Raw genomic sequence first — 288,358 nt, 5'->3', positions numbered from 1 at the left:
TCTTGGTAACAAAAGACAGATTTTATTCAGGGTGACTGAAAGATTGCATTTTCCATCCTCCCTTCTAGTTAAATATAGACACATAACTAAGTTCCCGGTCAAGAAGATGAAAACCAAAGTGTTGCTTGAGACAAGCACAAACACTGCTTAAATAGAGCTGACTGAACTGAGAGAGTCTTCTTTTGCCCTCTCCCCTCTTCCTCCCACTTCCTGGAATGCAGATGAAATGGCTGGAATTCTAGCAGCCAGCAAGTGATCTTGAGGATGGAAACGAGTGCAAAAAGAAAGCGTGACTACCAGAAGACTTTGTTGGAGCCGGCATGCTGCCTACTTAAGATAAGCCTCTAAAGTTGTTTAAGCCACCGGTCAAGTCTCCTATTGCTAACCAGATGAAATTCCGCCTATACCACACGCTGAGCCTCTAAGAGGAATTATATAATCACTTCTTCCTCTGAAGTTCCTGCAGATGTGGTACCTTTCCTATGTGTTTACCACATAGTCCCTGGCACCACCGCACACGTGTTTAACCCCCCCAGGATGTCATGATTGCCAAAGGATGTGACCTATCCTACCTATCTTGGGGTCTAGACACAGTAGTAGCACAGTGCCATGTACTTACTAATGACTTGAAATACCTATTTTTGAATGAAATTAATATTGATCTTTTTATTAAGTATAAAACTGTAAAGGTACTTTACTGTATTTGTTGATGGTATCCTTTGTGCCATCATCTGGTCCCCTTTGGGTCCTAAACATGGAGATAATAACACATCATCTCAGTCACTAAAGGGAGGAGAACTTGAAGACTCCATTTATGCTAATCTCCTAATGGCAAAATTAACTATAGTATACTGTGGTAGCTTTGGGTTATGCTGATTAGCACTTTTTCAACACATTCTTCTTTGTGTGATGTGGGGAGACTTCCTCCCCCTCCTATACAACCTGGTGGGGCTGTGAATCACAGGGAGCACCCAGCCCTTAACCGTATCTGCCATATCCCACGAAGAAGGGGGGACACACGGCCCTGTCTGGCCCAATCTGACTACCACATCCCGCTGCATACGGTGACCAACCAGAATCCTTCCAGGAATTTTCCAAACTGGAGGTGAGGGCTGCTCTCTCCCTTGGATTGAAAGCTATATGGCTGTGAACTCAGGACTGTTGGTTACCACCTTCTGAAATGCATGGAGGAAGCCAGGCTGCAGCAGGAAAGGGACAGAGCCCCAGAGCAGCTGAGGCAGCGACGTCATAGATGTCCCGAGGGGTGGGGGGCAATGTTGAGTCATGGTCCTTGAGGCCAGGCCCCAGCCGTGTGGCCTTTAATTCTACAGGCTACCCTAATGCCCTTCTGGGCATGGGGAACACACTGCATTCCCTTTGCGGTTAAGCTGGTTCGAATTGGGTTTCTGTCACCTGAAAGTGATAAAGCTCTAACTAACCGAAATTAAACCACTTCCATGTCTGGAGGTCTGTAAAAAGAGGGCTAAGTCTACTTATCCTGGCTGTCTTGTGTCTTCTTTGCTTGAAGACAGGGTTCTGAACTGACCGACACGTTCACGTCTCACTCTGACAGGTGCAATGCTAGAAAAGGATTTTAAAGTCTCGATGGGAGTCAGTGTGCCTGGGCCCATCCTACAGCCGGAGATATGAAGACATCAGGAAGCTCTAGGGTGACATAGTAAAGAAAGAATGCAAAATTTCTTTTAACTCTCCATGATCTTCCAAGTGTGGCATAGACTCTCGGCTGCCATATTCCAGTGAGTGTTAGAAACCTTTGCATCTCCATCCTCCCCTTTGCTGTACCACTTCCTCTCCCTCTGGACAAATGAGCACATTCCCGTTCTCAAACCTGGTATCTCTCTGACTCAGGCCTGGTACCTTGGCATACAACAAGCCAGAGGTGAAGGTTTTACACAAAAGGGGTTTTAAAAAAAAAGCTTTGAAAATAATTTACCATCTGTCAGTCACTTTGGTACACGCCTCAAACACACAGCCCTGAGTGTGTATGCACACACATATGCACACATATGCACACACAAACAGAAGCACTCATGTACACGGACACGCTGTAGAGGGCAATCCACCACCATCCACAACCAAAGCCTGCCCTGTAACAGACACACTCATGAAAGCTTTTTTTTTAAGCGAGAGTAACAGTGGCGGCAGAGAAAATGCCCTCTTTCTCCTGGAGCTGTGTCCTCGTAGAATTTGGGGGTATATATCTGTGTGTGGCTGAACAGTAATAAGAACAACCACGAATATGAATCACAACCACAGAGTAGCTCACTAGTATGTCAAGTGTTGTGCTCCATCTCACCAGCACCCCTGAAAGCCCCGGCCAGGTGGGGGGGGGCGGGGGTAGGGGGCGGACAGCAGCACACCAGAACAAGCCAAGTTGTTTCTGGACTCCGGCCCAAATCCTGACCTGGCTCACCCTTCTCCCTTACTTGCTCTTACCCACAAACAGAGCCAACCTTGGTGTGGCCCACCTGAACGTTGGCAAAGTAATGCAAAGTGCAAGCTCGACAGGTGTAAGTGAATGGCCCTTTCTTTGGTCCCCACCACATCAACAGGCTGGACCAGAGGTGGGTCTCATGGGAGGACCACTGTGGTCAGCCTGGAAGCCAGAGGCCCACCGTCTAGCTGCAGCCCAGCCCCCTGCTGGCTGTCAGAACTTGGGTGCATCCCCTGGCTGCAGCAGGGGTGATGTTTCACCCGCAAGATAAAAACTGGACCAGTCCAATTTACCACAAAGATACAAATGTAGGGATCCAAAGGGGTACGTGCACCCCAATGTTTATAGCAGCAATGCCCACAATAGCCAAACTGCGGAAAGAGCCAAGATGTCCATCGACAGATGAATGGATAAAGAAGAGGTGGTATATATACACAATGGAATATTATGCAGTCATCAAAAGGAATGAGATCTTGCCATTTGCAACGACGTGGATGGAACTGGAGGGTGTTATGCTGAGTGAAATAAGTCAATCAGAGAAAGACATGTATCATATGACCTCACTGATATGAGGAATTCTTAATCTCAGGGAACAAACTGAGGGTTGCTGGAGTGGTGGGGGGTGGGAGGGATGGGGTGGCTGGGTGATAGACACTGGGTAGGGTATGTGCTATGGTGAGCGCTGTGAATTGTGCAAGACTGTTGAATCACAGATCTGTACTTCTGAAACAAGTAATGCAACATATGTTAAGAAAAAAGAAAAAGAAGATAGCAGGAGGGGAAGAATGAAGGGGAGTAAGTCGGAGGGGGAGACGAACCATGAGAGACGATGGACTCTGAAAAACAAACTGAGGGTTCTAGAGGGGAGGAGGGTGGGGGGATGGGTTAACCTGGTGACGGGTATTAAAGAGGGCACAGTCTGCATGGAGCACTGGGTGTTATGCACAAACAATGAATCATGGAACACTACATCAAGAACTAATGATGTAATGTATGGTGATTAACATAACAATAAAAATTTTAAAAAACTGGACCAGTCCAGCTCTAAGATGTTTTCTACTTCCAATATTTTGTGATTCCATGAGCCACAGACCCCGTCCCAAATTTACTAGTCATTCCAGCATTTTCCTCTTTCCTTACCCCCTTCCTAGCATATTTGGAGGGCCCAGAAGCCAGTGGGACTGGACCCTGGGCTAAGGGTTCTGAAGAAACCTGTCAGGAGGGAGACCTATAGGCAGAAAGCGTTCAGGAACCAGCAAGAAAAGGCATCTGTCTCCAACAAGGGCTCCAAGCAGGCTCAGGGGCTCTGCTTTGGGACAGTGGTTTCCTGAGAACCACCTGGGAAGCTTATTTAAATATGTGTACTCTGGAGCCCACTGGGTCTGAGACCAAGAAATCTTCATTTATTCATTTAGAAAAGGCTAAGATTCAAAATTATTATTATTTATACATTTTTAGTAACCAGATGCAGGTCTTGTGGTTGTTTTCTTCCCTTCTTTTCCCCCTAGCCCTCTGCCCATACCCTGTGCCATTTTAAACAGTTATACCAGGTACACTCGAAGTAGATGCTGCACGGGCTGAGAAGCTCTGAAGGGAGCCCCTGGTCCTGGCCTCTGCTTTGTGCCCACCCTTGTCCTGTTGCCCATAGCAGCCCTGGTGGCCACAGGCTGAGTGACCAACAACCACAGGCAAAGGAAATGGTTAAGGCCCCATACCCAGGTCCAAGAATCAAGATGGCATGGGTCACAGATGGATGCAGAGAACAGTTCTAGTCCTACAGACAAGTGCTGAGAACCTCTACCCAGAACAGGCTCAGAGTCAACATACAGGGAGTTCCTGAATGCAGGCCAGCCCAAGTTGAGTCGACGAACATGGGCAAAGCAGCTCCTGGTGCAGTAAGGAAGCAGGAGAACAAAGCAGATGTGATCGTGGTGGCGTCTGAAGGAAGGTCTTACCTGGGTCACTGAAGGAAACGAGTGACCTTTGAAAGTTCCTTCCAACCCTGAAGACCTATGATGCTGAACACGCCAGCCTATGTTAATAAAATAGAACATGAAAACATCCAGAGTATCCACAGAGGCCTATAATAATTCCCAGAATACCTTGCCTGCCCTTTGTGTACCTTGCATCACTCTTATTGCTGATGAAATGCCAATGGTCTGGCTTCTCCACTGGACTGCAAGCTCTAAGAGGTCAGGAACCGTGTCAGTGGCAGGTCTATCCCCAGCGCCTGGCCTGGTGTCCAGTACATAATAAGGGCTGATGTGCATTGAGTACTGTGTCCTGGCCCTGTTCTAAATGTTTTACTCACATCATCTCATTTAATTCTCCTAACAACCTTCTGAGAGAGGTAGCGCTAGAATACCTATTTTACCAATCGGGAAACTGAGGCAGAAGACAGTTAGAGGGTCACAGAGAAGAGAGCCCAGGGTCACACAACTAGCAAGTGGCAGAGCCAGGAATGGCCTGGGAAGCTCGGCTCTCAAGGCCTCTGCTCCTAAATACTAAGCCATGTAGATGCTCACTAACATATTTGTTGGATTGAAAACATTTCTGAAGTACTGTTGCTGAGTTTAACTGAGAGTTATATAGGATATCACCCACTATTTAAAAACAGAAAAGTTGAGCCAAGTACAAAATAAGCTAATACCCTGTGTTTTCTGCAAGAGACAAGTTTAATTAGAGTTTAGGTAATTAAAGCTTTCATGGTCTCTAAAAAATACAATGCATTCATTTATGCAAATCTACTCCAGAGCATGATTTTTGTAAAATGCTATGTAACTTGCTTCTCATAAAAAGTGACTTAATGAGTCTTCCTGAGGAGGGAGTATCTCAGATTACGGGTACTCCCATCAGTTGCCCCATGGGGTGGTAGTCGGTAGACCCTGATTTAGAGCCAATGGCTCTAAGCAGTCACCCCAGCTCCCAGCATTGTGCCTCGAGAGGGGCTGGTGTGGTGAAAAGAGGCCCTGCCTGATGATTCTGAAAATGAGGCCCCCCCATACATCCTACCCAGCCCCCTCCACCAGCCCCTTCTGCCACAACTTTCTGACTTCCTTTTCTCTACAGTTTTGCCCACACTGTTCATTTCAGCCCAAAGTAACTCATCAGAATTAAAAGATCTGCTAGGGAAAGAAGAGACAAGGTGATTTTCCCAGGCCAGGTCAAGTGAAGAGCTGTGAAGTTTCAATGAGTTCATGCACACAAAAGGATGGTAATTCCTAAGCCCTGCATGAGTGCAGGGGTTTGTTGCTCTCGTCTCCCATCAGCACTCAAACAACTAGGGTGGGCAACAGCAGCGAGACTGTCGAGCAGCCCTGGCACCGGGTAAAGCTAAGCTTCCTACCCACGACCACCTTTGATCCTTCCAACAAGCAATTACAGTAGGTCCTATTAGCTTCTATTCTAAGGTGAAGAATGGCGGTTCAGAGCAGTTCATCGATGGGCCCAAGTCAGGAACGGGAACAGCTCTTCACCAACGTGCTAGACTGCATCCTCAGATTGTTGAAAAGGTAGACACGCCAGGACATGGTGGGAGATCTGTTGGCCCAAGAGAGGCAGGATCCTGGCTCTGAGGGACCCTGAGTAGCAACTGAAAAGATGTGTTCTTAAATGGTCTTCTAAATTTTATATACATATTACAGATAACAATGTTATATATATGTATGTTTGTGTACATAGGAAAAAAGACAGAAAGGAAGTACACCAATGTGTTAAACACCGTTACCTCTGAGTGGTAGGATAATACATAATTTTATTTTCCTTTTGCCTTGACTATCTTCCAAGTTTTCTATATTGAATACATATTACTCTTACAATCCGAAAATAAAGGTGTTTTTAAAACCCATTCCAACTCTTCAATTAATTCAGTTGTCCTTTCCTGGATCTTCTCCAGCTCCATTATGTCATTCTTAAGAAGCAATAGCCAATATGGCACAGGGTTTTCCAGGTGTCTACTTTGAGGAAATCTGATTTCTAACTCTCAGAGGCCGTGTGCTCGCACGCTCTCTCTCTGTCACACACACACACACACACACACACACACACACACACACACACAGAGCCACGTCTACGCCAGAAGTATCTGCCCTATTTACCAGGACCCTAACCTGCTCTTTCGCTGATAAAAGAGAATGCTCTATTTGTACCCAGACCCAAATCTCACAAGCCCACCTAGTTGTCCATGTATATGATGAAAAGAAACAACAAAGTCAGTTCTGATTGCAAAGCCATAAGACTGCTCTCTGATTTACTTTCTACCCACATGTGATCTTGGAGATGTAGGCCTTTAATTAGGGAATGGGAGAAAGGGGGATGGGGATGGGGAGAGGGAGTGGAAATGGGGGGCAGGGGAACAAAGGAGAAGACCCTCCTGAGTCATAAAGCCATATCCGAGGTTACTACAGGGGAACAGACTTCAGGATTGAGGTTTTAGCCAGGCAGAATGAAGCAATATGCCATCTCATAATTTTTCTAGGGGTCTAAATCCACACCTCCTAAGTTGCCCAGTTCCCAAATCCCTGGGACCCATGAGAGCACTCAGACCACTCTGGTCAGCCAGGAGTTGGGTGAGGATTTGGGGAAGGGCGGGGTATAGAGTCATAACCTTCAATATGAAAACAGTCCAACAATCAACATAAATATTTATATTTCCCATGGTGAGATTCTCTGTCTCTGGAAACAGAAATGTGAATAATACCCCATGTCATCACATGCTCATGCACTGTCCAGTCTGACCATTACTGCCAGGTCCAATAGCACAGCCAACTCTCAGGAACTTTGCTATAAAGGACTGGAGGCCTGTTTTCCAATTTTATTTTTGAGATACTGAAGTACCAGATTTTTTTGTTTCCCATGTGGTCTGTGCTTTTGTGATTAGAAGGTTTTCGGTTCTACAAATTTGGGTTCAAACAAGAAATGACTGTGAACTACCTGGAGGACCTCTGTCCCGTGTTTGGGAACTATATGCCAGTCTACGATCCTCCTGAGGATCTGATTAGCATTAGACTTTGTTGTTTCTTCTACTTGCCACAATGATTGCAACCCAGCAAAGTGTTTTCCAGAAACCTGGAGAATCTGGGGTGGGGGGAAGCAGGCTTGTCATAGAAGCATCTTGACAAGGCCAAGTATCATAGAGCCTAAATCCACGCCACCACTCCTTGCACCCGGGATCACCCCAGCAGTCATGGGGGACCCTCTTACAGGTCAGCCAGGTGGTGGCCAATGGCATGGGCAGAGGGCTAGGGGGGAAAGAAGGGAAGAAAACAACCACAAGACCTGCATCCGGTTAATAAAAATGTATAAATAATAATAATTTTGAAACCTAGCCTTTTCTAAACGAATAGATTTGTTAGAAGAGAGTAATGAATACAACGGATAGTTGCCAAAGAAAGCCAAGGTACACTTCAATCCTGACATGAAAGAGAGAATCCCAGAACAGAACACCAGTGTGCGGTGGTGTGAAGGCTAGCTTTCCTTGCAGCCCATTCCCTCGTTCATTCCATTCAAGGAGCACTTACTAAACACTTATGCTGTGCCAGAAATTGTGCGAGTGGTTCAAAGACATTATCTCCCTTCGTCCTTTGACAAGCCTGCCTGATGGGACTTACTGTCACATAGAGGAGAGAGAGAAGCAAGGAGCAACAGCTTTTCCACCTGCTCAGAATGATGGTGCAGCTTGGCCAAGAGAGAGCCCGTTCTCGCTGCACCAGTTCGGAATCCTTCAGCTGCAAGTTGCGGGAATACTGACTCCTCTTGCCTTAAACAATACGGGCATTTATTACTTCTCACAGCAGAACATCCCAGCCCTGTGTTCTTTACGTTTCTCTTCTGCCACCCACGGTGTTGGCATCACCCTCAAGGCGACAGAAAAACGGCTGCCCTTCCGGACAGGTCTTCTAAGAGCAAGGACAACGTCTGTGGAAGCACCTTTGGAAGACTTCCCCTGTTGTGTCTCAGGCCGGAATCAGGTCATGTGTGCTCTCCAAGACCAGTCCCTGGCAAGGGGAACCACAGCAACCATGCAGAGGAAGAAGGAGAGGGAGAGCCAGACAGAGGGTGGTGCTCATCACGCCGTGTGCCCTGTTTTCACCTGGAACCAGTTGTTCCGGGCTGTAGGTTGAGCCCTGGAACCACCTGTGAAATCATCTGGGCTGCTTTAGAAAATGGCAGGCTCTGGGGCTTTTCCTCAGAACCACTGACTCAGAATCTCTTGGGCCCAGAAATGGATATTTTAACAAGCTCCCCAGTTTGTTCTCCTGTTCAGTGGCTCTGAGAGTACTAAAATCCCCCCATCCACCCTCAGACCCTATCAGGAGATGACTCAGCTCTCCAGTGTGGTCTGGGTCTTTCACGAGCTGCTCCCACCTTCCCTTCTCATTTGCCCAACCTCGTTCAGCCACGCTGACCCCCTAGAACATGCCAACCACACACGTACCTCGGGGCCTTTGCATGTAGGTTCCTGAGGTAGGCCGAGTAACAGCTCCCAAAAGATGTGCATGTTCTCTCTCCATAACCTGTGAATACATGAAGGGGCTTGGCCGCTGTGATTAAGTCATGTTTGCCTTCGTTCCTCTCTCATTTCTTACCCACTACAGGATCCATAAAGTTTCCTCTACTCCTTTATTTTTCTTCTGCTGCTTTTTGAAAGCTAAACTTGTATCTATTACCCTAATTACCCATACAGTTGAATATACATACCTAACTATACAGTTTCCTACTTCTCAAGTTGTTCAATGTCTCAAATCTGCTCCAACATCAAGCAAGAACTGTGTATCTGCTGAGAACTGATAAATTGTTCTTGTTGCACTTTTAGTTAAATGGAAAAAAACAGTTTTTACAATAATTAATCTTATTACCAATGGATACTAATTTCATTTTTCACCCCTTTTTTTTTGCACGTAACTTTTTCTCTCTGGGATCACTTTTCTTCTTTTGAAGTATATATTTTATTAATTTACCTGGAAACATCTTGGGGATTAATTCTCTTGGTTTTTGTATGTGTGAAATGGTCTATGTATCACCTTGAATCTTAAATATTAGGGGTTTTTTTTTCAGCTATGGAATCTGGGTTAATGCCTCTTGTCACTCAACATTTGAAGACACTATTTCTTTCTTCATATTTATTGTTAGTTATGAGACATTTATAATAAGTGTATTTGTCACCCTTGACTTCCACTACTGGAAATATGGGACTGAGTAATTAAGATCAAGACAAAATTTCCTGTAAGAAGTTTGTAGGTCAGCTCTGCTGTTTGTAAAATTATACTATATGTACACATATGCATGGAGACTTTTCACATAAAAGGTATCATTCATACCTACTGTATTGTCAATTGTTTTTTTTTTCCACTTGGAAACTGTGTAACAGGCATTATGCTATGTCAGTACAAGTAAATTCAACTTCCTATGGCAAAAAAAACCCCAAAACTTTAAGTAAATCTGCTTGAATAAAAGAAAAATCTTATACCTTCACAACCTTCTGTTCCATTACTCAGAGATAACAAATTCTATTTTCTGTCTTTTGAATCATTTTCTTATACTTCTGTATTATGACTTATGAACTTGAAGATATCAATTGACTCTCCTCTATTAACAATGACAAAATCTAACTCTCTAATACTACCCCTGCCTTACAATTCTTCCCAGAGTTTTATAGGTTACATTTTTTCATTGCTCAATAGGTTACCTTTCATAATGCTGGATACCCAATATTAAGCCTTGTTTTATATACAGGTTAATTATAAAACTGAAAAACCAATAAGTAGGAGTTCTGTGTCTAGCCATGGCACATTAGCTTGTAACAGATCAGCCCTCCTGCCAAGAATAACTAAAAAGCTGGATTTTAAAAATGCATTTGCTAAATGTAATGTAATATTCTAGATTGGCTCCAGTAATTTTTTTAAAAAGACCATTAATGGAAAAATTGGTAAAATTAGAAAAAAGTCTGAAATTTGTTAACAGTAATGTACCAGTGTTTGTTCCTTAGTTTTGGCAAGTATACCACGGTAATGTAAGATGTTACATATAGGGGAAGCTGGGTGAAAGATACATGGAAACTTTCTATACTATTTTTGCAACTTTACTGTAAAACTAAAATTATTCCACAATAAAAAATTTATTAAAGAAAAAAAATTTTGAAGGCACTGGAAAGCTGCCAAGACAGGAGGATTTTAGAAAGCCAAGATATCAAAGAGAAGTACAGAAGAAAGTCACTATCCATGTAGTTTTTAGCCTCAAGGCATTTGCCAACTCTTAAAGCTTCAGATAAGACACCATGAAGCAGAGTGTCAGAGAAGCAGAGCAGAAGGTGGGAGCCCCAAGTCTGAGAGCTAAGCAGACTTCTAGGCAATCTCACATAACCAGAAGAATGAAAATTGGAGTTTAGGACCCATCCATACAGAGTAAGCCTGGAAAATATCCCAGTCATTCCATAAAAGGACAATTCCCTAGAAGTAAAGGCAAACCAAAATAGACCAGTCTTTACCAAGACTGAAGCCCAGATTCAAATAAATTTAATTCTTGTCTGGATTCAGGTGCAATGCCTGCCATCTCAAAAAAAAAAAAAAAAAATCATCCAGAGCTTCAGATCACCTATACAATTTTTATTTCACAACACCCATAATTCAATAAAAAAATACTTAGTATAATAACAGGCAAGACCAAATGACCAAAACAGGAAAAAACAATAAAAACAAACCCATCAAAACAATGAGAAAACAAGCAATGGACTAGGAGAATTATTTGCAAAAGACATATCTGAAAAAGGATTGTTACCCAAAATATACAAAGAATTCTTAAAACTCAACAGTAAAAAAACAAACAATACAATTTAAAAATGGGCCAAAGATCTTAACAGGCACTTTGCCAAGGAAGATACACAGATGGCAAATAAGCATATGAAAGATCAATCACGTCATCAGGGAACTGCAAATTAAAACAACAAAGGAGATACCATTATATACCTATTAGAATGGCTAAAATCAATGTTTTCATTGACAACACCAAATGCTGGAAAGGATGTGGAGCAACAGGAATGCCTTCATTGCTGATGGGAATGCAAATGGTACAGCCTCTTTGGAAGACAGTTTGACAGTTTCTCACATAATTCAATATACTCTCACCATATGCTCCGGCAATCATGTTCCTTGATATTTACTCAAAAAAGCTGAAAATTGGGCACCTGGGTGGCTCAGTCAGTTAAGCATCTGTCTTTGGCTCAGGTCATGATCTTGGAGGCCCAGGATGGAGTCCTGCATCTGACTCCCTGATCAGCGGGGAGTCTGCTTCTCCTTCTGCCCTTCACCCTACTCTCTCTCATTCTCTCTCTCAAATAAATGGATAAGATCTTTTTTAAAAAATGCTGAAAACTGGGGTACCTGGCTGACTCAGTTGGTAGGGCATTTAACTCTTGATCTCAGGGTCCTGAGTTTAAGGCCTGTGTTGGGTAGGGAGCTTACTTTAAAAAGAAGGAGGAGGAGGAGGAGGAGGAGGAGGGGGAGGGGGAGGGGGAGGGGGGGGAGGGGGAGGGGGAGGGGGAGGGGGAGGGGGAGGAGGAGGAGGAGGAGGAGGAGAAGCTTAAAACTTATGTCAACACAAAAACCTGCAGATGGATGTTTACAGCAGCTTTATTCACAATTGCCAAAACTTGGAAGCAGCCAAGATGTCCTTCAGTAGGTGAATGGATAAATAAACTGTGGTACATCCATACAATGGAATATTATTCAGCACTAAAAAGAAATGAGCTATCAAGCCATGCAAGGACATGGAAGAAACTTCAAAGCATATTACTAAGTGAAAGAAGCCAACCTGAAAAAGCTACATAATGTATGATTTCGATTATGTGATATTCTGGAAAAGGCAAAACTGTGGAAACAGGAAAAAGATCAGTGGTTTGCAGGGAGGGAGGGATGCCTAGGTGGGCAGTGAAACTCTTCTGTATACTACAATGGTGGATACATATCATAAACATTTGTCAAAACACATAGATTGAACACCACCAAGAATAAACCCTAATGTAAACTATGGACTTTGGGTGATAAATACATGTCAATGTTGGTTCATTGGATGTAAAAAATTTACCACTGTGGTGCCAGATGTTGATGATAGCAGAGTCTGTGGGTATTGTTGAGGGAAAAGGGTATTATGAGAAATCTCAGGGCTTTTCAACCAATTTTGCTGTGAATCTAGAACTACTCTAAAAAATGAAGTCTATAAACAAGAAAACAAACACAAAAACAGACCCAAAGGAATACTGGAGTTCAGATAAGAACTTTGAAATAACTATTATTACTATGCTCAATAAAGTAGAAGAAAAGATTGATAATTTCAGCTTTAGGATGCTGGTGGTAAGATTTGCATTTTCTTAATTCATTCAATTTTTTTTAAAGATTTTATTTATTTATTTATTTGACACAGAGAGACACAGGGAGAGAGGGAACACAGCAGGGGGAGTGGGAGAGGGTAAAGCAGGCTTCCCGCTGAGCAGGGAGCCTGATGTGGGACTAGATCCCAGGACCCTGGGATCATGACCTGAGCCAAAGGCAGACGCTTAACAACTGAGCCACCCAGGTGCCCCAATTCATTCAATTATTTAACAAATGTTGAATGTCTACTATTTGCTAAACATTTTGATTGGTTCAGGGAATAAAACAGTGAATGTAATAAATCTCCCTTCCCTCATGGAGTTTACATTCTAATGAGAGTGAAAAAACAAACAAAAAGCAAATAAGAAGATACATGATAAGGTGATAAGGAATGTTAAAAGATGCTATGTGCTATGAGAAACAACTATTAATAGAAATATTCAAAATCATGCCATACTTGGGGACATGATTCCTGGTATAGTTTTTGTTTTTCCTGAAATTCCTAAATTTGTCTTTTTCTTATAATTAAAAGAACTACATATTTTTTAAATAATTTCTATAAGATGTTGATAGCTCACAATCATACTTACTGACATCCACTTTTTCTTATATTCTTCTTGGAGTTATCAGACATCCTGTTCTAATTTGGCCCAGTTGGTTTTTGGCCTGCTGTATAGCTGTTAGACTGGGATTTCTTTTTAATGCTCTGAGTGTTGGAGCCTGTTTTTCCCCCTTCTTCAATTATTTTCTTATTTTATTGGTCTACATGCTCAGATTTTATGTTTTTGTTTTGCTTTGTTTTGTATGGAAAGCGGTAAGAGAGATAAAATTTCTGACTCCTTCCATCTCTAAAGTGTCCTTAGACCTCATCTGAATGATAGTTTGGCTGGGTATATAAATCTAGGTTCAAAATCATTTTCCCTTAGATGTCGAAAGGTATTGTTCCATTGTGTTCCAGCAACCACTGCAGCTGATGAGAATCAAATAGAAATCTGATTCTCTTTCTTTAATTGATAAGCTTCCCTCCAGAAGCTTTTAGAATTTTCTCTTTATCCTTATGTTCTGAAATTTGATGAAAAAATACCTAGGCATGGGTATTTTATATTCATTTGCTGACAGCTAACTGTAATAATAATTTTAAAAAATGTTACTTTTCCTGCACTTTGGGAAATCTGATTACTTCCTTTTCTTCATTTGTCTGCTGTCTCTTTCTAGAACTTTTAATGGATGGGACTATATTTCTTTGATTTTCCTGTCTCTAAACTTTTCCTTTGTATCTTACAACTTTTTGTCTTTTGCTCCACAAGCAGGGAGATTATTTTCAGTGTTGTCTTCCAGGACTTTTATTGAAATGCCTATTTCAGTATCCACATGTTTTAATTCCAAAAAATTCTTCCTTGTTTTTTGGTTTCTCTCTCTTTTTTAGAGCAGCAGTTATTTTATAAATGCAATATTGTCTTGGATCCTTCTAAGGACACTAACTAAAATAATTTAAGTCCCCATCTGTTATTTTTAAAAGATTTTATTTATTTATTCATGACAGACAGAGAGAGAGAGAGAGAAGCAGAGGGAGAAGCAGGCTCCCAAGGAGCAGGGAGCCCGATGCGGGACTCGATCCTAGGACCCTGGGATCATGACCTGAGCCGAAGGCAGATGCTTAACCATCTGAGCCACCCAGGCGCCCAAGTCCCCATCTGTTCTCTAAAGTATCTCTGTTTTCTCTGGGATTAACTCTATTAGTTGGCTTTACTGTTTTGTGCTTTACATTTTCTGCCTGGAATGTCTAGAGATAATCTAGTATCTATTATGAATAAAGGATTTATTTATATTTGTGACTAAAGGTTGATTAATAAAAGTAGATGGTAAAACTTTTCTCTGCAATTGTGTAAGTGGTTTTCCCAATATGCCTCTCCTCTGGATAAAAAGACTGACTTTAAGCTGTGAATATATGGGAAGCCTGACAATTGACTTGCTTTACATTAGGGTGCATGTGTGGGATCAGGGAGACAGGCTGATGCCCAACATATCCAAGCTAAGAAAGCCTTCACTCTGAGGTACCAAAAGCCTCACTAAAGAGTCTTCACCCATTCCAGACATACCATTCATGTTTCTTTAAAGAATAAGTCTCTATGTACCAAACACTACTGCTGCTTATCACTCTCCAAAAGGAAGATTTGATTTGCTTAAAAGAGTTAAAAGCAACTCATATCTAAATCTGGTGAATACGTGAGATTATAAAACTTCTCCAGTAAAAAATGATGTGTGATTTCCAAGTAATGAGCAGAACCCAACAGGTAGAGATGGTACCAGTCAGACTTTGGGCAGTAGAAGCAATGTCAAGTCAAGTGTCTCTCTTCCCTTTGAACTTTGAACAGGGAACATTCTTCTGGTGGGTCAGGTGGAATCAGACTCATCCCTCACATTCACACCCTACACAGAAGGAAAGACAACCTGGTGGGAAATTGAGTTGCAAATAATGAAAGATAGTGGGAAATGGGGAGCACTGGAGAGACTCTGACTTGCGAAGAGAAGGGTCAAACAGAGAAATAAATATTTGCTGACATTTGGGCTAAGAGGTAAACTTTAATAGGATAGAATATTTATAGTGTGCTGGCACTGACCTAACCATGCTGCCTGCACTATCTCATGTAATACTTACAATAGCTCCATGCAGTAAATACGATGATTGGCATCATCTTGCATTTAAAGAGAAACAATATATCATAGAGACAAAGAATTCAGGCTGTAGAGCCAAGTGTTAAGATTGAAATCCAAGTTCCTCCACTTCCTAGCTATGTCACCTGGAATAAGTTACTTAATATCTCTGTGCCTCACTTTCCTCACATATAAAGTGAGGACAATAATGGGATGTACTTTGTGAGATTGTTATGAAGATTAAATTAATTAATACATGTAAAACATTGCCTTCAAAATACTAACTAACCAATAAATGCTAGTATTTGTATTATTATTAGAGAAGCTAAGTAGTTTGCTAGTGGTGGAGCCAAGATGTTAATGCTCAGACTTCTCAATCTGCTCTTACCAACCACTCTATGCAGCCCCCTCCCTTGTAGTATCACATGGTGAAATACCAGGAGTGTCCAGAAGTGCTCCTACTCAAACATTTCATTAATTACCTGTTGACTGGGCATTCTACAGGGCAGTAGCTAGAGACTTTGTTTCCTGTTAAAATATACATACATTACCAGGCCCTCTCAACATTTTAACATTTTGGCTTTAAGTCATCAGTCAGTCACATTTGAGTGTGAATGAGCTCCAGACCCTTTCACGATAGCAGTTCTTCATTTGGAGGGTAGTACAGGCAGTTTGATGGGTATCTGAGAGCCCTGAAGATGAAGGGGACATGCTGAGGGAGCAAAAGGCACAGAGAGCAATGATCAGGAGCTTCAAAGGCAAACTTCAACCAGTTACACAAGATGGCATTTAACAGTTTTAAATTTGCTCTCCATTATGGCCCTGGGAGACAGGGATTACTATCATCACCATTTGACATAATGAGGAAATTGAGGCTGAGAGGCACAGAGTGACTTCTCTGAAGTGGTACAACTGATGACTGGCAGGGCTGGGAGTGAAGGCCAGGTCTTCCAAGCCCACACCTTGACTCTGTCCATGGTTCTGACCTGCCCCTCTCCAGCCACTGCATGATTTGGCCCTGGTTTATTCCTACCTACAACCACTCAGGTGAAGTCAGGCAGGGCTGAGCAGCCCTCACATCCCACACTTCTGTCCAGTCACTGGAAGCTCCCCCAGCGGGCCCAGATTTGTCAAAATAGAGGAAAGAAACAGAAAGGTCATTATTTCCAACCATTTGCAAGAATATCTGAGTTAAAAATGGAAGATTTGTCATTTGCATGGTGAAGGGAGGCGGGGAATAGGAAGCATTGTTAGGTGTTGGTAATGTAAAAACATAAGTATGCTGTTATTTATGTAATTAGTTATTGCTTTCATTATGGGTGCAGTCTTAATGGTTATAGTATTTATGTATAATTACCTTAATATTCACTGAAATTTCCAAGTAGCTCCCTAATTAACTGTCTCAAATATATAATTACATTGCATCTTTACGCAAGACTTGCCTAATTAATGTAGTTACACCACTTCTTTTGTGAATGTGCATTATTAAATGCTCTTTGCATCATTCTTCTGACTTCTTGTAATTCACGCTTTACAAAAATTAAGACCCCGAATTAGAAACCTTCACAAGCAGCCTAATCCAGCAGCAAAGCAGAGGCTCATAGCAACTCTGGAAAAAACAAGGACTTGCTAAGCCTCATTATGAGTTTCTCATTATACAACCTGCCTACTTGGAGGTCAGAGGAGCCCGAGGTAGCCAGGCTCATTAGAACAGGCAGCCTCAGAGTGAGGCCCTCAGGTCCCAGCTTTCTTTGTCTAACTCAGGCTGTTGCCCTTGGGGTTAACCTTCCCTCAACAGGAAAGGCCACCATGTGTCCTGAGACTTCTGCATGACAGAGGGCTGAGCATTAGCCCTCCATGCTCTTCCAGCTAGCATGTCTGAGGCAACCTCTCTTAAGTCTTGCTTTCCTAATCTGTAAAATAGGTGCACTGACAAATGCCTGTCTCCTCAAAAAAGGTTCTATAAGAATTAAATGAAGTGATAAACAGGAAAGAGATTTAAAGTACATAATGAATGTGTTATATGACTGCAAGGGATTATTTCTAGAACCACTTTGCCTTGCTACCAGAGTGGTCTCAGAATATATTGGTTATTCAGTGCTGCAGAGCAAACCACCCCAAACTCAGTGGCTTAAAACAACCACCATGTTATTTAGGTCCTAATTGTGTGGATGGACAATTTGGGCCAGGCTCAGCTGGGTGATCTTTCTGGTCTGAACCAGGCTCAGCTGTCCTTGGCTAGGCTCACTCCCATATCTGGGGCCACAGCTGGGATGGCCAAGACCCCTCTCCATGTGGCCTCTTGCCCTCTGCCAGGCTAGCCTTGGCATGTTCAGTGCTGGAAGCATTTCCAGCCCAAGATCAAAAGCCACAAGGCTTCTAGACCTGGGACTTGCACAACTTCACTTCCACCACACTCTATTAGTCAGAGGACCTCACAAGACCAGCCTCAATTCAAGGGCTGGGGAAATGGACATCACATCCTGATGGCAGGAATTTGTGCCATTGTTTGCAACTTATCACACCAGGCTTACCTCCAATGGACTCAGTCCATTCTTTCCGGGGAGAAAATAATTCTTCAATGAATCCGTAATCATGGGTTATTGAGCACCTGCCATGGACTTCACATTGTGGGAGGTCCCACAGGGGATCCAGAAGAAGTTTAAGACAGCCGCAGTTGAAGATGCAAAGCCAACGAACATGAATGAAACAGAAACAAAGTATGGGCAAACTATGAGGTGTGGGCTCTAAGTATAATAAAAATGCCCAGAAAGGAGAGAGCTGTGAATCATGAGAGAAGACTTCATGGAGTAGTCATGGCAAAGAGGCCATCACAGGCCAGGCCAAAGCAGGGTGAAGAGAATGGACTCTATGTGTAGGAGGCAGTGAGACAATCAGATGAAGGAGAGAGTGGGGTTCATGCTGGAAAGGCCCTTGGAGCCATTTGGCCTTGGGGGTTCCATGGGAAGGGAAGTGGGATTTGACAGAGTAGGCCCAAGATCCATGAATAATTATTTATTTAACATCAACCAAACATTTCCCAAGAACCTAGGAACTCAGCTCTTCCTTTAGATAACCAGAGTTCAATCTTCTAATTTGGGTCACCTTCTCAGGGAGGTTGTCCCGCTGTCCCACCCATACTCACACACGCACGCATACTCACGTGCATGTACACAAACATGCACACACCACTCAAACATATGCACACGGCCTTACCCCTCACTAACATTTTACCCATCTTCACTGTCTTCAGAGAGTCACTACTTTATATTGTATTACATACTTTTGTGTTTCTTTGCTTCTGCTCTGTCTCCTTCTCCCCACAGGATTCTAAGCTGTATGAGGGCAAGGACTCAGTCCATTTTGTGTAGAGCTGTATCGTCCCCTGCCCCTTGAATACAACCAGCACATAGCAGACCCTCAATAAATATCTGTTGAATGAATGAATGATTAAAGGAATGTATTCTACACGTCAGGAGCCCATCAGCTAGGTCCAGTCTTCACCAAGAACAGCATCAAAATCAGTAACCATAGTTATCATGAGATACTGGGAGAAATAGCATGGTATTTTGTGGTCATTCCCTGAATGCATTATTATGGAGGGCAAATCAGCTAACCTCACCAACGTGCATCCCTCCCTTCTCACTGCTCCCAGCACTATGCCCTTCGGAAGTTGGCGGGGTGGCATGCACACAGCATATGAACAATGCTGTCTAGAGACACAGAGCTGGATACGTACAATTACTAACATAACTGTGAATGGTGGTAGAACATCTCCATATTTTCCTGAGGAGACAGTTCAGACAAAGAGACTTACCCAACACCACATAGCTTGTTAATGATGAAGGTGACTCAAACCCAGGTCTCTTAGCTTCAGATCCGAGCTCAGCCCACTACTGCACTTGCCACTGCAATAAATGGGCCGGCTAGTGAGGACTCTGAGCCCTACCTGTATCAAGCCAGGGAGAATGAGGAGGGCAGGACTTAAATGGTGGCGATAGGAGGCAAGGCTTATCCCTTGCCCATTGTAAAGATGCCATTCACATTGTAGGACATGTAAATAGACTGGAGCATAACTCCATAGACTGCAATGGGAATGGTAACCCCCACAGAGGTGCAACACAGGAAAATGCACAAAGTGCATCAAAAACTCAACATGGAGGATGAGAACTAGGAATAAAGATTTGGATTTGGACTCAGAAAATGTGGCTCCAGAAATGTCACTCCTGGTTCTATCACTCACCTGCGCTATGTGCTTGGGCAAGTCGCTCAACAGCTTGAGCCTGTTTCCTCACCTATAAAACTGGGATAATATCTGCCCTGATTGTTGAAAAGCTTTTGAGAGGATTAAATGAGATAAGGTATATATAAAAGCACATTGTAAACATGGAAAGAGACAAACAACTCTTTGGTACTGTCATTCCCTCCATATTAAATAATGACCCTGTAACCCCAAGGGCCCCTACTCTCCTTAATTGGACATACCCCATCATTAAGAAAAGGGCTTTCGCTGACAACAAATATGTATTGCGTGGCTGCTCTGTACCCAACAGTCTCCTAGGCAATATAGAGAGATTTAATAAGAAGTACTTGGCACCTGGCACCATGCTGGAAAGTTAGTCTATACTCCTTGACTCACAAACTTGATTTTAGCCTACTTCTGCCACAGCCTAGCTCTGGGATGCTACCAAAACACATCACCACTTTGAGCCTCAAAATACTTGCTATACGAGAAGTTCAGGTTTGACTGGTCACTTTCAAGTTCAAGTCTGAAGGTGTTCTGAAAATACTGTATTGAATTTCATCATTAAAACTGGATTTAAAAACTATTTCTATGCCAGTGGAAAATACACCCTCAGATGTATCATGTATCAAATATTGGCACATTACATACCTTCAATTCTTTAACTTGAGTTTTGGATGATTTTATTTTTTTTTTAAAGATTTTATTTATTTATTTGAGAGAGAGAATGAGAGATAGAGAGCACGAGAGGGAAGTGGGACAGAGAGAGAAGCAGACTCCCTGCTGAGCAAGGAGCCCGACATGGGACTCGATCCCGGGACTCCAGGATCATGACCCGGGCCGAAGGCAGTCGCTTAACCAACTGAGCCACCCAGGCGCCCTGGATGATTTTAAAATAAGAAAATGCTATAACTCAGAACTTATGGTATTTCTTTTAACAACATTGCTTTTAAAGGCCATATTGGGGCCCCGTTAAGAATTTCTTATGAAAAAGGAAATATACTGATAAAAAGTTTGAAAATGAGGATGATCCCTATGGCACTTCCCTCACTCTGAAGTATCTCTGAGTCTGTGATGAATATAGAACAGAATTCCTGCCTTCAAAGAGAATGAAGTCTTCTTGAGAAGATAAAAAGCATAACGTGATGATATACAGCACAGGACAATTGCACTAGTTGTCCCCTGATATCACTTCTACCCTCTTCCCACAGTGTTATCTGCAGGCATGCTTGCCCAGAATAAACCTATGCTTCCCAGTCTCCTTTGTGTCTTGGTGTGGCCATATGACAATGTCCTGGCCAATGGGATTGGAGATAGGGGCAGAAGTTGTATGCATGTACACAAAATTCTCAGTAAGTGTACTTAGAAAGAAGTCTGTCTTCCTTCTGCCCTTTACTCCTTCCTGCTGGCTAGAATATGGACCTCATGATTGAAGCTATCCACTCTGGGTCATGACTTAGAAGTTATATGTTGAGGATGGCAGAGCAATACAACAGAAGGGACTTAGCCCTTGATGACGGTGGACCACCTATCTGGACCTTCACATGAGTGAGAAATAAATACCCATCTGATTTCAACCACTGCTATTTAGGAGTTGCTGCCACTCACAGCCAAAATGAATCCTAACCAATACAACAACCTATCATTATGTGCTTAATTTCCCCTAAGGAGCAATAAGCTCTTTGCCATCCCATCCTCTTGAGGCCATGAAATCTGATCTTTATTTGTGCTTTTTATAGAGGCCATCACTAGTTCATATGGTAAAAAGTGGCTATCAGAGCTGGTTCTTTACCCTGTGCCCTTCTGAGCCTCAGCCCCCACATGTGCAAAGTGGGGATAATACTTCCTGTCTAACGGGGTTGTTATAGGGAAAGTTGGGGTGGGGTGCGGTGGGGAAATCATTGAATCCAAGCCTCAGCTTCACGACCTATTTCAAATGTAGCCCATTCATATTCTCTCCAAGTGAGGTATTATCCACATCACAGTAATACCCAATAGGACTGGTGGCAGAAAACAGTCATCCAACACCTCTGGACATGCATCCTGCTACCATTGTGTGTACACGCACACGTGTGTGTGTGTGTGCACACGCACACATGGACATAAATTCTGTAAATATCTTATGACCAGGAGAAAATTTATTGTAAAGCTAATGAGTATAACTTTTAGGGCTCCTCCCTCACACCAACCACTTCAAAGACCCGGTAGAGGACAGTGCAGTGTGTTCACATGACCATATGTTTTTATAAAATTTGCAGAAGTAAGATATTTTAGTGTCAGTGAAGACGTCTCCCACTTTCCATTCTGACTGCCATTCTGACCTTCACTCAGCTGGTGGAGGAATGGCTACGGGCATTTTGGCAACTCAGCTAACCCTAACCCTAACCCTAACCCTAAGTGAAAGCTGAGTTGGTGATACATTTAGTTTGGGTTTTGTGGGGTATATTTGTGTGGTCTGCAATCCCTTATTGTACTTACTGCTGATGGTCCTAGCGGAGGAATGGCTCCCAGGAATACTCTTAATATCACTTCATAATGTATTTAAAAAATGGTATATGAGAAAAACTTAATAGAGGTATTCCCAAATTTGACAAAATGTGGGCCCACCTGTGTAACCTTGGGCAAGCTAATCAGCTCTGATCAAGCTAAGAAACTCTCTCAGTTTCTTCACCCATAAAATGAAGATTATAGAGTCTACTTCATGGAGTGGTTGTAAAGATTAAAGGCCTAATTTGTAATTCACCTGAAGCACTTTGAACAGGGACCTGAGCCCTGTAAATGCTATTGCTATTATTATCATCCTGAAATGCAAGGAATTTTCTTTCTGCTTCCCCTTTGGAGCCCTGGAACTCTCCATCCTGCTCTTGAGGTTCTCCTGCAAATCTCTTCTACTCGTGATGAAAAAGCCAGTCCTCCTTGTTGCCAAAATGTCCCTGATATACAACACAAACCATCGCAGGAACAAAGGAAAAAAGTTCAGGAACATTCCTACAGCGACACCTTTCATGAAGCTGCAGAAAATCAAGCAACCAAAACAAATACGCACCCCAAAACCTCACCCTGAGCCCCTCACAAGGCAATTCAACACATCGGGATAAATCACTGAGGTGATTATTCTGCAGATCAGTTGCAGTCTCCTACGTATATGGAGCTGATGGGCATGGATGTTTTCAATAAACAGGAGACAATCACCACGTGGGTGAGTTAAGTCTGACGCCCTTAGCCCAGGTGACACATCAGGCTTTTCCCTTAATTCATGACATTCACTCCACCAGTTTCAGCTTCTTAACTTTTAGAAAATACAGATCTCCGTATAATGAAAGAAATACCAGGAACTTATGTCACAACTACGACAGGAAATGTGCTGGATCTGTTGACAGGCTCCTCTTCCCTGCCTTTCTGTAGCGACTTGAAGATCCACACCCATCCACAATAGAAATGCTGGAACAGCTTTTTTTCTCTTTAAATAAGTGTAACTACCAGCCTAAGAGTCACCTATGATTATGGAATGGGGGAAAAAAATGAATTTGAGAAATGGTTTGGGAGGTAGAATCCATAAGACTTTTCCACAGATCGAATGTGGGGTGAAGTGTTCACAAACAGGAAGAGACCCTGATTTCTAGCTCCTTCTAGTTCTTGCTCTTCCAGCTATGCCACGTGGCCCCTGGGAGCCCCGAGATTCTTTCCAACCAAGCAGGATGGGAATGCCTTCTCTACCTAATCCATGGAGTGCTGGGAAAATCCACTGAAAGACTTGTGTCCTTTTTGTCAGTTGTTATATGCCACTTGTTATGCCAGATCTGTCCCATGGTGGGTATGAAAGAGCAAGTTGTACTGTCCCCCCTTCTGAGGTTCGCCTTCTGGGTAGGAGTGCGGTCTGTGGTCAGGGCAGAAAGGAAACATCCCTCCCCACAGGGAGGGATTCATGGCCCCGCTGTGCCACCACCACACCCACCCGCAGAGTCGCTAACTAAACGGTGTCTAAGGAAACAGTTTCCCTACCTGCAGGATCTGGCCCACACCGAATTAACTAATGAGACTCTTCCTATAGGCCTTTCTCAGGCCAAATTCCCAGGCACTGCCGGCCGTCCTGGTGCCAGAGATCTATTAGAGTCCCCATTGGAGCAACATATGTCTTCTGTGGGATTTCTTTTATTTTGCATCTACAGACAAGCATGGCCTCCACCGCCATTTGACTGGATTGTTGTATCCATTAATTTTCTGCTACATGACAGCTAGGAGAGGAATGGTAAAAAGGACTCCGAGCTGTTACACCTAAAAATCTCTCTCCAGGGAGAGGGTCCAGTGCTTAATAAGTTTAATTCAGCCAACGTGTCATGAGCGCCAACTACGTGTGGGGTGCTGTGATGTGCTCCAAGGAAGTGACATAATGTGAAAGAATGGTGGATGTTTTAACTGAATTCACTGCATTTTTAGGTGATTGGCTCCATCAGTACAACAACACCCAAGCTATGCATTTGAAGCATTGGGGTGGCCCATTATGCAACCGAGGACTCACGTATGGAATTTTTTTTTCCAATATAGGATTTTTCCATTGTCTTTTTTTTTTTTTTCAGATCTTGTGATGCCCAGATAGCTACCAAAATAACCAGTGGCTACAACATCTGGGAGACCAAACAAACAGACACAGGAAAAATACAGCACAAGGGGAAGATCCATGAAAACAGGAAACATGGAGAGGAGAGTTTAAAAAGATGTCAAAACAAAGGCAGCCTGGACAGGCAGCGAGGGAGGAGGCCAGGAGAGAGGCCATGGGCCCACGCGCCAGCATGAGTTCCTTAGGAGTCCTCAGAGAATTGAAGGCTGACGTAGCGCCATGCCCACACACAAAAGGACCGCAACCTTTCACACCCCTGTTTTACACAAAAGTCACGGCCTCCTTCAAAACCAAATAATAGCAACACCACTAACTTCCCTATGTAGGTGGCCTACCCTGCCTGTCTGGGCCCACCAGCCCCGGCCATGAACACACAGGGAGCAACAGTGGTGCCATGGGGACTCCCGAGCAGAGGCCTCATCCCAGCTTTGTCCAGCCTCATCACATAGGCCCTCTGCATGCCCACGTTCATCTCTTTCATCCCCATATGCCCACACTAGCACTGGGCCAGACCCATAAAACAGAGTTATTCAATGAATAATTGCCCAAACTGAACTTCAAATGGCTTTGACCTCACCACCCAAGACTCTTACCACCTGGCTCTCATCTCCTGGTCCAAATTGTCAGATTCCAATTAAAGCAAAGTAGCCACCCACAGCAGAGAAGGGCACCACCTCCTCCATGGATGATGTTGATTACCTTATGGACAAGTAGAACTTTAAGAGTTGAATGGAGGCCTAGAGTTCATCAAATCTGACCTTCTTCTTAGACATGAACTCTCCACGTGTCATTAAAACAGAGAAACTTAAGTTCATGAGTCTCCTGTGCCAGGACATCAGCACCCAGAGAGGGATACTTATTCACCTCCTACCCTGGACAAAGCAGTGGCTAAGTGCTCGTTTCTTTTTATTTTTCCTTCAAATGACAAAAAAGACAACAGTGACCACCGCCTCTTCTCTGTTACTTCCTCCATGTGCCAAGATAAAATGTCATCTTCTGATTCTACTCTTCTGGCAGTTTCCCTGGCTTGTGAACTGCTCAACAGAGATCTGATCTCCTCTTGTTTTAGCAATTAATTCTGAAAGTAGCTGCTATTGCCGTGAAAAGTTCTCCCAGGAGAAAAAGAAAACATTCAAACCTGAGAGCTAGACCCTTCGACCATGTTCACCTTCTCAAGAAAATGAGGCGTGGTGGAAAGTTGCACCCTGTTCCCACGACGTTATGGAAATTTCCTTCTCCGCCCTCCAAACTGGTCACTGCCCTGCACGAGTGAAATGAGAAGAGGTTCAGGGTGGGTCTCTGTTCTCCCAGGAGTCACACCAACTGGGTCCCAACTGCCAATTTCCCTCCCCCTGAGCCTGAGAAGGGTGGAGCCATCAGTCACCAGGATCAAGGGCTTTAACAACCCCAATAGCGCATGGACCAGGTGCTTTGCACGAAGAGCTTCTCCCTGGGAACTTCGAGGCTGAGCCACAGACATCCAGCTTCCCATCACACTGCACTGAAAGTTAATTGTTTACATTTCTCTCCTGCCTCCTGGACTCCAACAGGATGGTGATTTAATTATCTGATTCCTCAGTGTCTGACAATAAGTGTGTATTTGTGCTAAAGAAACATTCACCTGAGACATGAACAGAGAAGCCAGTTGGTGATGGCATTTCCAGGGAGAGGGTCAGTGAACTAACTTGGTGGTTAGGAGAAATGAGGCATTTTGAGACTGAAAGCTCCAATCTGGAGCAGACAGGGATGGGAGGGGAGTGGGGTTAGGTTTCTCCTCTATCCCATGGGAATCTTTTTCTTCAGTCTCTTTAAAGTTAAAGGCTTTAAAGCAAGGGCTAAAGGAGCCAGGGTGGACACAATCCCCACCAAGTTCCCATCTCTCCGGTGGCCCCACAGGAGGCCCTCAGACAAGCTGGTGGGGAGTCTGTGGCGGGAGCTTTTCCGCACAAAGCGACCTCCCTCTTGAACCCTTCTCACTTCAGGTTTCTTTGAGAGGGTGCCAAGGTTTCACTTGCTGGCACAGAGATCAGCTCCTTCCCTCAGACACGGTATGTGAAAGGCAAGGCAGGAGGAGCTTTTGTCGCCTGTTTGACTAGGAGGGGCTTTGGGGAGGGGGGGGTCCAACGGTGAGACCCCAGTAGAGGAAGGACCTCAGACAGCTGTCTGCCAAGGCACAGAAGAATGTCTTTCTTACTTTATGAGAAAGAAAACAAACAAACAAACAAAAAGATCTAAGGAAAAGGGAAAGAAAGGTAACCATGGAGCTTTTTCCAAGGAGCCTAAGACAGCTATCTCCGCCAGCCGGAGAGTGGGAAAGTCCAGCTTTGTTCTGATGAAGGGATATGAGGCTTATTTGGACCAGAAAAAAAAAAAATCATCCACTGAATAATCAGATGCCTCTGGACTGGCTACAGAAGGCTCTATCTGGTGGTGTCCATTCTGCCTGTTGGCTTCCTGCAGAGATGAGAGCCTCCCCCAAGGAGACTGCCATTCTCCAAAAGTCGAGTTCTTGGCATGGAGCTGGGGTCCTCGCGATAAGGGATTAGATGGTCTGGGGCCTGCTCTGGCCTTCTCTCTGCCAACTCCATGTGGAATTAAAATGCCCAGAGCTGAGCTACTCACTCAGGACCTGCCCCCAGCTTCACTCCCCATAAATCTGTGACCCCATGGGTCCCCTGAAGTTGGAAATGAGATCAAGGCCGTTGGGAAATGACTCGCTGAGCTTCCTGGGAGAAAGGAATCATTCCAACTCTAAGACAGAGAAAGAAAAACAAGCCCCAAGATGAATTAATTTCCATTTATATCAGCCGTGGCAAGTTCTAGGAAAAGAAGAACTTGTTTTATTTTGTTTTTAATGGCCCACATGATACTCTAAACCAGCAGGAAAGGACTTCTCCACTTCCCTGCTGCAACTCACACCCAGCCCTGAAAAGGGGCTCAGGTTTGGGAGATGCAACTCTTAGCAACTGGAACCCTGGTCTATGTAATAGGAATTTATAAAGGGCATGATCCAACCAGAGGAGGAAATTCCTTTCCCCGTGACTCTTTTGGCTTATTCAGCTCCTGGAAAAAAGCAGTTAGCCCATGTAGTTAATAGAGATGAACCTGGCACTTCACTCAGCATTTCAGCTACTGTGGGGGCCATTTGCCATGTCTCTAACTTCCAGGGTCTAAGGTCTGCAATATCAAGCTGAGAAGGAGGCTTCTGACCCTCCCTTGTCTAAAATGTCCTTCTTTTCTAATCTCCCATTCTCTGCTCTCCTCTTCCTCTTCCCCACTTTCTCACATCACCGAGACCTCCAGCCGTTCTCACTCCCACCCAGAGGTCAGCACAGCACCACAAAGATGGCGGACTTCCAGCTTACACTAAGAGAACACAACACAAACCATGAACTCAAGAGAAGAAATGTCCTTCCTTTCCAAGAAGCCACTACCTGGCTTACCCATCAGATGAGCACTGGACTTAAACAAGGAGAACCAGACAAAATATCTTTGTAACCAAAAGGAGACCAGTGGCCCACATTTTAGCCTCCAGCAAAATTTACCACAGTATCACGATTCAGGAAATAACCTGGGGAACTCTTGGAGCTGATGGTTAATGTGACTTGACCTCAGGACAACATCTGTTTTTAGAAATAATTTGTTTAAGCAACACATAGTATTGCATGCCTGCTGAAGGCCAGACCTGGTGCAGACATTGAAGAGAGGGGACTAAAACACACAGATAATACTGCCCTCACAAAACCTACCCTCTAATAGGGACAACGGATAGTATACGTGTAAATAAAATTAAACAGATAAGTAAATAGTGCTTATACAACTAAACTTCAGATGGTGCTAAAAGCTATAAAGGAAAACAAAAACATGGTAACGAGGTAGAGAAAGGGGTGGATGGGTGACCACAAGTTGACCTCTGGAGGGCAAAACTGGCCCACATGATGGGGAGACCCAGGCTTGGAAAGATCTGGAGGGAAGCACTGTCAGGTGAGGGAACATTGGCTAGAGCAAAGGGAGGCTAAGGAAGAAGTGACAGAACAAACCTGGGTAGACCAGCTGACCCAATTACTTTTTCAACAGTACCAGAAGTCCCTTCTCTCTCTGATGTTGTTTGTTTTTTTTTTTCCCCAAATAAAAATTTGTTTCCCAATTTCCTCCCTGTCAGGGCCTCTTGTCTTTTATCAACCTGCTCCTCTAAACCGCCCACCCCACCCCCCCACACACACACTGGTATACACACAGAGACAAACAACTGCTAGCAATGCAGGGTCCTCAGAAAATGCGGTAGCTTCTTCAAGACCTTACGACCACCCACAAGTCGGGCACATGACCAAAAACCTGAGTGGAATGCCTGAGGCAGAGACGCCCTGGTTGGAGACACATGGCAGAATGTCTGAGGAAAGGGAGGAAGCGTTTAAGACCGGTAGGCATGGTTTTGTTTCTTCTTCCTTGGTTCTCTGTGAACAGCACTGGTTAATAGTGCACTTTCCTTTTTTCTTTAAACAGATTAAGAGTTAGTCTGAGGCAAGAAAGTCATCCCGGTGGTTGGAAAACAGAGTGTCTTCTTTTTTTCTTTCTTTGCCCCACTGAAGCGATTCTTCCCTCCTCCTCTGCTCAGGCTGGGCTCACATCCCCTCACTGCAGGCTCATGCAACCTTCCCATCCATGCCCTGCATTTCATGCGAAGGAGCATTCAGGAGGTGGACGGCAAGGGTTTTATTCAACTTGACCATCTCTTAAAAAAAAAAGAAAAGAAAGAGAAAGATGAAGAACAGAAGTTGAGAGAGGCCAGACTAAATGGATATGATCTGAATGCATATTTGTGTTACAACTAATACAACCAGCATCAGAGAGGGGCCAAGATCAAATAAATGGTAAAACCTGACAAAGAGAAGAATAGATGGTATGTGGAGCCATCTGTTTTGGAGGACACCCAAATCTGTCTGAATCTGTGAGGCCAAACTACCAGCTATTCTAAGACGCCCCATTCCAAGAGTGGCCTAATGCGCATCTACACAATCAGTTTCTCTCGCCATCACTTTGGCTGCAACTTTTTTGTGCAATTAAGTAATTTATTCCTTTCTTCAGCCTCCTGATTCTAATGAATCTGAGCCACAAACAAGCCTCAGTTGCTCCTATTCAAGGAGTCTGATTGCATCTGGCAGTGATTGCTGAAAATCCTGAAGAGGAAACAGGGAAGGGAAGCATATTGTTTGGGGGGGTAATAGGTGAAGACCTGCCTCTCTTGACCTATAATACATTAGTGTCAGTGAACATTTGGCAGCCTTCAGATGATTAGCAATGAAGATGAATCAAGCAAAAAAGAGGTAGAAATCTGCCTCATCTGAATCACCAGAACTGCATACATTTGCATGCTGATTAGCTGTTCTTTTGTCTGTGTTCCTAATTATTATGACACATTATGTCTTCATCATGCAAGATTCTGATCTGTCTTGTTCAAAATGCATGTAGAAAAAAGTGCAGTTTATTGATTCAACATGTAACTTTTATTTTTATGTTTGCTTTAATTAAATACATATTTGATTGCCTTTGACTGCTGTCCTTTTTTTTTTTTTGCTCTTATTTATTTCATCTTGTTGACAAACACACAGGTAACCTTCCTTTATCATTCTCAGATCATCTGGTGCTCACGGTCTGCCCTCTCTGCCTTCCTCTCTCTCTCTCTCCTCTCTCTCTCTCTCAGGTGCTCACTTCCATTTTCTTGAAGAGGCAAAACAAAGGAGGAAAAGAAAACAAAACGGCATCCCTAGTAACACAGCAGAGCAGGGGGGCTGGCGGTGGGGGCACACAGGCAATGCCCACAGCAGGGAGTGAAAATGGCTCCAACCTTAAGAAGAGCAAACAAATGGTTGTGACTCTGGAGAGGGGCTTTTCCAGAGGACCATGGGGCAGCAGAGGGGGGTTAAAAATAACATAATCTTGCAAAAGAGAGAGACCCGGTGGCATTCCCAGTTGTCTTCACACTTTATTGGTCACGAGGATTTGTGAACAGGACATGAAAACGCCTGCCTCCCAAGTCAAGCCTCCATTTTTCTCATATGGCCCGACGACTCCGCTGGAGTATCTGGGAAAGGAGGGGAGGCTGCTTTCCCAATGGGCGCTGCTTAGACCCAGTTCTCTTCCTCAGAAGTGGAAGTGATGCAGGGAACTTGGCATCTCTCTGAGCCAGACCCCAGAGACTCTCCCACCCCCAAAGCAGCCAGGAAAACAACATTCCCAGGAGCAAGGTGGAAAACAGAGAACTAGACAGACAACTCTGGGATGAGGGGCTTCTCGCCCTCCCCTAAAAAGATGCAAAATGTACCAGCATGTACCTCAAGGCCTGCTGGGGCTACTCCCTCCAAACAACTGGGGACTCTTTCAGTAGCGGGGTGGGGAGAGGTGTGGGCAGTTTCCTGCTGGTTACAGCCACCCCAAGCCCTGATGTCCTTATCACCCTCCACCCAGGGATATGCTAAACAGCTGTAGTTAGCACCAAGCTATTTGGTGAATCCAATCAAGACACTTAGAAAGCAAAAGAGCATCACAGAGGAAGAGCCGGATGCAGGAGTAATTGAGTGCGCTGAGGGTCCATAGATGCTCAGAAAGAAAGCAGGGCCCAACCAAATGCAAATGGCTCCTCACTGAAGAGGCATAATGCCCATCGCTCTTTCCTGCTAATGGGCATGATTGGCTGGAAATGTAATCAACAGCTCTGCCCCCAACATCTATCCCTACAGCGAGGGATGATGGAAATCCATATTCATGAGAAAGCAAACCGGCAATGTTTACTGGGTGCAGAAAGGGGGCAGGGCTGGCCTGGGTCAGACAGAGTTCCTTGGGAGCCATAATGAGGCTGGGAGCAGGGAAACCAGTGTTGTTAGAGCCCCCGCCCCAGCCCCTCCCCTCACATACCTGCCCCCCGATATGTACGCACAGCTGCTGAACCCAGGACTAAAGAGAACACCCGAATCTATGATTTACCTCTGCAGAATCTGCCCAATGACACTGGCCTCTGGACGTCTATCTGGGTGCTGCCATCTCACGGCATCTTGTGTTAAAGTGCTCAGTCCCTTCCCTCCCTTGCCAGCCCACCTTCTAAACACGGCACATCTATTCCATGTGTAGCAACAGATATGGAGGGAATGGTAACAAAAGGTACAGATATAACACAGACATCTTGAAATCCACTTTGGAATCCCTCCATCATATACACTGGGTTGCCTAAGCTAAAAAGAAAGGATATCTGGCATTGGACTGGGTTGCACGATGTCTGTATTAGTCAGCTCAGGCTGCCCTAACAAAATGTCATAGACTGGGTAGGGTCAAAGCCAGGAACTTATTTTCTCACTGTTCTGGAGGCTGAAAGGCCAAGATCAAGGTGTTGACAGGGTTGGTTTCTCCTGAGGCCTCTCTTCTTGGCTTGCAGAGGTCTGCCTTCTCCCTGTGTCCTCACATGGTCTTTCCTCATGTGTGAGCATCCCTGGTGTCTCTGTGTGTCCTAATCTCTTCCAGTGAGGACACTAGTTAGATTGGATTAGGGCCCACTCCAATGTTTCATTTTTACCTAATTCACTCTTTAAGACCCTATCTCCAAGGATAGTCATATTCTGAGGTACTAGGGGTTTGGTCTTCAACATATGAATTTTGAGGGAACACAAGTGAGCCCAAAGCAGTGTCTCCCCAAAATTCAAATCTGCCAAAACCTCAGAATGTACCTCATTTGAAAATACAGGCTTGCAGATATAATTAGTTAAGATGGGGTATTGCTGGATTAGAGGGGCCCTAAATTCAGTGACTGATGTTCTTATAAGAAGAGATAAACATACATACGGACACACAGAGAGAGCGCCATGGGATGATGGAGGCAAAGACTGGAGTGATGTAGGTGCGGGCCACGGGACAGCAAGGATGGTTGGCCAACCACCTGAGGCTAGGAAGGAGTGAGGAAGGCTTTCTTCGAGCCTTCAGGGGGAGCACAGCCCTGCTGACACCTTGATTTCAGACTTCTGCCTCCAGAACCGTGAGAATTCTGTGACCTAGTTTGTGGTCATTTATTGTAACAGCCACAAGAAACTAACAACAACCGTGAAGACTGAAAACCAAAGAATATCCCAAAATCCCCACGTAGAATTAGACTATCACTCGGGCAAGTGATAGTCTAATTCTACATGGAGATTTGGTTTTCCACTCACTCACCGAAAGATGACCACAGCAGATGCCCCAGTGTAAACTGGTCTGCATTTCTCTTCCCTCCTCTGCCTCCCAAACTTCCCTCTGGTAAAGGAGCCAGGAGCAGGGAAAAGGCTCAAGAATATCGACAAGCAAGACATTAGATCCTGGTCATCTGGTCACCAGCCACCTGAATTCAGGGCCCAAAGAAATACAGGGAGGTGGCGCCTGAGTGGCTCAGTCGTTAAGCATCTGCCTTCGGCTCAGGTCATGATCCCAGGGTCCTGGAATCGGGTCCCACATCGGGCTCCCTGCTCCGCGGGAAGCCTGCTTCTCCCTCTCCCACTCCCCCTGCTTGCGTTCCCTCTCTAGCTGTGTCTCTCTCTCTGACAAATAAATAAACAAAATCTTAAAAAAAAAAAAAAGAAAGAAAGAAAGAAATACAGGGAGAGGGTCATGTTCAATAAAGTCAGAAATCCAAATTACAAACAATCCAAACCACCTTTTGTCTCTAGGCTGAGGTTTAGAGACCTGCACCAATCCACAACAACTCTCAATGAAATGAGAAAAATAAAGCATTGAGGTTTTATAAAGCTAAACATGTTTTATGCAAGAGACTCCCCCTTTATTCTGAGACCATGTCCTTTTTTAAAAAGATTTATTTATTTATTTGAGAGAGAGAGAGCACGCACACGTGTGCATGAGCAGGGGAGAGGGAGAGAGAGGGAGAGAATCTCAAGCAGACTCCCTACTGAGCATAAAGCCCAATGCAGGGCTTAATCTCACAATTCTGAAATCATGACCTGAGCAGAAATCAAGAGTCGGACACTTAACCGAATGAGCCACCCAGGTGCCCCAATCATGTCCCTTTTACATCTTAGATGCTTAGAGGTCCTACCTATTACAAAATGATGGCAATTAGGGATGGTAAAAATTTTTCTAATGTTCGGGCGCCTAGGTGGCTCAGTTGGTTGGGCGAAGTCTTCAGCTCAGGTCATGATCCTGGAGTCCCGGGATCGAGTCCCGCGTCCGGCTCCCTGCTCGGCAGGGAGTCTGCTTCTCCCTCTGACCCTCCTCCCTCTCATGCTCTCTGTCTCTCATTCTCTTTCTCACAAATAAATAAAATCTTTAAAAAATTTTTTTTCTCTAATGTTCATTCTTAACAAATTAAAAGCTGGCAATCCTCTGACTGGCCCTCAGTTGAAAACAAAATCTATAACCTGTTACTTCTTCCAAGAAGCCTCTCCACATTCTTCACTCCCTTGGTACTGATGCATAAACTTTGCATTTCATTTTTCACTCACATTTGGCTCTAAAATTATTCTCTGATTTCTTTCCAAAGAGATTGCAAATAGATCCCTATCTCCCAGGGATAAGGATCATGACTCTTACATTTTCTATTTCTACTTTTACATAGCACAGAGCACTCAACAGATGCCCAGGAAATGCTGAATGAATGAATAAAAGAATAAGCAGATATAAAGTTGGTTAAAAAAAAAAAAACCCAAGGAGTTTTCAATGGCCCAGGACAAAGCAGGAATTTATAAAGGCATAATTGGGAACTTGCTAATTTCTGAAGCCCCTTCCCACCGCAACTATCCATGGTTCTTTACTTAGGGAGGGGATGAGAAATAGGCCCCAAGTCAGCTGAAATTATAATGAAAAAGGGGATGCCAATGCCACAGGCCCAGAGAATTCTGGAAGCTTCCATACCGAAAATGGCCCAAGATATGAGGCAACTTGGTACATAACCAGGATCTAAATGCTTCTCACTACCTTTGCCCAAACCACCTTCATCCTTCACCAATGGAGGATGCCTTACACAATACCCTAACCTCTACAGTAGTCAGAATAATGGCCTTCCAAAGATGAACACATCTTAATCCCCCCAAATTGTGAATACCTTACATGGTGAAACGGACTTTGCAGATGTGATGAATTTAAGGATCCTGAGACAGGGAGATTATCCTGGCTTATGCAGATGAGGCCATCTTATCACAGGGTCCTTATATGGGAAAGAGGAGGGTAAGAGTCAAAGAAGGAAATGGACCAAAGGAAGCAGATGTCAGAGAAAGAGAGATGAAAACAGTTTGCTGTTGGCTTTGAGACCAGGGAAGAAGCTGAGAGTCCAGAGATGTAGGCAGTCTTTAGAAGCTGGAAAAGTCACGGAAGTCCCCTTTAGAACCTCTGGAAGGAACACAGCCCTGCTCATGCCTTGATTTTAGGACTCTGGTCTCCTGAACTGTAAAATAATAAATTTGTGTTGTTTCAAGCCACTAAATTTGTGGTAATTTGTTACAGCAGCTATAAGAAACTAATACATTTCCTTACCAGTCTCCCTGCTTCTGCCCTTGTCCTTCTACGGTCTATTTCTGAACATGAAAGCCAGAGACAGCCTTTTAAAATCTAAGTCAGATCCCACATTCCTCTGCTCAATATCTTCACACCATACCCTATGTCAGAGTAAAATGTTACAAAGTTCTCAGAACCTCCCACTAGACCCTACCTGACCTAATAGTCATAATTTCTGAGACTTCCTCTCCTCCAGTTCCTCCCACTCACTCTACTCTGGATTTACTGGCCTCCTTGGGGTTCTTGGCATCCTCCTGTCTCTGGGCCTTTACATTTGCTATACCCTCTGTCTAGAAGGCTCCTTCCCCAGACATCTAAGAGCTGATTCTGACTTCCTTCATGTCTCTCTCTGCTCAAAGAGCACCTTTTCAGCAAGGCCTTCTTAAAGCTGAAACCTCCAAGCTGAAACCCCCTTCCACTTCCAGTCTTCTCTCCCTACCTGGGATTCTCTGTAGCACTCAAAACTATCTGGCACACCATATATCTTACTGATCTGCTTGTTTATTTCCTGTCTCCAATAGAACGTCTCCTGTCTTCATTAGGACCAGTATTTTTGTGTTTCGTATGCAGTGCCAAAACAGTGCCTGGCACATAGTAGGTGCTCAATAAATATCTGCTAAACAGATGATCACTCCCCGTAGGAGCCTATGAGATGATGCAACCAGTGTTGATAGCAACAACCATACTAATTACAGCCAAGTTACTGGGTGGGTACCAGGCACTGTGCCAAGTGCTTCACATGGATGAACTCAGTCAGATCACAGTGGCTTTTCAAAAAGGGTCCTCACGGGAACCGGAGGCCACCAAATTCTCCCACCTTCTTAGGATAGAGTCCCCAGTGTCACAGGTTAATTAGCTCTGATATTGTGACTTCTAATAAGAAATATATATTTGGACTTTGGCTCCATTTCTGGCACTAAGCTCTTAAAATCCTGAGAATTTCCTGAGTGAGGAGAGGATAAAGGTATCTCTTGCTATGTTAATGAGGTGACGTTTGGAAAGTTCCTAAGGATGGGGCTGGTTTCCTGGAGACCCAACCATGTGACTAGAGGGTTGGATATTTTAGTCCCACCCCCAACCTCCCGGGAGGGGAAGGGCTGCCCGCCCCCCTCCCCGGAGGTTGAATCAATCACTAATGGCCAGTGATTTAACCAATCATGCCTATGGAATGAAGCTTCCATACAAGTTCCAAAGGACGGGGTTTGGAGAGCTTCCCGGTTGGGGAACACATCATTCAGGGAGAGCGGCATGCCGGGAGAAGGCATGGAAGCTCAGCACCTTTTCCATTATGTTGTCCCATGCATCTCTTCCATCTGGAAGTTACTCTATGTCCCTTATCATATCTTTTTATAATAAATTGGTAAATATAAGTGAATATTTCCCTGAGTTCGGTGAGTTGTTCTGGCAAATTAACCGAATTCTGAGGGGGAGGAACTCATGGAAACCTCTGATTTAGAGTGGGTTGGTCAGAAGCACAGGTGCCAAACTGGACATGTGATTGGCATCTAAAGTGGGGGCAGTCTTGTGGGACTGAGCCCTTAACCTGTGGAATCTGATGCTATCTCCTTGTAGATTGTGCCAAAATGGAGTTGAATTGTAGGACCCCAACCTGGTGTCCAAGGATTGCTTGGTGGTGTAGGGAAACAGGAATTGGAATGGGTGACCAGAACCCTTTCTAAAAACTAAGAGTATAAATGAGAAGTAGAGTAGGGAAAGGGGGCCAGGACGAGACAAGATGGGGGGACCAGTAAGGGGGTCTGTAAGATCTCCTGCTCCTCAAAGATTTGCAGGTGGGGAGGATCTAAGCGAAAGGGTCTGGTTGGGTGGGACAGGTGTGCCTGGAGAAGTCTCTCCTTTCTGACTCTCCCTGGGGGTCTCATTTGGGAAAATGCTTTCTGAAGCAACACAAACTGGCCTGTGACTAACTCCACTCACCGGCCTGACCGTACCCAAGGGGGAAGAAAAGGGAATCCCACCCGCCCCTGCTTTGAGGCCACATTAGGGGTGGGGATCTTCTTTTGTTTGCAATTGTAATCTCAGGAGTCACTCAAGTCAATAAACAAACAAGTAAAAAGATTCAGCGAGGTGTAAAAATAGATCTGCACAGGGCAGACAACTGTGCATTCCATTTATTTACCTCTTCTAACAAACCGATACCTGGGGTGACATTTATTAATAAACGGCATTACCAGGTGCCTGATATGTGGCTCACTGAAATTAATTACCCAGCCCATGGTAAAACCATAACAAGCCTGCAGTGCTGTAACATTTGTGCTAATTGAAAATGAGATAAGTGCTGTGGGTGCAATTTGCATTCAATGCAGTGTATTAATTATCTTCAGTTCTCTTATGATAAATATACCTGACTGAATCACTCTCCTAATTTACCGGGTAATAGAGTCGTAAGTGGGTTCCCTTAGGTAACCAAGGGAAGGCACTGAGTTGTGGGCAAGATGGAGACCCTTGATTTTCTGAGTAGTTCAGCAAACTTAGCTCGTGCGCTGAGATCTGCCTTACATCATTCCTAGGAACACAGCGAAGTCAACCTGTTAGACTCACCCAAACTCCCTGCCGTGGGCCCTAATCCTTCCACTAGATAGGCTGGCTGGCTCTAGAAGCTCAGAGAGTGCTCAAAAACAGGACGTTAGAAGGGATCTATTTCAACCCGTCCAACAACTCTCCTGTACACTGAACATTATTATCTCTGCAAGGAAGGGCCTTTTCCTATTCATTGCTCCCATATTCATTCAAAATGTTTTGCATCTGGTTCTGAATGGACATGAATTGAAACTTGCAGTTGGGAAAATACAGATTTAAAGATGTGGAGCAGGTGCTGCAGATTAATGCTTGGGGATGATGGTTTGGAAAAAGGGTTCAAATTACAAACCCAAACTGAGCTGTACAGCAAAGGCCCTCAGTACCACCCAACAAGGAAGGACGGCCTTTCAAGAGGGAAGGAGGGGAAAGACACATCCGGTCGTCTTGAACTGGAGTTTCCCAACCATCCAACCATTGCTGGCACATCTGCCAAGCCTTTGCCATCTTTTTGAGCTTGGCGATGTGCTCCTCTGGCCTTGGTGTGTTGAGCAGCATGTAATGAGGGAGAGGTGACAGCTGACAGTAACAATAATTCTTTTTGAGAACTGAGAGCTTACCGTGTGTCAGGCACCAAGCTAAGCACTTAACTTACATCATTTAAATTAATGCTCTTTAGAAGCTCCCCTTACTCTGTCTAAAGAAACCTGTCCCCTTCGACCTCGCCCTCCCCACCACACACAGTAACTCTCCGTGACAGCACCTTCTTGCTTCCCAAACTACCTTGCTCACTTGTTTACCTCCCTTCTCCCTGATTAGCATACAAGCTCCTGAGGGTAGAGCCCCAACCTGTCTTCTTCACCCCCATTTTGTGACCAGCACAGAGTGGGATACTTAGTAAATACCTGCGGAATGAAGGCAAACTTATTACAATAATCCCCTAACGTAAGAAGACCAAAACTCAAGTATGACCTGGTCCAAGTATTGCATAACACATGCTCTCAAATTAATGAATTTATAAGCATGTCCCAGGCCCATCTATAGCACCCAAAGAGGCCAGGAATCGTGTCTGATAAGGGCCCTGAGCACACAGAATGCTTACTGTGAAATCCCATCTACTCGCTGGCAGGAAGGCGCCAACCTGATTCTAAGTGTCCTCATGGTCCATGGGAGAGGAAACGCGGTTGTAAATACCCACAATGTAAAACAAACCAGTAGCCCAAGGGAGCACAACTATTTCTGATACTCACATTGGAAAGAAATTTCTTCTAAGGACAGAGGAGATGCTGTCCAATGTCCCATCACATGCTTGTCATCAGGAAACTGCTGCCAGCCCACTGGTATTTCCGTGTGGGTTAGAAAATGGTGCCTGTCAGGCCAGCATGGCCCAGATGGGCTCAGGCTTGGCAAGAAGAGCCTGGCTGGCTTTCAGCCCTCATTCACCCCCGTTAGGCAGGAGCCCCTGTAGAAAGCACGACCTGCACAATGCCTGTGGTGGCCCTGCTGAGGGGATGCTGGTGACTGTCTCCTCCTAAAGCTTCTCAGCTTAAAGTACAATCTGGTATGTTAATTAGACTTGAAATAAATAAATAAATACGGGGGGGAAGTGTCATCTAGTAAAACCATCCCCATGGAGGCCTTCAGGATATGGTCCTGGTCTCCCCAGCTCTCAATCCCCGGGTAGATGTTATCATACCTAGAGCAACTCTGCTAGGTTACGCCTCAGGATGACAAATGACAGTGACTGCTAGGTCTCTCTTAAGAGAGGGGTGGCAGGTTATTAGAGTAGCCAAATGAGCATACTCTCCATTCTGGTAAAAAGAACTGAACTCTTAAAATGCCACTTCCTTCCTGTATAGACTGAATGTTTATGTTGCCCCAAAATTCATATTTTGAAGCCCCAACCCCCGATGTGAGTGTATGTTGGAGGGAGAGTGATCATGGAGGCAATTAAGGTTAAATGAGGCCAGAAGGATGAGGTCATGATCTGATAGGATCCGTGTCCTTTTAAGAAGACACAGCATCTCTCTCCACCACTGGAGCACACAACGAAGAGAGAGGTCAGTCTACAAACCAGAAGAGGCGTCAGAATAAAACCCACCTTGCCAGCACCTTGATCTTGGACTGCCAGTCTCTAGAAATGTGAGAAATAAATTTCTGTTATTTAAGCCACTCCATCTAAGGTATTTTGTTATGGCGGCCTGAGCTAAGACACTGCCTTAACATCAGTGATACTCAGCTGCCCTGGGAAATAGGCAACGACAAAAGGAGAGTGCACCATACGGTGTGGGAGACTAGGGCTAGAGAGAAAAGACAAGCAATGAGTCAGAGAACGCTTTCTTCAGAGAGTTATGCCCATTATATAATTGATATACACTGTGAGTTACATTCCTATTGCAATATAGTATATTGTCAACACCGTAGCCAGACTGGTCCTCTTGAAACAATCCAATCTTACCACTCCTCTGCTCAAAACTTGCCAATGGTTCCATCTCCCAAAGGATAAAATCCCAAGTGTGTACCGGGTCCTACAAGGCTCACTGACTTGGTCTAGGGGTCCTCTCTGACCTCACACCCCACTATCCTCCTGTTGGTTCATTCTGCCCCAGCCATGCTAACTTCCCGAACTTCTCAGACACTGCTATGCACAAATATACCGCAAGGCCTTTGCATTTGCTGCTTCTTATTCCTAAATGCTCTTTCCTCATTTTCTTTCTGTCTACTCAAATGTCACATGATTGGTGAGGGCTTCCCTAATCATGATAGATAAAACAACCCACAATCCCACCCCCGTGCCACAACACACACACACACACACAAACACACACACACACACACACACACACACACACACACTGCATGCCTTACCTACCTCATCCTGCTTAATTTTCTCCACAGTGATTCTCAGAATCTGATACACTATCTGCTTATTAATTTGTTAATTGTCACCCTCTCCCTAAAACAAAAGCTTCACACAGGCAGGAAACTGTTTGTTCTCTCTTATATCCTGAGCAGCTTCAATAGTGCCTGGCATGTAATAGACAGTCAATAAGTACTTGTTAAGTGAATGAAAGATGCAAATGATTATAAAGTAGTAGATAATAGTAACTACATTTACTGAGTGATTAGCTAAGCTTTATACACATTATATGTGTATATGCTGGGAATTAAGCTAAGCTCTTTACATACTGGGAACAGAGGTTTAAATACATCATTTCAGGGACACCTGGATGGCTCAGTCAGTTAAGCGGCTGCCTTTGGCTCAGGTCATGATCCCAGGGTCCTGGGATCGAATCCCACATCGGGCTCCTTACTTATCAGGGAGCCTGCTTCTCCCTCTCACACTCATTTTATGAAATAGGCTTCTAATGTATCTATTTTTAATAAATATACCAGCTTTATCTTAAACCAGGACAAACCCGATTCAAAAAAAACATTTTTATTTGGCTTTACAATGTAACGTGTGGCATTCTTGCCAAAAGACTGACCTTCCTACTCAGGTGTGGCCCACACGGGTCCTGAAATGGATTTGTAACCCTCAAATTGCACCAATGGACAGAGAGGGGAAGGAGGCAACCACCAAAAGTTTGCCAAAAAGCCCAACTGAGACTAAACTTTTTACAAAAAGAACTCACATGGTATTGAAAGGATCAAAAAGAGCATTTTTTTGTTATTGTTGTTGGAAAAGTATCATATGTTCCTTTAAATATAAGCAGAAAATCAAGTTTTCCCCAGGCAACCCACCATTCTATCACTTCATTTAAAATCATTGTGATTGGGCACCTGGGTGGCTCAGATGGTTAAGCTTCTGCCTTCGGCTCAGGTCATGATCCCAGGGTCCTGGGATCGAGTCCCACATCAGCCTCCCTGCTCAGCGGGGAGCCTGCTTCTTCTTCTGCCTCTCTCTCTCTCTCTCTCTCTCTCTCATGAATAAATAAATAAAATCTTAAAAAAAATCATTGTGGGGTGCCTGGGTGGCTCAGTCGGTTGGGCAACTGCCTTCGGCTCAGGTCATGATCCTGGAGTTCCAGGATCGAGTCCCGCATTGGGCTCCCTGCTCAGCGGGGAGTCTGCTTCTCCCTCTAACCCTGCCCCCCCTCATGCTCTCTCTCTCTCTTTTTTTTTTAAGATTTTTATTTATTTATTTATTTGAAAGAGAGAGAGAGAGCACATGAGACGAGGGAGGGTCAGAGGGAGAAGCGGACTCCCCGCCGAGCAGGGAGCCCAATGCGGGACTTGATCCCTGGACTCCAGGATCATGACCTGAGCTGAAGGCAGTCACTTAACCAACTGAGCCACCCAGGCGCCCTCTCATGCTCTCTCTATCTCATCCTCTCTCTCAAATAAATAAATAAAATCTTTAAAAAAAAATCATTGTGATTGAAAGCACAGAATAGCATAAAGACGCACTGACCAGTGATTTTCCTGGCTGAATTACTGGGCTCAAATAGTAATTATGTATAGTACATTTTTAAGATATATGCTTGTCCCTATTTTCAAACGAGGAAACACACCATGCAGGGGTCAGATGAGTAGACTGAGCAAGGAGCGGGGGCGGGGGGCGGTATCAAGCATTCTGTCCAACTCTAGGCTGAATTCAGGTAGCACTCAGCACTGAGTCTTTTAAAAATTGTTCCTATTCTACAGGGCACATTTCATACTATCCCCCCTGCAAAAAAATTGCTCAACCGAATACCATTATTCTGCTTACCTCATTTGGGACAATTCATATGGCAGAAACTTCCTCCAATGGGCCTATATTCCCCCCAAGTATATTCCACTGCTGTTAACGGAGGAAACCTGGAGCAAAAACAGTCCCTGTGGTCAAAAAAGCTAGTGGAAATAAGTATGGTTTAAGCAAGTGTCTTTATAGCAAGATTTCTCAGAGCCTTTAGTATGTTAATCAGCATCTTAAGTCAGGGACATAGATACAGTGTTTCTCTAATATGTTTGGCAAGAAGATCCCGGTTTTAACAAGACCTAAGGATTCCCATTTCCTAGTCAAGGTTTTAGGAAATGCTGCTTAAGGGGGTACATCAAACACTCTAGGCTTCAAGAAGGTTACAATTTCCTTGAGGGGTATTATGAGTTAAGTTGTGTCCCCCCAGAAAGATATGTTGAAGTTCTAACCCCTGTTATCTGTGGATGTGACCCTATTTGGAAATAGGGCCTTTACAGATGAAATCAAGTTCAGATGCTGTCAGGAGGGTGGGCCCTCACCCAGTATGACTAGAGTCTTTATAAGAAGAATGCAGGGCAGGGTATGTGTCATAATGAGCACAGGGTATTATATAAGACTGATGAATCACACTGAAACAAACAATACATTATATGTTAATTAATTGAATTTAAATAAATTTTTAAAAATTAAAAAAAAAAAAAAGAATGCAATGTGAAGAGACAGAGATGGGAGTTACGTTGCCATAAACCAAGAAAGCCGGGACCCACTAGAAGCTGGCAGAGGCAAGGAAAAATCTTCTAGAAGCTTCGGAGGGAGCACGGCCCTGCCAACTCCTTGATTTCGGACTGTCAGCCTCCAGAGTCAATGTCTGCTGTTGGAGACCACCCAGTTTGTTTCACTTGGTTAAGGCAGCCCTAGGAAACTAACGCAGGAAGGTGAGGCACGTAAGTAACAATACAAGAGGCAAGGACAGCAGGAGTCGATCAGGGGTGTCCAATAGCAAGCACAGATAAAAAGGAAGCAGGGTCTGTGAGGAGAATTTTCTGGTGGCTGGGGTGGTCAGAGATGCCTTCCAGGAGGAGTGGGAGCAGGTGGGGTGGAGTAACACACAGATCTTCTGGATTATTGGGAGAGTTCACACACACACACACACACACACACACACACACACACACACAGCCTCAAAGACATCATGTAAAACCCTATGATCTCTCCTAGACATCCCAACAAGTTTTAGAAAATATATACATTTTCTATTTTTGTGAGCTCTGGATTTCTAGGTCAGCTTGCAAGTCACGAAAAGAACAGCTAAAGAAGAACACCTAAATAATTAATAATTCTAGATCAAGCCAGTCATACAACCATCCCATTTCAACATAAAGACTCAGAATAGGAAAAATCACTCTGAAACTTTAAAGCAAAAAATCTCCATTGAATAAAACAGCCATGAAGCTTTGCATGGGGGAAGGGACAGGAATCATAAGAACCTTAACTTTTAGCATGAAATGCATCTGTTAAATAGACCTACTAATGGTGTTATTGTAGCTAAAAACAGCGACTTGAAAATGTTGTGCACATTATTACTGTCATTATCCACCAACTGTAAGAATGCTATGTTAAAACTAACTCAAAACACCTCGAGAAAGGTAATTGCTACTAATGGATCTGAAGTGTGCAAAATTGGACATCATTACCCTGTCCTCACATTGTGGGGCCGGGGAAGCTGCTCCAGACAGCGGTTAGTAGGCTCACTCATCTTTCAATCAGGACGGAGGTTTGCGGAAAGGGCCTGGCTCGCCTTCCCTGTGCAGCATGAGGGAAATTCCACACCGCAGAATGGTATAGGCAAACGTTTCCGGGGCAGAGCTGGGGGCAGGAGACCCTCCAAACTTCCCCCACGTTGCTGCCGTTGTGGGGGAGGGGACTGGAGCTACAATAAAATCTTCTTGCCCTGAAACTCTTCCAGGGGCCAATTTGTCAGATCAATTGCCACCAACATGAGTTAAGTATTGCCAACCCTGAAATGCAGGGGAATAACCCAGAATTGAGGGTGATAAAAACCAAGCAGGTCACCTTGAGTCATCTTCGGCTCCCAGACACTGACACCCCCTGAAAAGAGAGCCACCCAGCTGTCCCATGTGACGGAGCTGCTCACCTGCCCTGGGTGGCTCCTCCCTCTGGGCCTCTCTAGGTAGGTAGAGTCACAGTCATCTTCCTGAGCTTGGCCCACCTTCCCCCAGTTGCAATGACTACTTTTACTCTATGCTGAGTTCCCCACTTCCTCACCTCACATGTCCCCCAAATATCCCTTCTCCGGTGCTAACTGATAATGATTATTAAAATAAAAAACCTGTCCTTGGGGTGCCTGGGTGGCTCAGTAGGTTAAGCGTCTTCCTTTGGCTCAGGTCATGATCCCATCCCAGAGTCCTGGGATGGAGTCCCGCATCGGGCTCCCTGCTCAGCGGGAAGTCTGCTTCTCCCTCTGCCTCTCCCCCTGCTTGTGCTCTCTCTCTGTCAGATAAATAAAACCTTAAAAAAAAAAACCTGTCCTTAAATGTTTCCCAAACTTTCAAGACTAATGTTCCCAAACAGCGTGTGTGCCTTTGTATGGAAGCTTCCCTCTTCTGCCCAACTCCCCAGCATACCTCCAGCCCCACGCCTGTCAGAAAAAAAAAAATCCAAGACAGGGATTTTGCCCAGAAATTGCAACCTCTTTTCTCACTCCTGACAGCTTAAGTGGAATTTCCCTCCTTCCTTCTGGCCAAAACACAGGAGTACAAACAAGGGGCCAAATGCCGGGAAACTGCATAATCTCTGAGCAAGAGAGAGATGCCTAAATTCTAAATTTAGGGGGGGGAAAAAAAGTCCTTCATTCACGTAAGAAATTTCTTCCCCCTTCCCGCCCCCCAATGGCTCTAGATGAGCAAGACTCCTCACGCCTTTGCAAGTCTGTGATCTTGAAGCTCTGAATGAGTGCCCTTGCCCCCAGTCGAATCACCAAGACTGAGTGAGAAGCAGGGATCTGAATGGGCTTGGGTTCCCCAGCTGAGGCTTCACAAAGCACACAGGGGTGACGTACCAGACAGATAAACCACAGCGGGAGGAAACGCTGCTGGGGAAAGCACCTTGGCAAAACATTCTGACTTTTAAAACAATTTTCTTACATGATGCCCCAATATAGATCATTTCAATTATTCATTTGATCATTCTTGTGATGTATTTCTTTGTTTATTCAAGAATTAGTTATTTAGCATTTATTAACAGCATTAGCGTTCTAACAGGACCTGCCACCAAAAGTGATACAGATGAATCACAGACCTGTACCCCTGAAACAAATAATACATTATTAATTTTTAAAAGTGATACAGATGCCTATCGAATACACTGAAACCATACAATGAATATAGAACTTACATTCTGATGTGGGAAGGCAAATAATAAACATATAAATACACAGGCCAGGCCTTGATCATTTTTCTTATGAGGAAAAATTCAGTAGGAAGGGATGATAAGGTGAAGTGCTCTTTTATAGGCACTCAGGACATGTGCAAAGAATGGAAAGGAAGTGAGATATCTCAAGGACAGCCTTCTAGGCAGCAGGAGAAGTGTGAAGACCTTGAGCAGGGAGTTTCCAGAGGGAGTTGAACAACAACAAAGAAGCCAGGTGACGGGAGCACAGAGCAGGAGGAGTGGTAAATAGCAGCTGATAATCTCAGGGAGGCTTTGAGATTTTTATCTGGAGGGAGGGAAGAAGCCACTGGAAGGTTTGGGAGAGGAGGGGTAAGACCTGCTTTAAAAGGATCCCAGTGAATGCTCCTTGGAGCGCAGGGACAAGGGTGGGAAGGGCAGCCCAGCTAGGCCCAGCTAGGCCCAGCTGGGCAGCTATTTATTGCAGCAATCTGGGGGAGAGACGTGGGAGATGGGGCAACGGGGATGCAAAGAAGCAGTCAGATTTTTCTGGGAATGTTTTGGAAGAGAGGCCAGTAGGATTTGCTCATGGGTGGGGATGTGGGGAGTCAAACTCCAGTTGGAATGATGGCTAGGACTGGCAAGGTGGGCGGATCCCAGGTTGGCCCCAGTCCACCACCAGCAGTGGGACTCTGTACATCTTCAACTCTCTGGGTCTTCATCTCTAAGGCGATGGACTAAAGAATTCTAAAGTTCCCATAGACTTGACATTTTTCACTTCATTCTTGTCAAGAAGTAAGAATATAAAGAGGATCATTTTCTAAACACTCAGGTTTTACATCAGTGTTCTTAGGGTTCAATTAATCCTCTTTTCAAACACCTATATTGTCATCATCCAATTTCTTCTTCAATTTTCAACTAATTCAGCTCTGCCCAAGCTCCACTGCCCAAGGCTTTGCCCGTGACTAGATTCGTCCTCCACACCACTACCAACAACTTCAGGAAAACTTGGGTCTTCTGCAAGATTTCTGATTTCATTTTGTAATCTGTTTATATTTTATTTGCATTAGTGTTGTCAAATGTTTCCCATACTCTGAAATTAGAGATGGACTGAAAACCAAAAATGTTAAAGATATTGACCCAATGGGCAGGGTTAAAACTCCAGTGTTAAACAGCGAGGAATGTTTGAGTGGAGACTGACTTTATAAGTGGTCCCATTATTACCAAGAATTTTCTTGTTAGAATGATTTTTCCTTCCATATGCAACTGGACTCAGATAATGCACACTCAGAGGACAAAAGGATCCCTACACCAATGAAACGGCCTCAAAAAGTTTCTCATAATGGGTCTGCAATGTCTGCTAGCAGATAGGCCTCTAGTTCCAAGTCTGTTTTATATATTATAATTCTGAGTACTAAATATTCAGTGGATCCTAATAGAGAAAACATTTTAGAAAACGTGTTCCCAGATTTATCATTTATTTACTATATAGATATGGAGAAAATGAAGGAGAAGAAAAGTAGGTAACAATGTATTTCCTATTTTTCTTTAGAAATAAATTCATTTTTCTTCTTTCTTTTTAATTTTGGCAATAGCCCAATATCATCACACAGCCCTCGACTACTCCAGGCTGACACGGGGCTTGACTTGCTGCCCACAGCAAACCGTGAGGAGGTCCCCAGCCAGTACGGCGCTCTCTGGAATGAGAGAGGTTGGAGAAGCCAAGAGAAGCATGCTGATGAGAACAAAAGGTGACAAGAGACCAGTGAAGTGATGGCGGGTAGTCCTGCTGAGGTTCTCTTTGTGTCATTCATCCTTTCACTTGAGTTTCATGGTACAGATTCTATGGAGGAGCCATCCCAGGGCCCTGGCCAAGAATGAGCCCTGTTGGGGCACCTGGGTGGCTCAGTCACTGGGCGTCTGCCTTCGGCTCAGGTCATGATCCCGGGGTGCTGGGATCGAGCCCCGCATCGGGCTCCCTGCTCGGCGGGAGGTCTGCTTCTCTCACTCCCATTCCCCCTGCTTGTGTTTCCTCTCTCACTGTGTCTCTCTCTGTCAAATAATAAATAAAATCTTAAAAAAAAAAAAAAAAAAGAGCCCTGTTAGGGATCCTGCTTATCTTTAGATCACTTCTGCTGAAGCAGTTGAAGAGGAAAGGTAGCATTCCTCCTGCTCTGTCCTGGGTGGATTAAATCAAAACAAAACAAAACAACTTAGAGGAACAGAGGAAGGGAAGTAATATCATTCCCATTTGCTAATTCAGGCTTTTTAAGAAAAGAGAGAATTTGGCGTATGGGGGGAAAAAATCTGGGACCTAATAAGAATAAGTAAAGTTTTATAGCAGCCAGAGGGATGAGCTAGGAAAAGAGAAACAAAGGAGAAGATGGTACCCCATTAACACCTGCAGTTTCTTTGAAAGCACACATCATGGGGATGAAGCATATGGTAAGTACTGCAGGACCTATCGACACAAGGGGAAAACACTTCGAAAACCTACATCCTTCTTATGGGAGTGCATGTAAGAGAGAGCCAGTTAGCAATTACTTCTATTGCTTGAAATTAATCTGGCACTAACTAAGCGTGCACATTAGCTCAGAGATGGAAATAGGAAGAAAATCATGTGCCCCCACCTCCCTCGCACACCACACATATGCACACACATTCAGGCACACAGGCGAGCATCCCATGATAGACATCGCTAAATGATACTGATCATGGAAGTTCCATGTGAGCTGCCTGAACCAGCACTTGAGACAGTGCCTGCTACATAGCAAGTGCTTTGTAAATATCTGTCCAATGAATGAATCACTGCACTCTTCCCCACTAAGCCTAGACGCTTCCTTAGAGTCTTGCTCAACACAGGGCTGAGTTCCAGTTTACTATCAATCAAGTAGCTGTGGCACACAAATGGAAACCTGCTTGCCATCCCTTCCTGATTTAGCTATATTGTAACACTCTCCCTTCCAGGAGTGGGAAATATAAGTAGATTCCTGGGCTACCTTGAGCTCCCTCATGACATCCAGGCTAATTTGATGGGATTGTTTTCCCATGAGGCATACAGCCTCACCTATTTGTAAAACAACAAATTCCGTTTGAATCATTGAGATATTTATCGGTGCTGCTTGCACATGCTTAATAATGATGTTTTTCTTTAATTACTGGGTTTGGAGTATATTTTAAGATTTCTTTTTTTGGTAATTCAGGTAGATATCATAATCCTCACCAATATTTCCAGTTCTCTTTCCTTCCTGGACATGCAGATGATCACATTTTCCTGACCTCAGGCAATTAGGTGAAGTCATGTGCTTAGTTTTGACGCAAAGGCCATAACCCTATGTCACTTCCAGGTTGAAGCATTTAAGAGACCACGCTCAGTTTTCTATACATTCATCACCTGCCATGGCCATCCCAAAATCATGTCTGAGGATCAGGGTGCTGCAAAATTCAGGCAGACTGGATCATTGAGTCTCACTCCACTGGATGAGTGAACAACAAACTTGATTATGTAAACGCACTAAGATTTTGCTCATATTGTTACCACAGCATTTCCTAGCTTGTCCTGATACAGCAAGGAATGAGGTCCACCAGCTCTGAAGCAAGACCTGATCCCCAACTTCAGCCCAGTTCCATTTAGGAGCGGCAACCAGATTCTCAGAAGTTCCAGGAGCCAAACAGGTGATGGGTGAGCAAAGCAGGTGGTAGAGAAAAGAGATAGGGATGGAGAGGATAGCGGATTCAGGAGAGAGGGCCTGGTAGGGACAAAGAAGGTGGACAGAAGAATCCATTACCAGGAAATGTGTGGTCATACATCTGTCCTTACCTAAGATATCAGGCACACACCAGATACCATCTGGACATCACTTCTAACTCTTCTTCACTCCCCTCCTCTGTTCTGAAACCTCCTTCACACTCAGCCATGCGTGCCCTCTCCCTTCCACTAAGTGAAGCTAAGTAGAACACTCAACTGATTGGAGCTGGGGTTTCTGACACTGTGTTTTTAAAAAACCTAGTTCCATAAAGCCAGAGCAAAGTGGAACCTTACTCCAGATCCTAGTTTGGCAAGTATATAACAAGAGACTTAAGCTTAAGTCCTGACTTGATCCAGTAATAAAGATTTTGCGTGAATTTCTGTTTCCCAAGACAGGTTCCAGGAAAGATAGCATCACCCCTAACAGCAAAAAACTGAAAATAGTCAAAACGATCAGCCAAAGAGGAATAGCTAAAAACAAACATAGTGGGATGTAGAAATACAATATAATGTTAGGTGGCCAAAAAAATACAAAGTTTTCTATACAAAATAATCTCAATTTTACATAACAATATATAATGCATGAAGACTCAAAGGAAAGAAATTAAAACTGTTACCAGTGATTATCTCTGAGGGATGGGTTACAGTCATTTTTATTTCTTCTTTGAAAGTGTCTACATGTATCAAGTTCTGTTTAATGAATATATATTATTTTAAATTAGGAGAAAGTTTTTATTTTAAACAAAATAAACCTGTATCAGGGCTTCAGTGATTTTAATTATTTCAGGTATGTTCTGGGGTGAGGAAAACTTTAGCCCAACCATCTATACCTTCTAAATGCAATCCTAGACAATAGTCACTAATGTTCAATATGGTGGCTCTGTTGAAGGGATGTTTTATTTTTATATTTTTCAGTTGATAGATTACTAATTAAACTAAATGCTATTATAACACTATTCAGAGCCTTGTTGTTAAATTAGTTATAAAATTTTGGTAATATAAGGCTATCTCCAAGTCAGCTAATCTGAAATCCAGGGATTCTTAAAATAATTCAACATGGCTGGCAGGAAGGTGCTGGATTCTCCATTCTTTTGGCACACCCTATACTCACCCTCATCAGGAGAAACACAGCCAGAGTGTGGGTCATGTGTGGGGAAGAGCCATGCCCCACATTCCAGTCCTAGAGCTGCCCCTTGCACCACAGTCTCCAGGGCCCAGGCATCCAAGCAAGCATGCAATCTGCTCTAATAATGTCCAAGTAACCTCAAAGCGGAAGGAGTCTAGGTGGTGTCAGCTTTCCAGGATTGCTTTAGGAATGGGGTGTCTTGAAGGTAAGTTTCAGTCTGGAAAATTCTAAGGTGAATCTTGAAGAGAACGCACAAGATATGGCTACTGGGGCTTCCAAATAGGTTAAAGCTCCCAGGCACAAAGCAAGGACTTCTTTATCTTCTCCACCTCCCATCCTCGAATTGATGTGGAGCTCGTTACATGGAGACCTTTTATTCATGCTGCAGGCTGGCTTGCTGAAGATCAGCCAATCAGCTAGTACTTCTGAACAGTGGCACGTGCTGAGCACTGGCATGGCACCACCAAAGTTTTAAGGCAGATGATCTAGTGCTTCCCAAACCTAAGTGCGCATGCACGTCACCTGGGTATCTTACTAAAAGTACGAATTCTGTTCCAGTAGATCTGAGCTGGGCCTGAGATTCTAACATGCTTCCAGGCAATGTTGATGCTTCCAGTAGTTGGACAATGGGTTATGGATCAAAGGTCCAGTGGGCAAAATACATACAAAAACATAAGCTACTATGATTGGATACTTACAATGTGCCAAGTACTATGAAAAGCATATTCCATGAGTTCTGTGTCTGGGTTTCTTCCAGCCTTGATCTTAGTAATAGGTGTTTGGAGGGACACAGAAGCTATTGAGACAGATAAGTGGTACCTATGGTCAAACCTCTGCCTACATGTGGATGAGCCACAGTTAGTTGGCAGGTCAATCTCCCACCACACTTAAACCCTGCCTTTGGGCACTTAATATGAAAATAAGATCCAGTAACCTCAGGAGCTGATGCTTAACCTACAGGACACCACAATAGGAATATAAGTGCTACACATGGGACTTTAGAATGCATCATGTCTTAGATCCTTTCTAACCCTGAGATTCTAGGAACCTATGAACACACCAGATGTAGAAACCTATAAATGGCCACTAGCCAACTTCTGGCCAAGCAAAAACACCATAAGAGCACAGACAGGCAAAGCATATTATTCCTAAGCAAGGTTTTTAGCAAAATTAAACATCTTTCACATTAGAGACTTTCTTCTACTGTCTGTTCACATAAAAAGTGAAGTGCTCAGAAGCTGACTGGAAGCTCTGTATGTGGGGATGTGGTTTATCTATTGGTAAAATCTAAGGCCCTCCCCAGATCTACTGAAACAGAATTCGCATTTTTCACAAACTTCCAGGTGATGTTCATACACAAAAGCTTGAGAAGCACTAGACCACATACCTTTTTTCCCTGTTTACCACTGCATACCCATGACAACGTGTGGCATCTACTAGCTGCTCAGTAAATAGTTATTGAATGGTTATTATAATGACTGTAATTTATGATGAAATTACATGATAAATATGAATTTTAAAAGCAGCATAATTGTTGAACCCAATAGCTCATAGTTCTAAGGCACCAAACAGCCCTGACATTGATTCTGGTGGCATTGTCACACTAGCAGGACGTGGGGGCTTTCCTTCCTTAAAGCAATCTCTGCTTCCTGCTAAAACACCGCTAAAATAATATGCCAAGGCGGGCGCCTGGGTGGCTCAGTTGGTTAAGCGACTGCCTTCGGCTCAGGTCATGATCCTGGAGTCCCGGGATCGAGTCCCGCATCGGGCTCCCTGCTCAGCAGTGAGTCTGCTTCTCCCTCGGAACCCTCCCTCCTCTCATGCTCTCTCTCTCTCTCTCTCTCTCATTCTCTCTCAAATAAATAAATAAAATCTTAAAAAAAAGTTTAAAAAAAAATAAAAATTAAAATAAATAAATAAATAAATAAAATAATATGCCAAGGCATATACGAAGGACCAAGAAAACAGGAGAGGAGAAGACTGCGCACAACACATGTCTCCAAATATTGTGGGGATGGAAAGTGTGTGCACGAGTGAAAACTGGCTTAGCAGAGTGGAAAAATATGAAACCTAACAGCCTGTAAAGGCAATTCCCCTGACATGGGATTGCCTCACAGTAGAGGACCCACAGAAGCTCAAGTATCTTCTTCAGAAGGCAGGAGGGTGGAGCTGGAAGACGAGAATTGCCTGCTCCCAACCCTACCTGTGGCAGCCAGACATGATTCCTTCCCAACCCAGCAAGCCCTGGGAAGTTTAGTCTTTGTACAATTAGACTGGAGTAGCTCTGGTAGAGAAACCAGAAAAACAAAGAGTAGAGGTGAGATGCTTTACTGACAGAATGTATTAGGTGAACATTAACACTACCCCTACCTCCTGCACTACCTCCAGAGCACTGACAACTAGGCTTATGTACCCTAAGGAGATTCAATCTTCTCTGAAGAATCTAACCTAAGAGAGACAATCAACAGACACTGATCTGTGATGCAGCCCCAAAAAGATGACCTCATCCCATCAATCATCCTTTAGTGAAGCCTACCAATAGATAAGCCTTGCCCCACACACAGAGCTTGCAATCTCTCTGAAAGCTTCAATTTCAGGGAGCCAGTGTCACAGGAAAGACGCCACCATGAAATACAGAAATGAAAGCAAATAAACCAAGGGAAATTTAGAAGGTATGACAGATTATATTTTCCAAAAACAGCCACAATAGTTCTGTTTCCACATTTTCTTTAAAACTTTGCCCCTTCTTTCATTGAACAGTGGAGCTGATGTTGAATCTGGGTGGGATTTCAACTAACAGAGTTGCACTGTCCAATATGGGAGCCCATGGCCATTAGGTACATGTGGCTATTGAGTACTTGAAATGTGGCTATAGCAACTGAAGAACTGAAATGATAATTGTATTCAATTCTAAATAATTTAAAAACTGAACCAGTTTAAAATATTTTCCACCAACTTTTTTGACTGGACTCACACCAACTATTAAAATTCCAGCATCTGGTAAAAAAAATTTTGGCATCTGAACTGTGATGTGCATAAATATAAAATATAAACTGAATTCCAAAGACAAGATGAAAACAAAATGTAAAATACCTTACTAACTGATTACATATTACAATGATATTTTGAAGATAGTATGTTAAATATACACATTTACATATGATATTTTGAATATAGTATGTTAAATAAAATATATTATTAAAATTAATTTCACCCCTTTCTACTTTTTAAATGTGGCACCTAAAGAAAACTTAAAATTACACATGTAGCTCACATTATATTTCAATTGGACAGCACTGCCACAGAGGAAAGGGGAAATGACACTATGTGACTTCTGAGGCTGGGTACTAAAAAGGATGAAGCTTCCAGTCAGCTCTCACTCTCTTAGGACAATGCACCTTTAGGAGCCCAGAATCATCACATAGAACTCTGATGTCCCTTGACCTGCCATGCTGGAAGGAATGCATGTTGCTAAGAGAAAAATGCCCCAACTGTTTGGATCTTCCCAACCCAGACACCTGACATATGAGCAAGCCTTCAGACGATTCCAGCCCTAGCTGACATGGAATGGGCCAAAAATGAGCTATACCTGCTAAGTTCTGCTCAAACTGAAGACTCAGGAGCAAAAATAAATATTATAACAAGGCACTAAGATTGGGGGGAGGGAGTTTGCTACACAGCACTAGACAGCACTAGACACCTAGAACAGAGGGAATCATGCTAGAAATAGGCAAAACAAACACAGAAAACCAAAACTATAATTTTTCTCTCCTTCAAAAGTCATATATATATATATATATATATATATATATATATATATAAAATTCATCATTCGTAAAATAAGAATGGGATGCTATAAAGTAGGTATATCCAAAGAAAAGAGTCTTGAAAATTAAAAAGATGACTACTGAAAGAAAACTCAATAGAAATACTGGGAGATTAAGTTGAAATTTCTGAGAAAGTATAAAAAGAAAATAGAAAACAAAAAAAGTTTTCATCACTCAAAAAGGCCCAAACTTAGCTAATAATAGGAATTCCAGCAAGAACAGCAAACAGAAGAAATAACACAATAAATGGTCTCTAGGCTGAAGGACATGAGTTTCCAAATCAAAATTTCCTCCCAAAGGCTCATCGTTGGGAAAACTGAATAAAAAGGCACTTGACTGGGAAATTCAGAATAAAAGGAATTGAGAAAAGATCTTAAAAGCTGGGGTGCCTGGGTGGCTCAGTCAGTTAAACATCTGCCTTCGGCTCAGGTCATGATCCCAGGGTTCTGGGATAGAGTCCCACATTCGGCTCCCCACTCAGTGGGGAGTCTGCTTCTCCCTCTACCCTTCCCCCCTGCTCGTGATCTCTCTCACTCTCTCAAATAAATAAAATCTTAAAAAAAAAAAAAAGGATCTTAAAAGCTTTCAAAGAAGAAAAAATGGTTGCCCAAAGGGTCAGAAACAGGAATACAATGCAGAAGAATTGCCTTTTAAAATTCTGAGTGAATGGCTCCAGCTTAAACTCTATAGCTAGCGAAACTATCCAATGGGAAGGAATTATGTATTCTCAGGCAAATACTAAAAAAAAAAAAAAAAAAAAAAAAGGATCTTCTCTGCACCCTTACTCTGAAAGTTACTAGAACAAAGAAGATGAAGATGTAGGATTCAGGAACTTGGAGATCTACCACAGGAGAGACTTGAGAAAGATTCCCAGGATGATGGTGAAGGAGTTTCAGGAGCTCTTGCCCCCAGGTTGAGAATCTTCGGGGTTGGAGCTCATCCTGAGGCAGCCTGTCAGGGAGGCTCAGCTAGGAACAGGGATGGGATGCTCAGAGATCAGTAGAAAATGAAAACCCAGAGAAAGAAGCAGTAAAACCAGATGAAGGATGGGAAATTAACATCAAACCCAAATCACATGTAGTTATTTCTAGCTATGCACATTTATGCTTATATCACCTATTCATTAAATGCATGCACTTCATTCCATAATGTGGGCTCAGGTCTTCTCAGTTAATATTTCTCTTTGATGTCATAAAGTCCTCAGCTAAAGAGGCTGTTTTAGACATTGTAAGCAGAGGTATCTAGACTGGACAGGCACAAGGGGTACCATGTGTCAAGATTCTTGTATTCCAAGTGCAGAGGCCATGGGAGCCATAAACTGTCCTTTCACATGCTGGTTCCTGAACAAGGCCTACTCCTGTCTGGATGTGTCTCACATTACACGAGTAAATTCCACAAGGCTCCCAGGGTAAGGTCAAACAGTGGAGGCTTGTGTTTTCGGGGATCATTTAAAATGAAGCTGCATTATCAGTCTGTGTGAGTTCAGTCAGATGGCTCTAAGAGCTCAGGCTCTCTCTGTTCCTGATCATTACTATGGAATTCTGGAAACCTGAAGTCCTGTCCGATGTCGTGTCTTAGCCACCTCAGACTGCTATAACAAATTATCATAGACTGGGTGACTGAAACAACATACCTTTATTTCTCATAGTTCTGGAAGCTGGAAGGTCCAAGATCAAGGTACTGCCAGATCTGATGAGGGCCTACTTCCTAGTCTGCTGATGCCTCCTCTTTGTATCTTCACCTGGCAAAGAGCCAAGAGAGGCACCTCTCTGAGCCTCTTCTAACAATAGCACTAATCCCATCATGAAGGCTCCACCCTCATAACCTAATAATATCCCAAAGGCCATACCCCTAATACCATCACAGTGGGTGTTAGGATTGCAACATAGGAATTTGGGAGGGACACCAACATTCAGTCCATAACATCTTCCTTGGAACTTTGCATGTTACTGCTGTCTACTGCTGCTTAGCTAGAACTCCATTTCCCCTGCTGCTTTGGTAGATTGTGGGACAAGTAGGGCGGAGATGTGGGTGAGGTGTCTGTGAGGAAGAAGCAACAATTTCCCCTGCTTTTGTAAAGAAAACAACTGCTGAGCACAAGGCCCTGGGAAGATTCTTCCCCTTTTACTCACTTCTCCCATCACACTAGAATGACTTCTTTTGTCAATATAGCACTCTTGTATAAAAGATCCTAAAAAACTAAAACATTTTCACTGTTTTCTCCATCCCTCTTGATAAACTTGAATTGCCCAGCCAATGGCTGCTAAACCACAAGTCCAATCCTCCCCCTTAAGAACCATCTCTGACCAACTATTCTCCAAACTAGCTGAGCTTTAGCAAATTCTTATTAAAGCTCTATAGAAATACTACTCTTCTCCAAGGCAGAACACTCCTTCAAAATCTCCTCATACTGTAGCACTCAAACAAAGGCTTATGCTAATGGCGCTCTGGTTGATTATCACCTGTGGTTTTTGATGCCAAGGCTGTAATCATTGCCTGGACCCAATGCTGCTCAGCCCAAGTCACTGCCGACGAGGACAGACAAGGCAGGAGACCCGCCTCTTCCACCCACCCCTCTCCTGGGAGGCCCAGGGCCTAGACATCTAAGTCCTGCCCCTGCCTAGTATCTAGTACTTGGCTCTCTTTATGTTGAAGCACAACCTAAGCCTTTGCTCTTCCCTCTTCATTGTCCTTGGTGAAACCTTATGTTGGATTTACTTGACAACTCGGGGCTCTTAACAACAAGATGGGTATGGAACACTAAGATTCTGAAGAAATCCCCAGCCATTCAATGAACTTCCAGGTCTTTGTCCAGCTTCTTACATGTACAAATAAGAATACCAATAACACCAACTATTTGAAGCTCTGAAGCAATCTTATCAAGAACAATTTAGAATTTCAGGGGCCACTCTAGGAAATTTGGATTATGAGTAAAGTAATCCACTTTAGAATCAAAGGGTTCAAAAAGTTCAAATATTTCAAGGTCAGTATTTTTTCTTGGTATAAAGAGGCCTGTGTAAGAAAGGAAAATTCTAAAATTACTTCTTTAAGGACTCCTTAGAAAAGGTTAGTAAGTCCCTAGATGATCTGAACTCCAAACTTAAACTCCTTTCTTGCTCTCCTAACACAACTGATTGCATACTGACCTCCCTGTGCTTCCCTGAACCTTAACTTCCTCCACACTCTTGCTCTGCTCCTCCTTCTGCACCTTCCCCAGACCCCCTTTCTTCAGCTCCACTGCCCCTTTCTTCAACACATCCTTCCTCATTGGACAATGTTGCTTCACAATGGTTTTTTTAAGCACTGGTGGGGATGAAAAACATCCCCACATTCAAGGGACTTATAACTCTACTCCTTGGTCAATATTAAATTTGCATAATTTAGTTAAGGACTTCCCAACTCCTAGCAAGAAAGAAGTTCACTGAAGAATTAAGGATTGTCCTAGGAACATGTATCCTGGGACTCCTTAGGCTCTATCAATTTATTTGATTATCAAAATGATGTCATATATATAGATCAAAGTTTGACAATGGACAGATAGAAAAAGAGCATAAATATAAGACAAGATCTCTTAGCAGCTTTCCCTGAGATCTTTCATATCAAAATTGAGTGGTCAAAAACCTAGTCCATGAAGCCATTTTCAGACCCCACCTTCCAGGATTACTCTGATTTCCATGTAAGGATATCACAATCGCCTTATCCACCTTTCTGTGTTGGTGGTTTTAAAGACAGTGTACCTCTTGGAAGGAATCTTACCAGGTACCATTAAATATAAACACTGCAATGAAACTCCAAGGAATCACCCCCATTTGATTCATGATTCCCAAGATATATATATATACCCACATCCTAGACTACCATATTGATAGGAGATCTAAAACTGAGATGATCTCAGGATTCTTCTGAAGCAAATGGCATCACAAGGAGACAGCTTTCCTGAGAATCTTGATCAAACAGCACACAGCTAGATATGGGCAGCTTTGGCCCATGATCTACTATCCAGACCCCAGACCACAGGAAGCCACTGACTATCATCCCCTTATCTGTCTCTTCTTCCTCCTTCTTTTCATAACTATCTTTTCTCTTCTGTTTGTTTAAAGCTTTGCCAAGATGAGATTCTTAAAATTCCTTCCACTAATAATGTTATTCCAGATGCCAGAGATTAAACCTTGGTAAATCAAGAGGATGAACAAAATGCTGGGCAAATTTACTGATATCAAACCTCCCTTTTCCTTGGGTTGAAGATGGAACTGTTCTCCTGGCTGATCCTAGGTGGGGCAGGATCTGGACTAATAAGCATTACCAAGGTACCAAGGCCTTCTGATACTTCTTTTAATACATGTTCTCTCTACAGTCATTCACTGATTCTCTCCAGAGTCTTAAATGTTTCTAGTCAGCCAATTGTTCAAAAAATGATTGAAATTCAACTACAAAGGGAAAAGTCACAAGAAACTCTCATAGTAGTCCTCACCAGTGAGTCTGAGACTGCAACCGAAGCAAGTTATATAATTTGAAGGAGGGAACACATCAGAATCTGGTCAGATGATGGGACTTGGTCTCCCTGTTGACCAAGAGGAGGGACTGTACTCTTAAATGACTGAAAATTTCCCACTGTGGCCCTTGTATGACTTGGCCCCTGCAGCTATAGCTCCCACTGCTCTTGATTAAACCCAATCTCCTACCCAGTGGCTATTAAACCACAAGGTCAATTCCTCCTCATTCCTCCAATTCCTCCTCCTAACAGTGTTCTTGCTGATTTCCTTCCACACCTGCTGACTATGGTTTTACTGTTTAACAATTTTGTACCCACTATGGGCAAAGAATACAAAGAAATTATGAAAAATTAAAAACTGTTGTGTAAGGGTGGTGAGACTATTAAGAAGTGTTCTATTTTCCAAATTTTCTCTAAGGTAGTTATATTATCTTAATATTAACTCTGTCTCCTAATGGAAGAGGGGAGAGATGCATTACTTAGTGTCTACACAGTTATAACCACTCCAAGAAAACATTTCCAAGAACATCTTAAGAATTTTACATTTTCCACAAAGATAGTCAAGTCTTGGGTCATCTGGGGTATTAGTTTCTTTAAACTTTTCACTTAAAAAAATTAGACTGTTTCTCCCTTAGAAATATGAATATTTGGTTTAGAAATGACCAGTGTCTCAAAAAGCTTTGATTTCCTGCCATCTACTCTTCTCCAAAATGCCAAATTAATGGCATCTGATCCTAACAAAGTGAGACATCCATAGCTAAAAATGCCTTTATAATGGGGGTAGGGAGAGAGGGGGAAAAAGCAGGGGTAATTTTTTCCCAATATGTTTGTCATTATTATAGGTTATATATACAGAAGGAAAGTTAATTAAGCTTTAAAAAAAATCCATCACACATCAATGGCTGCATTTTAATGAGTACAAAAAGTTGAGGTGTTTACTACCAATTAAAGTGGTTTTTAAATAAGCATTAATTAACACAGAAATTCAGAAGAAAGTTATACCTTGTCAAAGAAAGGCCAGTGCAGGCTATGCCCACTTCTGCTCCCATTCATATTCAGATAGTAATTAACACCAACCCTATATTTTCCATAATAATGAGGAGATGCTGTCATGTCTATCAAACAACAACACACACACAAAAGTGGTGGAATTAGAAATTCTCAAGCTGAAGTAAACTTTTCAAATTTTTTCCTTCTGGGTTTTTCCCTCATCCAAGTCAGAGGAGGTTAGCCTGACTTTAATGGTGGGTTTCTCTCTTTCTCCCCCTTTTGTGGGGAGCATCATGGAGGAGCACTCATTGGTCAGAGAGATGTTGTTCAAGTCCCCACCAGCAAATCAGAGCAAATACCCAGTCATGATTTAGGAGGGTCTGCAGTGCTTCTTTTGTTTCTCAATGATTCTGTTAAATTGCATAATCCAGCTCCCTCTACCCTAATTCCTTTTAATAAATTATTGTCTATCATAAGGTGGTAAGGAGGAGAAAGACGTAAAATCTTTAAAACCCTTAACTTAACTAGCACCCAGTCTGATGGATGGTCTCATCTTTGGGTGAAAAGTGATGGGGACTGTGCCTGAATCTGGGGAGGCACTGGGAAAGATGCTATAGGGGGAGGTCACAGGAAAGATGTTCTCAAGTACCTCAAGGCAACAATTTCCAGAGGCTGATCCAGTGGCTTACAAGTCAGATTTTTCTTAGCAATGACCTTACTCCAACCAAATTAACATACAATTGGCCAATAAGTGAGTACATTAATTTACCAATTTATAATGGAGGAATTCAGAAATTCCCATTCTAGAGCTTGGAATTCACATGTTCCCTATCCAGTGGACCCCCTTTCCAATGTCAGCGTGCTTAGGAAAGGTAGCTGAGTTATTGATCAGAATCCTCCTTGGTGAACTCAAAATCAGAAGAGGGAAGCAGAATGGTATGGGAGGGTTCTGCCCAATGGAATTGCCCCTCTGTACCACAGGGAGACTCTCTCTTGTATTCAAAGCACTATGATCCCTACACAGTGCCTCTCCTTTATACAGTGCTGCAAACACACCCACTTCGGTCTCTCTGGACTCCAATTTTCAGGGCAGATTCCTCCCTCGTTCACCAACATGTTTTGCTTTATCTAATGGTAAAGTTCCTCATGTAGTGTTAATTTACTTAGTCAAATTCTCAACACGTGAGAAGCTCTTCACAGTCACAGTCTTTAATGATCCAAGGATAGAACACCAAACAAGAAAGCCCGACTCCAGGAGTCCATACTGGACAGGTTTTAAATCAATTCGGCTAAGTTGCTGTAGAGTCAATTCTTGAAGCTAAAGGGTGGGAGTAGGCCCAGGAGGAGACTGCATCAGCTTCCAGAGAAGGATGGTTTCTCCTCAATGGACAAAAAGGTGGCAGGATGCTTCCAGAAATTCACACAAAGAAGTGGGATGAAATCTACCCTTCTTCTTGGCCTCAGTGTAAGTTCGGCATCATTTATGAATAAAGAGATGGATAAAGAGATGGTTTGATTATATGACCCTTTAGTGCTGGAGTGCATTTTCAGTGTATACTCATTGCGAGGCTGGGGTAACTCCAGAATTTCTATTTCAGACAGGTTTAAGGAGCAATCCAGTTGGAAAGGGCTGAAGAACTTGTCTGGAAGCCACATCTGCAAAGCAAGCATACCATTTTTTTCTAGATTGAATATACCTGGGGGTGCTGATGAAATTGAGGAAGTAAAAACTGCCATTGGTTGTGGGATCACTGGGGGTGGGGGGAAGGCCTAATTTATCTTTAAATCGTGTACAGGGCCCAGCAGGATAAGTAGTGCAAGACAAGTGTTCAAAATGTTTATTAAATGAATGACAAGTCAGCCTTTAGTTCCACGTCAAGGACAACAAAGTCATGCCTGTGCTTTTTCCCTCACAAGCCTGCTGGCTTCCATCTAGTTTTGTGACTAGTGACAGCACGTGTCATTTATACTAACTTGTGTACTTGCCTGGGAAGAGACCGATAATGGACCAGCAAAAAAACAAAAAAAATCTAAAGAATCCAGGCATTGAGTTAGAAAGAGAACAGGCTGAACTGACACATCAGAGAAGGTGGGGCTGGCAATCAACATGGAGTAGGAGGCAGACAGTGGCCTGAACCTCACTGAGGAGCCACCGAGCACCGACATCCTGCCACTCAACTTGCAGCCACTCTACCTCAACCTTTTTACAAAAACATAGTGGTTCATTATCAGCACTCATGGCAGTCTTATTTGATCCATTTGTACAGGAACAAACAGGCTTCAAAGAACAGTTTAGTACCGGTGTGCTTCTTAGGAGAGAATAGGAAGAGGGTGGCGGTCCCCCAAATTCCAGAACTATGAAAATCTCCTAACGTGGCTGCCACCTTGGCCTTTGCGTCTCATTCCTTTCACTGCTGTTGCCTTTGTAGAAGAAAAAAAAATGCTCATTTGGGCAGTGTTTAAACATGCAGCGGATTGTACTTCTTTCTGGGAAAGTGTGGATATGGGTAACATGCCTCCTTGGTCAAAATCTGGCAAAATGAAATGTCCTTTTCTCTGTAATTCCTCAGTTATGTTACACCCATTATCTTGCCTTATTAAAATGGAAAGAACTTTCCTCTATGTGTGTCCCATTCTTCCATTTATCAGAATTGGGATAGATTGTGCCTTTCTACTCAATTTGGACAATGAAATGAGTTTCATTTTTATTTATGGGCTTCATAAATCCGTCTCACTTGCTGCTTTTCATGCCCCAGTTCCACGCTGTTGTGTTGGGATTTCCCACCCTGCCAGGCAATTAAACCAAAAACTCGTGGAAAAAAATTTTTTTCTTTACAAAACTCTTTTAAATCCAAAATATACATAATCATCTCCATTCCGGGACCAATATATGTAAGGGGTGGGGTCTCTAAGTCTTCTTTTGGAGCATCCGATTTCCCAGGTTAATTCTTCTCAGATTAATTCTGTCATCGCCAAGCCCTCATTTGAGTTCTAAAGGTTAGTTCAAAGTTCCAGGATGGAAAGAACTCTTTAATTTTAGATCCTGTGTTTCCAAACCAGGCGCCAGGCTTGTGAGAGGACAAAACAGTGGCTCCCGTGGAGGGACAGCAGCAGGCTCACACTCCGTGATCACCTGAGCTCAGGGCAGGATGAGCCCAGAAACAGTTCTATATTCTAGGACAGAGTCAAAGAACAGACAAACCAAAACCCCAGCCAAACCCAGTCACATAGACCTATGGCTTTAAAGGAAGGGTGGAGAGACAGAGTCCTGTTTCTCAGTACTTTGCCACTCTCAGAGGAAGTTACTGCTGTTTTTCTAAATATACAACCCAACAGCAGGCTTCTACCTGATAAGGCTGCATCCAATAAGATCTGATAGATCTGATCCAATCTAATAAAATTTACGGATTGGGCTCAGGTGTAGTTCAGTTCTGTAACACAGAAGTCCAGGAAAAGAAACCCAATAAAACTGTTTAGACAGAAACCCAGCAATCTGCATTTTGGACAGTTTAGACACACGCCAGGCTGAAGTTTACTTTGATCTTTTCTCTGATTCAATCACACACACACACACACACACAATATCTATGTATATCTCAACTAGGGGAAGTGGGCAAGTAATGTTTAAATCTGGCCTTACCAGGCTGTCTACTTCATTTTTTTTTAAGATTTTATTTATTTATTTGAGAGAGAGAACAGGAGTGGGAGGAGGGGCAGAGGCAGAAACAGACTCCCCACTAAGCAGGGAGCCTGACGCAGGGCTTGATCCCAGGACCCTGGGATCATGACCTGAGCCAAAGGCAGACACTTAACTGACTCAGGCACCCAGGCGCCCCGAGGCTGTCTACTTTAGATCAGGAACCATGGCTGGTTCCTCTTTGTGTCCAGTCCATGGAAGGTGCTCCATGTTTGTTAGACTCATTTATCTGAAATTCTTTGTAATGTGAGGTAAGCTGGCTGCTTCAATTGTCATGCCACTAATCACAAGGATTGACCCAGATGCTCTGGCTGACTGGAAAGGTGTTCCCTTCCTCCCTCTATGTGGAGCCTGGGAAAATATGAGCTAGAAAGCAAGAGTTTGTGAGTGTGTCTATTGCACGATGTTGACACGGTTGACACAAGTGTTTTGGTCCAGCTGGCAGTTACCTCCCTGGAGTGGAGATGGGTGGATCAGAATGTGATGAGAATGTCACCAGCCATTAGGATCATCCACCTCTCTCTGCAAACCACACAACTTTCTGGCTTCAAAGGTACTTGCCTCATAGGGAGAACAGAGCTAACGTGAGTATTCTCGCTCATTTAGCAGTTACTATTATTATGGAAAATGAGTAAACTGACATTCTGACTTATATCATAATCTTTTGAACTTTTGCTAACGTGGGTCTATCCCCCTGAACCCGGTAACTGATGGTGAATCAAGTTCTGTACCAGGCCAAGATGGGGTCTAGAGTCCAAATTGTGCTAGCCACAGCGAGGGTATGATACCTCAGAGTTTCCTGGCTCCACAGTCAGCTAGCCCTCTTAAACATTTCTAATACTACACAACATCTCGGGAAGTACTTAATTCTACCTCAGGGATACTGCATGCTAAAATAAGCAAGAGAAATACTAGTGAGAATAAGCACTTTCTCTGTCTCATTGGATTGCTAAAGTGCATTGAAGTAAAATTTCTCATAGAACAAAATGGTGCTTGCAAAAAATAAATTCCTTTCCTTAATAAACACCAAATGGAGATGAGCTTGAACCAACATAGAGACTCAAGGTCATTTCATAAAGTTGTGCAAGTTGTACACTGTACAAGGGCACCATCAAAAAGGCACCTTTCATATCATAGGCATTGTAGATTTTTTAATTTACTGGCCAATAGCAGTAAACGCCTGGAAGAAAGTCTGCCTTTTTCTAAATCCCACAAAGATACATAATGGCTGGCAGTAGCTCTGTAGGAACCCATATCTAGTAAAAGGACAAGGGAGCTAGCATCTTCTTTTTAACTTTTTTTCACTACATATATAATATATACAAATATATTATATATTATATATATATAGCCACCCCAGAAGTCCCTCCATGTGCCCCAACTCAACCATAACCTCTCCCTTCCCCCAAAGTAACAATTAGCTATTATAGCTGTCACTTCTTTGCATTTTTAAAATCATTTTATCACCCAAATGTATATCACTAGACAATATTAAGTCTTGCCCTTCTTAAAAAAAAATTTTTTTTTAAGATTTTATTTATTAATTTGACACAGAGAGAGAGTACAAGCAGGGGGAGCAGCAGGCAGAGGGAGAGGGAGAAACAGACTCCCCACTGAGCAAGCGCCGGATGCAGGGCTCGATCCCAGGACCCTGGGATCATGACCTGAGCCAAAGGCAGATGCTTAACGACTGAGCCCCCCAGGCGCCCTATTTCCCAGTTTTCAAGATATGAATTGGTTTATCTTCTCTGAAGGTGATCAATTCTTTTTAATATCATTATCAAATAATGAACTTAAACATATATGGTAAGTTTCAATTCTTACCATTATTGAAGGTCAAACTGTCCCATCTTTGACCAGTAGGAGGCTCTGAGTCTTTTTGACATGATCCTAGAAGTCTTTAATAGTTTCCTTCTTATCTAAAATGTTCCAAGTTCATTTTATAAACTTCCTGCCCTAGACTTATTTCTCCAAGAAGCCCTAATTTCTTTTGTAGACAAATGGTATTTCAAAACCACAATCTGGGTGCTAGAGATGCTCTTAGCTACATTAGACATAGCTTCTAGGACTTTTCAGTGAAAAGAACTAGGAAATAATATTGATTCAAAGATAAAAACATCTCATAAATTTACATTGTGCTTTCTATGCAAATTCAATACTATACAGCTTTTACTTAACCACTCTATAACAGTGGAATCTCTGATCTCTCATTCTGAGAATCCTGGGTTCTTAAAAGCAGAGGGAATGACAGAATTAGAACATCCCAGTGTTATTGTTTTATCCCACATTACACAGCAACAATCTCAGAATGACAATACTAATATCACCACCAATATGATTCTCAAAAACATTTAAATCTTTTTGCATACATTCTCCCTACTTTTCTCATTTAAAAAAAAAAGTTCTACTACATCTACACCGTGAGACCAGGTAGCCATTGACACTGTACTCTCTCCCCTTTCCTGAGTCCTCTGTTAGTCCTATTTCTACCCGACAACTATTTAATGTATAAGTTCTTATGTTGGTGTCTTTCTCATTTCTTCAGTCATTTACAACACATTCTCTACTAGATTCCTCAGGAATAGCTCATGAGAATAATACTCCCTGAATACTTGCATGTTGATAACTATTTGTGCCCTGTATTCTTAAAGTCAGTTTTGATGGGTATAAAATCCTTGGCTCACTTTTTCTTTCCTTACCTTAAATATGTTGTTTCATTTTTCCCCTCTCAATAAACTACTGCTGTTGAAAAGTGTAATTATAAGCTAACTTTTCTCCCTTGTAAGTCATGTGCACATTTTATTCTAGAATGTCAAGCATTTCCCCCTTTTTTGGTGTTAATCATATTGTCAACATTCTCAGGTATGCAGTGTGCTCTTTCCATGTAGCTTCAGTTTTTTTTTCATTTCAAAAAAGTTTTCTTGAAATCGTTGTTACAGTTCAGTTGCCTTGCTTTGGTTTTCTTTGTAATCTCCAACAACTATATGTTTGATTTTCTTTGCCTACTTCAATATTTAGCACTTTCTCTTGAATCCTTTTTTATCTCTTCCTTAATTTTTTTTATTTTTAAAAATATTCTGACTTCTAGGGGCGCCTGGGTGGCTCAGATGGTTAAGCGTCTGCCTTCGGCTCAGGTCATGATCCCAGAGTCCTGGGATCGAGTCCCACATTGGGCTCCCTGCTCCTTGGGAGCCTGCTTCTCCCTCTGCCTCTCTCTCTCTCTGTCTCCCTCTGTCTCTCATGAATAAATAAATAAAATCTTTAAAAAAAAAATATTCTGACTTCTAGTTTCCAGTTCCACATGTAAGGAGCTTGGAAGCTACCGATCCATCCCCACAATAAGTATAATTCTGAACAGACTGGAAAACTAACAACTCTTTTGGGAATTGTAAGAGAGGGAAGGGTACACAAGGCAACCTGTTGTCCCCAGGCTGGAGAGAAAGACAGGTGAAGTCACAGCTTACCTGAGCAGAGACTTACAAGTGTAAAACACTGGGAACCAAGGCCAGGGTAGGAAAACCTGAACTGTAATTGACAAGCCGATGGAGGCTCAGGACAGACAGGTCTGCAAGTTAAAAATTCCAGGGGACTCAGTCACAATATCCCACAGTATTGTGAAATATACTTCCACAGTTTGACCAAGTTCCCACAGTAAATAGTGGGAAAAATACCCTTGTGCTTCTGTGCTTCCAGCAAGGCAAGGGAAAAGAAATCATTTTGAAATATGCAAGGGCAGTCTGTTCTTCTTAACAAGACCTGGCCTCCAGGGAAACTAGTTAACCAAAGCCTAACCTTCTGGGGTATTATCTGAGCCAACTGACCTGGGGTAGGGAAACATCCAACTCTGGTCCACTCCAGCCATCCTGTTCTACCTAAGGGGGTTGAAAAAAACCCTTGTGAAACTCACAGTCCAGAGGCATAGCCTCACTAAAAGAGTGAGACTTCATCATAGAATGACATAATGCTTCCTCTTACCTCACATCTCACAGTGACGCTACTAAAGGCCTATTTACAGCAGGTTATTTTACCCAGTGCATCATGTCCAGCTATCAAGAAAAAATTACAGGGCGTACCCAAAGGCAAAAAACACAACTTGAGGACACAGAGAAAGCACCAGAACTAGACAGAGCAGGGATGTTCAAATTATCATACTGGGAATTTAAAACAACTATAATTAATACAGTAAGGGCTCTAATGGATAAAGTAGACAGTACATAAGAACAGATGGACAATGTAAGCAGAGAGATGGAAATCCTAAGAAAGAACCAAAAAGAAATGCTGAAGATTTAAAACACACACACACACACACACACACACACACACACACACACACACACACAAAACCACTACAACAGAAATGAAGAATACCTTTGAAGGGCTTTTTAGTAGACTAGACATGGCTGAGGAAAGAATTTCTGACCTAGAGGATCTATCAGTAAAATCCTTGAAAACGGAAAAGCAAAGAGAACAAATATTGAAAAAAAAACAGACTATCCAAGGACTGTGCAGCAAATGTAAAAGGTGTGATACACATATAATGAGAACACCAGAAGGAGAAGAAAGGAAAAGAAAAAGATACTGAAACAATAATGACAGAGAATTTCCCCAAATTAATGTTAAGATATCAAACCACATATCCAGGAAGCTCAGACAACACCAAGCAGAATAAATTCCAAAAAACCCACAAATCAAACCAAACCAAACAAAAACAAACCACTACACCAACACATACCATTTTATTTTTTTTTAAATATTTTATTTATTTATTTATTTGACAGAGAGAGACACAGCGAGAGCAGGAACACTAGCAGGGGGAGTGGGAGAGGGAGAAGCAGGCTTTCCCCTGAGGAGGGAGCCCGATGCGGAACTCCATCCCAGGACCCTGGGATCATGACCTGAGCCAAAGGCAGACGCTTAATGACTGAGCCACCCAGGCGCCCTACACATACCATTTTATAGCACAGAAAAGATAAAGGAAAAATTCTGAAAGAAGCCTAAGTAAAAAGAATACCTTAACTACAGAATAACAAAGATAAGAATCATATCCAACTTCTCAGAAACCATGTAAACAAGAGAAGAGAATGAAATATTTAAAACATCGAGAGGAAAAAAAAAAAAACACCAACCTAGAATTTTGTACCTTGAGAAATTAACATTCAAAAATGAAGAAGAAAAAAAGACTTTCTCACAAACAAAAATTGAGGAAGTTTGTTGCCAGATTTCTGCCTTGCCAGAAATGTTAAAAGAAGTTCTTTAGAGAAAAGGGAAATAATATAGGTCAGAAACTCAGATCCACATAAAGTAACAGAAAACATTAAAGAAGGAATAACTGAAAAACCTTTATTTTCTTATTCTTGACTGATCTGACAAGAATTTGTTCAAAATAATGCCAATAATATAATCAATTATGTATGTATATATATACACACACATATATGTAACTGCATATATATACACATATATATATGCTTATATATAAGTAAAATGAATGACAGCAATGATACAAGGGACAGAAGGGAGGAATTAGGATTATTTTGTTATTATAAAGTACTCAGACTACCTGTGAAGTGATATAATATCTGAAAGTGCACTTGGATTAGCTGTAAATGCATATTGCAAACTCTAGGGCAACCACTAAAAAAGAAGAGAGGGGAATGGAGGGAAGGGAAGAAGAGAGGAGAGGAGAAGAGAGGAGAGGAGAAGAGAAAGGGAGAGAAAAGAGAGAGCGAAAGAAAGACCAATATGCTAAAAAAGGAGAGAAATTCAAATTACACAAAATGCTCAATTAAAACAACAGGCAGAAAAAGAGCAGAAGACAAAACTACAAAGAACAAGGGTGGGATGCCTGGGTGGCTCAGTCAATTAAGCTTCCGATTCCTGATTTTTGCCTCAGGTCATGATCTCAGGGTTGTGAGATGGAGCCCCATGTCAGGCTCTGCGCTCAGCAGGGAGTCTGTTTCAGATTCTCTCTCCCCCTCTCCCTCTGCCTCTCCTCCTGTATGCTCTCTCTCTAAAATAAATAAATCTTTTTTAAAAAAAAGAACAAGGGCAAAAAATAGAGAAGAGTAATGAATATTAATCCAATGATATCAATATCACTTTGAAAGTCAATGGTCTAAATGCACCAATTAGGGGCGCCTGGGTGGCTCAGTCAGTTAAGCCACTGCCTTCAGCTCAGGTCATGATCCCAGGGTCCTGGGATCAAGTCCCACATCAGGCTCCCTGCTCTGTGGGGAGCCTGCTTCTCCCTCTCCCACTCACCCTGCTTGTGTTCCCTCTCTCACTGTGTCTCTCTCTGTCAAATAAATAAATAAAATCTTTTAAAAAAATAAATACATAAATAAAAAATAAATGCACCAATTAGAGATTGTCAGAGTCAATCACAAAAACAAGAACAAACTATATGTTGTCTACAAGAAACCCACTTTACACATAAAGACACATATAGATTAAAATTAAGATTAAAATTAAAGTGGATGGAGAAAAATACACCATCCTATCACTAATTAAAAGAAGGAGTGCTATATTAATTTCAGATAAAGCAAACTTCAAAGAAAGGAAAGTTATCAGGGATAAAGAGAGGCATTATGTAATGAAAAAGAATAAATTCTCTAAGAAGACATACTAATCCTTAATATGCATGTGCCTAACAACAGAACGGCAAACCATGTGAGGCAAAAACTAATAGAATTGCAAAGAGAAATGGATGAATCCTCTAACATAGTTGGGGGATTCAACATTCCTCTATCAGAAATGAACAGAACCAACAGGCAGAAAACTAGTAAAGACAAAGTTGAACTCAACAACACCATCAATCAACTAGATATAATTGACATCTATAAACTACTTCATCCAACAATAGCAGAATATATATTCTCCTGAAGCTCACATGGAACATTTAAAACCAAGATACGCCACATTCTGGGCAATGACGCACTTCTTAACAAATTCAAGAAAACAGAAATCATTTGTCTGCTTTCAAATCACAGTGAAATTAAATAAATAAATATAAATATATAAAATATATAATATAAATATTAATTGAATCAATAACAAAGGATGACTGGACAATCCTAAAATGCATGGAAATTAAACAAACCAAAAACCATTTGAAATTACACATGGGTCAAAGAAGACATCTCAAGATAAATTTCAGAATATTCTGAACTAAATGAAAATACAACTTACCAAAATTTGTGGGATGCAGTGGAAGTACTTAGAAATTTACAGCATTGGATGCATATATTGGGAAAGAATATCGAAAATCAGTCTTCTAACTTTTTACTTAGGAAACTATAAAAAGAAGAGCAAATTAAATCCAAAGTAAGCTGAAGTAAACAATAAAATTTAGAGCAGAAATCAATGAAATTGAAAACAGGAAACCAAAAGAAAAAAACAAAAACAAAAACAAAGGCTGTTTCTTTGAAAAGATCAATAAAATCTATAAGCCTCTCACCAGACAAAAAGAGAGAGGACAAAAATTGCTAATATCAGAAATGAAAAGGGGGATACCACTACAGACCTTACAAACATTAAAAGGATAATAAAGGAACACTATAAACAACCCTATGCTCACAAATTTGAAAACCTAGATGAAAATGGACTAATTCCTTGAAAGACACAATTTGCCAAAAGTCATACAAGAAGAACTAGGTAATCTAAATAGGCCTATATCTATTAAATAAATTGAATCAATAATAATAGTTAACAGACTTTCAAAACAGTTTAAAGCACCAGGTCCGAATGAGTTCACTGGTGAATTCTATCAAACAATTAGAAGAAATTATACCAAGTATCTACAATCTATTCCAGAAGGCAGAAGCAGAGGGAGTACTTCCCAATGCATTCTTTGAGGCCAGCATTATTCTAATAACAAAACCAGACAAAGATATTCCAAGATATATCTCTCATGAACATAGATGCAAAATTTCTCAACAAAATACTAGAAAATCTAAACAAAAATAATTATACATCATGCCCAAATGAGATTCATTCCAGGTATGCAAGTCTGTTCAACATTCAAAAATAAACTAATGAATCCTCACATCAACAGGCTAAAAAAGAAAAATCACATGATCATAACAGTAAATGCAGAAAAAGCATTTGACAAAATCAAACCCCCCATTCATGGTAAAAACTCTTAGTGAAGCAGGAATTGAGGGGAGATTCCTCAGCTTGATTTCACATTTACAAAAAAAACCCATAGTTAACATTATACTTAATGGCAAGAAACTTGAAGCTTTCCAGCTAAGATAAGATACAAGGCAAGGATATCCCCTCTCACTACTCCTTTCAACATCATACTGGAAGTTCTAGTTAATGCAGTAATACAAGAAAAAAGAGACAAAAGTTCAGTTTAGACAGAAAGAAATGAAACTATTTGTTCACAAATGACATGGTCATCTTTTGGAAAATATGAAAAAAAAAATTGCCAAAAATCTCTTGGAACTAATAGCTATATATATATATATATATAACCATATATATTGCAGTATACAATTTCCTATATACCAGCATGAATAGTGGAATTTAAAATTAAAAACACAATACATATTAGCACCCCCACCAAAATGAAATACTTAAGTATAAATTGAACAAAAAAAGGACAAGATTTATATAAGGAAAACTACAAATAAGTGGAGAGATATTCCATATTTATGGATAGGAAGGCTCAATATTGTCAAGCTGTCCATTCCCCCTACTTTGATCTAGAGATTCAGTGCAATCCCAATCAAAATCTCAGCAAGTTATTTTGTTGATAGCAACAAACTGATTCTGAAGTTTACAGGGATAGGCAAAATACCCAGGAGAGCCAACACAATATTGAAGAACAAAGTTAGACCACTGACACTACCCAACTTGAAGATTTAGTGTAAAGTCACCAAGACAGTATGGGAGTGGCAAAAGAATAGATAAATAGATGAATGAAACAGAACAAACAGCCCAGAAAGAGAACCACATAAATACAGTCTACCAATCTTTGACAAAAGAGCCAGGGGAATACAATGGAGAAAAGATAGTCTTTTCAACAAGTAGTGTCAGAACAACTGGACATCTGCATGAAAAAGAGAAAAATAAAGAAAGAAAAGAAAAGAAAGGAAGAGAGGGAGAGGGAGGGAGGGAGGGAAGGAAGGAAGGAAAGAAAGAACGAACAAACGAACAGGGAGGGTGAGGGAGAAAGAAGAAAAAGGAAAATCTAGACATAGAGTTTACATTCTTTACAAAAATTAACTAAAAATGGATCACAGACCTAAATGTAAAATACAAACTATAAAACTCTGAGACTACAACATAGGGAAAAAAAACCCTAGATGACCTTGGGTATGGCGATGACTTTTATATACAACACCAAAAGCACAATCCGTGAAAGAAATAATTGATAAGCTAGACTTCATTAAAATTTAAAATTTCTGCTCGCAAAAGACAATATCAGGAGAATGAGAAGATAAGCCACAGACTGTGAAAAATTATTTCCAAAAGACACATCTGATAAAGGACTGTTCACCACAATACACAAAGAACACTTGAAACTCGACGATAAGAAAATGAACAACCCAATTAAAAAACAGGCCAAAGATCTTAACAAGTATCTCAAGAAAAAAAGACATACAGATGGCAAATAATCACATGAAAAGATGCTCAACATCATGTCATCAGGAAAGGGAAAATTAAAGCAATGACATACCACTATACACCTATTAGAATGGCCAAAGCCTAGAACACTAACGACACTAAATACTGGCAAGAATGTGGAGCAAGTGGAACTCATGTTCACTGCTGGTGGGAATGCTGAATGGTACAGCCACTTGGGAAGACAGCTTGACAGCTTCTAACTGAGCTAAACATACTCTTACCATACAATCCAGCAATAGTACTCCCTGGTATTTACCCAAATGAGTTGAAACTAATGTCCACACAAAAACTTGCACACAGATGTTTATAGCTTTATTCATAGTTGCCAAAACTTGGAAGTAACCAGGATGACCTTCATTAGGTGAATAGATAAAACTGTGGTACATCCAGACAATGGAATATTATTCAGTACTAAAAAGAAATGAGCTACCAGGCCCTGAAGACGTGCAGAAAGCTTAAATGCATATTACTAAGTGAAAGGTGCCAATCTGAAAAGGCCACATAACATATAATCCCAACTACATGAAATTCTGGAAAAAGCAAAACTATGGAGACCCTAAAATTCAGTGGTTGCCAGATGTTGGGGGGAGAGGTGAGGAGTGGATAGGGAGGAATGAACAGGCAGAGCACAGAGGATTTTTTAAGCAACGAAAATACTCTTTATACCATAATGATGGAAACATGTCATTACACATTTGTCCAAACCGGTAGAATGTGCAACACCAAGAGTGAATCATAATGCAAACTATGGACTTGGGGTGATTACAATGATGTGTCAAAGTAGATTCACCAATTATAACAAATACACCACACTGGTGGGCTATGTTGATAATGGGGGAGACTGTGCATACGTGGGGCAAAGGGCATACGAGAAAGCTCTGTAAACTTCCCTTCTTCTGTGAACCTGAAACTGTTTTAAAAGTCTTAAAATTTTTTTTTCTTTTCATGTTACATTTCTTTTAAGGCATTATCTGTTGTGTTCATTCACTCTTGTTGTCCTTCCAGTTTTCATTTCTAAAATAGAAATTTTTATTTCTAGGGGTGTCTGGGTGGCTCAGTCGTTAAGCATCTGCCTTCGGCTCAGGTCATGGTCCCAGGGTCCTGGGATTGAGCCCCGCGTCGGACTCCCTGCTCGGCGGGAAGCCTGCTTCTCCCACTCCCCCTACTTGTGTTCCCTCTCTCGCTGTGTCTCTTTCTATCAAATAAATAAATAAAATCTTAAAAAAAAAGAAAAATTTTTATTTCTAATTCTTTCCCAAGTTTTTTTTTAATTTTTTCTTTTATTTCTAACTCCTTCCGGAGTTATCACCTCATTTCTGAGTTTTCTAATTATGATTTAGGTTGTTCTTTCACATCTTATATAATTTTCTTAGTGTCCTTCAGTTCATTTGGAAAATCTGTTTTGTGAGCACATCTTTGTGAATATTTTCATTGTAAGACTATTACTCTATTCCTAAATCTCTTTTTCTCTTGTAACTTTGCATGGGACTTGATGCTGATTCTTTTCTGTTGTGCATATTTAATGTGAAATTAGTTTTCCTAAACTATGAGAATGAAACAAGATAAATTTTTAAAAAGGCTCTAACTTCACAGAGCTCCTTCTTCTGTAGTGTTAAAAAAAAAAAAAATGACACATTGCTTTGAAATTTCCTGGCTGCTCTTCCTTTCCTTTGAATTGGACCTTTCTCTTGTCCCTACCTTGTTCAATTTTGATTCCATTCCCAGCAATTTCTCCTCAGTGTAGGGCCCTGTACTAGAACGCGGTTCTGATGGGTCAATTTTGAGAGTTCAAAAGGGCCAGCGCCTTTAATCCCTCTTATTACGAGCTCTTTGCACTTACCAGGTGTTAGAGCGGGCAAAATGCCTTCACCTTCAGCTGTTGTTCTCAGATTGGACCACTGAGTTTCCTAGTGAACACCCGTGGGCTTCCTGGGGCTCTCCTCTTCTTGGACTCGGTCAAGGGCTGGCTTCTTTTTGTCTCCCACATGGATGCCCACCTCACACAAGTCTATGGTTATTGCTATTCTGTCCCCAAAGGCTTGCGTTTTGAGATTTGTGGTATCTCGTCACCTAGTTTTGTTGTAAATGTTGTCTACGAATTTTGATTTTGCTACGATCTCTGTACGTTTTTCTGTGGGATTATGTAGGCAGTATGTTACTGCCATTAACCACCACCATCTTCCCAGGATCATCACCATCTTTTAATTCAAGCTCTTTTTTGCTATATTCCTCCTCTTGGTTCCTTCTTTCAGCCCTGTCACAGGAAAAACTTGGCCTCAGTTTGTAAAGAGCCCCTGTATTTTTATATAGATATATTTGTGTGGTGTGTGTGAGAGAGAGACAGAGAGATGTGTAGAAAGGGCGTCATGCATGAGAGGAAATTGCTAATTGGGGGCAGGTTGCAAAAAGTTAGACACAGCTCCTGCCCTTAGGAGTTTGTAACAGAAGAATCCAACACACATCCACTCAGTGAAGCAGAACTACAACTACTTAGTTTCCAATCACAGCTCTTATTAGCTTCTGATGCCAACTGGGGCAAATCAACTTCTTGGGATTTTAGTTTCTCCATTTGTAAAGCACAGAACCTATCCCTTGCCCTGTCCTACCGTATAGGTTGTAGGGAAGAAAGAAAATAATGGAAGGATATGCAACCTGGTCACCAATGACCCACATCCTGGGGGCGGGAGCCATGCGTTCCTCATCTGTCTCTGCCCTCTCCATGCCTCTGAGGGTGCCAGCCACATTCTGGGCACTCACTGTTTGCACCTTGAAAAAAGTACTAGCAGCCCTATTACGTGATAATTAACTTTAAAAGTTCCTCAGTCTCCTGAATGATGACAAGAGTTAATAGGCCCTTGTTTGGGGGATGGAGAGGCTAGCCTCAAAAATGACCCTTCACATCGAAGAAATGGCCTTCACTTCAAAAGTCAACCATCAGAAGACTCAGAAGAGCTGGGTTTTTAAAATGCATTTTTTATTATTCAGCCTTCAGCAGAAATGTCACCTTTCTAAAGCAAGCTGTTATCATGCGGTCCCCGTGCCAAACAGGCGCCTCTGAGGAGCAGGATTTTATCTCAACATTTTTAGTGATTTGTGTTTCTCTTTCAAGGAGCTCCATGCCTTAAGGCACCCGAAACACTAACAGGAAGAAGGTAAGGTGACGCGAGGAGCAGGCTCCAACATAAAAACAGGGATTTCTGCAGAACAGGTCCAGGATCAGCATCAAAGCTGCAGGAGGCAGTCATCCTGTCCAATAATTCATGGCCTACCAGTGCAGCTCACTGTTTTCTGGTGGGCTCCTTGGTTGAAACCATATTCTCAAAGAAACTCCGTTTTGTGATAGGGCCCCATTAGCAGGCTCCGCCACATGACAGGCCTAGACGCAGCCAGCACAACTGCCGCGACGCTTGCCAATAAGCCAGATGCTGCCACATATTGGCATCTGGGTCCTGGAATAGCAACCATGTTCCCAGTCTGGCTAGGGATTCTGACCCTAGCTACGGAAGGAGACAAAAGAAGGAAAGAAAGAGACGGAGCGAGGGGAGGGAGGGCAGACGGTGGAAGAGTCTCTTGATAATTTCCCTACCATGGATTTAGGGCTTCCGCAACAAAAGGCTCGTTGCAAAGCTGCTACCAACGCTGCAGTGGGCGGGAGAGGTAGAGATGGGGAGCATTCTGAACCCAGCGAGCTGTTCTGGCACCTGGGGAGTGGGGGTAGTGATTCCAAAGAAGACAGCTGCAGCAGGCAGCAATGCTCAGCCCCCCACTGCCACACACCATGATAGCCCACAGTGGAGATAAGCTACTGGATAGAGCTTCGATCTGCAGCAGAGGGACGGAGAGCAGCAACATCGGGATGGCTGTCGCTTTCTGCTTTCTTGGTGCCAAGGTTTACCAGCGCCAGGAAGGCCAACTAAATGGTGAGGGCGAGATCCAGACTGGCAGTCTGGAGGAGATCCTTTCAGTCAAGAGAGGATGACTGGGGTGTTTTGATCGCAGGAGCAGGGGACGGGCAAAAGGACACCCTGCGCCCCCACTGTGGCTTTTGATGCTGAGATGAGACCGGCCTGAGTGAGGCTTCGGGTCCTGCTGGCATCATATGAGGCAGAGGTGTGGCCCAGGAGAGGGTGGGTTGAACGGAGTTAAGTTTAGGGTTTGAGGTAAGAGGTGAGAGAATAAGAAACAGGTGGCACTTCCTCTTTCTCAAAACACCTAGTTCTGTGCAGCAACCCCTTTCCCCACATCCTGTTGGCCAAGAGTTGCTCGGGGCCTTACACTCGAAAGATAGGTTTTAGGAGTGAGAGAATGAGAGACAGACCTTAAGGTGGAAAGAGTCCTGGCCCCTGCAGTCCGAAGGTTCGGGGAAAGAGCCCCAAAGGTCCTTTACCAACAGGAGAGCTGATTCTCTCAGGGGCAAGGTGGCCTCTCTGTTCACCAGATACCATCCTCCCCAACCAGAACCACCTCGGTGTGCCTCTCGTCGTAATCAGTGGGAATGTGTGGGGAGGGGTGGGCATTAGTGGGAACCTCTGCCTACCACTGGGTGGTCCCTGAAGCAACTGGAGGCTGAGCGGGGGCACCGCAAGAGACAGAGGTGGCAATGGCTGTCACTGAGGTCCCACCTACCGAAAATGCGCAATTATCTAAACATTCTGCAGATGCTTGCGGGAGGTCAAGTCTCTCTTTGGTCAAGAGAAACTTTACCAATAATCTCATCTAACAATCTTGGTACCTTATAAACAACAGAGCCTTAATTTAAAGTGAAGAATAAGAAGACAGTGAATCACCCACATCCCCCTCTTCCGCACACATACACATGCTTAACCTTCAAGGAACATCTAGGACCTTTCACTTCATCCCTGTGAAGCGTGATGCCCATTTTCAAAAGGCAAAACTGAGTCTACCAAGAAAGCACCCCAGCTGAGTCCCTCAGTTCTCAAGAGAATACTCTTTATTCTCTTTACTGAGAATGTTCTGCCACACTTCACAATCCAATGAGAACATTCTGGTGTCTTTCCCAGACTTGGTTTAGCATTTTTACACTCAGATTTTGAACAATGCAGGGAGTAAATACTAAATTTTCACCATGGCTCTGTTTTAAGAATAATCCAACAGTATACAACAAATAACGAAAAGAATTGCAATTATAATGTGATGTTTATTCTATTTCAGAAAGGGATTTGAGATAACAGAGCTATCTATAAGGGGTAGGTTATTTGAATCTAGATAACCAAGACAGAACTGGCTGAGTCTCTTTGTGGGAATCGAATCACTCTCCACGTGCTCCTCCTCTTACCCCCTTTCTCCTCATGCAGTTGGCTATTCCCCTTGCCATTTCCCTTCCTCCTTGTCCTCACTTCCGGTGATTCCCGTTGACGCAAAGCCTCCCTGGCTCAGCCTCCTGGGAAATATTCTAAGTGTTGGGAAATGTCTTCAAACTCAAAACACATATCACAAGGAGGGTTGCATATGATCATAAAAGGCAGAGGCAATCAGCTTTTGTTAAACTAAGCCAGTGGTTCTCAAATTTCATCATGCATCAGAATCACCTGGAAGAGCTTGTTAATAAAACAGATTGCTGTGAGGACCCCCAGAGTTCTGATTTAGATTCAGGTCAGGGCCTAAGAATTTGCATTTCTACCAAGTTCCCAGGTGATGCTAACGTTCATGGTCTGAGGATCACTTTTTCTTGCATTTTGCTAAAACTTTATTTGGAAATAATTTCAAACTTAAAGAAAAGTTGCAAGAAGAATAAAAATCACCTTATTCCCCTGACCCATTCTGAGAACCACTGAGCTAAGCTAAATGTGTGTCAGAGGTCTGGGACAGAGAGCAATCACCTGGCAGGACGTAATGCCTTCTAAGAGCAAGAGTGGAACACTATCCAAATCGAAAGCAAACCAATCATTTATAGGCCAAGGGTGGGAAGGAGTGCCACAAAATGATAAAGAAAGTGAGTTGGGACCTTAAAACCTGGGGGGTTTTAAGCTCTGAATAGTAAATATCATTATCAACCAATGGGGAGACGGTGTAAGCTCCCCTGGTTTGTCTCTCTGGTGATTCATTGGGGGTGATTTTAAAAACAACAAATCCATAATCTCCTGGTATAAACTGGCTTCAAGAAAAAAGGAAAGCAATTATTTGATAGGGAAACTCTACTCTATACACAAGAGACATGGACAAGAAGACAATTATGTACCCCCTCCTTTGTTTTCTACCACCTTAATTCAGGACTTCAGCTCTCGCCTGAATTTCTGCAATAACTCCTAACTGAGCTCTCTCCCTCTAACCATTCTTCAATTTATTCTCCATTCTCACCCTAAAATTATTTTTTCAATGACAGGCTGCAATAATGTCAGTTAAGAACCTTCCCTAGCTCCCTACAACCTAGAGAATGAAATCCAAATATCTCAGCATGGCATTTAATCTGGCCCCAACCTACCGTTCAAATTCCTGTACCTACAAACAAGTCCAAACAATATGCACAGCTTTACATTTCCCCATCTCCATGTTCTTTGTACACAATTGTGTGTGTGTGATTTGCTTTGTTTTGTTTTTTGCTCCCCTGGAATTCTTCCTTCTCCCCAAACAAAATCTTTTTTTTTTTTTTTTTTTAATCTTCACGTTTAAAAATACTATTCAAACTTCAGGCTACTGTTCCATTACAAGAAGCTTCCCTGCAGTTCCTCAGATCTCTCCTCTGTGTGTTCACCATACTCTATTTGTTCCCTAGAACACTTACAACAATCCGCCCTACTTATTATTTATGCTTTCTTTTCCCTGGGCTTTACAAGGTCCTTGAAGATAGGCACCATGTCTTTTGTTCAGTGACCAGAGAAGTCCAGAACAGGGAAGAAGGGTAGATGAAGAGGAGATGAAGAGAGAAAAAGGAAGAAATGAGCAAATGGTAGGAGGGCATGGTGAGGGGGAAACTCAGTTTTAAAGTTGTCTTATTCAGAATCTTTTTTACTGAAGACAGATTTTTCAAATATTTAACACATTTTCTCTCCAGGACAATCCCAAGAGACTGAATAGTTACATGAGTTTTCTTTTGTTTTGCCAACACCACAGCCCCTTTTCTTCTTGTTTTCTGTCACTCTCAAGTCAATTTCATGTATATCTCCCACATGAAAAAGGTAACCTCACACTGCAATCATTATCACTGAAACAGACTCGAATCTCTTGACCTTTGTCTTTTCCGGTGGGGTTGGTCAAACTCCTGCCTTGTGGATTAACTTTAGGAGGAATTTGGTGTACATGACTAGAAGGGTTACCTTTCTGATGAAATTTCTTTGGGGTTTACAAAAACAGGATAGCAGCAACTCTTAAGTGTGACCAAAAGCTGGTTTGTTTGTCATTCTTTCTCACAACATTCAGTAGGAGGTATTCCTGCCCAAAAGAAATCACAGTAGCTCTTTGCAGACACTCAGGGTCTCTTCCTTTACTACCAGCCATAGCAGCTGTCTTCAGCAAGGAGATGGAGATAGAAGAGACTCTGATAAGCTTGCCATTTAATCCTTTTCCAAAAAGGCAGTTCGGATCTCTCTTCCTGGAATAGGAGGAGTTTCAGTTTCTGCCTACCTCTTCCTGGGAGAAGAACAAAGAATTGCCCTTTAAATCTAGCTCAACAAAGCAGGCTCTCTATTGCTCCAGACAATTGGGCCAGCACGCCTGACGAGTGCCCTGCTTCACTTCCGTAGACCACCTCCTTCAAGTCACTCTCTTACACCTCCACAAATTTTCTCTGCCTCTCTTTCTCCCTGAGGTGAGATACCTGGATTCAGGGAAGAAGTCATGTGATTGGGACAAAAATATGCCAAGCCATTCCATCTGACTCTATGTCACCACTGTTGTAAATCTTTCCAAAGAGGAAGCTTGTTCTCCAGCTTCCTAATTACTGTCCTTGAGAAAGTAAGTGACGGCCAGTCACAAAAATCTGTAGTACTTTGCTTCCCATTTCCCCGCTGCTATTATGTTTACAACTTTATTTAGAAAGAGCTGACTTCACAGCTTTTGCCATTTAGGAACCCTTTAGCATAAGGACTTAATATGAAATCCTTAAAATGAGCTGAGGAAACATCAAATACTCAAAAGTCCAAATTACCTAGACTGGTAGAGGTTAATGTCTGCATTAAATAGGAACAGAAAGTATCAATTTTGTGCTCTGATTATGCCTGCCAAAGAACTGAGTCAAATAAACACATACCATATGATAGATGAGGGCAAGAGGGGCAGAAATACCACCACAGCTGTTGAGAAAGGTCTAAGAAGTGAGCAAAGGTAGGTGTGTCCTAACCTCCTTTCACCTCCCTGTGCTTCTCTCTGGACCTTCAACTCTCCTTTTCCAGTGTAGAACTGACTGAGAAATAACCTTTTAATATTTCATTCTATTTATAATTTTTATAGCCACATAACCACTAAGGGCTATGCTGCTGAGCCAGTACATGGCAGCAACCCAAGTATCTGGTATTACTAGAAAAAAAAAATTATAAGAAAACAGTTAAGTACCAATTTAAGATTTTCACTAACCTTGTCTTCCTACAAGGTTAGTTTATCAAATTTCAGTTCACTCTGAAAAATAGAAAGTCCATCATATGCTGTGGAGCTTAGAACTCATCTACTACTTCATTCAATAGGTAAGGGAATAGGTCTAGAATATTGTTATTCTATTAAGGTAAAATGCTAGTTTACTCACAGAGCTAGGACCAGGACACCACTCAAAGACTTGCTATTATTTTCCACAATCCTCAAAGAAAGAGCTTGAAATATTAGGCTTCATTTTCCAGAGCTTTAGCTATACCACAGGTTAAATCAACTCCTCTTAAGAAGAAAAATGATCCAGCTTATGCCTTGGCCTTTGCTATGAAGCATGCCCTAAGTGAGTCCAATAAAGATCCTATAAGGGGTCACTTGCTAAAGCAAAGAGCCTTTCAGTACTATAGTCAGATTTCTTTTTGCTTAGACTCATAAATATGGGCAACTGAATTCAACAAAGCCATATTAGGTATGGGGTCCTAACACAGTGTTTTTGGCCATAGCGTAAGTATTGTTTATAAATTTTATACTCTTCAGTACATGCATTATATGAAAGCAAAACTCAATCATGGTTCACAATGACTAAAATAAGACAGGATAGAAAAAACTTGAGGGTCAAAATACAACAGAATTTGTAGCTGTTTTAATATGTTTAAAAGGCAGGTTTAAATATGTTTTCAAAAGTTCAGTTATTGTAACAAATAAGTTGAAAAGTTCTATGTCTCAAAAAGTTTTAACCCATGTAATGGTTAAATTGCTAAAATAATGGCATTCTTGGGGACCTGGGTGGCTCAGTTGAAGCAACTGCCTTCAGCTCGGGTCATGATCCCAGGGTCCTGGGATCAAGTCCCACATCGGGCTCCCTGCTCAGCCAGGAGCCTGCTTCTCCCTCTGCCTGCCACTCCCCCTGCTTGTGCTCTCTGTCAAATAATTAAATAAAATCTTGAAAGAAAGAAAAATAAAAAGAAAAGAAAGAAAGAAAGAAAGAAAGAAAGAAAGAAGGAAGGAAGGAAGGAAGGAAGGAAGGAAGGAAGGAAGGAAGGAAGGAAGGAAGGAAGGAAGGAAGGAAGGAAAGAAAGAAAAAGAAAGAAAAAGAAAGAAAGAAAGAAAGATAAAATAATAGCATTCTTTGTTACTCGTAGGGAGCTCAACTCTGTTTCTATGAAATAGAAATGACTTTCATACCCTTTCTTACGATAGGTGGCATTATACCACCATGTTACTGAGAACCTGGTGGAAAAGCTCTCTTAATAAAGAGCACCGTAAAATAATAGTCAGTGACACTGGTAATTTCATATAAAAATATAAAATCAAATCAGAGTAGGGACTTGAACAGATGTTTATACATCCATGTTCATAACAACCAAAAGGTAGGAAACACCCAAATGTCCAATGACAGATGAATGGCTAAACAAAATGGGGTCTCTACATACAGTGGAATATTATCCAGCCTTTAAAAAGGAATTAAATTCTGATATATGCTACAGTATGGATGAACCTTGAAAACATTACATTAAGTGAAATAAGCCAGACACAAAAGGACAAATATTATAGGATTCCACTTATATGAGAGACCTAGAAGAGTCAAATTCATAGAGACAGAAAGTAGAAGAGTGGTTACTACATGCTGGGAGGAAGGAGAATATGGGAAGTTATTGTTTAATGGGTGCAGACTTTCAATTTGGGATAATGGAAAGGTGATGGTTGGATAAAAATGGGAATGTACTCAATGCCAATAAACTGTATACTGAAAAGTGGTTATATGGTCAATTTTATGTTATGTATGTTTTACTTCAATAAGAAAATCACATGAAAAATATAAAGTGGCAAGTTATGTTTGGACCTATAGGCCATATGCTCAAAAAAAATAAAAATTAAAAACAACAAACAAAAAAGCAGGATCACCCAGAGCATTAGAAATACTAATATTTTAATATACATCATCATATAAAAACAGACTTGGGTCTGTCACCCCAAAGCCATGTCCTATGTGTTCCTCACTGTAATAATTCATGTCCACCATGATTACAGATGACGTATTTACATTAAGTTCCAACCAGACATAGAGAGAGAAAGAGGGAACTGAAGCAACGGACCGGTCAACACACTGACGCAGCAGCCATCTGTCGACATGACCGTCCTGAATCCAAGGAACCAAAATCACGTGGTAGGGCTGGGAGCTTCACCTTAGCTGTGAAGGCCTACTTTCATGTCATAGGGCATTTCTGGAAGGAAGCTCTGCCACGGGTAGCTCTAAGTACTTGCAGATTTCCTACTGGTCCTACACAGGAAGTCATTCTTTAGTCTCACCTGCACGAGTTCCTGTTATGAGGCCAGGGAGGGCTGGTGAGTTGAAACCCAGTTCCAGGGAGTGATGTCATCTTGATTGTGCTTTGATCCTGGTGACCTGCTCCCCATCCTGGTGTTGTTGCAGTCCTTCATCTGAGGTTCAGGTTATAAGGGAACCAGAAGGAAAAGGGGGAAGTAGGAAAATAGAAAAAGAAAAAAATGCTTGCACATTTCCTTTGTTTCACTAAAGCATTTTCTGCTTCCATTTACTTTGATGGGAGGACCTAGCTCACGGCAGATGGAAGCTGTAGAGATGCTCTTGGAGAAGGAAGGGGCTCCCGTATGATCTCAAAACTTAAAGGATTAAAATATATGGAAAACCTTCATTATTTCTGATGGCTCCTAACTCCGAAAAAGTGACTTATTCTTTCTTCATTGGATAAAGTTTTAAAAACAGACATTAATGTTTTAGAAACATTTGTAAATTATTATAAACAAGGCACAAATGCAGGAGCTATCTTAGCAACACACAGAAATAACAAATAACAAATGTCTGGAGAGGTGTAAACGCTCATATTCTTTCTATATCATGTCAAGTAAATTAGGAGGTCAGATCTGGAAATCCCGTCACTAAGTAATAAAAAAGGATTGCCATCCAATTCCATTTAGATGAGATCCTTTGGTTCTTACTACACCAAACCAAAACCCTAAAATGAAGTTAAGCATAAGAAGCAGCAGTAATTGCTAAAATTCCAAGATGAAAGAAAGAGAGGCCTTTCTAAAATAAAACAAAGCAAAAAACTTAAGCAAATAAATGAAGGAGAGATTTCAGTTTTTATTACATTTATTTTATAATCATGATTTCTTAGTCCTTATTAAGGTGATACAATTTGGGAAATAAATACTCCCTTCCCTTTTTGTTGCGTATGTACGAGTGGAGGAAGAGGGAACAGAATATGAGAGAACAGGCAACAGGTATAGGGAGCAGAAAGATAAAGTTGAAGAGAGACGGTGAGTGTTTCTATGAACCCTTCCTAAGCAGTACCAACCAACAAAGTATACGAGGTTGGCAACGTGAGCGTTTTCTTCTCAGTGGACTTCTGAAAGTATGAAATAATATGGAACCACATTCAGCATACATTAATTATATAGCATCGTGGCAGATGTTTTCTATCAGACATGATGTATATATTCTTTTTTCCTCAATTTTTAAGCTCCATAGATGACACTATTCATGAAGCACTTTTAGTGTATTATTCAGCAAATATTAATTATGATAATATAAACCAATCTTGCTTAGCAGAAAGCACTATTAGCTGCCATGTAAAGGTCCTCCTTTCAAGTAACACTTAAATGTACACTTGGAGCTTTCAGAGGAAGTTCTTGAAGGGCATTCCTCTTTCAGTTGGGTTTACAACTCATCTGCAACACTAAATGCAGATAAAATAAAGATCACACCTTATTTAAAGGTTTGCACATAAATGCCCCTTGCAAATGTAGCCAATATCTTGTCCAGAGAGTAATGGTAAAGAAACTTTTCTCTTTCAGCCTTTTTCTTCCCCTATTTCCTCTAAAGGTCTTTATTCCAATGTCTCGGTGCTCCATCGGTGAGTGTGAGGCAGGGCTGCCTCCGTGCTGGAGATGCCTGTCACAGAGAAGGTCGGAATGTGTGCTGATAACCCTGGCTTATGCTCATCTCATCAGTTCTGCCCAATCCACAGGGGTAAAAAATGGATGAGATTTGATATCTTCAACACCAGCAACTCCAGCACCAAGACGCTCCACAGGGTTGAACTGCAAGAGCTACAAAGGAAGGATTTAGTGAGTAATAGGAATCCAAGTGGTGAATCAAAGGAAAACAAAAATATATGAAAGGAAAGAACTGCTCGATTCAACTCTAGTGACAATGGACTTGATTAATAGCCAACCGATGAGATTTCCTTGAAAGGGAGCTATGTCTTATACCACTGTAGCTGTGGGGTGGTGGGGGATATCTGAGTTTATGGCTTTTCAACTGATTTGAAACATGACTTTGAGTAATTCACTTTGGTTCTCTCAAACTCGTAATAGGACAGTTACACCTATCAATTTCTTATTCCAAAGCACATTGTGACATTAATTAGATATTGAGCCAAAATCTGAGACATCCAGTTACTTCTTTCATGGGCATGCTGAAAAAATGTGTCTTGAGACATTCGTGCATCCTCATGTTTTGTTTTAACAGCTTTACTAAGGGATAATTTATATAGCATAAAATTCATCTGGTGTAAGTGTACAATTCAGTGATTCTTTTTTTTTTTTTTTAAGATTTTATTTATTTGACAGCGAGAGACACAGTGAGAGAGGGAACACAAGCAGGGAGAGTGGGAGAGGGAGAAGCAGGCTTCCCGCGGAGCATGGAACCCAATGCGAGGCTCAATCCCAGGACCCTGGGATCATGACCTGAGCCGAAGGCAGACGCTTAACGACTAAGCCACCCAGGCGCCCCCAATTCAGTGATTCTTAATAAATGTAAAAAGTTGTGCAACCATCACACAATCCAGTTTCAGAACACTGTGATCACCTTAAAAAGTTTCCTCACACTGTTTGCCTTAATCCTCACTTCCATCCCCAGCCCTAGGCAAACAGTGATCTGCTTTTAGTCTCAATAAATGTGACCTTTCTAGATATTTCATGTAAATGGACTCATAAAATATGTTGCCTTTTGTAGTTGCCTTCTTTTACTTAGCATAATGTTTTTCAGATTCATCCATGTTGTAGCAGGTATCAACAGCCTGTTACCTTTTATTTCTGAATAGCATTCCAATTTTTAGATAGAACACATTTTGTTAATCTACTCACCAGTTAATAGGCCTGTAGTCTTTCCAGGTTGAGGCCATAATGAGTAATACTGCTATTAATATTCACATATATGTCTTTGTGTAAACATATGTCTTCATTTCTCTCAAGGACATTTCTAGCAGTGAACTGCTGGGTCATGTGGCAAATTTATGTTTAGCTTAAGAAACTGCCAGACCTTTTTAAAGTAGCTGCACCATTTTACATTCCCACCAGCAATGTATGAGAGTTCCAGTTTTTCTACATCCTCACCAATACTTGATACTATCTTTTGATTACAGGCCTTTCAGTGGGTATTAGTGGCATCTTATTATGATTTTAATTTGTATTCCCTAGTGAGTAATGGCGGTGAGCATCTTTTCATGGTAAGGCTTCCTTTGTGGATCTTTGCCCATTTTTATACTGAATTGTCTATTTATTGAGTTACAAGAATTCTTTTTTTTTTTTAAGACTTGATTTTAGGTAATCCCTACACCCAATGTGGGGCTCGAATTTACAACCCCAAGATCAACAATCGTACGCTCTACCAACCTAGCCAGCCAGGTGCCCCTATAAGAGTTCTCTATACATTCTGAATACAAGTCCCTATTAGTTACACGATTTGAAATATTTTCTCCCACTCTGTGGCTTGTCTTTTCATTTTCTTACTGATATCTTTTGAAGTATAAAAGTTTTTAATTTCAATGAGGCCCACATTATCAACTGTTTTCTTTTATGGATGTTTCTGGTGTCATATCTAATAACTCTTTGCCTAACCTGTCAAGAAGATTTTCTCCTATGGTTTCTACAATTTTTAGTTTTAGCTCCCATCTATATAAGTCTAAGAGCTATTTTGAGTTAATTTTTGAATATGGTATGAAGTAAGGGTCTTAGTTCATTTTGGTTTTAGCATGTGACTTATTTGATTTTCCCAGCACCATTTGTTGAAAAGACTATTTTTTCACCATCAAATTCTCTCAGCACCTTTATTGAAAATCAACTGACCATAAATATAAGGGTTTATTTCTGGAGACTCAATTCCAACCCATTGATCTATATGCCTATCTTTGCTCTAATAACACAAGAATGTTTTAGTAATTTTCTAGTTTCCCAAGGTTCAAGGTGAGATTTTCATTCAAGACCTCTCTTCTTTTCTGATATAGGTGTTTATAAGCCATAAATTTCCTCAATAACTGATTTAGCTGCAGCTGATAAATTTTGATATATTTTGTGTTTTCATTCCATTAAAAATACTTTCTAGATTCTCTTGAAACCTCTTCTTTGAGATTCATAGGCTATGCAGAAGTGTGCTGTTTAATTTCCAAATATTTGTAGACTCACCAGATCTCTTTCTGATTTCTAATTAAATTGTTATGATTAGAATATGTTGTATGATTTTAATCCCCCTTTAATATTGAAGCTTGTTTGTGGTATAGCATGTGGTCTATCTTGGAGAATGTTCCATGTACATGTGATAAGAATGTATTCTGCAATCATTGTTCCATATATGTCAGAGATGTTGGATAATGTTGTTGAAGTCTTCTCAGTATCCTTGCTGATTTTCTATCATTTATCAAGAATGAGGTATTGAAGCCCCCATTTATTATTATTGGATTATCTATTTTCCCTTCAATTCAGTCAGACTTTGCTTCATATGTATAGAGGCTGTTATTAGAGCATATCCATTTATTGTTATATCTTTCTATGTACTGACCCTTTATCACTATGAAATATCTTAGTTTCTAGTAAGTCTCCTGCCTTCACATCTATTTTGTCAGGAATTTAGTATAGCCACTTCAGCTCTCTTATGGTTATGTCGGTTGAGCGTCTGACTCTTGATTTCGACTCAGGTCATGATCTTGGGGTTATAGGATCAAGCCCCACATCGGGCTCTGCACACTGGGCATGGAGCCTGCTTGGGATTCTCTCTCTCTCCCTCTCCCTCCCTTCTCTAAAAAAAAATAAAATTTATCACAATCTACTTCAGATTAAGACTCACTTAATTCCAGTGAAATGTAGAAACTCTGCTCTATGATAGCTCCATTCCTTCTGCCTTTTGTCTATTACTGTCATATATGTAATATATTACATTTGTATGTTATAAACTCAACAGCATGTTATAATTAGTTTCAAACAATCTATGTCTTTTAAAAGAAGTTGAGAAGAAAAATGAGGGAAAAAATAGTCTTTTTCGTTGTCTTTTTCATGGACTCATATTCTACCATTCCAGTGCTCTTCATTTCCTCCTACAGATTCAAGTTACCATGTGGTATCATTTCCTTTCAGCCTGAAAGACTTCCTGAATTATTTCTTGTAAGGCAAGTCTAGCAATGAATTCTCTCAGTCTTTACTCAGGAATTTCTTTATTTCATCTTCATTTTTTTTTTCAGACCATCCTTTTATTTATTTATTTATTTATTTATTTATTTATTAAGATTTTATTTATTTGACAGAGACACAGCGAGAGAGGGAACACATGCAGGGGGAGTGGGAGAGGGAGAAGGAGGCTCTCCGCTGAGCAGAGAGCCAAATGCGGGGCTTGATCTCAGGACCCTGAGATCATGACCCGAGCCAAAGGCAGACGCTTCACGACTGAGCCACCCAGGTGCCCCTATTTCATCTTCATTTTCGAAGGATTCTTTTGCTGGATATAGAATTCTTGGTTGAAAGTTAACTTCCTTTCGGCACTTTGAATATGTTATTTCACTGTCTTCTGTCTTCTATTGGTATTATTATTTATCATTATTATTGAAGTATAATTGACATACAATATTATATTAGTTTCAGGTGTACAACGTATTGATGCAACAATCTGTGCTTTACTCAGTGCTTACCACAGTATGTATAATCACCATTTGTCACCACACAGTGTTGTTACAATATTACTGACTACATTCCCTATGGGTACTTTTCATCTCCGTGACTTATTTATTTTATAGCTGAAAGTGTGTACTGTCTTCCAATGTTTTTGATGAGAAGTCAGACATTAAGGTTTCCTTGTATAAAGTGAGTGGTTTTTCTTTTGCTGCTTTCAAGATTTTCCTCTTTGTTTTTGTTTTTCAACAATATGACTGGGTGTATTTTCCTAATTAAAGTCCATTGAGCTTCTTGGATGCCTATCAATGTTTTTCATCACATTTAGGGTGTTTTTTAGCCATTACTTTTTCAAATACTTTTGCTCCCCCTTTCTCCCTTTCCTTTTCTGGGACTCGCTGGTACATTTGATATTATCTTACAGGTTTGTGTAGCCCTGTTCATTTTTCTTTTTTCTGGTCCTCCCCACTCCCCCAGATTTGTTCATTTCTATCATTCTATCTTCAAGTTTATTGATTCTTCCCTCATGTATCTCAAATTTGCTGTTGAGATGCTCTAATCAATTTTCCCCCTAGTGAATTTCAATTATTGAAACAATAATTATTGTTATTACTGTATTTTTCAACTTGAGAATTTCTATTTGGTTCTTTTTTAAAAAATATAATTTATATCTCATTGAGAATTTCTATTTGCTGATTCACTGTTGTCATACTTTCCTTTAATTCTTTAGACATGGTTTCCTTTTAGTTCTTTGAACATATTTATAATAACCACTTTGAAGTCTGTTTAATTCAACCTGGGGACATTCAGAGTCAATTTCTACTGACTGCTTTCTTCCCTGCATATGAATCACATTTTTTTGTTTCTGTGTATATCATATAATATTTGCTGAAAACAGGATATTTTGGAGGACATTTTAGCAACTCTAGAGTCCAACTTTCTTCCCCAAGAAGACAGTTATCATTGCTGTTGGTTGGTCTGTTCTTGGTTTGGCACAGGATCTCAGCTAGATCTGTAATCCGCTCCTCCCACCACTTTGTAACAAGCAACTGTTGCTCTCTCTGCCCATGCTTTTCTCCTTGTTTTTATTTTTGAGCTTCACTTCCTAGGGATCACCCTGTGTGTGCATAGCATAGTGGTCAATCTGTGACTGAAAAGAGGTTATATTAAACCTCAGCCCCTAAAGCTTCTGTCCTCTGCCGATGCGTAGGAGAACACATTAAAAATGTAGGCCACTTACAAATCTCCCCTGGTTTTTACTTTCAACAGGGATCGTTCCCTGCTCCTATCCACAGGCATGCAACCTCAGGGTTGGTCCTCACAGCCTGCTTCAATCTGGAAGAAACTGCACACCTGACCAAGCAGAGAAAAGAGAATGGGAGCAGCCCAGGCAAAACTGCCACAGAGTCCCACTCTTCTTTCCCAAAGTTTGGCTGTTTTTCAAGTATAAACACTTTTCAGATTGTTGTATCCCTTTGATCAATTTCCAAAGCATTGAGATGGTTGTTTTTGCCAACTCTGTCCAATGTTATAACTTCCTTTCTCAAGAGAGAATTTGCCAACTTCCTTATATGACTATACAGCCATTCAAATTTGAGAATATTCTCATAGTAAGTATTTAAATTATTTCTTTACATTAATGTTTCTATGTATTCAACCAAAACTTCTGTTTCTTCTCTTTTTACCTTTATTTCTGTTTTTTTCATTTATGATTCATTAATTCAATTATTTGTATGAAAAATATCAATTGATTTCCTATTATGTGCCAGTCCACTACTTTTTCTGACCTTTTCACCTGTATCACCAGCAGTTGCCTCACCCTTACATTAGCAACCCTGTAATTCAACACATGCTTCATCAAATACAAATTACTATGTATTATGAACCTTCAGTATTACCCTATCAATAATAATGATATAAAACATTTATGTGACACTCACTGTGTGCCAGGCATTATTCTAAGTGCATAGCATAGTTTAATTAATTTAATTCTCAACAACTCTATGAGTAGCTACTATTCTATTCTCTCTATAGATGAGAAAACAGAGACTCAGAGAAATTAAGTAACTTATTTAAGATCATACAAGTAGAAAGTAGCAAAGATAAGATGTGAAATTCAGGCACTGTGGCTCCAGAATCCATGCTCTTAAACATAACACTATACTGCTTCATGAGTATGTAATCTTTTGCAAATGCCAAGAATCTACTACTTCACTTTAATATTACCAAATACACAAGAGGTATGAAGCATATACTTCAAAAGACTGTACTCAATCTTTTCACTTGAAATTATTGTATCTAGCATTCAAAATGACTATTGTTTATTAAAGCTAACTGCTCAAAGAATTTTAATACTAGATATTGCTAAAAGGTGTTACGTGAAAAGCTGCTATTATTAAACAAACGTTGTAAGAGTATCCTAAATGTATCAAATCCATTTTCAAAATCTGACAACTCATGTCTAACCGACTGAAATGTGGAAGGCATAAAACAATTTAATATAAATTTAAAATATCAAACATTGGTAAGAATTAAATATAACTACAGCATATTTTTTAATATTTCAGTAAACATATGAACAGAAAGAAAATTCTTTCTTCTGGGTTACAATTGGCTTTTCCACCCCTATTCTTTCCAAAACATGACCTCATTATGAAATTCCAATAAAGGTTCCTATTTTGACTTTTACTAAAGTCAATTTAATTAGTTCATGGACTTTGCTACAAATCTGTAAATATAAATCTACAGACAAAAGTATAATTGTCTTACCCATGACTATCTTGTTTATCCTGCCATTTTAAATACTATACCAGGCCTCAAGAGAGACCACACAAAGATTCCATTGCTCAAGCAAATGTGTCAGCAGCCAGTGACAAAACCAAAATAGTCACTGCCAACCTCCCTTCTCCTGAATAATATTCAGGCAATAAAGCTGGGAGCAATGAAGACACAAAAATTTGTTTTGAAGGTCTTTTTCTTATAGTATTTTTCAACTAACAAAACAATTGTGTCACAATTTGTGAAGTACAAATATACATGCTCTGAGGATTTGTAAAATGTAAGCATCTTTCCTTTAATTGCATTTAAAATGTAACTATGTCTACTTTAGGACCATTCACATGACTGAGATGACTGAACCATGGGTACTGGGGATTATGAAATCTAGGAAGCAAGCAAGGAGCTGAAAGACCAAAGAGGGGGAAATCTCCCCAAAGCAGAATAATTATTTCCATATAAATCATTTTGTGATTTTTAAAAAAATGACCCCTATGACCTGTGAGGTAGTGGAAGAGGAAAGTCAAAATGACAAATTGCTAATCATGCCAAAAGACCCCTTTTCCCTTTCCTGATGATGTTTCCTCAACATGAGTGGTAGTTTCCTTAGGCAGGCCAATGACAGAAAGCTGATTTACTATATAAGTATCTGTATCGGAGAATTTAACAAACTTTAAGCCAAGATTCCTTCATAACATAATTTCTAATAAAGACAGGAGCAACGGACCTTTATAAATTGTGTAGGTAATTCTATACTCAGTTTTATATAATAAGGACTTTAAGGAGGGAAACAAACAAACAAAAAGCATTTGCTAGCCTTCCTCAAATTATTTACCAAAAAATGCTTGGAATTTATCTTGTTGTGCCACAACAAATAAGATGAAATCAAATGAGTAGTGTCGTTTTTTTCCCATTAGAATGAAACGTGTTCTATATCTTTGTATTACCTCTTAATCCTTTTGCAAAGTGCTCAAGGGTATTCTCATCTCATTATTTCCAACCTGGTTATGTTTCTTTATGTTTATATTCTCTGGGAAATTTTAATCTTCCTAAAGCACAAATCTGATCCTTTCATTCTTCTGCACAAGAACTCCAAATATCCTTTTTTTTTTAACTGAATCAAGTATGATCACTCTTCCCTGGTGATCATAACAGAGCCCCGTAAGAGAACTCCAACTTACCTTTCCACGCCCACCTAATACTATTACTCGTTCCTGTATTCACTCCTCCACTCCAGATAAACCAAACTTTTGATTTCCTAATTTGGGTCTTTTGGACTCCTTCCCTCTTTGAAGCTGTTCATTCCACCTAGCTATTTCCGCCACATCCTACCTTGTCACACCAAAATTCTAGAGCTCCACGAAATAACAGCCACTACACAAAAACTTTCCTAATACTATCACTGCATCAACTATAGCCCCTCCTTATCTTGACTTGCCAGAGTAGTTTTTAAGCCTCGGACAGCTTTGATCCAATCCGTCCGTGATACAGTGATTTGTGAGTCTCACCCTCACAGCTTACAGCACTATGTCTTGCATATATTTGTGCATATATTTGTTGAATGGAACCCAAATCACTCTTCAAGAGAATACTAGGTAATTCTCTTCTTTGTATATTCTCCCCTCCCCCTTTCTTAAAAAAAATAATAATTCAGGTTTCATGAAACAAAAATGTTAATTATTGATCTTTTTCAAATCACCTTTTCCCTTTATGTTTCTCTTAAAACTATAAGGATCCTAGGTCTGACAATCCCTGCTGATTTGCTGTGAGTCTATCATACCCCAATGCTGACAACCCTCAGTACACTCTCCAAAATTCACTATTCAAAATTAGAGGAGCATTTTAAAAGTGAGGAATCAATTTAAGAAGCTCACTGGAGTTCTAAGCCTAGCTTTGGGATACTGAACTTTAATTATCAATAGTCTCTTTCTTTAAAGCCACCGAAAATGCACTAACTGACATCAATGTTCAACTTCCATCAAAGGATGAAGCTAGGAGTAATCTAACTTGGCAAGATTTTTTTTTTTTTTAAGATTTTATTTATTTATTTGACAGAGAGAAACACAGCGAGAGAGGGAACACAAGCAGGGGGAGTGGGAGAGGGAGAAGCAGCCCTCCAGCAGAGCAGGGAGCCCGATGCGGGGCTCGATCCCAGGACCCTGGGATCATGACCTGAGCCGAAGGCAGACGCTTAATGACTGAGCCACCCAGGCGTCCTTGGCAAGATTTTCCAACACTACTTTTCTCCACAGCAACCTGAGTAGCCTATTCCTAAGTTTCTAAATATGAATTAAAGATTGAAAATATCCAGTCAAAAAAAAAAAAAAGAAAACAATATGGTTACAAAATGTAATAGCAGAAATAGAGCAGCTCCAGACAAGCTAAAAACGATACTTAAATCTCATACCTACACAAACATATGAAATTGACGAAACATTAGCCTGGATTTTGGGGGGAAAAAAAAAAGACTTAAACACCAATAAGCTTTAACTGTTCTCTCTGACCTCACTAATATTTAAATAATAGCAGAAGCCTAACCATACACAGTATCAGTTCTGAATTTGTAATTAGTAATGAGTCTTTCTTGCCCCAAACTAATTATCTTTAAGGTTTTATAACTATGGACTCTGCTAATTTGCATGGCTGATATACTTGGCCAGTAGAGGTCAATTAAATTACCTGTTGTATGAGTGAGCGAGCCTCTTCAGAGACACATTCTGGCATGTTCAAAGTAGTGTGAGTATTTATTCCTGCTGGATGGCACTCAACCAGAGTCTGAAATAATCAATCAGGTACACTTCTTATCCCAAATAACATCATATTCTGTTCTATCACAGGATTTATGGATAGCAAGTATAGAAAGCTCAACAACCATCTTAACTGGAGATGTATTAATCAACACAATGTCTCCTAAGCAATTCAGGCCAAGGACCACGAGCCTACAGAACTTCTAACTGAAATGAAGGCAATCACCAAAATCACATCATAAGCTTATGCTGCCAGCCCTCTTCCCTTAGTTATACAGGGCATGGCTCATAATAGAAAAGTTTACCTTACACACAGAAACTAAAAAGGGACTTGGTATCTTGAATTTTTAATGTTCTGAAAAACCTTCTAAGTTTAGAATTGGTTAATAATAACACTTTATATATTTATAGCACTTTATGATTTAATTGTACATGTAGGTGATCTGTAATAATCCACAACAATCTTAAGAGTTCAGTATTATCTACATATTCAAGGTAGATGACTACTTACAAAAGTAGGATGGCTCATTTCCTCTGTTTTCTTCCCAGGAGGCAATGTGCACAATACTCTACTAAAGTCTATTAACCTCAAACATCTTACTTAAGTTATTGATCAGAGAGAGTATAAATTCTGTCCTTAAGCTAGGACAGGAAAAATTTACAGTATTGAGAAAAAACGTAATGTTACCTTTTATATCTACATTAATTTTCTAAAATGAGAATCCCCTCCTGCTTTCCAACAAGATGTTTAAAACATCCAGAGAATTCTAATACATCCTTACATGAACATTACAGATTTAATGCTGTTAAAACTGAATCACAGAAAATGAAGAAAAAGAATGTTTAGTCATATATCTATGTGCTAACATTATGACATAATGGAATTTTATTATTTATCCAATGTAATACTTCTTAAAAAAATCTGGAATCTAGATAAACTTGCATTTTTCTGCCTTTTTTTTTTTTAATCAAAGGTTTTCTTATTTAGTCTCTGATCTAACAACTAAAGGCAAAGGTTAAATGTTCTCAATTTGAAATCAAGGTAGCATCTGGGTAAACTTATTAAACGTCCAGGTCACTGCTTACCTTGCCAGTGAGAAGTTCAAAGAGGACAGCACCCAAACTCCACCAATCACAGGCTTCTGTTTCTTCTGTGATTGCTCCAACCTCTAAACACACCAAAAAAGGTTGATATTAAAATTCCAAAGGTCAATTCAACTTTCAAAATTAACATGTATTAGCAAGGTGACCTTTTTAATGCTGAGAGAGCATATACTAAATACTACTGGGCTTTCAAAATTCCTGAAAGTTACTTATCCCCTTTGGTCACCTACTGTGGTTGCATTTTTTTTTTTGATGCAGTCATATATTAAACTGAGACATTTGTTCTTCAGTTGATAGAGGGACACCTTCAAGAAGCTACACTTAAAAGTTATAGGAATCTACCAGATCAGCATTTTGCTTAATTTTTCAAATTCAAGAAAGTATAGCCAACCACTACCTCAGGGGTCATTTTTTGTTTTAGAAATAAAGACTCTAGGTTCAGAAGGAACTTCAAAAATTATTTAAACCAGTAATTATCCTTTTAATTACAGATTAGAAGCCAGAGAGGTGAAATGCCTTGTCCAATGTCATATAGTAAATCAGCAGCAGAACTAAAACCTGACTTATAATACCATCCCTCTCCTATATAATCAATTGTTTTCAACCAAAGGAGGAGCATGTGAAATGCAAATTTACCCATTCCGATATGTAGAAGTACAAACGGATATGTTGTTTCAAGCCCTAACTGAAACTACTGGCTAAGATAAGGGCGTTTAGAATATCTACAAGTCACAGTTTTATCTGCATTAGCCCTGTATCTTTCACCAGCACGAGTTCCCGAAATGCAATAGGAGTTTTCAGGTGTCATCTTCCAGGTTTCTCCACAAATCAGCAACACTCATTTTACCAGTTCTGAGGCTTTTAGCCCTTACATCTATTTGATGCCTTCTTGTCCTTTCCTAATGACATTTGATTAGTCACTAAGCCTGTCATTGTCTACCCTTTCACTTCCATTTGGCTGACACAACACACTTAATACTTGGGTGCAGGGTAACCCACGACTCATAAAAATAACGTTCAAAAGTTTTTAAGTAGTTAGGTCGGAAACGAAATAACTGAAGTGGTGCTCAAGTGCCCAACCTTTTAACCAATACTTTGTAAATCTACTGCATAGAAGAACCACAAAAGTCAGAAAACAGCCTGAGCTTTAAGCCTTGGAACAAAGGTCATGTGGACCAGAAAAAGAAAACAGAGCCATTCCTCTGAAAATACTGAAATTCCTCCTACTCGGTATCATCTTCCGTATCCCGGTACCTACCCTCTTCTGGAACTCAAGCAGCCGGTGAAGAACTACAACCCTCCACACTAGCACCCACCCAGTCTTTCCTCCCAGGATGTGCTCTAGGCCAAATCACAACCTCCATTCTCTTAACGGGCTGCTCTCAGCCAGGTGGTAAAAAGAAAACATAGATTTTTAACCACACTACTGTGTGAATACCCAAAAGTCTCCTAAGCCTGCTAAAGTCATGTGCGTTTATAAAGTAGCAGCTTATTTGAAAACCTGAGACCTGGGGCACCTGGGTGGCTCAGTTGTTAAGCGTCTGCCTTCGGCTCAGGTCATGATCCCGGGGTCCTGGGATCGAGCCCCGCATGGGGCTCCCTGCTCCACGAGAAGCCTGCTTCTCCCTCTCCCTCTCCCACTCCCCCTGTGTTCCCTCTCTTGCTTTGTCTCTCTCTGTCAAATAAATATATAAAATCTTAAAAAAAAAAAGAAAAACTGAAACCTAACAATAGAGATTTAATTATATATACATTGTATATATACTTGTATATATGTGTGTGTATGTATGTACCATGTATGTGTGTGTGTGTGTGTGTACACACACACACATCAATATGACGGAATATTACTACATAAGCATTTTAAATGATGTACTCATATAAAGTTTAAGTATATAAGTAAATATGGGTATATTAAATTAAAAAAACAAGGTATAAAACAAGAGAATTCTAATTTTAGAAATATGTATTTAAAAAAAAAGACTGGTGAGAAAAGATGACAAAATAGTTTAGTGATTTGCCTCTGAGGGGATGAGATGTTTATTTTCATCCTTATACTTATGAACCTACATGAATAGCTAGGTGGCGCATTTTAAACAGATAGCAAGAAGACAGGAAAACATTTGGGTGTGCTGGAGCAGGAAGATGAAGCTATGCTGGCCAATCTTCCCTAAGAGTCTGCCTCCACCCTTTCCCCACAAACATAAATGTATTATATATGAAAGCGCAACGGGGACTGGAAACCAGGAGGCTTGGGTGAAGGGCCCTGAGGAATCCACTGGATCTCATCTGTAACAGAGGGTTGTAAAAGGGTTACACCTGAGGGCCTCTCGGTTAAATTTAGCTCTAACTTCTATGACTTTATACTCAAGGATTTCCTAAAACAGTGATTCTCTTGAAGGACAACTCTTTGGGAGCTCTCATTCAAAGTACTTATGCTGCCCTTCCCAGATTCAAATTCACTGCCCTCACCGCCTCCCTAACCTCCCCACAGAGAGGCACTGTCACCTTCGGAAGTGTGCTCTAAAAAACCTTAGGAAGGGTCTAAGTTCTTAGAAACTTCAGAAAAGTAAAAAAAAACTGACCATAGTCCAGTCATCAAATATAACTTCTTGAATATTTCCTTCCAGTCTAAACCAAGCAATGGATTACATCATTTCCCTGTTTCAAAATTCTGAAATGGCTTCTCACTGAGCATTAAATAACACTTAAATGCCTTGCTTATTCAGGAATGTATATATTCAGGTTTCAACCTATCATATTCATTCAACCAACATACATAAGCAGCACAAACTAGGCACCATGCTAGGCCCTGTTCCTCCACAGAACTCCATTACCTGGCCACACTGCTAAATCACGTGAAACTAAGATCAAGCTTTCCCACTAGCATAGTTAATGGTTTTATTTTTTTAGTATCTTTTTGCTCAAGAATTTGTTATTCTATTTTCTTTACTCATATAGTAGTAAGTACATATTTCTTAGTGTCATGAAGGAGAAATCAGTTCACAGCTCAAGACCCAAAAGGACTGACCAGCCATGAAGTCTCTCATTCTCCATGTAGGACTACTGCTTTGCTCACACTAGGCATGCATTGCAATGAGAGTTGCAACAATAAGCCAGCAGCTAACATTTATTGACAGCTTCCAATATGTAAGGAATTATTTAACATTTTACATGAATTATTTAAAATTCCCAAGCAACCTTATGGAGACCCTCCTTAGGTAGGATGCCTTCAGAGGAGAAAGAATATTGCATTTGTGTGCCCAAGAAAGAGGAACATCTGACCCAGTCAGCTCAGAGAAAATTGTGAAAATTAACAAGATGTTTTATAGGGTCTAACAACATGCCCTGAGGAGCTCTAGACTAGAGCCACCAAAACAAGTTTCCTATTAAAATTGAGCAGAGGGCTGCTGAGGGAAGTCTATGTAAGATATCAATGGCTAACATAATTTATAAAGGCACTGTTTTATTCAGTGAAAGATCCAAGGTGTCATCCCCAGGGTAGTCTAGCCCCTCAAAGGCTACATGTTATGCCTTTTCTCCCATTATCACTGCTGGGAATGTGCACCAGGTGAAATGTATCACTGCTGGGGTAAAGGGAGGGCTGTGTGGTCCTTGAAGCTACCAGGTTAGCACAGTCCATGTTCCTGAGCATCAAAGATTTTCATATTTGTGGGAGTGAGTGGGATATTGTTTTACTAGTAAAGGAAACAGATCTATTATGGACCAGAATATAAAATTCGCATAGATTTACAAGATAAAAAGACTTCTGGAGAAACTTCAGGATCACATTTCACTTGTCCCCTAGGGTAGCCATTTCATATCACCTCTACAGACAGAAGTACTTGGGTAGAAAAGTTTCAGAGGCCCTTCATGAGACAGACAAGGTGTATTGCTTTACTGGTTTCTGTGAACTTGCTCAACTAAGGAATCTAGGAATGAGGTTCATTGGTTTTATGCTGCTTTGAAAGCCCTCACAATTTTCTGCCAGAGTCTTTAACAGGTAGATTATGACCAACACACTGCTTCAAATGTGGATGGGCCCCAATGTGAGCAAGGCAACCCAGGCAGAAGCAAGAGAACCAAGTAGGCCCTAAATGCCAATGACCTCCTCCTCCTCCCTCGGCTTGCTATCTGCTCCAGGAGGCACCGACCGGCAGCCGACATCACTGTGGGTTTTCTTCTAGCACTGCTGAGTCCACTTCTTGTGCTCCCCATTTCTCTTTCCATCTTTCCTTGATCTTCCCTTCCTCATTCTTCCAGTGACAGCCAGCTTCTTTTCCTCTCCCCTTACTTGCTCTTTCTTCTCTCCTCTTGGATGTCACTTGGTTACACTTTCTGATGGTACTCAGGCTGAAAGAGACTGCTGATCCTAATCTAAGAAAAACTGCTTCTGAAAGTATGAAGGCGCCTAGGCTGAAGGCCGTCTTTATTCTGATTGGGCCAGTAAAGAAGGATAACAACTTTGAAAAGGTAATTTTTTTTCATGGAAATCTGGAGAAAAGACACTAAACAAGTTTTAGATCCATCCTCATAGAATGCAGCTTGAAGCTTTTCAAAATGACTTTATATTAAGCAGGGATTCATTAATTAACGTGAAACTGACACCATGACCAATTGACCTTGATTTTCAGAGATGACTCAGAAATACAACAAAGAGTTCTGTATTTAGGTAAGATACAAAGAGGAACTTCTTAATGGCTAGAAAATTTAAATATTACAACAACTGAAGTAAGTACTTGTGGAATTTCTTCTTTAGGATTTTCAAACAGAATTTTCTTTTTTTTTTTAATAATCAGAATGAAGGATTTTGGTTGTCTTTTTAACACTGTTTAAGGACCATTATTATATTAAGGACCAATCATTCTTATATTAAAAAGTAATGATATGGGGCGCCTGGGTGGCTCAGTCGATTAAGCATCTGACTCTTGATCTCAGCTCAGGTCTTGTTCTCAGGGTTGTTGAGTTCAAGCCCCACACTGGGCTCCGCACGCTAGGGGTGGAACCTACTTAAAAAAAAAAAAAAAATGACATACTCTGATACTGCATTGCCAAAAAGAAGCCTGAGGCTGTGTGACTGTCAAAACAACTGCTCTAAAACTGCTGTACTTGCAAAATCTATAGAAGAACTTTAAGCGTAAACCAAGAGAACTGATTTATAAAGCTACCTGACAGGGGCGCCTGGGTGGCTCAATCTTTAAGCATCTGCTTTTGGCTCAGGTCATGATCCCAGGGTCCTGGGATCGAGTCCCACATCGGGCTCCCTGCTCGGCGGGAAGCCTGCATCTCCCTCTCCCACTCCCCCTGCTTGTGTTCCCTCTCTCACTGTCTCTCTCTCTCTAATAAATAAATAAAATCTTAAAAAAAAAAAAACTAAAAAAAAAGGCTACATGACGACTACCACAAATACTAGGTAAATAGTCACGTATATGTATCTAATGTCAAAAGTTGAAAATATAAAGAAATACCAAATAAATCTGTGAGACTATTTTAAAAGTATAACAGTGAAGCTGAGAAATACTGTTAAACTCCTACCTTGAATTTTTTAAATCTCTGAAAAAGCAGAAAAATATTTTAAAGGATAAATTTATCACTGTTTTGTCAATTTTCAAAATATTTTTCCTCTAAAAATCAATGTGTAAAGCTTCCACACATGCCCTTCCCCCACTGCTACACTCTGTATTTGCAATTTCCAGGGAGGAAAAATAGTATCTTTATTCTCCACAAATGCAGCAAAACTTACTATAGTATAGGCATTAAGCAAAGTGATGGAGGGGAAAAATAAACTATTCCCTAAGAAAACAAATTCTCAAGGTTATTCCCACAAAAATTCAAAAAGAGATGGTGTTATCAAAGAATCCTGGATTTTTGTCTTTGAATCAAAGAAATGTACTGACGGGGCCCTGGTCACGCTACCATTTGACCCTAGCTGAGTATGTCATACTAAGCTTACTCTGAAAATGAGGATAGCCAGATCTCTAACATTCTTTCTACCTCTAGTTTCATGATCCTGAAAGTGTTTTCAAAAGCACTCGTGAGCCTTTCTCAAAACTTCTTCTCCCTCCATTAACCTAAGATGCCCAAAGAGTGGGATTACGCTAAAATGACTAGCATTCCTCAAACTTCCTTCTTCTCTTTCCTATCCACAGCCACTACTCCCTTTCCCTAAGAGACCTGGTGACAAAAGAAATGAATCAGTGTCACTCAATCTAATCATTATCATCTTTTAATGTAATGGAGACACAGAATTGGCCCCAGATTAGATTTCAATCCAACTAAAAATTTTTAAAGGACATCAAATATGTGAGAACTGTTTAGTAAAATTCGAGAATTCTCATTTTAGCACTATCAATTCTCAAATTCTAACACAATATAGACTCTTACTGATTCATACTAATAATGCAAACATCATATTTCACAAGTGAATAAACACATTTAAATAAAACAATAAAGATATCAGAACATAAAATGTGCTTTGCCTACCTTTGTTTTACTCATGTTTAACACCTCATAGAACACTCTTCAACAAGCCAAGAAATTTTTCAGAAAAATAATGCTGCCTTGGTAACCCATATTGTCAAAGGGCTCGCTAAAACATAGAATAAGAGAGTTTTACAGTCCTTATGATAATCAGTCAATTTACTAAGTCTCCCTCTTATAGCCAAAAATAATAATGTTAACCTGATCCCAAAACTGTAGCTATAATAATCCTTGCTCCTGAAAAATAAAGGGGCAAAAAAGCAGAAAGCTTGGACTTTAGAAATCATAAAATGTCTATACCTGCATGAGAAGTGAATGAACAGAAGTATACACTTCTTTCAGACCGTGGAGAGACCATGTGATCCCCAGAATTACTGAAATCATAACATATACTTAAGTACAGGCACATGTCCAACCTCTTAGGACTAACTACATAGTTTAAACCACATGGATTTTGCCAAAGACATGACTCAAAAATAACCAAAGATAATGATAAAACTGTATGCTGGAAACTGTACAGAAATTTGAAAAAGCTAGAAAATGCATGTCAAACTCATGCTTTAAATAAAGACCAACCTTTCTACAAAGCTTGACAAAGATGAATCACCTTGCATTTTAAACAATTTGGTACCCTCAACATCCCGAATTTAGAATTTACTTTTCTTTAAGGGTTTGTTACATTCATATTGCTTGATAAATAAGGGAATCTGATATTCTACATTTAGTTCTTTGATGGATTTGATAAGACACATTTTCAGACTGATGACACCACCTGATTCTGTTCCCTGGTTTTTCACCAAGGCAGACCCACACAGGTCATCTCATCCTTGCCCTTTACCCTTCCTAACAGCACAGCTGCCCAGGCCCATTACAAAAATCTCCAGACAACTCCATAACCTCCCTCTGGCAGTATGTTCCGTTGTTGCTGTCTTCCTTATAGGATATGGTAGGAAATAACAGTAGATTCAGAATTTTCTTAAAAGAGAATTTCACATACAGAGAAATTCTATTTTCATTTAGAACAAGTTTTTAAATATTTCTCCCAAACTGTTTTCTTAACACTTTTTTAGTAAATAGAATCTGAGAAGCCTCATAGTTCTCAAAGTTCTAGTAACTGTGGAACTATTAAGAGAGCATATAAAATTCAATGAAAAAGCAACAATTGTTTCAAATAAAGTATTTATGTAATAGTCAAATTAAACAAACATTTAGATGCTAGAAGAATTTGTCACATAAATGATATAGCACTTTATCCAAATATCAGAATGATGGAAAAATTTTAAAGGCACAGATCTATGCAATAAATTAAAATGATAATCTGTACTAAGTATACTTTGGGGGGGCAAGGAGAGATATAGTTTTCTAATGCCACAGAATTTTGAAAAAAATTTAAGGATTACAATTCTCATTCTGGAAAAGAAACATAAGTAACACAAATACATTAGCTTTTAGAATAAAACAGAGCATTTTGGTGAATAAAACAATATAAAAATTAATCCACAATGGCCCTAGATAGGAATAGAAAAAAAGGAAAAAAAAAAAATCTGGTCTATCATTAGTGACATACTTGGACCAAGGAAAAGAACATCTTTCTTCTGCAATGAGCATTCCATGTCAGCTAGAGCATGGAAACATTAGTACTGTGTTCCTACACAGACAATCTTTCCCTGCAGCATCTGTTGCTAATTGAAAGGGACTAGAATTACAAAATTCTAGTCAATTTCTCTCACCAGCTCTTGCTGTGTATAAAGATTTTCTATGCAGGGGCTGAGCATTAGTCTTCCACTACAGCTGATGACTAAAGAACAAAGAGAAAGAAACACAGAAGAAAGATTTTTTTTTTTAATCCAACAATATATGGAACTAAATGGTGAGAAGAGAAACAGCTAAGCATATCTTTTGTTAGTGTGGCAAATTACAATTCTATAAATACAACTATTCACCTATAAAGGTCTATTAACATTCTAGGTAACCAATTGTATATGTCTTCTGTTTGGGTAGTCTTTTTTTTTTTTTTACATAAGTCTTCAAAATTAACTGTCAATACTATACCAATTATGTCTTTTATTTCTAGCTCCTAGGCACAGGAGGCACTTAATAAGTGTTTGTTGAATAAATATATCCATCTTGTATTATGCAGCACTGTTCATTCAAGGCGTTCAAAGCATCTACAAAGGCCTCATCACATTCATTTTCCTTAAGTCCCATTGAGCATAGAGATCTACGTCAAGTCCTTTCACACTTTTATATGTGGTAGGCTAGAAAGTTTCAAACATTATCTAAAGCACACCCTGGCTGCTGGATGAAACACAGATTAAAGCCGGGTGAGAATGGAGGTCAGTCAGTTGATGACTGCGGTAGTCCAGGCAAGAGATGCTGGTAGCTTAAAGAGGGTGGTGCAGTGGACGCCTTCCAGCGCTCCCCTCTGCAGAGCGCAGTGACTGCCTCGGTTTGTTCTGAGGGGATGGCACGTGGCAAAGGAAAAAGCTGAAAAGCCCTGGGAGCAGGAAGAAGACAGGATTGGGAGGTAACTCAGGGTTTCCCATGACCCTGTTCAGCGTGAGGAATCCAGGCACACAGTCCTGTGAAAGGTGCTACAAGTGCGTAAGCTGGCTACAATATCTGGCTGCTAGTCTGGTGAGATAATTAGTATCAGTTAGTATTCTTTTAATGTCACCAAAAAAAATTCACTTAAGTACACTGGAGGACAACTACACCTCTTAGTTTCCCAAGGGTATTTAGCTATAGGACAATTTTTTTTAAAAGTTTCCACAAACAAGACAAAATGTTGCAACTGAAAGCAAAACTAAAAGCCATATCAACTAGGAGAATAAAATTTCATTTTAATTCCAGGGCTGAACTGTTTCTCTAATACCTATAAACTAAATTATCAAAGTTGAGACATTTAAAGTTTCAAAGTCTGAAGGTACACAAATGTTCAAGAGAACATGTATTTTAAATGAAATAATTTGGACAGAAGAAATGTACTTGCCTAAGGTCTCACATCTCTTAAGCAGATCTTAATTCTCAGAGTGATAGACCAGCTAGAGCCTGGAATTTGCACTTTGCTCCCTTTTTTCCATATTTTATCCTACTTTAGAAAATGTTGGCTGCCCACTTCTCCATTCTCCATTCCATAAAATCTTCCAAATCTGCACTCAACTGATCATTCAAATGTCTTATTTGTTGAGTAGGGTGTACGAACTACTTAAAAATTGCCAGTATGACACTCCTCACATTCATTAGAGTATTATCCAGAGAAGGCCGATGAGAGAGTCTAGCACTTTCGAGAGAGAAGAGTGTGCAGCGGCTAGAGCTCCACTCTTCACAGCGCCACAAAGCGATGGGAGAAGTGTGCAGCTCTACCTCTCACACACTTGTTTTCTTGCTTCACACCAGGCTCTAGCCTTGCTGCCTGCCACCACCTCATTATTAATGCAGTTGTTTTTCACGTATTTTAATTACCTGAAATCCTGGGCCAGTTGTATTGTGGGGTCTTGGACATAGGGACACATCGCACTCAGGGAATTCAGGCTGGGCTTGACCAAAGACTTAATTCTGCTTTGTTCTCACTACCCAGCTCTGAATTTGTTGTTGTGCGGGTGACCTGTCAACCATGTTCTGAGCTTTCCTGCAATTATCTGCATAAGTTGCATCAAAACTCCTTGATTTAACTTGATTCAACATTCCAGAGCCAAGAATTACCTGTTCAAGGGAGTTTATAGGTATCATTACTATACCATCTTCTTGTGAGATAAAATAAGAAATGGGTAACTACCATATGACTTCTGGTTGACTGACTATAATTGTAATTCTGAGCTCTATACAATCTTGCTTACTCTCTCACCCTGCATTTCTACTAGGGAAAAAAAAAAAAAAAACCCAACAGCATGCTCCATTTTCCATTGATCATATCACAACTACTCCATTCTGAATAGCCATCGGGTGTCACAGTGTTACCCAACCAAAGCCATTAAAGTTGATTGATGAGAAAAAGGCTAACTGAAAATTGTGAAAATGACAGACGCAGTTCCCACCCCCCTCTCTCCACTGCTGTTGCCGTGTTAGGCAGGCAGAGCTTCATGCACTGCTATTAAAGGAGCTTAAGGAATCCCATTTGCTTTGTCATCAATTTTTTAAAACCTTAGCATTTTTAAACATTTATTTGAAGGAAGAATTTGTGAATAATTGCTTGGAAGGAGTAAGCCCTGGTTACTTCATGGAGATTCAAACTGACAAAATTTTACATGGTACAGAAACTGATCAAAGTAGCTAGCCAATAGCTCTGGTACATAATGTTTAAGACTAAGCATTATCTCTTCTGCATTAAACATCAGAGGTAAAAGATAGTTTGTTTTCCTTTCTACAATAATATGGTAGTGAGGCTAAGTAACTGAATAGTTGCCAAAAATCAACTTAGACCTGAAAATCAAGAAGCATTACAATGCAGCTATTACTTAAAACTACACATATCTAGTCTCATGTTCCTATTTCTAAAAAAAGAATCCATCCAAGATCATAAAGAAAAAGGTTTGAAGTAAATAAGAGGTTAAAACTAACTTCCTTTTAATAATCTAAAGCTTGAGGTAACCCCCACTCCCTAGTAGATCAGGTAGTATTATGAAACATACAGAGATCTTGTATTTCAACCTCTTCTGTATGAAAACATTATTAACTGACTTAAAAATTCTCTAATTCTAATGGCCAAAGAATTTCTTCTCCTGAGAAGAGCTAATGTGTGATTCACTAAGGAGCCAAATCACAAGGATGGAACACTTTGCCATTACTCTGCCTCATTCCCATCAGTGGAGACAAATCACATTTTGTCCTGATGAGAAGTATGATTTCAGAATGGGTCTATTTCAACATGGAGTGACCTTAACGCAGAGGTGAAGGTGACTGGCCCATCAATGGGGGATTTGTGAGAGATCCAAGATACATCCTATCTAGGGATGGATCCCAAGGTTCCAGACCTTCAAACCAGTATAAAGCAACTCTTTAATCTTTCCATAAGGAAGGGCTTGCCTGGACAAGGTAAGATTTGGGTTGACTGGAAGCTTTTTTTGTTTATCTTAATATGACTCTATACTCATGGCACAAGTTTCATCAATATACAGGGGTGAAGTACATCAGAGAATTTTCATCAGTGTAAAATTTTCACTATTCTATGGCAAACTTAAAAAGCTACTGGTTCTCCCAAAGAAGATACAGATTTGGTCTTTATGACAATAAGAACTAAAGGCAAAGGATTAAAAGTACTTGCTAATCGTTCAAGGAAAAAATTATACATCTTCTATGTACAAGAGAGTTACTGGTGAAGTTTTGCTTAAGGGTAAATCAAACAGAAGAGTTAGCGTTTGAAAGATAATGTTTAAATATTAACCACAAATATTTTACTCTTTTAAAAATTATTTCTATAGCTCCCTCTTGCCTTTTTCTTCTTTCTCCTTTGGGGGAAAAAAATTTTAAAGCCTACACCAGAGATATACCCATATTTCCTGGTTATATCATTATTATTTCAAAATATACATCTATATTCATTTGGTTTCTCTCTCAACTTTGCATTCCTTCATGTTTGGTGAAGTTACCCAGGACCCCAAAATTCTCATATGCAAAATGATTCTTTCTTCCTTAAACAATTTTGTTTGTTGAGAATCTTGGCAATTAAATTTTGCCCTACTCAAAAGGTGTCTTGGCTTTTCTCCTCCAAATGAAAATACTATCCATAAATCCTCATCTCTACATCATATATATTATGCAAATACTCTATAAATGAGTAAAAATATATACTTAGAGGGGTGCCTGGGTGGCTCAGTTGGTTAAGCAACATGATCCCAGAGTCCCGGGATCGAGTCCCACATCGGGCTCCCAGCTCAGCAGGGAGCCTGCTTCTCCCTCTCACCCTCTCCCCTCTCATGCTGTTTCTCTCTCTCTCTCTCTCTTGCTAATAAATAAATAAATAAATAAATAAATAAATAAATAAACAAACAAATAAAAATCTTATAAAAAAAAATATATATATACTCAGAGGGGCGCCTGGGTGGCTCGTTAGTTAAGTGTCATCTGCGTTCGGCTCAGGTCATGATCCCAGAGTCCTAGGATCAGGCCCCGCATTGGGCTCTCTGCTCACTGGGGAGATTGTTTCTCCCTCTCCGTCTGCCTGCAACTCTGCCTACTTGTGCCCTCACGCACACACACACTTAGAAAGTCCTCAAGTGAAATAATTCTTTTCACCCTACTAATATTAGACGAGAAATCAGTATTTATCCTTGGGGGAAAAAATTCTTGCCTTAATAAAATGAACTTGAATTCTGACTATATTTTGTGTAAGAAGGATATTAGGTGATTTGATATCTGCGATCTTTTTTATACTCAACAAATCTGTTTTATTAGTGGTAAATTTAGGTCTACAAAGTCTTTAAACAACAAGCCCAGGGCCATGCGATGAGTTAATGGCTGATGTGGGACAAATATTGAAGGTTGGTCATTCTTAATTCTACCTTATGATTCTAAATCTTAAACTTATGATGGCCTCATGATATTTTAAACCATCCATGGTCTGAGTCCTAGATCTAAGTATCAAATACATAACTATCACATGGAGCACCATGCTTAAAAAGGCAACAAGTAATATGTAAGACACATTTATGAAAAAGGGCAGAGGAGACTACCCTCAAAAAATATATTCATGGACTATTTGATAACATCAGGCTAGAAGAGCAAAGGGTGGTAGTAAATAAACGTCATGCTCTAAAACTGAATTTTGCAGATAGTTTTCAGCATGATTTTTCTATGTTTCACTTTTCACTGTCAGCTGTGAGCTGTTTCCAAGTGTGAAATCGCCCAAGAGAGGAAGCAAAGCTGTCATCTGACATCCGGGAGCGTGGAGATTGGGCTGCACTAAAAAGCAGTTTGGACTTCTTCAATTTACACACATATTCACCTATAAATTCTCAAGTCTGAAAAGTATTCAACAAGAAATATCAATGTAAATTTCAAGCATTTATAAAGGCTCATAATGGAGTAGAAAATAAAGGTGAAGGACACACAGTGATAGGATACCATATCAACTTGTGAAGACCAGAACAAGAAACTGAAGTGATTATATTAGCATAATAACGAACATATAAACAATTTTACTCACTTGCCTTAGATTGCATATTAAACTTTCAAATATAGTCTTCTGTATTTTATATGCTTACTATTAGAGGTTCTGTTTTCTAGCTGCTTTTTTTATGATGAAGACTGTTAAGAAAAAAATACTGATAAAAAAATACTTTGACACTTTATTTTCTTTATACTTAAAATGCTGTAACAAAAATGTATTCTATGTTATGACAGACTAACACTTATGATGATATAGCACATAAAATCCTCTATGTGTGTGTATGTGTACACAAATATAGAAATAAAATCAGAGTAACTACAAGGAAGAAGTCCTCTAGAGAAGAATAATCAATTTACTCCAGTTTTTATTCTATAACCTCTCACAACAAAAAATAGGATGACCCGTCTAAAAGTCTCTTAATAGAAAGTATCTAAAAGTTTCCTAATATGGAAACTAGACAGTGTTATGTTTATATTGTCACTTGCTATACAATCTATTCCCACTTTGGGATCTATTTCTTTGCTCTTTCTCTTCCTGAACTCTGTCCTGTGTTTCTCTGGTATGAAAGGAGCCCATTTACCATGAATGATGTTTATTTAAAATAAAACCTTTCTAGAGAATCATCCTAGATAATCTAAGGATACAAAGTGAACCTAAAAGGAATGGCTTCTACTTTGAAAACAGGGCTGGGTTTGATCAGTGAATTCGTATTCTCAAGACCCTCTTGATCGGCCTGCAGCTGCAGCCATTTATTTGCTGGCTTTTTCACAGATGTAGACAGAGAAAGCTCCATGGGTTTTGTCTTTTTGTTATTGGACTTGTTTTCTTTAATATAAAAAAGTGGCAACTTCTTAAGAAAGTTCTTCGTGTTGTTGTAGAAACTTGTAAACATCAGATATCCTTGGTAGTATACATTGTTGAAATGACTCTGACTTTTTAAAATCTGAGATCTCAAAGTTGGCAGAAACTATACTTCAATAACAGAAGGTGATCATTTGCATTTCAAAATTTATCTATCTTGCTTTTCCCCTCAATTAGACCAAAACATGTTGATTCACAGGTTTCTGTGTGTGTGTTGTTTCTTTTTTAAACTTATTTATAGAGCAGAATAATGGCCCCCCTGCTAGTTTGGCATGTGCTCAAGTTTCTGTCCATGTAAATCGAATCTGTTACTGGAAATTTTTCTCAAAATATAAAGGCACATCACCCACAAGATGAAAAGATACACTGCTGATATTACAAAGTACAGGGCAGGTGGATTATGTTTTTAGGACAAATATGTGATAAGGATTCCCAGGAGGGAGGAGGGGTCGGGGTAGAGGTTGCATGTTGTTTAAACAGAAGTGGATCGTTCTCATCATAATCTTATGACAACTTTACTTTCTAACCAAACATCAGCTGCTTAACATGCTTTAGAGCTACTTGGACAATAATACTAAGGTTAGAGTTGGAAAACGGAAAGGCAGAGGGGATGTGGGAGAGAATGACTGCAACCCTGTAGTGTTTCTAAGGGCAGACCAAAAGAGAGTAAGTACTCTCTGTCTCCATGTGTGACTTTTAGGCATTGAAATATTAGCATATTAGCACTGCTCCCACCATTTGAGAAGAGGAGGAAAGCCTACTTACAGTTTTTATCAGTAGCACTGCTGCTCACTTTTGAAACAAACACTAATTTACAATTTTTTGTCCCAATTCCCCTTGCATTATAAGCGAGGGGCAGGAGAACATGGACTTAACTGAGTTCTGTAACTCTCTGGGTTTATGATCATCTACATTACACCACTAGCTTTACTTTTCGGTGAAAGCCATTCCTGGTTTTGTTTTTCCCCCATTGATAAAACATATTAATAGGCCCAAAGAATGGAAGAGACTTCCCACATTGTTCAATGCATGCCATAATGCTAGAACACTTTTGCAACTCACAAAGTTTGAAAATACAATTCTGTCATGCAAATAATTAAAACAAAGCCCTTCAGATGACAGCTTTTTTCAAATGTTAGTGAAGGGCAATCTGGAAGATGACAGCAAAAATCCATTAATGGTAGACTGCCACCTGCTGGTAAACTATGAGAACTGTGATTTCCGGGGAAAGGCTTAAAAAGGAAAATATGGAAACTGATCTGGATTAAACTCAGTATTTCAGTACACAAAATTAAAAGTATAATTTTGTTGATGAATGTAGTATAGCTTTGTTCTACATATATTAAAATTCTCAGGATGTCAATCTGCTAGACTGCCAAAGGATGACGCTATAGTTTTTGATAAGAGAATGAAAATAAAAAAATAGGAAATAAGGAGTCAGTTACAAACATTAAACAATGTCTCATAAACATTTGGTTTTGATGTGAGGTTTATACTGCACTTCACTTCTGGATTTAAGAGGTTTCATTGCAAAGAACTCCCAGATTTAATTTTGATCCTAAAACCTCCAAATTCATTACAATTAATATATGTTCTTATGTACACTGGTACCTAAAATGTTATTTATAAAATTAGAAAAGGGGGAGAGTATAAAAAAAAAGAACCAGATAACCATAATAAAGTGATTGTATTATGAAATTATTTTTGTTATCCCATTAACTAAATCATACTAATAAGGCTTCAAAAAACAGCATAATATTATCTACTTGAGAGAAACAAAAAATGTAGGCATGCTCAATATATTGCCCCTAGGAAGAAACAAAATCAAACACCCCTAATTTGAGGGAAGGAAGTGGAAAGGAAAAGGTACAACAGTAAGAAAAAAAAAATCCAAATCATTGTTTTCAGGAAATAGTTTTAGGACATTTGCTTCACAGGTTGAAAAACTTCGCTATTCCCCAATACAGAAATAATTCTTAACAATGAAGGTCGTAACTAAAAGCAATATAGCTCTTTCAATCTTAATTATAATCATTTCCCATCATGCAGGGAAGCAATGTTAGTATCAATAATACACTGGTTAGCTAGGAGCATTAAATACTGTTTTAATCAACAACTAAGCAGATCATGTCAACATAATCAGCTTGAACCTCCTTTGAAAGCCAGTGGGGTGACAAGTGAAGCAACTTTGACCATCCAAAGAGGCTGAAAGCTAGGCAAAAGGTGAACGAATTTTGGATTCAAATATAGCCCCATCTGCACTGACAGAGACACACTAACTCAAACCCAATTCAGATGTTTAAATGACCTGTAATTATCAGCAAAGGATCTAACACACCCCAGAAATATATCTCTAATTCTTAAAAAAACAAAGACAATACAGTAAGAGCAAGAAAAACCTGTTGTGTCAAATATTTGGCTAAACTGGCTAATTTAAGCCAAGAACATGCTTCCTAAAATGTCTCAGATATAGAAAGAACTCTGAAATCTGCTCTCCAATGCCAGCTTGGCTTATCAATGAAATCACAATATTGCATTTTTTTTAATTCCTCATTTTATCCATTTTTATCCTTAGGAATTTTACCTCTTTTGTCAACTCCCTCTCCTATCTTAATAAAACCATCCATTTAAAGAGGTTCGGGGTATTTAAAGGTCCTTCTAAACACTAAGAAGTTATGACATTTCTAAGACAGAATTCACTGTCAGTTCTAAAAGAAGTCCAAACCTGTTTAACCCCCCCCCCCACACACACACACACCTCTATTGGGTAGATAAACCAATATACAATGATTTAATCCCCAAATTTTCTTTTTTGAAGGATTAAAGAGATACTCAAAGCCAACATGTATGTGAACTGTGAGTGAAAACCACAACTTCTGTAAAGAAAAGAGAGCTGCTGAACTAGTTTTTCAAGTGAACCATTTTAGGAGATTGCTCTAACCTGGGGCACAGTACATTCTCTCTATGGCATCGCTGTCACAGGAATCTTCAACCTCACTCCACCTGCTAAAATACGTTAGCTGAATGTGTCCTAAAAACAAAACGACAGGAGAAATCAAAACATTTTTCTCTTCCATTTTCTGCAGAAGTGAACTGTAATTACTCCTTTTGTAGCTAAAAACAGTATCATTAAGAATAATGGCATCATTAAGTACTAGAAGCTATTACTGGGGGTGAATTTGCCGCACTGATAATGAAGCTCTAGACAGGAAATGAAGATACTAATTACAAGATAAAACGCCTACTCAGTTAATTGGAAGCAACAGCGAATAAAAAGAAATGCATTTGCAAAAGTTCCTGACCTCTATCATTCAATAAGATGTTGTTTGGGTTCAAATCGCGGCACACAATTCCCTCTCTATGTAAAGCATCAAGGGCTACCACCATTTCAGCTGCCCATCTTTGAATGCAGCCCTCGGGGATATAAAACCTGGAGTTTAGTGCTAATTTTTTATCAAGGTCCTCAAAAATCTGATGTATTTCCTTGTCTCCTTCTAGTGCTAATCCACTCTCTCCCTTAGTCTCTGGGTGTCTCTGAAATAAAGTCAGTTCCTCTTTAGGCAAATCCTCAGTTTGATCTGTAAACAGCAATACTTCTTCAGTTTTTAAAGTGTCTGTGTTTACATTATATTCATTAGCACCTGAGAGTGGGTTAGAAATATGGAATAAGCTTTCTTCTGTGCTGTTTGCAGTTACTGCCGACTCCCCCACTCCAAGTCCTTGGAACTTCGAATCAGAGCTGTGTAACAAAGACACGTCTCCTGAACTACTATGATCAGCAGCTGCTACAAATAACATCCCAAGATCCCCCCGTGCGTTGTGTTTCTCTGCTATACTCGGGGATCTAGGTCTAGAGGGATCACTCAATTCCTCTGTGCCTTGTTCTTCCCTTGATTGGCATTGTTCAGTACTAAGCCGAAGGCATAAAACATCGGGGGCTTCCAACAGTTTACTTTCAATTATGCCTATATTAGTCTGTGTAAACTTAGTAGGTCCCACTGCGGCACCATCTTTGGTTGGCTCCAGTTCACCAGGTAGATTTACAAGAAGATCAGGCCTTCCTTCATCAGTGCCAATGACATCATCGAAAGCAGCATCTTTAAAAGAAATGACTGGGACAGAGTCATCTGAGCCCCTGCTAATGGTGTCCTGAGCTATAAACTCTACCTTGCTTTCACTACCATTGAAGCTCCTGGAAGTGCCGTCTCCATCTGGAAGAGCGAAAAATGGTTTCAAAGGCTCTGACTTTAGACTATACAATTTTTCTCCAAAATCAAGGCCTAGCAGTTCACTAGTGCTATCCTTACTGTCTATCCTAAAGAATTCCATGGGGCTGTTTTTCGATCTACTAAGGGAATCTGATGTTCTTGGCGAACTAACTGCTTCTACATCATCATCTCCAGCGAAGAACTGCAGCTCCTGAGCTATGTGCTCGGTGCTGGGGCTGTCACGGTCAGCAGCAAGGTGCGCTGGGAAGCTTCCAATGACTCTGGTATCAACACCACTCCCTCCAATCTTCAGGAAAGGCTCCTCATTCAATGACCCTGGTTCAATCTTTTCTTGCCCATATTCATTGCATAATGTCAAATAACTAGTAGTACATTCTTCTTCTGAACTTGAGCCAGAATCTGGCCATTTGGGAGAGCTATCTTGGCCTTCTTCGTCTTGGTTACTATCATCTTGAGAGCTTGGAGTAAGACTAGTCTTCAAAGGCAGGACTTTAAGCATGGCTCCACCATCACTTCCTCTGGATTCAAAGCTGCCACTGTCCTGAGGACTAGAAGTTGGCTGTTGCCGGTGAACTTTAGTAAGTGTGGATTTTTTCACTTCCCCGATGTCAAAGCTTTCTTCAGGGCTTCTGTTTAGAAATTTACTGATATATGACCAGAGTTTGCCACCTGTGAACAAGTATAACCAAAAAAATTTTTAAGATCCCCAAAATAATGGTTACTTATTGAAGCCCTTAGAAAAACAAAGAGTATCCTAATAATCAACCAAAAGCAAGTCAATGATACCCATTAATATCAAGTATGCTATAAAACAAGCATTTTAATTAAATATTTTGTTATTGCTGACTGCTGAGTATAGTTCTAAACATATCTCCTGATACCAATTATCTTTTAAATGACAACCTATTTCTCCCTTTGAAATTAGTTTAACAAATACTAATATGAAATCCCACAGCTGGAACACTGCTTTAAATATGATTTAGCTGTTGAAACATCTGATTATGTTCTGAGCTATTTATGTAATAATTTTTTGAAGCATGGTCCCTTGGCCAAGTGGAAATACATAAATAAGTGTTGCTTAAAATTGTATATACTATAGGGGGCAAAAATCAACAATATTATTCCATTTTGGAAATGCCCAATCCAGGGCACCTGGGTGGCTCAGGGGTTAAGCATCTGCCTTCAGCTCAGGTCATGATCCCAGGGTCCTGGGATCGAGCCCTGCATCAGGCTCCCTGCTCAGCAGGAAGCCTGCTTCTCCCTCTCCCACTCCCCCTGCTTGTGTTCACTCTCTCACTGTGTCTCTCTCTGTCAAATAAATAAATAAAATCTTTAAAAAAAAAAAAAAGAAAGAAAGAAAATGCCCAGTCCAAGACTAGAGGGGAGATATGGCATCTGGTATATAATTATGCCATTGTAAAATACATATTAATAACATTTTTCCCATTCCCCCCCATATACATCAGATATGGTATAATAAGACCTAGTAAAGCAACTGAGGAAAATCAATTGGGCAGCCGTTAATGAGGCTGGCTATTGTAATTCCAGTTTTGTGTTCTGATATATACAAGAAACCTACAGAAAAGTAAAATCATAAAAATCAATTTCAAAGAAATCAAAGGAATCTGATGTTTTACCAGCAATACTTGTTAGTTATTTCACTTTGTTTTTCTTTTGTGTTATTTTAACCATTAAGAACTCAACCTGTTTTGCTCACTAGAATCTTTGAATAAATAACTCCAAGTATCAAAAACCTACCAAAGCTTTACTCTATTATAAGAAGAAGTTAAATCTGATCTAAAAATCTTACAAACAATAATTACAGATGCATCCTCTGTGAAGATATAACTGTAGCTTCCAAAAATGGGAAATAATGTGTTAAAAATGAATCCCTCTATTAATATGGAGAAGGCAATTTTTTTTTCCAGCACATTTTTAATGTCTTTATTAAGCATCCTATACCAAGGGTAACAATCTTAAGAGAAATAATCTCCGACAGTCAATTATATGTACAAAAAGGTCAGTGGAAGCATCCAAAAAAATCTTTTTGTACTTGGCATTTCATTTCATTTAGAGGAACTCAGTAAATACATAAAGCCCCCCCCCGTACTGTGTCCACTATAAAGTAAATATATAATAAAGGGTAGCTGTCATAATATTAATCCTAAGATACTCAGACATCTCCTCTCCCTGTGACCCAGTTAACAGTTTTCTCCCATTTTGATAATAATTAGTAGTATTGGACATTATGGTGTTTAACTTTTCCCCTCTCATTTTTCTTAGCTAACTTTCTGTCCTCATTAGATTATACTTAGCATTTCGTATTCCCCCATATTCAAATAAAATTTAAGGTTCATATATAGCCTTGAAACTCACAAAAGAAGCTATGCATTGATTCCATCTTTTTTTCGTCATTTGACAACAATAGCCACATTCCTTTTATCACAAATACGTCTGTTGTGGCACACTAACAATAAAGCCTGAACCTGGAGCTGGGGTTCTTGTATGCAATCCAACTGAAACAACATGTTTTGTTTTCTATTCTCCTAGATGGGGACTACTGTGAAGAAAGGACCGTCATTTCCATCTTTCTATCTACTGTCTAAACAGTGTGCAGGACACAACAGGCACTCAGTGCTGCAATAACTCATCAGAATGAGATGTGCCAACACAAAGTAGACAGTCTTTGCAGTTGCAAAGTTCTAATAATAGCAAGAAACGGTAGCCAGTAAAGTTCTAAGAAAAGTTTCATTCATTCTTAGGCCAATTTCACCTGGATGAACTGCTAAAATCGAAAATTCAATGTGCTTCAATTCTTTCTCCCCCCACCCCCACCCCCCCCAGATCACTTCCTCTTTCTGACCTCCAAGCCACTCTGGCAAAAAAGCTTTGGACCAAGCTTAGATTATTTTTTCGCCCTTGTTCTTTTGGGCAAGTTTCCAAGTCCTGTAGGATATGTCTATAATGTTTCATGGAGTCTTCCTCTTCTACTGATTCCTTTGGCCAGTCTGCTTCTTGGAATAACTTTAAAGCTACAACTAGATCCCTGCTTTAACTAACTGCTTTCTGTATCAATCTGTAATACTAACTGCTACCCAATTAATCTTCCCTCTCTCTCAAATAAATGGATAAATCTTTTTTAAAAAGCACTATTAACTATTTGTACATTTTTTTCAGATGTTTTATTTGTGACTAACATCACATCATAAACATTTTCTAATTTTCATGAGACTATGAACTTTGATGGCTATATAGCATATCCATGTGATAGATATTATGAGGTATTTAAATGTTCATCTATTGCTGGACATTTACATTGTTTCCAATCTTTTACTATTAAAATAATATGTACTTTTTACATGGAAGTACTTGACATCCCTGATAATTTCGTCAGGACAGAATCCCAGAAATGAAAAGACTAGATCAAAAAGCATGAATATGCTTAATGCTTCTGATACATGTTGTGAAACTGCTTTACAGAAAGGCTGTACCAGAATCCACTCCTATAAGCAATGTGTATTAATGCCACCTTCATAGCAACTTGCCTTTACTGGATGTTAGCAAGCTGACCAATTTGATTAGTCAAATATGGCATCTCCCTTAAATTCCATTCTTCTCATTATTACATAGAATTTTTAAATGTGATGATTGGCACTTTCTTTATGACATTTGTTCCTAACCTAAACAAATACCCTAAAGTGAGTTGTAAAAAAAATGCATTTTTCTGGGCGCCTGGGTGGCTCAGTCGTTAAGTGTCTGCCTTTGGCTCGGGTCATGATCCCGGGGTCCTGGGATCGAGCCCCACATCCCACGCCCCCTGCTAGTGTTCCCTCTCTCGCTGTGTCTCTCTCTGTCAAATAAATAAATAAAATCTTTAAAAAAAAAAAAACTGCATTTTTCAAGAGAGAATGAAACCGTTTTAGCCCTTTTCCATTCTTTGCTGGGTGCCCAGTTATATTTAATGTTTGATATGGAACTATGGAAACAAAATTTTGGTCCTATCCCATACTTTCTTCCAATTACAAAATCATGAAAATCACAAAACTTACAAGAACACATTATTTCCTTTGAAATTTCTCACCCACAAAAGCTGAGCGTGTTTTACTTTCTACTGAATTAAGATCAGGCCTAACAGATAAATTTACACAAATATCAACATTATTATTGTAACATTAAAAATATTATCCTTGGGGCGCCTGGGTGGCTCAGTCAGTTAAGCAGCTGCCTTCGGCTCAGGTCATGATCTTGGGGTCCTGGGATCGAGCCCCACATCCGGCTCCCTGCTCAGCAGAGAGCCTGCTTCTCCCTCTCCCTCTGCCTGCCACTCTACCTACTTGTGCTATCTGTCAAATAAATAAATAAAATCTTTAAAAAAAAAATGTTATCCTTAAAAAACCCTGTTACTGCTAAATCTCAAAATATAAGTAGAAAATACATAACATAAAAAAAAAATACCTAACATATTTACAATTTTTAACGCTTTAGAAATATAAATGACACCTTTGTAAGCCTCACTGAAGCATATAAAACTTGGAGATATTAGCCATTTTAAGCTATGAAATTAGCAATTAATAAAGTTTAGTAAAAACTCTCTCAATTTATTGGTTTTTCTGAAAGATTGCAAAGAATATTTGTTAAATTTGCTTGACCAGAATTAGGACTTGACTTTAATATGTACGATAAAATACTCTCAGAACAATGATCAAAATCATTTTTTGAACCACCAATTCTACGTCAAGAAATTCATGCTATAGGGGTACCTGGGTGGCTCAGTCGTTAGGCGTCTGCCTTCGGCTCGGGTCATGATCCCAGGGTCCTGGGATCGAGCCCCGCATCGGGCTCCCCGCTTGGCCGGGAAGCCTGCTTCTCCCTCTCCCACTCCCCCTGCTTGTGTTCCCTCTCTCACTGTGTCTCTCTCTGTCAAATGAATAAATAAAAACTTAAAAAAAAAAAAAAGAAATTCATGCTATAAATTGTTCTCAAGAAAACCAAAAATACACGAAGATATATAGGAAGAAGTACTAGAAACAATTTAAACACCAATTAATAAGGGAGTAGTTAAATAAATTATAATATCGGTACAACCAAATATTCTCTATTCAAAACCACAACAGCAACATTTGCAAATACTTACACAGTGTTTACCAGGCACCAGGCACCAAGTGCTTTACGTATATCAACTACTTAATCCTCACATCAACTGTATGAGGCAGGTAATTATCGTCCCTATTTTATAGATAAGGAAATGGAGGCACAAAAACACTAAATACCTTGCCCCACATCACACAAACTAACGTAGTCTGGCTCTAGAATCCTTGTTTTTAATCACTACACTGGTCTCTCTTAATGCAGACCTATATGTACTGAGAAGGAAAGTTGTTCAAGGTATACTGTTAAGATGGGGGAAGAAAACAAGCCATAGAACAATATGTAAGATCCATTTTATTTAACCTGACAGGTAGGGAGTATATGTTTATACACACTGGAAAATTTCCCCTATTTCTAGAGAGCAGAACTGGGTGGGTATTAAAGTGACTAGGAAGGGAGAATTTTTATTTTTACTTTATATACTTCTATATATAGCTCAAATGTATTGCCTTATATATTAGTTTCATAATTAAAAAAAAATAGTTAATAAAAAGAGAATCGTTTCACCCCTTGGGTCCCCAAGTAACTTGGGACAAAACTCTTTCCCATCCCCCACCTATCTGGTGTATGCACACTCGCAGGCATTCCTTCTAACCCAGGCATTTCACCTTTTCTCTGACCTACTCAGTACTCAGCAATTATACACTGAACAACTTCTATGTACCAAGTATTCTGCTAAATGTTGGGATACAGATGATGAAAATGACATAATCCCTAATCTTAGGAACTTAAAGTTTTAATAACACAAGTGGCCTGGACTGAATACAATTATTTTCTCACCTTTTCTTCTCCAGAGTTAAAATAAGGGATTCATTTAAAGGAACAATAAACATTTTCAATCTCTCTCCTAAAATCCTGTCTGGTATATCCAACTGCCTACTCAACACCACCTGGACATTTCAGAAGCATCTCAAACTCACAAGTCCAAAACTGATTTTCTTCCTCTAAATCCACCCCTCCCACAGCTTTCCCCATCTTAGTAAATAAGAACTCCATTCTTTCAGTTCTGTGAGCCAAAAACCTCGCAGGCATGTAGAGCAGAATTATGTCAGTTCCATCTTCAAAATAGATTCAGAATCAGATGACCATTTCTCACCGCCTCTACCACTAACGCTTTGTGCAACCCACAATTATTTTCACCTGGATTGCTGCAAAAACTTCCAAACTGGTCTCCTGCTTTTGCCTTTGCCTTCCTAGACGACCTTTTCCACAAAGCAGCCAGAGTGACCCCTATCTTGTCACTCCTCTGCTCAGTACCCCTCAATCACTTCCTATCTACTCTGAGTAAAAATCAAGTTCTTGGGGCACCTGAATGGCTCAGTCGGTTAAGGGTCTGACTCTTGATTTCGGCTCAGGTCACAATCTCAGGGTTGTGAGATCAAGCCCCTCACTGAGCTCCACACTGGGCATGGAGCCCACTTGAGCTTCTCTCTCTCTCCCTCTGCCCCCTAACCCTGCATGTGCTCTCAAAAAAAATAATAGTAAAATAAAATCAAGTTCCTAAAGTGGCCTATTAAGACCACAGAGGATCTTCCCACCTGCCTCCCCACCTCCAGGTTCTTCCCATTCTGCTCCAGCCACAGTACCCTTACTATTTCTTATACCCCAAGTACACTCTTGGCTTCAAGCCCATTTGCTCTCTCTTAATGGGATACTCTTTCCTCACATATCCACAATGCTCCCCCTCTCACTTCCTTCAGGTCACTGGCCAAACGCCCCTTCCTTAATGAGGTGACCACTCTAATTTAAATAGTAAGCCCCACCTCACCCTTCTGGCATCCCCTTTTCCCATCTTTTATTTAACTTTTCGCCATAAAATTTATCTCCATCCAACATATATTTACTTATGTATTTGCTTACTGTCTGTTCTGCCTCTCAATGTAAGCTCCATGTGGACAAAGTCTTCATCAGTTTTGTTCACTGCCATGTTAGAACTAAGCCTGTATCCCAGTAAGCACCAATATATTTCTGACTAAATGAATTAAAAATGGAAAGAAAATGAGTCCAAGAGACTTACGTGAAATCTTGAATAGTCCTATAAGCAGAAGGAAGCTAAAGCCACAGATCATAAGTATTCAAGCATTCATGTTAGAGAAAACAATTGTTCAACACTTATTTTTCAGGAATAGCTATTTACACATATAAAAGTAATGTGTGTATGATATATGCACAACTTCTAATTCACAGAGGTAACAAATACCACTAATATGTAAAAGATAGCATACTGCCCATCATACAGTTCACCTGATTGCTCAAGCTAAAGCCAAAAAATACACCTAGATTCTTCTCTCCCTAACCCAGAATCTATCACAAGTCCCACTGAGTCTACCCTCAAAGCATAGCGGCTAGAACACCAGAAAGCCATGCCATCATCACCTCTTGTCGAGACTATTCACTGCTTGTTTACTCTTCCTTGCCTGTTTACAATCCATTCCCTATACAACAGCCAGAGTGATCTTTTTAAAACGTAAATCAGATCTTGCCACCGCTTTAGATATCCAATGGTTTCCCAATGCACTTGAATAAAAGCCAAAGTCCTTTCCCTGCAGCACAAGACTCCTGCCTATTTCCCCAAGAGCCTCATATACCACAACTGCCCTCACCTACTACACTCCAACCAAATGGTCTCCTTTCTTGTTCATCAGATACTGTTTTTGCCTTTGATTTCTTACACTGATCCCTGTACCTAGAATGCGCTTCCTAATTACATCCAAATGGTTATTTCTTTTGTCATTCAAAACTTCTCTTAAATGTTGCCTTTTTGGAGCAGGCTCCCTTGACTACCTCATCTAAAGTAGTCCCCCAGTCGTTCTTTTTTAAAGATTGCTGTGTTAGAAACCAGTGCAGTCCCTATTATTAGTCCATATTATCGTGCTTTTTGGTTTTGTTTGACTCGTCACAGAAAGCTCTCTTCCTGTCTTGTTCACCAAAGAGAGAGTCTAGTACACAATACATGCTCAATAAATTTGCAGAACATTAAATGAACCTAGAGTCCCTATTTGCACTATAATTTAATATCTTTGTGTTATAAAAATCTTCTTATAATCAAACAGTAGGCACCTGAAATCAACAGTCAAAAAGAGATCCTCCCCCACCAAGTTTAAATCATTCAGGACAAATTCAATATCAAGTAGCCATTCAAAGTCAGCTATGGCCAACAATAAAGGAAAAAAGAGCTTGGTAAAGATAATCTAAATCTAGACATATGGCTTTCAAATAGATTATAAAAATTTTCTCAGTATTAAAGTAAAATTAGTTGAAATATCAGCTTTAAGGAGTATAAGAGAAAGTGAGCAGATGGCAGAAGAAAAACTGAAGTGTGTTCTGGAGAAGGAAGAGAAAGAGCAGGAAGAAGCTGCAAATAGCAGAGGCAAACTAGAATCGAAAATTTGCCACAGATAATCTCCAACATGAATAATCCACACTGGGTAATAGAATATTGACTATAATTACATTCATCCTACTGACCTTGTTCTAAATTATTATGGATTATTACTACGCAAGTTATTTTGTTCCACACCAGAGGTGGCTGTATTTCGCTATCAGATGACATGACCTCTAATTCAATAATGTCTGTAATGCACTGGTATCCTCAGATAAAAGCTGTCTATAATGTCTGAACAAAGGTGAATTAGTTATCCAATTCACACACGCAATTAACTCTCTTAATACCTGAGAGACCATGGAGCCCCTTCTGAATTTCCTATTAAATACTACATATGGAGGTCTTCCCTCCATCTGTAGTTATCTTGTGCTGTACTTCATAATAAACAATATTAATAGTTTATTGCCCCCGTCAAAAATCTTGCATTAGTTATCATAAAAGACCTCATTCCACAAAGCAATGACTCATTTTCCTGGGAAAATGCATTAAATTCAAATGTCATACCTATTAGTAAAACACAACAGTTCTTTATTCTCAGTAATGTGAAAATAAAAATAACACCTTCATGAAACATGGAAAATAATTTAAATTTTTTTTACTATTTTAAAAACCCCTCTTAAGGCCAAAAGGCAGTATTTACTATGTGGATTTATATTTATATGCTGTATTCAGTCATTCTAAATAAAAGACTATTTATTTAAATTCAGGTGTTAAAGGGCAAAAACAAATCAAAACATAGTATTTTTTTGTCACCTGTTCCCTCTACCATGAGCTGAAATTTCATAAATAGTTTGAAGGCAGAGCACCATGGCTCTGCTTTGTACCCATATGTGATGCCAATGGCTGTATTCGTAAAAACCCAGATCAGAATAACTAGGTAATGTCAAATGTTAAGCAAATACCCATGCATTCTAAAAAATGAGGTAATTAATTAATTCTTCAGGGGATGCTTTTTACTTTCGTCATCTAACACTAATGTATCCTTTTAGCAGAGAACAAGAGAACAAAATAAAATGCCTAAAATAAAACCTAGCTCTTTTAGCACACATTCACCTTAACGTGCTCATCACAGTAGCTCAATTCTAGGGGAAAGTAAGTAGTTATGTATATCTAAGAATGTTACTGTAGTTCAAATGAAATCTGCTGTTCACCTGGGTTTTCATTTTCCCTCACAACTCAAAGAGAGTGGAGGAATGAGGAAAACAGTTTCTTACATGTGTTTCATATGTTTTATCTGCCCATGCAATGCCAGAAGTAAAAAGGGCATTATAGACACTGAAAAGCTAAGTAGATGACATTCTTTCCTCTGTAAACAATTTAAACCACAAACTAACCTTCTGCGTGCTGCAGCACAAGAAATACGGACTCCTCAGAAATGATGTACTTGTGCAGACACACCATGTTGGGCACACAGCGGGGGATGATGGTCTTTCTGTTCCTGCTGTATTCACTGCTTTTCCTTAGACCCTGACAGAGAACAAAAAGGTCAGTTGTACCCTCAGTTGCCTTTGGAGCCTGCTGTGCTCTGTGTTTATCAACCAAACTAATCTATCCGAGTTACTCTGGGCTTCAGAGAAACCACTCATCTGCTGCTCTATGCCCCTCAGTCCCTGGAGGCTCTGCTGATGGCATCTGGCGTGAATCCAGAGAACGGAAGATGCCACAAAGCTGCCATTAAAATCAATTACGTGGGTCAGTGTTTTTATTAGAGATGCTCTCAAACTAAGTCATCAGGATGACACACAGTTATTTCTCTATGACCTTTTCTTAAGTTTTATTTTACATATATATATATCTTTAAAGCAGTAGACACTGTGAGATCATTCAGATTTCTGAGACACAAAAGGTATTCCTAGATTAAACAGGAGATTTGAAAATTTTATGCCAAAAAAGTACAAAGACTACTTTAAGTCTTCTCCAAAGAAACAAGGTATCTGTAGTGTCTGGTGTCAAAGCCTGGTTTAAAAATCCGGGGAAATGCCAGTGATAAAGTATATGCAGAAAGAAATTCGTTTCAGTTATATGTCAATGTGACCTATTGCCATGCTGTAAATAAAAGAAAAAATATCTGAACAAGAAATATAAAATTAATCTGAAATTGATTATTTCTAGATGCTATGGAAATTATTAAATTAGGATATTTTAGAATATGTACTGTCACAATCCATTTCAATTTTGAAATTACAAAATTGAGGGGTTTTTCTTTCCTTGTTCATTTAGTTAGAAATGAGTTATATAAAGAAACAGAATTGAATTTAGATTAAAAAAAAGAAGAAAGAAAGAAAAAAAGAGGACCAGGGATGTAGATAACACTCTCCCAAATACCTGAAACAGAGACTTAAAGGCAAAATTTCAGCTCTTTAGGGCTATAATCACAATGGGAGGTACAATTGTGTGCAATCTTCACAAATTATACAAAATGTATTAGAGATGTGTTTAAGGCACACACTCTCTATTTAAATATCAGGGAATGAGTCTTCAACTTACCCAAACTATCACCTCCATACTCTATAACCTAAAACTCTTTTTAAACGCATGCTATTAACTGTGAAAAAGAACAGAAAGTAAAATAAATATAGATCACCATAAACATAAGAGAACTTCCAAACACCCAGAAAAAATACTAAATATTTTTTTTCTTTCAGAAACATAATTTGAAAATAAATGCCTAAATTCATTAAACATACAAATTCTACTTACTTTTAAAATGAATGTCTGTTCGGTCCTTGTGTCCATTACAAGTAAAACCTACATAAAAGACATGAATAATAATTCATTCACAGTACAAGGAAACACTGACTTGTACGTTTTTGTTTTTGAAACTATACCTTAACGGTTTGCGGGTAAATGCTGAAACTCACTCCACCAAAACTGTTAATTTCTGAATAGGTTTTTTTTTTTTTTTTAAGCCGCCAAATCACAGGATTAAAACAGTCTTACCTAAAGTAGGTTTTATTAGTTTCCTTTTCTAAAAATTCCATATTTTAGAAACATTTCTATGTTTTCCTAGATTTGTTTTAAAATATATTGCTTAGGGGGCACCTGGCTGGCTCAGTAGGTTAAGCATCTGCCTTCGGCTCAGGTCATGATCTCAAGATCCTGGGATCGAGCCTCATGTCAGCTCCCCGCCCAGTACGCAGTCTGCTTCTCCCTCTGCCTCTGTCTCTCCCCACCCCCCCACTCCTGTGCTCTCTCTCTCTCTCTCTCTCTCTCTAATAAATAAATAAAATAAAATATATTGCTTAAAAGGAAAAATTACTTCACACAAAGAATTTTTCCTCATGGAACATATATGGTTTAGAAGGAGTAAAAAAAAAAATTTACAGGCATTGCTAAAGTCTCAATTTTCTTCTTAAAATCCCTTATGTAGCAACGTGGTATAATGTGATCTCAATAACTCAGGCTCCAACTTAAGACCCCCTTTTGGTACTCCTTCTCCATCCAAGACTCATCCTAGCTCCTCTTTTTCCATCAGCAAATCCTGTCAGCTCTAAGTTCAAAATGTATCCAAAGTGTAAACTCACTTGGCACAGCTATTACCCTGATCCAAAGATTTACCTGGATTATAACAATGGCCTCCCAACAGATTTCTCTGCTTCCTTATTTGCTGCCCTATGGTCTATTCTCTAAATACCAGCCAGTGTTTTCTTTTAAAAACATAAGTTACATCATATCACTCCTCTCATTTAGAAAAACAGCCTAAGTCCAAAAAACTACCTCAAGCCCATGCATGATCTCACACATCGCCCCCTCAGACTACCTCCTCCCTCAACCCATCTTGATGGATAGAAGGAATGACTAGAGATAGAGAATTATTCTACCATGTTACTATTTTATTATTTTGGAGACACTACAGCAGAAGTTGGCAAACTTCTTCTATAAAGATCCAGACAGGAAAGATTTTTAGGCTTTGCCAGCCCACGCGGTCTCTGCTGGAGCTCTTCATCTCTGCCATGGCAGCACAAAAGCATCCACTGTCTGAAATGGGCCCTGTCTGGAGTATTTACATCACAGACACCTGCAAACACTGTAAACAGGGTTTTGGGTTCCCCCTCCCCAGAGCTGAGAGTCAGGAATGAAAAAAAGATGTCAAGCTTGGGAAAAGGAAAGAATGGTGAGAAGATGGGGGACCAGCCTGAGGAGAAGACAGTAAATTCCACGTTAGACATGATGAATTTGAAGTGACGGTGCCCACTTCATCTCTGAACTCTCTTACAAGTGTTTGACCTACACAATGTAAGTCTCCATTTAAATTCCATTGAATATTCCCAAAGATACCTTCTGAACTCACCCCTTCCTCTTCTCAAAGCCCTTTCCCCACTAGACATAAAACCAAACCCTGTTTCTCCTCCTACAGTACTGAATAACGCCACCATCCTTGTAACACGCCCACCACCAAAAAGCTCCCTCAGTCACTATGAATTCTCCCGTCCCCTATGCTCATAACCAGCGACCAAGTCCACTCCCTAAGTATTTCTCCTATCCACCCTCTACTCTGTTTACCTACCATATACTAAGTGTTTACTATGTGCTATGCTTTAGCCATAGATGTTAATTCTCTCAACTACACGATACGGTCATTTTAGTCTTTCTACTCTGAAAGTGAAGACATTCAAACTTCATCTGCAGAAGCTATAATGGCAGATAATAACAGATCTACCATTTGGAGAATTTCAGTGAAGTCATCTTAGAAAAGTGCTTGGGATAGCCACTTGTTACTATTATTGCTATGGCTGTTATTGCTGCTTCTCCTGACATGTCCCCCACAAGCCCCTTATCAAAGAAGTACTCATCCTTCCATATTCAGCTCAGGTAACACTGATTCTCCCCATTCTTTGTTCTCCCACTGTATACAATACCAATCCCTTCGATTTGATTTTTTTATTCACGTGTCTATTTCCCAACCAGATTTCAAGTTTTTTATGGGCATATTGTAGGCAGGATAATGGACGCCAAGGATGTTCATACCTTAATCTCCAGAACCTATGAATATGTTATGTTCCTGGCAAAAAAGGACTTTGCAGATGTAATTAAGGTGCAGACCTTAGAACAGATTATCTTGGACTATCTGAGTGGGCTCAATCAAATCCCATGAACCCTGAAAAGCAGAGAACTGTCTCTGGCCAGAAGTGGCAACACAGAAATGATATGGCAGAAGGGGAAACCAGAGAGATCTTAAGTATGAGAGGGATACATGGTTGCTGGTGCTAAGATACAGACGCCTACATGTCAGCATTGGGGATGGGCCTCTGGGAGCTCACAGGAAGCCTGAGAAGGAGCAGACAGCTTCTAGAAGCAAAGACCAGTCTTTGGCTGATAGCCAGCAAGGAAGAGTTCAGTCCTACAACTGCAAAGAAAAGAATTCAACCTACAACCTAAATGAACTTGGAAGTGTATTCTTCCCCAGAGCCTCCAGTAGGAACACAGCCCTGCCAGCACCTTGATTATAGCCCAATGTGACCCATGTCAGACCTCTGGTCCAAAGAACTTTGACATAGTCAGAGAAAGACAAATAAATACCATATGATTTCACTCAGATGTGGAATTTAAGAAACAAAACTGATGAACATGGGGAAGGGAAGGAAAAATAAAATAACACAAAAACAGAGACGGAGGCAAACCATAAGAGACTCTTAAGTATACAGAACAAACTGAAGGTTGCTGGAGGGGAAGGGGGTGAGGGGATGGCAATAATGTTTAGTTAACAATAGTCTTGGTAAATGTTCCCATGGTAAATGTTCAATAAACACATGTGAACAAATTTAAGTGTAAATGTTTAGAAGACAGATGTCAATAGGTAAATAGAGTTTAGGAATAAGTCGGGACTAAAGATTTATATTTGAGCATTCTCCGTCAAGATAACAGCTAAAAACATGAGACCGTACCTCCAATGAAGTGCTTACTTTATACTGGGCACCACGCCGGGTTTCAAAGAATTAAATCATATAATGCATTCAACAATCCAATGAGATAGGTATTTATATTTTTTTTCCTTTGTGACCAGATTTTTTTTTTTAATTGAAATACAGTTGATACATTATATTGGTTTCAGGTACACAACACAGTGATTTAATAATCATTTACACTATGAAATGCTTACCACAACAAGTGTAGTTGCCATCTGTCACCGTACAAAGTTATTACAATATTATTGACTATATTCCCCGTGCTGTTCTTTTTATTCCTATAATGTAACTGGAAGTCTGTATGTCTTAATTCCCTCACCTCTTCCGCCTATACCCCCCCTCCCCAGCACACCTCCTCTCTGGCAACCACAAGTTTGCATCTCTATTTAAGAGTCTGTTATTATTTTTTTGTTTGTTCATTTGTTTTGCTTTTTGGATTCCACATACAAGTGAAATCAAATGGTATTTGTCTTTCTCTGTTTGATTTATTTCAATTAGCATAATACCCTCTAGATCCATCCATGTTGTCATGAATGGCTAGACTGCACCCTTTTGTGGCTGAGTAATATTCCCTTGTGTACACACACCACATCTTCTTTATCCATTCATCTATAGACGGACATGTAGGTTGCCTCCATACCTTGGTTATCACAAACAATGTTGCAATAAATATGCAGGGTGCAAGGAATCTCCTCGAATTAGTGTTTCCATTTTCTTCAGGTAAATGCCCAGCAATGGAATTACTGGATTGTATAGTTCTATTTTTAATTTTCTGAGGAACCTCCACGCTGTTTTCCACAGTAGATGTACCAATTTACATTCCCCCAACAGCACATGAGTGTTCCCTTTTCTCCACATCCTCACCAACACTTCTTATTCTTGTCTTTTGGATATTAGCCATTCTAACTGGTATGAGGTGAAACTTCCTTGTGGTTTTGATTTGCATTTTCATGATGATAAATGTCGTTGAGCATGTTTTCTTATGTCTGCTGGCCACCTGTATGTCTTGGGAAAATTGTCTACTTAGGTCCTCTACAATTCCTTAATCAGAATTGTGTGTGTGTGTGTGTGTGTGTGTGTGTGTGTGTGTGTGTTGAGTTGTATCAGTTCCTTATATATTTTGGATATTAACCCCTTATCAGATATATCATTTGCAAATATCTTCTTCCATTCAGTAGGCTGCCTTATCATTTTATTCATGGTCTCCTTCTCTATGCATAAGCTTTTTAGTTTTATGTTGTCCCATTTGTTTATTTTTATTTTTGTTTCCCTTGCCTGAGGAGACAGATCCAAAAAAATATTGCTAAGGCTGATGTCTAAGAATTTACTACCTGTGTTTTCTTTTATGAGTTTTATGGTTTCAGGTCTTACATTTAGGTCTTTAAATCCATTTTGAGTTTATTTTCATGTATGGTGTAAGAAAGTGGTTCAGTTTCATTCTTGTGCATGTAGCTGTCCACTTTTCCCAACACCGTTTATTGAAGAGACTTTCTTTTCCCCATTGCATATTCTTGCCTCCTTTGTCATAGATTTAGGGACCATACAAGCACAGGTTTATTTCTGGGCTCTCTATTGTGTTCTATTGGTCTACTGTTCTAGTGATTGTCTATTTTGTGCCAGTACTGTACCATTTTGATTATTAGAGCTTTGAAGTATAGTTTGAAGCCTGGGATTGGGGGATACCTCCAGTTTTGTTCTTCTTTCTCAAGGCTGCTTTATTTGGGGTCTTCTGGGATTCCACACACACTTTATAATTATTTGCTCTAGTTCTGTGAAATATACTATTGGTATTTTCATAAGGACTGAATTGAAACTATAGATTTCTTTGGGTAGTACGGTAGTATGGTAGTATTAATTTTTGTAATCTATGGGCATGGTGTATCTATCTTTCCATTTATTTGTGTCATCTTTAATTTCTTTCATCACTGTCTTATAGTTTTCAGAGTACAGGTCTTTGACTTCTTTGGTTAAATTTATCCCTGGGTATTTTATTCTTTTTGATGCAACTGTAAATGAGATTGTTTTCTTAATCTCTCTTTCTGCTAGTTTGTTATTAGTGTATAGAAATACAACAGATTTCTGTATATTGATTTTGTATCCTGCAACTCTACTGAATTCATTATTAGTTCTAATAGTTTCTTGGTGGAGTCATTAGCATTTCCTATATATAATATCATGTCATCTGCAAATAATGATTTTTACTTTTTCTTTACCAATTTTGATGCCTTTTATTTCTTATTCTTGTCTGATTGCTGTGGCCATCTAGTACTATGTTGAATTAAAATGGTAAGAGCGGACATCCTTGTCTTTTTCCTGACCTTAGAGGAAAAGCTTTCAGCTTTTCACCACTGACTATAAAGGCAGCTTTGGGTTTTTGTCATATATGACCTTTATTATGTTGAAGTACTTTCCCTCTATACCCAGTATGTTGAGAGGTTTTTTGTTTTTTTTTTTAATCATGAATGGATGCTGAATTTTGTCAAACGATTTTTCAGAAGTTGGTGTATTTTATTAACCAATTTTACAGATGAGGAAACAAACATAAAACTGTTAACCTGTCCATGCTCCCAAAGCTAAAAAGTGGTAGAGGTGAATTTAAACCCCAACAGTCTGGCTCCAGGGTTCTTCTTCTGTAACTGTTGAGCTATATTTATGTCTGAATTTGAAAATTATACATAGCTGTAATATCAAGGGTATATAAGACAACAACTAAAAGTGGAGGGAGAAAAGTACAAAGAAAACCAGAAAGTATAAAATGGTTCAGGTGTCAGGAAAGAGAATACTTAAGAGTAATCATCTGTCCTAAACAACAATGAGAAGCCATGAAGAATGAGGACAGAGAATCAGTTACTGCCTAAGGCAGTCAGGAAACTGTTAGTAGCTTTCAGTACTGCTGGGTGATAAGAAAATGGCGACAACTTATATAAATCTTTCAAGAGAGAAGTATGCCAAAAGAAGGAAAACCACTGAAATGAAAGATTTAATAGGCTCATCTGGTTCAAAACTATTTTCAGATAGAGTAGATCTACTCTCCCCATAATTTCCCTTTGAGCTGTATTCATCATTAATGTTGAATCTCCAAAGCAGGGAAACACATTCAAAGAACCTGAACCTTGAGATTTAAATTAACATATCATATGTGCAAAAAGAGGCCCTTCCGCCCTCTCTCTGCAAAGGAGGGTTTAACGAACCTCAATTGAGTCTGTGAAGAAAAGTAGTATTCCTTAAATCCTCTGTGTTCTTGTATCGGGTTGACTCTTTTAAGACACTCACCAGGATGCCAATCCTATTTAAATAAGACACATCTATATGAAATAGAAAACATTTCACTAGGTAAAAGGTATGGAAGACGTACAAAGGAAAGAATTTCGTTTTAACAGAATATACCTACATAAATCAGGAGTGATATCTCTTTGCTGATCTCACTTAGCCATGAAGCATGAAGTGGATCAGATAAAAAGGCCAAATTAAGATTGATAAACATGGCTGGGAAGCACTGCTCTGTTTACATTTACTTTCTTCTCCTACCAAGTTTGTTCGCAATAAGACAACGTTCACATTGAGGTAATAAACACAAGAACATATGTGATTTTTTTTTAAATGTGCCCTTTGACTGTCAATTTCTCCCAAACAGGTGTTGGCTAAATGATTATAAATTGGCCTCTGGATACACCTCTTCAACTGAGCCGTACAGGGCTGGTGATAATATAATTAGACCTAAAAACATCAGGCTGGTGAATGCTTTCCATCTGTTTGGCAATAATGTTTAGTTAACAATAGTCTTTAAAAGAAGCACCTTCAACTTCAGTTCTTAAAGTTATTTATAGAGCCATTCTTAACACACCAGCACTCCTGCTAACAAGAGCTTTAGCCACTTGGAAATTATTAGCCATACAGCTGTATGCAAAAAGAAACGACTGCATTTAACATCTGTATCTTTCCAAATTTACACGCTTCAACCTCATTTAAAGTCATTTCTTAATGAATAGTGCTATGGCACTGCATTAATATTATAGTTGCATGCACAAAGATCATAAGGAGCCAAACATTTTTTTAATGCCAACAGTAGGCTAATCTGTAATGAAGCTGTCAGCATAAAGGACAAAATAATAGCTTCTTTAACCCTCAAACAGAATTTGTTCGTTTGTGGACTAGAACACATCAATTTAAAAACTGCTCATGGGTTTGCTCACCTTTATAAAGACAAAAATCTAATTTGGTACTAATTTGATACAATTGTCTTTCCAATAAAAGGCTCCTAAAACCATCTTTTATTTCATGATAAAACAAGTACTATAACTAAAACTGTCGTGAAATAATTACCTTGGATAGCATACCTTATTGAGAGAATACAATTAATCATTTTTCACACTCACTTATCAGCACTCTATTAGCATATGGTCTAATAGAAGAGATTATTCCATCTTTGCCGTAGTAATATATAGAATGACTGCCTCTAACTGAGGAAAAAAAAAAAAAGCAGACAACTTATCCCTTAAGGATCAGCCTCATCTGTTCTTCAATTCCACCAGCACAAAGAGACTTGACCACTCTTCTTTCCTAACGGCGGTAGGAAAAACTCCAACTGATGAATAGTCTGCGTTTTTTTCTGATGATAGAGTAAGGAAGGCCTGATATTTAACTAGGTACCACTTTTGGGAAGACAGGAGGTGGGGAAGTATATCAAAGGCATCAAATGATGATTTCTTTTAAACATATGAAGAATAAATTTGGAGAAAAGAGAGAGATGCTACTATAAAGACACTATCATTGTGGTGAGGAAGAGTGAAGACTTCCCTCTGGTATGGATTAAGTGTCACTCTTGAATCTTTTTACGTATTTAATTTAAATGTTGACATCCAAAGTATGGAAGTCTCTAAAAACAACTTTAGCTCCAATTCCTTTAAAAAGAAAGAATTCCTTTAAAAAGAAAGATTACATGAGTAATTTGAGGGAACATCTATCCCTAATTTGGTGCCAGTTACTTCACAGGACTCCAGAACAATTAATAAAAGTTATAAAAAAAAAAAAGGTCTACAGAGGTAGTCATATTGGACAAACCCAGCCTTTCCCTTAATGATATCACCAGTACTACTCATGTTTGCTAGATGTAATCTGAATGGACTTCAGTTATGCAAGTTATACTACTGGGAATTCACACATAAATAAACATAACAGAAAAGAATGGGATCAACATAAAAAGAAGCCAGAGAAAATACAGAAGCCCAATTCTGCAAGCTAGCTAGTTCTTCTCAACAGTTTCAGATGAATAAGATTATACTCACTGTACTCTGTTAGAAAACTAACTTAACCATTATTGTTATTAACTGAACTCATCTTGACAGCACTGCAGGAGCTAACAGTGTTACTCTTCTGCAGAAAGGGATTTTTTTTTTAAAGATTTTATTTATTTATTTGACAGAGAGAGAGACAGAGAGAGCAGGAACACAAGCAGGGGGAGTGGGAGAGGGAGAAGCAGGCTTCCCGCTGAGCAGGGATCCCCATGTGGGGCTTGATCCCAGGACCCTGGGATCATGACCTGAACTGAAGGCAGACCCTTAACAACTGAGCCACCCAGGTGCCCTGCAGAAACGGTTTTAAGCAACAAACCCAGAGCACTAAATCTTTGCTTCCCCCCGCCCAATACCATGTGATGATAATCAAGTTATTTATATTTACTGCTAAAAACCCATCTCATTTCGTATGCTTAATATTCAAACTGTATTTCCACTCTTACTTAATTCCATACCTTATTCTCATGAGAGATCTCTTATAAAATTTCAACTACCAGAAAACAAGGAATAGTCCTAGGTGACCTTTAATACCAACAACTCCCCTCACTGGGCCCCTTCTCTTTCTTTGACACCAGAAGGCTAGCAACATTCCTTGTACCATTGTCCAGCAACTCCAAAAGCAAAAGATGTTGGAGTCTATAGCTTTTGTCCATCAGAAGTTGCAGTGTCAAGAGCATCAGCATGAACAGACTGTGTAGAGGCACTTCTCTCCTGTTATGCCATTAAACCAATCTGTTCTTGATGGTCATTTGCTCACAAAAGTATTTCACTGATGAGAATTCAAATATGAAGAGCAAAATTTCACATGGATACTTATAACTCTAGTCTAAAGGGTATTTTCATTTTACAACTTTCAAGGATCTATGTTTAGCAAAGCATAAAAGGTACCCCTAAGATTTAAGGAAAACAAAACAAAACAAAATCCTTACAGGTCTTACCCGTAAGTTTTTAACTGTGCCAGAACTTTCAACATGGCACATTATCATGAAGTGAACAAACAATCCAAAAAGGATACTGCTTTGTGGATTGATGGCAAAGTCAAAAAATCACCAACCAACTCAGAACACACTGAAGTATCTTTTTGAGGCAGGATGAGGTCTCCAGGCTTCTATAAAACCTAGAAATCTCTTCAAAGGTAGGAAATGAAAGACCAAATCCACTCACACTGTATGAAGGTAGTACTGAAGATCCACATTTCTTTCCCATTATTAAAATCCAAAATACCATAATTCAAAGTATACTTTAAGTGTTTATAGAAACACAATTAACTCCTAAAAACACCTCTTTTTTCAGTTTATCCAGTATCTGTCTTAACCACAGGCAAATTGGGGCAGGAAAGGGGAGAAAAGAACCCACATTAGGAAATGCAAGCAACACAACTAAACTGGTAAATAACTAATTTCTCTATAAGAAAACAACTAATTTTAGATTTCTTTAAATGCCCAGACATTTGCAAAGGTTTTAGTATGCTAATTTTTTAATTAAAAGATATTTCAGCAGTGAAAGCTCTTTCATATGCACTACTGATTCTTCATCAAACGTTAACTTTCCAACTTAACACCAGTATAGCCGGTGGCAGCCTGAAGGTTTACCATCTGCTGCTACCCAAAGTCACTGTGGCCACCTTCAGAACATATGCATCAAAGCCTGAAGATAAGAGACTGCCTAATATTGCCTAAGTCAGCATAAGGGGGATGACGAACCCAGAGGCAGGCAACAGGCAAGCTACCAGAAAATACAGAACATCATGAACCACCAGTCACCTCTTAGAATATATACCCAAGGTCACAGGGGACTCTAGTGGCTGAACAAAAAGACAAGAGAAATACTCCCTCTAATGGGATTTACTTAAGTAAATTAAGTAAATGTGATGATTTTTTCCCTTAAAAAGGGGGGGGACGGGTTAGTCATATTTAAAGTCACCCATAATTCTATTCAAAATAAGCATACAATGAATAAAATGAAATATAAAAGCTAAGGTATTTTAATCAGTCTATGAATAATCATAAAGGTATTTTTTTACGCAGTCATAAAATAAGGTGCTTTGTTCTGAAAGGTTTGTTTTCTAGGTACCATCATACACACAATCCAAATGTTACCCAAGGAAAATGTACTTTTTGAGATGAGGTTTAATAATATCTATAAAAGAGCAATTAAAAACCCTGGCTTCTGGCTACTCAAAAATGTCATTTATTTAAAGTAATGATTCTATTTGCCACAATACTCCATACAGAAACAAAATATTGTAGTATCTTTTAAAATACTAAAAATAGAGAATCTCAAGAACCTGGCTATATTCAATCATAATACTGGATAACCGGCATATATTCATTCATCTTAAAACAAATGGACTAATAATGAAGTTTGTCCTGTACGTCATCTTTGCCTCCTGGGGTTTGTGGGTTTTTTCCCCATATTTTAAATTCAGTTAGGAGAAAAATCAATATAGAAAATATTTTTTAGAAAATAATACCAACAGCATCTTTTAATTCTTGGCTTTAAAATAGCAACAGATGCATTTGGTTTACAGTAATTCTAATCTTAATCCAGATTTTTAAAAATTCTTCAAAGCTTCTGTAGGGAATTAGTTATAAATTAATTTAAAACTAGGACATTATTAAGTATTTATGTACCATAAGAACTGTCATAATGAAGCCCATTTGTCCTGCCCTCTATTTAAACTGAATATAGCCCTAATCTGTTGAGTGCAACTACCCATGGTCTCCATAACCTAATACAACATTGTATTGTGTGTGTATGCCCCACGTGAACTCAATTTATGCCTTTGTATACTTAGTTACTCCAATAATAATCATGGTGATTTTTTTAAGAATCATAGCTTGTCATTGTGATAGCTAAAAATAAATGCTACTAGAATAACTTTATCTTCAAAGATATGTTATGAATATATTATGAATCATAATATTAGAAAAAGAAAATAAGCATATTTTGGTGGTGTTAAAACAGATTTGCAAATACAAGTAATTTACTCAAAATGCAAAGGCCACTCATTCCTATATAGTTTCATTCCTTCAAGAGGCACTGAAATAGGGTTAGCAAAGCTTATTTTCTTTGACAGACTTATCAGGATCAGAAAAGATAAAAAGGATTCCAAAAATGTTTCTCCACTTCCCATCTAAAAATCACTTAGCCAAACCCCTGGATTATTCATCTTTAGTAAACAGCTAACTCTAGTCCTGCCCTAAAGCAATGCAAAATATGTTATTCTCCAGAAAATAATCTAGGGAGTAATTATTTCAACCACAAACATGAATTTAAAATCTTTTATATTCGTATTAGCCAAATGTCAATGAATGTAAGCCATTCCTCAAAGATGTCTCCTAACAGGAATGTGAGGTTAACAATTTAGTGAACAAAAAAGTTATCACAAAAATATCTTTTACATACATATATGAAAAAAGTTTTACTTTGCATAATTTTTCAAATCCTAAGCCTATACATCTATCACTTCAGAAAACCTGTTTCCAAAGGACATGTGTCTTTGTAAGAAAACTGGATATAAATATAGCAGAAGGCAGAATATAAAAGACAGAAAAATTGGGTTTAAAACAGACATGCTGAAGAGCTAGGAAAAACATCCACTTATGAGGCTCTTCTCAGATCCAAATGCTTTAAAAAGCTAGATCTCTACACCTTTGTCATTCTCATTGTGATTGTCTGTTTTCTGTTTTTGTGAAGAGACTTGCCCAAGGCCACAAAGAGATTATGCAAGAGAGGTTAAAACTCTGAAGTTCTGGGTTTTCAGACCCAAATTCAGCTCCTGCCATTCAATTCCATAATGAAACCTTTTATTCTATTTCTCTGGTTTGAATTCTGAAGTTCACTTGGGATAATGATTTGACACTGTTAAATTTAGATGAAAATTCAATTAAACGTACAGTCTGTTGTAGTTAGCTTTAGATCCTTTCTATTTCCATTTGCTAGAAAAACCTAATACTCTAGTGCTGCTATAAACTATATCCATTCATACTCTGCTTTAGTCTTTCCATTCTGCTGCCAGATATGCTCTATAAACATACTCAAATCAATTTATAGGCCCTGAAAACTGCAATTAAAAAAGCAAGTATGTCCACATAGTTTTTACAAAGTATTCAGAATCAGTGCAGTATGTACACAGTTAATAAATGCAATCTTATAATGATAACTACACAGAGGCTACATATTCAGGTCAATCAATATATATCCAACTAAACTGCCAATGTCAAAAGTAGCCTGATTCCAATTCAGAAGAAAATGCCTCAAGAGCAAGAAAGCTTTAAATGCTATTATTTTGAAATATGGGGGGGGGGGGCCGCGGGGAACAGAAGGAGAATCTTTTTTTTTTAATTAACTTATAATGTATTATTTGTTTCAGGGGTACAGGTCTGTGATTCATCAGTCTTATACAATACCCAGCGCTCACCACAACACATATCCTCCCCAATGTCCATCACCCAGCCATCCCATCCCTCCCAACCCCCTCACTCCAGCAACCCTCAGTTTGTTTCCTGAGATTAAGAGTCTCTTACGGTTTGTCTCCCTCTCTGGTTTCTTCTTGTTTCATTTTTTCCCCTTCTTCCCCTATGATCCTCTGCCTTGTTTCTCAAATTCCACATATCAGTGAGATCATATGATAATTGTCTTTCTCTGATTGACTTATTTCGCTTAGCATAATACTATGCTAAGAGAACTCTAGTTCCATCCACATCATTACAAATGGTAAGATTTCTTTTTTTTTTTTTTTTTTTTTTGATGGCTGCATAATATACCACATCTTCTTTATCCATTCATCTGTCAATGGACCTCTGGGCTCTTTCCACAGTTTGGCTATTGTGGACCCTGCTGCTATAAACATTAGGGTGCAGGTGCCCCTTCGGATTACTACATTTGTATCTTTGGGGTAAATACCCAGTAGTGCAATTGCTGGGTCATAAGGTAGCTCTATTTTCAACTTTCTGAGGAACCTCCATACCATTTACCAGAGTGGCTGCACCAGCTTGCAATCCCACCAACAGTGTAGGAGGGTTCCCTTTTCTCTGCTTCCTCGTTTTCTGACTTGTTAATTTGAGCCATTCTGACTGGTGTGAGGTGGTATCTCATTGTGGTTTTGATTTTTACTTCCCTGATGCCGAGTGATGTTGAGCACTTTTTCATGTGCCTGTTGGCCATTTAGATGTCTTGGCAGAAATGTCTGTTCATGTCTTCTGCCCATTTCTTGATTGGATTCTTTGTTCCTTGGGTGTTGAGTCTGATAAGTTCTTTATAGATTTTGGATACTACCCCTTTATCTGATAAGACATTTGCAAATATCTTCTCCCATTCTGTTGGCTATCTTTTGGTTTTGTTGACGGTTTCCTCTGCTGTGCAAAAGCTTTTTATCTTGATGAAGTCCCAATAGTTCATTTTTGCCCTTGTTTCCCTTGCCTTTGGTGATGTGTCTAGGAAGAAGTTGCTGTGACCGAGGTCAAAGAGGTTGCTGCCTGTGTTCTCCTCTAGGATTTTGATGGATTCCTGTCTCACATTTAGGTCTTTCAACCATTTTGAGTCTATTTTTGTGTATGGTGTAAGGAAATGGTCCGGTTTCACTCTCCTGCATGTGGCTGTCCAATTTTCCCAACACCATTTGTTGAAGACACTGTCTTTTTTCCATTGGATATTCTTTCCTGCTTTGTCAAAGATGAGCTGAGGGTCCATTTCTGGTTTCTCTATTCTGTTCCATTGATTTATGTGTCCTGTGTTTGTGCCAGTACCATACTGTCTTGATGATTACAGCTTTGTAATAAAGCTTGAAGTCTGGAATCGTGATGCCACCAGCTTTGGTTTTCTTTTTCAACATTCCACTGGCTATTCGGGGTCTTTTCTGGTTCCATACAAATTTTAGGATTGTAAGGAGAGAGAATCTTAAGCAGGCTCTGCACCCAGCACTAAGTCAACCCAGGGCTCGATCTAAGGACCCTGAGATCATGACCTGAGCCCAAATCAAGAGTCGGACGCTTAACTGACTGAGCCACCCAGATGCCCCTTCAAATGTTTTAAATGAGCTTTGTACTTCTGTAGCAGATGGAGCTTAACTTCTAGTACTGATTAAAATTTAACAGTGTTTTCATCTGACCTAGAAAATTTATTTACTTATAAGAATACAACGTAACCATGTTCTGAAAAATTCCAAAATATTTTACAGGACCTATGAAATACAAAGATACAATACTCATTCTCAAATTGACAATGTCCTGGACTGCAACAAAGTACCCTGCCAATAATCTATAGTGTACACTGTGAGAGAAGGGAAGGGGAAGGGGAGCACGGAGAGGAATATTTTGGGAATTTTCAGTTCAAACTACCCTCTTACTGTCTTACTGTGATCCTGCAGGTGTGGGATATTTTGAGGTGCAAATTCATAGAGTATTTGAAATCTGAAAAAACACATAAATTCTTTCTTTTTGTTCTCTTTACCACTATTCAACAAGCATTTACCACATCCTTACTGCATGGGCAACGTTGTATGTAGTTAGGCATGATCAGAGAAAACAAAGAGGAATAAGATTTAGTCCCTGCCCTCCAGGACAGGTTAACAATATATTTAAGGCAACTAAAGTCACAGAGGTGAAAATAATGTACAACTGAATGGCTGAGCTTAATTCAAAGACAGAAAAGATGAGCATAGAGTTATGGAGGAGGTAAGCTTTGGTTAAGTGTTGAAGAATGGACTAAATATGAATGGGCAAGAAGGAAGAATTCAAAGGGCTGAAGAAGCTAGAGAGAAAGCATGCTCTCAAAGACTCCCACAACCCTGTATATGCTATTCCTTCAGCCTGGAACACTTCTGTGAGCTAAGTCCTACTCCTCCCTCCTTTCTTTGCTTCGCCTACTCCAAGAAGCCTATGGAGAGCCCCAAGACAGGTGGCCCTCCTGTATGTTGTCACATTACCTTAGTGGACTTCCTTCACCCAAAGCACTTTTCACACTGGGTTAACTGCCAGTTTATTTATTTATATTTCCCACTGGATTATAAACTCTGAGAGGTGGAGATAAGGTATGTTTTGTTCATTATTGTATCTCTGGTGGCTAATACCACATGTGACACATACCAGGAGCTCAATAAATATTTGTTGAATAAGGAAACAGAAATGGGGAAAAAAAAAAACATGCAGAGAAATGGTGAGGAGGCAGGCCAATTAGAATAAATGGTTTCCACTTTTTTTGAGATAATGTGAGTAGGGAGGTATCATTCATTAATTGATTTTTCTCAACAATTTCATATATTGAGTATCTGTTATCTGCAAGTCACTACACTGAAGACCAAAAATACAAAATTAAATAAGATACAGTCATTAAGCTGGTGTTTGACATGTAATAGAGACTGATTCTCCAAAGACATGTATCTTGAGCACAGTATTTAGACTATCTTTCCTGTCTAATAGATATCTGTAAATACTGTGCCAAAATAAAAATGTTAATTTTTTTTTTAAAAAGAAGAAAAACCCATGTTCATTTGAGGTATATGAAGGCTTGCTGGAGGCACAGAAGTAATATCAAAAGCTACCATACACTCATTAAAAAAATAAAATTAAAAAAAGCTACCATACAATATGAATGCTATGACAAGTAAGTTTAAGACATTAAAAAGACACAGCAAAAGATATTTAAATCAGACAGTACAGGTAAGCAAGGGAGCCTTCCAAAAGAAGACAACAATCATGAATGAGATGGAAATAAAGAGAGGAAGAAAAGCAAAAGTCACTCCAGGCGGACAGGTACATCATGAGTGAAACAGGATGCCTTTATCTACCCTGCAAGTTCCATAGTTGTAACCAGGACAGCATGTCGTGGTGGTCTGGGGGAAGGCCAGGGGGCGGAGGCAGACAATTTGAGAATCAATAGAGAAAATAAGGGCTAGATCACAAAGGTCTTTGAAGGCTTAGCTAAGAAGTTAAAACTTTCTCCTAAAAACTATGTGAAGGTATTGAAGGATTTTAAGCAAGAGAGTTTTTAGTTTTAGAAAGATCATTTTTCTAAAGGATCGGTTTTATGAATTATTCTGGCAGCAGTGTTTATGATAAACTGGGAAGAAAATCGGACGAGAGGCAAATGATAGTACATCTTAAAAGGGGGATAAAGAAAATAATGTATATCTTTAAATTCACAAATAATTTGGGATGCCTAAATTTTCATTTGAAACACAGCTGAAGATAAGTTAGATGTAAAGAGCAGTACCCACAGGGTACTGGGTCAACCTGAAATGATTACTCTCGCTGTATGTCACCCCAGGACTCTTCATCCTATTTTGTTGAAAAAATTTGTTAACAACATAAAAAAAGTCAACAAAGACATGTTGGTCAAAATTATGGATGCTATGAGGTGTGAAAAGGGCAATATAATGTGTTAAATATAACACTCTTAAATATAGGTCACCATCAACTACAAAAATGTCACTAAATAACAGTAAAGATATGTTAAAAGATGCACAATGATGACTACAAAAAAACACGAGAGGAGACTGCAGAGGCCACTTTTGGGCAAACAGACTTGCGCAATGGAATACAGAAAGGGCTACAGTGACCCCCGGCTGAATATAGGCAGGCCCACCAGGTGACCCACCTCAAAACAGCCATAGGCCCTCGCTAACCAATGGGTTACTTACAACTAGGCACAGTTACAAAAAAGGGAAGACTCCATACGTGACCACACCTCCTCATCTTCCCCCGTTAAAAACAGCCCCCACCCACTGCCTGGCTGCAGACAGCCTCTTCTCTGCTGTCCCTTTGCGGTGGATTCAATAAGTTTCTACCTGCTTTGTTCACCGCCCAAGCCACCGGATTCCACCTGATGGTCGCCCCACATTTGGGGGCTCCCATCCAAACGAGAGATACCCCATTTAGGCACCACAGACATAAGGACAGATGGCAAAAGTTTAGAACACAGAAAATATGCTAAATGTTTTTAGGTGGAAAAAGCAACGAAAAGCAAGCCAATTCCTGCTGCAGAAATCCAGAAATGAGAAGCACCAGCTTTTCCTGGAAACAAAACCAGGGAAAAAGTCTATATACTCTAATGCTGCTGCCCACCCAGCCAGGCAGCTGCCCTCCTCCCTGGCAGAAGACGAGGGGTTTATTCTCTGAAATGTGGAATCAGATACTACAGGCGCTCAAAGTGGAAATACTTGCAAAATCAATGGACTCCTTCAACTCTGTTATAAAAATTAACTACATTAAAAAATTGTTTAGTAGCAAATTGTGAAAAACTGTTTTCTTTGAAGATTAGCAGAGTCAGGTTGCTAGAAGAGAGAGTTCAAATGTGTTTATGTAATCTATTCCAGTATATTCTAACAGTGCTAAAATGGGATTACTCAGAATCACTAGCACTGAAAACTAAAACCAACTCTGACTGTTGTGCTGTAAAAGTACAAAGGATACAAAAAGTTCTCTAATTATTAAAAAGAAACAAATCAACAACACTAAAGGCAAATCATAAAGAAAAAGAATGAGGAAGGGGCGCCTGGGTGGCTCAGTCATTAAGCGTCTGCCTTCGGTTCAGGTCATGATCCCAGGGTCCTGGGATCAAGCCAGCATTGGGCTCCCTGCTCAGCGGGAAGCCTGCTTCTCCCTCTCCCACTCCCCCTGCTTGTGTTCCCTCTCTCGCTGTGTCTCTCTCTGCCAAATAAATAAAATCTTTAAAAAAAAAAAATGAGAAGATAAAAAAATTTAACATCCTACATAAAATTAAAAAGCAAATTGATGGGCAAGGATCTTCTCCCACCCACATCGTATATTAAAATTCAACAAATTGACATATATTTACTGAATGCTTGCTTTGTGCAAGCACTGTACTAGCCATGGATAAAAAGCACAATGAACACACCAAATATGATCCCTACCCTACAGGAGCTTAAAGTTTAGCATTACAAACACTTTAATAAGTACTCTGCTGGAAGATTATGGGTCCAACTGGAATGAAGAACAATGTCTAATTCAGACATGGGACCATCAGAGAAATCCTGGCAGAAGAACAGGAGTTTCCAGTAGACAGATACAGACTAATTCTTAAATTCATATGAGGCCATAAAAAATCTCAAATATTTCTGGGGTGGGGAAGAAAGAGAGGGGAGGTCCCACTATGATGGTAAGAGCTGAAAGTCAGTATAACTTAGCTGTTAATGTCTTTATGACTTCATTTGAAACCATAAGCTAGCTAATGGGGCTTAGGTGCATGTATAAACACACACAAAAAGACGAGGAGTATACATTAAAATGTAAAATGGATTCTCAGCAGGTGGCAGAGTTATGGGTAAACTACATCTTCTTTATTTTAGCTTATTTATTCTTTCTTTTCTACAATGAACAATGTACACAATGAGAATTTTTTTGTGAAGAAACATGAAAAAATTACTCATGTATATTCAAAACAAAGGCTTACAAACCCTTAAATAAAGAAGTCTTAAAAATCACTAAGAAAACACAGTCCTCTAATAAAAAGAAGGAAATGAAACAGTCATTTCATAAAAGGAGAAACATAAACAGCCAATAAACATTTTTAAAAATTCATCCTCATTAGCAATTAAAATTGCATATTAAAATGATAATGAAATCCAAGTTTTCATCCAGCAAATGCCATTTGTTGGTAAGGATGTTAGGAAATAAGTCTTCTTATATACTACTAGCAGGAGTATAACAGTACAATATTTCTGGATGTTAATACACACATGGATACTCTTTGACTCATGATCTCCAACTCTGAAAAAGCATACTAAGGAAATCATAATAGGAGATAATTTATCTCTAAGAATATTCATCACAGGCAGAGAAAAATAGGAAGACAACCTGAAGAGCCAAACAATTGGGAACTGATTAAATAAATTACAGTATATGGTAGAATAGTATGAAATCATTAAAGAGAATAATTTAGAACACATTTCCTAACTGGATCACATAGAATTTCTGAGGTTCACACTTTAAAGATGGTAATGGTGTATATTTCAATTTCTAACATTTTAATCAATAAATATAATAATTATTTCAATATTTTTACCTTTAAGCTAATACAGTTTGAAAGCATTAAAGTGTTTATAAAATAAACCATGCATGGTGCTAAGGATCAAATGAGACCCTGACTCAGACATTCAATTAGTTACAGCAAAACCCTATTAGTCACTGTGGAGGTTTTTGATTGCCATAGTTTTAAAAAAAGTCATTATTCATTTATATTAATAAGGGTATCCTGATTTTTTTAAAAAGCAAACCGAAGGAATAATGCACCGAAATATAAGAAATTGATAAGGGACACAAGTGTTATAATCATCACATAAAATACAGTTCTGAATAATTACAGAGATCTCTGGTTTTGGAAAGAGATGGTCTTGGGGCTAAAACCTAGCTCTGCTACTCAGTAGTGTCTCTAGACAAGATACTTAACCGCTCTGAGTTCAGGTTCCTTTATCTGCAAGAAGTTGGAGAATATTAAACAGTTTTTGTAGAGAGGTTATACTATTGCATGGTATGGAGGTAGTATGTAATTCTAAGAGTTTGGTCTTTGGAAAACTAAAAATATAAAAAGCTATAGTGATCTGAAACACATTTGTAATAGCTAACTGGCTGTCAGGACCGGTGTGCTCACAATCACAATTTTCTCCTGTATCTTTTATAATTTTAACATCAATTATACATGACAATTGTAGCTGAAGGCACTACTGAAGGTCCCATAAGCTTTCACCAAACATGGTAATTACTGTGTTGATTTTTTTTTCCTTTTAAATAGACTTCATATTTTAGAGCAGTTTTAGGTTCACAACAAAACTGAGCAGAAAGTAGAGTTCCCATATACCTCCTGCCCCAAACAACCACTGCCTCCACTACTATGAACATCTTGCACAAGACTGGTCACATTCGTTGAAAGTGATGAACCTAGAGTAATACATTATTATCACTCAAATCCCACAGTTTACATTAGGGTTCACTCATGGTGTTGTACATTCTATGGTTTTTAACAAATTTATGACATTTATCCTCCATTATAATATCATACAAAATGGTTTCATTGCCCCCCCAAATCCTGTCTCCACTATTCATCTCTCTCTCCTCCCAACTGCTTATAACCACTGATTTCTCTACAGTCTCCATTATTTTGCCTCTTCCAGAATGTCATATAGTTAAAATCATACATGTAACCTTTTCTAATTGTCATCTTTCACTTACTAATATGCATTTAAGGTCCTCCATGTCTTTTCATGACTTGATAGCTCATTTCTTATACACATATAACCCAGTGTATTTATCCATTCACCTACAAAAGAACATCTCGGTGGTTTCCAAGTTTTGGCAATTATGAATAAAGCTACTATAAACATCCACGTGCAGGTTTTGGTGTGGACATAAGCTCTGAACTCATTTAAGGCAAATGCCAAGAAGGGATTTGCTGGATCCTATGTTAAGACTGTGTTTAGTTTTGTAAGAAACCACCAAACTGTCTTCCAAAATGGCTGAACCATTCTGCAGTCCCACCAGCAATGATAGCATTCCTGTTGCTCCATATCTTTGTTAGCATTTGGTGCTGTCAAGGTTCCAATTATGGCCATTCTAGTAAGTGTATAGTGGTATCTCACTGTTTTTAAGTCTGAATATACCTGATGACAAATGATGTGGAGTAGCTTTTCAAATGCCTATTTGTCATCTATATATTTTCTTTGGTGAACGTCTGTTCAGAACTTTTGCCTTTTTTTTTTAAATCAAGTTGTTCATTTTCTCATTGTTAGGTTTTAAGAGCTCTATACATATTCTGGATAACATTCCTTAGTATATATGTCTTTTACAAATATTCTTTCCCAATCTGTACCTTGTCTTATTCTCTTGACAGTGTCTTTTGCAGAGCATACATTTCTAATTTTAATGAAGTACAGCTTAATAATTATTTCTTTCATGGACTATGTATGACTTTGGTGATCAAAAAAATCACTGCCATACACAAGGTCATCCAGATTTTCTCCTATCTCCTAGGAGTTTTATGGGTTTGTGTTTTCATTTAGGTCTATGATCTACTTTTGAGTTCATTTTGTTGAATGATTTAAGGTCTGTGTCTAAGTCCATTTTTTTTTCAGATGTCCACTGGATGTGGAGTTCTAGCACCATTTGTTTAAGAGATTATCTTTCCTCCATGGTGTTGCTTTTATTCTTTTGTCAAAGATCCCTAGACTCTATTCATCCAGATCTATTTCTGGGCACTCTACTCTGTTCCACGAATCTGTCCATTCTTTCATAATTGTCTTAATTACCTACCGTAGCTTTACAGTGTTTTTTTTTTTTTTAAGATTTTTATTTGAGAGAGAGAATGAGATAGAGAGAGCATGAGAGGGGGGAGGGTCAGAGGGAGAAGCAGACTTCCCGCCGAGCAGGGAGTCCGACGCGGGACTTGATCCCAGGACTCCAGGATCATGACCTGAGCTGAAGGCAGTCGCTTAACCCACTGAGCCACCCAGGCGCCCAGCTTTACAGTAAGTCTTAAAGTCGGGTAGAGTTAGTCCTTTGAGTTTGTTCTTTTCCTTAAATACTGTATTGGATTTTCTTCAATATTATGTTGGACTTTTGTCACTTAATAAAAACTTTACAATCATTTTCTCAATATCCAAAAACTTACTTGCAATGATTTTGATTGGGATTAAACGCAATGTATCAATCAAATTGGAAAGGACTGACATCTTGACATGAATAGTCTTCCTATCCATGAACACGGAATACCTCTCCATTTATTTAGTTCTTTGATTTGTTTCCTTAGAGTTTTGTCGTTTTCCTCATATAGATGGTATATACATTTTGTCAGATTCATACCTAAGTATTTCATTTTTTTTTAAGTAGTCTCCACACCCAACATGGGGCTTAAACTCATGACCCTGAGATCAAGAATCACATGCTCTACCCACTGAGCCAGCCAGGCACCCCAGTATTTCATTTTTTGAGGGTGCTACACAAATGATACTGTGTTTTTGTGTATGTGTGTGTATTGGATTTCAAATCCCCCTTACTCATTGTTGGCACATAAGAAAACGACTGACTTTTGTACATTAACCTTGCATGCAGCAACCTTGCTATAATCACTTAGTACCAGATTATTTTGTGGATTCTTTACATAGACGATTATGTCATCTACAAATTTTCTTTCTTCCTTTCCAATCTGCGTATATTTCTTTTTATTGTTTTACTCATCAGTGAGGATGTCCAGTATGGAGGAAGACTAAGAAAAGGAAGGCTGAGAGGGAATATCCTTGCTTTGTTCCTGATCTTATTCAAGTTTCTCACTATAGAGAATGATGTTAGCTGTAGGTTTTTTTGTAAATGTTCTTTATCGAGTTGAGGAAGTTTCTTTCTAATTTGTTGAGAGTTTTATCATGAATAGGTGCTGGACTACATCAAATGCTTCTTCAGAACTGATTGATACAACATGACTTTTTTTTTTTAACTCTGTTGATATGCTGGATTACATTAATTGACTTCTAAATGTTAAACCAGCCTTGCATACTTGGGATAAACCCCACTTAATTTATTGTGTATAGCTCTTTCTATATTGGATTCAATTTGCTATATTTTGATTAGGGTTTTTGCACCTATGTTCATGAGAGATGTTGGTCTGTAGTTTTTATTTCTTATAATAGCTTTTATTTTAGTGTTAGGATAATGCTAGCTGCATAAAATGAGTTAGGAAGTATCCCCTCTGCTTCTATAATCTGAAAGAGACTGTAGGGAATTGGTATCTCTTCCTTAAAAGTTTCATAGAGTTCACCAGTGAACCCATTCAGGCTGATACTTTCTGTTTTGGAAGGTTCTTAATTACTGATTCAGTTTCTTCAAAAGATACAGGCCTATGATTGTATGTTTCTTCTTGGGTGAGTTTTGGCAGATTGTGTCTTTTAAGAAATTGGTCCATTTCATCCAGGTTATCAAATTTGTGGGCATAGAATTATTCACAATAGGGGCGCCTGGGTGGCTCAGATGGTTAAGCGTCTGCCTTTGGCTCAGGTCATGATCCCAGGGTCCTGGGATCGAGCCCCACATCGGGCTCCTGGCTCAGCAAGGAGTCTGCTTCTCCCTCTCCCTCTGCCTCTCTCCTGGCTCATGCTCTCTCTCTCTCTCTCTTTCTGTATCTCTGCGTCTCAGATGAATAAATAAAATCTTTAAAAAAAAAAAGAATTATTCACAATATTCCTTTATTACCTTTTTAATGTCCATGTCTATAGTGATACACTCTCATTTCTGATCTTAGAAATTTATGCCAGCTTCCTTTTTTCTTACTTAGCCTAGCTAAAGGCTTATTGGTTTTATTTATCTTTTCAAAGAACCAGCTTTTGGGTTCGTTCATTTTCTCTACTGATTTCCTATTTTCAATTCCACTGATTCCTACTTAAATTTAACTTTTTTTTTTAAAAGATTTTACTTATTTGACAGAGAGAGACACAGCGAGAGAGGGAACACAAGCAGGGGGAGTGGGAGAGGGAGAAGCAGGCTTCACACCCAGCAGGGAGCCCGATGCGGGGCTCGATCCCAGGACCCTGGGATCATGACCTGAGCCGAAGGCAGACGCTTAACGACTGAGCCACCCAGGTGCCCCTTAAATTTAACTTTATTTATTTTCTTCTGCTTACTTTAATTTGCTCTTCTTTTTCTAGTTCTCTAAGGTCAAAAATTAGATGACTGATTTTAGATTTCTTCATTTTTAACATATGCATTCAGTGCTATAAATTTCCCTCTAGCCCTGTTTTTGCTGCATCTTACAAACTTTGATAAGTTGTATTTTCATTTTCATTGAATTGAAAATATTTTAAAATTTCTCTTCAGATTTCTTCTTTGACTTATGTGTTATTTAGAAGTGTGTTATTTAATCTCTATACATTTGGGGATTTTCTAGCTATCCTTCTGTTATCAATTTCTAGTTTAATTCCATTGTGGTCTGAGAACAGATATTCTGTGATTTCTACCATTTTAAACTTGTCAATCAAGTAGTGTTTTACGACCAGGAATGTGGTCTAATTTGGTGAATGTTCCATGTGAGCTTGAGAAGAATATATTTTCTGCTTTTGTTGGATGAAGAAGTCTATAGATGTCCAGCTATGTCCAATTATGTTGATTGATGGTGCTCTTGAGTTCCACTATGTCCTCAGTGATTTTCTGCCAGCTGGATCTGTCCATTTCTGATACAGAGGTGTTGAAGTCTTCAAATGTAATAGTAGTTATTTCTCCTTTGCCTTGTAGTTTTACTACTTTTTGCCTTATGTATTTTGATGCTCCATTGTTAAGCACATACACTCTATAAATCGTTATGTTTTCTTGGAGAATGACCCCTTTATCATTATTCCTGATAATCTGCCTTGCTCTGACGTCTGTCCTGTCTGAAATTATTATAGCTACTCCCACTTTCCTTTGACAGTGTGAACATGGTATATCTTTCTCTAACCCTCTCACTTTTAATCTGTATGTGTCTTTTACATTTATAAAGTGAAGTTTCTTATAAACAACAAATAGTTGGTTCTTTTTTTTTAAATCAACTCTGACAATCTCTGTCTCTTAATTGATAAATCTGGAGCACTCATGTTTACAATTATTGATAAAGTTGGATACCTACCATATTTTTTTACTGCTTTCTATTCATTGCCCTTGTTTTCTTTCCTATTTTTTCTCCCATTCTTTTTCTGCCCTTTGTGGCTTTAATTGAGCATTTCATATTATTCCATTTTCTTTCCTTTTTTAGCATATCAATTATACTTTTTTCCCCACTTTTCTTATTGGCTGTCCCAGGGTTTGCAATATACATTTACAACTAATCCAAGTCCACTTTCAAATAATACTATACTGCTTCTCAGGCAGTACAAGTACTTTATAATAGCAAAATATTCCTAATTCATCTCTCCCATCCCTTGTAGCATTGCTCTTATTCATTTCACTTACACATAAGTATAAATAAGCATACACATACACACACATATACACCCACAAGCATACATAATTGAACACATTGTCACTATTATTTTAAACAGACTGTTCGTTTCTCTTTCTTCTTCTCCTGGTATTCCCATTACATGTATGTTATGCCTTTTGCAGTTATCCCGCAGTTCTTGGATGTTCCATATTTTTTTAGTCTTTATTCTCTTTGCTTCTTAGTTTTGGAAGTTTCTACTGATATATCCTCAAGCTGAGAGATTCTTTCCTCAGCCCTGTCCAGCCTATCAATGAGCCCATCAAAAGCATTCTTCATCTCCATTATAGTATTTTTTATCTCTAGCATTTTTTAAAATTCTTCTTAGAAATTCCATCTCTATGCTTATATTCCCATCTGTTCTTGCATGTTGTCTACTTTTTCTGTCATAGTACACAGCATATTAATTATAGCTATTTTAAATTCATGGTCTGATAATTCCAACATCCCTCCATATCTGAGTCTGGTTCTGATTCTTGCAGTCTCTTCAAACTGTTGTTGTAGGGGTTTTTTGGTTTTTTGCTTGTTTGTTTTGCCATTTTGCATACCTTCTAGTTTTTTGTTGAAAGTTGTATGTGATATATTAGGTAAACAGAACTCCAATAAACAGGCCTTTAGTAATGTGGTAAGATAGATGTTGGAGGAAGGAAAGAATTCTACACCCCTATGATTATGTCTCAGTCATTCAGTAAGCCTGTGGCCATGGGCTGTGACCTTCACAAGTTCCTATGGGATTTTTTCCAGCTTTAGGTGGAACTAAATGGTTGCAGGGGACTGGAGTTGGGTATTTCTCTTTCCTCCCACTGGAAGGTCAGAAGGGGATTAGAGTTGGGTATTCCCTTTCCCTTACACCGAAGGCTAAAGCTGTCCAGAACTCGGTATTTCCCTGCCCCAAAGCCAATGATAAAAGCTCATTGGTTAGGCTCTGGTAAAATCATTTGTCTTGAAGACAAGCCTTGTTAAGAATAGAACGCTCTACGAAACAAGTCAATCAGAGAAAGACATGTATCATATGACCTCACTGATATGAGGAATTCTTAATCTCAGGAAACAAACTGAGGGTTGCTGGAGTGGTGGGGGTGGGAGGGATGGGGTGGCTGGGTGATAGACATTGGGGAGGGTATGTGTTATGGTGAGCGCTGTGAATTGTGCAAGACTGTTGAATAACAGATCTGTACCTCTGAAACAAATAATACATTATATGTTAAAAGAAAAAAAGAAGAAGAAGATAGCAGGAGGGGAAGAATGAAGGGGGGGATCGGAGGGGGAGATGAACCATGACAGACGATGGGCTCTTAAAAACAAACTGAGGGTTCTAGAGGGGAGAGGGGTGGGAGAATGGGTTAGCCTGGTGATGGGTATTAAAAAGGGCACGTTCTGCATGGAGCACTGGGTGTTATACGCAAACAATGAATCATGGAACACTACATCAAAAACTAATGATGTAATGTATGGTGATTAACATAACATAATAATAAAAAATAAAATTAAAAAAAAGAATAGAATGTTCTAGTATATTTCAAAATGGCTACTTTCCCCCCCTCTCAATGAAAGCCTGAGGGTATTTTTCCTCCAATACTCACTGTGAGAACCTGGTAGAGCTCTAAAAGGTAAAACTCACAAAAATATGGGGGCAACCCCTGGAATTTTTAACTCTCAGACTTGTCCCATCAAGCCTCCAGCAATTTGTCAATTACAGTCTCATTTTCTACCCAGGCACTAGTTTTCATGTAGGATTCTGCTCCAGTAAGCAGTGATTCTCTGTATCTGTATGTCCGTCTCTCCAATTTTGGGGCAGCCATTTGCCCTATGACTTCACTTCTCTGATGGATCTAAGAAGAGCTGTCGATTTTTCAGTTTGTTTAGCTTTTTACTTCTTGTTAGGATGGAGTGGAGCCTTCCAAGCTCTTTCCATGCCAGACCAGAAACCAGAAGGTATTACACTGATTTTTAAATGTATTTTTTTTCCTAAGTAGGCTCCATTCCCAGCATGGAGCCCAGTGCAGGGCTTGAATTCACCACCCTGAGATCAAGACCTGAGCTGAGATCAAGAGTCGGATGCTTAACCAACTGAGCCACTCAGATGCCCCAATTCTTAAATGTATTTTTAAGTTATTTATAAACATAGGTTTTTGGCACCAAAATTATTAGTAGCATGTTACACACAAAACCACAGTAACAGACTACTTCATTTTAAATATATCTAAATCTATAGTACTGCTGAATACACTACAATATATTGAAACTATGGTTATATTGTATTTGCAGGTTCTAATTTGAGAATTTTTACTGTAAAGTACTATTTTTACAATATGCTTATATATTTAAACTAAATACTAACAATATAGTAGTAGGATGTATTGTTTTCTTATATAAACAACAAATTAATTTATACATTTATTATAAAGTAACATTCACAGGGATGATTTTTTAAAGATTACAACAGAATAAAATTTTTCAAAATATATGGAACCATGTTAAATCAGCTAACTTTCCCTATAATATGTAATCAATAAATTGTAGCAATAATTATTAATCCATATCTGCCTTACTATTAATTTCTTTTATATGTCTTTGTCCCATACTACTTCAATTCTTAAATAGAATGAACTATGGGAGGGGCACCTGGGTGGTTCAGTCGGTTAAGCGTCTGCCTTCGGCTCAGGTCATGATCCCAGAGTTCTGGGATTGAGTCCCACATCGGGCTCCCTGCTCAGCAGGGAGCCTGCTTCTCCCTCTCCCTCTGCCTGCCGCTCCCCCTACTTGTGTGCTGTCAAATAAATAAAATCTTAAAAAAAAATGAACTATGGGAAATGAAGGAAGAGAAATATTAATTTTGTCATTTTGAAAATGGTATATATATGGAATCATACAATATATAATTATTTGAGAGTGGTTTTTTTTCACTCAGGATAATGACCTTCATGCAATCATCCCAGCAGATGCATGTTTCAACAGTTCATTCCTTTTTTTGATGAGTAATATCACATGGTATTAATGTACTACAGTTTAACTGTTCACTTATTATAAGATATTTTGGTTGTTTCCACATTGGGGCTATTACAAAAAAAGTTTTCTAACAGGTGTATAGTGACATCTCTGTGAACTTATTTTGCATTTCTCTAATGACTAGTGATGCTGAACATCTTTTCATGTGCTAATTTGCCATAATTTCATTTGGTGAAATGGTTTTTCATATCCTTTGGTAATTTTCTAGTTGGACTGTATGGGTTTTAATGTTAAGTTTCAAGAATTCTATATAAATTCTAAATGAGTTTTTTGTAATACACGCAATTTGCAAATAATTTCTCCCAGTCTGCAGCTTTTCAGCCTTTTAATAGGCTTCTTGCAGACCAAAAGTTTTTAATCTTGATAGTCTGTCAATTTTTCCTTTTACGGATCATGCTTACAGCATGATGTCTAAAACTTATATAAACCAAGGCTTAAGTTCTAAAGATTTTTCCTATGTTTACTTCTAAAAGTTTTATGTTTTGCATTGAAATGTGTGATCCATTTTGAGCTAATTTTTGTATAGGTGTGAGATACAGGCCAAGGGTTTGGGGTTTGGGGTTTTGCTCTGTTTTGTTTTTTTGTGTATTTTTTGGCAACGGATACCCAATTGCTTCTGCACTCTTTGTTAAAAAGACTATCCTTCCTACATTGAACTGCTTTTGCACCTTTGTCAAAAGTCAACTGGCCATACACTGTCTATCCTGCCCCACTGATTTGTGTCCCTCTACACACCAATACAACACAGTCCTGACTGCTGCAGCTATGCAACTCCTGAAATCGAGTGATTATACCCACTTTATTCTTTTTACAAAATTGTTTCGGCTATCATAGTTCCTATACCTTCCCATATAAATTTTTTAATAATCTCACCTACATCAACACACACACACACAAAAACTTCCCTGAGAATCTGATAGGAATTGCGTTAAAATTGTATATCAATTATGACTATAAAGGGTACCGTATTTTTAATTCCAGTTTCTATGTATTCACTGTTAGTATGCAGAAATAGAATATATTTTTGTATGCTGATTTTATATCTTGCAACCTTGCTGAATTCACTTACTAGTTCTGATTTTTTGGTAGACTCCAATGGTTTTATATGTGTAAACCATTACGTCACTTTCAAATACAGCTGTATTTCTTCCTTTCCAATCCATATGCCTTTTATTTCCTTACCTTCTTGAATAGTACTTTCTAGAGTACTATGTTTAATAGAAGTGCTAAGAATCTGCCTTGTTCCTGATCTTCAGGGGTAAAGCATCCAGTCATTCACCATGAAGTATGCCATTAGCTGTAAGTTTTCTGTAGCTAATCTTTACCAAGTTGAAGAAGTTCCCCTCTATTCCTAGTTTTTAGAGAGATTTTTTTTTCATGAACTGGTGTTGAGTTTTTTAAATGCTTTCTCATCAATTGCTACAATCATGTGATTTTTCTTCTTTATCCTGTTACTGTAGTTGCATTACACTGATTTTATTTCAATTCAATTAGCCAACATATAGTACATCATTAGTTTCAGATGCAGTGTTCAATAATTCATCAGTTGCATATACCACCCAGTGCTCATCACATCACGTGCCCTCCTTAATGCCCACACTGATTGATTTTCAAACGCTATACCAACTTTGCATTCCTGGAATCAACCCTACTTGGTCACAGTACATAATTCCTTTTAGATATTGCTGATTTCTATTTCCTAATATTTTGAGGATTTTTGTATCTATGTTCATCAGAAATCCTGATCTATAATTTTCTTTTTTTTTTTTTTGTATTATCTGATTTTGTTATTAGGACAACACCGACCTCATAAAATGAACTGGGAACAATTTCACCTTCTATTTCCTGGAAAAGAATATGCAGAATTGGTGTTAATTCTTTTTTTCTTTAAATTTTTTATTGTTATGTTAATCACCATACATTACATCATTAGTTTTTGATGTAGTGTTCCATGACTGTTTGTGCATAACACCCACAATTGGTGTTAATTCTTTAAAAATTTGGTAAAATTCTCCAGTAAAACCATTTGAGCCTCAATATTTCATTTTAGGAGTATTTTAATTGTAAATACAATGCCCTTAATAGTAATAGGGCTATTCAAATTATCCACTTCATACTGGATGGCAGTCTACACTCTTCTACAAATTGGTCCATTTCACCTAAATCATCAAATTCATATGTATAGGGTTGTCTGTACTATTCCTTTATTATCTTTTTGATATCTGCAGTACTATACTATTTTATTACTGACAAAGTAATTTTGAGTCTTTTCATATATTTTTTTCTCAGTCTTGCTAAAGGTTTATCAATTTTACTTATCTTGGCAAAGAACCAACTTTGTGTTTCACTGATTTTTCTCTGATTTTTATTTGCAATTTCACTGATCACTACTCTTACCTTTATTTCCTTCTGCTTGCTTAAGGTTTGTTTTGCTCTTTTTCAGTTTTATGGAGTGGGAGCTTAGAGTTTTTATTGATTTGGGACTTTTCTTCTTTTCTAATGCAAGCATTTAGTGCTATAAAAATTCTGTCAGCATGCTTTGGCTGTGTCCCATCAATTTTTTATTTCCCATCAATTTTGGTATATTCTTTTGTATTCATTCAACTATATATTCAACAAACTGATGTCTGGTATATACATATCTAGGACTGCTGTGTGTTCTTGGTGGATTGACTCTTATCATCATATAATGTTCCTCTCTGGCTCTTACAATTTTCTTTGCTCTGGAGCCTCCTTTATGTTTTCTGTTTGTTCTCTGTCTTTTGTGTATTTTCTTTTGCCTTCCCCACTGTGGGTTACTTTAACATTTTTTATAATTCCATTTTCTTTATCTATAGTGTTTTTTAGTGTATCTCTTTATCTCTTTTTATAGCTTTTTCAGTGTTTGCTCTAGTTATTATATTTACATAAGACCACCATCTCCTGGTGTCATCATTTTACCATTTCAAATGAAGTGTAGAAAACTTATCTCTCTTTATATCCTTTTACACACCCTCATTTATAACACAATTGTCTTAAAATATTTTCTCTACATACTTTTAGAAATAGGTCAGTTATAATTTTTGTTCAACCATAAAAAATAATTTAGAACACTCAAGAGGAAAAGAAGTATTTACTCATATTTTACCCTTTTCACTGTTCATTCATCCTTCCGAACGTTCTAAGATTCCTACTTTCAATATTTCCTTTGTGTTTAGAGAACTTACTTTAGCTATTCTTTTAGGATAAATTAACTAGTGGCAAATTCTCATAGTGTTCATTCATCTGAGAATGGCTTGATTTCCCCTTCATTTTTGAAGAATATTTTCACAGGATATAGAATTCTGGGTTGACACAATTCTTTTCTTTCAGGACTTAAAAAAATGGTGTGCCACTTTTTATGGACTCAATGGTTTGTGATGAGAAATCCACTGTCATTCAAACTGTTTTTCTTCTATAGGTAAAGTGTTTCCCTCACACTGCTTTCAAATTTTTTTCTTTGTCTCATTTTTAAGAAGTTTGACTATGAGATGCCTTGCCATGGATTGCTTTGGATTTACCCTTTTTTGGATTCAGCTTCTTGAATCTGTAGGTTTATGTCTGGCCATTATCTCTTCAAATACTTTTCAGCTTCACCCTCCTCCTCTTCATCTATGACCCTAATGACACCCAAGTTAGAACTTTTGATTTAGTCTCATAGGTTCCTGTCTCTGTTCACTTTTTCCCCCATTTTATTTTCTCTTTAGATTGGGTAATTTCTATTGTCCTATCTTCAAATTTACTATTTCCTCTGTCTTATTCCATTGTTGAGCCCACTGAGGTTTGTTTTTGCCTCTCTCTCTTATCATATTTTTCAGTTCTACAGCTTCCATTTGGTTTTTCTTTGTATCTTCTATTTCTTTGTTGAGACTTTCTATTTTTTGTTTGTTTCATATGTGTAATTGCTCACTGAAACATTTTTATGATGGCTGTTTTAAACCTTGACAGATAGCTTTAACATCTGTGTCATCTCAGTGTTGGTATCAGCTGATTATCTTTTCTCAATGATGTTCCTTTTTTTTTTTAAGATTTTATTTATTTATTTGAGAGAGAGTGAGGGAGAGAGAGCATGAGCTGGGGGAGATGGAGAGGAAGAAGCAGACTCCGTGCTGAGCAGGGAGCCTGATTTGGGGCTCAATCCCAGGACCCTGAGATCATGACCTGATCCAAAGGCAGATGCTTAACTGACTGAGCCACCCAGGTGCCCCGATTCTCAATGATTTTCTACAGAAAGCTGGATGTTTTGGGTATTGTAAGATGTTGCATCTTGTAAAAAAATTTTATTTCAGCATTCCTTCTCTGACATGATTCTGATGGAGAAAAGAGATAATTAGTTTGCTTCTACCAGGTAGAGGTGGAAGTTCAGGTTCCCCTTTTGGCCTTCAGTGATATCTGGGGGAGGAAAATGGGACTCCTAGTTAACTGCTGGGTAGAAGTAGGAGTTCAGGCCTCTGCTGATACCACCCTAGCTGGGAAGAACAGAGGTGCTTCATTACTGCTCCTCATGGAGCCTTCACTTTACACCATGTGGGAGGTGGCCTCATTACCACTGGGTAGTGGTCAAATCCTAAATCTCCAGCAGGCCTCCTTTAACACTACCTCAGTGGGGAAAGGATGGGGAGCCTCTTTACCACCAGCTGGGGCTAAAAGTCCAGGGTCCCAAGTAGTCACAACTGATATGTGTCATTTCTGCCCAGTGGGGATATAAGTTCCAGATCCCCTCACTTGGCCATTTCTGACACCAACCTAATAAAAGGGATGCAGCACCTCATTGCAGTCTTGCAAGGATGAAAGTATAGGTACCTCACATGGCCTTTGCTATTGTAGTGCAGTAGTGCCAAAGTTTTTCTGTGGTGCTGGCTGGAGTAGGGTGGTTACTGTCTAAGTTTTCTGTCTTACTAAGCTGCCCATTTCATAGTCCTTTGGCTAGAAAGAGCAGGTTTTTGTTAAGTTTGCTTTTTGTCTGTTCCTGTTAGCTTTGCTGAGTTGCTCATTTCTCCAACATCCAGTCTGTGAGGAAAAGAAAGTATAGGGAATTTACCACTACACAGTCATTGGGTCCCAATGTCATTAGCCAGTCTTCCTTCTACTCTCTAGTTTCCAGTCTTCCTATTGTTTGTTTTCTGTATAACATCCAGAGTTTTAGTTATACTTAGCAGAAAAAAATATGGAAAAGGATCTCTTTCTATAAGCAATTCCATCTTTCTACAAGCAAAAGTGCAACACTTGTAATTTGATATCATTTAAGTAATATTTTTGCCACACTGTTTAATAAAGGTCAAATTCCTCTTAATCCAGTTCAACCCAATGTTCTCTTAATGAGCAAATACCCAAATATTGATGCTTCTGTGTTCCCAATAAGGACACTTTATCTATTTATCATCATAGAAAATATTATTTAGGAAACTTAAAAAATAAGTACCCTTCACCCAGCTTCTCCCAATGGTGATATCTTATATAGCTATAGCACGATATCAAGACCAGGAAACTGCCATTAGTACATAACTATTTACTAGATTATAGACATCTTTATTCTTTCTGTAGGTAAGTTATACAATATTGAACTTTCTCAGAAACTCTCCCTGCATTTGGGCATTCTACTACCAGTCAAATGACCAATCCAGACTTCTAACTCAACTGCAAATTACCTATATATAAACAGTCCTTATACACGAAGTCATATACACACCCTAATTATACATACCTCATGCACACATGCACAAACTTACATGGAAACAATAGCAATCCATCCTTCTCATCAAAGTATTGGTTTTTTACTAATTTCTACTTTTCCTTGCTATTACTACATGAAGACCATGTGTAAGTGAATGTGAGAGCTAACAGAAATCTTTAGAAGTTACCTAATGTAAAAGTCCATCCAGTGCTTGAATTCTTTCTACAACAACCCCACCAATGACCCTTCAGCCTTCAATATCTCTAATGACAAAAAACAAGTAAGTATGATGGAATCCAGTCTGCCTTTGGTCAATCCTAATTCTTTAAACATTAGCTAAACTTGAAAACTTGTACTCATTTAGTTCTGGTTGTATCCTTTGGGGATAGTAACAAACAAATCTTATCCTTCACTAACTTTTTTCCAGGAAAGCCATACATCCTGGTTTGCCTAAGGTGATCACAGTTTGCACCTCTTGATGTGGGCATAATATCCTCTTTCATCCTCAAGATTTGCACAAAACATTATGTAATCATGTCATCCTGGGTAGCCCTCAAAAATATGAAGTACACACATGTTTTTATCAGGTAAACCATACTTCATTTTTTCAGCTATTCTTTGTATATGATTTTGAGGACCCCCTCACTAGCCTTATCATTCTTGCTTCTAAATGTACACCAGCTCATTTATATTCCAAGAGCCCTAATGCTTAATTCCTTGTTGCATATATATGTTAATGAAGGATTTTGTTATCCCAGTTGAAGAAGAAAAAGTCATTTATTTCCCTTTGAATACTAGACCAAGATACAGCAATGGAATTATTTCTCTAGGTGTCTTGAGCAATGGTACTAGGGAGCAGTCTCACATTATACCAGTAGGTGTCACTCTATATATGATATATTTAAAATTATTCAAGTTTCCAATTTATTCCTTCAACAAATATTTATCAAGCACCCATTATGTGTCAAGCATGATTCTAGGCACTGAGAATACAGAGAAAAAGAAAGACAAGATCTTGTTCTCATGGAGCTTACAGTCTAGATATTGATGAACAGATTTGATTTACTTTCTATTTAAAAGTCTGTAAAATCCTATTCCTAGGGACATTTATTTTCCTAAGTTTATAGACAATAACATTCAAAATAATTCATAAAGAACAAATACTGCAATGAAACAAAATCAGAGAAACTATGGTCTGTACAGGCTTAGATTAATATATCCTGTGTATCTGCTAGCCATTTCAATGTATTCAACACTGTTCTTCCAAACTTCCAGTTTCTAAAACCCAAATGGAAAAGAATTTATCTTAAAATAAGTCAAATTTTTAAAAATCTAGTAATTTTTTTTACAAAGAGTGACTCTGTTGTAAATTTTAAAAGATTATTTGCAAAGCTTATTAATTCCCAAATACATATTTCCTTATCTCTACTTAGAAAGTTAAATGTCACCTTCTCAACACCTTCTCAACATACTTCCCAGGTTAACAGAATAAAGACAGTGGCAAATTGTGCCTCAACACAGAATTTAAGAATTCCTCCACTGCTGAAAGTGCTTGTTTGGATAAACCTGTGAGACTCATAGATATTACCAGGACTTCAAGGTGACTTACTCATGATTAGAGCATATCAATGAAAAGTCATACTTTATCAAAATAAATACATCAAAGAGAAGGAACAGACACTGTACATCAAAAAAGTGTATTTGCTTGTACAGAAATCCAAGAACCCAGGAACTATTCAGTTCCTATTTTGCTTCCCTGTACTCTCAAACAGAATGTTCTCCAAACTGGAAAAGCTAGGAAAAACATGGTTAAAGAAATGTTTCAGGCTGAAAAGTACTACTGCTTAGAATTCTGTAAGTCAAAATTCAGTTATATGAATTTGAGAAAAATGATACTTATAAAATTCAGTAAGACACTGAGAGCTTCATGTAATATCCAACCTAACATTCCCTTCGGAATACCGCAAACCATTAGTTCCTGTCTAACTTGCCTGAAATATACTGTTTATTGTTTAGTTTTAGCAACAAATCACATGCATACTTTAGAACCTAAGAAGTACTCAATGAACAGTAAGTTACAAACGAACACTAAGGTGCTTCATAAAAGGTGGTTAATATAAAAAGACCACCTAAATTTATACCTTAATATTAAATAAAGCATTTTCTTTTACTCTGAAAAAGGTAAGGTGGTGGTTGATAAATACATTTAAAACATGGTTTACTGTATATGGTTTTTAAATTACACTCGTAAGCTCTCAGCCAGTACTGTGAATTTTTAGTGTACCTGAGATGTCACCAAATTTGGGGAAACTCAAAAGCAGGTATCTCTGTTATCTCTTTATTTTTTATTCCAGTTACAAAAGTGTGTGTGTATAAAGGTGGGGGGTGGGGGGTGATGTGCTAGGAAAAAAAATGCTTTTGGATTCACAAAGATCTAGGTTTGAATTCCAGTACTACCCTAAACTAGCTATGTAACTTCTGGGCAAGTTACTTACCCTGTTCTATCACTTTCCTACCATGATGGGGAAAGCAGGGTTGTGGGAAGGACTAAGCAAGTTGTTTCATATGATATGCCTAATAGACGGCCTGACACATAGTAGGTACTCAGTAAATGGCAGTTCTTAGAAGAGTGCCATTTTTCTGTTTGATCATTAGATTGACTATACCAGTTAATGTTGAAAATTACTAACAAGTCTTTGTAACTAACAAAAAGTGTATCTTTACCCTGCTCTAACGGGTTTACAAAACCAAACCCTTACTCAACTTGAATGCCAACAAATATGCATCTTCTCCTTTAGCTCAAATATATTTTGCATGACCTTACATGAATTGCTTAGATAAAAGCTTTTTCTCTTCTGCTTTTGTTATTTTAAAGTGCAGATGCATTTGAGTCATTTTCTCCTTTTGTTTCATATCTTTAAGATCCAGAGCTTCAAAGACATAATGTCAGCATGCAGTCGATTTATGACTGAACTCTTGAAGAGACACTGAAGAATTACCTTGTCAATCACCCCAAGGACTCTGAAGGCCTTCAGCTCCTCGGCAGGGCTCCTTAGGTTCCAAGGGGGCCTTGAACTTAGTGATCCTGGAGGCTAATGGAAGATATCAAAGATTATACATCAATCAGGGAGGTACTTGAAGGAAGACTGCCTGCTGAAGCAAATGCCAGGCCAAAGGAAACTAAATTTATCATAAATCAGAGAATGGAAAGATGAAAGGAGGAAGTTTCTGTTTGTCTGTAATGTAAAATAAAAAAAAATCAAATCAAAAAGAAAGAAAATCAAAAAGAAAAAGCAAGAAAAAAGTTTCAAGTAAATAAATCATGATAACATTGAAAACAAAATTTTAAAAAGAAAAAATAATGAGCTGGTATAATTTCTAGAGCAATAATTCAATTCAAAACTGTACAGCTATAATGAAACTTTGTAACAAATGGAAAACTGAGCCAACCATGAATCACAGCCTTATATTTACCCCAGATGGCTCAAGAGTAACTTAGAGGGGGAGTACTAAAAAACAATGTAATAATTGATAAACTTGGGGAAAGCGGCAACACAAGTCATTCTCTCTCATCGTGAAACTATAGTCCTTTAATGTTACTTTATAAACATATACTACGTATTTTAAGAGGACTGGCAGATCCAAGGTTAACCAGAAGAACTGTCAATAACGGTGAGAAATTAAGAAACTCCATCATATAACCAATAATTGTTAACAACCAAGGTTGTTTAAGCCTAGAAAAGAGATGATTTACAGGAGAAAACAATTTTTTTTTTAATATTTGAACATGCGTTATGTGGAAAAACTAGGTCTGTTGGCTACAAAAAAGATCAATGAGAACAGGAAAGGATATTTCAGGACCAGACACAATAAAAGAATAATCCTAACTCCCCAGCCCTTGGTCTTAGTTTTTCCCTATCAGTAAAGTATGACTTTAGTCGAAATAAACCCCAAAGACATCTCCATTTGGCATTTACAACCAGAAGGCAATGTTATATTAATCTGTATAGTAAAATGGTAATGCTGCAAAAGATGACAGGAGACACAAAGCCTTTAATGTAGCCTCAAAGCAGACTTGTTTGTTGTCAGAAGTCTATCAGAATATACAGGAAACACTGTTCTCCCCCTGAATGGAAGATAAATATCCTGGTTAATGAAATGTCATGATTAACAGTTACTGAGATACCACTTTTGATACTTCAAGTCCTTGTGCAGGCCAGTATCACTAGACACGGAGCTCCCTGAGAACAGGAAATACACCTTAGTCATCTTCACACGGCTCCTAGCACATCAGTTGGAAGGAGAAAAGAAAAGAGAGGAAGGAGGAAGAGAGGAGGGAAGCAAGAGAAAGAAGTAACATCCATAAATCAGGTGTCATTTACAGCTGGGAAATCTATCATCTGTGAAATTTTCTAACAGCAACAATTCTAACTGCTTTCAAATTTCTGTTTGTTTTTAGGTTTAGCAAGCAAGGACTAACTTCGGTGTGCCCCAACTTCTTCCTGTATTGTTTGCAGTCATTCTCCTCCACAACACATTCTGATCATTAAAAATTCATCTTCCCCTATTTCAAGGAAGAGTAAGAGCTGATTGTGATTTTTGGTAAGAGAAATGTTGAGGAAAAGTTATAGGGGAAAAGAATACCTAAATAAACAAGTTTATCGATTATTACATTGTTTTTTAGTACTCCCCCTCTAAGTTACTCTTGAGCCATCTGGGGTAAATATAAGGCTGTGATTCATGGTTGGCTCAGTTTTCCATTTGTTACAAAGTTTCATTATAGCTGTACAGTTTTGAATTGAATTATTGCTCTAGAATAATTTATCCATTACATTTATCTTTAAAAATATGGCCAAATGAGTCTAACTTCCCTATCTCCTATTTATTTATTTATTTATTTATTCATTCATTCATTCATTTATTTATTTAAATTTTTTTAAGTAGGCCCCAACCCAGCACGGAGTCCAACGCAGGGCTTGAACTCATGACCCTGAAATCATGACCTGAGCTGAGATCAATCAAGAGTTGGACACTTAACTGACTGAGCCACCTGGCGTGGAGCCTAATGCAGGGCTTGAACTCACGACCCTGGGATCAAGACGAGAGCTGAGATCAAAAGTTGGACGCTTAACTGACTGAGCCACCCAGGTGCCCCCTATCTCCCATTTCTACCTTGTACCTTCTTACTCACTGATGTTATTGGATCTTTCAGTTTCCAAAGCAGGGTTTTGGTTCACTGTAGCAATCTCAACAACAAAGATAGCAAACCGTAAAATCGCTCCTGCACCTTTCAGTGAATAATGATTGCATGCCCACTATGTGCATTATAACTGAAAAGAACAGAAACCATCAAAAGGCACGATCCCCTAGCTTCAAGAAGTTTATAATTTATTTGAGGAGATAAGCCAAAAACATGAAAAGTTAAATAACAACAAAACAGTTTTTAAAAATACAAGACAATAGAGATAAGTCACTGGTTCGTATATGATAAACTGTAGCCTCAGAAACAAGTGGAACTAAAGAGGATTTTAAATGCTATGTTGAAATTAGGTTAGGAAAAGGATATATAGGATTGGAAGGAAACTGGTCTGGTGGGGAAAAAATGTTCACATTGTAGAACAAAGGAAAATAATATTATGCACTTAGGATCAGTCAGTTTTCACAGGCCTTGAATGCCAGGTCTGGACCATATTCTCCAGAGTTTAGAAAACAAGTTTTTGTATAAGAAACAACCCAAAGAAAACAGTGATTTAGTAAGGCTACTTCTGCAAAGATGGGAATGGTGAAATTCTAATAGGGAAAGACCAAAGGCAAAGTGATCATTAAAGTTCTCTTTCCACTTTAACCATCTATAAAAGTTTAAGATCAGAGAAATGAACAAAGAAAGATCATGAAATAAAATCATCAATAAAAAATCCTGTATTCCTTATACGCAGCGTTTAAATTGGGTAGAATCCCTATAGATCTATTCCTTTTTTCCGATGGCAAAAGGAAACATAAATCCACAGAATTTTAAGAACAGAAAGAGATAGAGATCAAGTCCAACATTCTCTCTTTTTTTTTTTTTCAGATGAGAAAACTGAGAAGCGGTAAGGTTAAGCAATCTAAGATGACAAAACTAGATAACAGATAAGAGGGGATTAAATCTTACTTACAAAATAATATAACACTGTTTGGGGAAAATCCAGCCAATGCTAAGGGAATGGAGGGGGTGGAATACAGTGTATTTCTAGGAAACATAGCTGATTTCCTTAATGAAAAAAGTAAAATTTTCACCTATATATATTAACTACTGTAACAGAAGATGCCTAGAGAAGCAAGAACAGTTGTATTCATCTATACCAAAATAAAACACAGGAGGAGGTGGGGGGGGGGGAATACATGATGGGTCTTATAAGAATGTATAATGATCCAATAATCTTCAAAACCAAAAATGGCAAATATATATCACTCCACTGCTCAAGCCCTTGGCAGATATCTCTGTTAATCTCACACTCTTTCTCATAATACAGTGTTCTTGGCAGCCATTACCAGAGGATTAAACACACCAATAAAATCTGTTTACTATTTCTGTTCTACATTCTCTAAATGGCTGAGTGACGCTTACCTTTGTTTTTGTTGATTTCTTTAAAGTTGCTGTTTATCCTGCCCATAGTCTTCTCACTTGATAATAATCCCTGTTCTCACTGAGATCTACCTCCATTCTTACCAATCTGTGAGTCCGGTACTTGTCAAACTTTAACGTGTTTGCACATTATCAGAGGACCTTGTTAAAACGGAGATTCTGATTTGGTCAGTCTGAGAGAGGCTAAGATTCTGCATTTCCAACAAACTAACGGTGATGCTGATGCTGCTGGTCCACCAAGCACATCTGGAATAGGGTTAGCTATCTGTAACCTAAGAGTAAGTTTGGGGGGATGTTGGGGAGATAAGGGTAAAAGGAAAGCACGAAAAAACATATCAAGAACCCACACTCTGAAACCTGACGGTTAACTATACTTTAGTTTCCGAATTTGGCTTCATCTGTAAATTTTTGGCTTTGCCAAGACTTTCACTGGCACCTTATTAACCCTCCAACCTGGTTTCCTAAGCCTCTCTTAGATCACATTTCAAGGATGTCATATTACTGAGGTAGACTGCCACTGACTGCATTGCTGCTTGGGCCATTTCTCACTAAAGGTGACACAATACTCATTTTAAAATATTTCCTAGTGCGCCTGGGTGGCTCAGTTGGTTAAGCGACTGCCTTCAGCTTGGGTCATGATCCCAGGGTCCCGGGATCGAGTCCCACATTAGGCTCCCTGCTCAGCAGGGAGTTTGCTTCTTCCTCTGACCCTCCCCATTCTCGTGCTCTCTCTCTCTCTCTCAAATAAATAAATAAAATCTTAAAAAAATAAAATAAATTTTAAAAATATTTTCCAAAGGAAAATTGAGAAATATCAATAATACGAGTCAACAAAATGCACAACAGAAAAATATTTTCAATATTATAGCAATTATACCCAAAATCTATAAATATTCAGGAAAGGCATGCATTCTACATATTAATTTTCATTCACACCTTGTTTAACTGCATGACAAAAAATGTATTCACACTTTAGAAACTACACAATCTTTTATGTCCTAAATATAGACCATTTATTGTCTTTTTCTAAATTTCAATGATCTTGGTTTAAAATTCCTAGAGCCAAAAAGAGTAAAAAAGCTACTCCAAGTCTTTTCCAGGAAAATCCTCTTTTAATATTAATTCTTAAATCATTCAAAGTCATCTCCAATTAAAAAAAAAAAAAGGAAGAGAAAAAGAACTCTATCTCCATCAGTTAAGACTTCACCTTTACTTCAAAGTTCACTTCCTTTTTTTCTGAAAACTGCCCCTTAAGTTTTCTTAGAGGCTATTAAAATTGAAGTAACGAAGAAAACAAAGAGTGCTTTTGCTCTTTTCTGTCCTTTTTTAAAAAGGATATTACCATCAATGACTGGGAAGTTCAGAACTTTTATATTTACCACAGAAGAGTCTCATAAATAAATTCAATAAAGCAAAAGCTTAAATCATCACAGAAAACTCGGGTGGAACGAGTCATGACCTGGACTGCACCAATGGGGAAAACAACAATCAACACAAAATTTTAAAACCAGAAGGTATTCCTTTATTTTCCTAATCAACCAGTCTAGAAAGAAATACTTGCACATGGATTCTAGAGAGAAATAATATCTGCTTTGCACAGAATTTAAGAGCTAAAAGGGCCTTAGAAATCATTTATACCAATCCTCTCATTGTGTTGGTTGAAACTGAGGCCCAAAGAGGGTTAAAGAAGGAAATAGTGAATTCACCAAGCTCATCATGAACCTCGAGAAGTCATTTAAGTTAAATAATAGATAAGAAAATAAGCATGCCTCTGACCTAAGGGCCAGGTTCAACAGCATAAAATACATTAGTGAAATAAAAAGCAAATACTAACCAAAGAGAAACATCTTGTTCTAGCAAGAAAAACTGTCCTCTAGCTTCCTTGCCTAAGAGTTGAAAAAAATCCTAGCACATCAAATCTGATTCACTAGGTAGTTTTTTTTACCCTTTTTTGATACAAGTTCCCACTATTCTACATGACTCTGACCATTCTTTCATTTCTTCAATGAGATGCATATTTTGGGCTTCAATTATACTATATAGGGTTTGCAAAAGCAGAGACTGTGTCATTATCTTTTGTATAACTCCAAAGTATATCTAGTTTGATAATATATTCATAGAGCGTCTTAACCAATGCTTAGTGAATTAATATATAATCTAATACAACCAGTTCTCCTGTATTAGATCTCCTTTGTTTAATTTTCATTAGAAGTTGTGCTCGAAGGGAATTTCTGACTGATATATTTTATGGTTCCCTTCTCCAAGTCAAAAGCTATACAGCAGGCTTTATATATTTATTTGCTTAATAAACTATTGTTCACAGAAGTGATTATGGGAAACTATAACAGGCGCTGCGTAAGTCGGGAGTTTGAGGAGTAAGAATAGGTAGAACATTCAAAGTTAACATTAATGGAAAGAATAAAATACTAGTAATTTTCTAAAACTGTTAGAATATTTACATACAAGATGAATTAGTAAAATAAGTAAGTTCATAGAGGCCCATCCTATTTAATACTTTTATAATTGTCCCCCAAAATGGAATTGAGGAAGTACACATCAGGATTGGACACAGGGAAGGCTGTCAACCCCACAGAAAATAAGACTTGAGTTCAAAGTAATCTTTAGATAAATATTCCATTTAAAAAGGATAAAATAGTAAGGAGTTTAAAAATAAACTTAATAATACAATCAAACCAACAATGATAGAAAATAGGAAAAGATTAGCAAATAGAACACAGAATAATAATCTGAAAATGAAACAGCAGATACTTATTTAAATCATATTCATTATATAAGAACAAGTAACAAAAGTATATTACTTCCAAATAGGAATATAATTTTTTTATTCTAAAAGTAATGGTCAGGGGCACCTGGATGGCTCAGTCGGTTAAGTGCCCGACTCTTGATTGCAGCTCAGGTCATGATCTCAGGGTCGTGAAATGAAGCCCCACATTGGGCTCCGCACTGGGCGTGGAGCCTGCTTAAGATTCTCTCTCTTTCCCTCTGCCTCTCCCCCCCACCACACACGCATTCTTGCTCTCTCTAAAATAAAAAAAAGGAACGGTCAAACACTTAACACTGAAAATTCTCACTAATAAGTATCTGTTTGATAATTGCATATTTTAAAAGACTCAGAAAATCAGCAACAAAAAGTCTAATGGTCCAATGAAACAAGATTAAGTATTGAGCTATTTTTAAAACTAGAAAATTGAGACATGTTATAGTTGTCAAAAAGTATATTAGCATTAAAAAAATATGGAAAAAATTATACAAAGCAATATGTGAAGGGAGATGAAAAATAGGGCTAAAACTTATTAAGCTACTCTTATAAGCTTAGCCTATAGGCTGGTCTTTTTATGAGGTAGGCACTTGATTTGCAGTATTTGTGTGGGTGTGTGAGTGCACACGTGCACACACATATATATACACACACACACTCATATGTATATATATGAGTGGTTTTTTTAAACTCATTTAATCCTTAACAATAACCCAGAAAGGAATTAATATTATCATTATTCAGATGTAGAAACTGAAGCTAAGATTGTCCAGTCTTCCATGGCTTCAAATGACACAGCTGGGATACGAACAAGCTCACCTGAATCTTAGATCAATTAAGAAAATAAGCACTTTCTCCCGTCTCTAGAAGATATAATTCTTAACTTATATCAGGAAAAACTTAGTTTATATAAAGAAGAAACTTTTTTTTTTTTTTAGATTTTATTTATTTATTTGACAGAGAGAGAGACAGCGAGAGAGGGAACATAAGCAGGGGGAGTGATAGAGGGAGAAGCACGCTTCCTGCTGAGCAAGAAGCCCGATATGGGGCTCGATCCCAAGACCCTGGGATCATGACCCGAGCTGAAGGCAGACGCTTAACAACTGAGCCACTCAGGTGCCCCCAGAAAAGTTACTTCTTGATATGTGCCAAATCCAGATAGATATGACATTAAAACAATAATAATAAATAAATAATAATGTTTCCAATGTTTTAAGCATTCACCTGCTTTCTAGACCAGACTAAGTAAAGACAGCCCTAACCTAAATAACCTAAATAACCCTGTTAGAATTATGCCTTTATAATTCCAGGTGATCTATAGCAGCTGTAGGACTTATGCTTAAGTAGTTTTAGCATGAATCAATAAAACTGTACAGGAATTGTACAAAAACCATTAATTAACCTTAAAAATTTTTCAAATAAAATTCAGCACAAATTACCATCATTTTAACACATGAAGTTTTAAGGGTAGAGTAAGGGACAAAGGGCTGAGAAAGAGGAGAAAGCAAGTCCCGTTTTCTGCCACATTTGGTGGCTTGCTTTAATGCTCTTCCCACCAATAACTTGTTATAAAATTACTGATAAAATTCCAAAGACCAATATTCTCAAACATTCTAATTATAAATAAAGCCGACAGACAACACAGCAAAAATGGCTAAAGAAAATACAAAATGAAATGTAAGACACACCTGAGATACATCCTCAAGTTGAGGTTTTCCATAAAGGCTAGAAAGACTCTCTGCTCGCATGAGATACTCTGCTGTTCTTCTCTTCACAGCTTCTCGACGGGTCGGGCTTGACTCTCCTAAAAGGAGAAAACAAAGCCAGGACATGTGAAAAATAAATAAATTTTCTTTTATCCAATCTGAGGATTTTTTTTTACCCAGTTCATCACTTGTTCACATTTCTAACTAAAAAGAAGAGAGATTCAAAACTGGAACAGACATCAAAGTTATTAGTATTAGCAAGGTGTAAATATTACCACCATAAATTTGATTTATCCAAATTCGGAAATTTTCCTATTTAAATATATAGAGAGAACTTGATATCTTTTATAGGAGATATTGATATAAAAGAAATGTAGTATAAAAAAGCTCTGCAAACAGAAAACTAGCCTAGTCCAGGCAGTATACAATTCCAATTCAACAAATTGGGACTAAATGCAGTAGATGTGTAGTAAGAGCCATGACATGGATTTGATATGCTCTAAAAGTACCACCAAACTGGAGAATAAAATTACTTAGGGTAACTCTGAAGTCACTCTGATTTTTGTAAGCTTCATGGTTTTTTCATTAACAACAAATTGTCATCCACCTTACAACTGAAAATAAGAATGTAACTGAAATGTATGTTAACCAACTGGAATTAAAATAAGAACTTAAAAAAGAGAAAAAAAAATGTAATTGAAACCCCTGTAATATATAATTATAGGAAAATGAACAAGTCATTGACCCTGGCTGGCTCTGTTTCTCTAAACAAAGGGTATCCAAAGAACTCAAGACCTCGAAAAAGAGGTGGTCTAGCCCATTAAGCAAGTACTGGGCTCTCTCCTCTCTAGACTGGAATGATCCTAAGCTTTTATCCATTTTATATACCTGACTGTGATACAACATTTCGTTTGAAGAAAGGATTCCATGACTGAAAGTTTGAAAACCACTGTACTATATGATCTCTAAGGCTCCTTTCATAAATAATATTCTATACATTCACGACTCATTTTTATCAAAGCACTTCATACACAGTACTTTCCTGCATTTTCTGAATGAAGTTAACCAAAAAGCAAGTATCATACAGTGGAAAGTGCCCTTGATTACATTCTGGAAACCATGGTTATCTAAATTCTGGCTCTGCCTCTCACTAGTCATGTGACCTATGATAAATCATCTCAATTCTCTGACCCACCTCCTCATTCTCTAAATAAATACTTCAAATGACTGCAGAGATTAAAGGAGACTATACATAAAAGACACCACAACAAAGATGGCTGTATACAGGAAGCACTAAACTGTAAAGGTTTTCAATCTTGGCTTCTCTCTAAACCAAATCCTACAAAATAACGTTCCTGTGTTGCTGAAGTGAACTGAACTGAATTATAGTAAAGCAGGCATTTTCCCCCCAAAGACTACTAGTAGAAAAACGTTATTTCTGCCTAGAATAGCATCTTCTATTTCTTCCGGGTCATGGCCCTTACTTCCCCCCTTTGTAACCCTCCACCTCTTCCCTTCCACTACCAGCCCTTAACAAGGTGGAGTGAAAGAAAACTGCACTCATGTTTCAGATCTCTGTCCCTCTGCCCCCTACTAGTCAGTCAAGGGTGAGTCCTCTGTCACAAGCTGGACCAATGACAGAACCCCACCCTCTTGGCCACAGTTGGAAAAGGGAGGAATTGGCCCAACACAAACTGGGCCAATCAGTCCCTCTCTGCTATTGACGCTGGAAATAAGAGGACTGGGAACTGCCAGCAGCCTTAGTTTCTGCCAATGCGCAAAGAACCAACCAGAAAGAGGGACTTTAACAGAGAAAAGCAGTTATGAGAGACAAAAAAAGGAATCCTGGTGTGACTGGGGTCCCAGATTTCAGCGGAAGCTACATTCCTGCCATTCTTTGCCTACTGTAGCTCAAATGTGGATTTTCTCGAAACATGCAAACCGAAGAATCCAGACTGAATAGAGCCCTCAAAGAAAAACAGCAAGCAAACTGGGATTGCAATTTTGCTAAAACAAAACAAAACAAAACAAAATCTTCCTTGCACAGTTCTTACATTACTATTCCATCTCTTCTCTCCTTTATGAGTAACTCAAAAATATAACTAGTCTTGCAGGCAAGAATCTCTATCACTTCTTAACCATGGAATAGTCTACATTTATTAACTCTCCAACTCCTCAAACTTCAATTAAAATTAAAATATCAATATGATTCCTGCCTCTGTCCTTAAAATTCACTGAGTTTCTAAACTTTTATTTTTATACAATGTATCTGTGAAAGTGACCTAAGTAATTGAAACATGTTGTGAAAGTAAAATGTGCCACATAAATAGGAAACATTCATTATTTCTACACATTAATCCTCCTTTAGTTTTGAGTTTACTGTTCATGGACTCTACTTCCATTATCATGAGCACTTCTCATTGCAGGTTCTATCTTTCATGCCCTAATTTAAATCCCCCACTTAAAATTTCTGATTCAGCATAAGCTAAACTGTAACAGAAACTATGGCAATTTAGTTTTTTAATTCAGTGTGATTACAAGCTTTAACACAACTTCAAAATATGCTTTATTCAAAAAAATTAATTTGTCTCCCAAAATAATATGAAATTCAAAACTGCCAGGACTATGGAGCACCTAATTCAAGCTAGAGTTAAAACCACAGTTTGTAATCAAATCATTGTTTTTTAAACTTTGGGTATCTCTGCTGCTTTCTAGGCAGTCTCCATAGTAACAGAAACAAGAACCGGAAGCCAGCAGTTGAAATGGACTCCTGCTGCTGACAGTGGTTCTGCTTCCATGGAAACAACAATGAAGTGATGGAATACTGGAAGGCTTTTTAAAAGTAACCTTAAATATACATACTATGACTCCTTCCCTACCAGCCCCTTAAAAGTAGGTCACAACCACTAATGATCAATAGTAGTGGCCAAAGATGAAAAATCATCTCTTGCAGATTTCTACTGCTGGACACTTACTGAGGTTTTTGAAGTACTAGGAAGAAAAGATTAATCTATGGATTTCCAGAATAATTTTAACTGATCAAATTATTGATAAATATGACTTTAAACAGATATCAACTGATTAAAAATTTTCCAACTCTAACCTTAATTTCTTAATCTTCATGTTAAGACACACACACAGCCCATAATGAATATTTTTCCAGGAAAATTAGGTTACCTGGAATTCAACTTTTAATCCCATATTGGGTCATGTAGCCATTATTTCTTCAGTATTATATCCAGGTAGACACTTAATAAATGCTTTTAAAAATGGATACATATTTTACATTCCATTAAAGATAAACCAGTACCTTCATTAAGTTTCTCTACATTTCTGTTAATAATTTGGATATAGTAAGAATTTCCACCAGGCTCTGGCATTCAAAAGAAAAAATTTACTCTCATTATTTACTAACCTTTATGTCAAAAAGTTCCACTGGACCAGAAAAAATGTCTTATGTATATTGTGTCAACCTTATCAATTTCTGATCAGGAGACAGGATGGATACAGGGTGATTATAGAGTATGATCTGTGAAAGAATAGGGTGTAGCTGAACAGAAATAAGAAAGTCCAAAGTTGTCCCTGAAATTTTTAGAAACACTGCACTGACTATCCTGTGTGTCTCTGAGCACCAACTCTGACTTAACTTACTAACTTTTATATAAGGCACAGTCTATGGATAATGGAATCATGAAATTCTAATTTATTTAAAAAGCCATCACCACTTGGCACTCCTTCATAATATTAAATCCTGTTTGTAAGAGATCTATTACCTTCCTTATACAACTAAGGAACTTAAGGCTCAGGAATGTGCAATGGCTTTCTTAGAAAAGTTAATATGAGACTAAACTGAAACCTGGTCTTACGATACCATGCTTCAGATGACTGAATTTGAAGTGGATTGCGCTACTGTTACTGAGTAGAACAAGAAAAATACAAAGCATGGGATAAGTACGAGTGAGTATGGGAACAAAGATGAAGAGAAAATAAGCATAAGCATAAGAGTTGAGATGGGAGCCTATCAGACAAGATAGCAGAGTACAATTAGACAGAAAGAGACTGAGATGACAGACAAGGACACAGGAAAATTAGAGCTACAAAGGGGTATAAATTTCACACTGTGTGAAAGAGAATGGGCCTTTCTAAGAAAAAGTGGTCTCTCAAAACATCCTTGTTACCCAAGGATTTCTTTGGAAAACACAGGCCTTTTCTCATTTACCCATAAAAAAACCAAAAGCCATTTTTATTCACAGAACTAGTGAAAATCAGTTTCAGAAACTAGAATAAAAAGTAGTTCTTCCAATTCTGTTGTTCTACCCTTAGCCACCAAAAAGAATATCGCAAATGCCTCATCACTGGCTCAACAAAAGAAAAGCAATGCTGAAGGAAAAATTAACAATGTTAGACTACTTGAAAGTAAATACAGGGCCCCTGGGTGGCTCAGATGGTTGAGCGACTGCCTTCGGCTCAGGTCATGATCCTGGAGTCCCGGGATCGAGTCCTGCATCTTCTCCCTCTGACCCTCCCCCCTCTCGTGCTCTCTCTTTCTCATTCTCTCTCTCAAATAAATAAATAAAATCTTTAAAAAAAAAAAGAAAAATACGTATTTTATGGAAAATTTTAAGGGATTTTTCAGAGTATTCTGAATATACCCAATTGTTGCTACTCGCACAGAATTTAATAATCCCCACGTAAGACTCTACTTAGGCATACCTTATATTCTTATCTCTATTTCTCTACTCCAACAAACACTCTCCAATAGCCCCTCTGCCACTGTATTCTTGGTCAAACATGCCAGGTTTTTAACTCAGATTTATCACATTAGAAAGAACATTCAAATCAATGTGGGTTTGAGGGAATGAGTTTTTGTTTATTGGTGCTTTTTTTTTAACAACTTTAGTAATGTAAAAAAATATGCCTGTTTGAGATGGCCTTGGTGGTTATAGTTGCTTTTCTTTTTTTTTTAGTGTTGATTTATTATAGTTAATGGGTTTTTTGTTCTTTTCAGGTATAGCCTACCATTTCTGACTTATGCTAAGTGTTCTGACAACAAAAGGCAACCTTGAGAAAAACAGTAATTTATGGTTCTACATGTCTACCACAACTGGGGCCGTCAGCCTCTCCACATGGAACAAAACCCAGTCAGTCAGGGAATCTGCATCCCATTTGCATTTAACCAAACCCATATTAATGTCTTTTCAAAACCAAGAAGTTCAAAAAGTCACCAAAGAATAGTAAAAGCAAAAGTCATAATAATATTCATGTCCAGGCATTGCCTCAATTATGACTGCCTTCAGTGCTGTTTAGCAGTTTTCCTATCAGTTAATACTGAATGAAAACTAACACATAACACATCATTAAATCAGAGTGTTAAATGCCTACAGAGACAGGCTTCTCTTAGATTTAATCATTTTTTTCCTGCCTAACCCATTTTAAAATTGTTTTACAAAAAAGGGGAGTACCCAAAACATTAATTATTCAATCCTTTCACAGGAACATTGCCTGGCCAGTCTCTTTGTGACACTAAACTCTTGTCCAGATAGGTAGATACATACATAGATACATAATCAATCCCCTAAGTATCCCTTATACTGTAATCAATGGCTTCTAAAAGATTAAGATAAAAAGTTTAAAAGGACCTAAAGATATATTAAAGGAAAAAGGAATACCTAGGAGTTAAAATTTTGCCTTCTGAGATGGAATAAAAATAAGATAAGGGAAAATATGGAAAAGAAACTCCACATAAATTAAGAATTTTTTTTATCTGCTATACTAGTAAATATGAAAAGTCCCCCAAACCCCACAAAGGCTTTTGCTCATTTCTTTTACTGGCTATAAGAGACAGCTTAAGAAGTAGCAAATCTGGGGCGCCTGGGTAGCTCAGTCGTTAAGCGTCTGCCTTCGGCTCAGGTCATGATCCCAGGGTCCTGGGATCGAGCCCTGCATCAGGCTCCCCGCTCTGCGGGAAGCCTGCTTCTCCCTCTCCCACTCCCCCTGCTTGTGTTCCCTCTCTCGCTAGGTCTCTCTCTGTCAAATAAATAAATAAAATCTTTAAAAAAAAAAAAAAAGAAGTAGCAAATCCATGGAAGGCTCTAAAGTCCAATAATTGTTTTGTGAAAATATGTGATAATGGATCACATATTTTCCTTTGAGATGATGTCAAGTGATCAACAGAATTACTGACTATAAGCAGTTAATGCTTCTGAATCCTGAAGGTTTCACAGACTCCTTTAATGCATCCCCACCTAAAAAAATTAAACTGACTAATTAAACCAGAATTAGAACAGACTCCATTCCATCTCCAAATTTATTTAACATGAAGATAAATATTTCCAAACAATTAAAAGAATGTGTCAAGCAATACACCCACAGTATATCACATGTGAAGCCCCTATCAGGATAACAAAGAAAATCCTCCCCAGGAAGTAAGGAAGCCACCAGGGTGAAAAAGTTCTCCACAACCACATATTCCTGCTCCTCCTATCATCTTCAGAAAGAAAGATGCCCAACAGTTACCGAGCATCTATTATGTTCCAGACACAGTTATCTCAATGTTTACAGCCATTTCAGTGTTGTCACAGAAACCTCACATATAGAAGACCCTCCAAAAACTTTTGTTTAATAAATGAATGGAAAAGCAAATGAATGATTTTTGCACCAACACCACATGGTCTGATAACAATACCTTCATGCCTAGAGATGCTCCAATTACCTCTTCCTGTAACTTAGCGCCTTTCTTGAACGTAGTTAAAATAAATGCATTTCAGAAAATGTCTATAATTACTGTCTTTATCTTCTGTATAGGTGAAATCACAAGAAAGGAATATGGAGGAACACAGCACACAACCATAAGTGGTATGGTTGGACTAAAAGGACAATCTACATTTTTATTTAGTTTTATGAAAAACTGTCATGACAGCATCAGTGAGGGAAACACAAGCATAGATATTCTACTTAACTGTAAACCACTGTGTTAAACAGAACGAAGTCTATGAACTTTTTATTGTTTGACAATTACAATTTTGGAAAATCAATATGCCTGTACAATGATCTGGTTATTTTTCAAATGAAACACACTTTGAGACCACTAATGGCGACACAGTAAGCTTATGAGAAAAAGCAGATTTACGTTTTCAATACTTCCTAAAAAAGAATAAACTCAACTTCTGTGTAATTTACATAAGACTCAATGTTTAATTATTAAGGTTGACTTAAGCTGTAAGTTATATAAAACTATGTAACTCAAGTAATTATGAAATAATGATTGACTCCACAAAGTGCCTAATGCCTGCTAGTATTGAAGTAGCAGTAGTTTTCCATTCAGGGTTTTTTAGTTTGGTTTGGTTCACTTGAAAATACTCATATTTCTTCTGAGCAGAATTAAGGCTTTTTCCAGTAATCACAGGAATTAAATCAACCCTCTCATTTTAATGTTTTTAAACTGTGTTGCTAAAGATATAAAAATGTGGGGATACTGATGACCGAGACCATCTAGTAAAAAACCCTTCGAGAATCCTCATCTCTCTCTCTGTTTTTGCAACAGAGCAGCTGTGCCTCACACATTCACATGAATGAAAATATTTAGACGAGAAACCACCCACTTAGTTTATTTTCCATACGACTTTCCTGTAATTATTTTGTAAACTGTTCACACAACAATACATAAAAACATCTGCAAAAACAGGTAATTAATGTGTCAAGCCAAACTAATGCATTTTTTATGGTGTCCATGCTTCGTCAACTGTAATTATAACTCTTTTTTAAGCAAATGATGATGTTTGTTGCAATGTGCAAGTGGTTATTTTAGATGCTCTGTTTACTGTTCATACAATCTGAATATAAAACTCCACAGCTACTTTACCCTACACATCAATGTTTTACCTAGCTTCTTCTTTTTTTTTTTTTTTTTTTGAAGAGGCAGGAATGTGGTTCTCTTTTCCAAGCTATAATTTCCAGTAAACATTTTTGTCATTAAAACATGAAACTCTCAACATAAAAGTTGACACCAAAACAACCAATTCAAGAAACATCTGACAGAAAACAATTCACCCAGACTTTCTTCCTGCAGTTGTAAACCTACGGGAAATACAGCACTTTAAGCCCATCAGCTGCAGGATACCAAGCCTCCTGAACATCATAAATTTAGAAGGCTCGTTACTGGTTTTTAATGTATAATATCTATTCCATCTAGACCCACCAGACACATGTATCTTTGACATGAGACCAACAGATGAAGAAACAAATCCTGCTCAAAATATATGGTTTCATATTCATATGTTTTGGTTCTAACTATAGAAAAGGTCATCATCATTATTATTACTATTACTATTAATGCACTTACTAATATTTCATACCAATAATCATCCTCAAATGGACATTCCTGAAGGCCCAAGTTTTCTGGTCTCCAAACCTAATAAAATCTAAAAAGAAGGAAGGAGCACAACCCTTTAATATTTTTGTAAGATCCTTCCTCTTTTTAAAAAAGGCAATTTTTAGGGGCACCTGGGTGGCTCAGTCGATTAAGCGTCTGCCTTCGGCTCAGGTCATGATCCCAAGGTCCTGGGATCGAGTCCCGCATCAGGCTCCCTGCTCTGTGGGGAGCCTGCTTCTCCCTCTCCTACCCACTTGTGCTCTCTCTCTCAAAAAATAAAATCTAAAAAAAAAGAAGGCAATTTTTAAAACATCTATGATGATTACCTGTAGTACAGAAAAATCCTAATAAAGAATTCTTAGGAAACAAGGTTTTCTGTTTATTTTCACAACCAAATTTATTAGAAATAGTGTAGAATTAACCCGCTGGGTCCAAACCTATGTAGCTCCTCATTTTGATACAAATATTTCTAAACTGAGCTATTCCGTTCTTCCCTTGAATATTAGCTACCGTGATATGCTTAAAGTGCCTGTCTATCCCCACCTTGTTCCCAACTAGAACACGAGCAAAGTGTTACAGCAAATCAAATAACAGTTTCCCAGCTGCCAAGCTTTAATTTTAGGTCAAATGCTTATTTTGCAGAATTTGGGGTTGGGTCTGATCAAAACAGAACAGAGTTCCTGTTCTAAGGATGCTACAATAGGAAAGACATGACTAAGAGTAGGTATGGGAATAGGATGGAAGCTTATTTATTAAAGCTAGAAACCAAACTCAGGGTCAGATAAGCAAGAAGTCTCAACACTGAGTCCCACTACTTAGACTGATTACTACAAATATAATAATGTAATAATAAATACAATTAATGCGGGGTGCCTGGGTGGCTCAGCCAGTGGAGCACCTGACTCTTGGTTATGGGTCGGGTCATGATCTTGCAGTCATGAGATCGAGCCCCATGTTGGGTCAGAGTCTGCTTCAGATTCTCTCTCCCTCTTCCTCTCCCTTTGCCCCTCCCCGCCCACACGTGCTTTCTCTCTCTAAAATAAATAAATAAGTAAAATCTTTTTTAAAAATACGATGCCATTTCAAACGGCTGAATTCAACACGTTGTCAACCCTTTGGGACACATATACTAATGTCTGTACAGAGTACTGATATACCTAGACAGAAGACATTTTAAATCTATTTGGTATTTTCAAGCACTACTTTCATGCATCCTGGCTGTTTACTACACATACTTTGGAATTCAACTTATTTATCACCTCCTGCAAAAGCTTTCCCTATAAGCCTTCTCCTTCTCCCCGGTCAAGTGCCTATTTATATGGATTTATAGAGTCATTCTCATTCAAAATATTTATAGAGAATTTCCTACGTAATAGGCACTGTGCTAGAAAATACAATGAATGAGAAAATACCTTGCCTACAAGGATATTACAAGTAAAGAGATATTCATTCAATAACTGCACAAATAATTATTTCATTGTAAATATGATAAGTACTTGAAGCAAAACAGTGTGCAATGACAGCAAAGTTCAGTAAGTCTATTCTGGTGTGAACAGAGGTGAAAAAAGGTTCCCTTGAGGAAATACCATTGAAACTGAGACCTGATGAACTAGGAGAAAATATCAATTGAAAAAGCACATTAAAGCACTCAAATAGACCCCAGCTTATGTGAAAGTTCAACCATGGGAAGGGCCGTGGTGCCTTCCAAGAGGTAAAAAAAAAAAGACCACTGTGGCTAAAAAAGAATAAGTGAATAGGACTGGTTCAATATGAGCCTGGAGAGAAAGTCAGAAACCAAACCACTCATAGCCTGATAGACCATAATATCTTTGGATTTTATCCTCAAAGTAATGAGTTTAATGCAAGAAAGTGACATGATTAGAGTCTATTTTCAAAAAGTCAGTTAGGCTCGGTCGAGACAGAATGGTTTAGAATCAAGGAAGAAAGACAATAAATCATCAAATATTTTTTAACATTAAAAACATAAAAACTAACAAAATCAAACAAATTCTGGAATTAAAAACTAACAGCACACTGAGCTGAAAAAAAAAAGAATCAGCAAATTTGAAGATACATGAGTAAACATTATCCACTCTGAATAAAATTAAACGATAAAAAAGGAGGGGGGGGCCAGACTAAGACCATCTGTTGATAGCATCAAGCACACCAACATTTACATAATGCAGTTCATGAAATAGAAAAGGGGGGAAAAAGGGCAGAAAAAGACAAAAAACTTCCCAAATTGATGAACATTGATCTACATATCTAAGAAGATTATCAAATACCAGGAATACAACACCAAGAAGGATAAGCTCAAAGAGATCCACATCTAAACACATAATAGCCGAACTATCAAAAGTCAAAACAGAAAATCTTAAAAGAAGCAAAAGATAAACTCATTTCTTCTCTGAACTGATTTAAAGGATAAGTCCATTTAAACAATAATTATAAGACTACAGTGTAGAGCTTATACAAAAATGTAACATATATGACAATACTAGCAAAAAGATGTAAGAGGGAAGAGAGCTATACTGAAGTAAAGTTTTCTATATATTACTAGAATTCAGGTAATTTTACTCTTAAATACAATATTTTAAGTATTTATCGCTATAATCTTCAGAAAAACCACTATGGAAAATAAAAAACTCAAAATGACATAGTCTACCAAAAAAAAAAAAAAAAAAAATGTACTTACCCCACAAGAAGGCAGTAAAAAACGAAAAGGAGACATGTAGAAAATAGCAAAATGGCAAGCATAAATCCAACCACACTATTAAAAATGTTAAATGTAGGGGCGCCTGGGTGGCTCAGTCGGTTAAGCAGCTGCCTTCAGCTCAGGTCATAATCCCAGGGTCCTGGGATTGAGTCCCGCATCACATCGGGCTCCCTGCTCGGTGGGGAGCCTGCTTCTCCCTCTCCCTTTGCCTGCCTCTCTGCCTACTTGTTCTCTCTCTGTATCCCTCTGCCAAATAAATAAATAAAACCTTTAAAAAATATTAAATGTATATGGATTAAACATGCCAATCAAAAGGCAGAGATTATAAGGCTAGATTTTTTTTTTAAAAGATCCAACTGTATCCTGTCTACAGGAAACACACTTTGATTCAAAGAAACAAACATACTGAAAGTAAATAGCTTTACTAACACCCAACAAAACAGATTTTAAGAAAAACAAATGTCACTAGGGACAAAAACAGACACTTTATAATGTTAAAAGTTAAATTAATCAAAGATATAAATGTTATAAACATGCATCTAATTAAGAGTCCTAAAACAGATGAAGCAAAAACAGACAGAAATAAAAGGAGAATTTCAAGCTGAGTGAAAATGTCAACAACATAATTAAAATTTCTGATATATAGCAAAATCAGTACTTAGAAGGACTTTATAGCTTTAAAGACCTATGTTGAAAAGATCTCAAATCAATAACCTAAGCTTCCATCCCTTAAGATGAAACAAATCTAGCAATGAAGAGCAAACTACACAAAGAATGCAAAGGAAGAAGCAGAAACCAATTAAATAGAAAACTAAAAAAGAGAATACAAATGAAATCAAAAGTTGGTTCTTTGAAAAGATGAAATTGATATTTATCTAGACCCACTTAAAAAAAAAAAGACACCACAATCAAAATAATGAACATATCCATCACTCTCATTAACAATTCTTTTTTTTTTTTTAAGGTTTTACTTATTTGAGAGAAAGCACGAAGGTGGGGAGACTCAGAGGGAGAACAGACTCCCCACTGAGCAGGGAGCCCAATGTGGGACTGGATCCCAGGACCCTGGATCATGACCTGACTCAAAGGCAGATGCTTAACTGACTGAGCCACCCCAGGCACCCTCTTTTTTGGGGGGGGTATGGTTAGGCTCCATACTCAATGTGGGGTTTGAACTCACAACCCCAAGATCAAGGGTCACATGCTCTAACGACTCAGCCAGCCAGGGACCCTACAGTGAACAATTCTTTATTTTACCTTCATTTTTGAAATATATTTTCACTGGGTACGGAATTCACTTGACAGAATTTTTCTCTACATATATATGTTAAAGGTGTTAATCAACAGTCTTCTTGTTTGCATTGTTTCTGACAAGAAATCTGACATCATTCTCATCTTCCTTCTTCTATCTGTGTCTGCCTGCTTTTAATTTTAAGATTTTCTCTTTAACACCGGCTTTGAGAAATTTGATTAGAATGTGCCTGGGTACAGGTTTTCATGTCTCTTATGCCTGGGGTTTGTTGAGTTTCTTGGTCCTGTAGAATATTTGCATCAAATTTGGAAAGCTTTCAGGCATTATTCACTCAAATAATACTCAGTCTCCCTCCTGCCCTCCCTCTTCAGGGGCTCCAGTTACATGGAGAAAAAATTGTTCTATAGCTTACTGATGTTATATTAATTTTTGCTTGGTTTTTTCATCTGTTTCATTTTGGATAGTATCTATTGCTATGTCCTCCACTTCATTAATCCTTTCTTCTGCAATATCTAATCTTCCATTATTTTTCATTTCCCATACTGTAGCTTTCATTTCCAGAAGTTCAATTTGGGTCCCTTGTAAATCTTCCATTGCTCTACTTAACTCTACATAATGAATACATTTTTATTAAGTTGTAAAATCCTCATCTTTTCATTTTAACATCTGTGTTAATTCTGGGTGGATTCTGAATGACAGATTTTTTCCTCACTATGGGTCATGTTTTTCCTGTTTCTTTGAATAAATGGTAATTTTTTATTAGATGCCAGCCATTGTGGATTTTCCCTTATTAGGTGGTAGATATCTTCTTATTCCTACAAATACTGAGCTTTGTTCTGGAATACAGTTATGATTCTTAGAAGTAGCTTAATCCTTTTGGGTCTTGTTCCTGAGATTTGTTAGGGTGGGTCTGGAGCAAACTATTATTCCACACTAATGGTGACTCTTGAATATTCTACCCAATGCCCCATGAAAGAGGTTTGCAAGACTACCTGTTAGGAACAGACACTATTCCCAGCCCTGTGTGGGCACCCAGGATGTTTCCCCTAATCATTTCAGTGGATCTTTCTCTCACCTTGGGTCGTTTCTCCACAGCCATGCACTAATCACTACTCCGTTAAGTATTACAGGGGACACTGCAAATCTCTGTACAGCCATCTCCTCTCTAGATAAAACACTAGACATTAAGCAATGCTCCTGCAAGCTCTAACTGCAAACTCTGATTTGGTCTTGCTGGATTCAGCCCCATCTCCTCAACTTGGAGGTTTTGCCACAATTCATCTACCTTCCTTCTTCCTGAGCCACAACCTGGAAACTCAAGACAGTAAGCTGGGAAATCTTAAGACTCACCTTATCTGCAGCATCTCTCTCAAAAACCACTGTCTAATGTCCAGCGTCTTGAAAACTACTGTTACATATACTTTGTCTGGTTTTTCAGTTTCTTCAGGAAGGAGGGTAAATACAGTCCCTGTTGCCCATCTTGGCCAACAGTGTAAATCCTAGGTTTTTGTTTGTTTGTTTGTTTTTGTTTTGTTTTTATACCCTTCACCTATTTCACTCATCCCCCTACCCATCCTTCCCTCTGTTAACCATCTGTTTGGTCACTATGTTAAGAGTCTGTTTTTTGGTTTGTCTCTTTTTTTTTCCTTTGTTCATTTGTTTTATTTCTTAAATTCCACATATTAAGTAAGTGGAAGTCCTAGTTTTAATGTGGCTACTGGAAATTTTTTAATTACATATGTGTGTCACATTATATTTCTATTATACAGTGTTATTTTACACAGTCACTGAAATTATATAATGTTGAAATCCCCTAAGAAAGTAGGGTAAGGAGGCCAAGAAGGCTGACAACCAAGTCTCGATAAACTTCAACATTTAAAGGTCAAGTGGGGAAGAAGGAGCTGGCAAAGTAGACTTAAAAAGGTTAATCTAAGAATTAGAAACCTAAAAGCACAGTGTCATTGGAATAACAGGTAATTCAGGAAAGCAGAGGTTGTATGAAATAGTTACTGAAGATTATATATATGTAAGTTAACAAAAGAATATTAAGAATAAGAAACATTATTCAGAGTCCAGTTAAGATTAGTAACAATGAATTCATTTTAGTTACCAATGTGTCCAGAGTGTGTGGTTTCTTCCAATAGCACTCAGCTGCCCAGTTGTGTGCCTCTGTAAGCCAGAAGTCACGGAAACATGGATACTCCAAAACAAATGGATAAATTAATCCAGGGCTGGAGTTTTGCCAGGTAAATGTGATAAAAGATCAGAAGGGGGAATAAGGTATCTGCCAAAAGACTGAAATGATGGATCATGAAAACTAAGATAAATAGAGAAATGGAAGACAGCTGAAAGATGTTAAAGAGAAAAATGCAGGAAAGTACAAAACAATGGCACTTTTTAAATTGTTTATATACCACTCTTCCCCCCCTCAATAACTTGTAAGTGCTCATTGATTTTAATGAGCATAACAGTCATCCATTAAAGTTTTGTTGAATGGAACAAATTTGACCTGACTTTCTAGATCACACAATGCAAATTCTACTGGATCACTTCATTTAAAAGGATTATTACCATGTACTGATGTCACATTTTTGCCTGTTATTATTTATTCCTTCTAATCTTGCTTCTTGCTTGGGCAAAGATGGGCCTTTCATTAATAGTACAAGTCAGGGCATTGTCCCCTATCCCCATAAATAACAAACCAATCAACTACAATAAAAAATTCAATTTGGAGTTCTTTTCTCTAATCTCTGCTTTTATTTGTCCTAAGTACTCAACATCTTTGTTCTTTATTGCCCTTTAGGGTACTTTTCTTTTGTAGGAGAATGAGTTATCACTGATCTGGACTCAATCAAGGTAACTTATTCTACAACACAATTTGACTCACAATTTTGTATTTGTGAGCTTTTCACTCACAGCCAATAAAATATGTTTTCATTAATCAGAATAATTCACTAATACCTCATGCAGATCAAGAATCAATTTAACCATAAGTAGTTATAACTATTCTGTAAGATTGGCTAACTACCCAAAAAAAGACAGAGACTACTGTAAGATAGTATCCTACAAACAAATAGTGTCCATGGAATAGAAAGTATCATGAGGTTCTCAATTAATTTTTTTTAATGTAGCAAGCATTCCCATTTCAAGAGCTATTTAAAATGATTAAATAGGCAGGGTGGCTTGGCCATAAAGAAAACCTCAACAAATTTCAAAAAACTGAAATCATTCAAAATTCTTTGAACACCATGGAATTAAGCTATAAATCAGTAACAAGAAGATAACTAGAAAAATTTCAACTGCTGGGAAATTTAGTATGTTTATCATGCTTAGAAATATATTACTTAGAAGTAATTCACAGGTACAGAGACAGACTAATGGACCCCTAAAAATGGCTATGTCCTAACCCAGGAACCTGTAAATAAATTACTTAACTTGGCTAAAGTGACTTTACAAATGTGATTAAGGTTAAGAATCTTGAGATAGGGCAATTACCCTGGATTATCACAGTAGGCCCAACAAAATCACATCGGTCCTTAAAATCAGGTAACCTTTCCCTGCTGACAATCAGGGTGAGACGTAACTAGGAAAGAATGGTCAAAGGGATATAACACTGCTGACTTAGAAGATGGACGTAGGCATGCAGGCAGCCTCTAGAAGCTGGAAAAAACAAGGAAACAGATTCTCCCCTAAAGTCTCTGGAAAGGAATACAGTCCTGCCCATATCTTGATTTTTAGCCCAGTGAGATTAAAGTCAGATTTCTAACCTATAAAACCATAACATAATAAATTTGTGTTATAAATTTATGGTAATTTGTTACAGCAGCTTAGAAACTAATGTGACAAAAAAAATATTTTGAACTGATAACAATGAAGATATGATATACCTAAACCTATGGAATGTAGCTAAAGCAGTACTTAGTGGGAAATTTATAACCTTAAACATATGTCGAAAAAAAGGCCAAAACTCAAAGATGTAAGCTCCTAACTCAAAAAGTAAACATCAGACCTGAAGTTAAGTAGGAGGAAACTAAACAGAAATCCATAAAATAGAAAAGTAACATACAATAGTATAAATACTCTAACATTAATAAAACTAGTAAATCCTTAATATGACTGATTAAGAAAATAAGTTACATCAGGAAAAATCCAACAGACATCAAAATGACAAAAAGATACTATAAATAATTCCTACAATCAATAGATTTGAGGGTTTGTGCCAAAAGCAAAGGCAACAAAAGCAAAAATAAACAAGTAGGACATCAAATTAAATAGATTCTGCACAGCAAAGGAAACCATCAACAAAATGAAAATGCAAACCTACGGAATGGGAGAAAATATTTGCAAACCATATATCCATATAAGGGATTAATATCCAAAATATTTAAAGTACTCATCCAACTCATTAACAACAACAAAAAAGATTAAAAAATGCGCAGAATCTAAATGGACATTTTTCCAAAGACACATTGATGGCCAATAAATACATGAAAACGTGCTCCACATCACTAATCATCAGAAAAATGCAAATCAAAACCACAATAAGAAATACCTCACACCTGTTAGAGTGGCTGTTATCAAAAAGACAAGAGATAATAGGAGTTCACAAGGGGGCGCCTGGGTGGCTTAGATGGTTAAGCGTCTGCCTTCGGTTCAGGTCATGATCCCAGGGTCCTGGGATCGAGTCCTGCATCGGGCTCCTTGCTCGGCGGGGAGTCTGCCTCTCCCCCTGCTTGTTCTCTCTCTGTCTCTCTCGTAAATGAATAAAATCTTCAAAAAAAACAGGAGTTCACAAGGATGTGGAGAACTTTAAGAAACCCTTGCGCATTGTTGGTGGGAATATAAATTGGCGCAGCTACTATGGAAAACAGTATGGAGGCTCCTCAAAAAATTAAAACTAGAACAACTATGTGTTCCAGCAATTCCACTTGCAGGTATTTATCCAAAGAAAACGAAAACATTTAAAAAGATATCTGCAACCCCATGTTCACTGTAGCATTATTTACAATAGCAAAAAAATAGAAACCACCAAAGTGTCCATCAATGGATGAATGAATAAAGAAAATGCAGTACGCACACAAACACAGGAATATTATTCAGCCATCCATATTGTTGCAAATGGCAGCAATATGGATGAACCTTGAAGGCATTATGCCAAGTGAAATAAGTTATACAGAGAAAGAGAAATACTGTGTGATCTCACTTATATTTAGAATCTATTAAAAAAAAAAAAAAAAGCTCACAGCCACAGAGAACAGACTCATGGTTGCCAGAGGCAAGCAGGTGGCAGGTGGGCAAAATGAGTGAAGGAGTTCAAAAAGTACAAACTTCCAGTTATAAACTAAATAAATCCAAGGGGTATAATCTACAATATGGTGTCAGTAGTTAAAAATACTGTATTGTGTATTTAAAAGTTGGATAGAGAATATATCTTAAAAGTTCTGATCACAAAGAAAAAAATTTGTAATTGTGTGGTGATGGATGTTAGCAAGACTTAACTATGATCCTTCTGCAAGATACAAATATATCAAATCATTATGTTATACACTTAAAACTAAAATAATGTTATATGCCAATTATATCTCAATAAGAATAATAAAGCAAAGGAGCAGAGAAAAAAATTAATTTGACCATTTGTATGAAACAAATTCTTTGAAAAATACAGCTTACCAATAAGTTGATAAAAGGAGAAATATATACAATTTTAACAGTTGGATATCTATTAAAGAAATTAAACCCAGTATTAAAACCCTTTCCCTAGAATTGTTCTTAAATTTGTTAAGTATGATACTTGCATTGAGGATATGTAAAAGAAGGACTTTATTTTCTGGAAATGTCTATTATGTAACGGTCAAAACCATGATGTCTATAATTTACTTTTAATTCCGTAAATATGTTTGTTATATATATATATATGAATATATATGTGAATATATATATGAATATATATGTATGTATAGATAAGACAGTAACTATAAAAAATAAAAACACACATAAATCTTAGCAACCAAGCCCAGTGATATATAAAAAAAGATACAGTGCAACCAAGTAGGTTTATTTCAGGAATGCAAAGGTTACTGAACATTCAAAAAAACAGTAAGTGCAGAATCTCGTCTGGAGGATAATGACAGCCACCCAATTTCAAATCTCCCCACATAATCTCTCAAAACCAAAAAACAAAACAAATGGAAATACTGGGGGAGTAAATAAAACCACATATGACCCACACCTTGAGCATTACTAAGAAAATGACCTTCAGATTATCTGTAAATAGAGAAATAAACCAAATTACAACGGAGCTCCAAGGGCCCCACTATTGCAGACCCATGAACGTAGAAACCAGAGGAGAAAGAGCTTAACAGAGCCCTTAAAAAAGTATTCAGGGGTACATAGGACTTAAAGAACAGAAGAAAAACAAAACAAAACAAACACCCCCAGAAAGAGAAAGTCCAATCAAATACCAAAATACAAAACATAAACTGAAACTTGGTAGTTTGAAAACACAGGCTCTAAATATAAAGAAAGACTTGAGTGTGAGTGGAACCAAAAGTGAGAGCCTTGGGAAAGCTTTTCTTCTGGGGAAGAAACAGACCCTATATAGAAAAGGGTATGATATAACAGTAAAAGGGTGCAGGGAATAACAGATATGAGAGGAGAAAGGTAAGGAGCCTATAAAAACAAGAGAGAACCACCACCCACTCCCCCATCCTCATCCACAAAAGAAAGTGCACAGAAGGAGGGTGAACCTACAGAAGAGGACATGAACTGGAACCATACCCTCACAAGAAGAGAAAAAGGCAGCTCTCATGCAATCAGTACTGTCAGAGATCAAGACAGCAATCACCTCTGGAGAGGTCGTAATTGGAAAGGAACAGAAGGAAGCTTCAAGAGTGCTGGTCAAGTTCTACTTGTTCATCTGGGTACCAGTAACGTAAGTGTGTTCCATGTGTGAAAATATATCAAGCTGTATACTTACAATATGTACTTTTATGTATATTCAATTCAATTCAAAGTAAAAAAAGAAAATAGATACGCTTGTTCCCTACAGAATCTAAGTCTAAGAAACATATATGAGAAAACACATAAACAGGGCGCCTCGGTGGCTCAGTTGGTTAAGCATCTGCCTTCGGCTCAGGTCATGATCCCAGGGTCCTGGGATCGAGTCCCACGTCAGGCTCGGCGGGGAGTCTGCGTCTCCCTCTGCCTCTACCTGCCACTCTGCCTACTTGTGCTCTATTTCTCTGTCAAATAAATAAAATCGTAAAAAAAAAGAAAACATATAAACAACCATGGAAGGGGGAGAAAGCATATTAAGGGTCAATGTGGAGTTAGGAAGGGTAAGTGGAGGATGACATTTTAATTTTGTTTTGTTTCTGCCTAATAATCCTTTCTCATTTTGGTCCACTCCCCTCATTTCTATAGCTATGTTGTTCAGTTCATGTGCTTCATTAGGGATAGTTCTGTCCACCTTTGAAGGGATGAGTAAATAACCTATACCTAATTATGTTATTCCCTTGCTAGAAAAACAAGGTGAAGGCAAGTGACCCATGCTTTTACGGGAGCTGGGGGAAAACACCCTCTTCCTCTAGAACTCAGAGGGAAAAGCCTCTGTAAACCTAGAGCTGCTGGGAGGTTATCTTTCACACCACCTGGAAATAAATGTAAATCAGAGAAAGGGGACTGAAAGTATAGGCCATGTATAAAGATAAGCAAACAGGCATAGAAACCATGTGACACTTCTTGAACACCTGAATCTAGACATATGTAACTACTCATTTATGTGGGCTAAAGCACTTTCTATGTGAGCTTCTTTGAGTTGGTTTTGTTAACCTGTAACTGAAAGAGTCCAGTATAACACAAAACTTGAAAGGACTGATCTGAGTAGAAGATAATTTAAAAAGCAACTCTCTCTTCATTTGTGAACATCATAACCAGAGAATCGAAAGTCTTCTCTTAGTCCATTCTGGCTGCAAGAACAGAATACCAAGGAACTTATAAACAGAAATTTCTCTCACAGAGTTCCTGAGCCTCAAAAGCCAAGAGCAAGACTCCCAAAAGATCTGCTATCTGGTACTGGCTTCCTCGTTCACTGATGACTGTTCTCACTGTGCCCTCACAGGGTGAAAGGAACAAAGGAGCTCTGTGAGGTCTCTAATGGGCACTAATCCCATTCATGAGGGCAGAACCCTCAAGGCCTAATCATCTCCCAAAGGCCCCACCTCCAAATACCATCACACTAGGGATTAAGTTTCAATATGAATTTTGGGAAGACACATTCAGTCTATAGTATCTTCTCCCTAAACCTATGAAATAGTTTCTTCTGAGAGCACTTGCATTTAGTACCTGCTTTTTCCTGTTACAGACACTTCCTACATAATTAAAGAAAGAAAAAAAAAAGGCAGGGCAATAATGGGGACAGGAAAACAGAATAGGTGACATATAATTACTTTCAAATCTCTGTTTTTAAAATCTGAGTTTTACTGTTTTAAAATGCTTTCTTATAGCCAGTTTCAAAACAGTTAAGATCTAAAAATTCCTCAACTAAGGCAATTTACTGAATTACAATTTATTGAATTATAGTAAAGAGCACATGTTTTATTTTAAAACAGAAAAGGTGGGGCACCTGGGTGGCTCAGTTAAGCATCTGCCTTCCATTCAGGTCATGATCCCAAAGTCCTGGGATCGAGCTCCGCGTCAGGTTCCCTGCTCAGTGGGATGTCTGCTTCTCCCTCTCACTCTCCCTCTGTGCGATCTCTCTCTCTCTCAAATAAACAAAATCTTTAAAACAGAAATAGCAGTAGAAAGCTTTCATAAAAAAAAATTCTGAATTTGTTTAGTACTGCTCTTTGAAAAGTAAAATCACAATTTACAAATTAAGATGGACAAGCAGGTTCATACTTCAATGAGCAGCCCATCTTTTTCAACTACATTACAATGATGAACCACATATTCAAGAGATAACTAAAAGCACAATTAGGTTTAAATATAAAAATCTCTGTGGCATGTGGGATTTATTCCAGGAATGCAAAGGTGGTTCGATGTAAAGGAAATCAATGTATTATACCATATTAATAGAATGAAGGGGGGAAAAAACACATGATCATCTCAACTGAAGCAGAAAAAGCATTTAACAGAATCTAACACTCTTTCATAATAAAATCATCCAGAAAACTAGGAATAGAAGGGAACTTCTTCAACATGATACCGGGCATCTATGAAAAACTGATAATTAACATCGTATCCTACTCGATGGAGGGGCGGCTGGGTGGCTCAGTCGGTTAAGCATCAGATTCTTCATTTCAGCCCAGGTCATGATCTCAGGGTCATGAGATGGAGCTTCGTGCTCAGAGGGGAATCTGCTTGAGATTCTGTCTCCCTCTCCCTCTCCCTCTGCCCGCCCCAATCACACTCTTTCTCTTTCTCTCTCAAATAAATCTTTTTAAAATATACATCATACTCAATGATAAAAGAGGGAAAGCTCATCTCCTTTGCAGGGATGAGTAAGTAACCTATACATAATTAGGTTATTCCCTAGCTAGAAAAACGAGGTGAAAGCATGTAACCCATGCTTTTACTAGAGTTACTTAACATTTCACTGGAAGTCCAAACCAGAGCATTTGTCAAGAAGAAGAGATGAAAAGGCATCCAAATTGAAAAGAAGTAAAACTACATCTATTCACAGAGAACATAATCTTATAGAAATCTCAAAGAATCCACCAAAAAACTACTACAGCTAATAAACGAATTCAGCAAGTTGCCACATACAAGAAAAAAAAATCAAAAATCAGTGTATTTATACACCAGGAATGAACACTCCATAAAGAAAATTAATGGAACAATTCTAATTACAATAACATTCCAAAGAATAAATACCTAGGAACAGATTTAACCCAGGAGGTGAAAGGCATATATTGAAAATTACAAAATAATGCTGAAGGAAATTAAAGAAGATCTAAATAGATGTAAAGACATCCTGTGTTCATGGATTAAAAGACATTTTTAAGATGGCAATACTCCCCAAATTTATTCCCTATCAAAATTCCAACAGCCTTTTTTGCAGAAACAGAAAAACTGATTTTCTAAAAGAAAAAAGAAAGATATTAAAAAGCAAATAAAATATCAACTAGAACTCATTTTTTTAGAAGGTGATTTGTCAGCTCTCCCTGGGCTCAGATGTAGTTTGCGGTGACATGGCTAAACGCACCAAGAAGGTCAGAATCTTGGGTAAATACGGGACCTGTTACGATGCCTCCCTCAGGAAAATGGTGAAGAAGACTGAAATAAACCACCATGCCAAGTACCCTTGCTCCTCCTGTGGCAAAACCAAGATGAAACGACGAGCTGTGAGGCTCCGGCATCGTGGCTCCTGCATGAAAACCGTTAACTGGTGGTGCCTGGACCTACAGCACCGCTTCTGCCATCACAGCAAACTGAAGGAGTTGAAAGACCAGTAGAAGCTCCACCATTTGAAATACTGCTAGCCTATAATAAATGGATTAATTCATATAACAAAATCACTTTGGCCTGTTGCTAAATGTATTAGTTAGATCTTCCAATTTTTGTTGCATTAATTCTCAAAAGACTTGGAAATTAAAAATCCTTCTAATTTTTATTGAAAAAATAAATAAAAGGTGATTTTCATTAGTTAGATCTTCCAATTTTTGTTGCATTAATTCTCAAAAGACTTGGAAATTAAAAATCCTTCTAATTTTTATTGAAAAAATAAATAAAAGGTGATTTTCAATTTTTTTTTTTAAGATTTTATTTATTTGACAGAGAGAGAGACAGCGAAAGAGGGAACACAAGCAGCGGGAGTGGGAGAGGGAGAAGCAGGCTTCCCGCCAAGCAGGGAGCCCGATGCAGGGCTCGATCCCATGACCCTGCGATCATGACCTGAGCTGAAGGCAGACGCTTAATGACTGAGCCACCCAGGCGCCCCAAAAGGTGATTTTCAATTTATACAGAGTTGTAAGGGGACCCAAAAAATCAAAATATTGAAAAAGAACAAACTTCTCAAAAAGGATCATAAATCGAAACAGCTAGAAGCTAATGCATTAGAAGACAATATGATAACACCACAACTGACTATTAAAATTACAGCTTTTGGGGGCGCCTGGGTGGCTCAGTCGTTAAGCGTCTGCCTTTGGTTCAGGTCATGATCCCAGGGTCCTGGGATCAAGTTCCACATTGGGCTCCTTGCTCAGCAGGGAGTCTGCTTCTCCCTCTGCCCCTTCCCCTGCTCATGTTCTCTCTATCTCTCTCTCTCAAAATAAATAAAATCTTTAAAAAACAAATAAAATGAAATTACAGCTTTTGGTGTTGTTAGACTTAGACCATACCATATTTTGTAGTGAAGTGGGCAATCCCGAAAGGTAAGTGGGCTAAACAATATTTTCGTAGTATCTTCAGAGTTAACAAACACAATAAACAAGTCAAATAAATTTTTATTTTTAAAGTTATACATTTTCACTTCTGAAATTCAGCAATAAGAAATCATGTGACTTGCTTCCCATTATCAAACATAAATTTGCTACCTTTTTCATATATCCATCCATTCTAAATCAAACAAGTTTATACTTGGGTTTCTTAATACTTGGGTCACTTTTATTCAAAGCAATAAATCAATGACCCAATTGCCTTTTACAGTACTTGAGTATGTATCATTATGAATGCACAGGGACAAAAAAAAAAAAAAAAAGAATGCACAGGGACTAACCATATTCATAGAGCCTGGACACGTTGTAGAACCAACCCTACAATTCTAAGCTAGTCTAAGTGACTCAAAGGAAACCTAGAAATATACGTGGGTTTGTGGTCTCCCCAGGAATTCTATTCCTCATGTCGGAAGGGGAAAAACAATAGTCAAGACCCAGTAAGAGACCCAGAATGATGCAGTACCTCAACACACAAGGTCACAGTTTTTTAAATAAGTCTGGACATCTCTGGACATCTCTTAGTACACATGTATCCAGGGATGGCATCAACTAAGAAAAATGGCTTTGTATTACTTATTATACCATTTACTAGGATTAAAATTGCAGAAGACTGTCTGCATCTCTTAACTGAGTAGTAACATCAGAAACAGTCTCACTGGTCAAAAATATCAAGATAATCAAACTTAGATATCAACAACATCCAGGAACGCTTTTCAATGTGAGATTTATAATGTATGCAGAAGATTTAAACAGAAACAGAGAGAAGAGATCGTCTTTTGAAGGGTCATCACTCAATTCTATATTTTTATTTAAAAAACCATTCAATATTCACTATCACAATACCTAGTACATACTACTAATAGAAGCTTGTTGAAAGCTCAACTGGATGGATGGCTGAATGATCAAATAAACAAATTGAAGGAAAAAGAATGAATATCAAAATAAAGTTTAAAAATATTTGATACTCTCTGAAGACTTGCTTCTTCTCCATTTTAAAAAGCTACTCTAATTAGGGAAGAAATGTATGAGAAGTAACATGGCACAGTGGAAACAAGACAAGACTTGAACTCAGAAAGAACCAGATTTAACTCTTAGCCAAAACTCTTAGTGGCTTGTGTTGTGGAGCAAATTGCTTACTTTATCCAAGTCTTAGTTTTCTCCACCTATAAAATGGGGATTACAGTATCTACCTTACAAACACAATAAACCAGCAATTTTGGCACCTAGAACAAACTAAACAAAACCAGTTCTCCAATCAACTCTGTAATTCATAATGTAGCCCACAGATGGGTGTTACTAACAATGCTCGCCATCTGGTAGCTTCCTGTTTTAAATAATTATTCTTGCTAACTAGGTGCCAAGCTTCTAGAATCATTACATTAAATGTTTGCACTCTCTAAATTTTGGTGTCCTTAGACAAAGCCCAGTATGACCAGCCATAGCCCAGATTATAGGTTTGTTCTGAGGGTTAAAAATAATGTTAAGAAAAACCCCTTGTACAGTTACAGGCATATAACAGACAATAAATTATCGTTATTTAAATATTTTATTAATACCTTTATGTCATCCAATTGCCACTCTACATCCTCACAATTATTCTAATAAACCCACACTGAGAATATAGATTAATCATATCAGGCCACTGCAGAAATATATCAACAAGACAGAAGTGAAAGGATATGTACTGGAAATATTCTCTTCAAAGATTCGAGCTGATTCCTTCAATCTTGATTTTTGTATTTTCTGTCTTAAACACATAAAGACCTGATGACTTAGAAGAGTAGAAGGTACCTCAATTTCAAGAGCCATTCCTAGACTGAGGAAATATGTTAAGTGTCAGGTTCAAAAGGAGAATTCAAAGTTACCACTATCAGGGTATGCTTCTTCTCTGCTGGATGGGCAAATAGAACTGCTGCTATTGTGTTCTGCCTCTAGTCTCAGCTGTGCAAATACCAGTTAAGTAAGAAAAACATTAAGCCATCTTTATCAGATCTACAAACAACCCAGATAAACTCCTTTAGGATGAATAGTTTAGCTAGAATGAATAATTAGTACTTAGAGTAACAAAATTTGCCAAATCATAAGAACCCTGTATAAAGCACTCCTACTTAGCTCTGAAAAATCATTTTTGCTGGATTATCAGATATCTAAAAATAATGATTTTATTATAAAGCATTATCAAACCAAACCAAGAGCACAGACAACAATTCTGTTTTCCTCTTTTTCCCCACAGGCAACCATTCTTACAGCAAGAGTTAAATTAAAATGATGCAGAGGTATTGCTGGTTACAGTGATGTTTCAATAACAGCTTTACTACACTAAAACAAATTTTCCCTAAGAAAACATCTCTTCTACTCATAAATGTCAAGTCAGCTCACAAGCTAGAGCCCCCAGTTTCCCCACAAATTAAAGAATAAATCCATCATACTCAACATTAGACTCAATGGTGATTAACGGAAAGCTTTTCCTCTAAGATGAGAAACAAGACGATGATGCCCATTCTCACCACTTGATTCAACATAGTACTAGAAGTCCTTGTCAGAGCAATCGGACAAGAAAAAGAAATAAAAGGCATCCAAATAAGAAAGGAAGAAGTAAAACTGTCTCTATTTGCAGATAGCATGATATTATATAGAGAAAACCCTAAAGACTCCACCAAAAGACTATTGGAATAACAGATGAAATCTGTTACAAATCATTAATAAAAGAAACTGAAGACAAAAATAAATGGAAAGATATTCCATGCTCATGGATTGAAAGAATTAATATTGTTAAAATGTCCATACTACCCAATGTAATCTATAGATTCAATGCAATCCCTATCAAAATTCCAATGACATTTTTCACATTAAGTAGAAAAAAAATCCTAAAATTTGTATGGAACCATAAAAGACCTCAAATAGCCAAAGCAACCCTCTGAATAAAGAACAAAGCTGGAGGCATCATATTTCCTGATTTCAAACTATATTACAAAGCTACAAAACAGTATGGTATTGGACACATAGATCAAAGGGATAAGATAGAGAGCAAAGAAATAAAACCACATATATACAGTCAATTAATTTATGACAAAGGAACCAAAAATATACACTAGGGAAAGAACAGTCTCTTCAATAAATGGTATTGACAAATATAAACAGCTACATGCAGGGGAAAAAAAAAAAAAAACACTAAACCCCTATCTCACACCATACACAAAAATTAACTCAACATAGATTAAAGACCTGAACATAAGACCTGAAACCATAAAATCCTAGGAAAACAAACAGGGCGGTAAGTTTTCTTGGCATGAAAGCAAAGGGAGCAAAAGCAAAAATAAACAAGTGGAACTACATCAAACTATAAAGCTTCTGCACAGCAAAGGAAACTATCAACAAAATGAAAAGGCAATCTACCAAATGGTAAAAAATATTTGCAAATCATATATCTGATAAGAGGCTAATCTCCAAAATATCCAAAATATATAAAGAACACATAATCTAATATCAAAAAACCCCTAAACAATTTGATTAAAAAATGAGCAAGGAATTGAAAAATTATTTTCTCAAGACATAAAAATGCCAAACAGGTACATGAAAAGGTACTTAACATCACTCATCATTGGGGAACTCCAAATCAAAACCACAATTAGATTTACCTCACACATGTCAGAATGTCTATCACCAAAAAGATAACAGATAACAAGTGTTTGCTAGGATGTGGAGAAAAGAGAACTCTTATACAGTGCTGGTGGGAATGTAAATTGGGGCAGCCTCTATAAAAGACAGTATGAAGGCTCCTTAAAAAATTAAAAAATAGAACTACCCTATGATCCAGCAATTCCATTTCTAGGTATACATCTGAAGGAAACAAAATCGTTATCTCAAAGAGGTATCTGTACCCTCATGTTCATTGCAGCATTATTTACAATAGTCAAGACATGAAAACAACCTAAGTACCCACTGATGATTGAATGGATAAAGAAAATGTGATAATAGTATATGTACATACACACACACACACACACATGAATATTATTAGGGATAAAATAGAAGGAAATCCTGCCATCAGTGACATGAATGGACCTTGAGGTCATTACTCTAAGTAAAATACATCAGACAGAGAAACAAATACTAAATGATCTCACTTATGTGTAGAATCTTAAAAAGAACCAAACTCATAGAAGAGATTGGTGGTTACCAGAGACAGGGGTAAGGGGTGGGTAAAGTAGGTGAAGGCAGTCAAAAGGTATGAACTTCCATTTATAAGATTAATGAGTTCTGTGGATATAATATACAACATGGGGACTATAGTTTCTAAAATACTGTATCATAGGGCGCCTGGGTGGCTCAGTTGGTTAAACAACTGCCTTCGGCTCAGGTCATGATCCTGGAGTCCCGGGATCGAGCCCCGCATTGGGCTCCCTGCTCAGCAGGGAGTCTGCTTCTCCCTCTGACCCTCCCCCCTCTTGTGCTCTCTTTCATTCTCTTTCAAATAAATAAATAAAATCTTTAAAAAAATAAAATAAAATAAAATACCATATCATATATTTGAAAGTTGATAAAAGAGTAGATCTTAAAAGCTCTCATCACAAGAAAAAAAAAAGACATAACTATGTGAGGGGAAGGATGTTAACTAAACTTATTATGGTAATCATTTCACTTCAGATACATGTATCAAATCATGTTGCACCTTTAGTACAATGTTATATGTCAATTATATCTTAATAAAACTGGGGGGGGGATTTTTTTTTAAACCAATAATTGTCCATACGTCTGTTAGGTGGTGACTGGTACACTTTTAAATACCAACCAAAAGCACTGCCTTGACATTACATTTGACACATAGTTAAAAGTATAACCATAAGGACTGAAACAAAGGTTATTTTACATATTGGTTAAAAATTAGAATTCTGTGATTATGGTTCCCACAGTTTATATGAAAAAAATCGATCACATTATGAATAAACAATAAAAGGCTAAAAGCAATTAGGCAAGTATAATTTTTTGGATTTGATGGCACATCAACAACAAAAACCAATCCATGGCAGGAATGGATATTGTAGTTTCAGAAAGACAGGCATATGTTAAATGGGAAAAACAAGTTTAAATGGTAACATTCCTTGAGATAGAGGTCTAGTAGATTTGGTATCAAGTTCTAGTGAGAAATAATTCACCATTATATCACAAAGTAACTAACTAAATGGTATTATTCTGTTATTTCTGATATGCATCCATAATTCTCATTTTGAAGTAAAGATTTTTATTTTTCTGGTGCCATCAAGTGGTAACATTATGAAGTGCTCTAAGTTTAAAAGCAAATAACTTTTAGGAAAATATCACACTGATGTATCTATGTCAATTAAACACTAGTGATTTTTTAGCACAAAATCATCTAAAAAGAAAAGGGAAAATATCAGAGCTAACTGCAACTCATCCCGATCTTAAATTCCCAACCCAAAATGAGAGTTAAGACAAAGAAGAAAAATGTGTAGATCTTTAAAGACCAGAATGCTCTACTGGCAAACAAAAAACCCTAATTAACTATGACACTACTTGAGAAACAAAAATTTGTATCAAAATGACGTTATCAGTCAAACCATGAGAAATGCTCCCTCCGGAAACTCCATTAACAGGGCATTACTGCCCTGTAATTATTTTTAGAATTTTTAGAATTATTTTTAAGGTAAAAGCCCGAATTTTTTGGACAAAGAGATTAAGAGAGAAGACTACAGCAAAAACATCTGACAAGCTAGAAAACAGATGGATGAATGGTTATTGACTTCAGAAGTTCAAGAAAGCTGCCTGACTTAAATGACACTGTAAATCTCTCCAAAAGTTTGAGAACTGGTAGCACTGGGTAGCTGTGAAAATCAGAGTAAGGGCTAAAAACAAGAGAATTAGTCAAAATTCTGGTTAAAAACCACGAATGCCTACACCCACTCCCTCTTCAGCCCATGCAGGCAAGCATCCATCTTATACCACATTAGAAGACTCAAAGTTCACACTCTAAGAAAAAAGAAAACTCTGGACAGAACACCAAGCACAGTGAGGGGGAAATACTGTAGTAAAAAAGTGTCAGTGCTACAGGAGACCACGGTCATGTGAATGGCACTAACAAGTCAAAGGTCACAGAACAACAGTAAAAATGACGATTTTCTGGAAAGCAAACCACTGGAAGAAGGTCCTACCAGCCTTTGATTATTGTGTCCAGAGAGTCAAGTAACTAACTACAGTATGCTTCACACTCTTTCTATAAGGAAAAGACAAATGACTGAAACAAAAATCTGATGCTTAAAAAAAAGGTAAGTCCTACTTACAGACATTCAGAACCATTCAACTCCCACAACACCCCAGTAATTAGCTGAGAATTTATGACAATTAACAAAGAACAGAATAGTAGGCAAATCAAGAATCTTTACATTTCATCTCCTCTCTTCAGGCCAGCAAGAATAAATGCACTAAAGAATCTCTGCAAATACTTCTGAGAGAGGTGAAGGCTGGTGAACACTAGCCATGTCAGAAAAAAACAGATTATTATTCATCAAGAGACATGGAGATTTGATTTTTTTAAAACCTGTTGTTGGTTAATTGATCAAAGTAGAGAGTTAAGCAGCTCCGATACTGCGTTCCATTCATGTAACTGAAAGTATAAACCTGAATGTAGGTTTTTTGTTTTTGTTTTTTTTTTTTTTGAGAGAGAGAGAGAGAGAATGCACATGAGCAGGGCAAGGGGCAGGGGAGAGGGAGAGAGAGAATCCTAAGCAGGCTCAAAGCCCACACCCAGCACAAAGCCTGATGCGGGGCTCAATTTCACTACCCTGAGATCATGACCTGAGCCGAAATCAAGAGTCAAATGCTTAACTGACTGAGCCACCCAGGTGCCCCCCCAAATGTAGGTCATTTAATCTTCAGTAATTTCTCATGTTCAGTCTTGTTTTTACAGAGGGCTATACACAAGGTATAGTTATATAGATGCACTTTTCTTTCCAGACACCAACATAAAAACATTCCAAAACATATTAATACTGATAAAATTGTACCTTGAACACCTTCTAGGAGTAAATCAACTCCCTTCCTATAAAAATTGGAAGCGGCTTCATAGTCATCTTCTTCTTCCTTTTTTAAAGCCAGCTTTATTAATTCTCCTGCTTTCTCCAAATAATCTCTCTTGCCAAGCTTGGATTTTAAACTGCCAGGAAAGAGGCTGCGACTTTCCCGTTCTTCTTCTGGTTTGTTCTGTTCGCTGTCAGAAGCAACAGCCCCTAGTGCTGAAGGATCCGAAGACAGACTGAGACCAAAAGTTCTAATGGGAGAATTTTGATTGGAAGCCATTCCATCATCTAACTCAGCAAGAGAATCCACGTCAACAGTAAGAGATATCAGATCACTGTCGCTGGAGAAACCTAGAAATATGATCACAATAGTAAATAGATATTAAATTAAGAATCAGCCAAAAAGAATACAAATCATGCTGACTATTCATTTGTTCATACTATCCAAGTTGATTAGGATAGTATGTCCTAATGTCATTGCCTGATAGAGATCGGTGCCTGGCAATTTGTTTCTGCTTACTTCACTCATTTCTGCACTCAATGTAAGCTCTAGAAGCCAATCTCCTTCGCCTTAATTATCACACTAAAACTGAAGGCAAGTCTTTATCTAGCCTTGTTGTCAAAAAGAAGAGCCTTTACCACAAGATCTTGTAACATCATCATTATGATAAAAGGAAAAGAATAAGAGCTTCAGGGTAAGACAAAAACAAGTGCTTGGATCTCAGCTCTTAAAACTTATTATGTGACCAAAAGCGAGTCACTTAATAATATTACTTATTATGCAGGATTTTAAATGAGGAACAGAGTTAATGCATATAAAGCACAATAGACTTACCATTCAATTACAACTATTATAGCAATTATATAATCATTATTTAATTATCATACAACGTACCTTCACAGAGGTGTGCTTTTAGATAATCATCCATATCTGGAAAATGTATGCCATTTAGTTGTGTTTTTTTTTTAAAGGACTAAATTTTTAGATACCTTTGTTTCAATCCCTTCCACAAGCTTTTGGAGAGAGCTTTGGTATATATTCGCCTCTTAGTTTTCTGACAGAAAATGAATGAACAGGTGGTACTGAAATAATCAGCAATGAAAATTCTTTCTCACATTTCATAGAACTGACTTCATGGTAAATGAGCATGAGGTCTTAGGATCTCCCTTTACATTCTTAAAATAATTGAGAGCCTCAAAAAACTTTTGTTTTTGTGGATTATACCTGTAAATGTTTACCAATCTTAGTATTTAAATAGACTAAAAATGTTTTTAAACACTAAAACCCATTACATGTTAACATAATTTTTATTAAAAATAACTATATTCTTGGGGTGTCTCAGTGGCTCAGTTGGTTAAGCATCTGCCTTCAGCTGAGGTCATGACCTCCAGGTCCTGGGATAGAGCCCCACTTCGGGCTCCCTGCTTAGCAGGGGACCCTGCTTCTCCCTCTCCCTCTACCCCCCGCTGGCTCCCGCGCTCTCACTCTCTCTCTCTCTCTCAAATGAATAAATAAATAAAATCTTTCAAAAAAAAAAAACTATATTCTCCAAAACAAAAAAGTATTGAGTGAGAGGGTTGACACTGTTTCAAATTTTTACAAATCTTTTTAACAGGAGGTGACTAGATTCTCATATCTGATCCTGCACTCAATCTGTTGTCATGTTGTTTTGGTTGAAAGATTTGAGGAAAATCTGACATAGATAGGAATGAAAATGGGGTGAATATTTTAGTAGCCTTTTCGAATATTTATGGATATTATTTTTTGATACTACACCAAAACTTGACAAGTGGTAGTTTCTTAAAGCTTTGTTGCCATGTAGAATATAAATTCCTACCAGTGAAATTTCTGTTTCTGTCACATTCAAATACATCGGTCTGTCTTGCACACTGAATGGCTCTTTTATCCATGCCTGAGCTTGTAACATCACACACTGGACATTTTGAAAGTACTGGTTCCCTGAGTTATAAAGATCTTCCAAATACTGACAAATTTCATTATTACAATATCCCCCTCCAAAATCACATTTGTTACTATCATCATCAATCTCATCAGAATATTTTCTTTAGATACTGGGAAACTGTCAAGCTCAAAGCAGATATGAGTTCTCCAAAATTCAGGCATCTGGCTGGCTCAGTTGGTAGAGCTTGTGACTCTTGATCTCAGGGTCCTGAGTTTGAACCCCATGCTGGGTGTAAAGATTAAAAACAAAAACAAAAACAAAAAAACAAGTTCTCCAAAATTCGAATTTGGAATTGAAAACTCACATTTTATCATTGGCAACAAATACTGTCAGTTGTTTTCCCTAAAGTGTCAGCTCACTTCATTTGCTTTTGAAAAAATATTTGCCAAATACCCTTCTGAATAATGACAGTTTGTCTGTCAGAGGTTCTTTCAAGCACAAATGATGTCCCAAGAGAAAAGCAGCTAGTTCATGGCTCAAACAAGTGCTTTTCCTCCAGACAACCATAGCAATTCAATATGCAGAAGTGTTTTATGTATACTTCCATTTTATCACACAGAATATCAAGAAGACATGTACCCAAAGGTTGAGAGTTGATAAAAATTAATAGTTTTTACTGCTTTATCAAAGGCATTTTTAGGCAACATTAGCACTGGCATTAATGCATGTGCAATGATTCCTGTTACAGTCTGCTCCCTGTCCTGCTTCATGCTCAGGCACAACAGTTTTACCTACCATTGCTTTTGCATCATCAGTGCAAATGTCAACACAGTGAAAAAGGCAAACAATTTCCTAGACTATATAAAAACAGTTTCTGCCTTGGGGACCCCCTAAAAAGATCTCCGGAATACCCAGGCATCTGAAGACCATACTCTGAGAGCCACCGCTCTCTATCATTCAATAAGATTGACAATAAGATTGACAGCTATGTAAAAATTAAGTTTGGGAACAACTATGTGATCTGTATCACCACTGAATACTGACTCTCAAGTTTCTCAGGAAAGAAAATATATTGAAAAGAAAATTATTTCCTCAGGATCATATATAAAGCCAAACTTTAAGGTGGGTTAGAGTATACAATTCTAGGTCAGGGATCAGCAAACTTTTCTTCTGAGGACTAGAGAGTGACTATTTTAGGCTTTGTGGGCCACATGATCTATGTCACAACTAATCAACTCTGCTATTGTAATACAAAAACAAGCAGCCACAGATAATATGTAAATGAATAAGAACAGTTGTGTTCCAGTAACACTTTATTTATGGATGCTGAAATTTGAATTCCATATAATTTTCACATGCCACAAAATAATATTCTTTTGAATTCTGTCAACATTTAAAATGTAAAAACCATTCTTAGCTAGTAGGTCATATAAAAACAGGTGGCAGGTCGGATTTGGCCCACAGGCCACAGTTTGTCAACCCTTATTATAGACTCAAATTGCTTACTTCATATCAAATAAAATAAGTTAGGGTAAAAACATGTTACTGGCAGCTAAACTCAAATTTCAAATCAGCTTCAGACACTACTTTGGCACGCTGTCAACATATCCTGTCTTGAGGGGTTTTTCTCAAATCCTTAGAATGCCCATAAAGAACTCACTTTGTTCCCTAAAAGCAAAAGACTTCATTAAATCCACAATCTGAGATGAGATTCACTGGACCTAGTGGAAATCTTTTCAATCTCTGACATTTCAACTGTACAGACAGCACTTCAAAATCAAAATCTTTTATAGCAGTCTATAAAATTATTTATCCACTCTTCTGAGAAATATACAAACTTTAGATTTTTTTAATTGATCTAAAAATATTTTCTATATTTCAATGCACATTTATTTCCTTAAAGGGGGCCTTATATAACCTAGTCCATTGATATTAATAAACAAATAGACAAAGTTTAAAAAAGAAGTTCTGATTTATACAGCTAATCATAAAAGAAAGGAAATGCTGCTATAGATCTTTTGTCTGCTCTCTGGTGTCTTGTCACTGTAACCTTCACATCATCTATCACATTGTACTGTTTCATGTTTTGCCTGATTTTCCTTTCTAACACGAACAATAATACCAAAGGGCAAAGGGGTAAAATTATGTGTACTCAGTTTCTTGGCTTTTGACCACAAAAATCTAGTGACATAGTCTTATTTCCTCTCTTACCTTTCTAATCGTATTTTGTTAGCAAAGGAAATCATGATTAAATAAAATTACATCAGAAGAGTAAGACCATCAAAATACCTAGGAATAAGGTCAGATAATGAAACAAAGAAATAATAATAACATCCAAATTGTTTCCTTTTCAAATTGTACCTAATTCTAAATGAAGAATCTTTCAAAGTGAGCAAACAAAAGAAAAAGTAGCAGGTTAGGATAAGGAATTTTTCTAGTCCAACTATGAGAAGCAAAGGAAAGCAAAAAGACTTCTGACTCAACCTTTTTGGAGGACAATTTGGCAATACATATCAGATGCAAAAAATGCCTATATCTTTGATTCAGCAATTTATATCAAAAACAATCAGAGATATGACAAAAGATCTATACATGACAATATCCATCGCAAAAATTGGTGAAAATTTGGAAATAATAAATTCCTAACAATTGGATATTACGGTACATCCCTTTGAGAAAATATTATGCAGCTACTAAAAATTATGTTAAGCAAATGCTTAATGCTAAAGTGTTCATTATCTATTATGCAAAAACGACAAACTGTAAAGCAGTATATAATATACTGTAATTCTAGTTTTAAAACAAAAACACAGGAAAAAAAGGCTAGAGAAGTGTATTAAACATTGACAGCAATTTTCCCTGTATGGTGGGAATACAGGTGACTCTTACCACATTCCTTTATGTGAATGGCAAGCTCTTAAGCCTTGGTACCTGACGGATATCAAAGGAAATGCAGCAAGGGCTAAAACTGGGAATTTGTTTGTGAATAAATCTATGTTATATAAACATAATTTATGAAATATAGGCCCGTAAGAATCATCCAGCAGCCAGTGCCAAGAATTCCTAACTTAGGAGAGAAGACAGAAGTGATTATAGACAGATCCGTTTGAGGCAGACTAACCCTTGACACTTCTTCCTTGCCTATCTTCTTCCTTTAATTCTCCTCTTAAGATGCACCCTACCAGATCTGAAAAGCCTAACTCTATCATATCGCAACCATACACTGCAACTAGTTGTCTTCTAGTACTCTCTGAAATCTTTCCCTTCTGCATTTAAGCAATTTCTAAATCCCCTTCTTCTCAATGAAGTATTCCCCAACCAACTCGAGAACACTCCCCTTTCAGCACCACAGCAACAAACCATTAACACACACACACTCAGTACCTAGTCTTTTCGCCTTATATCCTTAATACATCTACTTAATAAAGTGCTTGCTCAATTCCTTGAAATCACGGTCCTGTCATTCAACCTGTTTTATATAAAGCTCCATATAAATATCACATCAAGTGGAAACTAGCTTCTAAAACCCAGAAAGAAAGTTAATAAGGTACAGAGAGCAGCCAACAAGTAAGAGGTTCTCAGTTAGGTGAGTAGGAAGAACATTGTGGATAAGGCAGGGCAACAATTGACAAGTCAGAGACTCTTTGTCAAAAGTTAAACCAACCTGAAGTCAATCCATGTTTAAAGGGGCCCTCTAGAGCCATCATGAGAGTAAAAGGTACATGCTTCACCAACACCATCAAGACAAAAACCTCAGCCTTTTGGGGAAGAGATGGGAGGGGGAAGAGTCAAAGGTTCTATGAAAGCGTTCTGCCTCCAGGTTCATATCACAGAGATTCAAGTCTCAGGGCTATTAGAGGGCCCCAGGTGACCAGTTAAAAAGCAGCTACAGACATGAGGGGTTTCTATAGCATCCCAGTTCACCTACCTACCCTCACCTTCTGTGCTTTGAACTGCTCAGAGTAGGGCAGTCTAGTGAAATCTGTCTAGGACACCACCTCTGAAAGACAGGCACCAGGGGAAAAGGTGGAGTTGCTATAGAATAAATCTTTATACTATAAACTATCAGAAATCTGTATTTGAAGACCATCTGCAAAAAGAGATCAGTTTCCTTTAGAACAACAGGTGGTCTCTCATGGTCAACTATATATAAAATACATGGCCTCATTATTATTAGCTGATAGCTTTCACTGAGCACTGAGGTTCAGTCAACGAAAGGGAATTTCTACTTTTCCTAGTAGCAATGACTCATGCTTCACACACAAAGCAAAATATCTAGCCAGCAGAACAAAGGTCACCCTGAGATAGAAGACATACATATCAATCTCCATTAAGAAACAAGCCCTTATTAATATGATTTTAGGCGAATACCTAAATCTAAAACTTGATACTAATTAAGACTCTCGTACTCGATTACCAACGTATCATTTAGAAATAGCTACTGTTACGAAAAAGTACCATTCCTTTGATGTTTCACATTTTTATAATGTCCTGGAGACAAGTCTTTGCTTCACCCTTGAAAATTTCTGAAAAGAGCACCAGTATATTCACTGCATTATTTGGTGAAAAACTGAATAACCTCGGAAAACGACACATCAATCAAAATTACAACCCTAATACTGTTATCTTACCATGAACAACAAAGATCTATGAGTTGGCTTCCCTTTCTACCTAATGAACTTCTTATGTTGCTACTCTCCATAATCTTCTCTGCAAATCAAACCTGCTATTAGCACACAAGTAGCTCACGCTGAGCTTTTTATACCAAATATGTATTCTCACTGCCTCCTTCTCCATAAAATTAAATCTCTTCTTTCAACACATGCTTCTATAATTGCTGCTGACCCTACCTAGAATACCTGGACTGCCTTAGGCACATGGCTTTACTTCTCTGAAATTCCAATTTTTAACTGGGGAATAAGGAATTTATCTATATCATTCTTAATGTTCCTTTTACTCTAAAACACCTCCCATGACATAGCATGAATTTTTTTTATCTTCCCCACCCAACTCCTAAACTCCTAATAGCTAACATTAACCTCAATGGCCCTAGGGTTTTTAAGAGTCAATATTTATAATATGTTATCACTTGTTTTACATGCACACATACAATGACACATTCTCATTTGTGTTTTTCTTGAGAATAATGATCTATTCTTTTTTCCCTATTTATTCTAAGCTCCCGCACCAAAGAAAATTCAACGAATAAAGGGGAATGAATAACATTAAGTAGATAAGCACTTAAGAGAAAAAGGAACTTCAAAGTGAATAAACCTACTCTCATAATACAGGAGGGCCTAGAATAATCCCAGTAACAAGATTTAGAGTTCTCCTGGTGCCACCTAGTGGACATTTGCACTAAATTCTACTTTAAATTACTTTTAATCAGGCTTTCTATATTTCGTCATTTTACACCACCTCTATGCAGTTCTAAAGCAAACTTTAAGTTTGAAAAACAGATTTAGGCTATTAAGTAGCCAATCAAGTGAAGAATATTCCTTTTTAAAATGATCCTGCCTCAGAGAACTGACTTTAAATCAACTAAATGAAAATAGCACAAATAATAAAAAGAAAAATATAATAATAATAAATGGTACACTGACACAGAAGACTTTCTTCAAACTTAAATAACTATTCACCCTTCCAATGAGTCTCCCCTAACGGTTTAAAACTAATCAACATTATTCAATTTAATACAGTTTAACTCTAATCTTCAGGCTTTATTTTTTTTAATCTTCAATGCTTTAATGGAAAGAATTATCACCCCGCCATCAAATAAAAACACAAATCTTTGAACTGAAAGTGATTTTAGAGATCCCTTACATAGACCAGCAATGGATGCTAGTCTCCAAATGTACATCTCATTTACTCTAAAATAGAATTCAAGACAGCTTAATAGATCCTTTCTTATGTCTACAATAGCTACAATTGAACCCCAGGGAGCTCTTAACCCACAATTTACCACCAAAAAAAAAAGAAGAAGAAGGAGGAGGAGGAGGAGGAGGAGGAGGAGGAGGAGGAGGAGGAGGAAGGAAGAAGAAGATCCTACCCCAGGAGACATTTAAGAAAATTCACTCGTAAGATCTACATTTAAGAAGCTGATCTCTCAATTTGTATTTGTGGTTATGATCACCTAATTATTTTCTCTTATTTGGTGCATACACCTGGAAGATGTCCCTCCCATAACTGCAAGAAGAGGAAATGACACAGGTTACCAGATGAGAGTCTACCAACATCAAAGGCTCCAATATCAAGGCCAGCATGGCAGTAAAGCAACCTACACCCCTCAAACTGGCCAACAGATGAGAGAAACATGCCAAGAAGCTCAATTCCAATGCACCATTTTGGCCAGATTTCCACAAATGTCATACTAACTTCATAGCTAAGTTTAATCAAATGAAAAGATGCAAGTTTAAAAAGGAAATAAGATGTTAACAATCAAGTCACTCTTCTTTCATCTTTAAAAATACATACAGTTTAATTTCTCTGGACAAAGGAGATAAAGAGTAACCAACATTTCATTTTAAAAACATAAAACAATATTAACTTTTTATCTAAAAACCTACTGAATAATTTTATAATTATCAATTTCTTATTAGATAAAATATATTTACCAGTTAATCACCACATTATTGGTTCTATGAAACTTAAAGGGGTTTCCTCTATCCCATTACTATCAAATAATGATAATTAAAAAAAATTAATCCAGCTCTTTGTTTTCCTCAGAAAACTTCCCTTCAACGTAAATTAAGACCTGTTGATTGCATTTTTTATGGTACTAATAAAAATAATGATCACTTAGCCTCTACATCTGTTCTCTGAGAGGTGATATACCTACCATGTCATTCTTACTCTACTGAAGGACCTTGAAACAGGAGACTATATATTAAGATTTGCCCCTCTGGCTCATTTCACTGGCAAACTAAATCAGAAGTATGAAAAATGAATACACCTTTGAAACACCATTTAAAATACTACACTCAGAGGAGTTGTTATGGAGTGAATCACCTCCTCACATTTTGGCTCTAAATCCAAACCACAAGCACTTGCCACCACAATCCCTCTACAACCCTCCATTTCACTGTATACCTGTGGGGCTTGGCCGGCTGCCAGCTCTCCTGCCCTTTTGCTAGGAGAGGCCCTCTCCCTTGGCTGTCTCTGGGGTTTGCGGACCTTTTGGTAGGAAAGTCTATCTTCCACCACCCAGTATGCCAGACAATCTCATGATATTTAAAAGTCGTTTCCCCTCTTATATAACAATGAATTTACAAGCTGTCTGACACTCTGATCTGTATTTGTCAACAAGGTGTCTTTCAGCAGGATTAATTAGTCAGGCATAAAGGCTTTTAAAGGGAGGGGGTAAAAAAACATAAGCATGAACAGCCTTTCTAGTTCCACATTTTGCATTCGTCATGGATCACAGCGTGTTCCAGAGATTGTAATACAGTTGGAGAACTGAACAACTCTGCATGGAAAGGATAAAATGCCAGTATTACTTTTCGGTAGTATAAGTCTTTTCTGGGGTTATTAACAAAAAGGTTGCCCCCAATTTCTCTCATAAAAGCATATTCCTAAAAGATAAATCTTTCCAAGGAAAACTGATCTTTTCGGGGAGCCTGGGTGGCTCAGTCCATTAAGTGTCCTGCCTTTAGCTCAGGTCATGATCCCAGGGTGGTGGGATGGAGCCCTGCATTGGGCTCCCTGTTCAGCAGGGAGTCTGCTTCTCCCTCTCCCTCTACCTGCCACTCCCTACTGCTTGTGTGCGCGCTCTTTCTCTCTGTCAAATAAATAAATAAAATCTTAAAAAAAAGAAAGAAAACCCATCTTTTCGAAACTTCAAAGATAAACCCTGAAACAACTGCTTTAGGTAGAGCAGCCCACACCATCCGTCCCAGTGTGCCAGGGGGCAGTCCTGGTGTATGCGTGTGGTCTCGCTGTACTTATTAAAGCATCCTCTTTACTTCTCAGAAGTCTGTGTCCCACTTAGGACAATAAATTACAAACTCATCCTAGCTTTAGGTAATATATCCTTTTTGTTTACCACATTTTTACCACAGCCACATTTTTACCCTGAACAGCTTCCCATATTTTAGAACACCATCCCAAAAACACACATTCCTAATAATAATGCTCCGCCACTTCTCTTCCAGATGATAACAAAGGACAAAAGGCCTCTGTATCATTCTCATCCATGATGATCCTACACTAAAATAGGTTCCTGAGACACACATCTTCCACCATAGCTGACTCACAACTAGTTAAAAAAAAGCTTATTATAGATATCAAAAAAATATAGCCATCCCCGAGTCATGCAACCTTAGATTCCTGTAACAAAACACAAAAGGAGAGAAGCTAAAAAACATTCTACCATCTCCAAGAACTGTACTCCTCATTGAACACTCTCCTACAAATCTTTCTATTTGTTTACTACTGGATGTCACCAAATCAGCACATCTACAGGCAGAAGATACCCTCTCCTTCTCTCTCAGGAAAAGAGTATCTCTGAGGCAACAGCCAGATCGGGCTATCCCAGGTGGTTACCTTCCAAGGAAACCAGCTCTAAAAACAGAATCACATTGGGATCCCAAGCAGGGACTAGATGTTTCAAAGCCTGGCAAGGATCTGCAGATCAAAACAGGTTACAAAGAACAGGTATTTGGATTGTAGAGTAAAATTACTGTCAGCAGTGTTTTCCTATGACCCTGGCTGATTCAGTACAGAGTCAAAGATACTGAGGACCTAATGGAAATCCCTGGGTCTAAGGTTCCCATACATTACACAAAACACTAATGAATGGACTTTGTTTTTAAGTCAATGGGAGCCACTATGAAAAACAAGAAGAGCTAATGTGGCGGCAACAAAAGAAAAACAAATTTTATGAGGCTGATATGCTACCTACTGCACTAACAAGGCACTTGAAAAACAAATTTTAAATGCTTCAGCCTACACAATGGATGGGAACTTGCGGCTCCTACCAAATTAAGATGGGAATTTACTGCAATAAATCTATATCAATGAGTCTGTTGATATATGACATCAGTACATACCCCTATTAAAAGATCACTGAAATGAGATTATGGCTACCTCCCATATTCAGCATCCTCCTCTACCATAAGCTGTTATCCATGAAAGCGATAAAGAAATATCTAGTCTATGATTTTACTTTTATATAAAACAAACCTAAGCCTCCTCAAACAAATCTAATTATCTATTTTTAAAGACCTTCCCTCCCTGTCCCCAAATCTCCTTTTCTTAATTCCAAAATCCCTGGAAGAAAACTAGCTAAGGAAATTTAAAGACAAAAATGTATGTATTTTAAATCTTCATAAAAATTCAAGGATGGCTTAACATAGGAATAAAACAAGAGATTAAGCATTCTTAAATTAAAGTGATTAAAATTTCAAAGACTGCTTTGGTTTAGACTCGTGTTATTATAAAACATACTAAAAACATTTAAACTGCCCCAGGTTTATTCTTTCTGGGAACATGACTAAACTTTTAAAGCCAGTCTTGAAATTAATTGTCTAAACGTCAGATGCTGCTAAACTTTAGCAAAATATTCTTAACGCTAGACAATACGAATTCTGAACATTCATTATACCACATTCCATCAAATCTAATATGCCATTAATTGTAGGATAAATCATTATTTTATATATCACACTAAGAAAGAAAAAAAGCTGTCAAGTAAATGTAAGATATCATCGACCCAGTATCATGTACCCAACATCAGTGATACTAAAATGTTAAGGAAAAAAGTATCTTAGAATTGGTGAAATACTCTCAAATTCCTATAGCCATCTATTCTTTCACAATTCAGATATGATTTATAGTCTGCAATCAAAACCATGAAATGAAAAAAATTCAAAATGTCCTACCTTCTGTACTACACTCAGGAAAGCTATCAACGAGGGAATCCGAATAAGCTTCAGCAGGACCAATCAATTCAGAACCATCATTAATTATTCCACCCTAAAAAGAGGAGAGTAATTGTGTTTCACTGTTAATAACAGTATTTTAAAAATGAATAATAAATGAACAAGAGTTACTCAACTGAGTATGTATAAGGATTACAGAAACTGCATCTGTTAAACTAGATAATAATTGCTTTTAAAAAAATCAATAGGAATATCAGTATTGATTCATCAATTGTAACAAACATACCACACCAATGCAAGGTGTTAATAATAGGGGGAATCTCTGTGAAGGGAAAAGGGGATATACAGGAAGACACTATATCCTCCTTTATTTTTTAAGATTTATTTATTTAAGAAAGGAGAGAGAGAGAGCGCACATGCACATACACACAGGGGGCAGGGGCAGAGGGAGAGAGAAACTTAAGCAGACTCTGCACTGAGCGCAGAGCCCGACATGGGGCTCGATCTCATGACCCTGAGATCATGACCTGAGCTGCAATCATGAGTTAGAAGCTTAACCAACTGTGCCACCCAAGTGCCCCTGAAAGCACTATACTTCTGCACAGTTTTTCTGTGAACTAAACTGCTCTAAAAAGTAATCTATTATTAAAATCTATTTTTAGCCTATTAACATTCAAAAGGAATATTATGTTTATAATATCATGTGGCTTCTTGTAAAAGCATATTTTTTTAAAAAATCTATCAAAAATACTCATTTAAAAAATGCAAGGAAAAAAAAAACCACCCACCAACTAAAGACTATTGCTTAGTATCCTTAGTGACTGGTCATTCTAATTAGTGATAAATGATGGGACTCCATTAGAAGTCATTTAATTTTATCAAATTAAAAACTACAATATATCACACAGAACCTCAGTGATTCCAGAAGTACCTTAAATCTGAAAAACACTTAGATATAATAATGTATGTAAAACTAACCAAATTTAAGATATTTGTATTATTTTTAATAAATATAAAATTGATTTCTCCATGTGACCATTATTTTAATTCTATATTTAGGTTTGCAAATTCAACCCCCAAAAGGCTGTTTTCTCTTACTCTATGTGCAACTAGAGAATGGTACTCATCAGGTAAGTGGTGGTGGTGTGATTTTGTGCTGTGGGTTCATGGACTGCTCCAATCATCGACATAAGGGCTTATAATCCTTAAATAATTATAACTAAAAGAATAGCTCTTCTGCTCCTTAACATCTTTCCTTCTACTTTCCTCCACCAGTAGTTCCATGCCTCCAAACACAATTCCAGGATAGCAAAACACAAGAGAAACGTAAGACCCCTATTTCCTCTCTCCTTCAGCACGAAGAACTCAACAACTGTCTTTACATAATCAAAACGTCTCCCTGTCCACTTATCTTTAAGAAAGAGAAATTTTTTTAAAAGATTTTATTTATTTATTCATGAGAGACAGAGAGAGAGAGAGAGGCAGAAGGAGAAGCAGGTTCCCAAGGAGCAGGGAGCCCGACGCGGGACTTAATCCCAGGACCCTGGGATCGTGACCTGAGCCGAAGGCAGATGCTTAACCATCTGAGCCACCCAGGCGCCCAAGAAAGAGAAATTTTAAATGGTCCCTCTCAAATTACCAACTTTTACTTCCCAGAGTGCTAAGTGAACTAAAACTTTAAAACAATTATTCTCTTTATTATTTTTTTTTTTAATCAGAGAGAGAGAGAATGTGCACAAGCAGGGGGAGTGGCAGGCAGAAGGAGACAGAGGCTCCCCACTGAGCAAGGAGTCTGATGCAGAACTTGATCCCAGGACCTCAGGATCAGGACCTGAGCAGGAAGGCAGTCACTTAACCATCTGAGCCACCCACAACTATTCTCTTTAGAGGCAAGAATCTATACTACTTTGTTCTATTTGTTTATTAAAATATTCAAATCAAAGTTTATATTTGAATTTTTCTCTAAAAAAGAAGAGTATCTATTTCAGACTAAGCCATCCAAACCAAATCTTAAGAAAAAATGCAAATATTCTTGAGAATTTTAATAGACAAATCTGATTTTATTTATAATCTCACTTAACAGAAAGTGCCTTTCAACTATTAACTACCTCTTCAACCATGAGGTGTGTGACTTTAAGTTACCTATCTATGAAATGGAAATATTATCTATAACTCACTAAGTTAGGACTAAAAGATTTCATACATATAGAGTGTTTAGAACAACATAAGCATCCAATAAATGTTTATTTGTTAATAATATTAGCTGATGTAAGATCTGTTTACAAGATAAAATAAAAACAAATACTAAAGAATGCAAAAAATGTCTTAGCTCAGAATCGCAGAGAAATTTTATTTACCTCATTTTTTTTTTAAGATTTTATTTATTTATTTCACAGAGAGAGACACAGCGAGAGAGGGAACACAAGCAGGGGGAGTGGGAGAGGGAGAAGCAGGCTTCCCGCTGAGCAGGGAGCCCAAGGCGGGGCTCGATCCCAGGACCCTGGGATCATGACCTGAGCCGAAGGCAGACGCTTAACGACTGAGCCACCCAGGCGCCCTTTATTTACCTAATTTAACAAATGATATTATACAAAATAATACAGACTAAATCTTTAATTAAACAAAATAATAAAAACTGTTCCATAGGAACTCGAGGGAAGTAATGGAAAAATATGCCACAATTCTATTTTAATCTCTATTAATTGCTATTTTGATCATTTTGATCTCTAGACCAAAAATATGAACCATTTGGTGTTCGTCACTACGCAGTAGACAGAAACTCTTATTACACAGCATCTCAAAGTTTTTTGTTATTGAAATGTCAGTCTGGAGGGTGAAAGGAGTTCAGGTATGATGGAATAAGTAAATTAGCAAATGCTCTCCCCAAAAGGCAATAACTAGAGAAAACTGTCAGGGACCATTTGAGGGCTCTGGAAGTTGACCAAAAACATAAAACAAATGAAGAAGTGGTTACCATAAAAACCACAGGTAAGAACTGTGGGAGTCTGTGGCATTCTTGCCTGGGGTTACTCCCACCTCCCAGCTGGGTTGCCATGGTAATTATACAAGGGCAAGGCAAGCTTTGAAATGCAGCAGATTCACTTGCAGAGGAGGCTGGCATGATTTGGACTGAAGCACAGAAGAAGTCCACCCCAAACAGTACTTTCAGTAATAGTAGCGATCCCAGTGCCAACACACAGTGGCTCAGCAAACACGAAGTTGTGGCAAGCAAAGGACCAGCATATCAGCCAGACATTTCGCAGGGAGATACAGAAAATACACAGCCATATGGGTTCTTAATATGCTCTCTACCCATCCATGCAGGAGAGACTAGAGAGAAATCAAGCTATCTACAAATCCCTGGCAAACCATGATGATGCACACACACAGAGGAAATCCAAGAGATCCTAGAGGAAAGCAAAAGCCAGGGCAAACTTAAAAACTGCTTGAATTTTGAAAATACACCAAGAATCATCAGCATGTGGAAGAAGCATATAATGGAACAAAGTGTTTAAATGCAAGCAAAGACCAATCACTGGCTGACGACTAACCTAGGCTGATACAGGACTAATCCCTAGGTAGTCAGGTTTAAAAATACAATAAAAATTAAAAATTGAGCAGAGATATCAGCAATCACTGCCCATTAAATAGACTCTACAGATTCAGTACAGACACTCTACTAAACACACTAACAAAACAATACTAACAACGCTCAGGGCAAAAATCAGAACTCCGATCTGCTATACCATCCAAAACTTCTAGTTTTCAACAAAAAAAATCATGAGACATACAAAGAAATAAGAAAGTGTGTGCTCCATACATGGGGGATGGGAAAGGGAAGCAATCAATAGGCACTAACTCTGAGGGGGCAAAGATACTGGACTTAAAAGGCCAAGACTTCAAAGCAGCTATTTATAAATATGTTAAATAATAGAAGGAAGTCGTGATTAAAGAATTTTTTTTTTAAAGATTTTATTTATTCATTTGACAGAGAGAGACACAGTGAGAGAAGGAACACAAGCAGGGAGAGTGGGAGAGGGAGAAGCAGGCTTCCCGCCGAGCAAGGAGCCCGATGTGGGGCTCAATCCCAGGACCCTGGGATCACGACCTGAGCCGAAGGCAGACGCTTAACGACTGAGCCACCCAGGCGCCCCGATTGAAGAATTTTTTAAAGTATGATGTCTATGACTCATGAAAGAGCAAATATAAATAAATACAAATTATAAAAAAGAATCAAATGAAACACTATTCGTAAGAGCCAAAAGTGGAGATAATTCAAATGTCTGTCAACTGATTCACAGATAAACCAAATGTGGCATATTCATATCCACCTAATGGAACATTACTTAGCCATAAAAAGGAATGAAGCACTGACACATGCTACAACATGGATGAACCTTGAAAACATTAAGCTAGGTGAAAGAAGCCAGATGCAAAAGGCCACATATTGTATGATTCCATTCGTGTCATGTCCAGAATAAGCAAATCCATCAAGACAGAAAATAGATCAGGGGTTGCTAGGAGTTAGGGCAAGTGGGGAAGTAAGAGTAAGTGCTAATGGGCACAAGATTTCTTTATGGGGTGATAAAAATGTTCTGGAATTAGACAATGATAATGGTGGCATAGCCCTGTGAATACACTAAATACTACTAAACTTTATACTTTAAAATGGTGAATTTTGTGTCATGTGAATCTCAATTTTAAAAACAGAACCAATGGAAATCATAAGTTGAAAAGCATAGTAACAAAATTTAACAGATGAGAACGATGAATAATAAATGAACTTAAAGATCAATAGAATCTACCCAAAACGAAAATCATAGGAAAAAAAGACCTAATAACCATAAAGAGAATCAAAGAGCTATAAAGATAATACCAAGCATACCAACTAATACGTACCAGACATGAGAGGGAAAAAGCTGAAAAAAATATTTGAAAAGATGCAGCAGAAAACTTTCAAACTTTGATGAAAAATAATAATCTACCAATACAAGAAGATAAATTAAACTCCAAGTGGATAAACAGAAAGAGATCTACACCTTGAGTCACACTACTAAAAGACAAAGGCTAAATTCTGAAAGCAGCAACAGAAAAGGACTTCTATACCAGAACTACAGTAAAAGTTAACAACTTCTCATAAAGAACAATGAAAATCAAAAGGCACTGAAATGATAAATTCAAAATGCTAAAAGAAACAGTTAATCAATAATTCTACATATCCAGAAAAACTATTCTTTAAAAAAAGGGGCACCTGGGTGGCTCAAGTCGTTCAGTGTCTGCCTTCGGCTCAGGTCATGATCCCGGGGTCCTGGGATCGAGCCCCGCATCGGGCTCCCTGCTCAGCGGGAAGGCTGCTTCTCCCCCTCCCACTCCCCCTGCTTGTGTTCCCTCTCTCGCTGTGTCTCTCCCTGTGAAATAAATAAATAAAATCTCAAAAAATAAATTAATTAATTAAATAAAATAAAAATGAAGGGCAAACAAAAACACTTCCAAAGACCAAGAAAATCTATTGCTAGTAAACCCGCCTTACACACACACAAAAAGAAACTACAGAAAATCCTTCAAGCTGACAACATACGGTAATTCAAATCCACCTGAACAGATAAAGAACACCAAAAAAAGGTAAATACGAGGGTAAATAGAAAAGACTATATAAATATATGTTCTTCTCTTTTATTCTCCTTAACTTGAAAAGACATCAAATCGTTAACACTATATTGTTGAGTTTATAATACATTTGAGATATACGTATGATAACACAAAAAAGGAGTGAATAGAGCTTTATGGAGCAAACTTTCTATATTTTACTGGAATTAAGTTAATATTAATCTCAAGTAAAGTGTCATAAATTAAGATGCATTATTTTAATCCCTAGAGCAACCATTAAGAATATAACTTAAGGAATACCTGGGTGGCTCACTCAGTTAAGTATCCAACTCCTGATTTCGGCTCAGCTCATGAGCTCTGGGTGGTGAGATCCAGCCCTGCATCAGGCTTTGCCCTGAGCAGGGAGTCTGCTTGAAGTTCTTTCTCTCCCTCTCCCTCGGCCCCTCCCCCCACTCCTGGCTCGCTCACTCTCTCAAGTGCTCTCTCTAAAATAAATAAATCTTTAAAATATACATATATACATATATTAAAAAATAAAAGGGAAATTTAAATAGTACAATAAAAAATATTTAACACAAAAGATGACATAAAGGAGAAACAAAAGAACAAAAAATACATGAAATATATAACATATAACAAAATGGTACATTTAAATATAAAAGAACCAAATATGCCAATCAATGACAGCAATTTTGAGACTGGACAAAAAAAAAAAAGATCAAACTATATAGTGCATGTAAGAGATACCCTTTAGATTCAATAACACTAATAGGTTGAAAGCAAAAGACTGAAAAGAAAGTAGCAACCCTCTCAGGTCCTCTCCCTCCTTGGGAGCTTTGTGCTATCACTTTGCTATCTCTCAATAAACCTTGCTTTGCTGCCCCCCCTACCGACGAGAAAAAAAAAAAAAATGAAAAGAAAGGTTCCATGCAAAAAGAGACCTAGAGTATTCTTTATTAAATAGTGGTCTATATTAAAATCATACAAAATAGACATTAAGACAATAAATACTACTCAGGTCAAGGAGGGCCAATTCATAAGGCTAAGAAAATCAACTTATCAGGAAGCTATACCCACTATATATATACATGCACATGACAACAGAGCCCCAAAATAAATAAACATTAACAACTGAAAGGACAAATAGAAAATTCAACAATAATAACTGGAGGCTTCAATACCTCCCTCTCAATAACTGACGGAACTAAACAGAAAAGCAGCAAAGATACAGAAGACTTAAACATCACTAACAACTAACTTGAACTAAAATTTACATAAAATTCCACCTGACAACAGAATATATATTCCTTTCAAGCACACATGGAATATTCTCCAGGACAGGTCATATGCTAAGAAATATGAGATCAGGTCTCAATAACTTTAAAAGAATTGAAATCATATAACACATGTTTTCTGACCATGACCACAATAAAACTAGAAATCAACAATAAAAGAAACTTTAGGAAATCAACAATAAAAGAAACTTTAGGAAATCAACAAATATTTGGAAATTAAACAACATTTTTCCTAAATAACCAATGGGTCAACAGAAAAATCACAAAAGAAATAAAAAAAAATGCATTGAACTGAATAAAAATGGAAACAAAGCCTAAAAAGTTATAGGATGAGGTTCAAGCAGTGCTAAAAGGAAAATTTATAGTTGTAAATGCCTATGTTAGATAAGAAGAAATATCTCAAATCAGTAATCCAAGCTTCCACTTTAAGGAATTAAAGAATTAGATAAACAGCAAAGCAAATCCAGAGCAAGCAAAAGGAAGGAAATAAAGTTTAGAGTAGAAATCAATAAAATGAAATAGAAAAATGAAACAGGAAATACAGAAAAATCAACAAAACCAGGTTAGTCATCTTTTTTTAAGATTTACTTGACACAGAGAAAGAGAGAACGAGCAGGGATAGATGAATAAGCAGACTCCCCCCTGCGCAATGGAGCCCGATGTGGGGCTCTATCCCAGGACCCTGAGATCATGATCTGGGCCAAAGTCAGACGCTAAACCGACTGAGCCACCCAAGCACCCCAACAAGGTTAGTCTTTTGAGAAAATCAACAGTTATCAAACTTTTAGCTAGATTGACCAAGAAAAAAAATAAACACGATACATACAAATTACCAAAATCAAGAATGGAAGAAAGGACATCACTACCATCCCTATAGAAATCAAAGACATTATAAGGAAATACTATGAATAATTTATGCTAACAAATTATACAATTTAGATGAAAACTCCTGGGAAGGAACAAAATACCAAAGCTGATTCAAGAAGAAAGAGAATATCATAATAAACCTGTAACAAGTAAATAAATTGAATTAAGATTTGAAATCTTCCCAGACCAATTCTAATATTAGATACATACCTAAGAGAAATGAAAAGATAGGTCCACACGAAAAACTTATATGCCAATATTTATAACAGCATCATTAGTAATAGCCAAAAGGGAGAGACAACCCAAATGTGCTCAACTGATGAATGGATAAACAAAATGTAGTATATCCATGGATCCATACAAAGGAATACTATATAGCCACAAAAAGAATGAAGTATTGCTACATGCTACAACATGGATTAAACCTTTAAAACATAATGCTAAGAGAAAGAACACAATTCTGTTCACAAAGGCATCAAAAGAATAAAATGCACAGAATAATTTTAACAAAAGAAGTGCCAAACTTATACACTGAAAATTGCAAAACACTGCTGAGACTAATTAAATAAATGGAGAGTCATTTCATGTTCATAGATTGAAAGACAATATTGTTAAGAAACAATTTTTCCCAAATTGAACTACAGATTTAATACATTTCCAATCAAAATTCCATCAGAATTTTTTGTTTATATGGACAAGCTGATGCTAAAAATTTTTATGGAAATTCAAAGGACTCAAAATTGCCATAACAATTCTGAAAAAGGATGACAAAATGGGACAACTTACACTATCTGTTTTCAAAACTTATTATAAAGCTAAAATAATCAAGAAAATACAGTGCTGTTATAAGAACAGACACAAAGATCAATAAAACACATCAAAAGTCAAAAAATAAACCATTACATTTACATTCAATTCATTTTCAGCAACAATGCCAAAGTAATTCAATGGTGGAAAAGACAGCCTTTTCAACAAATAGTGCTGGGACTATTGGATATTCGTGTGCCAAAAGATGAATTTAGGCTGTTACTTCACACTGTATACAAAAATTAACTATGGATCATAGACCTAAATGTAAGACCAAAACTTGTAGAAAAGAACACAGGAGACTTTTAATCTAAGAGTTCTTGGATATGACCAAAAAAAAAGTATGATTCAAAACAAGAAAAAATTGATAAATTAGACTTCATCAAAACTAAAAACTTTTGGGGCACCTAGGTGGCTCAGTTGGTTAAGCCCCTGCCTTCAGCTCAGGTCATGATCCCAGGGTCCTGGGATCGGGCCCCGCACTGGGCTCCCTGCTTGGCGGGAAGCCTGCTTCTCCCACTCCCACTCTCCCTGCTTGTGTTCCTGCTCTTGCTCTCTCTCTCTCTCTCTCTGTCAAATAAATAAGTAAAATCTTTAAAAATATAAAATAAAAACTTTTGTACTTCCAATGACTCCATTAAGAACATGGACAAGCCACAGATGGGGGGAAAAATATTTGCAAAACACATATGTGATAAAAGATATGGATTCTGGATAACTTGTATCCAGAATATATTCAGAACTCTTACAACTCAATAATAAGACAACCCAACCAGAACTGGACAGATCTTAACAAACATTTCACCAAAGTATATGAATAGGCACATGAAAACAAGCTCAACATCATTAGCCATTAGGAAATGGAAATTAATTAATACTATAGTGAGATACCACTAAACACATACTAGAACAGCTATAAATTAAACTCTTACACAATTGGTGAAATTGTGTAAGAAACAGAGCCTTCATACATTACTGGGGAATGTAAAACAGTACAGTTACTTTAAAGAACAGTTTCTTAAAAACATAAACTTACCATAACACCCAGCAATTCCACTCCTCAGAATCTACCCAAAAGAAATGAAAATATATATCTACACATAGATTTGTAGACAAAAATTTGTTGGCAACAGTACTGGACAAAGGGTCAAAAAACTGAAAACAATCCAAATGTCCATCATTTTGTCAATGGATAAACAACATGCAGTACAATCTATGTAAGAGAATACTATTCAGCAACATAAAGGAATAGAATACTGATACACGATAAAATACATACACATATACATACATAACAGGTAACTTATATTTAAATTGTTCAAAGTTGGGGGCGCCTGGGTGGCACAGTCAGCATTGGATTCTGGGTTTTGGCTCAGATAGTGATCTCAGGGTCATCAGATCGAGCCCCATGTCAGGTTCCTCATTCCAGTGCACTGTCTGCTTAGGACTGTCTCTCCCTCTCCCTCTGCCCCTCCCACCCACCCTGTACACATGTGCAGGCTGTTAGTTGGTATGCTTAACCAACTGAGACACCCAGGCACCCCTAATGCTGCCTTTTTTTCTATAAGCATAGACTGCTTGCCACATAGAGCTGTAAACCAAGAATAGCAAAGAACAAATACTGTATCAACTTGATTTGACCTTTTATCCTAAAGATCTGCAGTATGCCATAAGCAGAGCCACATTCATCATCTCAGCCTGGTTTACACAGTAATGAAAAATTAAGCGATGAAGTCAATTACTAGAAATCTTACTGGTACTACAAACTTTCCTATTATTATTTGCATTTCTATTAGTGTAAAGTCATAAATTTATAATATCTTTCAAAAGATCAACTTTCTTCAGTAAGTTAAAATAAGTCATAAAAAATAATTTCCTTTTGTAGATCCACTGGCATCAGGAAAATTAAAAATCCCAATACTCATATACTATTCATATACTTCATGTGTTCTAACAATTACATTTATACAAATGAGTAGTTTAAAGAAAGGAAGTATGGCACAATCGCCTAGCTTTTTTCTAGAAGTCTAAAGGCAATAGGAAAATTGTGGTCAATAAAGACACTGATACCAACTAACAACCTGCACAAGCTCAATACAAAATAAATTAGAAAATTATTATTTAAAACAATAAAGAACTCTGGGGCACCTGGGTGGCTCAGTTGGTTAAGTGTCCAATTCTTGATTTCAGCCTAGGTCATGGTCTCAGAGTCATGAGATGGAGCCCTGCGTCAAGCTCCATGCTGGGTGTGGAGTCGGCTTGGGATTCTCTCTCTCTCTCTCCCTCTGCTCCCCCCCACCCCTGCTGGCACTCTCTCTTTTAAATAAATAAATAAATATTAAAAATAAAATAAAATGATAAAGAGCTCAGAATGAAAACATTTCATGTCAAGAAACAGAAAACATGGGGCGCCTGGGTGGCTCAGTTGTTAAGCATCTCCCTTCGGCTCAGGTCATGATCCCAGGGTCCTGGGATCAAGCCCCACATCGGGCTCCCTGCTCTGCGGAAAGCCTACTTCTCCCTCTCCCACTCCCCCTGCTTGTGTTCCCTCTCTCACTGTGTCTCTCTCTTTCAAATAAATAAAAATCTTTAAAAAAAGAAAGGAACAGAAAACATTAATATCCAATGATTCTAGTCACATAATTTGTACTAGCCTATCTCTCTAAAATTATATAGTGATTATTTTTGCTCTATCTCTTACACAAATTAGTACAATTATAACAAAGTGAATATGAACTTAGAGTGGTTTCTATCCCAAAAAGTATACCACTGAAACACACCTCAAAAAGTGAAGGCAACAACTAAAATTTCATGATACTTAAATTTTTTCTAATGTACTTCAATTATGATGGAGTGAACAAGATAATCCTAAGCCTTTTGCATCAATTTTTTTAAAAGTATGAATCAAAAATCTTATACATTTCTGCACTAAAAACAGAAGATATGTCAAAGACGTTGTTTAGCAACTAAACTTCTACTTATTTTAGTGAATAATGAAATTCAACAGTAAATAACATTTTCTGTTAAAAAAATAAAACAACTTGAATCCCACCTTACTACAAATTTGAAAACAAAATATATTTAATGAAGTACAAAATATTTCAGAAAGACTATCAAACCTTGAAAAAATCTTCAAGTTGTTTACTGTTATAAAGAGCAGGAATATTGGCAGAGAACTGTAGCAAATCTTCAGCACACTGTCTTCTCTCTTCAATAACAGTTTCATCAAATCGTCCTAGAATCAAATAAGAACCAAGACTTAAGGAAGGAAGGAAGGTTTATGGGAGTTTACGTTGACAGCTCAGAAAGCAGCAGCAGGCCGATCACTGCCTTACTACACAGTCCTCTAAAGTCAAGTCTGCACTATCGGAATCAGCGTAATCTCCCCCCAAAAAAACAACAGTGTTTCTGATACAAGAGACAGAGGTGTGAACTGATAAATCAATGATGCAGCCCTACTCAAAGGCCTGTCTGTGTAAGAAACATTAACATTTAAGAAGCTGGTGATTTGAAACTCAAGCTAAAAAGAGAATTCTAAAGAACTCAAATGGTTTTCCATAGTAATTTAATACTGTACTTACTCATATAATTTTCCCTTTCCCACTCTTTTTGATTTATAAAGGAGCTGAAGAGAGGAAATTATGAGAACATCTGTATATCAGTGGGGTCAAAAACCTCAGCTTGAAGCAAAAAAGCTTTGAAGCCAAACTCCACATGTGCCGCTGTCAGCGTACGTGACAGCATGCATGTGAGAAAAAAGACGGTGTGCACCGCACCAGCGAGCTCTGATTTACAAGGTGATCGAAAGGTGGTTTTCATAGAATTTTTTTAATCCTATATACAATTTGAATGCTGATAAGAAATTTTAAAATAGATCATTTTGTATTCCTCTTAGATCAGATTCCTGGTTGGCATTTGTCACATGCCATGTAGCACAATCCAGGCTTCAAAAATACAAAATCAAAAGAGGAGCATCAACCCATAAACATTTTAAGTGGCTTTGCAAAATGTCAACAGAAACCTGAGGCACAAAGAGATTCCTAGTTATATAACCCAGAACAAGAATTTGAAACTGAACCACTAAAAACTCTCAGCTCAATGTGTCTCATGCTTATGGTGAAGTATCTACTTCATGAAAACTAAAAGAAATGGTTTTAGAGTTAGACCTGGTGTAAATCCTAGCTCTATCATTCACTAGCTATGAAATCTTAGGTTATTTCTTCATTTGTAAAATAGAGAAAATGAACAATGTACTTAAGAATCCCAGTTCCATGACAAGCACATAGTTAACAATAATCATGATGCCTTTGAATGTTCAAGTGTCATTACAGTGCCTAGCATACACAGCATGCTAATTAACTCATACCTAACTGTAAGAGTGAATGGTGGAAATTTAGAAAAATTTTCAAAAAGAACAGTCTTAACAGTGGAACATTCTATCTTAGAAAATAGTCATCTTTCATTAATAAAAAATCTTAACAATGGTCCATAAACAACCTACTCAGCTTAATGGATGGGTTCCAGAGACAACAGTCCTACAAAATTCCATGCATGTGTCCGCAAGTACCTTTTTCTAGGGAACAAGTCTGTAACTTTTATCAGCATCATCAAAGAGCCTGGGGCCCAGTAAAGGTTAACAGGCCGGAGGCAGTCAATTAGAGGATCCCTAACATTCAGGACACTGCTTTATTTATATGTAACAAGCTGCCAGTTGCTAGCCCAGTGTCTGTTTTCACCTTCTTCCTTAGTAAAATAATTCCCAATTTCTAACTGTGGACAAGGCAACCCAGAGGAAAAAAACACTACATTCCCAGCTTCCCTTGCAGTTGCATGTGGACATGGACTACGCTCTTGCCAAAAACATAAAAACAAAAGTTGTATTGTAGCTTCCTAAAAATCTCTTTAAGAGATAGCCTTTTTGGGGCACCTGGGTGGCTTCGTTGGTTAAGCATCTGCCTTCGGCTCAGGTTATGATCCCAGGGTCCTGGGATCGAGCCCCACGTCAGGCTCCCTGCTCAGTCCCTCTCCTCCCCACTTGTGCTCTCTCTCACTATCTCTGTCACTATCTGTCTCTCTCTCTCAAATAAATAAATAAAGTCTCTTAAAAAAAAAAAAGAGAGAGAGAGAGAGAGAGCCTTTCCTTCTTTCTCCTTGTCCCTTTCCAGGAAGGACTGTGACGTGGAAGGTTAAAAGTGACAGAGCAACATGACAGGAGCTTGGATTCCTGATCACTGTGGAGCTGCCCTGCCTGGAGCTACCTTCAGATTTCACACCATGAGAAAGAAATCGACTTCTATCTGGTTTTAAGGTTTATCACAAGAAACCAAGCCTAATACCATTATACTATTTGATGTTTCTGTGTTCTGTTTTTCTATTATTTCCCAGTTCATATGTAACAATTCAATTTAACTCAATTCTCCCGATAAGAATCTAAAATGATGTGCTAGCTTACCTATCAACATATTATCTGGAAACAAACTTCCAAGCGCCCCCCACCTGTAAAGCAAATTTTCTGGACAACAATCTAAGTTATTCAGTCTTGGGAAAAATCCACTGGCCAAACAGGTTAAAATGACAGCTAATGTCCATTATTCCTTCTCTTGTCTAAATAAGAAATTAAGTATACATTGGTACTTATGATTATAGTCCAATGTTTATCCTTTAAACAAAATTTAATTCCAGTACCTGTGAATTAATATTAATAATTTTGTGAACACATATAACCTCAGAACAAAAATCCAGAAAATGCACAAAAAAATCATACTATGTTTCAACCCACAAAACCACCTGATATTATCTTTAAATGCATTAACTACTTGTTGAGAAATTTTAATGGAAAACTCACTAATATTTAATGACACCCTAAAAAATCTCATTCAGTAGCTAAAACAAATACATACTAATTTGGGCGCTTCAATCCTAAGTATAATCAGTGATTCATCCCACCTCCCTATTAAGCTAGACTAATAAAATGCTTAGGCAATGAGTATTCTCTTCTAAAGAGAATAAAACACATCTTTATGCATTTCCATTCCACTAAACTTAGACAAGTGGAGAGGAATTAAATATTTTTCAGAGTGGAGCAAGCACAATCAAAAATAAAGGCTTATGCAGTAAAAGGTTCAATTACACTGAATCCTATCATCAGAACAAATAGATGAAAGAACATGCTCACTTCTTTGTTCCTAAGATATTTCACAATAACAACAACAAAAAAGTAGGATTTGTAGCATAAAGAGAAGCAGATGAATTTTAATCCATAACTACTAGCCTTAAGAGATTTAACAAAGCCACCTAGTTTTAATTAAAAAAAAAAAAAGTAGCAAGATTCAACAGTCATCCTAATTGTAGTCAACACCCTAGTGGCTATTCTGCAGTTGCTAGTCCTTTAGGAGCACCTAAACCTTGCTCAAAAGCAGCAACACTGAGAAATCATAAATAGGAACTTCTTTATCACTGCTTTAAATTTCCATTCACAGGGTCAATGTTTATTTTCCTGTGAACAGAGTAAAAATTATAGCTGATTTACAATAGAAAATGCAAAACATATTTTTCATAAGATTTATTGTATAGTATTACATATTATATACGATATCATTTGTGTGTATGTATCTATATTATATATAAGCCAGCCCCCCACCCTCAATGACCCAACAATGTTTTATTAAAAGCTGTGGGAGGAAAAGTTAAATTCAAACATTCTAATTAAGCTGATAAATCATTGGAAATAAAGTCTTTCTCTGATTTATTAAGCTGCTTTGGGATATTCTTTTTTTTTTTTTTTTTAATGTAGAACACCCAGATATGAGAGCTTACAAGTTTTTTAAAATTCGAATGTCAGGCACCTGGGTGGCTCAGTTGGTTGAGCGATTGCCTTCGGCTCAGGTCATGACCCTGGAGTCCCAGGATCGAGTCCCACATCGGGCTCCCAGCTCAGCAGGGAGTCTGCTTCTCCCTCTGGTCCTCTTCCCTCTCATTCTTTCTATCTCTCATTCTCTCTCTCTCAAATAAATAAATAAAATCTTTAAAAAAATAAAAAAGAAAAAAATAAAATTCGAATGTCAATGATCAAAAACTGGCTATATGGAACTAAAAGTTGCCCTTGACCAGTAAGAAACTAGCTAGAAAAGCTTGATGCTGATTCTTAATTGAAGCAAAAATTCACACAGAGTAAAAACAAAGAGAGGCCAAAGTTTTCGGGTGCGAATTCTTTCCAGTCAACAGCACCAAGAACATACCTCTAAATGAACAAGTTAGATTTATTACTCCTTGCAGCTAGGGAAAATGTACATTATGGGGAACCCTGGGGCATTTCACTAAGAGGGTATGAGAATGTACTTACAGGATTTGGCTTGTGTTAGGTACTTTGGGGAAAGGTTTAAAGAAATGGGGACTTTACTCTGGTTCTGATGCTGTTAGTAAGTGGGGATAATTCTACAGTTCTATGAATTCTATCTAATTCTATGATGCTAAAATTTTAATAAATCTTACTATGAGGCAAGATGAATGAAGAGAGGCTAAGGCTGTGATTTATATAAAGAAGCGGCAGTCACTCACGGTGGCCAAGATGAAGATATGCTTGATCATTTTTGTGACTTTAACAACGCTCATGTTTTTGTCTGTGCTCAGACATGATTTCAGAGTGGTCTTGTTTTTGTCTTGATCCAAGGACACACAGTGGCCTTGCCTAATGTTCCTGTTCTGTGAAACCGCTTACATTCAAACAGGAGAATAACACAGCCTAGACGTGAATGCCAGGCCAACTCTAGGAAAGACCAAGGTCTAACAAATAGGTAGTGCAAGGCCACTTCTTTCTTAGCTATCAGAAACTGCTTTTCTCTTTCTCATAGGAAAGCAAAGTGTGATAACAGATCTAACAAAACAAACAAAACAATGATCTAATCCTGAAAAGGCAATCAGACAGGTGGAGACTTTGAAACCTACAAAACTGTCTTATACACTTTAAAAATGTCATTGTCATGAAAGACAAAAAAAATGCATAAGGAATACTCTAGATTAACCTAGAGGCATGATCCTAGATCCAAAAACAAACAAACCTAAAAAGGACATTTTTAGAACTACTGAGGAAATATGAGTATGGACTGCATATTTGATAATATTATTTTATCAGGGTTAAGTTTCTTGAGTGTGATATGGAATTGTGATTATAGGGAAAATATGAAGCACAGGAGTGAAGTGTCACAATATTTGCAACTTATTCTCAAATGGTTCAGAAAGAAAATGAGAGATACATAGAGTTATAAAAAATCCAGCAAACTGTTAACAATCAGTGAACTTGGGCCAAAGATATAAAAGTATTTACCGCACTATTCTTTTGTGTTGTTTTTCTGTAAACTTAAAAATTTTGCAAATTAAAAAAACAATTGGAAAAACGTAAGTTAGGTGCTCTACTGGTAAGATGTAAAACTGAAGGGGAAAACAACAAACTCAGCCTAAAGGAAACAGAGAAAACCTCCTTGAAGAGGAGACATTTGAAAAGTCTGCAAGGCTAACAAGAAAATTCACAGTGAAGCAGTGCAACGCTGAATTCGGAGACACAAGGGTACGATACATTAGCAGTAACTGAGCAACAGCGGATAGCTGATGGTAGCGGGTATGTGCTGAGCACTGAGATAGACACACTGCGGATGTAATCCATAGAACAGGAAGGTACTATCCATATCTTAATAAGAAAATAGACTCAGATGTTAATTTGTACAAGATCACACTGCTGGTAAATCACGGATAGAGGATTTGGGCCTAAAGCCATCAGATTCCAAAAGGCATGTTCTTTTCACTACCCCACTAGACTAGTAACTACATTTTTGATGGTTGTGTCAATTACAATAGGATTCTCTTTTGCTGCTGAGGTTCACATACTAAAAATGTGAGAGCAGTTAAAAAGACAGATGATGAACCATCAAGTCCCTCCACACAGGCACAGCTGCAGCCTGCAGGGTTCACTGCAGTTATCAAGTATTACAAATGGACTGTACCATTTACTGAGAGAGATAAACTGCTTACTTATCAAGATTAATAAGAAACTTTCATTCTATTATATGTAAGGATGTGGAGAAAAGTTGAAGATAATCCATTAGCAATATCAATAATAGCTACAAATCTCAACCAATTTAGAAACCACTCCCTTTCACCCAGTGACAAGCTTACTGTTTAAGAAGCTGGGTTGTGTATCTCCCAATATTCAAGTTAAAGATACATGGACACTGTTAAATTCCATAGTACAGAAGGTATAAAATAAAAAGTAAAAACATCCCTCCTCCTACACCCAGAGAAGGTACATACATTATACAAATGTGTGTGGATATATCTTCACACAATTATGTATGTCTACTCAAACACAGATGTGAGCTTACTAAACATTGCTGTGCAACATTTGTTCTTGTGTCTTAAAAATATAGCTTGGATATCTTACCACACCAGTATATTTCAAAGAGCTAAAGAATTCTATTAATTGGCTAAATTATGGCGTATCTATGCAATCAAATAATGAGAAAATTCAGTTTCTGTTCAGTTTTCTTCTATTGAAAATGCTGCAAAGAACACCCATATGTATGTACACATGTGTGCACACATTTGTTTGTGTGTGCATTCTCAAAATGTGATCTGCAGACTTCTGAGGGCTCCCTGAGGGCCCTGCAAGGGATCAAGGTCAAAACCATTTTCATAATAATACTAAGACAGTAGTTGCATTTTCCACTGCATTGACACCTGCACTGATCACCTAAAAGCAATGGCAGTAAAAGTGCAAACCTCTTAGCATGAATCAAGACAATGGCACCAAACTATACTTACTAGTAATCACCATATTTCTGACTGCCATTCACTCATATTAAAAAAAACAATTTCAAATGTCAGGTTCACTTCAGAATGTCTTTGATGAAGCAATAAAAATTATTAACTTTATTAAATTTTGACCCTTGAGACCATTTCTTTTCAAAAGTCTGTGGGAAAAAACTATAACCATTCAGATTTGGGTATCTGGCAGAAACCTACTCAAAAAAAATAAATAAACAAACAAAGTGAGCCCAACAATTCAAGGAAAACTACCCACTGCATTGTTGTCAGCAATGATATTCAAGTCATCAAGTCACTGTGAGCTTGAGCTTGACAGCTTCCCAATACTTAAAATACTTAGAGAACTGTGATGATATTTACTATTTTTAGAGATTTGTGATGATATTTACCATTTAGATATTACCATTTAGATGATATTTACCATTTTTTGATATTATATAATGAAATAGGTCAACATATGCAAGATCTGCATAACCTGGGGAATGAATATTTTTCACATGACCAATGCATGATGTTACAAGCTCATGCATACGTAAAAAAAAAATCCATTCAAACTTAAGACAGACTAATGAATTTTAATAAAACAAAGTACCAAAGCTTTGTTTATAAGATTTCAGATTCCATAATGCAACTAAACTTTTAAGAAATTATCACTTACTAAGTTTTGGTGTATCAAAGATGATTATCTTCAATTGTCTGAAAAGCTGTTAAAATACTCCTCCCTACATCATCTCTATAATGCTGAATTTTCTTCATATACTTCAATCAAAACAATCTATCACCACAGATTGGATCCACAAACAGATATGAAAATCTAGCTGTTTTCTCTTAATCCCAGCATTAGAGATTCACAAATGTAAATTAAAACCACTCTTCTTACAATTATTTTTCATAAAAATACTAATATGTAATATACTTTTTATTTTTTAACACAATATTATTTTTAAATTTCAAATATGGTAAATTTTAAAAGGTACAACTACATCAACAGTTCTTTGAGATGCTCAATAAAATTTAAGAGTGTAAAGGAGACTTCTGAGACTAAAATGTCTAATAATCATTGATGAATATTTCCTATGCAGATGTGAGAATAGATGTGTAGTAAAATTTACTAAAAATAGAATTGTTAGGAAAAGGCATTTTTTTTTTAAGGAAAAGTTATATTTTAAATTGACCTCCAAAACCTATGCAAATTTATACTCTTCCTCTTGTGCATCTATATCCCCATACTGAGTATAACCAAGCTTTTTAATTTTTGCCTTGAGATTGACTTTCAAAGATATCATTGCCTATACTACTCTGTCTCTTAAATTTTTGCTCATTCTTACTTTTTGTTCAACTTATTTTTTAAGCATTTATATGTTGGGCATGGTCCTACATGCTGAAGATACAACCATAAGTAAGAATAAAGCAGTCTCTAATCACAAAGTCGTGCTAAGGACTAAGAGAGAAAGGGGGAGGAAAAGACAGTTAAGTATGAGGGAAGTTTCTTATTTTTAGAATATAAAAGAACACCTTTTGGTGTGCATTTAGAAGCATGATTCTTAAAATTCCTCAGATTGGTTAAGTATCTGCCTTCGGCTCAGGTCATGATTTCAGGGTCCTGGGATCAAGCCCTGCATTGGGCTCCCCACTCAACGGGGAGTCTGCTTCTCTCTCTCCCTCTGCTTCTCCCCCGCCCCCCGCCCTCACACACGCGCCAATAAATAAAATCTTAAAAAAAAAAAAAAACTCCTCAGATTGGTGAATTTTAATTATTTGCATCTTCATAATTAAAATAGAGTGTCACTGGGGTTAACATCCGAAGGAGAGAAAGAACTCACACAACTCAACACCAAAGAAACAAACAATCCAATTAAAAAGTAGGTAGAGGATCTGAATAAGCATATTTCCAAGGAAGACATACAGATAGCCAACAGACACATGAAAAGATGCTCAACATCACTAATTATTAGGGAATTGCAAATCAAAACCACAATGAGATATCACCCCACACCTGTCAGAATGAGTAGGCTCAAAAAGGTAAGAAATAACAAGTGTTGGCAAGGATTTAGAGAAAAGGGAATCCTCTTGCAACTTTTGGTGCAAATGTAAATTGGTGCAATCACTGTGGGAAACAGAATGGGGGTTCTCCAAAACATCAGAAACAGAACTACCAGGGACGCCTGGGTGGCTCAGTCGGTTAAGCGGCTGCCTTCAGCCCGGGGCCATGATCCCAGGGTCCTGGGATCTAGTCCCACATTGGGCCCCTTGTTCAGCAGGGAGTCTGCTTCTCCCTCTCTCCCTCTGCTTGTGCTCTCTCTGTCAAATAAATAAAATCTTAAAAAAAAAAAAAAAAAAAAACAGAACTAACATAAGATCCAGCAATTCCACTTCAGGGTATTTATCTGAAGAAAATGAAACCAATAATTTAAAAAAGATATATGCATCCCTATGTTTATTTCAATATTATTTACAATAGCCAAGATATGGAAGCCACCTAAGTGTCTATTAATAGATGAATTGATAAAGAAGATGTGCTATACACACATACACACATACACACACACAACAGTGTATCACTCAGCCATAAAAAAGAATGAAAACTTGTTATCTGTGACAACACGGATGGACCTAGAGGGCATTATGATAAGTGAAATAAGTCAGAGAAAGACAAATACAGCACGATTTCACTTATATGTGGAATCTAAAAAACACGAAACAAATGAACAGACAAAACAGAAAAAGATTCATAGATACAGAGAACAAAATGGTGCTTGCCAGAGGGGAGGGAGATTAGGGTGAAGGGGATAAAGAGATACAAACTTCCAGTTATAAAATAAGTAAGTCACAGGGATGTAAAGTATAACATAGGGAATACAGTCAATAATATTGTAATAACTTTGTATGGTGACAGATGGTAACTAGCCTCACTGTATTGATTTCATAATCTATGTAAATGTTTAATCACTGTGTTGTACGCCTGAAACTCCTATCATATTATATGTCAACTATATTCAATTTTAAAAAAATCTCAAAAAAAGTAGAGTGCCACAAAACTTAAAAACTTGACAGTAAGGATGTCACATCCTAAAGCACTTCCCTTTCAGAACTTCTAGATCATGATGCTCACTTCAGCTAAGTTTCTTAGAAGACAGAGGCTGAATCATCATATCCATAATGCCTATTTTTAAAATGTTTCTTGAATTTAGTGTGCTTATAAAATTTCCAGATAAGGGGCGCCTGGGTGGCTCAGTCATTAAATGTCTGCCTTCGGCTCAGGTCATGATCCCGGGGTCCTGGGATCCAGCCCCACATCAGGCTCCCTGCTCGGCGGGAAGCCTGCTTCTCCCTCTTCCACTCTCCCTGCTTGTGTTCCCTCTCTCGCTGTGTCTCTCTCTGTCAAATAAATACAATCTTTAAAAATAAATAAATAAATTTCCAGATAATTACAGCTGGACTGGTATTAATCAAAAAAGACTCTATTAATAGCAGCAGAATCATGATCAGAATCATGATCAGAAAAGGCAGTAGTTTAATGGCAAAAAGCAACTACAACTTTAATCAGAAAAAGTATCAAGGAAAAAGGTAAGGAACCATAGATATTGGCTAATAACAATGAACAGAAGGCATCAGAAACGTGAATACCATGGAATGTCTGAGCTCAAAGGCCAAAAGCGACCAAAGATTTACAAGAGTTTATGGATCCCTTAGTGCTTCAGAGGCGAACAAAATTAATTGATGGTACCATCAAAACTAATGGTTCTATTGCTACTGACCTGTTGTCCACATCCCTCAATTGCTTTTCACCTAAGGAAATACAAATACTTTCCTTTGTAATTATGAACCCAAGATACCTCTTGACATTACTTGTATTTCAAGACATCACTATATATCATAAATTGTTAATATTATTTGTTAAAATTAAAGAATTGTAGCAACAAGCTTTTGATGGCCACACTTCATTCTGTCATAAATGCCACTGATGTTACTATACTATTATGTATCTGTTTCTTGTCCCCAGATCTTTACAAGGATTTGTAAAATATGCAAAATATCCTAAGAAAGGTGTAAAGCTCAGTGAGTTCTCTGGTCCTGCAATCAGCCTGAAGAAATCACTATTCCACATAAACTACAAGCACGTGGAGATTGGATAATTTCAAATCATCCAAAAGTCTTCCTCAACCAAAGAGAACATCAGTAGGGTTCAGTCCAGAGACCAAATCCACATAGTAACTTGAACAAGGAAAACTTAATATAAATAAAGACTATTAAACAACAGTTAACTTATTAATTCTAAAGAATACCCCAGGGTAAAGGAAAGTACCAAAGGAAGGAACAACCTGGAAGGGGGAACCCCACCCCCAAAGTTGGGATTGGGATCTCCCTGGAGAAGATGTGTTTGTAGCCACTGAATGGGGGAGAAGTTAGCTGGGTTCCCTAGGCCAGAGCCAGTCCACAGTTGCCAGGAAAGCTTTGAGAAAGACCCCTCCAGAGTTCACATGGGACCAGACTGGCAGGCGAGCAAGAAGAGAGAATCACAATGCTGGGAGCCCACTCCCAAGCAAGGTAACACGAGGCCTAGGGTACACAATGTCTATGTTAAGAAAGCCACAGGAAACAACTTTCTGGGGTAAAGGCAGGCCAAGGCTGGCAGATAGGCATGCAGCGTGGCTCGGGCACATGGAATGCGAGAAGTTAGCGGAGTTACCCCAGTCAGAGCTGTTCCATGGTAGGAAAGCCAAAGCTGATGGACAGGAACCTGCAGGCCGGGACTGGTAAGCAGGGAGCTGCAGACAGGAACTGGCACCACAACCTGCTAGAGGGTGACATACCCCCCCACACACACACACCACGGGCGGCGCAGAGCAACAAGAGCAGGGTACTAGGAAGCTCTGTGCCTCAGTTTGCTGTTAAAATTTTGCAAAGTCATGAATCTAAGTCGTTAATCAATAAAATATCCAGAGCCACCACCCCAAAATACCTGTGTCTGGCCTGGCTGGGTGCCTCAAATCATAACCGTTCACATTTTAAGGAAGGTATTAGAAAAAATGTACAAAGTATAAACTTCTAAAAATTCCCAAATTTCAGAACTATAAGAATAATTCAATATCATCTCTTCTTATGTTCCTACATGTTTGGTTTGGTTTTGTTTTATGTGCTTGACTGGCTGGAATTGAAGTTGGTGTGCTGTTGTTTCACAAAAGGTAGGAGTAAATCCATCAGAGTTAACAAGCCTACACCAGGAACATGATAAAACAACAAGTGCTTGCTGCCTGGTATCAGTCATCTTACTAAGGGCTTCTGACTTCATCGTACAGTATTTCAGGGTTCAGCATACACACACAATTAGCCAATCATCACTTTTTAAAATCAAAATTTCAAAATAATCACTTACCAAACACTATTCCTTTAGCAAATGGAGGAAACAATTCTGAATGTCGGAATAAGTTTTTGTGAATTTGCCATAGTTCTCTGTGTAGTTTCTTAAAGTCACTGTATCTCTTCCATACGATTATCTAAAGAAAAGAAAAGAAAAATCAAATGTGTCTCTCACAGTGACACTATGTAGGTTCAGATATTTAAACAACAAAAAATCTTTTCATGAAAGTGCCCAAAATTGTCATGCAAAGGCAAACAAATATATGTTCTAACCAATATGGTTAACTGTCTGAGATTAAATAATATTTGATTTAAAAATATAAAGCAGCAACTCTTTAACTTTTCTGTTTTGGTTTTTAAATTTCATTTTACACAAGTACTGTTTTCTTAGGAAAATATTCAACCTGGTACAAAGAAGGTCTATACCACCTAAAATGTCACTTAACCTCTTCAAAACTCAATTACTATTAGCCTGGAAATGAGCTAGATATCAAAATACATATTCTGTCTTAAAAAAAGCATGTTTATAAACACAAAATAGTTAAGACAATTTTTTTGAGAGAAAAAGAGAGTGCACGGCACGAACAAGCCCGGGGGTGGGGGACAGACAGAGGGAAAGGAAGAGAGAGAATCCCAAGCAGGCTCCAGGCTCAGCACAGAGCCCAAGGCAGGGCTCAATTTTACAACCCTGAGATCATGACCTGAGCTGAAATCAAGAGTCGGAGGCTTAACCAACTTAGCCACCTAATTTAGACAATTTTTTTAAAAGATTTATTTATTTATTGAGAGAGAGAGAGCACATGTGTTGGGGGGAAGGAGAGAGAATCTCAAGCAGACCACGCTGAGCACAGAGCAGGGACTAATCTCACGACCCTGAGATCATGACCTGCGCTGAAATCAAGAGTCAGATGCTTAACCAACTGAGCCATCCAAGCGTCCCCTAAACAATTTTTAAACATAAAGTACCTACAAAGCATTTGCCTAAAGGATAAACTAAATAACACTGAAGAAATGGTTGTGTAGTAATTAACCTTAACTTTTACATTTCATAAATCTTATTTCACAAATCTCAGTTTAAAGTAGTAATAAGGATTTAAGGCAAGATGAATCCTGAAGAGAATACCATTAGAACTAGTATATTTCAAAACAGAAAATAACCGTCATCTAGATTATATAACATGTAAAAGTTTACCTCCATTAATTTGAATTACTGTTTAACTTTATTCAGATTAAATTAGGAAAAAAAAAACCTTTATAAAGAAAACAGATTTGACATGACTTTGATATCATTGATTCAGCCCCTCAGTCTCCAAAAAATAGGATAAAACTGAGTTTTAAATTCCATTACCTGGTATACTAGGGTCTTTGCTTCTAAAAAAAAAAAAAAACCTAATTACCTCACTTCTAACAAACTCAATACAACGGAACGCTAATAATAAGCAAATCTTAGACCAAGAAGGTAATCAAGTGAGATTTAAGAGACTCTTGTCAAAAACTTTATTCTCTGGATGTAAGAAATTCTTAACTAAACTTTATCATACTATCAAAAAATTCTACCATGATGAGCTTCTTGTTTTTACTATAGTTATAATCCTGGGAGACTAGTCAGATTATCATATGAATTAATTTAAACTGCTTCCTTTTGATGTTTCCTTTTATTCATTTACTCAACAACAAAAATAGTCACCAAAACAAGTATTTTCATGTCCCTACTCTGTGCTAAGCTCTGTGTTAGCACAAAGGATAAAGAAATGAGAAACACAGACCCTTGGTGGGCAGGAGGAAGCTAACATGATAACTAAGTCACAAGACGGTGTGATAAATGCGGACAAGGGAAGCCCACGGGTATTAAGAAAGGAGCACCTACGGAAGGTATTATCTTAGGAATACTGAAGGCAAGTAGTGATTAGACCAACAAATAGTGGTGCCATTCTCTAAGGTGAAGAAATGGGGAGAGGAAACTTTTAAGATAAGAACAAAGCTCAATTTTAGACATATTTGGCACAGGTATGGAGTTCAAGAGAGAGAACTAAGCAAGATGTATTCATTTGGGAATTATCAGCAGAGAGGTGTGCAATCACTCAGGAAAGCTTTCTCAGCGTTTTTAACAAGATGAGGAATCTGAGGACAAAACAATGGGGAGCCCTAACACTGAGAGGTCAGCCAGAAGTAAGGAAGAGGAAACCAAGTGCAAAGTAGGTATTTAAGAACTTGGTTTTGCCATGAGACAGACCACCTGGATGGAAGAAAAGATTTTATTTTAAAATGGAAGTGAATGAGACAAAAGCTGATAGTAAAGAACCAACAGTCCCAGTAAAAGACAGAGCAAGAGGAATGAATAACTAAGACAAGCCAATACTTGAAAAGTAAATGGTCTCAGGACAGTGAGATTACAAGTGATTTTAATTTTCACATTTTTTGCTTCTCTGTAATTTCTAACTTCAATACATGAAAATAATTCTGTCATGGGGAAAAAAAAGTGCTATTTTTATATTTTTAAAATAGATCAAATTGTGGAGGTACCACGCTGCCAAAGGCAGAAATGGGTGATGGGCTTACGAAAATAGCCTTACATAAGATAAATGCCATCCTTAAAACCATTATAAACTAGAAACGAGAGCTATTCAAAAGACTGTAGCTCATGGAAACAAATCTGCAGATAAAATTTCTGTTCTAATTAGGGTCATTTTTAAATAAAGGCAGAGTAACTTAAGGGACAAAAGTTAGTAACTTAATCACAATAATGATAATAACAACATTGTCTATAAACTAGCATATAGTCTGTCAGAGTAAGAATTAGAGCCTCCAAGGTGAGACTCTTTTTTTCATCATGCCTGATTTATTCTCTCACATCCTCCTTATTCTCAACGCTAGAACTACAGAACCAAATATCTAAAAGCAAATATAAACCCTCAAGAAATGAAAGAAATCGGGGCGCCTGGGTGGCTCAGTCATTAAGCGTCTGCCTTCAGCTCAGGTCATGGTCCCAGGGTCCTGGGATCGAGCCCCACATCGGGCTCCCCGCTCTGCGGGAGGCCTGCTTCTCCCTCTCCCACTCCCCCTGCTTGTGTTCCCTCTCTTGCTGTGTCTCTCTCTGTCAAATAAATAAATAAAATCTTTAAAAAAAAGAAAAGAAAGAAATCAAAGCATCACAAAATGTACCATCTACTGCCTCCTTTTCTTCGTACTCCTTTTAACCTTGGACATTTCTAGAAATCTTCAAAATGGAAAAGTGAACAAAAGCACATTTCCACTACATTAGCAGTACTGATGTTTATAACTGGACTACACAAAGTCCCAAAAGATGCATGCAAAAATTATTTTCTCTAGTAATTCTTTCCTACTACGAAAAAAAAAAAACTGTATAACAACTACTGTTCTACTGAACCCACCCCTGCAGAAATTTCTTATTCATTAAAGTTACTTTGCACAAAATTCCTCAATTAAATATTAATGCAGTGAGTCATATATATACACTACAAATTTAGTAAAAGCTTAACTTTCATTAAAAACATTCCCTTAAATAATTTTTACATAAATGTTTTCTTTTCAGATAATTTCACTTAATGATAGCAAAAACCTTTAGATCCCATAAACAAAACCACTCAATTCAATTCAATTTGCCCTCTCACATAGTATTTTAAAATTGCTGAATCATCTTTTCTTGCAACCAGCACCACTACCATACTTGCTTACGGATTTTCTTTCTCCCCTTTTCAAGAGCCTTTTCTTTCCCTTGACACATTTTAAATGTTTTCAAATGGTTTTTATCAAACTATTTTATTTATGGAATGACTTAACAGATTTCTGACGTGATACATAGAAAGTTCTATTTCAGTTCTTCTCCTTTTCCCAAATTTCACCAGTGAAATCTACTACCTATAGAGAAACAGAGTCATAGGTTACTTTTTGAAAAAGATACCGGAGGGAGGGCACAACATCTCTAGTTCTTTCTTTACCCTTCTGCAGGTGTTCATGCTCTAGAGAATCTACTGAATGAGAGGCCACATTAACTGTTGCTGTCCCCCTCAGAGTTTCCCATGCTGCTCTTTTTTTTCTTTAAGATTTTATTTATTTATTTGACAGAGAGAAAGAGAGCACAAGCAGGGGGAGCAGCAGAGGAAGAGAGAGAAGCAGGCTCTCCGCTGAGCAGGGAGCCCAATGTGGGGTTTGATCCCAGGACCCTGAGATCATGACCTGAGCCAAAGTCAGATGCTTAACCGACTGAGCCACTGAGGCGCCCCATCTCATGCTGCTCTTAATAAATAAAACTTTAGTGGGAATTTTTGAAGGATAAAACTTTGTAAAAGAAATCTATCCTGGATAATTTTAAATTATTTCCTCCATGTGAGTATTTCAGCATTAGGAAGAAAACACTGCTACCTGGTAGCATGTACCAAGGTGTGCAAACACATCTATAAAAGAAAACCAACAAAACATCTCCAGTTTTATAAGGATAGCATATTATTAGCCCTATATTTGGTTAGATTAATAGAACGTCTTCTAATCTTCAATAGTGCTTGGGAAGCCTGACTAAATTCTAAAGCAGTAACTAAATGAATCCCTTAAGAGGAGAGAGAAATTGAAAGGAAAGGAAATGGAAACAAACTCTAGGTAGCAAATTTCTCTCCTAGATGAGAATTCCAATGTTTGAATGAAATACATGAGAAGCTAGAGTGTTACAATTTCAAGGTTATTCTATATTTCAAGAAGCCAGCAGGACAGAAGACATTTTTAAAAAATTTTATATCATGTCTAACAAAGGACCATGCAATCATCTAACTAAAGGACACTTACAAGAGTTTTCTGATGAATGGTTCACCAACAGTTGTTATTATAAAAGAGTTTTCCCCAAAAAAGGATTAAGGAAATGGCAGAGAGTATGTTCATGGATAGGCTGGCTCAGGATTCTCCCTGGAAAATGGGAACATCAAGCTACAAACTACAGCATAGCAATCAGACAATGTATTCAAAGGAAACACAACCCTTCTTTAATTTTAACAGAGTTGTAAAATTTCAAAAGCAGAACAGATTGTACTGATTATTAATTCAACATAATTAGAAGAATTATAAAGAAAGTCCATACTAGCCAATTGACACTAAGTAAAGACAGTACTTAATAAAATGGTGCAAATTACTTTCACTTCCATTTTGGAAGGCTATAGATATAGAAATACGTGTACCCTTTTTTCCAAAATAACTATATTACAATATTCTCTTCCTGGTTATTGAGGGGAAAAGTGAGATATCTTAAAACACCTAAGAAAAATAGTATGAAATCTTTTTAAATTGTGTTTTATTGAACTCAAAACAAATACTGAATCAAATACAGCAAGAAATGCTAATGTATAAAAGTTCAAATATTGTCTAAACCTGATGTCACACTTACTCAAACCAACCAGCACCAAACAATTTAAATGTATGAATCAAGCCAGGTTTGTTAAGTAAGGAGTAGTGGGGCTTGTTAGAAAATACTTACTCCATCTAAAGACATTAAAATTCAAATGGGGGGGGGGGAACTGTTACAGAATCAAGACTGCCAATTTACAATGTCTTTTTTAAAAACTTTAGTAAGAAAAAAAATCCCCAACATATGTCCTTCTAATATGGTGTAAATGAGCAGGTACCAAAATGAAAGTAAATCGAAAAATGTTAAAACAAGCAAGCTCCCCAGTTAGGATTCCTAAAGGTATATAACAAGCACAAAGTAATTACAAATAAAGAATTCCATATTTTTAAGCAAAAACACACAAACTGGTATCATTTTAGAGAGAAAGAGTCTACAAAACTAACTACAAATTTAAAAAAGAAACAGACATCTACACCCAAAGCAGTTTTCCAAGGTGTCAACATGTCACCTCAATATAAAATTGAAAGTAGACAGAAACCCATAATTTATTATGATCTTTAAAATTAGTTACCAAATACTCATTTTTTATTAAAGTTATCATGATTTTGAAATAGATAAGAGCTCTTAACTAATACTAAAATCTTACAAATGTTAGTTTTCAGAAACATTATCACATTATTAAACAGCACTATAATTCCTTAAATTCTTCCTTGTATAACTTAACACCTACTAAAACTTAACACATACTTAATAGGTCTGAAATAGGAAACTTCAGCTACTGTTTTATGAGCTAAAGATCATGTCCAGACAAACACATAAATATGAAGACAGACATACCAACAATTCCGTTTCCTCAACAAAGCATTTAATTAAATTTTTGTCAAATATATAAAATAAAATTTTCATATGTATAAACATGTTACCTCCTGGACATCCTCTGGATTTCTTCGTGAAACAACCTAAAACAAAACATACACAGAAATATCTCATCATTACCAAAATTTAAGATTTCACATCTGTATAATTAATTTCAACAGTATTTGACTGAGAAATTCAATTTGCTTAAAGGAAAAGAAATACCATATTATATCACTTACAAAGAACTCAGCTATATAATAACTTCACCACCTGAAACACATGCTAAAAATTTTAAGAAAAAGGGCAGCTAAAGGGGTGCCTGGGTGGCTCAGTCGCTTGGGCGGCTACCTTTGGCTCAGGTCATGATCCCAGGGTCCTGGGATCAAGCCCCCCCCCCACCGCATCAGGCTCCCAGCTCAGTGGGGAGCCTGCTTCTACTTCTCCCTCTGCAATTCTTGTGCTCTCTGGCTCTCTCTATCTCTCTAACAAATAAATAAATAAAATCTTTTAAAAAGAGGAAGGAAGGAAGGAAGGAAGGAAGGAAGGAAGGAAGGAAGGAAGGAGGAAAGGAAAGGAAAGGAAAGGAAAGGAAAGGAAAGGAAAGGAAAGGAAAGAAGGAAGGAAGAAAGAAAGAAAGAAAGAAAGAAAGAAAGAAAGAAAGAAAGAAAGAAAGAAAGAAAGAAAGAAAGAAAGAAAGAAAGAAGCAGCTAAAAAAAAGCCCACACACTAAAGTTCATACATTACATTCATAAGAGAATGCGGTGGCTTCACTCTTACTTGACATAATTCTAACAAGCTTTTCTACCCCACTTCCCAGCCTACATATAAAGTAGAAACAAAAAAAAGCAGCTGTGCCCATTCAATGTATACAAGGGATGGCTCTGTATTATTCCTTACAACTATACGTGAATCTACAGTTAGCTCAATAAAAATTCCAATTAAAAAAAAAAGCAGCCACAGTACTCAGGCACACCAATACCTGTGAGAAGTAATCACTGACCACCCAATGGGTGAAGAAAAGTAACTTACAAAAATCACATACAGCATTCAGGGACAAATAATCCTATCAATATTCCCTGAGCAAAGAAAAAGAGGGGGATTATTTCAGACTTCTCTAATTATAAAAGCCAAAAAGTTTAACACCATTTAGAAAGATTTCCTCACAAAACATGAAAAGAAGAAGGCTGGGTGTTTAAATCAAACAGCATTGGAGAGTGGGGAAACCTCACATTAGATACATAATACCATCTATGTGAATGTAAATTTCACTAATACGCATTTTGCAAAGACAAAAAGATACATCAACATATTAAAATAGTTGCCTATGGATGAGAAAAAGAAAGAAGTCTTTGCTGACTGGTGACAGAACTGTAAACTGAAGATTATGATCCACTCAACAGGCTTGACCTCCTCTATAAAATGGGGAATAATACTCCCTGCCTGGCCCTGACAGACATCAAATCAGAACATGGCAAGAACTTCATAATAAAAATTAGTTCCTTCTCTCCCTTACTAGAGAATTTAACTACCTTGAGAGGCCCCACCTAAGAATTCCAGAGAGGAAAGGTTTCCAATTTCTCGCCACTCTATTCTCCAGCTTTCAGGATATATAAATTTGGTGAAATCTCTTGGCAATTTTCATTAATTTAGAATAGTGTTATCCAACAGAACTTTCTTAGATCATGGAAAGAAATGTTCCTTATCTGCACTGTTCAACACAGTAGCGGCTGGCCACATATATGTACATGGCTACTGAGCACCTGAAACATGGCTACTGCAATTAATAACTGAATTTTTTATTTTATCTCATTGTAATTAAATTTAAATAAAAATAACCACATATGACTGATTCTTACTGTATTAGAGAACACAGATTTAGAGTAAGAGGCTAGAACAGTTAACTAATGACCATAAAATTATTCAAATACTGAATTTTAGCTATTATTTTCACCTAGTAGCACCCCCCCAACATACACCCACCTTTCTAAAACTATGATGGTGTTTCACATAACTAATGATTTAATTTTGCCTACTATAAATCTTTCTTAAATTTTCGTAAAATATGCTAATGAAAGAGAGTCAGGGATAATCAAGCCACAGAGATTCTGCCCACCAAAAACAGTCAACATATGATCACTGGCAAGAAGGTTCAGTCAGGTGTACCTGACTTTCTACAAGTTTTCTCTTATGGAAAAGTAATAGATTTACTAATTTACAACTCAATCACTTTGTAAATATATGAAGATATCTTACTATTTTAAATAATCTTTCTTTACATATGCAAATGATCTTTTTGTGACAAAAGAAATTATTTCCTGATTTGGTGTGCAATTAGAAGTATCACATTTTGGATTTTCTTCAGATAAGCCATTCCTGGAAATCAAATATATGTATACTGCATAAGCAAAAATATATTAGCCATCCCCTAACAATATCCACAACTTTTTTAAAGTTTATTTATTTATTTTTAGTAATCTCTTCACCCAATGTGGGGTTCAAACCCACAACCCCAAGACGAAGAGTCGCACACTCTTCCGACTAAACCAGCCCGGTGCCCAATATCCACAATTTTAAAACCATCTTATCAGAAATAGTCAATTTTATTATGATTTGCCATTTACAGTCTGAGTGGCTCACAGAGTTCTATATGCTGCTGCTACAATGGTGAGTAAGACAAAACCCCTGCATTCACACCTTCATGGAGTTCACAGTCTAGTGATATGCGTGGGGGGGGTGTTGAGGAGGAAATGCAGAGTACAGGAGGAGGGCTGTATTTCCCAAACTTATTTTAGCATCTCAGAGAACAGCAGTGTGCTAAGCAACGGGTTGGGAAACACGTCATCCCAGACCTTTCCCTGACACTGGATGCTCACTGTCCAGACCACAGTGGCATCCCTGAAGCTGTCAAGAACAGCTGAGTGATTTAAGACTTCTAATGTCTTCATGATAATAAATTATTCATAGTTAGTATAGAAAATACAGAAAACCAAAGTTTAAGTATTCTTAAACTACCTAAGTGACGGTCTTTACTCTAATTCAAGCTTACAAGAACTTCTCTTCACCCTCAAGAACTTGGCATGTGAAGGGGCGAGGGATTTACTCGGGCGGAGTTCAGCAAATTAAATCAAAAGCTATCTGCCAAGTATTAACTCTCCCTTTCCCCAAGAGCATAAGCAAAGCTTAGTGAAAATCAGGTCTAGAAAGTTCAGGACTGCACTTTCCTGGTTCTCTCCTCTTTCCTCCTTGGTTCTTTCGCTGCTCTTTTGCAGGCTCCTCTTCCTCCTACCCCCCAACAATCTGTGAGCATCCCAAGAATCAACCCTAGACTCTGTTTCTTAGCCTCCTTTTCGGTGTTAAGAAAGAAAGTCTATACCGGTGCTAATACTAATACTGTTCAAGGTACTGAGCTAGGCATGGAGGGGGAAAAAAATCTGATTTTGTACACTTATATTTGCAAAGCATTTTATTAATGATTCACTTTATTCCCTCAACAACCTATGAACTAGGCAGAAGTGGCTATTATGAGTCTCCCTTTTACCAATGAAGAAATAAGATCCAGAGACTTGAATAAGATCACATGACTATTCACCTTTAGATTTCTGACTCCTGGTCCAGTGCTCTTTCCACTGTACTACACTGTATCCCTCAAATTATCTGTAATATTTTCAGCAACAATTGAGTTTACTTACTTCCACAAACCCTGTCACCATTGGATTGTATTTATTCTTTCACTTATTCATTCAACAAATATTAAGGCCTACTCCACTTCTAGATACTGAACTATAACAGAAAATACACTGGGTCTGATCTCTACACCACTGTATTATAAAAATATAACCGCTTGGCAAATATATTAGCAAGTTCAACCACTTGGCGCCCCGTTATAAGAGATTCAGTATTCCCACATGCATAATCTTATTTAAATAGTTAAGAATATGTCCCTGAGATGGAAATCAAAAACACAAAAGGGTTAGTTAGTTAGGATAACACAGGTTGAGACCAAATGTCCAACTCTTTCTACTATGTAATTCTCTTCAGCACGAATTTAAAGTTGGTGAAAAATAAGAATATCAATCAGAATCTGAAGAAAGAATACGATCATAATGAAAATGAACAAAATGAGCCCTCAGACCCAGATTTTTATAACTTATAACACTATCTTAGCAATTAGCTCAACAAGTAATATCAACTCTAAAAAAAAAACACACACACACACTGTAAATTCCCTCTGATACAGGTTACTAGCCAGCATTTAGTAACTTTTTGGGGGGTGAATTTCAATATTTTGTCATAAAATTCAGCCAATAAATGCCACAAAAGATGGAATTTAAAGCAGTGATTCCTTTTGTCTAAATTTCATAAATGTCCACTGTAAGCCTTTTTTTTTTTAAGATTTTATTTATTTATTTGAGAGAGAGAGAGAGAGAGAAACAGCATGAGAGGGGAGAAGGTCAGAGGGAGAAGCAGGCTCCCCGCTGAGCCGGGAGCCCGATGCGGGACTCGATCCCAGGACTCCGGGATCATGACCTGAGCCGAAGGCAAGTCGCTTAACCAACTGAGCCACCCAGGCACCCTCCACTGTAAGCCTTACCTATTACCTACACATATATCTTGTAGAGCCTCTTGGTATAGAGAATCCTATCACCAAGTCATCTTCAAATTATTACCCTAAAGCAGTGCTTCACAAACCGTGCTGTATGGAATATCAATATTCTTTAAAATTAGTGCTCTCAAAGGAAGAGCTTAATGACCAATTCAGTTTACCTTTGTTTAAAAAAGAGACATTTTTTTACAGCAGGCCTTTTCTCAAGGCTTTTAATACATTATCATGCATAGTAAATCTCCAAAAGAAAAATATGTAGTATCTATCCAACTTTTTATTTTTATCATATGTTATCTGCTATTATTTTATTTATTTAATGCAACACCCACTAAATTTGAAATACAGTTGGGAAATGCTGCTGCAATGTTTGTAGTCCATCTGCCCCTATTAATGCCAACAGCAGATTCTGAATTGAGGAAAACAAATAAGGGCTTACAGTGAAGGTCACTATCTCTTACTGTGCTAAGAAATTAAGTCCTCTACTTCATTTAATCACCACAACAATCCTGCCTGGTAGGATGAGATAACCAAGCCCAAGAGCATACAGTCACATACTAATATTAATCTATTAATCAGTTACAGGCAAGACTGGATCTCAGAACTCCATGATTCCAAAGTACTCCTTCCAGAACACTACTAAATCGGTCCTCCTAAAGACTAAAATTCCAGGGTGCCTGGGTGGCTCAGATGGTTGAGCGTCTGCCTTCAGCTCAGGGCATGATCTCAGGGTCCTGGGATCGAGGCCCATATCAGGCTCCTGGCTCAGCGGGGAGTCTGCTTCTTCCTCTCCCTCTGCCTCTCTCCCCTGCTCATATTCCCTCTCTCTCTCTCTCTCTCTGTGTCACATGAATAAAAAAATAAATAAAATAAAGATTAAAATTCCAAGTATGCAAGTAATATTCCTGATGCCTGTTAGGTAAACCCATTTTGTCTTTTACAGAGAAATGTAAGTTGACCAAAAAATAGCAGCTGAAGAAGTGCTTTGGCAGAAGAGAAGGAGCTAAATAGAAAGGGGTCTGATTACAGGCTCTGGTACTAGCCATGAACTGCTTTTTTGCCAGTTTAGTAATAAACCAAAGAGAAAGCAACCTTAAAATGAGCCCTCTTTCCTATCTGTAAAACAAAGACCTGAGGGGGACGCCTGGGTGGCTCAGTCAGTTAAGCGTCTGCCTTTGGCTCAGGTCAGGATCCCAGGGTCCTGAGATCGAGTCCGACCCCTTGCTCAGCAGGAGCTCCCGCTTCTCCCTTAGCCTGCAGCTCTCCCTGCTTGTGCGCACACTCGCACGCGCGCTCTCTCTCTCTCTGACAAATAAATAAATAAAATCTTAAAAAAAAAAAAAAAGACCTGAAGTTAGAGCTTGGACTAGCTCAGGCCCATAGTAATCGACAGATCATACAGTCATTAGGTCCTCTAGATCCTTTTCAGAGTGCTAACTTATTTTATCTACTCCTTAATAAGTATTACCAACTTTCCTTAAAAGTTTAAAACACTCATTTATCCAATTACCATCATAATTATGATTCGAAGTCACTCTCTTCACTCAGACCCACACAAAAGAACTGTCTTCTTCATAAGATTGAAAGATAACTCCTAGAAAACAGAACTACAAAAATCAGTCAAATCTATTATACCGCTTACAAAAAATGATCAAAAATTAGTCCCTTTAGAACCAAGTAGAAATGAGTTAAATATAAATTTTAAGAAGCTACTTTTATGAGCAACTTATTACAGTCAAATCTTCTGATGGCTGTTCAGCTACTAGTTTGGTAATAGAGCTAAGAGGATAAAGGGTTTACAAAAGTAACATTTTTTTTAAAACTAAGCGTCAAGATACAAATAAACATGAAAAAATGGGGGGACACATGCCCACTCTTCATCTCTCAAAGATAGGACTCCCCAAATGTGGGATGAGAATAATTGGATATACAAAAATGTAAGGCTATACTACACTGAACATTTCCCATTGTGGTGATTAGGTAAACCAAATGGCACATTCATCAATGTAATGCACACAATCGTGACTTTCAGGCATTTGACTTTCAAAAAAATCCATACTTTCTTATAAACATACTGACACCTTTAAACTGCATTTCATACATACACACACACACACACACAACCCTCTGGCAAGAATAGGTACCTCAAAGCGCCCAGCTCCCAGAGACAAGTGTCCTCTTACCAAACTCAACCTCCATCCTACCCCATCACCTGCTTCTCAGTTCCTCTTTCCCTCTTTTCCCTGCAGAGCTGCAGGTTGTCACTGGTTGGCAAGAATATTTGGGTTGGTTAATCACCCGCCAGCCAGGTAGTCTGGACCCAAGAGACAGCACCTGAACAAACCAATTTAATTAGACATTTTACAACATTGTTTAGTCTGGAATGAAAGAACTTCCATATAAGATACATAAGTCAATGGGAAAAAATTCAGACATTCCACTTTCTAACAAGTTTTTACAAAAGTGATATACTGAAAGGAATGATTGCTTTCTACATCATCAAAATCCCAAAATCTAAAGAGAGAATAAAGAAACTATAACAGCAAGCTACCTTTGGACATTCAATAAATGTTGAGTTGTATTTCTCACTTTAAATTTACCAACTATAATGGTATATAAATAATACCAACTCTAAGGTAAACTATTTTCCAATCTAATTTCAAGGAAAATCAAAATCATTATTGTTAAAGTTTGCAGTTTAACACAAAATCTTAATATCTGAGCATATAAATTATCAATACACACAATGAAAACAGGACTGGCTTACATTTTTTGAAACCTGCTTACTAGAGGAGCCCGGGTGTCTCAGTCGATTAAGCATCCAACTCTTGATATCAGCTCCAGTCACGATCTCAGGATCGTGAGATGGAGCCCCGCCTCAGGCTCCACTCTCAGTGTGGAGTCCACTTGAGATTCTCTTTCTCCCTCTACCTTTGCCCCTCCCCCTGTTCACATTCTCTCTAAATAAATAAATAAGATCTTAAAAAAAAAAAAAAACCTGCTTACTAACATTTTTCGCATGAGATAGTTTTCTATTAAACAGTATTAACAGTGAAAAACAAAGGAAAGGTAGAATAAAACAAGATGCTAGGGAAAAAACTGAACAACCTAAGAACCATGATTTTTCTTTTTTTTAAAGATTTTATTTATTTTTTTGAATTTTTTATTTTTTTTAAGATTTTTATTTATTTATTTGACAGAGAGAGACACAGCGAGAGAGGGAACACAAGCAGGGGGAGTGCGAGAGGGAGAAGCAGGCTTCCCGCTGAGCAGGGAGCCTGATGTGGGGCTTGATCCCAGGACCCTGGATCATGGCCTGAGCCAAACCATAATTTTTCAAAATTTTTAATCATAAATATATTTTTCAACAAATTAATCTCCCTCCCTACACCCATGACTACTCCATTTGCTGAAAATATTTCCAGAGTATGCCAACACCATTTTTCAAGAAACCTTCATAGAGCTACTGATTTAACAACCGAAAACTAATAATTCTCACTGCTTTAACATTAGACATTTGTAATAATATAAGCAGTTAAGGGTTTAAAATTTAGCAGGCTTGGGGTGCCTGGGTGGCTCAGTCATTAAGCATCTGCCTTTGGCTCAGGTCATGATCCCAGGGTCCTGGGATCGATCCCCACATCGGGTTCCCTGCTCAGCAGAAAGTCTGCTTCTCCCTCTCCCTCTGCCTGCTGCTCCCCCTGCTTGTGCTCTCTCTCTGTCAAAGAAATAAATAAAATCTTTTAATAAAAAAATAAATAAAATAATCTTTTAATAAAAAATAAATAAAATAAAATTTAGGAGGCTCTTATTTCCTCATAGTGGCTTAAATTATTACTTGAAATGTTTATGAATATGCATCACTTTCAAAATAAAAAGCTATCAAAACTAAAAATTAAATATGCTGCATTCGGCATACAAAAACTCCACGGTAAATATCATACTGAAGAGAAAAAGACTGAACGCTTTCCTCCTAAGATCAGGAACAAGGCAAGGACGTTCACTTTCACCACTTCTATTCAACACTGCACTATAAGTCCTAGGCAGAACAGTAAGACAACAAAAAGAAATAAAAGAAATAAAACAAAAAGAAATAAAACTATTCCCTTTGCCAAAGGTGTATTGTCTATGTAGAAAAAAATGAAAACTCTACCAAAAACTCCTAAAACTAGTAAGTAGTCTTGGAAAGATCATAGGATATAAAGTCAACAGAATAATAAACCCAAATGTCTTTATACCAGCAACGAAAACTTGAAAATCAAATTTTAATACTATTCAGAGTAGCTACAAAAAGACAAAATACTGAGAAATATATCTAACAATAATGTCCAGAATCTGTATACTGAAAATTAGAAAACGTTGATGAAAAAAATCAAAGAACACCTAAATTAATGGCAAGACATAGTGTGTTCATTTGCAGATTTGCAGATTCAACAGAGTAAAGATGTCAATTCTCCCCAAAACTGACCCACAGATTTAATGGAATTCTAATCAAAATCCCATCAGGATTCCTTGTAGATATAGCCAACCTGATTCTAAAATTGATATAGAAAAGCAAAGGAACTAGACAGTCAAAACAATTTTGAAAAAGAATAAAGTTGCAGGAATTCTACCTAATTTTAAGACTTAATATAAATATAAACCTACAATAATCAAGGCAGTGTGGTATGAAACAAAACAGAGAATCCAGAAACAGATCCACACATATATTTGCTGACTGATTTTGGACAGAGATGCAAAAACAATTCAATAAAAAAAGAGCTAGTCTCTTAAATAAAGTGTTTTGTTGCAATCGAACAACCATATGCATGTTCTGTCTAAACCTCACACCTTATACAAAAATAAACTCAAAATGGACCATAGAGCTAAATGTTAAATGTAAAACACTAAATCTTCTAGAACAAAACATTGGGGGAAAAAATTTGTGACCTGAAGTTAGTAAAGAATTTTTAGATACAACACTAAAAGCACACTTCATACGAGAAAAAAGAGAGAGACTTCACCAAAATTAAAACTTTTTGCTTTGTGAAAGACACTGTTAAGATAATGAAAAGATATGCTATACACTGGGAGAAAATATATATAATCATATATCTGACAAAAAAACTTACATTCAGAATATAGAATCTGACAATTCAACACTTAGAAAACAATCCTATAAAAAAAGGGAAGAAAAGACGGTCTTCAGAAGGTTAAATACTGGATGATTCTATTTATACAACATTCTCAGAAAGAAGTAGAGTGGTAGAGAGCAGATCAGTGGTCACCAAGGAGCTAAGAGGTGGGGAGAAGAATATATAAAAGGGACAGCATGAGGGAGTGTTTGGGGATGATGGAACTGTTCTGTTTCCTGATGATGATGGTGGATATTTGAATCTATTGTGTAAAAATACATATAATTATATAAGAAGTCAATTTTACTATATATCAATTTAAAAAGGAACATTTAAAAAGAAAAATATTGCCTCTTTCCAGCCTTCTCTCAAATCCCTATCATCCAGCTCTGTGCTAGGCACCGTGAATACAAAGTTAAAAAGGCAGTCTGCCCTCAGAGAAGGAAGCAAACAAGTACATTATGATAAAGGCTTTAAAGGAGGGATATATAATCCACATGGAGTTCTACACGTAAGAAAGGCTCCCTGGAAAACACAGGGCAGGAGCTGACACTTCACATGAGCAGGGATACCAACATAAAAGAGAAGAGCATTCCAGACAGAGGAAACAGCATCTAACATAAAGGTATATGAGAAAAGTGTACTAACATACTACAAATAATTCCTTTCCCTCGCACAAGAAGGCCATGCAAGAATACAGTCAGGAATTGAATGCAGGTTCCCTCCAAGCAACACAAATAGTGTTCCAATTTGAAGGCCTGGAAATGGCAATTTTCAGACTCAACTCAAGCTAAGTATTTCTTCCATTCATTCCCTGCTCCCCTCTGTTCACATTATCACAGCCACTGTATTCTCCATGTATCTATCACTTTTGCCAAACTACAGTAAGGCCCTGTGGGGACACATAGGCAGCCCCATACATACACCCCACAGCATCTAAAGAAATATGTTTTACATAGGTATTCAACAGCAGCACTGGGATAAAAGCACTGCGACTGGGGCCAGTCTACCTGTGTTCAAATCTAGACTCCACCATTGGCTAGCCGTGTGACCCTGAGCAAGTTACTTAACCTCTCTGTGCCTCAATTTCCTCATTGATAATGTGAGAATAATAATAGCAGCTACTCAGTGGGCTGCTGTAGAAAATGCGCTTGATTTATATAAAGTGAAAAGAACAGTGCTTGACTCATATAAGCACCATATAAGCGTTTGCCATATAAAATGTGGACTTACGTATTCTCAGTTTGAAAAAACACCCAAATTGCTTTAAGTATGCACAAGACTTGCACACTGAAAATTAGAAAACATTGCTTAAAGAGCTAAATAAATGGAAGATACATGTTCATGGATCAGAAGATTCCATATTGCTAAGATATCTTCTTCTGTAGAAGCTGATCTGTATTCTCAATGTAATGCCAATCAAAATCTGGGTAGGTATGTCTGTAGAATTTGTCAAACTGATTCTAAACTTTACACAAAAATGCAAACAATCTAAAACAATCAAAACAATTTTTTAAATTTTTTATTGTTATGTTATTCACCATACATTACATCATTAGTTTTGGATAGTGTAGTGTTCCATGATTCATTGTTTGTGCATAACACCCAGTGCTCCACGCAGAACGTGCCCTCTTTTAATACCCATCACCAGGCTAACCATCCCCCCACCCCCCTCCCCTCTAGAACCCTCAGTTTGTTTTTCAGAGTCCATCGTCTCTCATGGTTGGTCTCCCCCTCCGAAAAACAATTTTGAGAAAGAGAACTGAATTTCAAGATGTTAGTATAAAGCTACAGCAAACAAGGCTGCATGCCATCAAGAAAAATGAAAGCAAATGTCTATACAAAGACTTCTATACAAACGTTCATGATAACTATATTCATATTAGCCAAAAATCAGAAACAATCCAAGTGCTCATTAACAGAATGGATTAACTGTAGTATAACCATACAAAGAAATACTGGTCAGCAATAAAAGAGAATAAAAACACACAACAACATAGATGAATCTCAAGTAATCATGCTAAGAATCCAGACCAAAAAACAAAAGTGCATACTGTATGATTCCATTTATATCAAAATCTAGAAAATACAACCTAATCTACAGTGACAGAAAACTGACCTGGGGTTGCCTAGGAATAGGGGGTAGGGAGGGGGAACTGAATGCCAAGGAGCACGACGGAACTTCTGCAGTGACGACCAGGGCAGTGGTTACACAACTATACACATTTGCCACAACTCGTCAAACTGTACACTTAAAATTGATGAGCTTGGTTGTACATAAAGTATAAACAAAATATAGTCATAAGGCAACACTGCCATTTAAAAATTAAAGCATACAGGCGCGCCTGGGTGGCTCAGTCGGTTAAGCATCTGCCTTCAGCTCGGGTCATGATCCCAGGGTCATGGGATCGAGCCCCGCATGAGGCTCCCTGCTCAGCGGGAAACCTGCTTCTCCCTCTCCCACTCCCCCTGCTTGTGTTCCTGCTGTCGCACTCGCTCTCTCTCTGTCAAATAAATAAATAAAATCTTAAAAAATAATAATAATAAAAATAATGAAGCTCTCCTTGTCCTTTAAAAAAAATAAAAACTAAAGCATACCTTTTGCTTTCCATATTCATGGAAAGTATACAGGCAAGAATTACCATTCACTTAATGTTGTTAGAGAAATCTATATTATGAGTTTTGTAAATGTAGCATGATGAAACAACCAAAAACATTGCTAATGGCTTTTCTATCTGCATCTTCTTTAATTAAGAATTAAAGGAAATCTATAAAAGAATTTTCCAATTCTTAATAGAAATACTTACTCTAGATAAAAATTCATAACACAGAATTTAACTAGGAAATCTGTTAGCATGCCTGTAACTGGCCATAAGGTTATCCAAGCCTGCTAGGTTCCAGAGAACTGCAAAACAAAATATCAAGGAGTTTTTAAAAGATGAGAGTGCTCTTATGCTAGCTAAAATTTAACAATGGTACTTCCCATGATTCTAATTCTACTTCTGCATAAAGAACGCTGTAAAGGTCAAGAATATAGGGACTATTCCTTAAGGCTAGAAGTAAATTAGTAGTAGGAAACACTGAGAAGACATCCCTAATCTTTATCTCATGAAGTTCTCTCAGGGGAGCGCTACTTACTTGCTTAATTCTCCTGAGGAAAGATGTTTTTCTCCTCAAGTCTCAAAAAATAATAAATACTTTACTAGTTTTGTAATAGTAAGCATAGTTATTTTTCAAAAGTATATCTCCATGTTGACCCTCAAGCCTTAAAATTAAAAAAACAGGGGCGCCTGGGTGGTTCAGTTGTTAAGCATCTGCCTTCGCCTCGGGTCATGATCCCAGGGTCCTGGGATTGAGCCCCACATCGGGCTCCCTGCTGGGTGGGAAGTCTGCTTCTCCCTCTCCCACTCCCCCTGCTTGTGTCCCCTCTCTCGCTGTGTCTCTCTCTGTCAAATAAATAAATATTTTTTTAAAAATTTAAAAGAACAAACCCTGTAACAGAAACAAAAAAATGAGGAAATAGCCATTTACAAGGAGAAAAAAAGACAGTGTAAGCAACTTCCTAGTTCAAATAACCACAGCAATATGTAGCATGCATATTATATAACTTTGGTTACTTCTAAGGCAATGTGCTACTTCGTGTTCTAATTTACATTGTCATAAGTTAACTGTTGTCATAAAAATTAGTTCACAGCTTAAGAAAAGATATTTGAGATGTAAATTAGGTTAACCTTTCCTTCTAAGAAGTAAGACTACAAGTAATAATCATGCTCAGCGTTTCCTATTCAAGATCCGCACACATGCACACCTTCAGGCCTTTATAGGCTCTATTCCTCCCATTCACCCTTCTATCTACAATGCCCTCTCCTTTTACACCACCTGTCTGGATTCTTGCCATCTTTCACCATTTATCTTATCCCTGATCCCGTGAGCCAGAGTTATCTCCCTGTCTTCTGAAATCCCACAGCTCTTTTCTGTAGTCTTACAACATTTAACATTTCCATCTTGTACTACACTTCTTTAAGCCTCTCTTCTACTGGTAGCATCCTTGAAAGAAAGGTACATGCTTTCTTCAGCCTTGTATTCCTCATAGCACTTAGCACCTGGAACTAAACATTTATTGGGTGTGCTGCCTAGAATGGGAAAGAAAACATTCAACAATTTTTTCAACACTGTGTGCCATACATTGTAGTAGGTGATATAAAAGGAAACAAATACCAATGATAGAGACCTACTGTAAATCTACTAAGAGACACAGACATGTAAATAGATTAAGCATAAGGGATGAATTAGGGTGCTATGAAGGGAACACTATGTATATTGAAGATTGTTCTAATTCCATAAAAAATATTAGGAAACTAAGTCTAGATTTTGAAGGGCCCAATAACTAGAAAGGTTTCAAGAGTGGTATAATAAGGGTCCCTTAACTGTAATCTGAAAAAATTTCTTAATCTGAAACTAACATCGCCACCTATGTAACAACCTTACTTGCATAGCAGGGGGAGTAACAAATTTCACTCAATTCTCTGTATAACCCTCTGCAATAACAGGGCCTGGTCTTATCTTTAAACAAATTTGCTCCTCCTATCTTCTCACATGACTGAATTGTGGGCCATTTCCATAAAGCATGTACCACTTTCACGCCCCAAATTCTGTTTATCTAAATATACCTCACCTTTAAGGTTCTTCTCAAATTCTTCCTGAGCTCTCCGACAGACAGGATTATGCCATCCTCCAAATATATGTTGCACTATTACTACTATCTGTATCTCTCTTTTTTAACAACTAATGACAATGATAAAATTAATTCTTAACTTTTTATATAACTTGGAGTTAAGCAGAACTGGTCTCAAATCCTAAATGTGCACCTGCCTTATGATGTAAAGTTAGTCAAGTTAGGAAACTTCCTTGAACCTCAGTTTTGTTCATCATTAAAATTAGGATTCAGTTGGGTAATAACGTACAACATGCCTAATATACACACATACTCATACAAACAGACGTTACAAACATTCCGACTTATTTTTGTTGTTCTTTTCCAAAAAGGGAGATGCAAACTCTCTTTAAAACTCAAGGCAAAAGCAATAAAACATGAACAAAGTGGGTACTAAAAACTGGTTAGTTAATGTAAAGGAGCCTCACACCTTTCAAATATGCCCTCAAAACAACTCACACAAGACACTCCCAGTAGAATTTCTCCTATGTCTCCTACTACTGCAAATTATGAAAATCTCAGGCAAAAAGACACAGCCAAACACAGAGGGTCTAGGCTGGTGACATCCTTCTCAAAGAGTCTGTCTGCCTCACTACAAACCTGACACTGTATAAATGATCAAGGAAAGAAATATCGTTTATTACATAAATTAAATAATACATAAATTAGTTTTTCGATCTACACTATCCCGGCGAAGCAAGCAAAACCATTTCTGCTGATTTCAGCCTCAGAAGAGAAAGTACTACTGGGATAGGGTCTGAATCATCAATTTAAAACCATCAACGCCTGCCCCACCCCGGAATGAAGGCACTACCGCGACCTTCTATAGCACAGTCTCCAGCATTCAACACTCAGCCCCTACCCCAGTCTTCCAGAAGTCCCCACCTCCGACGCATGTCCGGCACTGGACGCACCCAGTCCCACCCCAAGCTCTGACCCAGGGTCAGGTACCCCTACACCAGGGTCCATACCCTAGTCCCTCACGCCCCAACTCTGGGTTCTACGCCCGACCGACCGCGATACTCACCCGGGCGGTGACCTTATACACCGTGTAGCCCCTTGGATGTCGCTGGGGCTCGGTGACAGTGTAGAAACGGGCCAGGTCGGCACCCCGCTCCCGGGAAGAGGTCATCCTCCCGCCGCCTCTGCCGCCGCCGCCGCCGGGCGGGGACCATCAGGGCAACCCGGCGCCGCCGCGGTCCGGGATCCCCAAACACCAGCGAAGCGGCGAGGGGGCGGTGGCTCCACGGCTGCCCTTCGCTGCGCGGCTCTGCTTCCGGCTCGGCAGAGAAGCTTCCGGGTCAGGCCGCTGCCGGCGACCTGGGGGAGGGGAGACTCCTCGCTAGAAGCTGACCCCCGTCCCGGCGTGGGCCTGGCAAATGGACAAGGATCAAGTGGCGGCACGGCACTCTCGTCACTGCGGAAGCTGAGACTACTCCACTAAGTCTCTGTGCGCTAGCTCCGACACCTTCTAGATGTTATGAGCGCTGTTGGAGCCAAGACACACAGGTGAGACCTCGGTGCTCCACACGCTCGCCCAGCCCAGCCCATGTACAAACTTATATGGAGTCGTGAAGGGATGGCATCTTCTTTCCTTCCTTACTCACGGCCTCATCATTTTAAATACCCACAGCAACATCTGAACTCTGGCAGACATAACCGTTTCTTCTTTCTAAGACAAATCCCGTCCACCTGTGCACCTGCCTTTCGACCTCCACAACAGCCCTCAACCCTGTATCAGTCTTAAAATTCATCCCCTCGGATTCTAAAAGCTGGAACCTGCGTCTAACTGGGGAAAAATTAAAAAATCACACGACCTCTGAAAGCTACTATGAAGAGAGAGTTTCCCATTCAGTTGGTTGCTATCCCGTGTTTGGCAATTCCTTTACCTCTCCTTGATCAGTGATTTCACATTTCCCGTAACATTCGTTCCAAGTCCTTGCCATTTTTCCCAGTTCTCTGTTCCTCTTAGTGTTGCCCCTCGACCGTTTGTCCCCGCCCTTCTTGGAGGTGAAGGAGGGAGGAGCCCTTAGTACAAACACCTTCATTTCACATACCTATTCTGGTATGAGATGTAGACATATCCCTTCCTCATTTTTTAAAACTGATCACTCTGCCTGTGTGCTGAAACTCATCCCCTTTGGCAGACCTAAAGACATTGTTCCATCAGGGACATCTAAACTCTGCTTTCGGTACCTTTAAGCTCTTCCTCACCACTGACTCCTTCTTCCCAACCTGCATATGCCTGAATCTATCATTCATTTATGAAACCTGATTTCACATACTTTGTGCCAGACATCATGCTAATTAGGCATTGGAGTTACAAAGAGATTCCCTGCTGTCAAGTACTATCTAGTAGGAAAAAAACAATAATTAAAACATACCGTTATAAGTACCATGACAAACATATTTATGGAGTGCTGTAGAGTGCATCATATTCTGAATGGAGGGTTTTCTGATAGAGGGGAAACTATGTTTGACTCTTGAAAGAGAGATAGGAATTACCAGGCTGAGTTGAGGGTAAAGGACATCATCACAGTTGCCTTTTTTCCTCCTTTCTCCTTCTCCTCGTTGTCAAGATTGCCCTATTTTTTTTTTTTTTTAAAGTAATCTGCCCCGGGGGCGCCTGGGTGGCTCAACTGGTTAAGCATTTGACTTCAGCTCAGGTCATGATCTCAGGGTACTGGGATCAAGCCCTGCATCAGGTTTTGCACTCAGCAGGGAGTCTGCTTGTCCCTCTCCCTTTGCCCCTTCCCACTCATGCTTTCTCTCTCTCTCTCAAATAAATACATTAGAAATCTTTTTAAAAATAATCTGCATCAGTATTCACATATTTATACCTTCATGAATATCATACATTCATTACCATACTCACTTCAATCTGCCTTCACTACTATATTCCTACTATGAAACTACTTTGAAAAAATTTCTAATGACCAATATTTTCAGAATTTGAACATTTCTGACCATTTCCATCTTTTCAGAACTCCTCTATGTCCTTAGTATATGAGTCAGCATTCTCTTTGCTTTTTATTTTACACTCTGAATCATTTACACTCCTTTTCAGTCTCCTTTGCTGATTTCTCCTCCTTTTAGGAAGATTTAGTGTTCCTTCTGTTCAGGATTTTGCCTTTGATCCTTTTTTCTTTATTCCCATTGACTTACAAATCTATATCCCCAGGCATATCTCTCTTCTAGAATTTGACTCATGTTACCTACATCTTTACCTGTATGTCCAATTACCACTGAAAACAGAACAGATTAAAATCTGAACTTTTATTTTCCTCATGAGCCTGTTCCTATCTCAATGACTGATTTTATTCTCCACTTAGTTACATTAGCCAAGTATCTGGGAATCATGCTTAGTAACTTTCTCTCCCACTTTCTCCAAATTTGTTTGATTCAGCAACTGCCATTGATTAAAGCTAAAAGAATGGAACAAGATATACCATGAAAACACTACTCGTAAGACTTAAGGAGACATATTACCAAGAAAAGAGAGATAAGACTTAATAACAAAGAGTTCAATGAATCAAGAAGGTATAACAATTTTAAATGTGCATGTGCCTAATAACAAAAGTGTAAAAAACAAAAGCCATTGTTCTGTCTGTTCTACAGTAATTAATAAAACAAGTAGACAAATAAATTAGTAAGGATTTGGGGGCACCTGGGTGGCTCAGTCATTAAGCGTCTGCCTTCGGCTCAGGTCATGATCCCAGGGTCCTGGGATCGAGTCCCACATAGGGCTCCCCGCTCAGCGGGAAGCCTGCTTCTCCCTCTCCCACTCCCCCTGCTTGTGTTCCTGCTCTCGCTGTCTCTCTCTGTCAAATAAATAAATAAAATCTTAAAAAAATAATAAAAAAATAAATTAGTAAGGATTTGAAGACCTGAAAAGTCTATCAGCCAACTCCACCTGATTGACATTTACAGAACACTCCACTCAATAGTGGCAGAAAATATTTGTTTCAAGTGCACACAAGACATTCATCAAGTCAGAACATACCCTGGGCTATAAAATAAATGTCACAAATTTTAAAAGACCACTATAAGTCATATGCACTCTGTGGCCTCTGGGAATTAAATAAAAGCTAATAACAGAAAAGTACCTGTAAAATTCATGAATTCTTAGAAAGTAAATAACATAATTCTAAAAACCCATGGGTTAAAACCCATGACAACAGAGCTTTAAAAATATTTGGAATTGAATAAAATTGGAACATAACATACCAGAAAATTTGTGGAACACAGCTAAAACAGTGTTTAGAGGTAAATTTATAGCCTTTAAAGGCCTATAGTAGAAAAGAAGGTCATGAATCAATGATCTAAGCTTCCACCCTAAGAAATTTTAAAAAGATAATTAATGTAAACCCAAAAATAGCATAAGGAAGAAAAAAATAGAGAAGAAGAACCCTAAAATAGAAAAGAGAAAGGCAATGGTGAACAATCAATAAAACCAAAATCTGATTCTTTAGGGGAAAAGTCTAGAAAATTTATAAACTTCTAGCCAAAGGGCTCAAGAAAAAAGAAAAACGGGGGCACCTGGGTGGCTCAGTCGGTTAAGCATCTGTCTTCAGCTCAGGTCATGATCCCAGGGTTCTGGGATTGAGCCCCACATCAGACTCTCTGCTCAGCGGGGAGCCTGCTTCTCCCTCTCCCTCTCCCTCTACCTGCAGCTCCCTCTGCTTATGCTCTCTCTCTCTGTCAAATAAATAAAAATCTTTTTAAAAAAAGAGAAAAAAGACAAATTATCGGTATCAAGAATGAAAAAAAATACATCACAACATATCCTATAGTCATTAAAAGGAAAATGATTTATGTAAACAGCGATATGCTAATAAATTTGATGACTTATATGAAATGAATGAATTTATTTTTTTTTAAACTTTTTATTTATTTATTCATGAGAGACAGAGAGAGAGAGAGGCAGAGGGAGAAGCAGGCTCCCAAGGAGCAGGGAGCCTGATGTGGAACTCGATCCCAGGACCCTGGGATCATGACCTGAGCCGAAGGCAGACGCTTACCCATCTGAGCCACCCAGGCGCCCGAAATGAATGAATTTATTAAAAGACACAAACTACCAAAGTCCATTAAAGAATAAAAAGAGAGGGGCGCCTGGGTGGCTCAGTCGTTAAGTGTCTGCCTTCGGCTCAGGTCATGGCTCCAGGGTCCTGGGATAGAGCCCCGCATCGGGCTCCCTGCTGAATGGGAAGCCTGCTTCTCCCTCTCCCTCTCCCCCTGCTTGTGTTCCCTCTCTTGCTGTGTCTCGCTCTGTCAAATAAATAAATAAAATCTTTAAAAAAAGAATAAAAAGATAACTTGAATAGCCCTATCTCTATCAAAGAACTTGAATTCTTCATTCAAAACAAAGAAAACTCCAAGTCAAATTAACTTAAGTGGTGAATTCTACTAAGCATTTAAGGAAAAGAGAATATCAATTCTACCAAAACTCATCCAAAAATAGGACAGGGAACATTTACCACTTATTTTGTGAAGTCAGCTTTACCCTGAAACAAAAACATTTCAAAAAAGAATACTATAGGGGCACCTGGATGGCTCAGTCAGTTAAATGTCTGCCTTCAGCTCAGGTCATGATCCCAGGGTCCTGGGATTGAGTCCCGCATCAGGCTCCTTGCTTGGCAGGGAGCCTGCTTCTCCCTCTGTCTTTTGCTCCCCCTGCTTGTGTTCTCTCTCTTTCTCTGACAAATGGATAAATAAAATCTTTAAAAAAAAAAATTAAGGTATAGGGCGCCTGGGTGGCTCAGATGGTTAAGCGTCTGCCTTCGGCTCAGGTCATGATCCCAGGGTCCTGGGATCGAGTCCCGCATCGGGCTCCCTGCTCCTTGGGAGCCTGCTTCTCCCTCTGCCTCTCTCTCTCTCTCTCTCTCTCTCTCTCTCTCTCTGTCTCTCATGAATAAATAAATTTTAAAAATCTATAAAAAAATTTTAAAAAATTAAGGTATATAGTTAGAAAAGGAAGAAATAAATTTGCCTTTATTTGCAAAGGCCATGATCACTACATAGAAAATCCTGAGGAATCCACAAAAAACTAATAGAACTAATAAGTAAAGTTAGCAAAATCACAGGATTCAAAGTAAATACAGGAAAAGTCATTTATTTCTCTATTCTAGCAACAAAAAATGGAAAACTCAAAGGCAAAACCTTTTATGCTAAATTTAACAAAATGTGTGCAAGACTACACAGAAAATGGAAAATGTTGCTAAATGAAATTAAGAGAAAAACAAAATAAATGGAGAGAATATACTGTGTTCATGGGTTGGAAGATTCAGTATTGTTAATATGTCAGACCTCCTAAAAATGATCTAAAGCTTCAGTGCAATCCCAGTTAAAAATCTCAGCAGTCTCTCTAGTAGAAATTGAAAAGCTCACTCTAAAATTTAGACAGAGAAGCAAAAGACCTAGAACATCCAAAACAACTTTGAAAAAGAAAACATTTGGAGAACTCACACTGCCTGATTTTAAGACTTACTATAAAGCTACAGTTATCAAAATAGTGTGGTATTGGCATAAGGATAAACATATCGATCAGTGAACAGAATAAAGGCTTCAGAAATAAATCCATACATAAATGACCCATTTGATTTTGACAACACACCAATGTAATTCAATGGGAGAAAGGATAGTTTTTCAACAAAAGATGCTGGGATTTTTGGACATCCATATGCAAAATTAAAGAGAAAGGAAAGAAAGAATAACAGGACCTCAACAATTACCTTGCATCAGTTACAAATAGCAACTTAATGTGGATGATTGCCATAAATGTAAAACTTAAAACTATAGAAGTTCTAGAAGGAAACAGAAAAGAACCTTTGTAACTTTGAATTAAACAAATGATTCTTAGGAAACAAAAGGTCTGAACTATAAAAGAAAAAAATTGATAAATTGGACTTGATCAAAATTAAAAATTTCTTCACTATGAAAGATATCATTAAGGAATGGAAACAAGACACAGATTGGGGAAAATATTTACAAAACATTTATCTGATAATGGGTTTGTATCCAAAATACAAAAAGAGCTTCTACAATTCAATAGTAAAAGAGAACCAATTCAATTGTTTTAATATGCAAGAGAACTAAATGTACATTTCAGCAAAAATGATACACAGAGGGCGAAGACGCACATGTTTTTACCTCCTTCATCTTTAAGGAAATAGCTGTTAAAACCACAATGGGGGAAATGGTGGAGTAAGGAACTCAAAAAGTCCACTGTTCCATATAAGCAATGAAAAAAGCTGGCAAAAACTTTCAGAATCAACTCTTGGAACTCTGAAAATTAACCAAAAGCTTGCAGCAACCCAGGGAGCCTTATTCAAGAAAAACAGCTAAATCTCTAGGAACAGCAAGCTAACATTTTTTTTTGTCTATTTATTTATTAAAGTAATCTCTACACTCAATGTGGAGCTCAAACTCACAACCCAAAGATCACCAGGTGTCCCAAGCTTTCTAACATTTTAACTTAACATAGTCCCATCCACTACTTTTCAACTCAGGGGTATTCTGGAAAATAATGGCCTACTTTCCTGGTACCAGTACCAGAGGGAGCAAAAGAGGCCTGATTCTCACAGAATAGTAATTACTTCTTTTGACCCATCTAGTGGCTCCCTGGGTGATGGGCTCAAAAGGCTTGTCTTTATCTCAGCTAACTTGGCCCAGTGGTAAAGCCACTCTCCAGGGGGTATTTGTCAAAAACATTTATAGGCCAGTGTTTTAGTCATTTGCCACTAGGCAAATGATAGCTATTGAGCAAATAGACTGCCCAAGAAGCTTGAGAGGAAAGGCTGGAGAATAAGAGGGTTTGAGAAAAAGGGCCTTGAAAAGCTCCAGGGAATCTAGAAAATCATGCACATAACTGGAACTGTGTACATGCTCTAAGAATGCCCTAAGCTCTCATTTCTGGCTGACCTTGCAAAAGCAAGAAAAGAAAGCTAAAACAGAGTTGTAAATTCCTGAGTATTGAGGGTATACCCCAACATAGAAACATAGCCCCACTACAAAGACTGGGAGTTTTTTTTTTATTTCCAGGCATTTAAGAAAAAATATGTTTAATCATTAGCTGACTAAGCTAGTAGAACAGAGACTTCAGTGGCCACACACAACAAATAATAGACTTTACAAAATTAGCACAGTTCCTAAACAAACAACAACTATAACGTATAATAATGAACTATGGGGAGGGAAGAGACTCTGATTTCCAGAGTTGTAACATTATAATATTCAAAATTCCAGTTTTCAACAAAAAATTATAAGGCAACCTAGGGGTGCTTAGCTGGCATGCTGATGCCTAGCATGCTCACTCGGTGGAGAATGCTATTCTTGATCTCAGGGTTGTGGGCTCAAGCCCCACATTGGGTGTAGAGTTTGCTTTAAAATAAAAACAAGAAAGTATGGCCCATACACAGGAGAAAAAAAGCAATCAATAAAAATAAAAACCATGTCTATGAGGAAACCCAAATGTTCTTTCTAGACAAAGATTTAAATCAGGGGCTCCTGGGTGGCTCAGTCGTTAAGTGTCTGCCTTCGACTCAGGTCATGATCCCAGGGTCCTGGGATTGAGCCCCACGTCGGGCTCCCTGCTCAGTGGGAAGCCTGCTTCTCCCTCTCCCATTCCCCCTGCTTGCGTTCCCTCTCTTGCTGTGTCTCTCTGTGAAATAAATAAATAAAATCTTTAAAAAAAAAAGATTTAAATCAGCTATTTTAGGGGTACCTGAATGGCTCATTCAGTTGAGCATCTGCCTTTGCCTCAGGTCATGATCCCGGAGTCCTGGGATCGAGCCCCACATTGGGCTCTAGTCCCACATCGGGCTTCAGTTCCACATTGGGCTCCCTGCTCAGCAGGAAGCCTGCTTCTCCCTCTCTCTCTGCCCCTCCCCACCCTGCTCATGCTCTCTCTCTCTATCTCTGTCTCTGTCTCTCTCAAATAAATAAAATCTTTAATAAATCAGTTATTTTAAATATGTTCAAATTGCTAAAGAAAACTTAATCTAAACTGACCACAGCCAAAACCAAAACTGACTCAAGAAGAAAGAAAAAATCTGAATAGACTTATAATAAGTAATGATACTGAATCGGTAATTTAAAAACTTCAACAAAATAAAAACCCAGGATCAGATGGCTTCACTGGTGAATTCTACCAAATGTTTAAAAAAGAATTAACACAAATGCTTCTTAAACTCATTCAAAAAGTAAAAGATGGATGAATACTTACTACCTCATTTTATGAGGCCAGTATTATCTGGATACCAAAGCGAAAGACATCCCAAGAAAGGAAAACTGCAGACCAATATCTCTTATGAACATATGCAAACATCTTCAACTAAATGCTAGCAAAGCAAATCCCACAGTATATTAAAAATTTTAAATACCATGACCTGGGCGCCTGGGTGGCTCAGTTGGTTAAGTGATGCCTTTGGCTCAGGTCATGATCCTGGGGTCCCAGGATCGAGTCCCGCATCAGGCTCCCTGCTCAGCAAGGGAGTCTGCTTCTCCCTCAGACCCTACCCCCTCTCATGCTCTCTCTCTCTATCTCATTCTCTCTCTCAAATAAATAAATAAAATCTTTTAAAAAAAAATTTTAAATACCATGACCAAATGGGATAAATCCCAAAAATGCAAGGTAGGTTTAACATATGAAAATAAATCAATGTGATGGACCATAATAATGGAATAAAGGGAAAAAACACATGATTATTTCAATAAATGCAGAAAAGTATTTGACAAAATCCAACATCCTTCCATGAACAAACTAGAAAGAGAAGTTAAATTCCTCAACCTGACAAAGGACATTGATGGAAAATTCATACCTAATATCATATTCAATAGTGAAAGACTGAGAGCTTTCTCCCTAAAGTCAGTAACAAGACAAAGAAGTATATTCTATCCACATCAGTTCTACATTGTACTGGAATTTCTAGCCAGGGCAATTAGACAAGATAAGAAACTAAAAGCATCCAGATTATAAAGACAGAAGTAAAGCTCTATTTGCAGGTGACATGATCTCATATTTAGAAAATTCTAAAGAATACACACCAAAAGGGGGCGCCTGGGTGGCTTAATTGGTTAAGCAACTGCCTTCAGCTCAGGTCATGATCGTGGAGTCCCGGGATCGAGTCCCACATCGGGCTCCCTGCTCAGCAGGGAGTCTGCTTCTCCTTCTGGCCCTCTTCCCTCTCGTGCTTTCAATCTCTCATTCTCTCTCTCTCAAATAAATAAATAAAATCTTTAAAAAAAAAAGAATACACACACACACAAAAAAAAACAAAATAACTTAGAGCTAATAAACAAGTCAGCAAAATTGCAGGATATAAGGTCAACATACAAAAATCAATTTTATTTCTAGACGGTAGTGATAAACAATACGAAAATGAGATTAAGAAAATAATTCTATATATAATATCATTAAAATAAAACATTTGGGGATAAATTTAACCAAGGAAATGCAAGGCTTGTACACTGAAAACTCTAAAACAATGCTGAGAGAAATTTAAGAAGTCCTAAATAAATAAAAGTCATCCCATGTTCATGGATTGGAATATTGTTAATATGGCAATACTCCACAAATTAAACTATAGATTCAATGTAATCCCTGTTAAAATTGTAATTGCTTTTTTTCCCAGAAATAGACAAGCTGTTCCTAAAATTCATGTGAAATGCAAAAGCTTTTGAATAGCCAAAACAACCTTAAAAAAACAAAGTTGAAGGACTCACACTTCCTGATTTAAAAACTTACTACAAAACTATAGTTATCATGGCAGTGTCATAAAGATAAACATAAATGGGGAGGCGGAGCAAGATGGCAGAGGAGTAGGAGACCTAGATTTCGTCTGGTCTTAGGAATTCAGCTGAATAGGGATCAAACCATTCTGAACACCTACAAACTCAAGAGGAGATCGAAGAGGAGAGTAGCAACAACTCTCTGAACAGAGAAGCGACCACTTACTGGAAGGTAGGACGTGCAGAGAAGTGAATCCCAGGCGACATTCGGGAGGATAGATGGCAGGGGAGGGGCCTCCGCCGGCCGCTTCTGGCAAGTGATAGAGCCGCAGAGCACAAAATCGGACCTTTTAGAAGTTGGCTCGGCTGAGGGATGTCGCTGCAGTGGCTAAGAAGGGGGTAGAATCCTCCCAGGACAGTGTGGTCTCAGGACCCTTGGGGTCACAGAAAGACCGGGGGTGCCTGAGTGCGCCAGAGCTCCCAGGTATCAGAGCGGGGAAGCCGGCTGCAGAGACGGAGCCAAGGCGCGGGCTCTCAGCTCGGGGTTGCCATAAACTGTGATCCGCAGCCCAGTCGGGCCACTGCTCCTCCAGCAGGGACCCAACAAGCGGCAGAGCTGGGGAGACTCCCCTTCCTTCCCGGGGAGGAGCGGCGCGGGAACGCACCGCAGGGATTTGCTGGGTTTGGAGACTCCACACGGGGTCGGGTGCCAGAGATAGCAACCGCTGGATCACAGGCCGGGTGAGCACGGAGTGCGGCCGGAGACCAGGGAGACGGGAGTGACTGCTTTTCTCTGGGGGCGCACTGAGGAGCGGGGCCCCGAGTTCTCAGCTCCTCCGGGTGGAGATTGGGAGGCCACCATTTTCACTCTGGTCCTCCAAAGCTGTACCGAGAGCTTGCAGGGAACAAAAGCTCCTGAGAGCAAATCCGAGCAGCTTCCTTAGCCCGGACCGACAAGGGCGGGGCAATTCCGCCTCCGGCAAAGACATTTGGAAACCACGGCAACAGGCCCCTCCCCCAGAAGATCACGAACAGCCAGCAAGCCAAGACCAAGTTTACCGATCAAAGAGAAGGGGAGAACTCCAGCGCTAGGGGAATACTGCACATAAAATTCATGGCTTTTTTTTACCATGATTCATTAGTTCATCAAAGTTAATTTTTGTTAACTGTTTTTTTTATTTTTCTTTTTCCCTTTTTCAACCAACATCTTATCAATCCCTTTTTTTAAAAAAAAACATTTTTTATTTTTCATTTTTAGAGTCATATTTTATCCCTTCATAGTAGTTACCCTTATTTTTGGGTAACTTATTTTTGACATATATATATAAGTTGTTCTCTCTTTAAAATTTTGAGATACAGTTTCTTCTAACAGATCAAAATATACCCTAAATCACTAGTGTATGGCTTTGTTCTAGTCTCCTGCCTGATCACATTCTCTCCCTTTTTCCTTTTTTTTTCTTAAATCTTCTTCTTTCTTTTTTCAAACAACTTCTTATCTTATCAAGTCCTTTTATAAAATCTTTTATAATTTTCATATTTCCAATCATCTTCCATCCCTTCATTGTATCAACCCTTATTTTGTACATATATGTCTTTCTTCCTTTAAAATTTTAGGAGGCACTTTTTTCTAACAGACCAAAATACACCCAAAATCTAGTGTGTGGCACTGATCTATGCACTAGCCTGATCATATTTGATCATATTCTGCTTTTTTTGTATTGTTCTGTTTTTGTTTTTATCTTTTTTTCTTTTTTTTTTCTCTTTCTTTTTTCTTTCTTTCCCTTTCTTTTGCCCTGGTTTCAGGTCTTTTCTGATTTGTATACAGTATATTTGCTGGGGACGTTATAAACTTGTTAGCATTTTGTTCTCTCATTCATCTGTTCTCCTCTGGACAAAATGACAAGACGAAAAAAATCACCTCAGCAAAAAGAACAAGAGGTAGTACCGTCAGCCAGGGACCTACTCAATACAGACATTAATACGATGTCGGACCTAGAGTTCAGAATCATGACTTTAAAGATACTAGCTGGGCTTGAAAAAAGCATGGAAGTTATTAGAGAAACCCTTTCTGGAGAAATAAAAGAACTAAAATCTAACCAGGTCGAAATCAAAAAGGCTATTGATGAGGTGCAATCAAAAATGGGGGCACTAACTGCTAGGATAAATGAGGCAGAAGAGAGAATCAGTGATATAGAAGACCAAATGATGGAAAATAAAGAGGCTGAGAAAAAGACAGAGAAACAACTACAGGATCACGAGGGCAGAATTCGAGAGATAAGTGATACGATAAGACGAAACAACATTAGAATAATTGGGATCCCAGAAGAAGAAGAGAGAGAGAGAGAGAGACGGGCAGAAGGTATATTGGAGCAAATAATAGCAGAGAACTTCCCTAATGTGAGGAAGGAAACAGGCATCAAAATCCAGGAGGCACAGAGAACCCCTCTCAAAATCAATAATAATAGGTCAACACCCTGACATCTAATAGTAAAACTTACGAGTCTCAGAGACAAAGAGAAAATCCTGAAAGCAGCTCGGGAGAAGAGATATGTAACCTACAATGGTAGAAACATTAGATTGGCAACAGACCTATCCACAGAGACCTGGCAGGCCAGAAAGGACTGGCAAGATATCTTCAGAGCACTAAACGAGAAAAATATGCAGCCAAGAATACTATATCCAGCTAGGCTGTCATTGAAAATAGAAGGAGAGATAAAAAGCTTCCAGAACAAACAAAAACTAAAGGAATTTGCAAACACGAAACCAGCCCTCCAAGAAATATTGAAAGGGGTCCTCTAAGCAAAGAGAGAGCCTAAAAGCAGCAAAGATCAGAAGGGAACACAGACAACATACAGTAACAGTCACCTTACAGGCAATACAATGGCACTAAATTCATACCTTTCAATAGTTACCCTGAATGTAAATGGGTTAAATGCCCCAATCAAAAGACACAGGCTATCAGATTGGATTAAAAAACAAGACCCATCAATATGCTGTCTGCAAGAGACTCATTTTAGACCCAAAGACACCCCCAGATTGAAAGTGAGGCGGTGGAAAACCATTTACCATGCTAATGGACACCAAAAGAAAGCTGGGGTGGCAATCCTTATAACAGACAAACTAGATTTTAAAACAAAGACTGTAATAAGAGATGAGGAAGGACACTATATCCTACTTAAAGGGTCTATCCAACAAGAAGATCTAACAATTGTAAGTATCTATGCCCCAAACATGGGAGCAGCCAATTATATAAGGCAATTAATAACAAAAGCAAAGAAACACATTGACAACAATACAATAATAGTGGGGGACTTTAACACCCCCCTGACTGAAATGGACAGATCATCGAAGCAAAAGATCAACAAGGAAATAAAGACTTTAAATGACACACTGGACCAAATGGACTTCACAGACATATTCAGAACATTCCATCCCAAAGGAGCGGAATACACATTCTTCTCTAGTGCCCAAGGAACATTCTCCAGAATTGATCACATCCTAGGTCACAAATCAGGTCTCAACCAGTACCAAAAGATTGGGATCATTCCCTGCATATTTTCAGACCACAATGCTTTGAAACTAGAACTCAATCACAAGAGGAAAGTCGGAAAGAACTCAAATACATGGAGGCTAAAGAGCATCCTACTAAAGAATGAATGGGTCAACCAGGAAATTAAAGAAGAATTTAAAAAATTCATAGAAACAAATGAAAATGAAAACACAACTGTCCAAAATCTTTGGGATACAGCAAAGGCAGTCCTGAGAGGAAAGTATATAGCAATACAAGCCTTTCTCAAGAAACAAGAAAGGTCTCAAATACACAACCTAATCCTACACCTATAGGAGCTGGAGAAAGAACAGCAAATAAAGCCTAAATCCAGCAGGAGAAGAGAAATAATAAAGATCAGAGCAGAAATCAATGGACTAGAAACCAAAAGAACAGTAGAACAGATCAACGAAACTAGGAGCTGGTTCTCTGAAAGAATTAACAAGATTGATAAACCCCTGGCCAGACTGATCAAAAAGAAAAGAGAAATGACCCAAATCAACAAAATCATGAATGAAAGAGGAGAGATCACAAACAACACCAAAGACATACAAACAATTATAAGAGCATATTATGAGCAACTCTATGCCAGCAAATTAGATAACCTGGAAGAAATGGGTGCATTCCTAGAGATGTATCAACTACCAAAATTGAACCAGGAAGAAATAGAAAACCTGAACAGACCTATAACCACTAAGGAAATGAAGCAGTCATCAAAAATCTCCCCAGAAACAAAAGCCCAGGGCGAGATGGCTTCCCAGGGGAATTCTATCAGACATTTAAAGAAGAATTAATACCTATTCTCCTGAAACTGTTCCAAAAATAGAAATGGAAGGAAAACTTCCAAACTCATTTTATGAGGCCAGCATTACCTTGATCCCAAAACCAGACAAAGACCCCATCAAAAAGGAGAATTACAGACCAATATCCTTGATGAACATGGATGCAAAAATTCTCACCAAAATACTAGCCAGTAGGATCCAACAGTACATTAAAAGGATTATTCACCACGACCAAGTGGGATTTATCCCTGGGCTGCAAGGCTGGTTCAACATCCGCAAATCAATCAACGTGATACAATACAGTAACAAAAGAAAGAACAAGAATCATATGATCCTCTCAATAGATGCAGAAAAAGCATTTGACAAAGTACAGCATCCTTTCTTGATCCAAATTCTTCAGAGTATAGGGATAGAGGGTACATACCTCAATATCATAAAAGCCATCTATGAAAAACCTACAGCGAATATCATTCTCAATGGGGAAAGGCTGAGCGCTTTTCCCCTAAGGTCAGGAACGCGGCAGGGATGTCCACTATCACCACTGCTGTTCAACACAGTACTAGAAGTCCTAGCCACAGCAATCAGACAACAAAAAGAAATCCAAGGCATCCAAATCGGCAAAGAGGAAGTCAAACTCTCACTCTTTGCAGATGATATGATACTGTAGGTGGAAAACCCAAAAGACTCCACCCCAAAACTGCTAGAACTCATACAGGAATTCAGTAAAGTAGCAGGATATAAAATCAATGCACAAGAATCAGTGGCATTCCTATACACCAACCACAAGACAGAAGAGAGACAAATCAAGGAGTCGATCCCATTTACAATTGCACCCAAAACCATAAGATACCTAGGAATAAATTTAACCAAAGAGGCAAAGGATCTGTACTCAGAAAACTATAAAATACTCATGAAAGAAATTGAAGAAGACACAAAGAAATGGAAAAACGTTCCATGCTCATGGATTGGGAGAACCAACATTGTGAAGATGTCAATGCTACCTAGAGCAATCTACACATTCAATGCAATCCCCATCAAAATACCACCCACTTTTTTCAAAGAAATGGAACAAATAATCCTAAAATTTGTATGGAACCAGAAGAGACCCCGAATAGCCAGAGGAATCTTGAAAAAGAAAAGCAAAGGTGGCGGCATCCCAATTCCGGACCTCCAGCTCTATTACAAAGCTGTCATGAAGACAGTATGGTACTGGCACAAAAACAGACACATAGATCAATGGAACAGAATAGAGAGCCCAGAAATGGACCCTCAACTCTATGGTCAACTCATCTTTGACAAAGCAGGAAAGAATGTCCAATGGCAAAAAGACAGTCTCTTCAACAAATGGTGTTGGGAAAATTGGACAGCCACATGCAGAAGAATGAAACTGGACCATTTCCTTACACCACACACAAAAATAGACTCCAAATGGTTGAAAGACCTAAACGTGAGATAGGAGTCCATCGAAATCCTAAAGGAGAACACAGGCAGCAGCCTCTTCGACCTCAGCCACAGCAACTTCTTCCTAGAAACATCGCCAAAGGCAAGGGAAGCCAGGGCAAAAATGAACTATTGGGATTTCATCAAGATAAAAAGCTTTTGCACAGCAAAAGAAACAGTCCACAAAACCAAAAGACAACCGACAGAATGGGAGAAAATATTTGCAAATGACAAATCAGATAAGGGGCTAGTATCCAAAATCTATAAAGAACTTATCAAACTCAACACCCAAAGAACAAAGAATCCAATCAAGAAATGGGCAGAAGACATGAACAGACATTTTTCCAAAGAAGACATCCAAATGGCCAACAGGCACATGAAAAATTGTTCAACATCGCTCGGCATCAGGGAAATCCAAATCAAAACCTCAATGAGATACCACCTCACATCTGTCAGAATGGCTAAAATTAACAAGTCAGGGAACGACAGATGTTGGCGGGGATGCGGAGAAAGGGGAACCCTCCTAACTGTTGGTGGGAATGCAAGCTGGTGCAACCACTCTGGAAAACAGTATGGAGGTTCCTCAAACAGTTGAAAATAGAGCTACCATATGATCCAGCAATTGCACTCCTGGGTATTTACCCCAAAGATACAAATGTAGGGACCCGAAGGGGTATGTGCTCCCCAATGTTTATAGCAGCAATGTCCACAGTAGCCAAACTGTGGAAAGAGCCAAGATGTCTGTCGACAGATGAATGGATAAAGAAGAAGTGGTATATATACACAATGGAATATTATGCAGCCATCAAAAGGAATGAGATCTTGCCATTTGCAACGACGTGGATGGAACTGGAGGGTGTTAAGCTGAGTGAAATAAGTCAATCAGAGAAAGACATGTATCATATGACCTCACTGATATGAGGAATTCTTAATCTCAGGAAACAAACTGAGTGTTACTGGAGTCGTGGGGGGTGGGAGGGATGGGGGGGATGGGGTGGCTGGGTGTTAGACATTGGGGAGGGTATGTGCTACGGTGAGCGCTGTGAATTGTGCAAGACTGTTGAATCACAGATCTGTACTTCTGAAACAAATAACGCAACATATTTTAAGAAAAAAGATAAAGAAGATGATAACAGGAGAGGAAGAAAAGGGGAGTATGTCAGAGGGGGAGACGAACCATGAGAGATGATGGACTCTGAAAAACAAACTGAGGGTTCTAGAGGGGAAGGGGGTAGGGGGATGGGTTAGCCTGGTGATGGGTATTAAAGAGGGCACATTCTGCATGGAGCACTGGGTGTTATGCACAAACAATGAATCATGGAACACTACATCAAAAACTAATGATGTAATATATGATGATTAACATAACAATAAAAAAATTAAAAAAATAAACAAAGGATCTGAATACACATTTCTTCAAATTAGATACACAAATGACTAATAAGCACATGAAATGATGCATCATTAGTCATTAGGGAATGCATATCAAAACCACAGTCACGGGGCACCTGGGTGGCTCAGTTGATTAAGCGACTGCCTTCGGCTCAGGTCATGATCCTGGAGTCCCGGGATCAAGTCCCACATCTGGCTCCCTGCTCAGCAGGGAGTCTGCTTCTCCCTCTGACCCTCCCCCCTCTCATGTGCGCTCTCTCTCACTCATTCTGTCTCTCTCAAATAAATAAAATCTTAAAAAAAAAAACCACAGGGCGCCTGGGTGGCTCAGTCGTTGGGCGTCTGCCTTCGGCTCGGGCCATGATCCCAGGTTCCTGGGATCGAGTCCTGCATCGGGCTCCCTGCTCCGCGGGAGGCGTGCTTCTCCCTCTCCCACTCCCCTGCTTATGTTCCTGCTCTCGCTGTCTCTCTCTGTCAAATAAATAAAGTCTTTAAAAAAAAAAAAACACCACAATCAGATAAAATTTCACACCTACTAGGATGGTGATATGAGTTGAATTGTGTCCTCCCCAAAATCCGTATGTTGAAGTTCTAACCTCCGTTACCTCAGAATGTAACTCTATTTGGAGGAAGGGCCTTAAAACATGGCAATTAAGGTAAAGTGAGATAATGGGTGGATCCTAATTTAAAATGATTCGTGTTTTCATATGAGGAGATTAAGACCACACAGAGGAGGGGTGCATTGGTGGTGCAGTCAGGGGAGTATCCCACTCTTGGTTTCAGCTCAGGTCATGATCTCGGGGTCATGGGATTGAGCCCCATGCCAGTTTCTGTGCTAAGCATGGGACTTTTTCTCCTTCTGCTTGGGACTTTTTCTCCTTCTCCCTCTCCCTTTGCCCCTCCCCGTCCCATGTTCGAACATGTTCACTCGCTCTTAAATAAATGGATAAATTTTTGGAAAAAAAAAGACACACAGAGGAAAAACCACTGAAGACACAGAGAGATGGCCATTTACAAGCCAAGGAGAGAGGCCCTCAGAAGAAACTAACTCTGGGCGCCTGGGTGGCTCAGTTGGTTAAGCGACTGCCTTCGGCTCAGGTCATGATCCTGGAGTCCCGGGATCAAGTCCCCCGTCGGGCTCCCCGCTCAGCGGGGAGTCTGCTTCTCTCTCTGACCCTCTTCCCTCTCATGTTCTCTGTCTCTCATTCTCTCTCTCTCAAATAAATAAATAAAATCTTAAAAAAAAAAAACTAACTCTGCCAACACCTTGATGTACTTCTAGCCTCCAGAATTGTACAAAAATAAATTTCTATTGTTCAAGCCACCCAGTCTGTGGTACTTTGTTATGTTAGCCCTAGCAAACTAATACAGAGTGCTGCTTTTAAAAGTAGACAATAACAAGAATTAGTGAAGATGTGGAGTAACTTGACCCTCACACATTGCTGGTGGGAATTTAAAATGATGCAGCTCCTGTGGAAAAAATTTTTGCAATTTCTCAAAAACTAAAACAGAGTTACCATATGACCCAGCAATTCCACTCCTAACTATATGCCCAAGAGAACTGAAAATATGTCCACACAAAACTTGCACATGAATGTTAACAGCATTATTAAACATAATAGCCAAAAAGTAGAAAGAACCCAAGTGTCCATTAACTGATGAAAAGACAGACAAAATATGGTTTATCCAATGCAATGGAGTACTATTCAGCCATAAAAAGGAGTGAAATACTGATACTACAACATGGATGAACCTTGAAAACATTATGCTATGTGAAAGAAGCCAGACAGAAAATCTGAATATTGCATAAGTTCATTTATATGAAGTGTCCAGAATAGAAAAATCTGTGAAGACAAAAAGGAAATTAGTGTTAATAGGGCATAGAGGGAGAAAGGGGATGAGGAAAGTGGGAGGTATGGGGTTTCTTTTAGGGGTGATGGAAATGTCCTGGAATTAGTGGTAATGATTATTAAAACCTCGCAAATAGTCTAAAACCCACTGAATTATATACTTGTATGGTTAAAATGGTGAGTTTTATGTTATATGAATTTTATCTTAATTACTTTTAAAAACTACATTGAGGGCACCTGGGTGGCTCAGTCGTTAAGCATCTGCCTTCAGCTCAGGTCATGATCCCAGGGTCCTGGGATCGAGCCCCACATCGGGCTCCCTGCTCCGCGGGAAGCCTGCTTCTCCCTCTCCCACTCCCCCTGCTTGTGTTCCCTCTCTCGCTGTCTCTCTCTCTGTCAAATAAATAAATAAAATATTAAAAAAAAACTATATTGAGATATCATCTTCCAACTAAAACAATGGCTAAAATTTTAAAGACTGATGCTGCCCAGTGTTGACAGGGACAGGAGCAACTGAAACTTTTCCATAAATTGCCCGTGGGAATTCAAAATGATACAGACATGCTGGAAAACAATTTGGCAGCTTCTTATGAAGTTAAGCATACACTTACTCTATATCCCAGCCATCTCACCCCCTAGGTATTTTACCCAAGAGAAATGAATACACATATCCATATGAAGACCTCCATGTGAATATTTATAGCAGCTTTATTTATAATAGCTCCCAAACGGAAACAACCCAAATATCCACTTAAAAGACAGTCGTCCCAGGATAACTAAAGGTAAAAATACTGATAATAGGTGTTCCATTCCCGGTTATATATACCCAAGAAAAGTAAGTGGGTACATCCAGTAAAAAAAGACACACATAAGAAAATTTATAGATTATTCAGAACATCCCAAAATTTGCCAGAACCCAAGTGTCGATTATCAGTAAAATGGATGTTAAATGTGGTATAAAATCATACTATGAAATTTATACAGCAGTTAGAAAGACTGAACTCCTGCTACATGTGTCACCAAGGATGAATGTACACAAACAATGTTGAGCAAAAGAAACCAGACATAAGAGTACATACTCTACAATTCCATTCATATGAAACCCAAGAACAACTAAAACTATTCTATGGCGATAGAAGTCAGAATACTGTCTATCCCCAGAGGGTGGAGGTGGGGGGTGAAAGATAAACAATGAGTATTGTCTGAGAAGCACATGAGAGACTCTTCTGGGACACTGGAAATTTCACGATCTGGTTAGCAGTTACGTAAATATATACACCTGAAAACATTTATCAAGCTGAACATTTAAGAATTATGTATTTTGTGTGTATGTTGTACCCAGTTAGTAGGTTTCTTAAACCTTTAAAGAAATAAAAACTACCCTGGTCTTCCTAGCTCCCTCCAATTCATCCTTCATAGTCCCATTAAAATTATCCACTTTAAGAAGAATATGTCATTATGTTATTCCTCTGTGGGTCTTGTTACCATGATTTTTCTGTCATGATTTTTGGGTTCATCATGTCCAGTCCCTGCTCACCTGTTATCTCATTTCTCTGGGTTTCAGCCAAACCCTTTGCTATTTCACACCTCCAGATCTTCCAGCCTGCTGTTTCTTTTGAAACCCCCACCTCCCATCACCTCCAACCAGGCTTCTGGAATCAGCTCACACAAGGACTAGTTTCTCCCTGAAGCCCTCTTTCACAGCCCCCCCATTTCCCTTTCAAGGAGAATTAGGTGCTCTTTCCTCTCTGCTACTACATGTCTGTTCTACATCTCTACTATAACACCTATTACAGAGTAGTGATATGTTGTTTAGGCTAATTTAAGGCTGACATGTTTTTATTCCACTACACTGTGAGCTCCTTAAAGGCAGAGGCTCTTTTTCCTTTGTATTTGTATCTCCAGTATCTATTGCAGTGGCCTAAAGATAAGAGGTATTTGCTAAATCCATGAATTCCAAAGCTCTAAAGATTTTTTTTCCTGCCAAGCCAATTAAAATATGTTAAGTTACAATTGTTTGGTTTTCTTCTTTGCCAAAGTCACAGACAAATAACTACTGATCTGAGCTTCTCAGTGGATGAAAGAACAAATAAATGTACCCATATTAAGCTCAGTCAAAAGCAAAGAAACTTGAGGGTTTGGTAAACTTTTGCTTCCTTGTCACAGGATTTTCTTCAGTTTCTAGGCGATTTTTTAAAATATTGTAATAACTCGGGTGCCTGGGTGGCTCAGTTGGTTAAGCGACTGCCTTCGGCTCAGGTCATGATCCCGGAGTCCAGGGATCGAGTCCCGCATCAGGCTCTCTGCTCAGCGAGGAGCCTGCTTCTCCCTCTGACCCTCCCCCCCTCATGTACTCTCTCTCTCTCATTCTCGCTCTCTCAAATAAATATTTTTAAAGAAAAGAAAAAAAATAAATAAAATATTGTAATAACTCAAAGATTCCCTTAAATCTTTTTTTGACATCCATGATCCCAAATTTCTCAGTCTTAAGGTAACTGTTTATGAACTAAAAATGCATTTTAAAAAAGTTAATACCTACCTTACACTTTGATGTCAGCCTTCATAAAGGACTCCTCCCAGCTAAATGTCTAGTTTGGGCATGTGTGGAGTCAAAATACTTGGTAAAGTCCCCACCAAATAGCCACTGATCTATTTAGACAAACAAAAAACATGGTTCATCTCTTCAAATAGGTATCAAACAACCACAGAGCGTGTTTTTGCTCTTTCTTATGTGCAGCCACTCCATTGCTCAGTCTCTTCATTCTCCTCTGTGTCCAAGGAACCCTAGCTGGGGTCTGCTCTTACTCCTTAATACCTTCCCAGAAAGATAACTCTAGGAGCCCTAAAACAAACCAAGCCAGGCCATCAAGATCATTTGTCAGAGATGAGCTTGATTCCATAACATCCACAGATCTCTCCACTATAGGGACTCACAAATCCGCAAAGCCCCCATTCAGGACTAAGAGATGGGAAGAAGAAAGGGTTTAGGGTAGAGAAGAGAGAAAGGCTAACCTGAATTTCATAACCTGATTACCAAATTCCTATAATTGTACCTCTGTTTTAAAAGCCTGGACATCAAGAGTTCTTAATTTCATCAGCCGGTACGTTAGGAAAGAAACAAGTTCTAGCAAGAGCTGGGGTGCTGTAATGTTTTCATCAACGACTACTGCAGAACATATACTCCTGGAGGATTCCATCAGCTTTCCAGGCTAATTTACTTATTATAAGACCTATTTCAATTAAATCTTTAGTTTGCCACCACACTAGTAGGCTAAGATGTAACATTAGGTTGAGAAAATGAGAAATGGTATGAAAGAAAAGAAAACATTCCACAACCATAAAGAATTAGGAAACCACTGCACCAGACTACAAGGTTCTGCAGGGGAAAGAACTATGTCACCATGACAACCTGGGATATTTTTATTGAGAGAGTTGATAGGCTATACAGAAACATTTTTCAGAATTTGGAGGTTGAAAGTGATGTATAAGAATATGTGTGGGAGTTGAGAGACATTTCAAATTTGGATTTACATCTTTTTTTTTTTTTAGCTTTTCCTTGCAAATCCACATGTGGCCAAATATTGTTTTTTAGGGGCAAAGGGGTAAAAGTCATTTTTATACCCCATATTTATATGTAAATGTTATGTACCTATATGTATATGTAACTTCACTAGTTAGGAAGTTTTCATTAACAAAGGTTACAAATTTATTTTTTTTAAGATTTTATTTATTTATTTGTCAGAGAGAAAGCACAAGCAGGGGGAGTGGCAGGCAGAGGGAGAGGGAGAAGCAGGCTCCCCGCTGAGCAGGGAGCCCGACGTGGGGCTCGATCCCAGGACCCCGGGATCATGACCTGAGCCAGAGGCAGTCGCTTAACTGACTGAGCCACCCAGGCGCCCAAGGACACAAACTTTCTTGACAAGCAGGAGAAATTTACACCAATTAATAGCTCAAAATAGGGTTATTATACATTAGCATACACATCCTTGGCTTAAAAATCTGAAAGTATCAGGTGGATATTTCTCTTTTTTTTAAGGATTTATTTATTTGAGAGAGAGAGAGCGCGCGTGCGCGCGTGTGCAGGCAAGCTGGGGAAGGGGGAGAGAGAGAGAATCCTCAAGTAGACTCCTGCTGAGCGCAGAGCCTGACTCAGGGCTCAATCCCAGGGCCCTGAGATCATGATCTGAGCTGAAATCAAGAGTCGGATGAGCCATCCAGGTGCCCCTCAGATGGATATTTCTATTACCTATTAAATCACACTACTTTTCCTTTGAGTTTATAACATTTTTATCTTCTATTTTTAATTTCCTTGGTACTATTTCCCAAAGGGTCTGCATAAAGTTCTGTTATATGTGTATTATCTACTCAGTATATGCTAGTTTACTCAACCAAGTTTATGCATTCAAGTTTATTTTGCCTACAAAGTTGATGTAAAATGGGAAAAAAACATTTCTTCCTCTCTGTGTCTTATAACAGATACTTCACAGCTACCATTTTATTTAAGTTTCACAATATTTCATAGGCATTATTATCCCAATTTTAGAGGTGAAATAACTGTTATCAAGGAGATAATATATTTGCTAATTCCACTGCTGGAAGGTGTCAGGGTCTGTGTTAAAACCCAGGTCTATTTGACTCTTTGAGAGTCTTCCCATTTCCTATGTTACATTGAGTCTCAATGTCCTCATAATTCTTGAGGCACAGACTTTGCACTTATAAACAAATTGTTTCTGGACCATAATGCAATATATAATGCAATATATTTTTACTTCCAGCTAAGATACCTTGTAAGTTCTTGCTTTGAGGACATCCTCTGTTCCATACACATAGTAATGAGACATAAAATATAAAAAGAGAAATTAAGAAACAAACAAAAAACAGTGATCATGCTCAGAACCAATATAAACCTCTCTGAGGCTCAGAACACCAAAGCTGAGGCCTGCTGGACTCCCTATCTAGGAATTTTGTCCTGCTGGGAACAGTGATCAAAAGTCCTCCCAAGGAAGGCAAGGGATGGTTTCAGGCTCACTGCTAAAACTAGGGGCTTCTTCACCCATGAAAAAAGTTGAAAAAGGCTGCAGTGACTGCTTCCAGAGCCATTGCTTAGGGAGGCAGGAGAAAGGTGACACAGTACCACATCTAGGACCTGGGCCAAGCTGTCCACTAGTGCAGAGACTGGATCTGTAATATCTCTTAATAACATAACCAGACAAGACAAAGCCAGTAATAAAAGACCTGATTCTAGTCTGGGAGTCCCTTGGGCAAAAATGGAGGCAACTAAGAGTTAACAAATAGCAAGAAAGGAAAAACAAATTTCCTAATCAGGATGTCTGCATATCAAAATTCCAAAACATATGAGGAAATTCATATTCAGAACAGTGAACAACAAGATTAAAAGAGAGGAGATGGGGCGCCTGTGTGGCTCAGTCGTTAAGCGTCTGCCTTCGGCTCAGGTCATGATCCCAGGGTCCTGATATTGAGCCCCACATCAGGCTTCCTGCTCCGCGGGAAGCCTGCTTCTCCCTCTCCCACTCCCCCTGCTTGTGTTCCTTCTCTCGCTGTGTCTCTCTCTGTCAGATAAATAAATAAAATCTTTAAAAAAATAAAAGAGAGGAGATAAATTCATTCCAGATGAAAGGGACATAAGAGAATGATCTGAAAATGAGTTTTAAATAGCGTGTTTAGTATTCTCTGAGAGAGTTAAAAGAAAAAATACAAAGAATTATAAAAGCAAGGAGAAATAAAAAAGGTTGATGTGGAAAAGCATCTACTAGAAATCCTGGAAAGAACAAAATATAGTCATTGAAATAAACACTCAACAGACAAAATACACTCTAAAGTCGTCTCAGTTGAAGAAAAAATTTAGTAAATTTTTTTATTTTTTTTATTTTTTTTATTTTTTTTTAAGATTTTATTTATTTATTTGAGAGAGAGAGAATGAGAGATAGAGAGCACGAGAGGGAAGAGGGTCAGAGGGAGGAGCAGACTCCCCGCCGAGCAGGGAGCCCGATGCGGGACTCGATCCCAGGGACTCCAGGATCATGACCTGAGCCGAAGGCAGTCGCCCAACCAACTGAGCCACCCAGGCGCCCAAGATTTAGTAAATTAATAGAACTGAGAATTCACTCAGACTTCAGCATAGAGAGACAAGATGAAAAGAAGAAAGAGAAGGAGGCAGACAGGAGTGGTTAAGAGTAGTCAGAAGACAAAACAATTAAAGAGGCTTTAATAGTGATCTAATAGGAATTCCAGAAAAAGATAATAGAGGAAATGGTGGAAAAAGAAAATTCACAGAGATAATGGGGTCAGCATTTCTGAATTGAACAAAGAAATTAATCTTCAGAATGAAAAGTACACATAGACTACCAGTCAGAATAAACAAAAACAATTCCATATATACAAAGTAGATCTTTTTTTTAAAAAAAAATTATTTAAATTCAATTTAATTAACATATACTGTATTATTAGTTTCAGAGGTGGAATTCAGTGGTTCATCAGTTGCATACAACACCCAGTGCTCATTATTTCAAGTGACCTCTGTAATCCCCATGGGAATGTTGATTCCTCCTGTCCTCTGGAAACTAGTTGAAGGCCTTCTTTAGATGTGTCAAAGTGAAATGTTTCTGTTTCAGTCTGTTCTAGACTTTTCTTCTGTCTTCTGGCTCTGCCTTGTTGGCTGATCGAATCTGGATGTCCCAGAAGAGACACTGAAATGGTCACTTCCCTGCCCAAGGATTTGAAAAACAATTTTCAAATAATTCTAAGTCTCTCTGCTGTTGTTCAAAATGTGTATTTTCAGTATTATTTTCTCTTCTGCCACATTTCTATAGCTCTAGCCTTCTCTATTTCTAGTTGCACAGTCCTTAATTACTGCAGGAGCTTCATTGTACCTCTGTTGCACTCTGAAAAGTGACTCCACTTGTGACTTACTCCTCAGGAGGAGAGACACTCTCTGACTTCATGCCATTGCATCTCTCCATTCTCCTCTCTGCTCCAAATTCAGCCTTGGCAGTTTCAGTGAAAGAGAGAGGCAGTCTTACCCACTTTGGTTTTAGGCAGGAAGAACAATGTTCATAGATCAAGAGTAAACACAGAAACACAAAAACTCACCAGTCTGGATATTAAAGAGTTGTGCCCTTTCCTACACAGAATTCTTGAAAGTTCCCATATCACAGAAATGTGGGATTTCAAGCACTCCCACTTTCTTTGAAACACCAGTCCCTCTGGATGAGGTTTATTAACTCACACTTTTTGCCATATTTGCTATTCACATCCCAGCCCACTCAATTCAAGATCTTGAGCTCTTAAGCAGTCCCCTGAGTAGCAGATGAATATCTGTATGCTTGTCCAAAAAACTTGGTTTCCCTTTAGTAGAGACCTTGGACCCTGAGGTTTTCTTGACTATCCTTCTTCACTGCCTCAATCCCTGGCTATCTGAGCAATTATGATGAGACGGTATTTTGAAACATCCAACAGTGTCTACCCGTATCTTGTTAGCATTAGACTATTTCAAGAAAGGAATCACCTGCTCCCTAGAGACTGACCTTAATTATATAAACTTTGATTCTTAAAACATTTCTGATTGGTTTCTATAAGAATAATATATTATTTTAAGTACATCACAATTAAAGTATTTCTAATTCTTTTTTTTTCCAGGTAATTTTAGGAATTAAATTTATAGAAGTGCTGGGGCACCTGGCTGGTTCAGTTGGTGGAGCATGCAACTCTTGATCTTGGGGTTGTGGGTTTGAGTCCCACATTGGGTGTAGAAGATTACTTAAAAATAAAGTCTTTTAAAAAAATTTTAGAAGTGCGGGGCGCCTGGGTGGCTCAGTCGTTAAGCGTCTGCCTTCGGCTTGGGTCATGATCCCAGAGTCCTGGGATCGAGTCCCACATCGGGCTCCCTGCTCAGCGGGAAGCCTGCTTCTCCCTCTCCCACTCCCCTTGCTTGTGTTCCCTCTCTCGCTGTGTCTCTCTCTGTCAAATAAAAAAAAATTTAGAAGTGCTAATTTATCGCTATAAGCCAATCAGAAAACAGCTCCTTTAATAAAATAAACTTTAACTTATTAATATCTTCCATATGTAGGACATCTCATAGTCATATAATAAAAGATAAAGCCTCCATGAATAACGGACACATAGACACACAGACATATGGCGAGTTTATGGCTTTGATTCTACAATTTCAGCCATGGGTCAAGAGTCAACACAGAAGCACAAAAACTCACTAGTCCAGATACCAAAGACCCGTTTTTCCCAGTGGGCACAGAATTCTTGGGCTCAAAATAGATAAACAGACAAGACTATTAAACCAGACTTTCTGCTATCTCTCATTCAATAGAAAATAGATCTCTAGAAATCATTAATCCTATTACAGAGATCACCAATGGTCAGACCATATTACCGAATTGCTGATTACTGCTGCCACTAGAGGGACATAATCTATTGTCAATGTACAAACCAAAACACAAAACTGGTAGAGAAGAAAATTAAAATTAGGAAAACAGAGATTTTAAAAAATTCTGTTGAGGGGCGTCTGGGTGACTCGGTCGTTGAGCATCCATCCCTTGATCTCAGCTCCGGTCTTTTTTTTCTTTAAGATTTTATTTATTTGAGAGAGTGTGAGTGAAAGAGAGAGAGAGATCACAAGCGGGGAGAGGGGGTAGAGGGAGAAGCAGACTCCCCACTGAGCAGGGAGCCCAACTCAATGCCAGGATCCCAGGATCATGACCTGAGCCGAAGGCAGACACTCAACCAACTAAGGTGCCCCTCAGCTGAGGCACCCCTCAGCTCGGGTCTTGATCTCAGGGTTGTGAGTTGGAGCCCTGCTTTGGGCTCTGCACTGGGCATGGAGCCTACTTAAAAAAATTTAACTAAAAATATTCTGTTGTGCTTCAGATTCACATGGGAGCAAGAAAAGAAATACCTGGACTTGGCAGTCCATGAGGCACACTTCTTTGGTCATAAGTTCATCTGTTTCTTTTTTTTTCTTTTAAGTTCATCTGTTTCTGTCAGATGAATACATTGGGCATCTTGGTGTGAATTGCAAAACTGTTAAAGGATAATTCTAAAAAAAAAAGTAAAGTTATACAAAATGATTTTATTTAACTTATTGAATAAAGGAACCAGAGAGATGTTACAGTCTGTTCCAGGAGAATCCAAAAAGCAATTTACAGATCAGTAATATTGACTTTGCAAATGGATGCAAAACTGGCTTTTCTACAGAAGAGGATAGTTCTCCCCCCATTGAATAGAATTCATTCACGTGTTCATAGATAATAATCATTTGAATTACCATCAGTTCTGGACAATTTAATATTAATCACTACAGAATTCTAAAACAGTCATTCAAGATAAAGGTGAATATCTTTTAGGATCAGACAATCCTCCAAACTACAGCATTCTAACATCCATTAATCTTTTTATTATTTCAAAGTGCTACGTTTCTCCTACACATCACAAACCAGAGGTCATAGCATGTACTAGAGGGAGAAGTATCTGTTCATTCACAGATCTGCTCTAATTCTGGTCCTGTGTTAACCATCCATTCAAAAAATACCTTATCTATAATCTACTGTGTACCTAGCACAGCACTAGGTGAGGTAAATTTTGAAAATAATGGGTCATTGTCCTTGCTCGTAAGATACTTACAATCTTATCACAGAGTTAAGTCATACAAGATACCAGTCAATACATTTAATAAACTGCAAAATTTTGAGTACAACCAGAAAATAGGGCTGTAAAAAATAGAAATACATCTGACCAGCACTATTCATGCATTATGTATTTGTGATTTTTGCCTACTTACTAAAATGTATCTGTAACTCCAAAATCAATACTTGCAAGTCCTTTTTTTTTTTTTGAGAGAGAGAGGGAATCTTATTTTTTTTTTTAAGATTTTATTTATTTATTTTACAGGGAGAGACACAGCGAGAGAGGGAACACAAGCAGGGGAGTGGGAGAGGGAGAAGCAGGCTCCCCACTGAGCAGGGAGCCCGATGTGGGGCTCGATCCCGGGACCCTGGGATCATGACCTGAGCGGAAGGCAGACGCTTAACGACGGAGCCACCCAGGTGCCCGAGAGAGGGAATCTTAAGCAGGCTCCACACTCAGCATGGAGGCCCACGGGGGGTTCGATTTCACAACCCTGAGAGTGTGATCTGAGCCCAAATCAAGAGTGGTGGCTTAACGGACTGGCTACCCAGGTGCCCCCGCAAGTGCTTTTGCAATTATTCATGGACAAATGCAGAGTGGTGAGGTTGTCCAACCTGCATGTTCCCAGGTGAGGTTGAAGGAAACGAAGTCTGCCTTCTTGTTTCAGCTCCCACACTATAAACAAGTGTCTTCTTCACAGTCTATTTAGTACCATGTTTTTCACGTTTTTGTGCTTTTTG

The 288,358-nt window shown here is 38.6% G+C and overlaps 1 protein-coding gene across 4 annotated transcripts; it reads right to left on the bottom strand.

Moving 5' to 3' along the window:
- Positions 1-83,440: 83,440 nt before the first annotated feature.
- RPS6KC1 (ribosomal protein S6 kinase C1) lies at positions 83,441-259,476 on the bottom strand. Of its 4 annotated transcripts, none has more exons than XM_088029087.1 (15): positions 259,253-259,476; positions 243,863-243,898; positions 237,606-237,726; positions 225,532-225,647; positions 213,837-213,930; positions 202,043-202,405; positions 171,229-171,344; positions 163,136-163,228; positions 125,986-126,033; positions 124,620-124,752; positions 113,826-115,421; positions 113,465-113,554; positions 96,057-96,139; positions 94,903-94,998; positions 83,441-83,970 (listed from the first exon to the last, which is right to left on the bottom strand). In XM_088029087.1, the coding sequence occupies exons 1-15, from the start codon at positions 259,355-259,357 to the stop codon at positions 83,854-83,856; spliced, it is 3,207 nt and encodes a 1,068-aa protein (XP_087885213.1). In that variant the 5' UTR covers positions 259,358-259,476; the 3' UTR covers positions 83,441-83,853. The 4 variants fall into 4 exon arrangements, with proteins under 4 accessions (XP_087885213.1, XP_087885214.1, XP_027981596.2 ...); XM_028125795.2 differs by lacking the exon at positions 83,441-83,970 and adding an exon at positions 83,980-85,620; XM_088029088.1 differs by lacking the exon at positions 202,043-202,405.
- Between the last annotated feature and the right edge of the window lie 28,882 nt (positions 259,477-288,358).

Source organism: Eumetopias jubatus, unplaced genomic scaffold, assembly GCF_037043125.1.
Source record: "Eumetopias jubatus isolate StellerSeaLion01/CBP00866 unplaced genomic scaffold, mEumJub1_p1.0 scaffold_12, whole genome shotgun sequence".
Lineage (NCBI taxonomy): Eukaryota > Metazoa > Chordata > Mammalia > Carnivora > Otariidae > Eumetopias > Eumetopias jubatus.
Note: the sequence above shows the minus strand (reverse complement) of the source record. Positions and strands in the feature narration are given on the sequence as shown.

Excerpts from the sequence above, each read along its gene's own strand:
- RPS6KC1 (XM_088029087.1), bottom strand. The coding sequence starts at position 259,357 with ATGACCTCTTCCCGGGAGCGGGGTGCCGACCTGGCCCGTTTCTACACT. Across the intron at positions 243,899-259,252 it reads TGTATAAGGTCACCGCCCGG|GTTGTTTCACGAAGAAATCC; the intron begins GTGAGTATCGCG and ends GTTTTGTTTTAG. Across the intron at positions 213,931-225,531 it reads AACTTGAAGATTTTTTCAAG|GGTGGAATAATTAATGATGG; the intron begins GTTTGATAGTCT and ends TCCTCTTTTTAG.